General features: G+C 50.7%; 3 protein-coding genes and 1 long non-coding RNA gene across 25 annotated transcripts; 2 read left to right on the forward strand and 2 right to left on the reverse strand.

Moving 5' to 3' along the window:
• Positions 1-71,398: 71,398 nt before the first annotated feature.
• On the reverse strand, positions 71,399-95,442 carry CMPK2 (cytidine/uridine monophosphate kinase 2). Of its 17 annotated transcripts, none has more exons than XR_014315167.1 (13): positions 93,429-95,442; positions 91,952-92,078; positions 90,722-90,923; positions 84,195-84,428; positions 80,654-80,720; positions 79,216-79,315; positions 78,382-78,650; positions 74,902-74,948; positions 74,390-74,520; positions 73,879-74,268; positions 73,643-73,754; positions 72,358-73,563; positions 71,399-72,265 (listed from the first exon to the last, which is right to left on the reverse strand). XR_014315167.1 is itself a non-coding variant. In XM_082744148.1 (6 exons), the coding sequence occupies exons 1-6, from the start codon at positions 94,098-94,100 to the stop codon at positions 79,759-79,761; spliced, it is 1,311 nt and encodes a 436-aa protein (XP_082600274.1). In that variant the 5' UTR covers positions 94,101-95,442; the 3' UTR covers positions 79,648-79,758. The 17 variants fall into 17 exon arrangements, 3 of the variants coding, with proteins under 3 accessions (XP_082600274.1, XP_082600273.1, XP_082600272.1); XR_014315170.1 differs by having other exon boundaries at positions 79,116-79,315; XR_014315178.1 differs by lacking the exon at positions 93,429-95,442 and adding exons at positions 92,520-92,676; positions 92,788-93,017; positions 93,202-93,422 and having other exon boundaries at positions 71,399-73,563; positions 73,643-74,268; positions 74,390-74,948; positions 79,116-79,315.
• A 3,160-nt stretch (positions 95,443-98,602) lies between these two features.
• On the forward strand, positions 98,603-117,626 carry RSAD2 (radical S-adenosyl methionine domain containing 2). 2 transcript variants are annotated; one of them, XM_082744149.1, is made up of 6 exons: positions 98,603-99,100; positions 105,539-105,700; positions 108,092-108,351; positions 110,805-110,954; positions 111,733-111,765; positions 114,111-117,626. In XM_082744149.1, exons 1-6 carry the CDS (start codon positions 98,746-98,748, stop codon positions 114,273-114,275), a joined length of 1,125 nt encoding a protein of 374 aa, XP_082600275.1. In that variant the 5' UTR covers positions 98,603-98,745; the 3' UTR covers positions 114,276-117,626. The 2 variants fall into 2 exon arrangements, with proteins under 2 accessions (XP_082600275.1, XP_082600276.1); XM_082744150.1 differs by having other exon boundaries at positions 98,628-99,100; positions 108,122-108,351.
• A 5,442-nt stretch (positions 117,627-123,068) lies between these two features.
• On the reverse strand, positions 123,069-128,621 carry LOC309871279. 2 transcript variants are annotated; one of them, XR_014315180.1, is made up of 4 exons: positions 128,366-128,621; positions 127,617-127,778; positions 124,820-125,920; positions 123,069-123,266 (listed from the first exon to the last, which is right to left on the reverse strand). It is a non-coding gene; the product is annotated as an uncharacterized lncRNA (long non-coding RNA). The 2 variants fall into 2 exon arrangements; XR_014315181.1 differs by having other exon boundaries at positions 123,069-123,301.
• A 15-nt stretch (positions 128,622-128,636) lies between these two features.
• RNF144A (ring finger protein 144A) lies at positions 128,637-238,335 on the forward strand. 4 transcript variants are annotated; one of them, XM_082744153.1, is made up of 9 exons: positions 128,637-128,751; positions 152,917-153,114; positions 201,538-201,683; positions 211,619-211,723; positions 211,866-211,926; positions 217,090-217,297; positions 220,511-220,658; positions 226,013-226,102; positions 234,083-238,335. In XM_082744153.1, exons 3-9 carry the CDS (start codon positions 201,549-201,551, stop codon positions 234,212-234,214), a joined length of 879 nt encoding a protein of 292 aa, XP_082600279.1. In that variant the 5' UTR covers positions 128,637-128,751; positions 152,917-153,114; positions 201,538-201,548; the 3' UTR covers positions 234,215-238,335. The 4 variants fall into 4 exon arrangements, with proteins under 4 accessions (XP_082600279.1, XP_082600280.1, XP_082600277.1 ...); XM_082744154.1 differs by lacking the exon at positions 128,637-128,751 and adding an exon at positions 129,146-129,382; XM_082744151.1 differs by lacking the exons at positions 128,637-128,751; positions 152,917-153,114 and adding an exon at positions 184,497-184,599.
• The last annotated feature ends 45,701 nt before the right edge of the window (positions 238,336-284,036 follow it).

A 284,036-nucleotide genomic window follows, 5' to 3' on the forward strand; every position in this document is an offset into this window, starting at 1 on the left:
GCCATCTCTTGAAATGCTTCAGAATGCAAGGAAATTGCAGACAGGGTATTTGAGACATTTCCTTTAGCAAATGATTGTTTCCAGAGCGTGCAGCCCAGTGAAAGCTTACTCTAAGATAATGACTTTCATACGCACACAAATTGGTAGCAGCTTCCTTCCCTCCCACATTCACCACAATGTCATTCGAGACCCTCGGCTGGGCACTGTGGCGAAGCCAGCTGGCAGTGTGCAAAGATACCAGCAGGGTCTGGGCGCCCTCGGAGCACAAGTTCATTTCTCTCATAAATAAGGACTGAGGCAGGTTGATGTCTGGCTTTCATCCATCCACACACTGAACAGATCTCTATCTATCTAGGTGGATATGGCACCGAGGGGTAAAAACACTCCGTGTTCAGGTCCCAGTGTGGTTTAGTGCACTCAGGCTTGCCCAGGACCGTGAATCCCCACCCTCCAGAAGGTATTGAGACCTAGTTCTGAAGGACTCCACTAGCATTTTCCTTGAGTCAACTGCTTTGAATCCACCTGACAAAGGGCCTTCAGGTCTTTGAGTTCACCTTGTTTGTTGCAGAAGCCTGACAAGGTAAGCCAGGCACTTGCTTGTTGGGTTGCTCTTTTCTGGGAAGCCTCCTCACATTGGCCACATGCACAGCCCTCTTTGGAAAGGCTGTGCACACGCTGCATCATGTGACCCTCCAGCAGAACCTCAACCATGAGAAGAGTTTAGGTGCGTGACCCAGAGGCCATCAGTCCAGAGAACCAGCGACAGCCTATAGTCTAACAACACTGACAGTCCTCTAAGCATCCCGTAAATCTACTCTCATGGATTGAATGAGGGCGTTGCCGACAATCGGCAGTCCATGACCGTGGCAAATGAGGCCACTGAGAAAGCTTTGAGCAGGAGCCCTGAGAGGTGGGTCAGTACCGTAAGCACCAGACCAGGGAAAGGTTCGTCCCTGCTGTGGATGCAGACAACCTGAGCAGTTGGCCCTGAATCTCCATCAAGTTCATGTCCCAGGTGTAGAGCCAATTTTGTCTTCCCTGTTCCCTATATTTTTACAGCAAAATAAAGTTTCTTACATTGCCTAAGAGATTTTGAGTTGGTCTGTTTCTTGCCACATTTAGGTCACGACCTTGGCTCTCTGGATCTCGGTTCTCACTGCCCCTGATAGACACATTCACTGTCTCCTAGGTGAGAAAGAGCCGGCCCTCCTCTCCCACCAAGCTCTTCTCCTCTGGAGTGCTCTTCGCCTCTTGAATAGGACTTTGTACCTGATCCGCCACCAGGAACTGCTTACCCGAGGCTCTCCTGCATCACAAGCAGTACTGGGGTTTGAAGCTCTCTAAAGTTCTGATTATTTACCTCCAAATATCTGTAACATCTGGGGTCCCTGCCTGGTTTAGTATGAAGCCACCTACCCAATGGCACACAGGGGATTAGAAGACCCTCAGGATTATCATACACATTCATCTTCTGTGATGTCTAGGGTTTCCTTGGCAACCGATGGTCCCCAGCTCTGAGCTTGGTACAGCTAGACGAGTCAGGAGAAAATGGGTTCTAGAAACTGCATCCCCCGTCCCCCACCCCGCATAACAAACCTCAGAATCTTGCACCTACTTTGGGAACATAGTTTTCCTTCCTTAGACCACTTATAGGAGAGCAGTAACAGCCAGACTGGAGCTCACATCATTTGTTACATGTGGTGGTTATAACTGCAACATCGTCAAAACCTTCCCTAAAGCTCCTGATGGTTTTCTGGATGGAGCCTATGCTATTAAGGTGTTAACATGATTTTCACAGGTAGATATATATGTTACAAAAGTGTAAGAATATTATATTAAAACTACCTGTTTTTTAAACCTCACCGTCTGCATTTGAGGAGTGACAACATAATTTTCATCAGTGGGAGGACGGTTCCTTCATTTGGAAAAATACTTTAATGGTCTTTGGTTATATAAAGATCTTAAGTAACTGAGCCAATTGTAGAAGGAAATTAAAGAAAAAGGAGAGAGAGGGGGACCCCCTGAGCAATTATTCTACAGAGCACTCTCTCCTGAGGGGCAGAAGCAGGGAGACACATCACTGCATAGACTTTATTTTGGTCTTAAGCGATATTTCTTTCCTTCCCCGATAGATCTAAAAGAGGAGTACAAGGAACCTGGGATTAGGGAAAGAACCAGTTAGGGTGGGAGCTCTATTCTGAAGATTAAGGAATCCGAACAATAAGCTAGTTGGCCAACGAGGATGTCAGCCACTGGGGACCTCCAGCGAAAGAACACTATCAACAGGTTTTAAGGGTTTTCTAAAAATTCTATTACACCAGCTACTGAGTACAGCTTTGTTCACTATTGTAGCTTCTTAGCTTTGTTGTGCAGGATGAGAGGGTAGGTCAGCACCCATGCTTGAGATGGGGCAGTGAGAAGGGCCATCTTCCCTTCCTGCCGGGCGTCCCTGAGCCTTTGGAGATGCCAACAGCCCTGTTTCTGCTGTGCCGGGAAGTGATTTGGGTTAGGAAATTGGAGCAAAGGCTGGGACTTATATAACAAAATAGGAAAAGATGAAAAGATGGGTCTGAGGGAAGTGAGACCCAGAGACTCTCCAAACTTCAGTTCGTTTTTAGAAAATCAAGGAGAGGGAGCCCAGTAAAAGCAGGGAATGTCTTCAGCCATGCACAGCCAAAAGGTTTCACTGAATGTGAATACATCAGAGAGACCGGACATGTGGCCATCCTGGAGCTACTTTGCATATCCTCAGAGGCAGGAGTCCAATCCTGCAGACCAGGTAACGGCATGCAATGAAGAACAAAGTTGGCTTTGAGCCTGTGTGGTGTTGGGTAAGTTGCTTAAATTCTGGGACTCGGTATCACCAACTACACGTGTTTGGAAGGTTGGATGAAAGCAGAGAGAATTCTGCCCGGTGCTCAGATGTCATTAAGAAAATGGTAGCCATTGCTGGGCATACACACAGACAGGCATGCCCCATGCCAACTGAACCCACAGCAAAAATCGAGTTTCTTCTGAGACACCCTTATGCTTGAAGGGCTTTGGGCTTTGGGGGGGGGGGTAAAGACCGTCACACCTGGATATGCGGAGGGCCTTAGACACCATAAGCATTCAATATCGAACAGCAAAGCTCTTTCCACAGTACCTAGCAATTTATTTCTGGGTTAATATGAGGTGATGCTTTCAACCTATAAATCCCATTAAGTTTGAATCCCAGTTACTTCAAGATAATGCATAAGAAATGAGGTTGTCATGGCAATTTAGATCTGAGACTCACGCCCGATCACAGACCCTAGCTCTGAGGCTTAAGAGACAGTACATTTTCCATGCTTCATTTTTCTTTCTGGAATTCCTTCTGCTTCCAGCATCCAAAGACTCAATTGATGGAGTCTCTGTAGGGTAGAGATTGTCTTTTTAGATTGGTCAAATAGTGCTCTGAGGTGGTAATTAGAAAACTCATATATATATATTTTCTTATACTGGGAAATTTCACATAGAAAAACATCTATGTATCTAAAGCTTTTAGTAATGACTATTTTTTTTAATCTAATAAATAGTTTGAGGTCAATACAGGGATAATTTTCAAGTGTATTTCCCTTGATAAATGTGTGCTATCAGCTCGGCACTCTTCCAAATAAGAGCCTGTCATTATCTACCATAAGGCTGTATGATCAACATTCAGCAAATAAAACATACCTCTTACCCGTGAGGACTCTCTCACTGAATTTAGAGACATTTTTCAGATTTCTCTGTGTGACATGATTTCTTGAATTATTGTAAGGTAAGCCTGTGTCCCAAACTATGTGAATCCTGACCTCTATATAAGTAGGAATATCACTTTACCACGAGACCTTCCAGGGAGGCTAGAGGTTCTAAATTGTTTACCCTGTTGGCTCAGAATATGATAGCAAAAGAATTATGTGCTTTTATATGCAGTCCCGGCTATTTGCAGAATTTTTTGACCATTTTGCTGCTTCTCCTACATTTATTGTTTTCAAAGAGACAAGGTTTTAAATGCAGGAACAGAGCTCCCAGCAAACCCCGAATTCACCTACTGACATACGGCCAAGCCACCGAATTCCGGTTGGCCCTGACACTTTCTTGATCTTTCTGCTTTCAAGCACCATTTACCACTTTATCTAAGAAAATGCTTCTTCATGAAGAATATATTATTAATATTTCCAAGGGTACAAAATGACCTTCAGCCCTATTGTAATGTTCTCATGTATATTGTCTGGAAATCCACTTAAAGCAAAAATCATTAGGCTCTATCAGTCTTTTTATAAAGATCAAACCCAGCTGAGAAAGAAAACCATGAAAAATGTTATTACACAATTATAAGCAAAATTCAGGAAGTATTTTTAAGAAGAATTAACTTCATATTCAAAACAATAAAATGCGACGTTCTTTCTGTAATTTCTGAGCACACTGGGTTTCAAGAATGTTCTGAGCATTTCCAAATTCGCAGAGCCAATACATGGTATGCTTAGGATGGGATATTCTTCGGGTGTATTAACTTATTCATTAAACTTTACTGAGAAGCTAATATATGCCAGAAATGCCAGCCTCTTTGCCAAGGGACAAGATCCACTGCCATAGTCTAAGGTTGTAGTGTCCTAGGCAGACAAAGGCATCAGCCAATGAAGTGCCATGCTGTGTGATAAATGCTACAAAAGAAGAGATCAATTCTCTCCAGGAGGCCAGGGAAGATTCCAGGACAGTATACTCGCTGTCCGATCTGGGTCTGCAAGGACGGCATGGCCTCGGGACTAGCGGGAGAAGCACATTCAAAAATGGGAACAACCAGAGCCAGGGGAGCTGGACGCAGCCTCCATGCCTGGGAAGCGACCATGGAACATGACAGGGGTTGGGACCATGGAAACATGAGATGACGGGGTCTGAGAGGAAGGAGCTGAAGCTGGGAAAGGAGGGGCTGGAGAATATGTGAAGGCTTTTGGTGCTTCTGCCTTTTCTTCATCCATGGTTTCCTTCTTCAGAGGACTTCCTGAGGTTCTGCTCACAATTGGTAAACATAAGATGGTTTTGTCTCCTTTTTCTTCTTAAATCAACTGTTCTGAGACCCAACAGACTTTACACAACTACTCACTACAAGCTAAAAAGGGTCCTACTCTCTGGGACGCCTGGGTGGCTCAGCCAGTTCAGCTTCTGACTCTTGGTTTCAGCTCAGGTCATGATCTCTTGGGTCATGGCATAGAACCCCAGACCAGCACTCAGTGGGGAATCTGCTGGAGGATTCTCTCCCTCTGCTCCTCCTCCCTCCCCTATGCCTGCTTTCCAAAATAAGTAGTCTTTTTTTTTTTTCCCCCCCTTGGGGCGCCTGGGTGGCTCAGTGGGTTAAGCCTCTGCCTTCGGCTCAGGTCATGATCCCAGGGTCCTGGGATCGAGTCCCGCATCAGGCTCTCTGCTCAGCAGGGAGCCTGCTTCCTCCTCTCTCTCTGCCTGCCTCTCTGCCTACTTGTGATCTCTTTCTGTCAAATAAATAAATAAAATCTTTAAAAAAAAATAAAAAGTTTCATATTTTCATCAAATATATAAAACCTAACTTCTTCGAGGAGGTGTTTTTTTTTTTTTTTTTCAAGTCACTCCCCAAGACATTTGGAGAATAGCAGTTTGAGCACAACATATAAATTTGGGTCGCAGTAGCCAGAAATATCTTCCTCTGACTGACCTTCATCCCCTGGCGGGGTTGGGGGTGGGGTGGTGGTGTTCATTTCCGGTGTGGCCAAAGCCCAATTTTCCAAAGGGAAAATGAAGGAAAAAGCAGGCTGAGCTCAAGTTACGAGTTGTGTCCTGGGGCGCCTGGGTGGCTCAGTGAGTTAAAGCCTCTGCCTTCAGCACAGGTCATGATGTCAGGGTCCTGGGATCGAGCCCCGCATCGGGCTGTCTGCTCAGTGAGGAGCCTGCTCCCCACCCAGGCATGCCTCTCTGCCTATTTGTGATCTCTCTCTCTCAAATAAATAAATCTTAAAAAAAAAAAAAAAAGTTACGAGTTGTGTCCTGAAATGATGTGACCCTTGAAAGCATTGAGCCCAGCGTCCTACTGGGGTGTAGACATGGCACTTCTGCAATCCCCAAAAGAAGCAGCAGCGCTGTGGCAAGTCAGTGGGATGAGGGTTGGAAGAGTAATCCACTGCACCTGCTTTAAATAGTACTAACACTCACCACTCGGCCTCCACAGTCACACCACCAGCTCTTTGGCCTCCCTACTAAAGCCAGCATGTACAAATAGTTTTTATCAAAAATATAGGTGACACAACTCTCAAAGGAGGAGAAAGAAGAGACCGATAAGAGAGACCATTACCGGTAACGAGCTGCTTTTCTACCTGAACTCGCCTCATGGGAGCGTATATATCCTTTCTCTCATTTGCAGGAAGAGGAAGCCCAACTGGCTTATTTCCCCCCAAATTCTTTTCTCTCCCCTCCCACTCATGTCAGAGTGGTCCTCTAAAGTATGGGAAAGCACACCCTTCTGGAAAAGCCTGCAATTGCCCCATCTGCTCTCAAATAAACTACAGACTTTCTGCGCACCAGACCCTTTCACAGTCCCCCCTGCATCCCAAGTATCTGGGGATTAGTATCCCAGAACCCATGTTCCCTTTTCAATCCTTTCCATGACTCTCCTTCCGTCTGAATTACTAGCCCGTTCCTCACTGTTGCTACATTATAGAGTTGGTATCTCTGTGTAATAGGTTTTTCCAAACAGCCTTGTATTTCACTCAAATTGTTTTCATGTCTGGCTTTCCCTGTAACAGCAGAAGCGTCGCGTGTTCAAGGAGCATAGCCTGTCTTATCTTTGAGTTCTAGCTCGAACGGTGTGTACCAACAATGAAAGTTGATTGAATTAAATTAAACATGTAATGTTGAACTCTTTGAACTCAGATTCAGAGCTGTCTGTATCGGCACCAATACAATTGTTGTCATTGTTGAAGAAACAAATACGGTACTAAAAAGTTAATATACAAAGTGATAGAAGTGGGAAAATGCTAAGCATTCCATAATTGAAAGGAACCAAGTGGTGGTAATCGGATTTATGTCCTTCCATTTTCTGTGCATATTATTCTTTTGACAGTGATCAATTCCTAAGCATTTTTCCTCTTTCTTCACATACTAGCTCTCAGTAAAAGCATTCTGTCATATTGTTTTTATGTTAATATTTTTATTAATTAATTTCTATGCCACCATATTTCATTCTAAAAGCAGGAGAGATCACTGGACTGAACCAGAGAATTGGCGGTTTCTACAGACCTCATCTCTTCCCTCATTTTTCAAAAGAGAGAAATCAATTTTATATGCTTTTTAAAAATCATTTCTTCTTTAGTGTTTGCCTATTTACTTCTTTCTCATACACATTGACTACTTTCATCATTATCTTTTAAAGACTGTTTTTAGAGCAGTTTCAGGTTTACAACAATATTGAGAGGAAAGTGTTGATATTTCTTGCGCGCCCCTTACCCCTGCACATGCACAGCCTCCCCCGCCGCTAACATCACTCTCCCGAGCGATAGGTTGTCGACCGAGGATAGGTCTCCACTGTCCATTCATCATCACCCAACGTCAGTTGTTTCCCTGGGGGTTCACTCTCGGCGGTGGACACTTCACGGGTCTTGACAGACATAGAGTGGCATGTATCCACCGTTGTAATGTCAAAGAGTGTGTTCGCTTCCCTAAAAATCCTCTGTACCCACCTATTCCTCCCTCCAAACGCCCTTCAACAACCCCTGGCCCTTTTGTATCTCTATTTTGTTTTTGCCTCTCCCAGGGTGTGACAGAGTTGGAATGATACAGTGTATATGTATGACCCACTCGGATTGCTTCTTTCACTTAGTAACACGCAGTTAAGGATTCTCCATGTCTTTTCATGGCTTGAGAGCTCATTTCTTTTGCTGTTAAATAATATCCCATTGTCTGGATGGAATTGATTTCTCTGTTCACCTATGGAAGGACATCTTGGTTCCTTCCAAGTTTGGGCAATTATGAATAAAGCTGCTCTGCACATCCACATGCAGGTTTCTGTCTGGGTGTAAGTTTTCAGTTCCTTTGGTAAATACCAAGGAGCGTGAGTGCTGGGTCATAAGGCAAGAGTATGTCTGCTTTTGTAAGAAACCAGCCACGCTGTCTCCCAGAGTGGCTGCGCCATTCTGCATCCCCACCCGTGACGTACGAGGCTCCTGCTGATGGCGTTGCAGGCCTTGACCGTGCTGTTAGGAGCGTGGAGGTATCTCGCTCTTTAAATGACCTTTTGTCTTCAGGATGGAAATGTCATAAATGCTTCTCAGTTTCTCTCCCCGCTGTGGGAAGGGCATGATGGGAGCAGGGGCTGGAGCTGGGGGTTCCCCTACCAGGTCAGTCGGGCTCTGAAAACACCCCAGCAAGTTAGGCGGCAGCTCACTCATTTCCCCTGGAAGCTGGCCTCATCAGGGACACCCAAGTGCTCAGGCAGATTTCAGAAGAGCAGCTTCTCCCCTTTTCCTGCTGGGAGACAGAGACATTTTTCTCTAGTATTGAGTGTGGAAATCTGGTCAAGTTCCTAGGGGTGAGTCTCACATGTGGTGCCCCCCACGCTCATGTCACTGGGTCCCCCCAGAGTTTTTAACTCTCAGAGTTGTTCACGCTGTTTGTCAATCACAGCTCAGGTTTTCCTACTTTTCCCTGGTGGGCACCGTGGCGTCTCCATCCGTGTGTCTGCTCCAGTAAACCACAGTTTCCCACATGCATCTGCACGTCTCTCCAGGGCTGGAGGTAGCCCTTAGCCCCTGTGTGCTCCCGTTTCCTTACAGATCCAAGTGTTGTTGATTTTTCAATCTGTTCAACCTTTTACTTGGTTTTCGGACAAGGGAGCAACTTCCAATCTCCTTACATGTGGAACAGGAAACTGGAAGTTTCTAAACATCATTTTTAGTAAATGTTTTAAATGCATGGACGATAATGAACTGTTTTTCATATGGTGGTGTATGGGGGCATGTAGATATTTTTCATGTTTCCACATTATTATTATAAATTTTAAAAGGTTACACCACCTTATGATTAATTTCAGCTGATGATCACATACCAAAAGCTCTCAAATCCAATGACCAAAGTCTCAAGAAATAATATGATTGTTACGGAGAATTCCCTTTAAGAGTCTAGCACCAGATTTATATAGGACATTGCACCTTGTGACTTCCTAAATAATTTCTCTAGAGTGTTCTCTGTGTGTTTAGAATCCACACTTGCAGAGCTGCTGGAACTCCGTCTGCTGCCCCGCGGCTGTCTCCGTCCCCACACTGCTCTCCCCGGCTCTGCACCATCCTGCCTCCCTCACCATGCCCTTCCGAAGGAACGCACTCCTGAAACTATTTTCTCAAGATTGGCTGCTCCGCTAGAATGCTATGGAACCTTCCATTATAGTAAATAAATAATATTTCTACTAATGCTTTTGTTCCTAAAGCTTTATTTACATTTCATATTGATCCATAAAGTGAATTTCCAGAAGTAAAGCTTGTCTGGTCAAAAGTTAAGAATACATTTAAAACTTCAAATACCTGTTGTCATTAGCTTCATTGTGCCGCATTTGTTGATATGCATAAGTCCTAACCCCCAGTGTAAAATGAGGTCTTTAGGGTGGGTCCTAATCTAAGCTGACTGGTGTCCTTAGTAAGAAGAGTTTAGGACACACAGAGAGGCAAGACCACAGGAGGACACAGCAGGCAGGCAGCCATCTGCCAGCCAAGGGGAGAGACAGAGGAAACCGCTCCTGCCCACCCCAGACCTTGGACTTCTGGCCTCCAGAGCTGTGAGGAAACCCACTTTTATTGTTCAAGGCATCTAGTCTGTGGTAGTTTATTATGGCAGGCTTAGCAAAGTAATAGAGCTACTTCCATCGTTTCAAAAGCTTTAGACCAAACTATGCCTCCACCAGCAGAACTGGGGAGTGACACTAAGCTCTAAGGGAAAGAACCTGTGTTATAATCAACTCAAAGCGAGTGAGCAGAGGTGCCGTGACTGTACTGGGACAGCTGGGCTAGGTATGACACAGAGTGGCTGCACGAGCTCCGCGGGGCAGAAGCCATTGCGTGTGTGGGCTCAGCCTCTGTGGCCACAGGAACAACATCCTACCGGGAGGGCTGGACGCATGCTCCACAGAGGGCCTTCCCAGAAAGGGTCCAAGTCAGGCACCTTCGCACCCCACGCTATTTGTGGCCTAGTGTAGCTTTTCATACAGCTCCCTCAAACGTCAAATAAGTCACGGCTGCGCTTGCCTCCATCACCATGCTCTTGGCCAGGCCTCTGGAGACTCTTGAGAATGACCTCCACAAGGTCACCCGGCAAAGAGGAAGGAAGATGTACGCAGGCTCATGTGAGCTGCTGGAGGGTTCGCTTCTGAAGGTGCCACGTGGCCCCCGAAGGCCGCCCCGGTTTTATTTTTAGTGCTTACATACTTATCTCTCTGAAATGCTCCAGCAGGGCTGACTGGCTGCAGGTCAGGTCCTTCCCAGGAAATTCTGAGCACCCACTCCCTCTCCTCGGAAGGCTCCCTGCTGTGCCTCCCTCCCCCCGACAGTTTGATCCTCCGGACGCCCGCAGAGTGACCATTCCACACCGGGGCTTGTCATGGTCTCCTTGCTCCTGAACTCCATCTTTTAAAATAGTGTTTTTAAAATTTGCTGTCACCATAATAAAAAGCATCTACTTTTGAGCACATATACACAATACTTGCATATTTTTTAATAAATTAGATGTCTACTGCTTTATACATATAACACATACGATAAAAGCCATAGAGGAAAAGAAAAAAAGGAATTAAAGGAAAAGAAATGAAAAGGCTAAAATCCAAATCCTCTTCCTCTGAGTGAACGATGGCCACAAACAACTGCGCTTTCAGAGGACGGCACTCCTCTCTGTGTCCCCGGCAATGACTCCTTCACCCCAGCCTCCTGCCAGTGTTCACAGGGTCATGCTTCTATGTCACCTCTTCACCTCTGTAGACATTCTTCCCTCTGCCTTGATGGTCTACTGGTCCAAACTTCTCATCTTTGAATATCCAGGCTAATGATGACCAATGCAGACCGTGTCCCCAGGCAGCAGGAGGAAACACTGTGCCATTCCAGAGCTCAAGCAAGTAGCACTGGGTTACTCTTTAGAATTACTTAACGACATAAATACACAGATTAAGGACTTACAAATGGAAAAATAAAATGATGAGTACTTCTAGAAGCACTGAAATAGTTAAACATACACCTAAGAGTTTGGAATCTAGTCATAAAAATGATTGCAGTTGTCTAGAATTTATTCTTGTGAAAAATATGGAAACAGTGGTTAATAGCATTCACATGAGTTCAAAACACAAGACTGTATTCATGCAACTTACAAGTGGAAGGAGGCAGCTGAAGGGCACCCGGTTCCCTGTTTCATCATTAGGGAATCCAAGAGAAAACTTTACTAATAACAAGAATACAGCTTTAAAATATTTCTGAGAAAGTTAAAGATAACTATCAGTAGCATATCAAATGATAAAGATATCTTCTCAATTATAAAATAAGGTAAAGCAATCAACTTTTGTTGATTGTTTTATGAAGAAAAGATAAAATAGAAGAAATAATAGGAATGCATAAAAATCAGTATAAAATAAGATGACAGGTGTAAAAGCAGGTAATAGTATAAAGCTATTAATTGTTCTTTTTTAAATTTATTTTTTATTTTCAGCCTAACAGTATTCATTATTTTTGCACCACACCCAGTGCTCCATGCAATCCGTGCCCTCTCTAATACCCACCACCTGGTACCCTGACCTCCCACCCCCGCCCCTTCAAAACCCTCAGATTGTTTTTCAGAGTCCATAGTCTCTCATGGTTCACCTCCCCTTCCAATTTCTCCAAACTCCCTTCTCCTCTCCATCTCCCCTTGTCCTCCATGCTATTTGTTATGCTCCACAAATAAGTGAAATCATATGATAATTGACTCTCTCTGCTTGACTTATTTCACTCAGCATAATCTCTTCCATTCCCGTCCATGTTGCTACAAAAGTTGGGTATTCATCCTTTCTGATGGAGGAATGACACTCCATAGTGTACATGGACCACATCTTCCTTATCCATTCGTCCGTTGAAGGGCATCTTGGTTCTTTCCAGAGTTTGGCAACCATGGTCATTGCTGCTATAAACATTGGGGTATAGATGGCCCTTCTTTTCATGACATCTGTATCTTTGGGGTAAATACCCAGGAGTGCAATTGCAGGGTCACAGGGAAGTTCTATTTTTAATTTCTTGAGGAATCTCCACACTGTTCTCCAAAGAGGCTGCACCAACTTGCATTCCCACCAACAGTGGAAGAGGGTTCCCCTTTCTCCACATCCCCTCAACACATCTTTGTGTACGGTGTAAGAGAATGGTTGAGTTTCATTCTTCTACATATAGCTGCCCAGTTTTCCCAGCACCATTTATTGAATAGACTGTCTTTTTCCACTGTATATTTTTTCCAGTTTTGTCGAAGATTATTTGACCATAGAGTTGAGGGTCCACATCTGGGCTCTCTACTCTGTTCCACTGGTCTATGTGTCTGCTTTTATGCCAGTACCATGCTGTCTTGGTGATCACAGCTTTGTAGTAAAGCTTGAAATCAGGTAACGTGATGCCCTGAGCTTTATTTTTGTTTTTCAACATTTCCTTAGCGATTCGGGGTCTCTTCTGATTCCATACAAATTTCTGGATTATTTGCTCCAGCTCTTTGAAGAATACCGGTGGAATTTTGATTAGAATGGCATTAAAAGTATAGATTACTCTAGGCAGTATAGACATTTTAACAATGTTTATCAAAGTACCTTTTTGAAGTTTGCTTAGTTCTTTCCCTGAGGATCATGAAGCAGTTACTGGTAGGTGTGGATGGGGTGCTCTTGTGTAGGCCTCAGAGGGGAAGGGGTTCAGTGGGTCCAGAAAGGAGCTTTCCTTCAGCTTCTGCCTGGTGGCACCTTCCACATATTTCCTGCCTCACGCTTTTGAGAACATGGCTGTGGTCACAATGCAATGTTTAGAGGCCACAGTGGCACACATTGCCTCACATCTGCCCGCCATGTTACTTCCTTCACCTCAGTCCCTTGAGCTGGTGTCGGGGGTTCCCCGAGCTCCTTGAAGAAAACATACTCTCCGCACAGCTGCCTTGAGTAGTGCCTGTGGCCCACATCCCGCGAGAAAGGTGGCATCTCCTGGTGCTCCAGAATGGCTCGAAGCTCAAGATGGACACTAGGGAATGTCACTCCCATGTGGAAATGGGGGAAGGTCCTCTGGGAAGCGTCCACCTCTCACACATGGGCCACGCCCTTCCTCCACAATTCAGAAACCTCATTGTGTCCCAAAGAGATGTGCTCCTCCAATCACCTCTGAGCAGTTTATTCCAAGTGGAAGTCAGCCTGGCAAAGCCAAAAAGTTCTCCGAGATGAGACAAGCCATGGTTTCTCAAGATGGCTCCAACACTGACCTCCCTGTGGTTTGGGCAAATAATTTCACCGTTGCTAAGGCTTCATTTTCATAATCTGAAAAGACAGGGCCGTAGGCTATGTCCTGCATCTTAAGAAAGAACATGAATGCACTCTGCCTGGGACATGCAGGGACCTGCCGTGTAGACCACTCCCTCAGCCGCCCTTGACCGCTCTGTGTGAAACATTTGTAGAATAGTCCCCCTTCTCCCAGACATGGCCTCTTAGACATATTCTGTGTATCTTTGATCCCTGCCTAATGCATTAGGTAATTGGGACATGTGATTTGTACCCATAGGTTTTCTATATGGTCCCCTCACTAGTGATCCCTACCGTGAACAATTTCTCAAGTGAAGATAACAGATATCCCTCCCCTCAACTCTTCCATTCTGTTTCTTTATAGTTCCAGGCACAGCGTGGCCTTCAATTCAGTGTTTTCTCATTATGGGAAAGATTTCTTTTCCTGAGTTCTAGCCCAACTCAAATCCTAAATGACACGAGAACAGAGACACCAGCCAAACCCTGATTAACGGACACACACGTCACTCCCCATCCCAGCATCTGGAGGCTAGTGGCAATATGCATAATGACACGCCACATGCTTCAAGAATTATCAGGATGTCCTGGAAAGATTATGTATTGCCTACGGGAGGAATTCATCAGCGGGAAAGGCCGACATCCTGTCGGTGAGCCGGCTTCCCCATTCCCTGGGAAGCGATCCTGTGGGTACAGAGTCGAAAGATGCATTTTTCCCTTCTGGCTGGCTGCTTATCTGTTGTTACACATCTGTCATTTGGCTTATTACTCGCACAGTAGCCCAAACTCAATAAAGCTTCCTGGCTTCGACCATGGGCATGATCTTGTTAAGGACTTTCCCTAAACACACAGCAAAGAGGGAAACGCAGTCAGACGGAAGCAGAGGACAGAGGGGATGCTGCGAGCTACGGGGCTTGGGTGCCCACACCTTTGGGGACCTGGGGCAAGGCTATGTCTCAGTTTCCTCCTCTGCACAGAGAGAAACGATCTCATAGGGTTACCCTGAGTAATACTGATGGCAAGGACATGGCCGCAACTGAGGCACAGGTTGGAGCTCAAGCCCCCATGTTTGCTCCTGGATTCCTGGGAAATGGATCATTCCATGTCACAGGACGGTGGGAAGTCAAGCGCAGTATGTCCTTCAAATGTTACTTCAGTTTGCAAACTCCATCTTAAAACAAGATGTGTCCAGGCAGAAGAGTTGTTTTGTTTGTTTGTTTGTTTGTTTGTTTTTAAGTTACTTCAGCTTAGTAAAATACTTCGAGTGTCTCCCATTCAGGTACTATGGCAGGTCCTGGAAATTCCAAAGTATCTGGAATTCATCCTGGCCCGAGAAGACCTCATGGTACACCCCAGCGTGCAAATGTATCAATAAATAATTCACTCATAAGAGGGCAACTGTTACATTAATGAACAGAGGAGCTGCTATGGAAACTCAGTCAAGGGGTTGTCTGCCCAACCTGGCTTGGGGCTTCCTGGGGGAGAACACAGCTCATTTGAGTCTCAAAGGTGGAAACAGACTCTGAAGATGAACACAGTTGGCGGAAGTGGTGGGGAATCCAGATAAAGGGAACAACATGCAAGATACAGGACCATGACATTTGCATGTGTGTGCATGTGTGTGTGCATGTGTTCATGTGTGTGTGTGTGTGTGTGTGTGCTAGAAACCACAGTTTAAGATACACTCAAGTAGTAAGCTTGTTGTAGGCCACTGTAGGGAATGGGAACAAGCCAGAGATGATCCTGAGGGCAAGAGGGAGCCACTACATGCTTCTAAGCCAACGTGCATTGTAGAAAGATCCCCCTTCGTACAGTGCAGGCAATTCACGTAAGGGGCAAGAAGAAAGGCAAGAAAACCATTCACAGTCTTTCAGACGGTTCGAGCAGATCTGTGGTCTGATCCAAGAGAGAAGAGAATGCCGGATGATGGCCGATTGGCAGCTGGGCTGCAGACCCCGGAACCCTGTGGTGAAGGACAGAGAGCAGGGCAGGCTTGGGACGAGCTCAGGGCGGCTGGTATGGGGCTACCCTTGTCCTGAAGCATCTGCGGGACTTCCGGGCTCTGCAGTGAGGGGCAGAGCAGGCTTCAACATTGCCAGCCCCACGGACATGCTGGACAAGGCCAGAGAACAAACAGCTGCAGCACTTTTTCCAGAGCTCAAAGGGCCACATCAGCTCATTTGCAAAACGGGGAAGCTTATGATGAGATGTGCTGTGGAGGGAGAATCCCACCACCACAGCACGTGCTCGGGGTGGCTTCCTTGTCAGCTTTTGGGCTCCAAGTGACATCTTCCATGCAAAGTTCCAACAGCCACTCCAGGGAAATAAGGGTTAGTACAGGCTTAGGAAGTACAGACTCACCTCTAGTCCCTTTTAGACCTAGGGAAGAAGGGGGGGAACCTGGCATGGATCCAGCATAGGGGAAGAGGGGCGGAGGCTGGTGTTCAGGGCAGCGTTGTGCAAATAGTGAAGAGGCTTCTGGAGCAGGGCCTCACAGAAGGCATGGGGCATGGGGCTCAGACACGAAAGAAGGACGCATGCAGGAGAAAGTACTCTGCCTTCCGGGAGCTTACACTGAGCGCGGGCGGGAGCACATAATTGACGGAGTCTTCCCGCCCCCGCTTCTCTGTAAATCCAGTCTCCTCTCTTTCCTGGGGTCGAGGGATCTTCAAACTTCCAGGCAATCCCACATCAATGACCATTCTCTCCTGCTCACTAACGTCAGCATGTTCCTTTTTAAATACTGCACTTGTCAGTTCAGAAGGTGTGCAGTGAGGGGCGGCTGCATGGCTCAGATGGTTAGGCAGATGATCTCCAGGTCTAGAATTACGCGGGTCGGGCTCCCAGCTCAGCAGGGAGTCTGCTTCTCCCTCTCCCTCTGCCTCTCCCTTTCCCCTTGCATGTGTATGTTCCCTCTCTCTCTCTCTCTCAAATGAATTAAAAAAAAAATTGTGCTGTGGAAGGGAGTCTGACCATGGAAACTTTCCACCATCTTTACCCACTCTCCTCCTTAATTCAGTGGCCCCTAGGTTCTGATGCATTGCTTTGTCTATGACGTCCCCGAGACAATGGATTAACATGGAGGATATTAATGGTGGTGATTGCCCATGTGTGCAGGTAGTTTGACACGAAAGACCTGTATTGCCCTCCCAAAATTTCATTCCCTACTGACATCAGCATTAAGGTTTTCAGAAGGCGTCATATGAGCCATCCGGGCCACGCACAAGCATGAGAGAAGCAACACAGATCTCTGTAAAGAAGACTCACCTGCATGTTGAAACACCGATGCTTTTCTTTCTTCTCTTTTGTGCTTGTGTTTTATTTTAGTTCTACAACTTGTCCGGTGTAAAGACTTTGGAAGTGAGTTGAAGTGTGCAAAAGGGTTACCATTTTTTTTTTTTAATGTCAATGTGTCATCTTTGAGTGTGTTGTTAGCCATAGATTTATCTCATAATATGCAACCACACCAAAGATGTTCTTCCTCTGAGGGTAAGGAGGGGAGGGCCCCCCCGACCTGCTTTGTGTCAGTTCCTACAGGTCTTGCTCAGCCGTGCTCCCCAGACTGAGAATCATCTGTTCACCCACTGTTAGCCTTAGGTTTTCTACTGTTTCTTCTGATTCCAAGCTTTAGACGATTCTCTGGCTTTGCTCTCACTCTGCTCGGATTGGCACCTCACCCACATCAACCCTCCTCCTAAATGTTAGCACATGTCCAACCCTGCTTGTCTTTCTCTAGTCGAGTTTGGTGCATACATTTCAGGGAATCCTGGGTGAAGCTGAAAGCTGGAAAATGAAGAAAGGCAGGAAAGACAGGAGGACGGGAGGGAGGGACGGACGGACGGAGGGAGGAGGAAGGGGAGGAGGAGGGAGAAAAGGATCAGAGGGAGGAAGGAAGGGGGACGAAAACCTCTGTGTTTTCCAGCCAGACTTGCAGGAAGGAGTGTAAGGAGCGAAAGGGAAGCGGCAGGTTTGCCCTACCGGGAGCCAGGTGCTAAGCTGTGCTCTGTCTGTGCACAGCTACCTGCCCAGCTCTCCAGTCCCTTAATCCTCGGAGCCCTGCCTATTTTGCAGATAAGGAAAATGAGGTTTAAAGAGATTAAATAACTTGCCGAAGGTCACACAGCTAGAAAATGAGGAGCCAAGGTTTGAGCTCACAGATATTTCTGGCCTCAAGTCCAATGACATTTCTGGAAGATTTCGGAGTCCATTTAGCAGACATATTAAGCTTTCAGTGGTGTGCAGTGTTTAGAAATGTCTCCATCCAGCACACAGACCCAGACAGGAGGGCCTTCTGCAAGCCAGCAATTATGACTTCAGATCCACGCTGCTCCCACTACAGTAGCTAATTAGATCAAGACAGGAATCCTGACACAAACCATAGTTCAAACCAGCTAATTAGATTAAGATCAATATAAAATCTTCTTCAGACAAAGGAGCAATTGGACATTTCTGGCAGATATATATGCAGGTTGTGTCAATAAGATAAGGACAAAAAACACATGTTAAAGAGTGTTAGTATGCCAGAATCCTTTCTCCGTTCTCTCTAATGAAATGAGCTACACCAGCTCCTCGGGAGATGGGGGCCAGTTACGGAACAGGGAGAGCTGAGCCCTGCCGCAACAGTCAGGAGGTGGGGGCCCTGTTCCACAGCCTTGTGCCCCCAGTTTCCTTGTCTCTAAACGGGGTTTGAAAACCACCAAATGTTCCCTCAATCTTGCCTCAAGACATAGAAGCTCAGTGGTCAGTTTTCCCACACAGCATACGCTTTGATCCTCAGGACAATACTGTAGTGGGGTGTTGTCATTCTTATGTGAACCTGGGGCTTCCGGGAGTCTGCCCAATGCCCCCCTCCACTAAACCAGAGACGCAGTGGGAAGACAGATCTAGGAGAGCCCCCATCCTGGGGTTTACAGCACGTAGACACCTACTTTGACGCTAACTCATCATTGGACCTTAAGGCTTCTGAGTTCCAGAGCCCTTGTCTGCAAGGCACATTTCACATTAGAGGTTATTAAACCTTAAAGGTCATGGTTGGCTCTGAAATTCCAGTGAAAGCAATGATATTGATCCTTGGGGTGGGGGTGGGGGGTCACATTCCCACAACAGGTGACTTCAGAGTGTTCTCGGCTCCCCTGTGCTCTCTGTCTGAGCAGGTCCCCACCATGGAGCCGGCTCCTCGAACCTGGTTAACTCCTAGGCCACCCACAGACCATCCTAGGCAGCATTATTTCTTCCTAAGAGGAGATTTCTATCCTACTTGGCTCTTCACTTTTAAGAAAACTATTAGATAAAAAGAGGCAATGCAAAAATGGAGTACTTAAATCACGTGCAAAAAAAAAAAAAAAAGCATAATCAATGTTTCCAGGTGCATTATTAATTTAAAGTCACAATTTTGTTGAGGTTTTCCCCTCACTCTGTAATGCCCAACCTAGCCAAAGAAAATAATAGATAAGCTATTGTGAACAAATGTATAAACAGATGGAAACTGCATGCATTCGTGATACTATGAGTTCATTTTCCTTTCTATCTTCCTGAATGGCTTTCTTGACGGAAATTCCTCATTGAGGAATGAAAACCCCAAAGGTGAGCATAGCTGGTAAGCTTGTGTGAACTTGGCTTGTGAATCGCATTTCCTGAAAGCCAATGTTGATGGTGGGGATGAATGTTTGAATTAAGGGATGACGTAGTAGAAGACAGGTGACATCCATTCATGTTTCACCTGCTCCGTGTGTCCCTCCCACCATCTGCCACTCTTTGGGGGGTGAAGGAGGCCTGTGTTGGGAACTGGGAGACTAGGGGCCCCATTAATTAATCCAAGGATGAAGCTGGAACCAGGTGGTCAGGCTGAGTTTCAGACTCTGGAAAGATGAGGTGACAGGCCATGGTCAGAGCAGGAGTGGCAGGGGCCAGCATCCTGAAGCAAAAAGGGACAGCAGAGGGGGGAAAGCAGGACAGGTACAAGAGCGAGAGCCACAGGGCCCTCCGTGGACAGCCCCAGGAAGAGATCCAAAGCCTGCTTCCCAAGAGCGGGATGCCGGCCGGGACAAGTGTGGCTGCGTCAAACATACTGAGCCATCGAAGGAGTACGGTGGGGATGAGGCAATCAGGTTTGCTCCTTCGGGACCATCCCAACACAGTATGCTGGATGTCAGGGGATCTTCCTCGGTGGCCTGAGTTGGATGTCTTGCACACTTTTTGCAAGATCATATTTTTTAAAGATTTTATTTGACAGAGAGAGACCACAACTAGGCAGAGAGGCAGGCAGGGAGAGAGATGTGGGGAAAGCAGGCTCCTTGCTGAGCAGAGAGCCCAATGCGGGGCTCGATTCCAGGACTCTGGGATCATGACCTGAGCCAAAGGCAGAGGATTAACTCACTGAGCCACCCAGGTGCCCCACAAGATCATATTTTTAACCGAGTTAGGCACAAACCAGATGGCTTGTCCCCAAGCCCTCACTAAATGCAAGCCAATGAGCTCTCGCATTTCCAGTTAAACCACAGGATGCGTGAGACTCTGAGCGTAACGTTAATGCAAATTCTACCTCAGCTTCCAAGACTGGTTCTCATGCAGAAACCTTCTATGACCATCCGTCACATACAGTGGAATGAAATTATTAAAATAATAGGTTCGGTTGACCTTCTAACTTCGGATGCATCTACCTTCTGAAGCCGACCCTCAGACGCACGTCCCGTCCTCTGCTTCTTCGGTTCCTGTCTCTGCCGTCCAGACCGTAGTGGGTGCCCCGGCCGTTAAACTCCCCCTGGCCCTCACCCCAACCAAAGACAGAAAGAAGTCCTGGATTATGAAGAACATAAGGTTAAAATAAACTTTAGAGTTAAAGATGAAAAAGAAATAATCATAGGGAATATTTCCCAAGGTATTTTCCTCCTTCAAACACGGGTCCACGGCATGGAATCACCACCGAGCCGCTCAGATGCTTCTGCGTATAGGCAGGCCCTATGGTTGGCACAAGTCACTGAGGAGATGCTGTGCCACCTGAGGGAACTCCACGCCTTTGGTTTCAAACAAGGAGCTCCCAGCCTCGAGGGATGGATCCAGATTTCCACAGCAACAATGTTTCATCACAGACTCCAGCCCCTCTAATTCCCACCTGAGAGTCTAATTCTCTCTGAGCCCCACTCGGGCTTCCCCTTCGGCTGAGCTCAGGGATACCCCTCAGATGACGTGTCTGGGACCACGTCTGGGGCCACATCTGGGACTGCGTGAAGGCAAGATGCGGACAACACTCTGGTGGGTTTGGGCTTCCCTTAGGCCTGGCCATTTCCTTTGCTGTGCATTCACGTTTCCTTCCCAGTCTTCCGTAGCCCCAGGAGCCTTCTGTGGCCGCGTGGTCGTGGAAGAGACCCAGGAGGTTGGGCGCCATTGCCGAGCTGGCTTTGTGCCAACTGTCTCAGGAACTGTTCCCACCCAGCTCTCAGACAGCCATCCGCGGGTGTCGGCCCCCATTTTGTTAATTAGGAGACCAAGGCTTGAAAGAGCGAGCTAGCATTTTTGGGTAAAGGTAGAGCTGGGATTAGACAGTCAGACCGAACACCAAAGGCCCGGGGTCTTTCCTGTCCACGCACGGTGTCCCTCAGCTCCCGGCGCCCGCACACCCGCTGGCCTTCACTCTGCCAACTCAGCAGCCTGACCCGTTTGCTGCATGCGTGGTTTCATGTCTAAATTCACGTAATGGTTTGTGGTATTCTAATAAACACCAAATGCGTAAAATTGGGGGGAGGGTTTCCCAATGTATGACATTGAGAAATTTTCAACATTTACACCAGAGAGTGTTGCTGACTATGAAAGCTTATGCAGCTTAATCTGAATGGGAAAAAAAAATGCAGGCCATGTGGAGATTCCTTTCCTGAGATGGGACTGCACACACTCCAGGTTCCAGGCTGGTAAATCCAATCTCTTCATTGTCCAAAATTCTAGCTTGCCCATAATAGAGGCTCAGTATACTTCCATATGCTGGACAGATGACTGGCAAATTTATATATTTTAGAAATATATTTATTGTATTTAAGCCCCTCAAATTCTATCGCATATGCATCCCAATTCCACAGACAGAGAAGTCAAGGCTCAAGGACACTGAATAAGTGCACCAAGGTCACACAGCCAAGACGGGACAAAGCCAAAAGCCCCGTCTCTGCATCCAGCTTCTGCAACCGGGCTGATTCTATAAAGAGATTTTTTAAAAAGCAGTCTGAGGCAACCATTTTCCCTTCATCTTTTCTACCCCCCCTCCTCTATATCTTACTATTAATTTGCAGTATTCTACAGTCACAAATAAACTGTTTTATGCTGAAGTCACCAATTAACTTTGATTGTTTTATGGGTGCCAGGGAGAGAAAGGTTCTCATCTGCCCCATCTGTCATAAAACTCTTGCTTAAAAATGGCTTGGTGGAGACATCCTCCTCCAACACAGAGATAAAAGGGAGATTTAAAATGCATGATGTGAATCTGTCCTAGAGGCTAATCGCATGCAGTGAGGAGGGAGAGCAGCCCGGTTCTGTCGGTGTTATCAGCCGTGTATTATCTCTCTCATCTACTTATCGTCAGGGCTATCATTAGGAAGATTAAAAACCAGTGTCTAAAAATAGTCCTGAAATTTTTGTCTTTCATTAGTGACTTATTATTGTTATTATTATTCAAGACCTCCTTTTTTCCAGCAAAGACAATGATTTCTTAGTCGGCATCAGGATGCAATCCACAGAGAATTCATCAGGGCTGGGGAAATATTAAATGCTATTTCCACCGACTGCATCCTATTGTCAGGGACCATCTTTGATAATAATGGCCTTAATTTATAGAAATATAAATAATACAACAGGGACACCAAGAATCTATGATCGCATAAATCTGTCACAGATCAGTACAAATGAACATAGTTAAATGAAACGGAACTATAAATAAATCCATGCGTCAGCCGGTGATGGAAAAAAGTTTACCAGGAAAAAAAGAACGAGAACCACTATTGCAGCGAAAATGGAGGCATCGTTAGTCCACAGAGGACTTTCACCTTGAAATATAACCTGGCTTTGCATTTTATTCCTTTGAAATCTTAAGATCCATCGAATGTGTTCTTTGAGAAAGGGAACAGATGTCACGCAGTGTAGGGTCTCAGACAACCCTCACGTCTGCTCCTGCGTGCACCCTTTCATAACGTGAGCTGAAGAACACCTTGTATTGTGTTTCGTGATGCTCATTGGAATAACGAGATTTATGGTCTCATGAATAACCCCATGCTGTTGTGTTGTTGGCTTAGGTGGGTAGTGCTATTTTTTTTTCTTTTAAAAAAAAAATACATGTATATGCTGTTTGAAATTAATGAGATCCACTTCCAGGAATGTTCTCTTTATATAAGGAAAGTCATCTGCCTACAGCAGTTGAACAAAGACGTCTTTGTAATTCTTTCCTCTTTTTTAAAATTCCGTTTTATTGATCACCCCAGGAAAATGCTTAAATTGCTTTATGCAGTAGAAGGGAGAGCACATATATAGAAGATAAGTAGATGGATCCTTTCGAATATTCGTATCAAACACAGCTTATTAGAAATAGTTTCAATCTAAACAAGCAGGCTCAAGAGCACAATAAAATATGCAGAAAGATCACTGTTGCTGCAGGGGCATGCGATTTCCTTTTCATTATGGAACAGGCACTCCTACGTTCATGAGCTGGGAGAGGGGCAGCTGCATCCAGTGTGCTGCCTGGCAGATACGTGACGATGAAATTTCTTCCTTTCCATCCACAGCAAGAGTACAAGATTTTTAAAAATTAAAAATTGAGTTTCGATTTTACCGAAATGTAAGTTAAGTTCTAGGAGCTGAAGGTCAAGGGACGCAGACCCGCCGCAGCAGGGGCTGCCCCAGTGAATTACAACATGATGGAATATTATTTAGAGATTTTCACTTAAAACCCATCTTTAATTAGTAGTCGGGATATCATTGTATTAACATCGTGTACGGTTTGGAGGAGGTTTGGGGGAAGATTTAAATCTGTTTAAAGAAACGTTAGAATATGTTAGAATCCCACATCATCACGCGCATTTTCTAAGTGGCTATTTCTAAGTGGCACCCTTTGAGTTTCTATGTGCTCCGTGCCCCCACACAGGTGTCACTCAGGATCTAAGGCACGGCTGCGTCTAGGGCCTGTTGTAGGGAAAGGAGGTCCTTCTTCAGGGCCAACCCATCCGCCATCCTTTGTCCTTTGTCCTGAACACCAGGACTCAGAGCAACAAAGCACATTGGCCAATGCCTAGGGTAGCGGCTGCCCCCAAAGCTGTGAGACCAGTTTCCTTGCCCGACATCTCTTTTTGCCCTTGGGAGCAGCCACGGCATTGGGAGGATGAGCATCCCACTTGCCCTTGGCCTCTCTCTGTCACCACCTACTTTTCGAAGATGGCCTTTCCCCCGGAAGTGATCTTTCTCACCCATGAGCTGTTCTTCATCCCGCACCCTTGCTATTGGCTTTCCATCGGCATCTTCCTATTTGCCACAGGGAGTGGCCCTTCCCACCACCTCTCAGCCTCCTGCTCTACGTTATGGTCGTTGGCTCAGGAGACACATGTCATGGTTGATGGGATCTGTCAGAGTCAAGAAAGCTCTGGAATTCAACGCCAAGCTCACGGGTTACTGATCCTGGGCACAGACTCAAGTTTCCTGTCTCTCCCTTTTCTTGTCTCTAAGTTATGTGTGCCCATGTCCCCTGTCTGTTCCTCCGTGTCCCCTCATGGGCCCACTCTGCCGCACTGCCCGGGCCATCCCGCCCCTGGCTCCTGGTAGGATTTGGCAGGTCAGAGAAAGAGAGGAAGGTGATCTCTGTGTATCTGGTGTGTGTTTAGGTCAGTGTTTCCCTTCAAACTACTGGTGTGATGCCCATGTAGGTATCATCTAGATGCCTCCCTCCACAGACAGCCCCTGGAGGACTACTGGCACCCAGCGTCATGACTTTCTCGCCTCACGGTGTCTGACGGTCTGTCCCTAGTCACTCCCTAGTCTCATCCTTCCGGGTGGTGGCAGCTAAGCAGCTTCTAGACCTACAGACTTACATCCAACAGCAGAGGGGTGATTAGTACCTTCACAAGCAAACACTCCTAATTTAAGCCTTTGTTTCTCCTGGGATCCTGATACCAATGGCTCCATCATTTGTTTTTGTATTTTTTTGGGGGGTGGGGGGGTGTTTGTTTCTTCGTTTTTTTTTTTTTTTTTTAAGATTATATTTATTTATTTATTTATTTATTTATTTGAGAGCAACAGCATGAGCACAAGCAGGGGGAGCCGCACAGGGAGAGAGAGAAGCAGACTCCCTGCTGAGTGGGGAACTTGTTGTGGGACTCAATTCCAGGACCCCGAGATCATGATCTGAGCCCAAGGCAGATGCTCAACCAACTAAGCCACTCAGGTGCCCTGAAACATTAATATTTCTAAGTGGGAACCGCAGTAAGTAGAGAACATTGGATTTTAGCCATGATACATGTGCCTCACATCCTGTGTTTCCATGTCGGTATTTGGCTCAGAAGAAGAATTTTACCCCTTGAGATTTTACAGAATGACCACGAGGGGGTTGGCAATAGGAATGTTTTTGTTTGTTGCTGTTGTTGTTGTTTGTTTGTTTGTTTTTGTTTTTTGGGGATTTTTAAAATTATTTTTTCAGTGATCCAAGATTCATTGTTTATGCACCACACCCAGTGCTCCGTGCAGTATGTGCCCTCCTTAGTACCCACCACCAGGCTCACCTAACCCACCATCATTTGTTTTTTGTGTGTGTGTTTTGTTTGCTTTTGTTCTGGGGCTGTGTGTGTGTGTGTGTGTGTGTGTGTGTGTGTGTGTGTGTGAAAGAGAGATAATGTAATATGATAAATGCAAAATTCTGAGCACCCCAGCTAGCATAGAGTACAAATATGTACTCAATATGGGTTTCAAAGTGAATCCAGGGGCGTGTGGGTGGCTCAGCGGGTAAAGCCTCTGCCTTCAGCTCAGGCCATGATCTCAGGGTCATGGGATTGAGCCCCACATCAGGCTGCTTCCCCCTCTCTTTCGGCCCGCCTCTCTGCCTACTTGTGATCTCTGTCAAATAAATTAGTAAAATCTTAAAAAAATAAATAAATAAAAAGTGAATCCAGTCACTGGGGGAGTCCCAGTGCTCTGAACCACAGCTGTGACGCTCAGGAAGGATGTCCTTCTGCCGCCACGCCACCTCCAACACCTCCACAAACTCCCTTAGTCAATGTGGTCAACAGAATAACGCCCCCTGACCAGCAAAGACGCCACTTCCCAATCTCATAGAACTTGTGAACGTGTTGTGTGATTGTGTGATGTGGTGAAGCCGAGGGACGAGGTGATCCGTCGTAGAAGCAGGAGACCATCCCCACTTCATGCCCTGAAAAACCTGGTAATCTGAAACTGGGATCGCCTATGCGGAACTCACATAAACATAAAATGGGAAAACACTTTTCCAGAATGTTCTTCTCCTCTTTCAAAGATTTTCAGAGTGCTGACCTCATTAGGAAGTGCTGGAAGTAGCAAACCCTAATTCCCATCTTTTCTGTCAGTAGCTTTTTCTGTCCCTCAATAAAAGAACCACCATGATAGTCCTGGGTAGCCAGTTCCTCTGGTCTAACAGCCAAGGCTCCATTCAGCCTCCTCCTCCTATATCTCCGTCTCCTAATTACAAATATGTGCACAGAGCTAAATAATTCATCTCTGTCCCGCCTCTGTACATGTTCCAGATTTTATACAGTATTTCCTGCCCGCCTTGTGCAGAGCTCTATGTTTAATTCAGCTCATAAATCAATCTCTGTGGCCCCTTTATCCCATCTTCTTCTTTAAGCGTCCTCCAGTCTGCGCACAGACATCGTGGCACTGAGACATCCCTATCTGGACCCGTCATACCATCGGTGTGACAGGAAGAAACACACTAAAGGCACAGCTCCTCTCTGTAATGAAGAAATGGCAGCTCTGTGCATGCCCGTGTGTCACAAGCGCCGCATAGGCTTTCAGAGATCACCCAGCTCTACGATCCTACTTCATTCATTGGTCAGTGCATTCTTCATCCATCCTTTCAAGCCAGCTTTGTGCCCGGCAGGGTCCACAACAGTGACTGAGTCAGACACAGATTCTGTGTTGACAGGTTTTGCATTTTTATGGGAAAACAGATAATTAACTAATACAAACATAAATCAGGAAGATAATATCTTCTGTTGACATGAAATAAATGAAAGCATTACAAGTGGGGGTAGGAACCGGCTACACTAAGAAGGGTCAACAGAGCTTTCCATACATACTTGAGGTCTGAGAACCAAAAGGAAAAAGTAGATACAGAGCGTGGGGTCCAGGTGAGCCTTTCCTCTAAAGGCTTCGGAACTGACAAGCGTACCCTGCAGAGCATCCCAGAGGCTGTGCTGCAGGCCAGGAGGGAGGTAGAAGGTGGCCAAGGAGGCAGAAGGCAGGGTCCCCACACCACGAAGAAGTATTTAGCTTTTACTCTGATTGCAATGGGAAGCCAATAGAGGGTTGGAGAGAAGTGGTATCATACAATTCCCTGGATCTGAAAACAGATAATTTCATCTCATATGCTCCTGAAGGGAGGGTCCAGAGTATTGGAAGTGAGGAAGAGTGGGAGCAGTGAGAACAGGAGCACCAGTTACTGTGCTACCGCAGTCATCAGACAAGAGATGATAACAGCTTGACCAGGACGCCAGCGGTGGAGACAAGGATGTGTTTTTAAACATGGGACTCATTTTGATGGTGGAACAGCAGAACTTGACTTTGGACTACAGATAATGGTGAAAAAAGAGAGAGAAAGAGAGAGAGAGAGAAATTCTAAGGGTATCTGTCAAGTCTGGAGCTGGGAAATTGGCTGCATGGTGACCTTGGAGACTCAAGAGGGGTTGAAGGTAGGAGTCTGGAATTCACACGCACCACTGGAGACATAAATGTGGGACCCAGCGATGCGGGGTTCCCTTCATCCCAGTTAAGGTTGCAAACATGCATGAGGTCACCAGAAAGAAAAGATCGAGAGGAAGCTACAGGGACAAGCAGAGTGACTTTGTCTTATAGGAACGGTGGGGGCGGGGGAGAAGAGCCAGAGAAGGAAAAGGACAGTGAGGACAACCCAACCACCAGCAACATTAGAGCCCAGAGATTAAGAAAACCATCACAGGGAGATAGCTCCGTTTTGAGAGTTCCAGGGCTCTCGGTCTCAGCTTTGGACGTGTGTCCACTGTGCCACTGACAGCATCCTCACCTGGGGTCTTTCTTAGCTCCAGGTCTTTTCAGAACCTCCCTTCAAAAGGATTTTATTCTGAATCACCAACAGTGTCCGATTCTTTCTGTGTCTGCGGAGGTCTTTCAGTGTCTTCTTTATCACTAAGGAAGAAAAATAAGTTCCCATTCTACACCCTGGCCACCGGCTAGCATCACTGGATCCGGAGGGCAGGGCAGCTCTAGGAGGCCAGGGCCAGTCTGCCGGCAGAGACCCTTACCTGGTGTTGCTGAAGAGCAGCAGGGAAGCCGGCGTGTGAAGACCACCCGCTGCTCAAGGGTGGGTATATTAGTTCAGACGGGACATCGGTCTTGTGCAAGTCTTCCTCCCCCTGTGGGACACTTCCTACGATTCCCCCCATCTCAGAACCCTCCGCCCGTCTTTATCAGGATCAGGAGGGATGGAGCAACCTGATCCTTGTTTAGAAGAATCAGCTTCTCCGAAGTCCTCTCCATAATCTGCTTGTGAGCATTTGCGTTCCTGATTCTTCACACCCCCCATAAGCACAGAGGCTCTTCGCTTTCTCAGACATCAGAGGTATTGAGGGCATGGCCAGGATCCTTTCCTAGACTCCCAGCAGCGTTGCATGGATATGAGACTGACGCGCTACCTACTGCGCTAACGAGGCACCTGTGTTGCATGGATAGAACAGCTTCATAACACGTGGAGGAGGGGAAAATATGGCTCAAGACCGCAAAGACTGCAAATAACCACCAGGTCTCATGCAATCCTCTCTCTCGGTCTCTCTCTCCCTCTCTCTCTCCATCTCTGTGTGTGTATGTGTGTGTGCACGTGTCTCTGTCTCACAATGTAAGTTCTATACAATAAAGGCAAGACACATAGTGTAGTTTCATCAATTTAGCAAACATACAACCTCGTCAGCATTAGGAACACCTTTGTTAATGCAGCAAATGTAAATATATAGGAAATGCGTTATATTTAAGCAGACAGGCGGTTGAGGGGACACTTTCGAAGGCCTGTATTTTACAGTATTTATGGTAAAAACGCTCGATTCTAAAGATCACAGCAACAAATTCTGAACAGCAAATATTCCATTTTGGGGCTACAAAAATTTGTGTTTTTTAAACAAATGAAAGGAAGATAAAATGTTCCACAATGTCCAGCCCAGTTTTCTCTGTTCTGTACTGAAGTCTGGCTCCAGAGAGCTAGCTACGAATAAAGGCTTACGCTGCCCTCCTGAACCCCCTTGTGTAGAAAGTTCTCTCCAGGAACTTGCGGGTGGGCACGGTGCCCTCAGGGTTCTGGGGACAACTTGACGTAAGGACAATTAATAAATCAAAACCCTCACACTAACTTCGCTCGCATTTTACGTAGGCTCCAAGTCCAGTGCGGAGCCCAGTGCGGAGCCTGAACCCGTGACCCCGAGATCAAGTCCTGAACTGAAAATCAAGAGTCGGCTGCTTAACCGACTAAGCCACTCAGGGGCCCCTTTCAGAGTAACTTCTTACTGTGTGCATTTTACAGTTTCAGTTTGATGAGGTAACGAGCTGTGTTTTGTTTCATGATGCTGATGAAGTCTGCCTCTTTGCCGTCTTCAAATATCTGAAGTTCGAAAGAGCACGTGTATTTCTGAGAAGATGGATTTGACTTAGTGAGTCCAGGTGATATTTGCAGTGTTTAAAAGACACACACACACACACACACACACACACACATACACACACACTCTGACCAAGTAAATCTGAAGACCTAATTGGCTTTACTGAGCAATTCCTGAGTCAGGTACCACTCCATCCAGCAGGTGGGACCTGTCCCAAGGGCCATACACAGGGAAAGTATTTGCAGGAGGGACGGTGGGCAAGAATGCAGCAGCAGGAGAAAAGAAGGGCTGTGTCAGGCCAGGACGCCTTCTTTCCAGGGAAGAAGGAGCAGCAGGAGTGTATCCCGCAGATGGCCTCGCCAGAGCGGGTCAGGACCTTTCAGAAGGACGTCTGACGTCTGACTTGGGAGCCTGCACCTTCGTTTTGCACATGACGAAGGAGCAATTGAAAAGGGGGGTGGTGTTGAGAAGGGCAAGAAAGAGACCCTGTTCGGGACTGGGCTCTGTGTCACGCTGTTGAACAGAGAGTCAGCGCAAACACGAGACCTGCCAAATCTCCGTGGTCCATTCGGGCGAAGTCAGGCCAGGCCCCTGCATCTGCACAGGGATGCCAGAGCCTCACCGGGGGAGAGGGGACACGGGTGGAGTATTGGGCAACCCCAAGAAGAGCCTCCTTGGAATAAAAGTGAGCTTCGCTGGCAGTAAGAAGACCTGGGGAAAGGCAGACATGATGACTTCTCAAGAACGCGAGTAAGGAGTCACCGTTGGCCGCTGCCTTGTTTATTACAAAACAAAATGTCGGTGAGGATTTTTGATGTGTGCCATATTTAAACTGATCTCCTACACCAGAATTCAGACCTTGAGTGGCTGATAGAACATTTCTTTAAGACCCCTGATTTAGATAAGATTGCCTTGTGGCTAAATGCATGTAACCGGCGTTCTGAACTTGATAGGAATTCTGGTTTAGCAAGTGCTGTCTCTGTTTCCTCTTCAAAGATACAATTGGAATCAGTCCCTAATGTTCCATTTTTCCTGCAGATGGTTGATGCCATCCCTCAACCTGGAGGACCTTGGTTTATATTTACATTTACATAACTGGTCATACTAACATATTTAAATACTGAGGAACTGCCTTCACTGTCTCACAGAACCGCAAGACTCAGCTGTGTTTCAAGTTGACCCATTAATCTGTTAAAGGCAACGGTTGGGGAAAAGTTGGCAAAGTCCACTTTATCTCTTCGGTCTTAACTATGCCCTTTTTTTTTTTTTTAAAGATTTAATTAATTTATTTATTTATCTGAAGAAGAGAGAGAGGGAGAGCGCATAGGGAGAGAGAAAGCAGATTCCCCACTGGGCAGAAAGCCCTACATGGGGCTAGATCCCAGGACCCCAAGATTATGACCCGAGCTGAAGGCAGACGCTTAACCGACTGAGCCACCCAGGCGCCCCTCAACTGTGCCAATTCAGGTAAAATTTTCTGCACTTAAAACGTTGCCTCTTGCTTGAGGAAAGGCATATAGATAATAGTAAATAAAGAATATTTAACATTTCTCACATTTTATAGATGATCTTTAAGGTCAGATGCTATTTTTTTTAAGATTTTATTTATTTATTTGACAGACAGAGATCACAAGTAGGCAGAGAGGCAGGCAGAGAGCGAGAGGGAAAAGCAGGCTTCCTGCAGAGCAGAGAGTCCGATGTGGGGCCCAATCCCAGGACTGGGATCATGACCTGAGCCAAAGGCAGAGGCCTTAACCCACTGAGACACCCAGGCACCCAAGGTCAGATGCTCTTAAAATTCAGTGTGACAACATATAGTGGCCAACTTGGCTGGTGAATTCTTTACTAAGTCAGCCTAAGTTATAATTCAGGATTGTCCTCTAAACAGCTATTCAAAAACACGACCGCAGAATCACTGTATACGTATGATTGGTAATGCTGCTTCTGCTAGCTCCTTGGCAGCATTAAAGTAGAGGAAATGTATCATCAACGTGAATTTATAAGTTATGTGATAAGGCTTAAGATAATTAGAAACAAGGGCTGCCTGTGTGGCTCAGTCAGTTAAGCAGCTGCCTCTGGCTCAGGTCATGATCCTAGAGTCCTGGGACTGAACCCCGCATGGGGCTCCCTGCTCAGTGGGGACCCTGCTTCTCCCTCTCCCTCTGCTGATCTCCCTGCTTCTGCGTTCTCTCTCTCTCTCGCTCGAATTAATAAATAAAATATTTTTTAAAAAGATAATTAAAAACAAAATCGCAAATGAAAAGAATAAAATAAAAGGTCACGTTTCTGGGAGAGGCTGGAAGAGTAATCAGGCCTTGGTTTCCTTCCGTGGGGACAGATGACCCCATTGGGGACTTGTTTCTTTTTTCACAGAGGATAATATTTTAGTCGTCATCATGAGAAAAAGGAGCAGGAGAAGGAGATAAAGGGTATGAGCGAACATCGCTATTGATTCCTTTTAGAGGTTCCAGAAATTTCCATAATGTGCTTAGAATTAATGACTTGATATAATTACTTCCATCAATACTGTAAACACAAAGACATCTTCGACCATAGGGCAGAGCCTTATCCCACTCTCCTTCAGTAGCTAATGCCTGACACAGTTCAGACTCCCTTCAGCACAAAGGGGCATTCGCTCACTCTCATTAAGGGAGAGGCTTCAGATTGATGCCGACGTCCTAGAGCCTGGACACTCAAAATACTGTCCAAATTCTGTGTGTCTCTCAGCTTTGGTTCCTTCATGGGATGACATTTTTTCCCCTTAATGTCCACAACATTCCTCTGGGTGTCAGGGGACAGTGACATCTGACCTTAGAAAGATGCAGGTTTTGATCATCTCATGAGTCTGCAAGAGAAAAACCATCTTTCTCCTGAGTCTACAGATGAAAGTCACGGGATGGTGTCCCTGGGCTCTGCTGTGCTCTGTGTCCCGGTCAGGAGAACAGAGCACAAGGGGCAGACAGTGGCCAGTCCTGGACTTCCCCGGAGCAGAGGAGGGGCCGCTGCTCCAGGAAGAAGGTGCTGTTTCCAGGAAAAGACGGGAAGAGACGCTGGGCAGAGGAGGACGCCAGATGTCCACTAGCAGACAGCTAGTGAATATGTTATCCTGTCAACAAATGTGTGTCCAATTAAAGGACAATTCTGCTTTCTCACTTGCTACCAAATAAATCGTAATAGTGACAATTATCCCGGCAAAAAATAGATGCTCATCTCCGCAAGCATTCATATGAGAAGACAGTGTCCAGGGAAAGCTGTCGCTTGCGTTAATTTGGTTACGTTAGGTGGAGGCAGAGGGACAGAGATTTGATAAAGAATCAGCACTATTATATATATATATATATACACACACACACACACACACACACACCCCAGGCTCCTACTGTTGTAATAGTTTAGATATTTTCCTTCAAAACTGATAAATAAAATTTAAAACATTACACCAGCGACCTCATGGGCAGTTTTGTTAATTAGTTCACATCACTATCCAAACGGTGGACCATTATTAGGTTATTACCACATAAAATGCACTGTAAAATGAAGAGTTCCAGAATTCTCATATCATCATCTGTTTTAAAAAATACAGACAGACACACACAGGTAACAAGAGAGCAAAGGAAGCTCTAGATTCACAAATGTATCTATTTGTTTTTATTTGTTCTGGAAGCTGGCACAGGAGCAAAGTCACCCAATAGCCCCCTGCCTGGCGTTGGCGTGTAAATGAATCTGGGAGGGACCTGCCGGCTCCACGCTGACTCACAGGTCAACAGCTGCCATTTATGTATGGAGAGAAATCAGCCCAAAGACACAGTACTTGTCACCCCTGAACATACGTTCAAAATGTATTCCCTGAAACAGGAATGCGCCAACCCAGCTCCCCGATCGCGATAGCGGGCAACAGACTTCCTAAGTCTATTCACATGCAAACAGTATGGTGAAGATAGATATCTTGAAAAAGATATCTTCTTTTTTTTTTTTTTTAAGATTTTTTAAAAAATTTATTTCAGAGAGAGTGAGCTAAAGAGAGAGGAGAGTGAGCAGAGGGAGAAGCAGGCTCCCCGCTGAGCAGGGAGCCCAACGCAGGGCCCCATAGCAAGACCCTGAGATCATGACCTGAGCCAAAGGCAGACGCTGAACCTACTGAGCCCCCCAGGCGTCCCTATTTATCTTCTTTTAAAGGAAATCACCGCCTTAAAGACATTTTTGTAGTCTTAAAGACAATTTGTAGTCAAGAGCCTCTGATTTCTGCTCGAAGAGGTCCCTCCACGGATCAGGGGCAGAACTGTTCATGCCCACAGGCACGCATGGAGACGATGTCCCATGCCACCTTCTTCCCACCAAACGCTCAAGTATCCTGGGTTGTTTACTTCTCAGAGCAGACACTTGAAGATCTGCGTTTCAAGGTTCACATGTTAGACCAATGATGGCAAATTTAGCCCCTTGAAGGGCACAGGAAGTCTTCAGGAAGCTAGGCGGAGGAGGCCTGGACCAAACACTGCCCAGGGCTATGGGGCACCAACGCAGCCCTGAACTCTCCATCAGAGGTCATCAGGAAAATGACCTCAGCCCATGGACGGTGCCTTTCTTGCCCTGTGTTAGTACCACGATAATCCAAAGGCAGCGTCTTGCTGACTCGTGTGGCCTCAGAGTTCCTGTGATAAAGTTACAAATCCTACTTTTTCACTGGAGTTAGTTTTCGAAACATCCATTAATACTGGACAGGCTACCAGAGAACCAATCCTAAGGAAACCATTTTTAAAACCCTCTTCCAGACATTTACACAATAGTGAGATCAGGAGAATTTAAATACTGTTTAAATGTGCATATCTTACGTAATGCTGATTATTGCCGTCACACAGAGAACACTGACATGGCACCTAGGTACTGAGAGTGAAAAACGAAAATATATGTGGTCCTGAGGCCCCTGAAACACAGCCGGGGTCCTTGTCTTTCTCCTCTCGCTGGATCTCCTTGAACTTTTGACTGTCTTCTTGTAAAAGTTTAGCCAAGGGAAACAAAACAAAACGTGACGCGCTGTCAATTGAACTGTGAGAGGAATTATATTTAAAAGTGGGTCCGGGGTGTCTGAGGTGTCCATAATCTGCATGTCCCCCAGGTTGTCAGGCGGTGCTGCTGGGCCAGGGTCCCCACTGTAGGATCACTGTAGTGTGTGCCTCTCATTCTAACACAAGTTTTAAATTATTAGGAGTTGCTCCGATGGTCTTCTAATTTTTTCCCCTTTTTTGAAATAAAACCGAAAGCTAGCTAAGGTTTCTGGAGTTGGGCACTCATTTTGAGCAATCAGAATACTCTGTCATTAACAGATACTCTTTCTAATAGTGGGGCAGGCGTGTGGAACAGGTGCAGCCACGACAGTGTGACTCAGCCCATCCCCAAATCAGCTCAGGCCACGAAAGGGCAACAAGAGCCTTGGGAAACCTCTCTCGTGCACTTCCTCCCCAGGGCTGCTGCTTTGGGGAGCAACCACAGGCTAGAGGGTTTCCCCAAAGCCCTCGCCGGTGACAACAGCGCAGGGGAACACACTGATCTTCTTCCTTAGAAAAGGCCATGCATATGAGGTCATCGGAAAGCCCTCAAGTTTCCCACAGGAGCAGGAATCCTCTGTGTGCACAGCTTCCCTCGGCCAGGAGTGGGTGTCTGCCTGTCACACCCACGTGAGGACCGGGTCCCTGTTGCCGTCGCCAGGGACCCGTCACTCCTGGCTTCCTGCTAGCGTGCTCGTGTGTGTTCCGGGATCAGAAATAAGGACATGACGTACCGGCAGCTGCGTGTTTTTTGCATCAACACTGAGAAGCGTGCTGCTAGATGTCCCTTACAGATTCCTGCTCCTTTTCCGCAACTGAAGGTTCAAGTTCAGAGAAGCCGGAGGCGAGGCGAAGCAGCACGGGAAGGACGATGCTCTGAAGACAGCAGACGCCCCATGAAAGCCCTCACGTAGGCCCTCGGATCGCCTGCCTCCCTGCTGGTGAGGAGGGGCTCCGGGTCGGGATGTGATTCCGAGGTTCGGCAGAGGTGAGCTGGCCAGCCTGTCACCGTCAGGCGGGAGAACCACCAGACCCCACAGACTCACCCCTGCAGCGGCCACCGCACGGCGGCTCCTCCGTGGGCTGTCACGCTGCCTTTTGATACTGATTTATCTCCAGAGTCCAAACACTTCTTCAACAGATAAGAGGACTGAGGCCAAAAACCTCTTTGGCTTTCCAGATGTCGGGAAAGAAGCAGACAGGATCCCGGGCCACCGCACTGCAGGCTGCCCTGCGGAGAACGGGGATGCACACTCTTGTTGCCTTGTCTCCATCGGGGTGAGCAGGCGCGCTCCTTTCTTCTTACTATGAAGTTGTGTCATTGTGACCTGATTAAGAGGGTTCCTGAGTCCCAGCACCGTCAACATTTTGGGACAGAAAACTCTCTGATGCGCGCGTGTGCTGTGTGCGGTGTGTGTGTACGTGTGATGCGTGTGGTGAGTATGTATGTGTGGTTGCATGTCTGTCTGTCTGTCTGTAAGTGAGGAAATGAAACTGCAGGAAATTCTCTTGGGTTAGAACGAAAAGCACAAGCTCTCGGTTCCTGGGGGACTGCGAGGACTGGATTAGCCTCTCTGCCTGAAACCACCGAGACACCACGTCCTCAGGCGGGGCGCAGGCCCGGAGAGGGGAGCCCCGCTGCTGCCGGAGAGGGTCCAGGAAGGCGGATGCCGCACCTTGCACAGCGAGGAGACACGGGCTCCTGATCCAGCATCTCAGAACAGCCCTTCATACATCTTGTAGAAGCGTGAAGGACCGAAGATGGCCCCATCCGCCTTCCACACAGCCCAGCGTGCCCGGCGTGATGGCCACAGCCCGAGACGCCCCCCTGGGGACCAGCAGAAAGAAAGCCCTAACCCCTTGCTGCGAAGGGCCGTGCACAAACCTGGCAGTCACGGCGCCTCTGAAAGGCACAATGACTTCCTGTTTCCTGAGGAAAGACTTCCCTTCTAGAGGGGCTGTTCTCTTGTTATACACAATCCCCATGGACTTTGGGGAAAAAGTCCTTGTGTTCCTCTTAACAAACATACTTTTTTTATTACCGAAAAGAGTGGCTATTTCCATCTGGCTATAGTCACTCATATTTATAGTTTTTTCAGTCTTTGCCTTGAAAAAGCATCCCCCCCCCAAAAACCTCCCATCCCTACCCCCCGAGGGAAAGGAAAAGTTCCCAGCCCCACTGAGACAGAAGGGAATGGACTGTGCTAACGATTTGCCAAACCTCAATTTTCCTTTCTTTTAGAAAGAGATAATATGGTAATAATGATACTAATAATGAAAATATCTTGCCCCAAGTTTGCAGGGAGGGGTAAGTGAGTTTATGCATGTAGAATGCCACAGCCCAGGCGGCACTTTAGAAACACTGAGTAAATGTCAGCCAGGATCAGTGTTCTGGCTCAGAACGGGGACATGAAGAAGTGTGAAACCGGCGGAGAATCCCGGCTCCATCTACTAGCCATTGGATCATCTGGTCGATGACCACCTCTTGTCCTGTTTTCCTGCAAGCACGTGAAGATAATCACGAAATGCTTCTCAAAACTCAGCAAAGTCAAGATCCAAACCCAAACCTCAGTCGGCTCCCAAACCCTCACTGCTTCGTATCCCATAAAGCCCAATTATTGGCAAATCTAAACTTAAAAGCCACATTTTCGGGTGGAAGGCACACGGGGAACATGGCCACAAGTTCGTCTCTGAGTGTCAGATCACTGGGTCGTAGAGCCCTAGATGTTCACATAGAAAACAGTTTGGGATAAACGTGAATTTGTATCTGTTCTCATCTCTTTCCAGACAGCGGCTACCACTCCCAGAAAACTTCTTCTGAGCAGTTGCACGGCTCCCCGTCTGCAGATACGCCATATACCTAGACAACCTTCCTGTAGCAGGAAATGCAGGAACGGGCAGACATGACTCAGAGTTCCAATTAAAAAAAGGAAATTTGCATTAGGCCAGCTGACTGCCTGTTTCAGTCAGGAGCAGCAGCTCTCTCCTTTTCCGAAGGGAGAGGGGCATCAGGGATGTGGGTTTGGGTTTCTGCAGCAGCGGATGCTGTGACTGTCCCGATTCAAAGTGCTTGTGGGGGCGGGGGGCTCAGAGATATGGCAACGTACAAAGGTTTGAGACCTGCCCATGAAGAAGACGGATGCCTCCCTCCCACCGGCTCTCTCTGTCTCTTTAACTCTCCGTCTGTTTTCTCGGAGACCCTGGCAGCCCTCACAGCTGTGACCTCTCTAAACTGTCAGCCTCAGATTAACTGATACTTCATCAATTTCGCCTGAACTACATTTGCAACCCAGTCTCAGGAGGACAGCCAAGTGCATCAAACACCATGCATTAGCCTCCCAGAGCCAGATTTTCTTCAGAACGATGGGGGCATTTTCCAATATCCTTGCAGGGGCCCGTGCAACAAGCCGGGGCGGGGGGTGGCGGTGCCCACAGGGGGAAGAGCGGGAGCCTCTGATTATTCCTTGTCAATTTTTCATGAGGACATCTGCCCACGCTCCCTCCTCCGAGCGGCCCTCCTTCTCCGCGCTCAGGCCTCCTGACGAGGCATGAAAAACGAGCATGATTAGGCTCAGTCCCCATTAGCCAGGAAGTGGCTGCTGGAAGCTGTGGGATTTCAGGCTGGGAGCGGGGCTGGGTCTGCTGGGGAAGGGCTTGGAGACAAAAGCCCAGCCGGAGGTGGACGGCTCTTAGGTGCGTCCACAGATGGCGGCCACCCATGGGGAGGGGCCGAGCAGCACAGACGGCCGGGGCTGCGGAAGCCGGCCTGCCCCGGCCTGCCCCGGAGAGGGCTGCGGGTTCTGCAGGAGCCCCCCCCCCCCGCATTGGGACCTGGGGAACCCGGTGCCGCACACCCCAGCGGCCGACCTTCCCTCCCGTTGCCCGGGCGGCCTCGGGGAGCAGGGCACGCCGCCAAGTCAAAGCCAGGACGTCCCAGTGCGGAGATGGGGGAGGGAAGCCCTTCCTTTTTTTTTTTTTTGGAAATCATAAAATCGAAGCGTTCCTTCGGAAATCGCGGCCGCGTCCGAGCCTCCGCCCTGCCCCGCCCCGTGCGGTCCGGATCCAGAGCCGCAGCTCTTTCTCATCAGCGCACCCAGTCCCGCGACGTCCCTTTTGGGCTCCCTTTGAAGTGACATGTGCTTCAGTTCATTTGTCATCTTCTAAGCGATGTCGGTAGGGCGGCCGCCCCTGCGACCCAGGACGGTGCGTTCTGGGGGGTCGGGGGCCGGGGGGCCGCGCTCGGCCCGAGTCGGCCTCAGAGAGCGACCCCCGACGCGGGGGCGCGTCCCGAGCGAGCGGCCGGCGGCGAGGCGAATCCGTCCCGGAACCCCGGGCTCACCCGGGAACGCCACCTCCTGTGCGGGCGCGGCCGGCCGCGGGGCGCCCCAGGTCGCCCCGGGTCGCCTCCGTGGAGCCACAGCGCCACCCAGCGGCCGCGCGGGGGACGCCGGCTCCGCTCGCGCCCGGCCCGGGGAGACCCGGCAACCGCGGGCGGGCAGGAGCCGCGGCCGCGAACGTCGTGCACTGGAAAGGAGGCCTGGTCCTGACTCACAGCCGCCCTGATGGGGAAACCCGAGGATGTCCGTGAAACGCAGCGCGCGGAGCTGCCAAGGGTCTCCCTCGCCCCCCGCACCCCAGAGCTGCGCTGCTGGTGACACGGGCTGCGGGAAAAGAACGTTAAATACACCGACTTCGTGGCTTAATTAACTCGTGGGCGAGTGACACAGCCCAGCTCAAGATCGACGCAACTGCAACGGCTTCGTGTCGTGCAGGGGACAGGGACATCCGCCTCCCCCGCAGGGAGGAGTGGCCGAAATCCCTCCCGGGCTACCCACCGTCTGGGGTCTGGGCTGCGTCCCCGCATCTTCCTTGCCGAGCGGCCCCTACCGCCTTCGCCGCGCAGTGGATGCATCACCAGCCTTGCTGGGGCACAGGTTGGTCCTCACGTCCGGAAGGCCTTCGCCTTGAGGCGGAAACAATGACAGATCTTTGCCTCCACACGCGAACTTCCTCTATGGCCGTCCCTCTCCAAATCAGTGTGAGCAGTCACAACGTCCCTGAATGGGGTCTTTTTTTAATTTTTTTTTTCCATCTGTAAGAAAAGAGATCGTGCTGGCAAGAGAAATTTATAGTACCATTTTTCCCCCAAGAAGTTTTCAATGAATTACTTACCGGAACCTTTAAAAATCTCCTCTAAGTGAGTTATTTCAGGAAAGGTTATGTAGTGAGCCCTGGAAATTATTAAATTAAACCATCTGAAATTGCTATTTTATGGGCTAAAAATCATCAAATATGATTAATCTCATAAGATATAACCTAAAATATCTTTTCTTGGAGAATTCGATCACACTAATTGAGTGTCTACTATGGAGGGCCTTTTAGTCCTAAAGCAATTGAGGGAAGAGCGCCGCTACTATCCCCATGCTCTTGGAGTATCAGGATCCGTGAGGACTACAAGCCACGGTCCAGCAGTCGAGTGATGCTTCCATCATCCTACCGTCCTGTCGTAAAGAATGTTCCAGAGTCTGACAGAGAACACAGATGTGCCAGAGAACAGAGGAGTGTGAATCAGTGGTTCGCCATAACCATAACTTGTCCAGGAAGAGCTACATTTATTGAGCACAGATGATACGCCAGGCACAGAGAACATCAATTTAATTTTAAAATGAATTGAGAACAAAAAAGTAAAAATAATAAGGAAAGTCTTATAGATGCTGACAGTCAGAATCTGAGGTGGGTAAGTATTATCTTCCCCTCCAAACACACACAGTGGTTTCCTGGAGGCGCATCTAGCAGGCGGCTCTCACGTCACAATCATTCTACAGGGGTTCGCACGTTCTAAAACTGTGGTAAGATTGTCTGGTGCCCGGAGATATTTTCACCTCCTCCGTGGTCTTTCGGTCTCTCAGTGCACCTCTGCTCTGTCGGGCTGTGGCAGCAGTTCGCATGTCTGGTGCACGATGACCTTGTCTGATTTTGTGTTCTCTGATCATGTACCCATTTAGTAAAACAATCTGTGAAAATAAAAATAGCCATTCACATCCATGTATCCATTCATCATAGACTCACAACTACTGAAGATGTGCACATGAAAAACCAGAGACAAAAGTGAACACCTTGGAAGATGACATAGGAGAAAGGAATAATGTTTAAAATTAATTTGTATTTATAAAAAAAAAAAACTTCTGTCACAAGAAATATTTTAATTATTGTATTTTAAGGAAAGAACCCTAATGTTTGTTCTTTTTGTTTGGTTTGACAGTTGGCGACACAATAAAGTTACATGTTTCAGCTTATTTTTGATATTAAATTGTCAGAGTTGAGAAATCTACTTCACCCAAGTATATAGATCCAAACTGAAATGAACCATTAGATGCATTTTCTAAGTTTGGTGCTGGCCCCATTCAGTGATGGTCTGAAGAGTTTTAGTTTAGCAATCCTTTTAAGTACTTTGCAGTGTGATAAACAACAAACATGTCTGTTCTACAAAATATTTTCATATTTACTTGCCATGTCTTTAAAAAGTACCGCGACATCGCGCGGCACCTGGACCGTACAGTCAGTTGAGTGTCTGACTCTTGGTTTCGTCTCAGATCATGATCTCAGGGTTATGAGATCAAGTCCCGCATCGGGCTCAGTGCTCAGCGTGGAGTCTGCATGAAAGTCTCCCTCCCTCTCCCTCTGCCTGTCCTACTCATGCTCTCTTTCTGTCTCTCTCTCTCTCTCAGATAAAGAAATCTTGGGAAAAAAGATTTTGGGGGGAAAAAAAAAAGAAGAGTATTGCCACATTGAAAAGGCTGCCTTCCTGAGAAGATGTTGTGAATGAATGATATGTGCCAGAATCCTTTCTTTGTGGTGTTGTTAGTAATTAGGCAAAGCATCACTGGTTACCCTTACATATTCTTTTCATTAATTATTGCTTTGCTAACTGAATAATTTGCTCTCAGAATAGAGCTCTAGTACGCCTTTCATTAGTAGATCACAAAGAAGCTGTTCTTGGTGTGTCCCATTATTGAAACTGAGTTCAGCAAACACCAACATGCTAGATTGAACATGCTAGAAACATCTGTACTTGTCCCTGACTGTAGAGCCAACCTCCAAGACTGCGTAACTTATTCACAAACTGATTTCTTCCCATTTCCATAGGCATCTTCCAAAAAGGTGTGAAGACAAAGGGTGCCATTTTTTATGTTGCTTTTGGCCATTTTAGTGAAGTGGGATGAAAAATATTTTGTTAGTAGGTGTGGCTTTCTCTCTCTCTCTCTCTCTCTCTCAGTCTCTCTCTCTTTTACTGAGAAAGAAAACTCAAAAGAGGCTTCTACAGAACTATCATTGAGTTTATTGGCATTTTGCAAAGTATATGATTAAACAACACAAAACTTATAATTTTGCCAAAAGAGATATAAATGCTCGTGTTCCTATTGGGATTCTTAGTTTTCAATGCCTTGCTAATTATGATGGATTTGCACTTCCATTTGTTAATACCCCAAGGTATTTACTCTGTGCACACAGAAGGTGAGGTTCACGGTTAACAAGAGCAGATGTAAATCTGTATTTATAATAATTTCTCATAACTTGGAAATCAGTGTTTGTTATTGTCAGATTTTGTCCAGCTGCCACCATCTTCATCGTTATGATGGATGAACTCGCATCATGAACAGAACATGTGGCCTGTCTGTGACTTTCTCTTCGCTCACCTGTGCTTGCAATAGTAGTTTTAACCTCAGTCTGTGGTTTTTGCAGAAATACTTTTAAGGTATTTATCTACTTTGGAGCACTAGCAAAGTAAAACTAGGGTCCGATTGTCTGTCACTGCTCTTGACCAGAGACGAGTGTCACTCGCGGCACTGAGAACATGGGAGGGCAGGCGGCACCGCCATTGAGGCTCCCCTCGCCCCAGGGACCTGCCGCTCCTCCTGGGGGGATGGTGTGACGCCTGGAGGAGTGACCACACCAGGGCCCAGGGCACATTTTTGCAGTCAGCTCTGCCTGGACACTGTTTTGACACACGCATCTGTGCCAGCGCGGTTCCTGCATTAGGGAACAGTTTGAGAATCACATAAATGCTGTGTGTGCAGGTGCGGGGCTCTTCGCGGAAACACTGGGTGAGCCCAAGTGACTGCCCCCAGAGGATAGGAACCTGGGAACACGCACACGCCTTCACACACCCCCCAGGTGCCACAGAGGGCCACGCGTGTCACAGGCCACACCCCTCACGTCTGCCGTTAGAGCCTGCCCTCACCCTCCACAGCTGCCCCCTTCCTCCACACCCCGCAGCTCAGGGGCTGACCTCTAGGTGTCCAGTCCTCAAGCCAACCTCAGGCTATCTCAGGTTCAAAGAGATACTACCGTATTTACTGTAGTATCAATGCAGCCTTCATCATGTGTACAACCGTATGACTCTTTATGTGAGGTTCTTGGGCTTCTTTATCTCACTGAATACCATGCCCAGGGCTGGGTCCCTAGGTCCATGTACCCCATAGTTGGTTCATTGGCCAATTTTGCATAGTTTGGCGACTTTGGGGATACTCGCCTGCTATTGCAGCAGATCTGACCTCAACGTGTTCTTTTATGCCTCTTCCACCACCTGCAACCAAAAGCGTCCCTGACTTACTCATGCACCTGGACTGGACACGAGGACCTGGCAAGCCCGTTGCAGAGAGTGGCATCCATGCTTAGAGCGGAGGCTGGGAAGGAAGAGTTCCCAGGCCAAGGAAACAGAAACTCCACTGATGTCGTATCAGGAGTTTTCTATGCATAATTTCAGTTTTATCCTCAGGACAGCCCTGGGGGTAGACAGCATCGTCATGTCAGACACAGGAAATGGAGGCTCTGAGTTATCAGGACTTACTGAGGGTCATGTAGGTTTTGTAGCTACTGGACACCGCTGCCCAGCGCCCTTCCATCACGCTTGACTGGTATGGTTCCTGCCCGGGTGTCCTGGTCCCGATCCCAATCCACCATCTGGTGGATCCTAATAGAAATCCTGTGTCCTCGCTCCTCAGAAAGACGTACTTTGAAAGGCCACTGAGCTGTCACCTCCTCTAGAGACAGACACCCATCACCGAGCTGAACAAGAAGACATCCAAGCCCCTGAGTCTACACGGCCCGGTCACTTCTGTGCTGGGACCAACAGTGGCTCTAAGGAACACATCTTCCCCCAAAGTTCATACGCGGGGCAGCCAGGGGTGGAGTTCACATTCATGGCAGCAGCTTCTGGGACTAGTTTTTTCTGCTGCAAATGCCTGGTGGCCTCCGTCGAGGGCGGCTTCCATCAGAAGCAATGCCACGAGGGAACTCGCTCCCCAGGAGGCAACAACGCCTGGAAACAGCTGCTCCAGGACCTGGCCCTGACGGGGATTCTCCCCGCACCCCGCTCTTCCCCTCTGTGGAAACAGATGTCTGTCTTTGGCTGCTGGCCAGCCTGGCGCCATCTTCCCACATGACAGCAGGCGCCGGCTGTGTAGCTGGAGGAAGTCACTTCGACTTTCTTCGTTTCGGTTTCCTCTTACAAAACTGGAATAAATGCCTCCCGACGTTGCTACAAAAATTAATTGGGATAAGATACGGCCCAGGGGCACGGCCACAAAAGGCACTCAATCCCGATTAGCTCCCTTCTCGTGTGCTGTGTGTGTGCGGTGTGGGTGCATGGTGTGGTGTGTATGTGTGGTACGGTGTGCGTGAGGTGTATGATGTGTGTGACAATGTGTGGGTGTGTGGTATGTGTGGTGTCGCCTGTGTGTGGTGTGTGTGTGAGTGATGCAGTGTACATGTGTGAGTGGGAGTGGATTTACAGTGTCTGTGTGGTATGACATTGGTAGTATGTGAGGCATGTGTGTGATACAATGCATGTACAGTACAGTGTGTGTGGTGTGTGTGTGGTGTGTGATGTGTGCGATACAGTGTGGGGGGTGTGGCGTGATGTGTGTGATCTGGTGTGGGGTGTGTGGTGTGGCACACGTGCTGTGTGGTGACTGTGCTGTGGTGTGTGTGTGTGCACGCGCCTGTGTGCTGCATGCGGTGTGCCGTGGCGACTGGTGTGTGTGTGTGTGGTGCGTGTGGTGTGGCGATGGTGTGCCGCGGTGTGTGCTATGGCAGGTGCGGTACGGGGGAGTGTGCGTGGAGTGTGTGTGCGGTGGTGTGAGTGGTGTGTAAGAGCGTGCGGTGTGCCGAGTGTCCGAGCGCGGCGTCCTCCGCCCCGGAGCCCGGTGCACCGGGAGCTCCGGCCGCGCTACTTGGCTGTGACGCCGCCGGCGCAGGAAGAGCCGCTTTTCCCGGGAACCGTCCCGGCTGGTGGAGAAGCGCCGTCCGGGGCAAGCACGCCGCAGCCGGAGAGGACCGTGCACTTGCTCATCCGCCCACTACCCGCTGTCCTCGCTCGACGGCGGGCCGAGGACGGTGCACCTGAGTGCGGACCCCGCCTGCGCCGTTCGCCAGCCGGGCGGCACCGGACAGGAGCCGGCGGGGCCTCCGCGTCCGCGCCGCCGTGCGAGGAGCCCGGCTCCGGGCCCGGGAGCAGCCCCGTGGGCCGCAGCTCCGGCGGGGGCTGCCCCGGCCAGCGCACGGGGGGGGGGCGGGGGGGTGGCTTGAGGCCGGCCTCCCCCGGCCGGGGCGGGAAAGCGGGGCAGGTTCTGAGCAGCCCGAGCCCGGTCCCACCGAAGGGCGGTCACCAGGAAGTTCCTGCAGAGCCGGACTGTGCCTCGCCGACGTTCTGCGGCCTTGACCTGCTCAGGTCACTCAGGGAACCTCCGGGACCAGCGTCTCACACTCACCTGAAGAAGACCAGGCAGGCGAGGAGCTCAGTCCCTCCCCCGGCGTGTGCACGCGCGGACACACACACACACGCACACACACGCGCGCGCACTCACGCACACACACACGCGAGCGCACACACGCGCGCACACATACACACAGTGCCCATCCAGCACAGCGCCCTGGCCCCGCGCCCCTCTGCAGCGACAGTTTCTCTCCTGTACATTTTCCCTGCGGAGCTGCTGTCTCCCACGCGCGCGGGAACCGACCCGAGTCCTGTTGGCCAACAGCTGAGCAGGATCAGAGCTCCTAACCCCCAGCGTCAGGGTCAGTGCGCATCATCACCCTGTGACAGTAAATACCAAACACAAGGCTGTGCGCAGCGACACGGGCAGGAAGTGGGGTCCACTGCCCACAGGGCTGGGAGCCAACGGGAGCCCAAGTCTGAGAGCTCGGTCTCTCTCACGTACGGCTCGGTCACTCGAGCGCGAAGTGGAGCTCCGGGAATGCCGTGTCCTCCTCTAGCTCCCCGCCTCCCAGAGAGAAGGGTCAGCGTCGCGCTAGGGGCTGGCGGCAGGGAAGGCTTCCTGGGGACCTCCAGTCCCCCAGTGGGGTGGCTGTTACTGCGATCTCAAGAAGCTCTTGGCAGGGGGAAAGGCAGTTTGTTCTAGGTTCTTTGAGTCTTTTCTGATTCTTCAAATCCAAGGGTCAAATAAGTCGCCTGCTTCACCCACGCAGACACAGATGGCCCAGATTCTGCACCTGTGAGTTTCCGTCAAATTCCACAACGACCCCGCGACAGACTGGGCAGTGAAGCCCCCATCCGGGAGTCAGCGTTCGCCCAGAGAGGGGCCCTGATGTTCTTCGGCCCTGTGCCTCCCTTGCTCCTGGCTCTGGCACGGTTCTGCCCTCACCCAGCTCTCAGGTTCTGACCTGCTTTCCTCTCCTTATAGCTCCTGGTTCCTTTCTGTGTTCCTCAGGCAAGGCTGCTCTGATCCGTCAGCAGACGCGTACCAGCAAGGAGCTGAATATCCACACTCTCCTCGGGCGTGCGCTCTGTCTGTGCCCGGGCATTTGCACGTCCTGCTCAGAAACCACCTAGAGTCCGCCTCCTTGGTGATGACCCAGCCAGGTGATTCCCATTCCCTCTCCAAACTGTGGGCAGGGAGTTAGTCTTGACCTTGTTAGTCCATGATACTCTTTGGTAACATTTTGATAAAAGTGTAGCTTCCTATGCACTTAATTTGGCACATAGTGTGAGGGTGTAATTCATGTCTCTCCATTAAAAAAAAAAATGCTTTATGGTACTTTTTTGTCTCCATATGAGAAGGAATCCCCACGTGGTTAAGCATTTCACACACATCATTCAGGATCCAGCATGTTTTTAGAATAAAAATCCCATTGTAAGTCCTTTTAATGAAAGGAACACTCTTGAGGAGACACACAGACCTTTTAGGGGGCAATTAGTTTCTCTTGGTTTCCTGACCAATGTGATCTCCGTCACTAACGGTTGTCTTTAAACCTGCTAGAGACAGAGGAGCACTGGAGGAGGAGCCCGAATCCCCAGGCCAGCACCTGCTGTGGGATCTGCTCAGGCTCCTGGGTCTCAGCACCACGCTGGGAAGGCACCATCCTCAGACTGACTCCAAAGAGGTTGCCAGATAGAACTGGAAGCTGGAGGCAGACCTAATGCATCTGTCGAGAGGATTGTTCTGTTAACAAACAAAGGGAAGGCAGGTGTACAACAGTTGGAAGGTGTACAACAAAGGTGCAAAATCAGCATATCCAACATCAGAACTGATGTGCTGTTTCTGTACTTGGATGAAATGACGGGGGCATCGTCATTCTTCCTCAGATACACAGAAAGAGACGCTGCGGAGAGAAGGACAGTGAGGAGGAGGAGGAGAAGGTGCTGCTGAGCCCCAGGGAGAAGGAGGGAGTGAGAACAGCCCAGCAGTGCCTGGCCGCGTGTGGGTGAAGCCCGTGTGTACAGCAGCTCCTCCCATCCTGGCTTTGACCCAGCGCTGAGGAGTTGTTTCTAAGTTTACCCAGTAGGATGGAGAACTTGAATCACAGACCCAGAGTCGCACAGGCAGAGCAGCAAGGCACAGAGTCCCCTGCTGCAGATTGGGCCCCTTCTGCCTCTGGGAATGCCCCCCCGATGCTGTCTGCCCCTCCGCCTCCCCAAGTCTCTGCCCCAAAGAGTTCTCTCCCTCCCCGGAAAAATGGAGAGTAAGAGAAAGTGGAAAAAGGTCTTTCTCCCTGGGAGATCATGAAATCATGACCCGGTGAGAGATCAATAGAAGGGGCATCTCTCGTCTGCAGGAGGGTTCACAGGCTGAACTCTGAATGGTCATAAAGAACCAACTGAAATGGAGGCACAAACCACAAGAGGAACAATATGCCTTTTGAGAAGAGATTTAAGGCAGTTGGGTTCAAAGTTTCCTCTGGATATCACCCCTTTTAACGGAAAAGCTGACACAACCATTGGTTGAGACAATCGGGGAAGAGTGATGGTGACCATGAAGAGGACCCCAGATTGAGCACTTGAAGAACGTGGCAAAGGCAAAGACACGAGGCACCTGCTCATGCTTGTTCTTAGGGTTCAGTCGGGCTGAAAAGTTCATCCTCAGCAGAAAAGTGAACTTGGTGAGAAGGTTGAGGCCCCAGGCCACCAGAGAAGTGGGAGGGAGGGCCCATGGCATGGGGCCTCCATGGGGGTCTCCGTTAGTTGGCACTCGCCCAGCCCGTGCTTCCTTCCACAGCGACACACCGGCTGTCCATGAGAGCTCAGGGGGCCACAGACAGGGACTCTGCAACCGGGACCTTGTCCAGCCTGATCTTCCAGAAGAGAACTCAAGGACCAGCAGGGCACACCACACTTACTGGTGTCCCCTTTCCCCTCTGTCCCCATCCCAAAAAACCCTCACCTCCTTCTCCAGCAGAAGTTTAAAGACCTGGGGAGCCAGGGTGGCTCAGTCGGTTAAGCATCTGACTCTTCATCTCAGCTCAGGTCTTGATCTAATGGTCGTGAGTTCAAGCCCCATGTTGGGCTCTACACGGGGGGTGGAGACAAATTAAAAAAAAAAAAAAATCCTGAAGACCTAATGGAAAACTTCTGTTTTCAGGAGATAAGGAGGTGAGGCAAGAGAAACAGGACCTGCCCACACGATACCCACTTTGCACCTGAACCAGACCAAGTTACAGCTGTTTCTCTGCAACAATCTGTGACCCATCTGGGTTCTGCTCATGAGCGCCCCCCAGGGGTGTGGCCCTGACCCCATCACCCTATTCTCCTAGATCCAAGGATGCCTCAAGGCCCCACTCGAACATTGTCTCCACTTGGTACCAGCTTCTCTCCAAGAACCAGAAGAGCTCTGATGCTGTGGGGGAATTTCTGAACTCCGCCCCTGCTTTGTAAAGTGAGGGCAGCAATGGGACGCCACCTCTGGGCCCATGGCACCAAGGACTGAGTGCCACATGGTACAGAGAGATCTCAGTCTGTGTCAGACACGTGCACCCTCTGTGGAGGTCGCACTCACTCTTCCCGAGGCGAAGGGCCAGCAGCTCCTGCCCAGCCTGCATCCCCATGGCACACCAGCATGCCGGAACCGACAGCTCGTGCCTCCTTCGAGGGGCGGGGAGACTCAGCTAATCACACGTCATTCTCCTCCTCTAGATCAAGTCTGGTTTGTTCTGGGTGAGAGGTCTTTATACTACCTCAAAAATCTGGTGAAAGCTGGAGACTGTCTCTCCAGAAAAAATGGACCCTGTGATTACCAACTTCTACAGCATCCTATTAACTCACTTCCTTATGTGAACAACACCTTGAGGAACGTAATATTTGCATTGTAATTGTGAGGATGCGGGACCTGAGCCAGAGAAATGAAGTGACTTGACCTGATCTCGTGTGTACCAGCCTCACACTTGGGAGTTTCAAGGGATTTTTGGATCCCAGGCTAAGAAATGTCGGTGTGGGTCATGCGACCTAAGGGGCTCCCGGAATTTATGGTGTTTTGTGAAAATTACATGAAATCATGCATAGGAAAATATGTTGCAAGTTATAAGATTTAAACCATGACTGTCCTTGAGCGTGCTTTTTCCTCACTGCCTGGCCTTCGTGTGGCTCCTCATACCCACGTGCTCCCAGGTGGGCCGTCCTCAGCCCTGGTCCGGCTTCAGCTCCGACTGGACTTCACGGGGAGCTTGAGCTGATGTCCTGGCTCCTCTAGACAATGGTCCCGGTTCCGTCGTCTGCAACGCTGCCCCTGCCACCTCAGGCCACTCCCGGGGCCCCCCCTTGTGGTCCTTTTAACCTTACAGGGGACGCTCACAGGTCCACTGCTGCGAGTCCGGAGTCTCACACGAAGTAGTCACCTAGTACTCATCAGAGAGGAGTGTGGCATGGACTGTGGATGCCCAGCTCTCAATTCCTGATCACTATGAAAAATCTTGGCAAACGACCTGTATTGGAAATAATACTGTGTCATTGTGATTTGGGAATGTCCATCTCCGCTCAACGCCCTTGACACCAGGAAGCTCCCTGCATCACATTCACTCTAGGCAGGGCTGTGGGCGGGCATTCTAATGCATTAAGAAGAGCGGGTGGAACCTAGCGTCGCCTCCGCTCCTCTGCTCCCCGTGCTCCCTAGAGGGCCCCACCGACAGCAGCATCCTGCAAGAAAGCCTCCCAGGCAAACCCATCAAACCATCCCGCACGTTAGCCGGAGCCTGGAATCCCGCGTTGAATTTCTGATGACATTAGCAAAGCACTCGGGCTTCTCTCCATGGAACTACAACCCTATTATGTACAATTGAGTATACATCACTCCTTATTTTCATGTCATTAGCTTGGATAAGGCTATTTCTAAAGCACTGAAGTATGTTAAGAGTTACTTAGGGGCAGAAAAAGCTGAACCAGGAAAGCAAGATGCAAAATATGATTGGCTAGAGCTGTATTTCTAACTTCACATTTGTACGTCAACTTGGGTAATTACACAAATATGAAATGAGACAAATCGGTTTATGTATTTCTATTTTCACTATGGTCCATCCACTTTGGACCTGGATCTACCTGTACCCATCACACGTTACAAGGCTCCTACTCATGCTGTCAGTTTGCTTCTGTCTCCTATGATGCATCTCTGCACGCATGTTCCTGCCAGTGAGAACAAGCCCAATTGAGAAGCAGGTGGAGACTTTCCAGATACCTGGAATGGTTTGTTTTGTTTTGTTTTTAAATGGACACAGCTGCCAGTTACTAAGCAATTTTGGCACAATGTTTAACAACTGGACCATGGAGATACATGGGCAGCTAACCTATAATCATGAAGGTTTGGATCCTGGCTCTGCCACGCATCATCTAGTCATTTCTTCTCTCTTGACTGTACTTTCTTCAGCAAAACGGCCTAAAACTATGTCTGTTGCATGGGGTGTTTTAAGAATTAAATGAAATAGTGTACATGAAGAGCTGAGCCCAGTGAATGGTGGATGATAGGCACCTGATTAACACTTGTCATTGTTCGTTACCATTGAATTGCCAATTTAGGCAACTCATAACCTTATTGAGCCTCAACTTTCTTAGCCACAAAATGGGAACAATATCTATGTCAGGGTGCCTGGGTGCCTGGCTGGCTTAGTTGGTTAAGCATCCAACTCTTGATTTCGGCTCAGGTCTCGGTCTCAGGGTCATGAGATCAAGCCCCATGTCAGGCTCCCGACTGGGCATGGAGTCTGCTTGGAATTCTTGCCCCTTCTCTCTCTCTCTCTCTGCCCCTTCCTCTCTCTCTCTCTCTTTCTCTCTCGCTCTCACTCTCAAGTAAATAAATAAGTAAACCACTTGGAATAATAATAATGTCTATGTCACAGTATTAGAAGGAGCAAGAACTTGCAATGGTGGTTGTTGCTATTGGTAAGCACTGTGGGTTGAGGGGTAAAGAGAGCTTCTCTGAATGATGAAAGAATACAGCCTCATCTTGAAGAATGAGCAGGACGATGGGACTCATCAAAAAGGAGAGCCACGCATCCAGAGAACACGTCGGATGTATCTGCTGTGACACCGTCACTCCCGGGCAGAAGGGAGTGGAGGACCCCAAGTGACAACACGAATGAGACGTCAGTGGCATCATTGGAACAGCGTGGTAGGGTCAAGAAGATTCGAGCAGGTGGTGGGAGGCTTGATCAACTTGACCCGGGAGGCAGTCATGGCACACAAGGGCAGAGGAAAGGTCACGTGCTCAGGTTTGAGGAGACAGCAGAAGGCAGGCGCTTGGCAGAAGTGAAGTGAGTGGTGAGTTTTACTTGAAGTCTTGCAAAACAGAGCAGGATAAGATGAGGACCGCTGTCTTTGTGACAGAAGCCCCCAGTTCCAGGGCTTCTCATTTGGTGATATGGGTGGCCCTTCGTCGGTGATAAGTCTTGCCCATGGAACCATCGGTCCATGGGTTGTCCATGTCCTCTGTCCTCCAGCTAGCATGAACTGTGTCACGTGGCTGCTGAGGTGGCAGACCAAGGCCATCAGGTTGGAGCGCGCTGGCCAGCAGCCACAGGGAGGCCCACATGTGTGGTCCCGGAGCACTGCACGAGGCTGAGGTGGGGGAGCCAGGAGTGGTGTGGATGGAGGTGGGGTGCCATGGTCTCCAGGGTGGAACGAAGTTTTGTCCTTTTGTTTCCTAGCCGTCTGAAATCAACCAGCCCACCGGGAAGAGCCTCCCAGTTAGGCGCCGAAATAAAAGACAAGGAATGAAGTCACCGTTGGTTTCCATCCTGAGTCAGACCTTCTGAAAGTTTAGCTACCGCACTGGACGGTGGGTGGCCATGAGCATGGCTGGCGACATCTCTGGAAGCCCAGGGCACACTTCCCCTGTGGCTCGACTGTCACTCCCCACACAGGGCAACTGCAGATTTGGGCTGTGTGAGCCCCATCACCAACATGTTGAGAAATGCCACTCCCTACAAATGAGAAAATTGTGTCCTCAGAAAATACCTTTGCAACCCTCACTGTCCTGCTAGCAGATAGACAGCCTTAAAAGGTACTTAAAAAAAAAAAAAAAAGGAAGAAGAAGGAACTATGGAGAAGAGATCATATTATGTTGACACAAGTTTCCACTAAAAATTACCTGGTAATTTACCCTGACAGTTAAGGAACAGAGTCTGTTGACGACTGTCCTATCAAAATGTCCCCTGAGGTTTGTCAGCAAGATCTCAGAGATGAAAACAAGGCTCTCCGTTGGAGTTCCCCATCGGCTCTCAGTTGGATGCTGTGAAACACCCACTTTTACATCCTGTAATTAAATCAGTGAGCCTTTCAGACTCTCTCTGTTTCTAAATGACATGGAATGAGGATCTGTCCAATCTCTGCTCACACGCGCTTTGTGCTGTCACTGTCTGACTTGAGGGATGGTAAGGAAGAAGTACGGTCCACCTGGGGATTTCATTCAACCAGAGAATGCCAACAGACAGGGGAGGTGGGGAGCACAGCCAATGTTCTAAATGGGGTTCTCTGCTGTCACAAATCTTGCAAGAAGTCAAAGGTTTGGGATTGACTCTCTGGCGCTCATATTTTTAAAGAATGCACTCCTACCTCGCTTCCATGTGGCAAAAGCATTATCCTCAGTAACAGACTGAGAATTTTGCATGAATTATTAAGGATCCAGGCCAGAGACCTGGGAGGTAATTGCTTCAGTTTGTCAATAGCGATGCAACTTATGACCAGACCAAGAAGATTGGAGATAAAAATCAAAGAAAAGCAGTGAGGGCCATAGACGGAGCTCAGGAAGTATGTCCAAGAGGAGTTATCAAAATAGCACATGGCAGAACCCCCCAAGAGCTGGGATGCAGAACCAAGGGCTCTGTAAATCAGGACCCAGAGAGGGAACTGTGGGTCAGAATGTGAGGACAGGGTCAGGGGGCCAGCACTGGCTGGGCTCCGTGGGCTTCTATGCTTTTGCAGACAGGAAATGCCCTTTGAACAGTACCAGGCACCAGAAAGAAGAGTCACAAACACCCTACTTAGGAGGGGGCAGTTGTGAACTGTCAGCTGCCCACATAAGAAGAATGAGAAGCTTCGGGGTATCAGCTGTTGGTCACGGAACACCAACGCAAGGCCCACAGGGTGTGACCGCTTCACACTGACCTCCCTTACTGCTCACAACAGCCTTGTGCAGCTCGTGTGAAACAAGAGATCAGCCAAATACCCCAGAGAGCACACACACACTCCTGCACATGCGTGCGCACACACACACACACAGAAACATACAATCGTTCACCACAGTCCAGTTCTTTCACTCCCAGCTTTGTCTTGCACCTCTGACCTCACCTGGACTTTATACATTCACCTTTGCAGAACAGTTCTCACCGTTAAACTTTTTTTTTTTTTCTTTCCAAAACCCATTCCCCAGAGAGTGCTTGTCAAGCCTTGGTCAAGAGAACACGCGGGAGATATGCTGACTGTTTCTGCAAGATAAACACACTAGAATGTTCTGTGGATGCTGAAGCGAATCAGCACAGTCCCAGAACGAACAGGCTCCATCAGGACGGAGCCACGCCAGAGAGCCAGGGGCGAATGAAACCTTGTTGCCAGAAGGGCATGGTGGTGCGTTTTGCGTGCAACTAATCAGTAGAACCTATCTGAACAAGTGACACATAGGAAGCAAACTGAGGGTGTCCAAAATCATGGAAAATCATGCACATCAATTTTTTTAAGCGATTAATCAAAGAATGTTCTTGAAATTGGACATTAGCAGTGCAGAGGGACTGGAGACCGAGTGGGCTCAGACGCACGGAAGCGAGGGGTGCTCCCGGTGTCTCCCTCCCTCTTCGAAGGCGTGGGTTGGTGGTACTTGCACTTGTGTTGTTCAGTCTGAGGCAGGACAATGAGAGAGATGTTTCAGTATCGGTGCTGGGAGGAGGAGGACTACGGCTGTCCCGTTAGCTCATGTGTCGCTCCCACGAGTACTGATGATGAGCCGTAGTCCGCGGGCGCCGTGGTGGAGGCTGCCGTTTGACAGGCTCAGACTCTACCCGGATCCTCACAAGTAGGTCCTTCCAGGGGCGCCAGGTGGACCGAAGCAGAGGACGGCGTGTCAGCAGAGGAGACGTCCAATCTGGCCAGGGGCAGCGTTTGTTAAAGGACGCGAAACGTGCCTCCCATGAAAATAATAACCTCTTTGGGGAACAGAGAGAATTTTGACAAGGCTGTAGACAAAGGTGCCAGAGGAGAGAAGTGGTGATCGGAAATGAGCAGAATAAAGCAAGGGGTGTGGTGTGTGTGTGTGTGTGTGTGTGTGCGCGCACGTGCACGCGTGTGTGTGTGTGTGTGTGTGTGTGTAAGTTTCACATAAGTCACTAAGACCTTTGGGCTTCATTCTGGATACAATAGAGTTTAAGCAATAGGGGGCGATAGTCTCCTTTGAGGAACAGATAAAGCACTCCGATCTTTCCCGCAGGATTAAAAAACAGCAGACAGACATTCTTGTCAAAATTTATATATAATTTCCAGTGGTTTACAGTCCCTCTGAGGCCCAGGCCTGGATGCTCCAGTTTATGAAAATGTGCAATAGATGACATGAGGTCAAAAAAGAGGTCAGGAGAGGGACCTGTCTAGCGATGAATGTATTTACTCGTAGCTGTGTATAAAGTTCCATTGTTGACACACACTTGTTAATAAATATTATGATATTTATGTTGCTTCAACATCAAACGAGATTCAAGAATGATCCTCTTCCTAATCATCTGAAGGCAAGATCAAAAAGCTTGATTTTTACTCAGTTTTGTGTGTGCCACAATTACAACTACACAGATACCATATTCCCTAAAATTACAAATTTCCTGTGACTAAAAAGCAATGAAAACCCTGTACTGTTCTTAAATAACAGTCTATTAGCCACTTACAAACTGGTTTCAGACTACCTCTACCTACTCATCTAAGGTCCTCTGATCCAGCATACGCCAAGGTGAACACAAAAGGCCATACCGTGCCTCACTCTTGGCAGGCCATTAGTCGCCACCATATTGATTTTATTATACCAATTATCAGAACGGGCGTACAGAAGCAGGCCCTCCCTAGGCAAATATGCCAGTCTCATTTACAGCTGGGAATTTCAAGAGAACCTCCAAGCACATTTGACGAACAACTTTGTGCACTGATATAAATCAAGAGGGCTGGTGGTTCTTTCAATCCAAGAGCAACTTTATTGGCATCTTCTGAAATAGCTGCACTTCTCTGCTTCTACTAGGCAAATTACAAAAGCTGGAAGTCAGCACCTAAGAGGTCAGATTTGACGTGAGTCATTTATAACATCACAGGGTATGCTGGGGCAGTAAGCCCACAAGGGCAGGGCAAGGTCATCACACAGCCTCTGACTAGGATACCCAGGAGTCTGGCAACAGATAAAGATAGAAACCACAAGCCCAGATGTCTCAGGCTCTTTTCCATTTCCATGTCCATTTCCAAAGACCTTCCGATCGCCACCTGGGAATGCACTGATGTGCCCACCCTCCTCTCATCTCACTCCATGAGAGGTGCACGACCCCGGTGCCTCCCAGCTCTGGGTCTGTCCTCTGGTGCCTCTTGAAAGAATCCCACCTTGCCCCCACCTACCTCCTGAGACCACAGGATCCTCCACTGGAGATCGTGCAGGAGGGGCTGGAGGTCAGGATGTCCTGTGACAGGCAAGTCCCAGCACCCAGAGCTGGGTCAGGAGGAGCCCCGAGGCCTCAGGGTAAACCCAGAGCTTTCATGCAGGGGGACTGTAGAGCATCAGATCAGGAAAGGGAAAGGTGTCCTTGGGAAAAAGAGTTGGAGGAAGGGATAAAGCTCAAACCCAAAGCTGGGAATATCCGGAAATAAGATTCAAGATGAGATCCGATGTTAAGAGAAAAGGAAGAGGAATTAATAATTGTGTTCTGAGAAGAGCTGAAATATCCGAATCTCGTTCTTCCTGGAGACAGGCTGCGGGGTCCTTGGGAAAGATGACCTGGACCGGGAAAGGGATCGGGATGACCGGACGTGTTCCCAGCACGTGACAGTGTGACGCAAGCCACAGCTTCATAATCTGCCTGAACTGGGTTAAAGTTGTGTTGACAACTGACACCCTTTACAGTCTCTGTGTGTTTGGATGAATCGCCTCTTGGAGATGCACCGTTACCAGCTCCGTAAGAAGATAACCGTATCTACGCTGTGGTTTTACAGGGATCGCTGTGAACGCATACAGAGCCCCCTCCTGTAGTATCTGGTGACTTGTGGTGTCGTTGATGTTGTCTGAAAGCTTCCAGGGCCAGACTTAGCCTATTCTCCAAATGCCCCTTAACCCGGTTCCCTCCCAGGGGCGGAGTTCTCAGCTGTACATCAACCCAATACCCAGGACTTCTTGGTAGACTACCGATCACGAGTAGCCCCGTTGCTCCGTAAGTAAACTTGTCCTTCTGGGCTTTCTGATGGTTCAGAAAACAATTTTTTCCTATTCAAGGAACTCAGAGGACTCTCCATTTTTTGATTTTGTACACTAGAGTTCTCCGTAGGCACAGCCCTCCCCCACCCTCCACCCCCAGCATGCTGTCAGTGTAGACAATGCAACACCACTGGGTGCAAAGGGGAGTTTGTCTAGTAATGGTGAAAAGAGGGAGGAGTTTTGGTGGGTCTGGGGGCAGGATAAGAGAAGGTGATCTGGACGGTTGCTCAGTTCCCCGCTGCAGTCAGAGTCAGAGCCAGTGACCATCACTACTAGGAACTCTGTGAGTCTGGACACTGAAGTGCCTGGAGCAGAAGTGACACTGGGTTGGAGAAGTGGTCACGCTTTTGCCTTTGCCTGGATTCCAGCCGCTGGATGGCTTGTGGGGCGCAAACACTGGGCTTCTTCTGATGGGTACTGGATCCTGAGGCAGCAGACCCCTCCTTCAAACAGCTCTGTGGACAGATAGGGACCATGTGAGGCAGGCAGATGACCCTTCCTGGGTGGCTCTTTCTTCGCACCTTCCATCTCATTCCGTCCACCAGCTCCTCTGATGCTCTCTAGCAGCCAGAGCCGCTTGCTTTAGCAGTAGGTGGGACACACTGGGCAGCTGTGGTTGCGGGCGCAAACTGATGTTGCCGAAAAGTCCAGGAACACTAGTGAGGAGGAGGGAGAAGAGAACATGATGTTTCCTTGCCAGGAAAGAGTGCCCGAGTCCACCCGTCATTCATGGGTTCAGAAAAACATAGGCATGGCCGGTTCTCAGACTAAACCCGAACCAGTATTCACATTGTGTTATTGCTCAAAGGAGGCCTCGGACCATCCAGTATAGGACTGTCCATCCGCATCCCCAAAGAACTATGCACCTCTGAGGGAAACTGAGGCACGAGTTCAGAGATGGGTGCCTGATGACACGATTCAGCGGCAGTCCTTGTCCCACCATCTTCGGGAGGCCACGGGGGCCTCCAACAGTGCACATTCAATCAGCATCTGTCAGAAACTTTAACAGATTTCTTTGTCTACTTGCAGAGCACATTATGTCTAGACTGTGGAAAAGCATGAGGAATTTACTTTTAAATATGCAATATTCTTGGGTGCCTGGGGGGCTCAGTCATTAAGCATCTGCCTTCGGCTCAGGTCATGATCTCAGTGTCCAGGGATCGAGGCCCACATCAGGCTCCTTGCTCGAGGAAAGCCTGCTTCTCCCTCTGCCTCCCCCCCTGCTTGTGCTCCCTCTCTTGCTGTCTCTCTCTCTCTCTCTGCTAAATAAATAAATAAATAAATAATATTTTTTAAAATAAATAAATAAATATACAATATTCTTCAACAACAACAACAAAAACCCCGCTTCCTTGCAGCTAAAATGTCAGTCCACTTCCGCCTAAGTCCCCCGCACCGCACCGTGCAGTACCCGGTAAGGATCTAGAGGAAGCCCGACCGTCTCTGCCCTGGAAGGGACAGTGAGAAGCGGTTCTGCGGCAGAAGAGGCGGCCGGCGGGGAGAGGGACTCACCCACGGGGAGGAGACAGTCCACCACTAATCTAATTTTGACTTAAGCGTTGGGAAGAGGATGCAGGGGAAATTGATAAAATGATCAATCAGCTTGGGGCTTAAAATCAGATAAGGAAAGATGAGCCCGGACACATATTTCCTCTGTGCGATGGTTTCTCCTTCTCTCCGGGCTCAGGGAACTCGGGAGCCTGCCTTCCTTCCCGGCCAGCGAAGCCCACCGCCCTGCCCGGCAGCGGCTGAGCCGGGGACCCCACCCTGACCCTCCTGCCGGCTTCGCTCTGGCTCCTTCTTCATAGCTCCCCTCACGCTCTCTCCAAAGCAATGTCCTTCCCCCACATACTTATTGAAATGTCCCCGATCCAGTCATGAATGAAAAAAGAAGAAGAAGGAGAAAGCCCAGCGTCCTTTGATGTTGACTCAGTCGTGCTCTGCTTCCTTCCTTCTAATTCTAGAAAGACAGTCCGAGAAAGGGAAACGCACGAACACCAAGGGGCGTGAGGCCTGCGCGGAGAGCTGGCGGCCGGCGGGGCGGCCTGGGGCCGGTGTGCCCAGACGGCGGGCTGCCCTGCCTCGTGGGCCTTCGTCCTGGTGACGGCGGCGTGGGTGCCCGAGGCCCACCCGGCCGCTCGCTGGAGCTTGACCCTCCAGGGGCAGCGCAGCCTCGTGGGGGAGGCGGCCCGGCCGAGCGCGGGGATGCCCTCCCTGGGGCCTGAAGGGTATGGACGGCGGCCCGAGAGGGAGCTTGAGATGGGGCACAGGAAGCCCAGCTGGAGGCGGGGAAGGCCCCACCTTGCGCTCCCTCTCGCGTTCTTGATCGCACCCACCACGCTCTCTGCGTGCCCTGGCCGGGCCGGGCCGGGCCACTCTTCCGTGACCACCACATCTTCTCCAAGCCCGGGTCCAGCTGACTCCAACAGGAGAAGAAAAGTTTCCAGAGCACAGATGCGGTAACTGCTCACAGACGGCCCCGCGCACGTGTCAGGTGCCGGGGAGAGTGTGGGGCGGTGGCTGGGAGCCGAGGGGAGGCCGCCCCGTCGCAGGGACCTGGGACTCCCCCTGCAGGAGTTGAATGTGGGTGGGAATTAGGAGATCCCTGAAAACAAGAAATAAAACAAACAGACAAAAAGGAGGAAACCACATCCCCTCTGATGAGCAGAAGCCCCGTGTGCAGAAAGGATAGAAGATCCTGAAATGGACAAAAAGAAGAATCCGGAATCTTGAAGAATTAGCCAATCAACACGCCATGCCGTATCGAGGTAACCGTTAGACTGGTCGGGAGTCAAAGGGAAAAGAAAGAAACTGGTTGAAGAGCAGGACCTGAGAACCCCCCAGATGGGGCTAGCAGGCGAGGCGGCCGGCGAGATCAAATTAACGTTACCGAGACAGCCGCGCGGGCGCGCCACCAGGCCACCAGGCACCTGTCCTTTGTCCCCACACGCGGGAAACCTCCTTGTCACTCTCCGTTTACATAAGACGCCGCACGGAGGGACGTCATGCGCGGGGACTTCTCAGCAACGCAATGCCCTATGTTCTTCAGCGATACTGTCGCAGGCTGCAAACCTCATTAATTCAAAATCCATTTTGTCTGGTCCCTTGTGTTCTGAATTAATGAGATTTTCATGCAGTCTGTCTGGGTAACAGCTTCATGTTCCTTCATTTTCTCAGATGCTCAGAGCCCAAAGGGCCTCCCGTGAGTCGTCCTGTCACCAGTGCCGTGTATGGCTGATTTCCCCAAGTCTGGGAGTTGAGGGCAGAGGACCAGGGAGGCCGCTGGTCACACCATTTTCCATGGGTCCTCCTGCTCTCTGAGTCCCTCTGAGCCTCCTCCCTCACCTGGCATTTCCGGGCGGGGTTCTACCCGCTGGAGAGCAGGAAGAGGAGGCTTGCCAGGGGCCTGTGCCGGCCTGGTCCAGACACGATGGCTCACACGGGGTGTCCGCAACCCACCCACAGACCCCAAGCCTCCCTGTCTTCCCACCTGGATCAGGACACGGCCTTCCACTACTGCCAAAGGGCCGGTTCCCAGCCCCGGATGCAGAGCAAGTATGGGGGTGCCCCTGGAACCCGCAGCAAAAAGCAGGTGCGTGATTGCTTCTCCCTGTGGGAGTGAGTGCAGGAAAGAGGAAACACGTGGTGCGGAACTACTTGAACCCACTCACCCCCACCCACACGCTCTCATGACCACCCACACCGTATCCACTTCCTGGACTGTCTTTCTCCTCCTTCCCACCTCCTCGTACGAAAAACAAGGGGCGCTCTTTCTCTGTGAGCGTGTCCTCACTTCTCTGCGGGACGTTTCCCTGACTCCCTCGTCTTCCTTCCTCTCCTACTGCAGATCGCTCCTACTTCCAGGATCCCTGATGCGTCTGTGTCTGACGATGAGCACCCTGAGGCAAGGCCTGACTCTTTGTCATCATTTTATCCCCTCGTGGGGCTCAGCCTATACAGGGCAAATACAGGGCACGGAACGGACAGTCATGGGCCAGACACCCGTGTAGAAAGCTCAGGACCACAGAGGAGCAGCTGGTATCAGGACAGCCACCAGAGGTGGGGACCCAAGGTGGGCATCACCCAGGGGAAGAGTGGGCCAGATGTCCGGTGCTCCCCACTGAGGGTGTGGCCAGGCTATGCCTCTTTGTTACTCCAGGAGACCATTGAAATGTTTGTGTGCACATCCACTCCTTCAACAGACCTGAGCACTTCTGGGAAGCAGGCTTGGGCCAGCTGCTGGGGACAGGGGAGGTCAGGAGCTCAGGATCCTGGGAAGGCCACAGCTCCAAGAAGACTGCAGGGGCGCAGAGACCGAGCAGCAATGCCTGTCTTGGGGGCACAGAGGAGAGACCCCAAACTCTGCCTGAAGGAGACAGGAAAGCTCCCCAGAGGAGAAGATCCTAAGCACACAGAGAAATCCGCCATGTCAGCGCAGGGCAGGGCCAGGGGGGCACAGGCGGAGGAAGGCCCTCCCAGAGGAGCAAGGGCAAGGGTCTGACACCACAGCAAGCCCACACTGGTTGAAGGACCATCGTCAAGGAAGACCATACACACCAACACTAACCCACTACCTGTAGCGAGGGGGTGTGTGTCTGCACATACCACACGCAGTGTTGTGTGGGTAGCTGGTTAACAGCTGGCTGGGGGTGGGGGCACGCTCATTTGCTAGTCCCTCTGATGGACACGGTCCACCGTCAAGTCAAGAGCTGAGAAGAGCTGAGCGCCAGGAGACAGGTGCCTTTGGCCAGTGGGAGGCGTGCAGCAAGGTGGGTGGGTATGGGCCACTGTGGGTTCTTTCTTAAAGGTGTCTCCTTCCGTAGGACTTACCACTTCCTTCACATGCGAGCCAACTGTTTCTGCATGGAATTGTTTCCAGGTCCCGGTGTCTCTCTCTTCCTAGTGGATTAGAGTTCAGAAGCGCTCGTCGGGCGGTCATAGTGCAGCCCGCTTTTCCCCCGGCCGCTGTTCCTCTCCTCTACGGTCACCTCTCCTGCCCAAATCCAGCTTTGATCGGAGCTACTCCCTTGTGTTCCGTCCAAATTCTTCAACTTAGCTTTTTTCGAGAGAGCTCAGGATTTTTGTTTACACAAGCGGATTCAATATCTTTCCCTCCTAAAATCCCCTGAAAATGACAATAAAGAGATAAAAGTAAGAAGTAAAGACTCAAAGGCCAAGGAGGATGGGAGGGAAGAATGGCCAGGGCAGTGCAGCGCTGGGGACCACCCGCCGTGGCGGCCCTGACTCAGCAGACCAGAGACCCCGGAGCCCCAGAATGCTGGACCCACAGGGCACGACTAGGGCCAGGCAAGCCCGGGTGGGCAGGAAGCCCCAGTGGACACTGGAAGCAGAGAGGCGGGGTAGTACACTAGAAGCAGGCTGGGTGGTAGAAATGTACAGAAGCAGCAGTTAGGGAGCTGCCCTGCCCCAGCCTCACAAAAGACTAGGAAGTCAGCTCTGAACATGTAGGACCAAAAGACCCTGGACCCAGGACACCAGGTGTCCCCAGCTGGACCCCAAGACCTGAGCTCTACTGCTCACGTGCTTGCACCCACTGGCTTTTGTCCCATATTTTACCTAAGCTCTTCTTTCTGACTTAACTAAGGCAAAAAAGACCCAATGGGCATAACATCCATGATGGAAACGGAAATCACCCCTCGGCCAGTAAGGATTGTCTGGACACAGCGCTCAGGCCAGCCTAGACCACGCAGACCAGCTGGAGCTTAACCCCTGACTCATGCCTGTGCAAATGGACCACCGAGTGACCAAGTCTTGCCTTTACGTCATTATAAGACTAAAATCTCTGCCCAGCGAGGACTGCAAGGCTCATTTACATAATACACAATGTATGCGCAGGCGTGTTTCCTTAAGGTGCATGCGTGACCTTCCACTCACCTCTACATATGATGGCAAGCTTCCCCCTCTAAACGATCATCCTAAACCTAAGTAAAAGGAACCCATTCACCCTTGCTCAGGGGGTCATGGCTTTGGAAGTTCTTCCCAGGGATCTCCTTGTTTGCTGCAAAGAAACATTTTGTTTGTAGAACAACTTACCTGGTGTGGTTTCTATGTGTCACTCACCATGGAGAGAACTCATGTAGGTTCCATTACACAGCCACACTGAGGAAAGAGTGCTACTCGCAAAATCAGGGAATTAAGTGAAAGTGAGCCCCCAGAACAAGGAGGCCTCCTGCCACCCTGTTCCTTGCCTCTGGGAAACTCTTCTACGAATGAGATAGCGGGTTCCTGCCCCATCTGGGTGAGCGACACCTAGGAACCGCACTCCACACACACACGCATGCACAGAATTGCACACACAGCCCTCACACTCACAGGCACCCTGAGAGCTGCCCATCCGCTCCTTTCGTCTGACACTTAGACACGGTGCGACATACAAGGGGCAGCCCCACTAGACGAAAGCCTGCCTCCGCCGTGAAGGCGAGCAAAGAGGGAGGGTGGAGGGAGGGAGGGGCAGGGGAGAGTCGGTGGGAGGAAAGCAGGAAGGAAAACTTGTTTCCGAGGACTATTATAACCAAGCACTTGTCACTTAAAACCACAGAGATTCATTGTCTCATTGTTTTGGGGCCCAGAGCCCCAAGTCAAGACCACACGCACTCCAAAGCCTGGAGGGGAGGACCTGTTCCTTGACTCCAGCTCCAGGAGGCCGAGGAGCTTACTGGCTGCCGGCTGCCTCGCTCCGTCTCTGCCCCTCACCCGCGCTTCAGCCCATCTCTCCATGAAGTTCTAAGGACGTTATCACTGGATTTAGGGCCACACAGGTAATCCAGGATGACCTCGTCCTGAGATCCCTAACTTAACAACATCCGCATGAACCCTCTGTCCACATCAAGTCATAGGGTCCAAGTGTTGGATGTGGACATATTCATTTTAGGGCCACCATGGATCCCCCTGTAGAAGGAAAGATGGGAAGAGGGAAAGAAAAGAATGCTGACCAATATATATATATATATATATAAACCAAGAGAAAGCCAAAAACAAGTATAAAAACTATTAATTGCCTGTGCTAAGTAAGATATTGGAGACATCACCTCCATGAAATAGGAATGGAAGACGATAGCAGACGCGGGCGTGTGCGTCTCTGTTTACAGCTGGGCTGCTCACGACAGCCGAAAGCCAGGAGGAACCCAAGGGACCCTCAGGGGATGATTAGATCAACAAAATGCCGCCCACACACACAAAGGAATGCTACTCAGCTTTGAAAAGGAAGAAGGACATTCTGACGCGTGCAACAGCACCGAGGACCCTTGAGGACGTCGTCTCAGTGAAATGATCTAGTCGCAAAGGACACAGCGTGTGAGGTGTCTACAGCAAATACAGGAACAACGGAGAAAGCCATTTCTGGGGCACCTGCGTGGTTCAGTTAAGCGTCTGACCCTTGATTTCGGCTCAGGTCGTGATCGCAGGTTGAGGGATCAAGTCCTGTGTCAGGCTCCCTGCTTAGCAAGGAGGCTGCTTCAGGATCCTATCCCTCTCCCTCTGCCCCTTCCTTTTCTCTCACACACCTGTGCTTTCTCTAAATAAATAAATAAAATCTAGGAAGGAAGGAAGGCAGGGAGAGAAAGTTCCCAGGGGCGAGGCGAGAGACAACTGGTAGGGCAGGAACAGGGACAGACGTTCAGTTTTGCAAGATGAAAAGATCTTTGGAGACGGTGTTGGATACACAGCAACGTGAACAGACTTACCATGACTGAACTAAACATTGAGACACGATTACCATAGTAAATTTTACCACAATTAATTTCTTTTAATTTCCTAAAAGGGAAGACATTCAGATAGTACAGAGGTTAGATACTGAAAATATGAAATGTGAAATAGAAAACTCAGAAACACAGAAATCATTTGCTTCCGTAGTTAGCTCTAGAGCCCACACTGTCAGGCACCACATTTTCTCAGCGAGGCTGGGTCACGGGGCCCAGAGAAAGAGAACTGGAAAATTCAAAGTGTGGAATTTGCAACACAGAAGATACACACGGGTGTGGAAACCTGACAGTGAGCCTGAAAATGAGTTCTCAAGTCACAAGAAAGATCCTGAGAAGGAGCCAAGCATGCACCCTTTCGGCTTCAAATATCTCTTCCAATGTCTCTGTCTCCACTTGAGACTCATCAGACCAGGTGTCTGAATTTTAGTGCAACAACCATGATCTCAGCATGGTGAGGGACGGAGGGAGAAAAGTTTCCAGAGGTCGAATGGACTTCAGAAGCATTAAGCTCAGCAGGCTGACTTTCTGGAAGAGGAAATACCAGACCAGACCAGAAGTGGTGTGCCCCCAAAACAGGCAGGAAAGGAAGGACGTGGCTGAACTGACATCCTGGGGAGGCCAACACCTGCTTCTGACTCCTGCCCCATTTGGAAATGTTCCCTGAAAAGGCTGGAAATTTGGTGGGAAAAAAAAAAAAATCAGAAAACATAAGGATTTGAAAGTAGAAAACTGGCCAGTGGGACTTAAATAGTTCTTTTAACATTTTCTCCAAATGTGTACTGTTTGACGTTTCCACGAGCCCGGGGAAATGACATGCTGACACCACGCGTCCTGTGCGCGGTGGGCTCCCTTCGCCTAGGGAGGACAGGACACCGTGTGCCGCTGCAGTCGGCAGGTCCGCGAGGGCGTGCGAGCCAGCAGAGCCTGGGCTGGCCTGCACAATGTCACAGCTCCCACCCACGGAGCACACATCAGGTACGTCAGGGCAGGAGAGCGCTTTCTAATAATTCACAAAACAAATTTGAAAGGCAGATATTATCAGCTTTAGGAATCTAGAGCTACTCTGAAGGCCCTTCTAACTGATCTGACAACGGACATTCAGACAGGGGAGGCAATTTGTTAATTTCCCACCAGCTCAAAAAAGGCAGAAATGAGATTCCTTGCAGATCTTTCAGAATTCCTTTCTCTCACTCGCTTGCTCTCTCTCTCTCTCTCCCACTTGTGCTTCTCTTGCAAAGCCCAGCTCTTTCCTGTATGGGTTTCAGCCTGGCCCCAAGGCAGTAAGAATTCACAGGAACATCCACACTTCTTATGCAATTTTACTACGATTGGCACGGAAACCTTCAGACCCCTGGAGTGCTGGCAAATTACAGCTCAGTAGAATATAGATCAGAGAGACAGACAGAGACAGGGAGACGGAGAGAGAGACACAGAGAGAGAAATGAATTCACTGATACTTTGGGTTTTTGACAAAAAAAAAAAAAAGTAAACAGTACCTCTTTGTGCAAAAGTTCCATGTCCCCTCGATGCATCGAGATGTCATCTGTTCCTTCCCCTGCTGAGGCTCTTGGCCCGCCCTTCCTGGAATTGGCCGCCCCCTGAGCCGGGAACGCTGCCCCCGGCTGCCATTGGCACTGCCCAAAGTAGGCCAGCTGGGGCAGGCAGGCGCTCCACATGTCCTCGGCCCCTGCCAGCCCTGGAAGCTCTGCACGGGGCCCAGATGCCCTCTGCTGCACCCTCTGCTCCATCAGCTCCTGTCACAGAGGATGGGCCACCTGCCCCTCGAGTCTTTGTTCCTTTGCTCCTGGTGCGCGCCGAGACTAACCCGGGCCGCTTCCCGTTATGGTTGCCTTGCCCTGCACTTCCGTGTTGTCCCGGCCGGTTAGCAGGGCCTAGAAAACCACGGCCGGCCGTGTGCCCTGTGCTGGTCACATCGGCCTCTATCAGAGATGGGAAGAAGGGGTGAGATCTCAGAATGTCATCGCTGGAGGTGCCCCGGGGAGCCTCACTTCCTGTGCTTTGAACACTGGTCACCGTGGAAACCACAGATAGAAAACAGGTAAGGCAGGGAGCCTTGGGCTGGAGAGGGAGCAGAGGACTCAGACCCTTTCTGGCTCCTGTTCCTGAGGATGCTCCCCAGCCACCCCCACAAAGCAGAGAATGCAGCCACAGATCTAACCAAGCCTCTTGATTCCGCTCATGAGGAAACAGACACATGAGGAAGACAGGCTAGCCCAGGAGAGTCACACTGACTTTTGGCAGAGGAGAGCCTCTCCAGGGGAGTCCAGACCCTCCCTCATCCAGATGAGATTCAGCGCAAGGTGGCCACTCACTAGGTCACCGACTGCCCACCTGGACATGTCTTTCAGGTCACCTTCCGCTCCTTAACCTGGCTCTCCTCTCCACCAACCTACTTTTTAGTGTGTGCAAATTTACATTTAGATGGAGAACATGGTCCATTTGCTAAGGTACATTTCAGTAAGTGACAAATTCCAGGATGGCCGTGCATTAGTTACAACCAATTAGGAGGAAATTATCACTGTAAAGTGCTCCTACCCACCGTGCTGGGACAGAAGCCAACACGAAGCATTTACTAAGTCTTACCTCATCGGGTCTACAGACAGTGGAGAGGTTCAAATCTAATTCAATAAAAGAGTTGATGTAAAGACTGAGTCAGTAGGACTATAAATTCCAGTAAGTGAACCAGACAGAGGTGACTTCATAGAGCCACACTTGGTTCACCTCCTCTCTCCACCATTACCAACACAGCAGATGTTGGAAAATCTTGCTGTTTTGAAGATATAATAACATGTGTTCAAGTCCAGGCTGTTCCATTTGAAAGATGTGTGAGCTGGAGATCATTCATTCTCTTGCATGGAAAATAGAGACGATTATACACATGTACCTTGTTGGACTTCAAATGGGTAAAACGGGCAGAGACTCTATCCAGCACATAGTAACTCTTCAGTCAATGGCAGCACCATCCCCACGTTAGCATTTCCTATATAGCAGTGTTACCTCTTAATACTTGTTAAAGCAAATAGGCATCATGACCCTAATAAATGGAGTATTTAGTGCCATACATATGCCAAACACTTGAGTACCTCTTAAGTAGATTCAAAGAAAAATGTAGCTCTTCCTATCAAAATAATTTACAAGATATGTGATAAAAAAATAAAAACATATTCTAACACCAGAATAATTTCAAATGGATCAAAAAATAAAAGTAAGATAATCACAAACCAAAAGAAAATTAGGACACACACAAACTTTTTTTTCTAACTTACCTTGGAGTTGGGAGGAACTTTCAAAGCTAAACAAGAAAGGCAGAGACACAATGATGTTTGTAGCAGTTTTTTTCATAATTGCCAAAACTTGAAGGCAACCAAGTAAGTATATTAAAAAAACAAAACAAAACAAAAAACAAAAACAAAAACAAAAAACCTTGACCCATCCAGACAATGGAATATTATTCAGCACTAAAAAGCAATGAGTTTCAAGCCATGAAAAGACATGGAAGGGACTCAAATGTATATTACCAAGCCAAAGAGGCCAATCTGAAAAGGCTACAGACTGTACGATTCCAACTCTATGACATTCCGGAAAAGGTAACACTGTGAAGACAGTAAACAGATCAGAAATTGCCAGGACTTGGGATTGGGGGAGTGGAAGATGCATAGACAGAGCACTGCGGCATTTTACGACAGTGAAACTATTGTGCATGATGCTATAGTTATGGGTCTGTGTCATTAAACATGTGTCTAAACCCACAGAATGTACAATGCAGGGAGTGAACCCTAATGCAAGCTACAGACTTTGGGTTAATGATTATGTGTCACTAGAGGTTCACTGGGACAAATGTCCCACCCTGGCTGGCAATGTTGACAGTGGGCAAGGTGTGCACCAGTGGGGACGGGGCTACATAAAAGATTTCTGTACCTTCTTCCCAATTTTGCTGTGAACCAGAAACTGTTTTAGAATCAAGTTATAGTACAAAGCTATTATCATCAAGACAGTGTGGTACTGGCACAAAAACAGACACAGAGAGCCCAGAAATGGACTCTCAACTCTACAGTCAACTAATCTTTGACAAAGCAGGAAAAAATATCCAGTGGGGGTGGGGGAACAGTCTCTTCAATAAATGGTGTTGGGAAAATTGGACAGATATATACAGAAGAATGAAACTTGACCATTCTCTTACACCATACAAAGATAAACTAAAAATGGATGAAACCTCAATGTGAGACAGGAATTCATCAAAATCCTGGAGGAGAACATAGGCAGTAACCTCTGCAACATTGGCCATAGCAAATTATTTCAAGACACTTCTCCAAAGGCAAAGGAAACAAAAGAAAAAATGTACTTTTGGGACTTCATCAAGATAAAAAGCGTCTGCTCAGCAAAGGAAACAGTCAGCAAAACAAAGAGGCAACCCATGGAATGGGAGAAGATATTTGCAAATGACAGTACAGACAAAAGGCTAATATCCAGGATCTATAAAGAACTCCTCAAACTCAACACACACAAAACAGATGATCATGTCAAAAAATGGGCAGAAGACATGAACAGACACTTCTCCAAAGAAGATATACAAATGGCTATCAGACACATGAAAAAAATGTTCGTCATCACTAGCCATCAGGGAGATTCAAATCAAAACCACATTCAGATACCACCTTACACCAGTTAGAATGGCCAAAATTAGTAAAACAGGAAACAACATGTGTTGGAGAGGATGTGGAGAAAGGGGAACCCTCTTACACTGTTGGTGGGAATGCAAGTTGGTGCAGCCACTTTGAAAAACAGTGCAGAGATTCCTCAAATTTAAAATAGAGCTTCCCTATGATCTAACAATTGCACTACTTTCCTAAAGATACAGATTTATAGTGAAAAGAAGGGCCATATGTACCCCAATGTTCATAGCAGCAAAGGCCACAGTTGCCAAACTGTGGAAAGAACCAAGATGCCCTTCAACAGACGAATGAATAAAGAAGGTGTGTGATTATATATATGTATATGTATATGTATATATATATATATATATGATTCATATATATATATATATGACTCAGTGCCTACTTTGTTATGCATTTATTCTACAGATAAACTCACAGAAATATACAAATACATTTAAGTATACACATACACTCACACACATAGGTATACACACATATATATATAATGTAGTATTACTCAGCCATCAGAAAGGACGAATACCCAACATTTGCATCAAATGGACAGGACTGGAGGAGATGATGCTGAGTGAAATAAGTCAAGCAGAGAGAGTTAATTATCATATGGTTTCACTTCTTTGTGGAATATAAGGAATAGCACGGAGGACATTAGGAGAAGGAAGGGAAAAAGAAGGGGGAGGAATTGGAAGGGGAGATGAACCATGAGAGACTGTGGACTCTGGAAACAAACTGAGGGTTCTAGAGAGGAGGAGAAGATAGGGGTTGAGTAAACCTGGTGATGGGTATCAAGGAGGACACACACCGCGCGGGGCACTGGGTGTTACACACAAACAATGAATCGTGGAATGCCACATCAAAAACTAATGGTGTACTGTATGGTGACTAACATAACATAATAAAATAAAATAAAATAAAATAAAATAAAATAAAATAAAATAAAATAAAATAAAATATGTATTTACACACAAAAAAAGAAAGAAAAAGCCATTAAGGAAAAGATTTCAATACATTAAAAAAATGTAATACTTCTTCACAAAAAATAACATAAAACCAAACTTTACAACACATATGACATAGGATTAATGACTAAATATATAAGGAAATCACACAAGGGAATATTGTAAAGGGACAGAGCCCCAACAGAATGCTTTGGCAATGTAAATGAACCCACAGAGAATGCAAGACAAAAGACTTCAAACATAAAGGATTTTCAGCTTCATTATTATTTAAAAAATACAAATTAAGGGCATCTGGGTGGCTCAGTGGGTTAAGCTTCTGCCTTCAGCTCAGGTCATGATCTCAGGGTCCTGGGACCAAGCCCCACATCCGGCTCTCTGCTCAGCGGTGGGTCTGCTCCTCCCTCTCCCTCTATGTCAAACAAATAGATAAAGTATGTTTTTAAAAGATACATGTTAAAACAATGTAATAGGGTTGTTCGCCTCTACAACTTGCAAAAATCGAAATGGGGAATATTATATACTGTTTGTGTGACTAAACTGGCACCAATTTTGGATGCCCGATACACCAATTTTGAACAAACTAAATATGGATAAAAGGAATATATTATCTGACTCAGTGCCTACTTTGTTATGCATTTATTCTACAGATACACTCACAGAAATACACAAATACATTTAAGTATACACATACACTCACACACATAGGTATACACATACACACAACGGTGTGCATTTGCTGCATGGATTACTATAGCTAATAGCCCAAAGAACTGTCGGTCAGTCAAGAATCTGCTAAACACAAAGAATGAAAAGAGACAAACAAACAAACAAACAAACAAAAAAACCGGACTCTTAACCACAAAGAACACCCTGATGGTCGCCAGAGGGGAGATGGGGGGGGTGAACTTGACGATGGGGTGAAGGCGGCGGCGTAGGGATAAGCTCTGGGTAATGTACAGAATTAGTCACCCGCTGTATTGTACACCTGAAGCTAATACAACACTGGGTGCTAATTATAACAGAATTCAAAAAGGAAAACATTTTTTAAAAAGAATCTGTTAAGGGCGCCTGGATGGCTCAGTTGTTAAGCCTCTGCCTTCAGCTCAGGTCATGGTCTCAGGGTCCTGGGATCAAGCCCCGCATTGGGCTCCCTGCTCAGCAGGGAGCCCGCTTCCCCCTCTCCCACTCCCCCTGCTTGTGTTCCCTCTCTCGCTGTGTCTCTCTCTGTCAAATAAATAAATAAAATCTTAAAAAAAAAAAGGAATCTGTCCAATAAATTAGGATTGCCATATACAAGGAAAACACCATACAGATGTGAAAATGAATTCAATAGAAACCTGTGTTCTCCTGTGAAAAATTCCAAGTTGTATTTTAAGTGAGAAACAAAGTATAAAACATGTGCATGAGGCTACCGCGTGTTTTAACAAACCGAAAACAAAACACAGGTCCAGGCATAGCCGTTTAATGCATGTAAAAAGAAAAAAGAGGTCCGGTGAGAGCTCCTGAGTGGCGAGGCCACTTTCAGAAACGGAGGCGGATGGAGTGGTGGGCAGAGCAGGGTCACCGGCAGGAGGCTAGCGTCCGCTTAGATGCTGGGAAGGCAGCGGGGGACCTGGGAGTGACAGACACAGGTCATCTCGCATCAGGGACAGAGGGACAGCACCAGTAAGGCCCACAAAGGGGAAGGATCCCAGCTCGGGGAGCCCCAGGAAGGAGGACCCCTGGGCCCCAGGGACCTGAGGTGACAGGGGATCCCATTAGCACACTTCCCTCCAGGTGACGGAGGCCAGCGGCACCAGGGAAATGCACACCTGCGGCAACAGTTAAAGGAATGAGATGTGTTTTTGCCTGAAAGAAGAACCGCAGAACCCCAAGAACTACCTCCAGAGAGGAGGCCCCAGTGCCCTGTGTGCTTCTCAGGAGAACTGAAGGGGAAGAGGCGGGGAAAGAGCCAGAGTCTGAGCAACTCCTCACAGGGGCCCCTGCCTCTTGCTGGGAGAAGGTTCCAGCTTCCAGGGGAGGAGAGTGGGCGGACGGGTGAGCAGGTGGGGAGGGGCACTTACAGCTGCTTCTCTACCTGCGCCCCTGTGATCCTGAGACCCCTGGGGACTCGTGACTCCACGTGGGGTCCGTATTGGTGGCTGTAGCTGGTGGCCAGTAGGAGCCCTCGCTGGCCAGCCGCCTCGCCCCCAGGAGCCCCTGCGGACCCCCAGGAGTTTAGAGATAACAAATCCCAGTGCTGGCTGGGGGCCGGCCCCTGTGCCCGAGGCCTCCCCAGGCTGACCAGCTCGGTGGACGTTTCCGGCAGGAAATCTGCCCAAAGTGAAGGTGGAATGAGAGACAGGCGTGTGCAGCTTGACTTAAAGGGTTAGAACAGGAGTTTTCCATGCTGGCTGAAATCTCACCTCATAAAATCCTACTCATCAGACGGGCAGGAGAGGGGGGCTTACACTCCTGCACCCGGAGGCCCCGCGTAGAATTTAAAAGCCAAGCTGAGGAGGCAGAGCCCTGGGGATGGAATTCCTGCCGCCGGGCGGCCACTGGCCTGTGGCCTCCAGTGAGCTACTGAGCCTCCCCGGATCTTCCTCGATTCACCAGCAAAATGCAGATGCCCGGGCTACCTGCCTCCCAGGTTGTCCAGAAAATGAAAAGAGTTAATGTCTCTAAGGTGGTCAGAGCCACACACAGCAGGACGTGAGAGCTGCAGAAACGCCGTCGCCTAAAATCCAGCCCCTTGGTACGCTAGAGACAGCCGACGAGTTCCCCGAATTTAGTCCTCGAGTTAAGGACCCTCCTGGACCTGAACCCCGCTTGCCAGAGGCCCCACCCACCACCAGCGTGTCCCTGGGGGCAAAGAGGACCCCCCCTCCGAGAGCAGCTGCAGACTCAGCAACGCCCCTGCTGCCCCACCCCCACAGCCTGACCGGGTGCTGCTGCCCCTTTCTCAAGGGGTCTGGCCAGACCTCCCAGAAAAAGCTGCCTAGGCCTCTAGAATTCCAGCACTTCCCACCGTACTCAATACCACTTGAGTTTCCATTTCCTCCTGAAAGAAGAAAGAAAACAGTAAGAAAAAAGAGAGAGAGAGAGAGGGAAAGAGGGAGGGGGAGGGAAGGGGCGTCTGTCCTCGGCTACTTACAGTCTTAGCGGGACAGTAAAAGAACAAGATATTGCAAGTGTTGGGGCGTGCTGCAGAAATGTCGGGAAGAAAAAAGTGGCTTCTCTAGTGCTGACTCCCAGGGAGCACTTACGAATCCTATTAATTAAAACGGCGTGTGTGACTTTGTGACATTTCACTGCGCTGCGGATACCTCGTGTGCGGACCCGGAGAACCCGGGGTCTTCTGGGAAACACGGCAGCCGTGTGTGGCAGCCGCCGGGAAGAGCTGAATCGCTGGGGAAAGACTACGGGAAGCCAAGAGCAGGCTCAACTCGGGTCTTCAAGGGAAGGCGGGACACAGGTTCAGGCCCCGAACTCCCCCAGGCCGGCCGGGTCCGGACACTCCGAGGACAAAGGCCCGGAGCTGGCGTCCGTCCCCCGGCTTCACCGACCTCAGGAAACACAGCGCGCCTCAACGACACAGAATTGGCTCTTTAAAAGAAACTTTTCTGCAGCTGTAAAACAAAGTGGGCCTGAATCACCTTTGATCTCCCGCTACCGCAAGGACCGCGTCTCACCCGTTCCGTCCTGTACCTGCCAGCCGGCACCAAAGCCTCAGGTTTGCGGCACGAGCCAGGCCTTGTCCCCTCCGCGTGGAGCCATCGGCTCCCTGGCTGACACAGCCCCTCTCGCCGCCTTCGGAGCCCTGGACACATCAAGCATCGTTCATTATCTCAGGAGCTTGGCCCGGGCCACTGCCTCTTCCCGGCTCCTGTCCCCTGATAACTGGACAGCTGCCTCCCCACTCCCCTCAGGGGCTCAAATAGTACGGGAGCAGAGAAGACTTCGCACAAAACCCAATCTGAAATCTCAACGCTTCCCCCAGCTTGGGGCTCCCAGGCTCCCTCGCACGCTTCCCGGTTGGCGCTGGTATCCTCCGAAGGTTCCTTCTTCATTCTTGTCTCTCTCTCTCCCAGAGAGGGGGGCCGGGTCCCTGTCTGTCTGAGGCTGTGCTCGCAACTACTTCTAGAGTCACTGGCACTTAGCAGAGACTCTGTGCCTGAATAAACAAGTCTGTGCGACCAGAACTTTCCTCCCGGGAAGGCTAAGGAAAAGAGCGGAAAGAGCGAAGATCTATGGTCCTGGGTCCCGAAGTGAGCTGAGGACCTACTCCTCATCAACTGGGACGGCGGGGAGGTCTGTAACTTCTCCTGCTTCGGCTACAAAAGGATAGAAATCGGGACGCACTGAGAGGCCTTTTAAAGTACCCTCTGCAACCACGAAGGGCCGCACAAATGCAATGTTCTGCAGACCTAGGTACTTGCTTTCTAGTTCACGTACTTAGAGCGTCATCGAGACGGACTCTGCCATCACTTGTGGCATCGTAGCACGGGCGATGCGAGGCTACACTGGCTGTAGATGATTCCAGGCTTTCCTGTGAATGAGCCCTAGGACCTCGGGCTGGCTGGTGACTTCACAGGATAGAAAAGACAACAGAAGAAGTTGATCCATGGGTTTTAATGTGAACAATACATACAATGATGTGTGTGAAACTCTCAGCAGATGCTTGGTGCTAATCTTTTCATTGACTACAGCGATTCCAGTTTCTAAGAGAGAGAGATATTCTCCACTGGAAAAGTGTTTGGTTTTCAACTACAAATGGAAAGAGGACTTCTTGGAAGTCTTTTATTTATAAAATGTGATGGGCTGTGTCTTGTGTTGGGTGATAGGGAAAATGCTTAAGCTTTTGTGACCTAGAGGATAAAGGCGTATCCCTGAACTCCTAATTTTTGTTGATTACAAATTAAATAAGAAACCAGCAATCTTCTACACTTTGGGAAAAACATATTCACCATGCTTAAACTCTTGGATAAACTTGCTCTGCATTGTAGCAAGCCTCCTGTAGAAAACAAAGTGTAGGTCGATCATTTTCCAGAGCAGGTTTGCCGACTCCCAAAATAAGTCTGCCGTGACTGTGAAGAGCTGTGCTTCCCTTCCAGCCCAGAGATGTGTGAGCGTCAGAGGTGCTCAGCGAGATGGAAGGAGAAAGAAGGAAGCTGACCTCAACACGGTGCCTTTTCTGGGCAAGGATTTTTCATCATGGTGCCTGATTTCTCTCTCACATCAGATATCCGAGGAACACGATGATGTCCTCGGTGGAGAAATTGGAAAATAAAGTCACACTAGAGTTAAGTCACTTGTCCACAGAGCTAACAAAAGCCACAACCCAAATCCCAGCCTGAGTCTGACAGGCAGGAGATCCGTTCCTGCATTGGACAAATACTTATTGGACTCCTGTTCTATGCTGGCCCTGTTCAGGGCACTGGGGTGACAGCAAGGAGCCAAGCCAAGCCTCTATCTTCATGCCGTGTACATTCTAGGACACAGGTACAAATAAGCACATATAAATTACAGATAGAGTTATAGAAATGCAAACACGTATGGATACAGTTATGGGTGTGGTTACAAATGTTGTTGTAGATACAGTTCTTGGTGTGGATATGTAGGTACAGATGCAGTTACGGATGGGTATGACAGATGGAGATGTGGACAGAGACACAGGCATGGACAGTCATGGGTAGAGACAGGTAGCAATGAGTCCGCGCTAAGAGGAAGAGAAAGAGGGATGGCATCTTAGACTGAGCGATGGTAACGCCAAACGGACTTGAAAGAAGACTCAAATAAGGACCCCGAGGGTGGTATCCATTCAAGGCGGCTTGCAGGATCAGACCGGTGCCGAGCGACAAGTAGACAAGTGGGGGCAGTGGGGGGGCGGGGGGCGCCAGCCAAGAGGCCAGTGCAGCTGCATACAGAATGGGTGTTCCAGCGGCCGTGGTGATGGCCCCCTGAGAACTGGTCCCTCCTAAGTCACGATGTCGCACTAGACTCCACTAGGCAATTTCAAGGGATTTTTTAAATAAAAGACTCATTCACCTCAAAGTTCTGTGGGAGCAAGGGCATTTGGCATCACCTTACCTCCCCACCACGTGCTTCCCAAGTTCATGAAACAGTATGGAGGTGCTATAGAAAGAGCAGACCCCGGTGGGATCCTGTTAGGACTTGAGAGAGTTCCATCCACTCCGCAATGATGACGTCACGGCCTGGGGAAGGGCGAGCTCTGGGACCCCTTCCAGCCTGAACTCTGGTTTCGCAAGCAGAGGGACTTACGCAAGGTCACGTGGCCGCTCAGTGGAGGCCGATTCCGACACCTGCCGCAGCCCGTTCGCTCCCGCATCACGTCTTACTCACGCACGTCGTTTATTGAAAGAACGACCCCTGTTCCTGAAACCCATCTCCAAATTTTCTACCAAACCCTAACCTCGTCTTTTATGCAAGTTTTCTCCAGGTAGAAAGAGACCAGAGCCCCGAGTCAGAATATTTGGCAGCATGCGGAAAAGTCCTTAACTAAAGCTCTGACTATAGAAAATGCTGAAAGAAATATTCCATGCCTTCAAACAAGTCCACGTTTTGGGGTTCCTTTTCTTTTTTTAACAGCTGACTAGAATATTTGGGAGGGCTTTTTTTTTTTTCTTCCAATTAAAACTCAGAAAATAATCTTTCCTACCCCAAAGATGAACACAAAATGCATTACAGTTGGAAGAGCTTATAGACCAGGTTCAGCCAAAAGTGAAATTTGATAGTTCCTCCAAATGCCTTATTATTTCAGAGAAATGGGACACGCCCTCAATTATGGCAGAATAAGCACAACCATTAATATCACGTATGTTAATAAAAATCTTGGAGGCTTCACAGTGAAGTTTACGATGTGTTTTCTAAACCATGGTATTTTGGTAATTGGGCAGTAATTACAAGAGCTCAGACCTTGTGGAATCCATTAGCCATACCCTACGTGCACAGTGCCGGTTGCATTTTGAGTTATATAAGGAAGGGGCTCAGGAGGGGAGGTTTTAAAAGCAAATAAACAAGGACATAAAAGCCCCAGAATGTTCCTTAAAGCCAGATCTCTAATCATAAACCTCACAAGGAAGAAAATGTATGCTTGCATATGGATGTACACAAATATGTCTATGGAGGTGCCTATGACATTCAACACATCAGCGTTGCTGACACCTTCTACTGTGTTACAAAGAGCCCTGGAGAAAGATCCCGAAAACTTCCTTCCATTCTTGCCTCTGCTGCTAAGGAACCCTACGACCCGAGGCAGCACAAGTCTTCCTCCTAGACTCATTTTCCACAACTGTTAAAGAAAGAGATTGAGTTCGCTGATCACTAAGGTCTTTCTTTGAATATTTTTCTGACCCCGGGGCTGTATTTAGAATTCTTGAAGCAAGAAATTAGCCACTTTTAAAGACATGCTACTTTGACCTAGAAATGTTCCATGTTTTGTCCTTTGTTCTCCCATTAGAGCAGACATTTAAATAAAAATGAAAGAAACCACTGTTGTTTTTCCAAGCACGGTTTGTGTGTAATGAGGGAAGTGATTATCTCTGCACAAGACCAGCTCCCTTGGAAAAGTTCAAAATTGGTTCTTTTCCTCCCTCTAGTGGAATCCTGCTATATTTGCTTTGGATGGAATTGTAAGTCTGCATCAGGCAAACTAGAGGAAAAGGGCCGGCATGACGAAGTCACAAGCAGGCATCAAACCAAACATAATGCTCTGCAAGTTTAGTGCCCATCCATCTTATATATTTTACTTTGTTTAAAAAAATTCAAGATTGGGCGCTTGGGTGGCTCAGTGGGTTAAGCCGCTGCCTTCGGCTCAGGTCATGATATCAGGGTCCTGGGATCGAGGCCCGCATTGGGCTCTCTGCTCAGCAGGGAGCCTGCTTCCCTCTCTCTCTCTCTGCCTGCCTCTCTGCCTACTTGTGATCTCTCTCTGTCAAGTAAATAAATAAAATCTTTAAAAAAAAAAATTCAAGATTAGCAATAAAAAGTTGCAACATTGATTTACACCCATGCAGAGCCTTCAACTAGAATACTCAGGTCCAAATTAGATAGTTTGTATGTGATTTGTGCCCAGAAGAATCTTAAAGTTAGTTCAAGTATAAAAATTAGTGGGTCAAGGGCAGTCATTAAGTATCTGCCTTCAGCTCAGGTCATGATCCCAGAGTCCTGGGATCAAGTCCCGCACCAGGCTCCCTGCTCAGCAGGGAGTCTGCCTCTCCCCCACCCTCTGCCCCATCCCCTGCCCATGCTTGATCTCTCTCACTCTTGCTCTTGCTCTATGTCAAATAAATAAATAAAATCTTAAAAAAAAAAATTAGTGGGTCGAAGCATTTGACTGAAGAGGACACGTGACCCAGCCCTCAACAACAAGACACAGTGTTTGGCAAGACATGTTCATGTCAATCCAGTTTAACGTGTACTCACACCTGTTTCATGGGAAGGTCTGTTTCCATCTCTCTGAAACGATTCTCGACACCCCCGGGCACCATAAACCATACCCTGGTTTGCCTTAAACATCCACACCAGCCACAGAAGGTGTGGCGAGGATGTGATGACGTGTGTGTGTCTGCCTCCGCATCTGAGGCCATCTCCCTCTCCCGAGAAGCCTTGCTCCACTTCAGAGGAGGCAGAGAGGGGGAAGGACTCCGACGCCGTCCGACACACTGTGACTTCAAAGGCTCTCCCATCCGGTCGTCTAAAAACCACGGTGATGAAAAGTTAATGTGTAAGTAGAATCAAATATTTCTATGCTGGCTGGATTCATGGTGCTGAGGCCCATGCCCTCCAGTCTCCTGCCTCCAGGCTCTGCCCTAGACCCGAGAAGATCGGTTCAGTGAGGGGACATCGAAAGCACCTCTGTCTCCCTTTGGGACCTCAAACTTCTCTGAACCGACTTCAAGTCATGTCAGAATAAACCAGAATGTGCAGAACGGCTGAGCAGAGGAGGCCTTGACATCTACTTGCTTGACTGCTCCTTGACATTTGACTATGCCCTGAGGGTCCAGGAGCCCCCAGAGAGGAGGATTTGGAACTGAACTGGCCATGAGGCCGACTATGGCCGGGGCTGCAAGGAAGACAGACTCGGGAGATCCAAACGCCAGTGAGATCCCACAGAGGCCAAGTTCATCATGAAGGACTACAAGGAAAAAATCTCACGTGCCTGTGCCAGCAGGGCCAACCACATCCAGTTAGAGAGAGGCTAATGGGACCATTGACCCATTTCCCCTCACCCCCATGGTGGCCTAAATGGCCTCCCTCACCCAGGCACCCAGATGCCATCTTGGAGAGGGGCCAGGGTGAGGCTTGGAACATGGGAGAATCTGATCCACTGAACATTCTCTCTCCAAGCGCGGGCATTACCTAGAAGGACCATTAAAAGCTCGTGTTATATTAAGTTTGAATCTGATAGGAGTAAATATCTTCCCTCTACTACCCAGTTATGGTGCTCATGAGAAAGACCAAATTATCAATAGGCAACACAACGGGAAAACATTTCCTCCTAGCTGTAGATTACAGCTCTAAGTTGAATGAATTTCATGAGGCATCTGAAGGGAGGAAACAAGGAGTACCCTTGCGGGGGGCGGGAGGGGGCGGGAGGGGGCGGGAGGCCAGCGTCCCTTTCTCCTGTCCCTGCTCATACACGGAAAACACCGAAGTATAGGAACCAAACGACTTTTACCGAAGTCTGAAGGTTCAAGTGGACTTGCCGGTGGATATATTTGCCAACGTGAAGCGTGGCTGAGTGGCCGGCTCCTAGAGCAGCGTGCATATGAAGAAAGCCTAAGGCCAAAAACCCCCGTCTTTCAGCAAACCTGCAATCAGATTGCTCTAATGGGCACAGAGCCCCCGTTCTGGAGCCGCCAACCTAGCGAAGTGTTGTAAGATACTCTTAGCTATGTCTTCACTTTTGGCTGAAATTTAAATCACTGGCTCTCACTGAAAGGGAAGCATTTTTGCTGCTTTACACATTCTTAGGTGCTTTGTGTTCTGCTCAGGATTCCATTAAAAGGATTTACTCTAATGTATTTAACAAATACATATTATACATAAATGTACATTATGCAGATACATAAATATTCCCCAATTACTGGAAACACATTATACATATATAACATTTATATGTGTATCACTGATTATTTCCTCGGTACACATTCCAGAAAGGTCCCAGGGCCTAAACACTTTAAAGATGTGTCATAATTGAGGGCTCCATCTGTAAAGCATGAAGCTCTTGATCTCGGGTTTGTGGGTTCGAGCCCCACATTGGATATAGAGATTGCTTAAAAAAAAAAAACTCATTAATAAAAAAAGATGCCACCCAATTGCTCCAAGAAGAGAGAGACTTCAGAGAGAAGGCTCAGCAAAAAAGGAGTTTCCACTCTCGAGTAAGCCAGCGGGTGCCACTGAGGGGGGCAGGCTGAGGAGGAGGCGGATGGTGAAGCTGTGCACGTGTCCTGCGTCTGCCTCACAGCCCCTCCCCAGGGTACCACACGCATCCCCAGCCAGCCCACACTGTCTTCATAAGGAAAACAGCCTTCATTCAGACTGTCGCTTCTCTTAGTCCTCAGAAGGCTTGCTATCACCACCCACCAAATACCACGCCACGTGTAGAGTGAAAAGGAGGAAGGGGCATCCCATAAGCCCCTCTGCTCACAGATTTCCAGAAGAACCTGTAAGTGGCCACCAGTTGGCCGCTCTCACCATACGGAAGCTCTGGAAATGTACTCGTGATTCTTGGCAGCCATGGGTCAAGTCAAACATTCTATTACTGTGGAAGAAAGGGAGAATAAATATTTGGGACCACGAAAGGTCTGTCACAAGAACAGAAAGACTGAACCTGTCATGAAACAGAGCCAAGCAAATGATTCCTTGTCGTCTGTTGCTGGGCAGAGTTGCCGTCTTATTTCGTGCTTATAAATCATATACCTATTAGGGTCCCCAAAAACCCAAGAGCACAAAGAATTATTTCTTCTTTTTAATATTGGCCACGAAGAAAGGATTCTACTTTCCGGAAACAGTTTTTTTAAACAAACCGAAACTGCCCTCCCTTCCTCTGAAAGCACTTGGACCACCGCTTCCCCTTGGCCCACGAGCTCACACCTTCCCACTTCCTTGACCAAAAGTCCCCATCCAGACCAGCATCTCCGAACAACCAAAATACACTTGTGACAACATCATAAATTAGAAAATCACAGCAACTTTATTCCTTTGCAAGGTGCAAAAAGAAACCATAAAGTGTTTGTTTTCCCAGGCTGCCAACATAGACTTTTCAAACTGTTTAAGTAAGTAACACTGAGAACGTAGTTAGATATGCCATCTTTCATGATGCTATTCATTAGCTTTACGAAACATTTTCAACTGAAACCAATTACATATTTATATATGTAAATATATTATGTAAAAATTACCTCTAATTCTCTTGAAAAACAGTATGATACAGTTATTAATACTAAACTCGATTACAATCTAAAATTCTATATGATAAACCTGATAAGGCCTTAAATGTAATTATTTGGGGGGAATGTTCAGTTCACAAACTTCACCTGTCTTAGAACTGGAAGGAATTTTAGGTCATCACCTGGTTCAGCAAACTCCTTAGGACAAATAAAGAATTATTATCACTTTTTAGATCAAGTTACATGGACTATTGATGTCAAGTGACTCTCCCAGGCCACAGAGTTATTGAATTTCCTCTTTCCTCAGCTTTTCTTTTTCCCTAGGCAAACAGATCTCAAAGCTGATTTCATGCGTAAGCGTAAGACATTCAAGTGCAAGATAATTTACTAAGAAACCTCATTCCAGGATCCACTGTGCTTATTTAGTGAGATCAATTAAATCTGTGTAATGAAAATACACAACAAGCGTTGCATTTAGCTTCTTGGCTTCAATTTTAATTAGTAAGCAGAGCCCTTACGCTGAGGAGAAACATGATGTGAATATCAATACAAATATATTGCTCGATTGGCTAAGTTTAAGGCATCCAGCTCAGTCCAAAACACTCATTATATCCAAAACCATGTTTTCAGGGGGAAGGAAAGAAATATAAATAAAGAGAACATAATTCAAAGAAGCCTGGTGTGTTTGTACTTAGAGCATCTTGGGTTGGCCGTCTCTCTATCTATCTTACAGATGCTAACCAAGAGTACGATCTCAGGGCCAGTAGGGCACAAGTCCCAGGTCTTCTTTGTAAGTGTCCCCTACCCAAAGATGGCTCTGTGGGTGTGTCCTCAGACAGCCAGGACACATGGACCCTTTCTTCAGGGGCACTTGGCTCAAGGATCAGGCCAGAGTCCCCATTGAGGGAGTGTGGCCATATGGGGAAAAAGGCAAGTCTACTACATCAAGATCCCATCAGTGGCCCAGGTGTAGGCATGGGAGAGGCTGAAGGGGCTTCTGTTGATTTGGGAGATCATCCTGGTTGCCTCTGTGTCCCTCATGCTTTCTGGATAAGACAAAACTTGGAAGTATTTGGTAGGAATGTAATTAAAATATATTTTTTTAAAAAAAAGTTTATTATACTTGAAAAAGCAACCACTGATCTCTGGCTAGAACATGACAGTCTCAACCTTGATGGGTCCATTGGTCAGAAGGGAGGATAATGGTTTAAGTAACACCAAAATGTCTGGTCTCCATTTTTCTAGGACACGCTCTGTTTATGCAACAGAAATCTGGGAAAAACAAGCAACCAGTCATGGGCCTAGATGCATCAAACAACACCAAATCTAGCAAAATGGGTAATTACATTTTGGAGTCATTACAATTAATTACAATTATTTTGGATTATGCTTAAAACCGTCTGGAGGACTTTTTCTCTTGAGGGGCTGGCATCAACCACATGGCAGCCGGGGTTCTCCATCCGCTGATAGGACACTTCTACCCTGGGGACAGGCATAATGAAAAGGGTTGGTTTATCTTTTAACACGGCTCTCCATGCAAATGCTATTTTCCTATTGTGATATACAGAGTTTACAGCAAGGACCCCATCTGGTTTATCTCACTCTTCCCCTCGGCCACTGGCTTTGCCCACAGGAGACACTGGATACATTTTGTTCAATAAATCATAAATTTATAATAAGGCTCCATAGCTAGCCTTTATTGATACCTATCACCTACCACGCGTCAGCATTCTGCATGATTCTTCTGGTTTCATACCCGGGGTAAGCTCAGGAAGGGAACCAGGCCCTCCCCCGTTTTGCAAAGAAAGTAGCAGAGGCTCTAAGAGATTAACTGATCGGACAACCGGGAAATGTCCCCATGGTCTGCACTGAAGATCTCAGACAAGCCAGCGGTACTCAGCCACGGCACTGTTCCCACGGCCGAGCCTGCTAAAACTGCACCAGGTTTCCACTTCGCCCTCGGGTGTGAGCTAGCCTCCCTGCCTGCGGATGAGTGTGCGGACGGCCTGATGGAAGCGGGCCGGCCTGTGTCTACAACACGTGCGGTTTACACTTCCTCGCTGAGTGAACTCACCCGTTCCCTTCCCCTCTGCCTCTGTCTTCTCATCTGTAAATTGAGGACAGAAATCATGCCTTCCTGGCGAGTGCGTCACGAGGCCTAATTGCATCGGTGCAAGTAAATGGTCTGATGTGGCTTGTGTGCACACAGCACTGCTGTTGCCGGGCTGTGTCTAGCAGGACTGTGTTAGGATAGCATGGCTCTCATTGTCTATTTATCTAAACTCCTCCGCGTTGGCTTTTTGAACCTGCCCTCCCAGGCTGCCTCAGGCTCAGCCATCAGGCAAGACGACAGCCCAGACTCTCCCCCGGGTTCCTAGCGACAACAAAACCACTACCTGGAGAACCAGAAAGACTGTGATTTCAATCCTGTTTTACCACAGTGTAGCTGCGCCTCCGTTTTGTAAACAGTAAAGGGAGGTTCCTGTTCCTTTGCAAGGATCAGAGCACTAAGGACACTAAGGAAAAGTCACCGCGGGCTCCCAGCACTCCGTGCCCATTAGATTACGGCTGGGGAGCCGAGACCCAGGAACGTGCAGCGTCTCAGCCAGGTCCACACTGTTCCCGGCACAGCCAGGACCAGAAGGAAGGTCTGGGGCCCAGTCCCACAGCCACGATGCTGAAGCCCTGGGGGCGACACCATCAGGAGCAGAACCCAGCTTGGAGGATACGGTCTCGTGGGTTTGGAAAATGGGAACGAAGTCATTTTCTCCGCCTTCCTAAAGTCAGAGCTGATCCCAGCTCACCACCATGACCAGGACCCCTGCCATGCACCCCGGGACACCTACTTCTGACGGAATATGCTGTTGGCCTCCAGCTCAGCTTCCTCTCTGGTCCTCTCCATGCCCCGGCCCTCGATCCGATGCATCCTCTCCTCGGGACTCACTGTGAGCAGCAGGACCAGGTCGGGCTTGAGCAGGTCCCTGGGCCACTGGTAGATGGGATGATGGGCCGGGGGCAGGTGCTGGAGCCCCCCGGTCACCTCGGTGGCTATGGCGTAGGTGGCCGTGCTGTGCCAGTACCTGAGAAGGAGGGCAGGAGTGAGTTCTGCACCCACAGAGGTCAAGGTCAAGATGTACCTGAAGATCAGTTGGGGAAGAGGCTGAAACCAGCAAAGGCTCAAGTGTCCTCAGCGTTGCACACACCAAATTAACAAAACTAAAACTTGTTTTTTTTAATTTAAGATTTTTTTTATTATTATTTGAGAGAGAGCGTAGAGTGAGTGAGCGAGAACCCAAGTGGGGGAGGGGCAAAGGAAGAAGCAGGCTCCCCACTGGGCCGGGAGCCCCATCCGGCTCGGGACTCCATCTCAGGACCCTGGGAGCGTGACTGGAGCCAAAGGCAGACTTTTGGCTTCACTGATGAGCCACCCAGGTGCCCCTAAATCTTATTTTTAAAGTGTTTATAAAATGTGAAGAGTACACCGAAGCCTACAGCCACAGTGAGAATGCAGCGGGCTCTTCACAGAGCGACGGAGACTCGGCGGATCCCACGTGTGTCCCAAGGTGACACGGTTGCATCTCTCTGGCCGGACCATGTCGCCTTCTGTAAAAGGGAGGGCGACGTGTCCCCGAGTCCCCTTGCATCTAACCTCATGTCGTGGCCAGATAAAAATCCGCGGGTCCATTCAGTGTTAAGTTGTTTTAAAGTGGAGTTTGCGGGTGAAATCCACATTCTGGGGGCGCTGGCGAGGCGGCCGTTGTCCTGCCCAGGGTCCAGCCACGCACTGTGCATCGGCACCCGTCGGGGGGGAGTAAACCCAAATATGACCTCCACTACTCTGTGACATCCCCCCCACCCACCCCCCCCCCCGCCTTGACAGGCTCCTTTTAAATGCTGGCAAGAGGAGGAGAAGAAAATCACCACCACAAAAGAAAATCTATTTCAATGGGACGCCTGGGTGGCTCAGTTGGTTAAGCAGCTGCCTTCGGCTCAGGTCATGATCCCAGCGTCCTGGGATCGAGTCCCACATCGGGCTCCTTGCTCCGCAGGGAGCCTGCTTCTCCCTCTGACTCTGCCTTCCACTCTGTCTGCCTGTGCTCGCTCTCGCTTGCTCTCTCTCTGACTAATAAATAAATAAAATTAAAAAAAAATCTATTTCAAAATGCCCCATGGCGTTTCCCTGCCTACTGGAAACATCCTGCTCGAGACACAGAACCGCGCTCACGGGTACACCCATGTGCACTGCGTCACACAAGCATGTCTTCGTGCTCTTTCCTCCAGCTGGGCTGAGCTTCTCAGCGAGCAAACTCCTACTCTGCCTGCAGAGCCCCACTCGGATGGAACCCCCAAGTAGAGTTCCTGGTTCCCTCCTCTGGGCCCTCAATGTCCTTCACGGTGGACTCTACCAAAGAATCAAGAAAAGCAATTTGTCTGTAAGTATGACCTCTTTCAACTCCTCCCTTAGAGAATTCCTTTTCTAGTCACCTCTGCGTTCCCAAAACTGAAACCAGTGTTTGGCACGCAGTAAGCATTCTTTGGGTGTGCAAATGAACGAATCGGAATCTGTTTATGAGTTGGCAGAGCTTATTAGAATCTTGCCCTGTTCCTATCATACTCCAAGTCTGAGAGACTAAATGCAAAACTTTAAATACAGTAGCAAAGGAATATCGCCTGCAATGGATATTTATGAAATGATTATCAACATCCCAATGAAGAGAAGAACCTATGGTCCCACCCCTGTTCGTATTTTCAATTTGCTGCCTTCAGTGTTTTAAAATCCTAAATTCTGGGGATGCCTGGGTGGTGCAGCCCGTTAAACATCTGACTTTTGGTTTCGGCTTAGGTCATGATTTCAAGGTTGTGAGATCGAGCCCTGTGTGGGGCTCTGTGCAGATTCGGCTTGGGGTTCTGCCTCTCCCGTGCCTCTGCCCCCTCCCCTGTGTTCATGCATATGTTCTCTCCCTCTCAAAAATAAATAATTTTTAAAAGAAATAATACATAAAATCCTAAATTCTTGATCATTTTCTTTTTGAACTTCTTTGCAGAGTGAAAAGGACATACTAAACTCTATGAAATGAATTCATAGCATTACCCAAGCTGCGGATCAATTTATCCCCTGCCCCCTACTTGCTCTGTGGACACAGGTAACTCATTTAAGCCACTACAGCCTCAATTTCCCCACCTGGAAAATGAAAAGCACGCAAGCTTTGTTTTCCTTCCACAATTGCTGTTAAAAAAAAAAAAAAAGAAAAGAAAAAGAAAGACAAACCCTTTACAAACTGTATCACCCCATCATTAGAAGACAGTATCTATTCTTACTGGACACTGATTATCACTAAACCTGCATTTTTCAAATGTGGTAATGCAGACAATACTGAAAAAGACCCCCCAAAAACAATTAACTGGGGAGGCGATCAATCCCAATACCGTCCACTCTTCCAGGCCCTCATCCACCTCCAGAAGTGTGCACTGAAACCCCAGCCTCCTCTCCATCAGGCCCCTGACTGACCATCTACAATCATGCGCTTTCCATCCTCTGTGAGATGCGGCATATCCCCTGAGCTGCAAGTCCAGGCTTCTCTTTCTTGGCAACCAAACTACAATTTGCTCCGCATTTTGCACGTGTCCCGTGTTCAGTGAATTAAACACTCAGCTATGAATACAGAGGCTGATATCATCTTCATTTTAAAAGCCTTCTTTTTGTAGAAAAACCATCAGCAAGAATAGATTTTTAAAGGTAATGAGGGTGATTAAGTTGCCAACCTTAACCACAGTCACCATCAAAGACAACTCTGCTGCCTCGTTTCTTCTGCCAGACGCTGGTGTGGTCTGAAATGGGTTTCATTAAAATCTTTACACATGAACAAAACCCACCCAGACAACAAATAAGCGCTCTTTTCTTCTCATTTGACAAGGTGATACAGTATCTCTCTAAAGAACAAAATTGCCGACAATTCGCAGACACAAAGGAGATAAAGCAAGGGAAGAATGAGCCCGTTTTCTACAGCAGGAGTTCTCTCCCTGACAATGCTGCGGCTCGTTTTAAATAATCATACCCTCTGGCCATCAATTTCAGGCTCTCCACCGTTTAGAATTTTCCATTCCTGCCATCAGGCAAGCCACATCGGTTCAGATCAAAGGCAATTTGCTAACGCATTGTACATAGCTTATATAATAATGCTTTATATCTTAATGGCAATTTGCTATTGCAAAGCACTTCCCCCCTGCACCAACCCAATGGACATTCATCAAAGTTTCAGAGGTGGGCAGGGAAGGGATATGGAGTACCTCCACTGGGCAGATTAGGAAACCGGCAGCAGAGAGGCTAGGTATCTATCTACATGCAGAAGCCAGTGCAGCTCCAGGACTTTGGGATGTCTGAAGAAATCCTGTGCCTCAGGGAGTCTCCGTATTTTAGGAGAAGTTCAGTCTGTCTCCCTGAGAAAGGACATGGTCTAAAAAGAAGATCTCAAATACGGTAGATCCAGACCCATTAATAATAGGGTAAAAACATCCCACAGGCAAAGAAGTCCTACAAAGGAATACAATTTCTTACCCTTCTCCACGATCCCCTCTAACTCACAACCTTGCAATGATGATCTTGCCATCCCCAGTGTTAAAACTACCTGCTGGCATTGCAGCTTAGATGAGAACACTGGCCTTCTCGCTGATTTTTTGCTTTGTTCCTCTTACCTGGCAACCCACCACCTCCCACTTTGTTCCCTACCCACGCTGCAAATCGCCTTCTCATGGAATAGTTCAGAGACTCAGAAACGCGTACAAAGGAAAACATTTCAGGGAAGGGGGAGAGGTTTCCAGATGTGGCAAGCTAGCTTTTCAGTGATCAACGTAGCCACCGGGAACCAGCGGAGACCCTTGAATAAAGGAGGGCGATGCTAGATGCTGACAACAGCGCGAGCCGCAGGAAATCCTCAAGCACGACCGCGGGGAGAGGGCACGGTGAGCGGCTCCGACCACTTCAGAAAACTTTTTGCGATACCTGCTACAGCTGAACACACATGAACAATTCCACTCCTGGAAATCTACAGACCAGAGCAGCATATGTACCCGCACCAAAGTCATGTACAGAATAACATCACTGGGGGGCCTGGCTGGCCCGGTTGGCGGAGAGCCCAATTCTTGGTTTCAGCTCAGGTCATGATCTCAGGGTCATGAGATCGAGCCACGGAGTCTGCTCAAGATTCTCTCCCTCCCCCCCTTCTTCCCCTCCCTACCCTGCACACTCTCTCTATTAAAAAAATATATACATGTTCATAGCAGCAAGGCGAGTCTTACATGGGGCAAGACGGAAGTCAGATTCAAACACGAAAGCAGGTCAAGACTAGATCGGACAGTTCCTGGGTGATGGAGGTCAGGGCAGTGGTTACTACAGGGGGAGGGCGAAGGGGTGGGGAAAAATGGGCAGGAACTGGGAAGGAGAACCCTGTGGCTTTATGGGGTGTGGTGACGTTCCAAGTCTGGCTGTGGGACTTGGATGTGTTTACTGCTTGAAATTCCTCAAGATTTTCATTTATGATTAGTGCGATTTCCTGAATACTTGTCATACTTTGATACCCCTGCTTATCTTTCCAGAAATTAGTAAAATTGCAGAGAGCAGTGCACATCCCCCGAACGCTAAGCGATAGTTCACCTGCAGCAGGGGGCCTCTTGTACTGGGTATCAGCCTCCTTTCTCTCCCCTCACCGCTCTGTTAAATCCCCTCCGTACTCTACAGTTCGTTATTACTTGGCACGTGTTCTACTGAACAACTATCTGCTACTTGATTTTCGCAGTCGAAACCAGGGCTTTGCATTTTACGCACACGGATGTTGCACTGGCTGATGTTGCGGAACGGTGCTCCATTTCAGAAATACGCGAGTACTTCCGTGTGCTTCCTTCGACTGATGGGCTTTCGGTTCTTCTAACTTTTCACTATTATGAACACAGCTGAGAGAGGGTTGCTGGAGCGGAAGCAGGTGGGGGGTGGGGTGGCTGGGTGATGGACTTTGGGGAAGGCACGCTACGAGGAGCACTGGGTATTGTATAAGACCGATGAATCACTGAACTCTGCCTCGGAAACTAATAATACACTACATGTTAAATGAATTAAATAAAAAATAAAATTTTAAAAAAGAAATAAACAACAAAAAAGAAGCTCTTGCATTTCTTCAGGAGGCAGAAGCAGTGTTCACTTTGCTGCCCCGTTACAGTCCGCTCTCTGAGCCCAGTGTCCAGCCCCGCCAGCACCTTGCAGAGCTTCTACCCACCCATGATCTCCAGCTCTGAGTCTCAGTACATTTTCATTGGTTCTCACCAACCTGATGAGAGCAAAATGGGATCTCACCATGGTTGTAATTTCCATATCACCGGGCCCAGTGATCTTAAGCCAGGGATGACTGGCTTGCCATACACTTCAATCATTCCTGGGGTATTCTAAGCTATTTCTTAGGTACGGCATTTTTAAAATCTAAATCAGTTTCTGTCACTCCATTATCTGAACCTTCCCATGGCTCCCCTCTGCATTCAGAATAAAATCTGTACTGTCTTGGCCCCCGGGCCCTGCTGTCCTATCCCCCGCCACGTTCATTCCTCTGGAAAGCACCCCCTCGTCCACCATGTGCTCATCACAAAGCCTGCTTCTAGCCCTGGACTATGCTACCTTCTTTCTGTCTGCAGGCTATGCTCCTGCTGACTCTTCTGCCAATATGCTGTTACTCCACAGTTTCCATTCCCATCTCTTTGGGAGCCTTCAGAACTCAGATCAACATGACCTCCTTAGAGAGGCCGTCCTCGGCCAAACCCACCGTGATTTATCTCCGTCAGGGTGTTTATCATTCTCCGATCTGTTCACATGCCTGTGCGCCCTAGACCGCGCTGCCGCGACGGAATGTCCGCTCTGTGAAACAGAGCACCATCGTCCAGCTCACGTACCTAAGATCCCCTAAAGTGAGAACAGTCTTTGGCCCACAGCAGACACCCAATACATGTTTTATAAATTAGCTGGTGAACAAATGAATTACTGAAAGAATCGATTTCTAAAGCAGAGGCTTTGTCAATGTCCTCAGTACGCTGTTTCTAGCTCAGTCAGCGGCAAGTTCCTTAACCCTTGTAAGACCTGTGCTTCTCATCGGTGAACTAGGGATAACATTTAGCATGCACTTACCCATGTAATTGTTCCAGATACGGTATAACACATGTATGTGCTTAGTAAAATGCTTGCCTGTGACGTAGGTAATTAACAAGTCATAGACATTATTCCCATTATTATCATAACACAGTTTGACTTAAAACACAGGCGTACACTTGTGTGTAAGGGCACACACGCTTACACGTTTGGGAGAAAATGACAAACTCACAGCATCTTTCTACTTACCTGTCTACAATCACAGGAGATCTGGCAGATTCTTTAGCTATCTCAGAAGCCACAATGTAATTGCCCAAAGAGTAAAAAGCTCTTCTAATGATAGTCGGTTCATCATCAAAGATTTTCCTCCACTGGCTGATGCAAGCAGGTGGCGACTTTAAGAGCACAGCCTTGAGTGAGTCTGAAACTGACTGGGTCACAGTGGTTTTGCCTGCGAAAAAGACAAACAGAAGCTTCGTTACCACAGCCACCACAGCAGACCCAAATGCTCATATTAGCCCACAAAGAGCAAAGACACTCTATCTACCTGCAAATCAAAGCAGTTCATTACCTACGATGATTCTGGATAAAAAAAAAAAAAAAAAAAAAAGAGAGAGAGAGAGAGAGAGAAAGAAAAGGAAAGAAAAGAAAAAGAAAAAAGAAAACAAAAACAAAACAAACAAACAAAAAACCCAGACCTTTAAGAACCAGGGTTTCCTCTATGTGGTATCACAACACTTCTAAGAAACGCAAAACGTGCTCTGTTCACAAATTAATGATAAACTCTGGCGTAGACCTCGAGGCCTGGGAAAAGCTCCACCTGGTTCCTCAAAACACTCCCACCTGCCCCGGAGAGAGCCCCACCTCATGCTGAACCATGTGATCTCTTCCCGAGGCTCCACCTTGACCTAGTCCTTGGCTGTATCCTGCTGCCCCTGGCACCTCGCTTCTCCCACTTTTTGTGTTTTGGGCTAAGCATGAGCTGTCCATTGTGTTTCAGTATCTGTTTGGCAGCTCCAAAGCTGCCTAGCTCTTCCTAGTTTTGCTTCAAAAGGGTCCTCAGCGGGGCCTGAGCTTCAAAGATACCCCAGGCTGACTCAAATCCCTGCACTTTCGCCCACGTTGGTCCTTCTGTCGGCAAGGACCCCTCCTGCTTTCCTGACCTGTACTGCTCTCATATGTATGGAAAACACCGTCCAGGTGTCAGCTCTTCCAGAGCTGCCCGTGACCACAGCTCTGTTCCCCACACCACAGCTGCATTAAAGGCCTTCTACTGGTCACCAGAACGCCTGAGGTCCAGCCCCCTGCTCCGGCCCCCACCGAACGTCTTATTCATCTTTGCGTCCCAGGCCTGCCTAGCTCCGTGCCTGGCACACACTGGAGACGGACATGAAGCTTCTGAATTGAACTCTATCAAGTTTTACTTAAGACCCATCTATTCCCGCAAGGGAGCAATTAATTGCATTGCCTATAACTCACAGGTAATACTACCTGTGGCATCCAGGCCTTCGATGGCAATGACTGGGAACTTCCCTTTCTGGACTGGCTCCAGGCACTGGTCAACCAGGTCAAGCACGGCTCGGGCTTCAGGAATGAAGGGTATACACTGCAAAACAATGGTGAATCTGTGCATCAGCCGCGAAGCAGCGGGGCTCTTGCAAAATTTTGCAAGATTGCCCGGTGCCCCTAAGGCTTGTGTTGGACGCCATGCTAAATTCACAGCATTTTGAACATGGGAAGAAGAGCTGAATTCCTTCATTTGTTACTAGCAGTGCCAAAAAAAAAAAAAAAAAAAAAAAAAGCGATAGCGGCTGAGATCTCTCGGCCTGCAACCCTCACTGACCAGCTACCCCAGAGAAGGAAGGACAGGCAAAACCACAAGCGCAGAGCGACCGTGGAACAGCACAGGCCTGGCGCAGTGTGTCCCAAGTGGAAAGCAAGACTGTAGCTCCTGGAGTGGTCAGCACCGACCCTTCCTAGCCGCCAGGGGGCGGAGAAGAGAGCGGCGCGCGGCGGACCCCAGGTGAGTGCGGGGCGGAGTTCTCACCTGGGCTTGCCCGCAGGCCCTACTATGCCTCTGCAGCGAGGCCACACGTTTGTAAGGCGTGCGCTTCATCCTCTAAGCGCTTTCGGGGATTAACACGGCCAGCCTTCACGGTACCTCGGGTGCCAGCACTATCTTTCCCATCTTTGGACTAAGGAAACTGCGTTCATGGGGTTTAAGGAACACAAAGTGACACAGGTAATAAAGGCCAGCGTTGGGATTTAGACCCAAGTGACCGGTCCTGCCCTTTTAACCGCCACGTAATACTAACCCGAGAGCTTGCAAAATGCACTAAATTCCCCAGTGCAGCCTCAGAAAGCCAAGTCTGGACATCCCGGGTCCGGCCAGGCTGCGCTGGGAGAGAAACTTCGCCCTCCTTCCCTGAGCACCTGCTGTGTGCCAGGTCTCCGCTTGTCCCAAACATCGCGAGTGCGTCACAGACCAAAGGGAGAACAAACAGAGCGGTCGTGCGACCTGGGCCGGCAGCCAGTAAGCAGACAGCTGTGGTTTTAGAACGAGTTTCTCAAACCCCAAACTCACGCCCTTTTCTCCCCCAAATCACGCTCCGGCCTCCCAGATGGCATGATCCTCCCTGCGTCCCAGCAACCTCTTTCCTCCCCAGGTGCCTTCAGCACGCCTGCAGAGCAGGCCTGGCCGAGCGTGGCGTTGGGACATCAGTTCCCACCTGGAATAGGAAGTTCCTGGCGGCCAAGAGTGGAGAAAAAATCCCCAGTGTCTAAGCCAGAGTCTGGCACTCGAGCGGCCTGATAGGTCCTGTGTCTTGGGATGCAGTTCCCTGGGCGACGGAGGCCAGGCTGGGTACGCCAGCCCCGAGAGGGCGCGCCTAGTCCACTCCCCGTCTGAAGCCGAGAGGAGGGCACCCCGAGTGCAGGGAAGGGGCAGAACTCTTACCGCCTCCAAAACGGCGCGGGCGGCCTCCCGGTGCGGGAAGACCCCGGAGCTGGGCAGGTCGGGCACCACCGGGTGCAGGGCGGGCTCCGGGGCGGCCACGACGCGCTGGCGGGGGCCCACCTGCTCCCAGCCCGCGCCGTCCCGCAGCTCCCACAGGTGCTGCCACACCTGCTGCTGCGCGTCGCCCACGAACTCGCCCAGACGCGGGCCCTCCGGGGACTCGCCGAGCAGGGAGAAGAGCGCGCGCCGGGTGTCCGGGCTGTCGCCGGGGTCGTGGAGCAGGAAGCCGTGCTCCACGCCGCCCGCCCCGCCGCCGGGGCCGTAGCACAGCAGCCGGCGCAGCTGGCACCGCCGGAGGGGGTCGCGGCGCAGCTGGTGCAGCAGGCGCTGGTGCAGCCGCGCCGCCCTCACCCGGGCCGCGCAGTCCCCGGCCGGCGCCTGCGGCACGCACAGCGAGTAGCTGCGGCCCGGCGGGCCCAGCAGCGCGGCCACGCGGGGGTCGGGGAGCGCGTCGGGGGCGTCGCCGCCCACGGCCAAGTGAGCCAGCGCGCAGCCCGGCAGCTCCAGCGCCAAGCGGCGCGGCGGCGCCATGGCCCGAGCGCAGGCCCTGCGACGCGGCCCCGGGAGGCGCCCGAGCGAAAGTGGGGAGCGCGGGCGGAGGGCCGAGGCCATGGGCTTGTCCGGTCCCGCCCCCGCCACCGGGGAAACGAAAGCTAAGTGACCGGCGGGCGGGGCCCGGCGGGGCCGGGCCGGGGTGGGGCGCCCTCCGCGGCCTCCTCCGCCCGCTCCCGGGGCGCGCCCCGAACGGCGGCGCCGGCGGGCAGGGGGACGGGCGCAGGCGGGGCGCGCGGGCCCGGCGGCCACCCCGAGGGTGCGCTCGGCCGGGCGCCCTGTGCGGCCGCGGGGCGCGGGGGCGGGTAGCCCCAAGCCCCGCGCGGAGCCCGCGGCTGAGCTTTGCGTCCCGGGGTGCGCGCGCGGGTGTGCGAGTGTGTCTCGGCGACGGCGCGCGCCCGAGCTCGGCGAGTCAGCGGGGCGCTCCGGCCGCCCCCGCCCTGCCCCGCCGGCTCTTCAGGGCGGTGCGGGCGCCCGACGCCGCAGGACTTGCAGACCCGGCGCCGCATCCTGGGCCTCTGGCCCCCGCTGACCCGCTGTCTCGCCCGCGCTCTGACCGAAGTCCTAGGAGCTGCTGTGACGGGCTGAACCGGCAACGTTCCCCCTCCTCTTGCTGCCCCCCCACCCTTGCTGACTTGCAAACTAGGACGTATCTCCAGATGGGCACGGAGCCAAGTGAAGTCCTGCCTTCGGGCCCAGTTCGCTGGTGGGGGCAGGAGGTACCAGCCTGAAGCCCGCGTCGGCGGCGGTGCTGCCCGGGGGTTTGTTGTCGCTCATTAGCTGACACCTTGGAGGAGGACTGGAAAGCAGCAAAGCAGGAGGGGCTCGGGGTGCAGCTTCTGCCTTAAGCTCGGGTCATTAGGGTCCTGGGATCCAGTCCCTGGATTGAGGCTCCTTACTCAGCGGGAAGCCTGCTTCTCTCTCTGACTGCCATGCTGCCTGCTTGTGAGCTCTGTCTCTTTGACAAATGAATAAAATCTTCACTTAAAAAAAAAAAAAAAAGATTGCCAAGGGGACTGAAAACAAAAATCCTGTGGAGAAAACTCAAACATTTAGAATAAAGATGAAAAACATTAGATGAACTGAAGGCAAATAAATATCATCATTTAAGCAATTTGGAGTTAGCAAGGGTGTACCTTTAATTCTGGAAGGAATACAACTTTCAGACCAACAGGAACTATTATAGATGCATGTTGAAGTATGGGCTAATAGACAAGGAGCAATTCAGAGATTCAGTTGTTTTGAGCTCTTTGAGAACAGGCTCATTCTTACCCTAAGTGAGCAATCAGACTTGGGGCATTTAGCGTGCAGAAATGTTCCCACATGTGTAGTATTCTGGTGGGAGTGCAAATTGGTTCAAGTTCTCTGGAAACATTATATGAACCAGTGATTCCAATCCTGGTATGCACCCAAGATAAATGCATACGTATATGTCAACCAAAAGACACGTACAAGAAAATGCGTGGCACAATAGCAAGATATTCCAAATACCCATCCTAATGACACAATTAAATGTACTGCGGTGTATTCAAACAATGGAATCAACAAATGTGAGGTATGACAATGAACAGTCTGCTGCTAGACACAGCAGAGTGGGTGAGTCTGCAGGCACAACACAGGGAGAGAAGCCTAACAGAGCGAGGGCGTGCTGTGATAACCTAGAGTATGGTTTTCAGAAAACAGGGCAGGGTTATCTTTGGAGCAGAGGCACGGTTCAGGGCCTGGGGGAAGGTCTTGGAGACTTTTTTTTTTTTTTTAATTTCTTTTCAGCGTCTTGGAGACTTCTTGGTGACGTTCTATTTCTTGATCAAGGCACTCATTCCATACATGTGTTCATTCTGCCAAGAGCTGATTGTGCTGTGCATGTGCGGATTGTGCCCCTCGATGCGTGTGTGGTAGTTGAGGTAAGCACCGGTGTCCAATAGGCATCAGTCAGAGATTTGCACAGAGATGTTATGATGATTGCAAATAACTGAACGGATTCCACCATCTGCTAGTGGGTTCCTGGGACATCCCGTAGGAAAGGGTCCGCCTCAGGGAGCATGGGGCACATTAAGGATGCGCAGTCGTTTGGAGGAAAACGTCTCTGGCTAAAGAAAAATGATGATCACATTTGGCTGGTTTCCAGCTGCAATTTGGATGTCTTTAGAGCTGGCCGAATCCCGAGTAGAAGGCCTAAGGGGGGCCGCCTTGTACGTCCTCCAGCCTACACCCGTCTGAGCAGTTGGAAGAAGAAATCCCTCCCTGGCCTGGGCAAGCCGTGACTTTGAGTGAGACGGTCTCCCAGGCCCGAGCCTCACTCTTAAATGGAGCGGAAAGACAAGGTGAAGGAATAGAGCATCTGTTCCATGACTTCTGTGAGTTCTTCGCTGGAAAAGACGTTGCCTTATTTATTTTATTTCTATTTTATTAATATTAATATTTTATGAAAAATAAAATAATGTGCTAATAATGATCAGTCATTGAGCAATGAGGCAGGTGTTTAAATCCAAGTTGAAACATTTACTCCCTCTGTGACATGAGTTTCCCCAGTTATAGAAGAAGTTAGTGCACGCAGAGTCCAGAGCAGTGCCTGGTGCACAGTGCTGGGTGGCATGCGAGCCACTGCTCATTTATCATGCCGGCAGTACTCTCGGGGCCTGACATAGGGTTATGTCATTTAATCCTGAAAATGCCACGTGTGAGTGTGATATTAATATCCATGTTTCCCATATGTGTTAATCAGACCAGGCAGATAAAGAAATTTACCCCAAATTAAACATTTCTGGCTGAAGTAGGATTCATACCTTATAATGTTTGGCTTGAAAAGCCTGCATAGCTCACCTCTGTGCCATACCCGATACTCAGTTCAAGATGTGAACTGACTTGATTTTGTTTCTTCACATTCATGTGATCGAACAAGAAAGAAAAACAAAAGGCATTTCTTGAATCATATCACAGGGATATTTCACAATGCTTTTGGCTAAGATGATTTCCACTTGGATTCTACCCACGAGTGCATAATTGGAAATCATTACGCATTGGCTTGCTATTTTGCTGGATTTACTTTCAGTTTCCTTTCTAAGTAAAATGAAAGTCATCTTTGTTTCCATTCAGAACATAACACTCCTGGAAAAACAATAGCTATCCTGAACTGAACACTCACAGTCTGCTAGACTATGTCCCAATTTATGTGATTCTCCATCCATTAGAATTTTCAGCCTCCATACAATAAGTCCCATGAGACACCAGTACTTGCAGACGAGGCAATGGAGACCCAGGGAAATAACATAAGTTACCAAAGTCACATTAGCAAGTGGTGAGCTGGGCTCCTGGTGCCAGAAGCTTCCCCACTAGGACTGTTGCAACTTTCCACAGGTCTCAGGAAAACCTGAAAGTACCTGCTCAAACTCAGCTCTGATTAAAAAAAAAAAAAAAAAAAAAAAAACTCAAGGAAAAATAAGTTTCAGCACAAAATTTGACAGTCCTTTCTAAGAAACTGTAAAAATAAGGAAGAAGCCACTTGTACCTCTTGACAATAACCATCTTAGAAAAGCATCTGATTTTCCCATGGTCTTTTATTTTTTTTATTGAAGGTTTTCTATATTTATTTGAGAGAGGAGAGAGAGAGAGAGCATGAGCTGGGGGAGAGGCAGTTGGAGAAAGAGAGGCAGATCCCCCGCCGAGCAGGGAGCCCCATGCGGGACTCGATCCCAGGACCCTGGGATCATGACCTGAGCCAAAAGCAGACACTTAACTGACTGAGCCCTCTCAGGTGTCCCTTCCTAATATTTTTTAAAAATAAAATAGAAGTGGGGAACCTGGCTGACTCAGTCGGAGAAGGGAGTGACTTAATTTTGGGGTCATGAGTTTGAGCCTGATGCTGGGTGTAGAGATTACTTAAAAATAAACCATAAATAGGAGCACCTGGGTGGCTCAGTGGGTTAAAGCCTCTGCCTTCAGCTCAGGTCATGATCCCAGGGTCCTGGGATGGAGCCCCCCACGGGGCTCTCTGCTCAGCAGGGAGCCTGCTTCCCCCCACCACAGTCTCTCTGCCTGCCTGTCTGCCTACTTGTGATCTCTGTCTGTCAAATAAATAAATAAAATCTTAAAAAAAACCATAAATAAATATGCAGGAAAACATAAATGTCTACATTTCGGCACTATGAAAACAGACGATGAATAACTACAGGCAGATGAAGGATACACGTTATGTGCCTGTGCTTTTTCTGACTGTGATCCAAAAGGGGGCCCGAGGCGTGTGGGGTCTGTCCTCAGCCTGCACAGGTCAGTCATACTTCGCATTCTTTGACTTTCATAGCAAACCGTCAGTGCGGGGCGGGGGTTGCTCGGGCAGGACGCCGGGTCGGGGCCCCCACGTATGGTATCATGCATGAGCAATGCATCCGAAGTGGGGACGGTATCTCTCCAGGCTGCCGCTGTCTGCGGGACCGAGATACAGGTGGACAGAAGGCCTTGGTCTGTATCCAATTAGAAGCCACCGGTGCCCCAGAAGATAGGTGAAAGGTGAGGCCGAGAGAGGCAGCTGCCGGCCTTGCAGGTCTTGGCGCTGTTCCAGCTTTCAATTTCATGAGCAGGAAAATCGAAACTTGAGCTCAGCTGAGACTCAGTCAGAGGTGTGTCCCTCTCGCCGGTGTGATAGGCTGGCCCAGTGCATATAAACAGAATCCCCGGGTTCCGTGCAGCCCCGGGGCACACGGCCACCATGTGGATGCTGGCGCCCTTTGCTCTTGCTGGAAAGCTGCTGAGTGCCCTCCGGAAGCCACTAGGCTCTCTGTGGGGCAGCGTGGTCCCCTGGTTCTTCTGGCTCAGGTCAGCACTCTGGCTGGCAGGGGGCAAGAACACCCGCTTGCCACCTCCGAGGGGCCAGGGAGAACGGCAGGAGAGCAGAGGGGAGGAGGAGGAGGGCCCAGACCTGCCCACCACCCCGACCAGCGTCAACTACCACTTCACCCGCCAGTGCAACTATAAGTGTGGCTTCTGCTTCCACACGGCCAAGACGTCCTTCGTGCTGCCCCTGGCGGAGGCCAAGCGAGGGCTTCGGATGCTGCAGGAAGCCGGTGAGTCCCCAGTCTTGGGAGGGAATCAGGGCACAGCCGCTGGCTGGGGGCAGGCACAGGTGCGAGAGCTCACACAGAATTTGAGATGCTCCCCAGCCCATCTTACGAGGGAGTATTAGGGTGAACTGGGGTGGGAGCTTAGGCCTTCGGAACCAGAGTTGGCTGGCACAGACGGTAAGAGATGCCAACCCGTCCCTCCTGGAGCCACCACGTAAGCAGAAGTCTGTGCACCTGCCAGGCTTCCAGGACACCCAGCGTGGGCCAAGGGACAGGATGGGAAGTCGTGCCACTTTCTGAGTTGGTCCAAAGTGCTGATAGAGTGGAGCTTTCCAAAAAGAGTAAAAGAGGAAAGTTGAAAACAAAGACACAAACTTTGACTTAAGAACTGTAACGTTTGAAGGGCGCCTGGGTCGCTCAGTCAGTTAAGCACCTGACTCTTGGTTTCTGCTCAGGCCATGATCTCAGGGTTGTGAGACGGAGCCCCGCGTCAGGCTCCATGCTCGGGGGCGGGGAGAGGGGGGTGCTGTTCTGCTTGAGATGCTCTCACTCGCTCTCTGTTTAAAATACATAAATACATCTTAAGAAAAATAAAAGAATTACCATGTTTGAGTTTTTTATTTTGAATCATGTAAGTGCTCCTAACATGAAACTTTAAAGAAGCTATTTACAATACAAATATGGCAATGACTTTGCTCTAGGCTTGTTTGCTGAACTTCCCCGAAGCAGTACAGTGAAGGCATCTTCGGGAGAGCTCAGCCTGGCACCATCTTCCGCACCAGACCTGTCCCTTCTCACCTTCTCCTCCTGTCTTTCCTCGAGCTCCAGCCAAGCTAGCAACTTAGCAGCTTTGCCAACTTTTTCTCAATTTGCTTAACTTTTTTTACGGAAGTATACCATGCATGCACAAAATTGCACACATCCTGAGGGTTTAGCTAGGCGAGTTTCACAAGGTGACCACACCCACATAAACAGCCCAAGATGCTGAGAGAGAGAGAGAACATCACAGCATCTAGAAGCATCTCCCTTCCAGCCACTGCCCTGCCCAGGTAACCATGAGTTTGTCTTGTAACAGACAGTAGTTTTTGCCTGGTTTTTTACTTTATATAATGAAATTACACCATTACACTGCCTTGGATCTGACTTATTTGGTTCTCCATTACGTTTGCACAATCATCCACAGCTGTTCATCCACGTACAGACCCGCCTCACTGGTCCCAGTGGGTTTCAGCTCAGGGTCTCCCCATTTCTCACCTGGATTGCTGCAATTCATATAACTGTCTCTGAGGTACCCATTGGGACATCAATTCCTCCACCCCAGTGCCTCTAGGCACGGTGTATTACACCCCTTCTCTCCCAACAGCTGCATCAATCCAGGCTGTGATCATGCTGTCCTCGGTTTCTGGAATGCTCTCTCCTTCATTTGTGACCCCTTGGAGCCTATTACAAATATGTATTCTAACACTTTTTTACAAAGGTTTTATGTATATATTTGAGAGAGAGAAAGCATGAGCAGGGAGGGGCAGAGGAAGAAGTAGGTTCCCACAGAGCAGGGCCCCACGTGGAGCTCACTCCCGGGACCCCGGGTTCGTGACCTTGAGCCGAAGGCAGACGCTCAACCAACTGAGCCACCCAGGTGCCCCTATTGTAGTTTTTTTTAAAGTTATGCCATTATGTTTTGTTTTGCTGTTTTGTTTTTAAAATTTGGATCCCCCAAAGAGTTTGAGTTTCAAGGTAGAATTTGAGCATTCTATGTATCTTTGTGGCTACCAGGATATCTAGAGTGTAAAAGGGGGTTGATGAATGTTTTTGGAGAGATGGATTAATAGATGAATGAACGAAGGGAGGTCTAGTGTCATGGGAAGAACCTAGACTCCTGACTTACAAGGCCAGGGTTTGAGCTCTTGCCCTAACACTTAAAAGACTTGTGAAGACATTTACATTTTCTGAGTAGCAGTTTAACAATCTTTAAAATGTAGATAATCAAGATAACCTGAGTGGCTCAGTTGGTTAAGTGTCTGCCTTCAGCTCGGGTCCTGATGCCAGGGTCCTGGGATTGAGCTGGACGTCAGGCTCCCTGCTCAGTGGGGAGCCTGCTTCTTCTCCTCCTTCTGCCTGCTGCCCCCCTGCTCCTGCTCTCAATCTCTCTCTCTCTCTCTCAAACTTTCAATCTCAAATGAATAAAATCTTTAAAAAAAAAGGATAACGCCCATACCAACCTGAAAAAGTTGCCACATGGCACAAATAAGTGAATGTTCAGGGGTTTTTAAAGCGAGTATAAACTATTATGGTTATAATTAATATTTTTATATAATGATTTCTCAGTTTTAAGTAAAGAAAGTCAAAGTCAATTAAAATGATCAAGGTATAACATAGGTCATATGACTTCGAAGTGAGATTTCTGGTTAATAGAGGAAAATCTATTTTGGTGATGATTAAGAATGTAAAGCTAAATGTAAATTATATTTAAAATGAGCTACTCAGGTGGGAGGTGCTTTTACAACATATTTTTTACTTCTCTCACGTACACACGGAGAAGATCGAGCGGAATTTGGCCTCTGTGAGCACCCGTTATTGATCGGTGCTATGGTAGGATCGCTCCTCGTAGGCTGACTTCATTGTGAAGTAGTCGTTGCTCGGCTATGATCTGAACTACGCACCTGCATCCTGTTCCTTCAACTTTCTGTTCCTTTCATCCGGTCTACATCTTCCCCTCAAACTCTTCAAGGGCCGCTGGCCAATACACCGTCTCACCTTCTCTGGTTAATCTGATCCTACTTCACTGTCGGGAAAAATGATGTTTCTACCGAACGATAGTCACTGTCACACAGGCAGGTTCCCAGCGTGTTGGATTCCAATAGTGAGATGACAGAGTGGACCACTGTCCAGTCACAGACCCATCTGAGAGAGAAAGACGGTGTTGAAAGCCATAGCAGATGGCATTTGGTCTGCCACACAGCTGGGCTGTGCTGGGCGGGCTGGCGGAAGGGCAGTGCCCCTGATAGAGATGGAGGCTGTGGAGCTTCGATACCCATCCTCACTCCCATTTTTCCCCTAGTCTTATGATCCTGAATAAACCTTTGAACCTTCCTGAGCTTTGATGCCAGCAACTAAAAACTAGGATAATAATCTCTTCCTTGCTGAATGGGTTTCAGGATTAAATGCTTGCCTGAACCATGTTACCTTGGGTGAGGTTCGGGGAGGCCAGATACAGATCAAGAGAGAAAAACTGGAAAGAGTCGTGTAATTCGCTATTTACCGTTCCTGGGGCAGGACAGCCCTCGCCTCACAGGAAGTCCCAGGTCGGGGCAGGAGGGGACTGTAAATGTGACCTCATCAATGTGGTTTTCACAGGAACTGATAGGGAGGCAAAGCCAGCTTAGCACAGGCTAGTCTGAACAATCTCAGCGAGCCCTGGGTGCCGGGGCTGTCCCGGTTGTCCGAGACCTGGCTCTGGGACTCAGAGGGCAGAGAGGACCATGGCCCCGAGAGAGACCCTCCTAGATCAGGAGCTTGGGGTGTTGCTCCAGAAGAGGTGACCACCCTTCAGCCGGGACCTGGAGACTGAGTCAGGGCAGCATTCCGAAGGCTGCGCTACGGGGAATTTGCACGGCTGAGATTTCCACGCACAGTGTTTGTTACTTAGCTGGAACAAAGTTTATTGAACAAATCTCAACAAATAATATTCTCAGGGAATTTTACGGCATAATGTGCTGTTTGCCCCTTACTAAGTTCCCCAGCCCTCTCTGCCAGCCTGGCTGGTGTCTCTAATTATTTCATTCCTATGACCAGATCTGTCTGCACTTCTTACCAGTCTCATGCTTCCCCCTTTAACCTCACATGTGCTTCTGTTTCTGTGGCTCATCAGCCCGGGTCCTTCCTTGCCATGCTCTGAGGCGCCTGGTGTCTGTCTCTGATCTGAGCATGCTGTCCGGTGCCCGTGCCTTCGACACCCTCAACATCCACCGGAGTGGGCATCTCACACTTCTCTTAGCGGAGGCAGTTGCTTCCTGATTACGAGTTCATTCTGGAAATGGCCCACTCTGATGTGGCCACTAGCACCGGGCATCTAAGAAAGACTCACTCAGCCAACCGAATTGAACTGAACTGAATTCAAAATGAACTCCACCAGGTTAATGTCACTGGATAAAGTCTGTGTTTCATGAACTTCTGGACCTTCTAGTTCATGTCCACACTCCCTCCAATCTTTCCTTCGCTCCACGGAAATTCCAGTCGCATCACTGAAAACAGGGGAACAAACGCCAAAAGACATCAACACAGTTGTTGGAACTGGTGGCTGGCACTTGGGCAGCTTCAGCCTGTGTGCCCAGGGCGGTGGCTGCCCGGGTTCTCCAGCCTGCCCCGTGGAATGCAGCGCATCACACAGAAGGACAGCGCTGATCAAGGAGGAGTGAGGCAGGAGCGAGACAGCAGGTCCAAGGCAGATCCCCTGCTGCCCCCACCACAAGGAGAGCCCCTCCTCCTGCGCATGGCAGAGGGCATATTTTCAGAAGGATCTGGACACGAGGCTGGGCTCAACCACCCCAGGAGAAGCAGGGAGAAGAAAAGCACCATAGTGAAGATGGGGGAGCGAGAGTCTGCCTGCTGGGTGTGAGAGCCCACATTCCGGGGTGCGGACACCTGGGCGTATGGCATAGCAGGAGCAGAACAGAATGGCCCAGAGGCATGACCAAGGCTCCCAGCATGTGGGACGTAATCCAGGGAGGAAGTCCGTTTCTCTCTCTGTCGCTCCGCAACAGAACCCTCCCAGTGAGGCGTTTCTTCCTCAATCACAGGAATTCCCCTGCCGCTCTTTGAAGCATCACTCAAATGAGAAAGGACAAATAGAAACACTGAAGTAAAAGGCAGACACCAAAATAAGCAAAGAGAATATAGGAAAACTTCAAAACTCTTTAACCGATAATCCCAGAGAGATAAGAGAAAATTTCCATGTAAGAAATCGCGATGTGGTACTAAGGAAATAAGATGTGGGAAAGTCTGGGGAACGGAAACTGGGATTTCTAAAATTAAAATTTTAATAGAAAGACTAAAAGATAAGGTCTTGGGGAAATGGGATGCAGGAGGCACAGCGGGAAGGGCGGGTGGTTACCAGCCGGAGCGCCAGTAAACCCTGGATAGGACCTCCAGAGAGATCTGCACAGTGGTGGGGGTAGGAGCTCTCAAACACATGGTATGAGAAACTTGCCGTGCCAGAAGAAGCCGTCTTTTTCTAACAAGGACCTGCCAAGTGGCCAGAACAATGAATAGAGACAGATTTGGCTAAGGCACCTCACCTTGAAATTTGCGGACACTGGAAAGAAAACTTCTGGAAGGGAGAGTTATGCAGTTTAAAAGGTTATAAATCAAAGTGTTATCAGGCTTCAGAACAGTAATATTAAAACCTAAAAGAGAGCAAAGCATGCCCTTAACATTCCAAGCTCAAAATGACTTCACCCAGAATACTATACCTGTCCAAACCAGTGATCACAGATGAATTTTGAAACATATAAGTAAGATCTCACCTTGGTTCATATTGTGCATTTTTTTTTCCCCCAGGAAACTGCTAAGGGCTTTTCCAAAACCAGGGAGTGCATCAAGAGAGGAAAGGGCAGGAATTCCAGCCCAAGAGGCACCGAGCACGTGGGAGAGGGAGGGGGCCACAGGGCTGGGTGCATGGAGCCGTCTCAGGCTAGAGTCCCAAGCAAGACTGATCTGGGTGGGACGGAGGGGGTTTTCTGCACATCCCTGCTGTCTTCTCCATCTCTGTAACTGATTCCCTACTTTAAAGCACATCTATTTCATTATTTTTATTTTTCAAAGATTTCATTTACTTAATTATTTGAGCGAGCGTAGCATGAGCAGGGGGGAGGGGTAGAGAGAGAAGCAGAGAGCCTGATGCCCGACCCCAAGACCCTGAGTTCATGACCTGAGCCAAAGGCAGATGCTTAACAGCCTGAGCCACCCAGGTGCCCTAAAGTGTATCTATTTCAAAGCAGGGGGAAGGATTGGCCCCGCGTCATGTCTATGGTCTGTTCCCCCCCCCCCCGCCAAGCCCCGTGGGGGGCATGGGGAGCCAAGGTTGGGGGTGGGGGCTGGGGATAATAGGAGGCTTTCATTTCATTTTTTTGTTACTTTGAGAAAACATTCCTTCTGTCATTAAAATGATGACAAGGGGGGGCGCCTGGGTGGCTCAGTGGGTTAAAGCCTCTGCCTTCAGCTCAGGTCATGATCCCAGGGTCCTGGGATCGAGCCCCATGTCGGGCTCTCTGCTCCACAGGGAACCTGCTTCCCTTCCTCTCTCTCTCTGCCTGCCTCTCTGCCTACTTGTGATTTCTCTCTCTCTGTCAAATAAATAAAAAAAAAATTAAAAAAAAATAATGACAAGGGGTGTTTGTGCAATGGAGGTGGGGGACGGAAGGATTCACATTCTGCCTCTCACAGGGATGGAGAAGATAAACTTTTCGGGCGGAGAGCCGTTTATTCACGACCGTGGCGAGTACCTGGGCAAGCTGGTGAGGTTCTGCAAAGAGGAGCTGCGGCTGCCCAGCGTGAGCATCGTGAGCAACGGGAGCCTGATCCGCGAGCGCTGGTTCCAGAACTACGGTGAGCTTCCCGCCCTTTGCGCTGTGGTCACCACCGCAATGACTGGTGGTTCCAAACACCCTGGTCCTTAAGCCGGGCTTGCTGGGGGAGGAGACACCAAACTCGAATCCCTCTGCAAGCCCGCAAGCTTCTGCGGGACTCTACGCTTAGAGCCCTGTGCTCCTTGACGAACAGGTGCTGCAGGACAGGTAACAGAATGTTAGTCAGCACAACTATGTTACGCATCCCAGTTCAGCAGGTGCTGAGGCCAATGGCTTTAGCTTAGCCACTAGCAGGGAGCACTGACACGTTCTGCAACCTCTACCTCATTGTTTGCCACTGATATTTTATTTTTAAATATTGAAGGAACCCTCACGTCATTAGTCTCATGAATGAAGCAACTGGACCAAAACTGTGTTTCCTATCTTTGGCTCTATATTTGGCTGCTGAAGAAAGTTAAGTAAAATATCTGCGTGGGGACTGAAGCTCAGACTAATTATATCAGAACCTCGTGCTGTGTCACAGACCAACCTGGGGGGCTCCCAGGGACTCTACTCCGCGGCCAGGATGGCGAACCACAGATCCTAAGACCTTACGGCGGAGTTTCCGAAGGAGTAGAGCAGCACCCGGAACGATGAGGGAGCAGTGGAGAATGTCAGCTGTTATTTCTACTGTCATTTTCGTAGACAGCCATAGCCTCTCAGAGCACAGTTTTCTGTCCTCACTTTGTATGAGCTGTTGGAGCCTGGACATCGCTGCGAGAGGGGGTGCCTTTCCCCTCTGTTGAGGCCGCTCACGGGAAGTCTCTGGCCACACACGCCTGCTGAGACGGCGGAGAGAGGCGTGTGGGGAGGGAGGCGTGGGTGAGGGCAGGGCGGCCTGTCTCATGCGGGGGAGGCAGGAGGACAAACGCGGAAGTCTCTGGGGAAAGTAGATCAGGGGAGACCGGAAGACGAGCTGTGAGAACCAAAATGACTGTGAAGGGAGTCACTGAGTGAAATGGGGTCAGAAGTTTCCAAGTAAACTCTGGGAGCCGGATTCGGAGAGGGAGGGAGGGTTGAGGGAACGGTATGAGCAGGGAGAATCGGTCCGGCTTGCTGGCGCTGGCCCCGAGCCATGCTCTCCCTCCAGCACTGGCTCGCCATGCCCCGTGTGGCACGAGGGATCACAGCGTCCAGGGTCAGAAGCTCAGAGCGTCCAGGGTCAGAAGCTCAGATGCTGGTGTGGGAGACTCCGTGTGAGGGAGTGACTGTGGAGCTACAGAAGAAAAACCTGCTTCAGTCGGAGGGAGACCGTAAGCAGGTGGAAGGCCATGAGGCACGGGAAGCGCCATGCCCTGTCCTGGCGGACGGACGGGCGGCCCGTGAGCCCTGAGCGCCCGTGGACGTCTATCCTCTGTGGGAACGTAGGGTTGGTGTTGCCAAATTCAGAAACCTACATTCCATGTGAAATCTCCCAATGAAATATTTGCAAATAATTTGGAATATTGCCGGACGTCATGAGGGAGGAGGACAGCAAAGTTTATGTGCGACCGCGGGGTCTGCAAGAGAGCCGCTTTGGAGAGACCGCCACGTCTCTAAGATTGACAGTTTTCTGGGATCGCTCACAAGACTCAGCAGCCAGTAGACTCACGGCTGAGGTTCACAGGGCAAAGGCCGTGGTGCAGAAACAGCAGGGATGGGCATCACGGGGGGCCAGAGACACGGGCTTCTGAGTCCTTCCCTTCTAGGATGTAGAAGATGTGATTTCTCTCACGCGGTGAGCTATATATAGGGACATTTCTGGAACGTTGTTGCCGAGGAATGTTCACGTGAGTCTTAGGGTCTGAGGCCTTTAGGTAGGGCCTAGCTACAAAACCAGCTACATCACGAATCTTGTGCAACGATCCCAGCGACTCTTGACTCTTAACGTGCCCCATTGCTCAGACATAGACACATCATCAACAGGAGACAGAGAGCATTCTGGAGGCCATACATGCAGGGACTGGCCAAACCTCACCATCGTTCCATGCCCTTCTAGAGACTCACAAGGAGTCAGCAAACAGATCTGCTGCGCTAACTCTGTCTTCACAGGGGCTCCTACAAGGCAGTCTGAGAGCAGGAAGAGGGGACATAATCCAGATGTAGCAATTAACGAAGGACCTCATTTAAATATACCAATACACGCTCGCACACATGCAAGTGTGGCTCTAGGATGGTCAAAGGGCCGTCTCCTCCAGATCGTCTCCGTGACGTCATGATACGCATATTTTTTCCAAGATTATTTAAACAAATACCAAGTATCGTTGACATTTCTGTGAATGTTGTAGGTATGAATAAAAAAGTCTTTTTAAGCATTAGAACTTAGATACAAGCAAGATGTGTTTTATCCTAAAGAGAGATAAATGGTCTAAAAGTGTTTGTACTTGAACAGAAAAGCTTAAAGGTGCTCACTTCTCCTCAGGTGAGTATCTGGACATCCTCGCCATCTCCTGTGACAGCTTCGATGAACAAGTCAATGTCCTCATCGGCCGTGGTCAAGGAAAGAAGAACCATGTGGAAAATCTTCAGAAACTGAGGGCGTGGTGTCGCGATTACAGAGTGGCCTTCAAGATAAATTCTGTCATTAATCGATTCAACGTGGATGAGGATATGAGGGAGCCCATTAAAGCCTTGAATCCTGTCCGCTGGAAAGTAAGTACCGGGTCCCCTTTGCAGAGGGGAGTTCAGAAAATGTTCTGGAGAGACTTTGACACTGAAACCCAAAATGTCTAGGTGAGAGAAGACTGTGCTCCGACAGAGCCGGCCGGGAAGCCAGGTCCTTGGCCCTTCCTCCAGCTCTCTTAACCTGCCTCCAACCCCTCTGTTCCAATCTCCCCTCTGAGAACTGGACCCGATTCCCTTCTGCGATATGGGGAGGGTAGAGGTCAAAAGACCTAGTTGGGGGCACCTGGCTGGCTCAGTCAGTGCAGCACGAGATTCTTGACCTTGGGGTTGTGAGTTCAAGTCCCATGTTGGGTGTGGAGATGACTCAAAATAAAATCTTAAAAAAAAAAAAGAAAGAAAGAAAAGATACAGTCAGTGCTTGGACAGGTTCTGAAGAATATGCCCATAGAAAACCTAACCTGGACATATCTATTAAATATATTAAGACTGGATTTCTTTTTAAAACTCTCGGCTTAGTCATCAAGGGATACATGTTCTTCATAAATTCTGTTAATACATTTTTCTTTGAATTATTTGAAGTTACTGGAGCAACACTATTCCCAGGTTGTGGCAAAGCTTATTTGCCAAGATCAGTGCTTTAGGACTGACCCTTGGGTCCGCTATGACAGAGTCTAAAGTTCAAACTCAGGGCGAGTTTACAGCCCACGATGAGCAGGATTCAGAAATACAGTCAGTCATTCTTGCCCCTGGCTGTCCTTCAGAATCAACATGGGGAACTGTTTAAAAAGCACCTTCTTGGACCTGCACCCCCTGCCCAGAAGGCACTGGAGGTGGGCCGGTGGGAGGAACAGAGGCTGTGGTCCAGGAAGGGGGAGGACGAGGGCCTGAGGCAGACTCCGGGTTCTTAGATCCTCCTTCTAGAACCATCCGCCCATCCCCTCCTTTTCCCTGACAGCGCCCACCCCCGTCCCACTTCTCTTCCTCATACTCTCTTCAGCGTCCCTGCATCGGTGTACACATTCTTCCTCTTGACGTCGGTTTGCCAGGCCCTCCTCCTGGCCTCTCGACCTCAGCGCTCTCTTCTCCGATCTTAGACCTCCTTCCTGGCTCCCACGCACGGATCCACTCCAGAACTGCCCGTTCAAAACCCTGAGTTTTCTGGAGGGAGCAGATCAGCTGCTGCCTCTTTGGAGAGCAGGTTTCGGCTCAGATCACGGGTGTCTGCAGGCTGCACACCGATGACCATCGATGTCCGTGGGTCAGGTGTGTGGCCCCCCAGGCTGCCTCCTGCACGCGAGGGCCTGGGCTCGCAGCCCGTCAGCAGGACACCAGCACCGACCATGCACGGGCCGGAGTAGACCTCCTGGGACTCCTCCACAGAGGGCTTTGTGGTCACCTGGAGGCTGGCCGTAGTGACAAGAGAGTGGCCCCTCCTAACCTGGCTCAGCCTATCTCACCCTCCTCCCCCCATTCTGCTTCTTAAGCTCCATTCGAGCTGTGGATTCTAGAACCAAAGTCTTCCCCTGCCGGATGTTCAAATCAGCGTGGGCTTCCAACCCGTGCGGACACCTCCCCTGACCTCCCTGGCAGGCCGCTCTCCTCACCCTGTTGCCTGGACTGGGCTCCAGTGCTGTGGGGACAGCAGTGAGGGGTGTCCCCTCCCTAGAAGCCAGCCTACTGAGCAAGACAGCCATGAAAGCTGTGGGACGAGGGTCTGTGAGGACCGGGGAGCACAGAGGAAGGGGGTGGACAGAGAGTGAGGAAAGAAGGCAAAGTTAGGGAACTTTACAGTTAGATCTAAGCTGACTAAAGTGTTAATTAAATACTATGTATGATCCCCCTCCCATGAAAACCCCACAGACCCGGGCTCTGCGGGCGCCCGTGTGTGTCATCAGCAACCGTCGTTTCACCTTGAGCAGGTCCCTGGAGAAGAGTTGTTCCCTCTCAGATGATGGTATTCCGTACAAGGGAATGATACTTTCTCACACACACACACACACACACACACAATTATTGACTTAAAAGAATGTTGGAAGACTACTATTAATGCCTTTGGAAACTGTCCTTGTATATTAATAACTAAAAAATAAACCCCATAGTCGAGAGGCCTTAATAAGGATATAATGAAGTCAGCAAAAACAACGTTTTGAAAATATCATTTCCTGGTTTGGGGATCACAAGTGATTTGTTTATTTTCTTGATGCTTTTGTATCGTCCATATTCCCTGCAATGAACACCTGTTATCTGGTGGTCTGAATAGTCAGAGTGTCTGACTAAATCAAGCATACACTGAAAACTTATATTTTCAGACAGTTGGTACTTCCTGACGTTGAAGGCCCCAGAGCAATGTCTTTCTAGACTGTTCCTGAGTCCGTGGAGTCTTCTTTGCTTAGAAGAGATGGCGCTGGGTCTGGGGGATGGGGTTCGGGTGCAAACGGTGGGAGCCTGTTGGCGAAGCAGACACCATCCTTGTCCTCCAGGTGTTCCAGTGCCTCCTGATTGAGGGCGAGAATTCCGGAGAGGAAGCTCTGAGGGAAGCGCAACAATTCGTTATCAGCGACGAAGAATTTGAAGGATTCTTAGACCGCCACAACGAGGTGTCCTGTCTGGTGCCCGAGTCCAACCAGAAGGTTGTATGACGCAAACATGGCTTGGTTCATCACCACAACTCGAGACTGATTCCAAACAGGAGCTGTAGCCCGGAGGGATTCACACACTGATCCTGTAGAGGGTTCTAGAGCAGGCTGGGAAGGGTGCCGTCCCCTTCCCGCTGGGGGACCTCTGGAGGAGCTTCAGTGGCCCTTCCCCCACCCCATCCTTGACCATGTATCCCCCACTATTCCCACAATGGGAGCTGCTCCAAGGACACGGCCTTGAGCAGGGATAGCTTCCTATAGGAGGGTAGGTGCACCTTCCACATACCTAGAGAAGGTATAACTAGTTACAGGGAATGAAGTCACAGTAGAATCTTCAGGGAAGCTCCCAGGGAATAACATTAAAGCTTTACAGATCGAATAAAGGGGGACATTCAGTGTAGGGTCGGAATAGCCATTGGGAATACCAAGTGAAGAGCAGGGCTCTCCCACCGCTTGAGGAAATGGGGAAATTCTCTGGGGGATGGTTGTCAGAGGAGCTGTCAGTGGAGGCCATTTGGTGCTTCCAGCTTGGGGTGGAAATCCCAGAGAAGCCGGGCCTCTGCTAGCATCTGAACAGACACAGATGGATGTTCCTGGAGATGAATGTCAGGGGGGCGAGGGGCGCCTGCCGATGGATTGCCTTGGAAGGGACACACCCCAAGCCACCGAAGTAGTAGAGCACAAACAGACAGACCCTGAGGGACAGACCGTTGAGTGCGCGCACTGAGAAATGCAGTTGAAACTAAATTTGTGTTCCATTTCTCTTTCACAGATGAAGGATTCCTACCTTATTCTGGATGAGTATGTAAGTATTAGTAAGGGATTGTAAACTTTGAAAACTTTTAAATAAAAATAATTTTTATTTATTTATTTATTTATTAAAGATTTTATTTATTTATTTGACAGAGAGAGATCACAAGTAGGCAGAGAGGCAGGCAGAGAGAGAGAGGAGGAGGAAGCAGGCTCCCTGCCAAGCAGAGAGCCCAATGCGGGACTCGATCCCGGGACGCGAGATCATGACCTGACCCGAAGGCAGCGGCTTAACCCACTGAGCCACCCAGGTGCCCCTAAAAATAATTTTTAAAATGAAAAATTAATTAAGCCACCATGTCAGTGTTGTGCTATCATGAGCCTGACTGGTCCCGATTTGTCTTCCGAGCCAGCACGTCCTGCTTTGGTGGTCACTGACTGGTGTCCGTGCAGAGAGCCCTTCCTGCACTGGGTGGGCTCCGAGCTACGCACGTGGGCAGGGCTTTGCTTGAACGCGGGCCCCGTGTTTGCACCGACCCTAGGTGATGGGTCCCTGGATGTCACCTTGAATCGGACACTGTGAAAGCACAGTCCTGTGTCACACGGTCTTGGGCTGGGAGTTGCCTGGCAGTGGGAACCCAGGGAACTTTGGAGGAAGGTCTTATCACACTTCCCATTACCTTTCACACCTCGGATGCTCCTTGTCCCTGACAGAAAAGCCCTAGCCCAGGTAGGAATCCATCACAGCTCCTCTCCCAAAGCCCCGGATTATATTGCTACCCTCTGCCTCAGAAAAAAAGAAAATCTATCCCTTCTCAAATTTGAAAGACAAATCATTTTTTTCTTTCCTTTGTCTTTTTTTTGGGGGGAAAGGGACAGATTCATAAACTATTGCCAATTGTTCTAGGAGAGGATGAACCAGTCCATTCAAAGATGTTTCTAAGAAATGAGCTCAGAGCACCTGGGTGACTGAGGGGTTAAGGGCCTGCTTTTGGCTTAGGTCACGATCTGGGGGTCCTAAGATCCGACCCCACGTCCGGCTTCTTGCTCAGCGGGGAGCCTGCTTCTCCCTCACCCTGCCCCCCCGCCCACCTCCCAGCTCCTGCGTCCCTCTCTCTCTCAAAAAAATAAATAAATTTTAAAAAATAATAAAAATAATTTTTATTTTAGATTATTTATTTATTTATTTATTTTACAAAAGAAAGAAAGAAATGAGCTCTAACAGAAAAATGATTCAGTGTATACATGGAGTTTGGTGTTTTGAGAAATACTTGTTTTGACTTTTGGTATTTTAGTGTTTTCAAATTAATCAATGACGCTTCGTAACCATTCCGTTGTTTCTCAATATGAGCATTCTTCATGGGGCGAAAGGCGAAAGGTAGTGACGCGAACGTTCTGCGTGTGGGTTTGAGGTAGAGAGGAAAGGTCAAACAATTTATTTTTATTTCTGTCTTTTCAATTTCATTTTTAGAGAGCACACGTGCAAGGAGGGGACGGAGGGGAAGGGGCAGAGGAAGGGGGAGAGAGAGAATCTTGGGCGCCGCGGTGAGTGTAGGGCCCAAGGCGGAGCTTCATCTCACGACCCTGAGATGGTGACCCGACCTGAGGTCAGGAGCTGGACGCTTCGTTGACTGAGCCACCCCGGCACCCCAGTTTTTATTTTTGGAGCGGCATGACTGGCTGTTTTGACCAAACTCTCTCTTCAACAAACTCTCGGCTCTCCACACAGTTGCCACAAACAGTGAACCAAAAGTTGCTTTTGGTAATTTAGGAATATTCAAGGTATTCCTACAAGATGCGTAGTGACAGGGTGGGTCAGAAGACCTGTGAAGACCTCATTCTTGCCTGTAAGGTGTTTAACGTGGGAGGAAAAGTGCGACCCTTCAGTAGGTGTCTACGATGCTTCTTGGCCTCATACCTGCCTTTGAACTTCCTTTCTTATTCGTCTTTCTCCTTTTCTCAAAAGAGATTTTTATTCTTGTTATGCCATATATTTATAAACGATTTTCACTCCAGCGACATCATCTACCTGCAGTTTCCTGAAGACACCATCCTGTCTCCTGCATCTGTGTTTGTATAACACTGTTCTCTCCAGACTACGATTTCTGAACATCTCCCTCCCACCTGGAGGCACATGCACCAGCTGTGGCACACGTGAAATTCGGTTGATCGTGCACTTAATGGGTCAGATGTGTTTTTGTTAGTTAAAGTGAGCGACTTAGGCAGAGAAAGGGTCTTCAAGGAGGTTAGCATCCTCACATGGTATCTGGCCCACAGCCTTCAATAAATGTTTGTTGAAATGACAGCACTATCACAAATCATTCTGAATTAATTCCCAGAATCGAGTTTCAAGGAATCGATTATACAAAAATATCTCCTTTCTGTCTTTGAATTTTCTAGATGCGCTTCCTAAATTGTAGGAATGGACGGAAGGACCCTTCCAAGTCAATCCTGGATGTTGGTGTAGAAGAAGCTATCAAATTCAGTGGATTTGATGAAAAGATGTTTCTGAAGCGAGGAGGGAAGTATGTGTGGAGCAAGGCAGATCTGAAGCTGGACTGGTAGAGCTGGACGAGGAGCCAACATCCCTCCACCAGGGGGGACTCTCAGACTCCAGCTGTGGCAACTTCCAGGAGCGGCACTTCCTGTCGGCGTTTTGCTATGGCCCCAGAGCTGATTTCCTGTTGCGCAGGCTCTCCGATTATCTGTGGTACCTGAACACACCAATCACTTGGGCCATCAAAACTCACATATAATGCCAAGCCATTAACTTTGGTTAATTTGCTTATTGGAAATTTTGGGTTTTGAGCAGTGTTTTCTGGGACTCCTGGTTCCCCAGTTTTGATGTTCTGTTTCCAATCCTTTCATTTCATAGAGTCAGGTTGTTGGTTTTTGTTTTTCTGCTAAATACGAAGATGCCAATTTTCACACCTAGAGCCAGTACAAAATCTCTCCCCCGACTGCTCTGCTTGTTGTAATGCTCTTTCCTTTCTGCCTTTCTACCGCTGAAGTCTTGGACTCTTTACCCAGAGGTCTAGAAATGGTCAGCACATGTTTCAAAGAGTAGGCAATGATCACCTTCCCAGTTTCCAGTAAGTACCTCGAAGGAGATGGTTAGTCTTCCCGTACTCTGCACGACCCTGGCCCGCGCTGACTGTTCTGTGAATGTGAGCCATCTCTGCTGCTCTCCTTCCTTTCCAAGAGTCTCAGCTAAAGCAACAAACCCTGTGCACTTCGTGACAAAGCTGACACAGGGTCCGTGCTTGGGTTGCCTTACGAACCTGTTACTCCTGCCACCTGAGTCTGCCAAGTGAGTTCTGCCAAATGAGTTCATTGGAATAGACAGTTGTCCCCACATCTCTGAGAAATGATGCCTTATGGCTCAGATGGTTAAGCCTTCAGCTCATGCCACGACCTCCAGGTCCTGGGATCGAGCCCTGCATCGGGCTTCTGGCTAAGCGGGGAGCCTGCTTCTCCCTCTGCCTGCCGCTCCCCCTGCTTGTGCTCCCTCTGCTTCTCTGTCTTCCTCCCTTTCTCTCCCTCTCAAGTGATTTTTTTTTAAATCTAAAAAAAAAAAAAAGAAGGAAAAAGAAAGAGAGGAAAGATCGACCTGTTGTGTTAGGAAAAGCACTGGACTGGGTTGTAGGAAGGCACGTATGGAAGCGTCTGGAATGTACCTGGATTTTATGTCAATGAAGCCAGGGCACCATATCATAGGTCTGCACTAACTCTGAATCACTTGAAGTAAGGACATAATTTCAGTTAATAGGAGAAGGACCTTCCTTTTTCAGCTTCTTTGGGAAATGTCACCTAAACTGGGTCAGGGAACAAAGTTGTCTCCTTGTGGAAATATCAGTGCAGCTTGTTTATGTAATTTAGACAGGATCTCCTTGCCTGGAAAACAACAATTTCCTATCATTGTTTCAGAAAAGCAAAATCATGGAAAATTTTTTTGCCCAAGCACGCAAGTTTCAATCTAGCTGCCATACCAGTATGGGTCACTAGGTGGCAGTAAATGTCCCCTGAGTCCATAAAGCAGCGAACACAATCCCACTTCATCTACTTTCCAGACTCGGTGGTTTTGAAAGTTTGGTTTTTGAAAATTTTTTGTTTGTCAGAAAACATATTTATACTTCATATTTTAAGTCACTATAATTCAACTGAAATATTTTTGTGTCTCATCTCAAACAAGGTAACATAAATGGGTAAAATAAATATATAAATATATAAATGAAATCTTAAAATTAATTAATTAATTTTAAAAGTGATTAATTAATTAATTTTAAAACTATAATTCAACTGAGATATTTTTGTGTCTCATTTCAAACAAGGTAACATAAATGGGTAAAATAAATATATAAATATATAAATGAAATGAAATTTTATAATTAATTAACTAATTTTAAATTTCATTTACTTTTTAAAAATTAATGAATTTTAAAATTAATTAATTAATTTTAAATAGAATTAAATTAATTTTAAAGCCTTTTTAAAAACAGGATAGGTCGTCATGTATTTTTCCATTTTACTTTATGTTATGCTTTAAGAGAAAAATGAACTAGAAAGCTTTTTTCCTGTCTTGGTTTTGACAGCTACTAAGCTAGAATTACCTTAATATAATCTGTATAAATATAAAATGTTTTTTGTTTGTTTTTTTTCTTTAATGTAACATAAGCACACTTTGCTGATACTCACATTACTCAGCAAGAGCGAGTTCAGCAAAGACAGACCACAGATGTGGAAGCCCTGCAGACATTGACTGGAAGACAGCGGGGCCTCAGTCGTCATTATTTGAAACAAAATCTAGGTCAGAAGCCCACATCCTCTGAGTTGGAATGAATTTCTCTCAAATTCACTCAAATTCAAAATGCGGGGAATTGTATAACTCTTCCCCCAAAGGGAAGTCTAAAGCATAGAAAAATAAAACAACGGCACCTGAGAAATATTTTAAATATTTTTCCAACCAGTTGGACACCAGTGCTCCACAGTCTCGTGCCCAGTCAGGATTTGCAATGTTTAAAATACCTAAAAGTTTTCTTTTTCTTAGAGGGGAGAGATATGGACGTATAGCATTAGGGTAAAATTCAGATTTGGATTACCTAACTAACATTTTGCTTTATTTTTTCAGTTCTAAATAGGAGTCTGCAGTTTTGTGAAACACTTTTTTTTTTTTTTTTTTGAAAAAGCAAGCAGAGGGCACTCACCGTGGTGGGCGCTCAGGGGTGGATGGAAGTGTGGGGTCACTCTACTGTACAGCAGGAACTAACACAACACTTTGGTTACCTGGAATTTAAAAAAATCATCATAATTAATGAAAAAAGAAAGGGAAGTATCAAATGTAATTTATCTGAGGCACCTCAACATAAGTGTTGAGTGCAAAGGTTTTGTGGTGTTTTTAAGTAAGTTTACACCGTAATAATAAGACCAGAATTCTGCCTTAAGAAACCCATGAAAGTCAGACACGAGTAACGCTGTATTGGTTTAAAAAGCATGAAGCATCGCTGTCATTTAGTGATAAAGGGCATGAAAGTTGCCTATTTTCTCTGAAGTTTGAAGATGGCGAGGTCATCCAGCTGAATCATCTGGAACTCAGGCTCCTGTTCTATCTCCCCGCGTTTGGACTCGAGCCGTAGGATTGGTAGAGAGAACCGTGATGTTAAAACTAGCAGAAGTCTCGATGAGGCTCCCTCAGGCAATACTTCTCCTTCTTGGCTGCCCACTTGTTGCAAGACCGTTTAATCAGCTGGGGTTAGGGGGAAACTCGCCATGCTGTGAGATTTTAAGTCTTTGTCTTGAGTGTATACAGGTCCCAATTTGGGGGAAAAAATGTATTTTCTTCTTCCTATGTAATGTTCCTGAATACCGGTCTGATGTGTTGTAAGATGCTATAATATATTAAAATATTTTTGTACAACACCCTCTCTCTCGGTGGGTCAATGTAATGAAGCCCCTCCTTCGTGCATAATTAAAGGAATTGTGTGTTTTTACAAAATGCCATTGCTAAAGGCAAGTACAATTTAAAAATCAAGGTTATCAATAATTAAGTATATTTAAGCAACCCAATCAGCAACAAGATAGAGTATAGATGAATCCCTGGGGAAATGCCCTTTCTATTTTAAAATGAAAGCCAGCATCTTGGGGACCGGGTATCTAAAACTTGGTCATGCCTGGGATAGCACTGGCCTCCATACCGGGGGCCCTAGCTCCACGCTCTGAGTGTGAACTGGTCAGACGTCCAAGGGGCAGGCAGGTGCCTTGCACTGGAGTCCAAGGAGGTGCAGAGCTCACCCTGGCACCCTGGTTCCCAGCTGTGGGTTCAGTTCCCGAGCCCTTCCTTTACCTCCATCCACCTGTCCTGATGGGCCCCACGAGTGTGGGAACAGCGAGCCCTCCCCCTGCTGCAGTCGAACACTCCTCCCTCTCATCCGTCCCATAACTGATTGATTTGTTCATTCAGAGCATCTCAACTTGTTGCTGTCTGATTCTGCTCGCAGTTTCTGGCTCCTAGAGCCAAGAGCTCTGCATTCCTGGCCCCAGTGTTCACCTCATGCCCTCCAGACTTGGATAGGCCCCCTTGGGCGTGCAGCATTCTCTCAGACATGCCCCTTCACCTGGCCTCTGCTTAGGGCACTCACCTCTCCGGGAGAGACGCGACCTCAGCTACCCTCATCCTCCTGGATGCCTGCCGCGCTGGGCGCCGGCCCCAGAGAACGGGTCAGATCAGGGCCTTGAGGATAGGGAAAGAGTCTTAAGGAGGCAGCTTGAGTCCTTGATCACTGTGTCTGGGCCACATCTGGGTACACAACCCCTGCTGCCAAGTGCCCTATCCAGTCGGGGCTGGGGGGAGGGTGAATCACAAAGAGAGCCCGCGCAGCGAGTCCGGCTCAGATGCTACTGGGTTGGGCTGGAAAAGCCCGAAAGACTGTAACGTTTTTTTTTTTCATGATTCTAAAAATAATACATTTGGGGCATACATTTGGAAAACAGAGGAAAGCAAAATGAACAAAATAAAAATGATCCATAATCGTATCACCCAGAGGTAACTGTTAATTTACTTCACGTCTTTCTGGTCAGGCATATTTTTTAACAGAATTGAGTTCATTCTCAATTTTATTACCCACATGAAATCGTCTGGAGGTTTTTAAAGCCAATTAGCATTCTTATACTTTAATGAGAACAGCCAGTTCCTCACGATTCACACTAATAGATGAGAAGACATTCAATGTCCTTCTAAAAAACACAGTTGGTTTGAAAAAAAAAAAAAATCACTGGCATTGGTTTTTGAGTTGCTTACACATTTGTTGATGAATGTGACTATATCTCATGTTCTGAGAATCCACTTTATCCAAATAAATAAATAAATAAATAAATAAATAAATAATAATAATAAAGCTTCTCTGTGCAAACTCATTCCTGGAGAGTCTGAGAAATGGCCCAAAAGTGATTTATGTTTTCATTCAACGCCATCTTGACTTGGCCCTGACTGATTTTGCTCTTAATTCGATGCAAGCTTTCTTCCTACCACGGAGCAATTCTCCAGGACCTGTGGGTGCTCCATAATTCACCTCACTCTGATGGATGTGCCTGAGATAGCTGCGGGTGCCCGGGCTAAGGGTTCAGCCCACAGGACTGCCCCACACTCCCTTCCTCAGATGCCAGTCCCAAGTCCGGGGCATCGCCTGTGTTCCTGACCGACCAGCTATAGATTAGAGGTTCCCACAACTCCTCCTGGGGTTCAATTAATTCTCTAGAGAGGCTCATGAAAACTCAGACATTTTACTTTCTAGATGTTTATTATAAAAGGACAGAGCGAGGTTTATTATAAAAGGATAGAGCTCAGAAACAGCCAGAAGGAAGAGATGTGTAGGGCCAGGTATGGGGAAAAGGTTAGGAGCCCCATGCTGACTCCAGGGGCATGATTTCCCCAAATCCAGATTTCTTCCCAACCTGGGAATGCTCTGAACCCCAACCTTTTGGGCTTTTATGGAGGACTCATTACAGAGGGGTGATTGAGTAAATTATATGACATTAGTGATTGAAAATCTCCAGCCTCTCTCCCCTCCCAGAGGTCTGGGGGTAGGAATGCAAGTTCCAACCTTCTAATCACCAGGTTGTCTCCCTTGGCGATGAGCTTGCATCCTGAGGGCTTTTCCAAAGTCACCTTTTAGCATAACAACATCCACTTGCTCTTATCACTTAGGAAATTCCACGGGTCTTTGGAGTTCTCTGCCAGGAAGAGGAGCAAAGACAAAAGGTACATCTCATTATAAATCATAGTCGCACACCCTGAGACCCACCTTAGCTCCTCTGACCTCTAATCAGTGCTCTCTCTTGAGGTCTGAGCTGTAACCAACTTCCTGAGAATTCTCTCCCATAAGCAAGTAGTTACTGAGGAGTCAGAAAAACGGAGAATTTGTGAGGTTAGAGCCCTGTCTTTACAGGAGGGATAACTTGCTGCCCCTCACATCCTGAGTCAGAGCTGTCACCTTTCCCAGGAAACCTGAGCAGGTAAGCCTCCCAGTGTTGTCTGAACGGAGCTGGCCCGACTCAGCTCGGACGACAAACCACCACAGACTGGGTCCAGCACACACCCGAGTTTCTCCCGGCTCTGGAGGCTGGGAATCCAAGATCAAGGTGCCGGCTGATTTGGTTCCCGGTGTTAAAAAAAAAGAAAAAGAAAAAGAAAAAGAAAGAAAGAAAGAAACATCAAGCCCTCCACGGAGGCATTTTGTCCCCGGTACAGCTGACAAGACTGAGGATAGTTTCAGCCTCTCCCTGGGACGTGACCTTTTACACGTCCTTCTGGAAGGTCCTAATGGGCTCTGGGGAGGCCATCTGCAGGATGAACCCCTGCTGTGGTTTCGCCCTGGAAAGAAGACGTCCTGGCCTGAAACAAGCCTTTCTTCCTGCTGCTGCTGCTGCTGGCTTCTCGCCCACCGTCCCTCCCCAAACACCTTCCCCTGTTGCATGGCCTAGCGGCTCTCCACGTGCTGCCGGATTCATGAATCACGTAAGAAAGCCTATTTGATCTTCAAATTCACTCTGTGAACCTTGTTTTTTAACATGGGTAAAATCCCCACGGGTCTGTCCTCACGTGGCAGAGACCGCCGTTCTGCAGCCTCGGGGCTGCTTGGAGTTCAGACCATGTCAGGGCCAAGAGGAGCAGAGAGCTAGCTGTTCCTTCTTCCTTCCCAACTGCAGGACACCCAGACTCCACAGCTGCCTAAAGGATTTTTGTTTTTGCTTTTTTTAAATTTATTTATTTATTTTCAGAAAAACAGTATTCATTATTTTTTTCACCACACCCAGTGCTCCATGCAATCCGTGCCATCTCTAATATAGCCTAAAGGTTTTGTTTGTTTATGCTGAGCTGTGGAGCCACCTCTTGACTGTTAGATACTGTGAATGCATGTCTTCTTTTTGGGAAACGGGGTCTGTCCTTAGCTCGTGGTCCTGGTGATGAGGGAACAGGAGGCAAGCAGAGGCCACCCCACAACCTCCAGCCCCCAGTTCTGGAGTGGGATGCATGGGACATTCCCCAGGCACCCCTGGCGGACCTAAAACAAAGGGAAGGAAGAACGAAGGGTTAACTGACGGTGACAAGATCACAGTCCTGCTCCGCGGGAGCCTGCATCAGGTCACCAACATCCCAGTGATTTACACGGAAAACACATTCTTAACAATAGCCTAACTTCCAGAAAGCCATAGCTCAGTTTCCTGGAGCACTGACGTCACCCTTGCCTCCACAGTGATGTGGGAAACAGAGGCAAAAGGGAACATAAATAAAATCAAATTCCCTTACGACCTGCAGCCCATTGACAAGGACCTGTGATAGGGAATGTATAACAGTCCTTAATGCTAACCCTTTACTGGAAGGAAAAAACTCTCTAAGCTTGACCGTAGCCACACCCCCAGCATCCTGCAAGTCTTCTTGAGCATATGAAAGCCCTTTTGGACACCACCGTTTCTCCTCACCGCCCCCGGCCCCCAAGGGCATCATCAGCCGTTCTGAGGAACGGCTCAAGCAGCAGCAGCCCCATGCAGCGGCTCTTTCTGCCCACGGGTCCTGTCCCCGTGCGTTAATAAGACCACATTTTTTGCACCAAAGATGTCTCAAGAATTTTTCTTGGCCATGGGCTCCAGACCTCACCAACATCCCCAGACTACATCCTTGGGAGAAGAGTAGGTTCTCAGAAGAGAGAGGTAGAAGAGTAGGTTCCCGTGTGGCCCAGTCGGTCCAACATTCACACCAGCTATGAAACAGGAGGTGGGGAGGGAAGGTGGACGGATGGACCTTCAGATGCGCACCAGATGGAGAAGGAGCCGCATTCTTCAGCCTAAATTTGCTCTCAGCCCCGTCCAGTGCCAGACACACAGATAAAAAGAAAAAGTTACAGAAGTGCAGGGAGCAAAAGAGATTAAAGAATCCAAAGGCGGGGGGGGGGGGTGCCTGGGTGGCTCAGCCGGTTAAGCCTCTGCCTTCAGCTCAGGTCATGATCCCTAAGTCCTGGGATCCGGCCCCACATCACTCTCCCTGCTTGGCGGGGAGCCTGCTTCTCCCTCTCTCCTGCTTGTGCTCTCTCCTTTGCTCTCTCTCTCTCTCAAATAAATAAAGTCTTAAAAAAAAAAAAAAAAACATCCAAAGGAGTCATAGAAGTGTTAGCAAAGACATCATCAAGGACTGAGTCTGAAATACGAGCAGAGGCTTGCCAGGCTACCAGGTGAGGAGGGAATCCCTGTGTGTGCCTCGCCATGTTAGCGGTGGTGATGGTGTTGTGTGTGTGTGTGTGTGTGTGTGTTCATAGCGAGAAAGAAAGATTTCTATGAATTGTCTGTAATTAAGGAGATTGAATAATCCAGGACTAGTACATTGAAAATCATACCAGAATAGGTTAACTACAATCAGAACAGGTTTTAGAAAGAAGCAGAGACAGGGCGCCTGGGTGGCTCCGTCGGTTAAGGGTCTGCCTTCAGCTCAGGTTGTGATCTCAGGGTCCTGGGATCGAGGTCCGAGTCTGGCGCTGCGCTCTGTGGAGAGTTGGCTTCTCCCTCTCTCTTTGTGTTCTCTCTCTCTCTCAAATAAATAAAATCTTAAAAAAAAAAAAAAGAAACAGAAACAAAACAGTCTCTAAAGAGGTCTTTATATTTGTTTAGGTCCATAAACAGTCTGCATAGACCCAGTTCTCTTCTTACTCTCCATGGTCCCCCCAGACCTTTCCACTCCCAGGTGGAACCGAGGCCCAGGCCCAGCGGTCACCCTCATTTCTAAGAGACAAACCCTCTGTTCTGTCGAGCCAGACAATCTTTCCTGGGGAAGGTGTGACCTGATTTTTCCCATCGTGGTAGCTAGAACTCTTCTCTGGTCTTCAGGTACCGTGGTTGGGGCCCTGGGAAGCAGGCTCTGAGGTGGCTGTTGGCTGGCCAGGATGCCGTCAGACCCGAGTGGCGAGCAGGGGTCTGGGCTGTATTTGCCGTGGATCATCTGCGGAGGGGGAGCTGTGGGCTGGGGCCCTTCCGGTCTGGCTCCGGGTAAGGTGGCAGAGCTGGTCTTTAACCCTGGACGACAGACCAGCTATTGGAAGCAGCTGCCTCTAGAAAGGGGGTAGAAATTTGGTGCAGGAACTTCCTTTGGGAGAGGATAATGCCTGGGAGGTGAGCTGTCAGTATCCCAAACTCCAGCAGCTGGGGGAGGGAGAGCCTTGACTCTGGGGATGGGTCCGCATGACGCATTTCATTCATTCCACCTGTGACGCCTCACCCGATGCCTGATCTGTGGCTACGGTACCATACCCTGCCCCACCATCCTTTCCAGCTCTAACCCTCGATACCATGCGGCCACAGCACGATGAATGTGCTCTGGGCCCCCCACCTCCTGTCCTGACACACTCCTGGTTTGCACACTGTGTTTCCTGTCGACCTGGTACTGGATTCCTTCCAGGTCCCCTTATTTTCCAGGCCCTTTGCTACCTGCCTCAGGGGTGCTTTCATGTCTAACACTTGGAAACCAGTTCTTACTCGGCAATGCACACTGACTCTCTTCCCTGCTCTTTGAAACGGGTCTATAATGCATGCCTTCGATGGCTGAGACTCCATGAAGCTGCAGTAACAAGTACATCTAGCAATTTCGGGAGCTCGACACATTGGGTTTTCTATTCTTTGGGGAACTGTCCTACGGAGAGGCACCTTAGAGACCCAGGCTTATGTTGTGACCCAGACAGCTCAGGGAGCGGCTCGAGAATCACTACGATAGGGCTGGCCAAGTCAGGTTCTGAAATTCTTCTCTGCCTCAGCCCCGAAGTGATGTCCTGCCTCACCCACAGTCTGTTGAAGAAAATGAGTCTTATGTCACTGCCTAACTGCAAACGAGCTTGGAAATGTGGAGAAACACGTGGATATTTAGTGAGCATTAAATGTCTGCCCACAATTAAGTCCAACTAACATTGAATATAATTTAATCATCCCTTCAGAACTGAAAAGGGCTCTCTAAATTCTGTTGAGCCACAAGGGCCATATTCTATTGATTGCTATAGAAAAGCAGTGTAATAAAATGTCAGAAGAACTCTGAATCTGCCAAGAACCTTGAGTAATAGCAGCGCTTACGCCACTAGCTAGCGGTTATCTTAGAATTGTCAAAGGCCACTTTAAACCTCAGTGTTTCTATAGTGCAACAAAAAGATTAAACTCAGCCTTCTCTCTGTCATCTATTGAGGATCTACGGCATTTCCGTCTGAGCCAGAGAGAACTAGTTTGCAAGAATCATGGAAGACACGATGCATTTACTTCATTCAACAGATACTCTTTGAGTGCCCAGAACTTGTCCTGCCTGAGCAGAGTGTGGTGGTGAACAGGGCAGAAAATGTCTCTACCTTCTGGAAAAGATGCCAAGAAAAGTGATCTTTGTTCTTGGCATAGTGATGTTCCTCTTTATGACTATTAATCTTAAAAACAAGGCTGCTGGTTATTTTACCCGCAAAATGAGTTTATTAGGAATAGCAGAGAACTGCGATCTGGGACAAGGAAGCTAGGGCAAAAACCACAGACAAGTCCACCCAGCAAAGGAGAGGAACGCTCTTTTGTGAAGGAAACCGGGAGGGTGGGAAGGCTCTTACCCACAGAAGGTCCATTGGCGTAAACTGAGAGCTGGGATGTGGCGACTCCTCCTTGGCTGAGCTGTGACCGTTTCTCATGGGCTGGGCTCTTGGCCTCAAGGTGAGCCTTCCTTCCTCCCGCGCGTGTAGTAGAGCAGCCTCCACCTGCAAGGTCCCTCTCTTCCTGCTGGGTTTGTGACTGACCAGGAGTGAGAGGGTCTGAGAGCTCCCTCCTGACGCCCCTTCAGTGAGGTATCCCCTTATTAATTTTCACAGTACTGTTTATTTTACCGCCTTTGTATATTGCATTTTAATTTTGTCATGACACTTATTCCCTACATTGTAGTCACACATGGGCATATTTTCAGCTGCATGTGTCAGTCAGCTAGAGTAGTCAAAAGAAAATAACCAGGGCCAGAAGCCTTAGACCACAGAAATGGATCATCTAGCAGCTCTGGAGGCCGGAAGTCTGAGATTAAGGGCTTGGCTGGGTTGGCTCCTTCTGAGGCTGGGAGCGACCATCTTTCCCAGGCTTCCCCTAGCTTCCGGTGCTTTGCTGGCAAACTTCAGGGAGACCCAGTTGGTGCAAGCATCACCAAGCCTCTGGGTTCAAGCTTACAGAGCATCCTCTGTAGGTGTATGTCTGTCTACCCTTCTTATAAATCACATTAGATTAGGGCCCGCTGTGCTCCAGGATGGCCTCATCTGAATTAAGGACTTCGGGAACAACCCCGTTTCCATAAAAGGTTGTACCATGAGGTGGTTAGAACTTCACCCTAAGACTTTGGAGGCACTCAAATCAACCCATAGCAGTGCTCTTAAACGACAGCAGGGCTGCATTTTTTTCTCTTCACTTGTATTTTCTTCCTTGAAGTTTTGTTTTTCTTCCTCAAGCTATTACTCTGGTTGTTTTGACCACATATTTCATGTGATAGTAATGTAAGCTTCCTTTTTTTGAATCTTCTCTCTGGACTGCCTAGGAAAATTGCTGGAACCTTGCATTTTTTTCTAGCTCCAGGGGTGTTTGCAGAGCTGATGGCAGAGCTGCCTGGGGACAATCCTTCTTCATCCTGTCTTATGTGGACGTTCTGTGCATGGATGGGATTATTTGGGATGTGTAGGCTGGGAAAGAAAGAGGAAGCCTTTGAGATTATATATATACACATATATATATATATATATATGTATATATATATGATTTATTTATGCATGAAAAACAGAGAGAGAGAGAGATACAGATTAAGAGGGAGAAGCAGGCTTCCCGCTGAGTAAGGAATCCTATATGGGACTGGATTCCAGGACCCTGGGATCATGACCTGAACTGAAGGACGATACCCAACCTACTGAGCTACCCGGACACCCCAAGGAGGCCTTTGAGAGGCAGAAAGCAGGAGTGCGGATCTGGGGAGCTTTCCCATGAAGTTCGGAGAGTGGCAGAGACTTGGCTTTGCCCTGTCCCTCTCAGGCCCCCTGGGCCTCCTGGGGAACTGAGCCCTTTGACGAGAAACTGTGGCCAGCCTGCTCAAAAGGGCTAGCGTGTCTTAGAGGAGACTGCCGGAGGACATGGCCACATGCTGGGGGTGAATACAGGTCCCATCCCTCATGGCCAGAACCATGAAACCCTCCTGATTCCTGGGTATCCCAGCCAAGAGAGTCCGAACAATAACCGGCATTTAGTGGCTGGCGGCTCTCTAGAAACAAGGGATGGCATCTAAGTTGATTTTATTTGATTTCTGTAGAAATATTTTATTTATCCATTTTGAGAGAGAAAGAGAGAGAGATGGAAGGAGAGGAAGGAGGCGGGGGAGGAGCAGAGCGCCCGACCGCGGCTCCAGCCTGGGCAGACGCTGAGAGCGTGACCTGAGGCCAACGGTTAACGGACTGAGCCAACCAGGTGCTTTAAACGGACTTTAAAAGGAACGACCAATTTTCTGTACTTACAGAACGTGTGATTATATATTCATACAAACTGTCTAACATGTTTTTATTTTAGGCCGTGAGTGTGAAGCTGGAGCTTCCCCCCATTTTCTGTGGAGAGGAGAAACTTGAGAACCGAAGTCCATGTCTCCGGTCTGGGACCATGTATGGTGGCAGTCTGTTTAACCATCGAGCACAGAACCTTGCCTCTAGTAGGTAATCAAAGCGACACTTGTTCCGTGAGGGAATGATGAGTCACAAACAGGAACAATGGGTATCTTTTAAAATGGGCTCAACCTGAAAGTCCTCTGGGGAAGATGGCCCCAGCTCACGACCTGTGAAGGCAATGGACTGGGGAGTGGACGTGACCTGGAGAGACACAGGCAGCTCATCCCTGGAGAGAACCAGGATGGTCGCTCCGAGGCAAAGCTCACAGCAGATGATCTCACTATTTATTGAGTGCTTAGCCTGTCCAGGGCCCTATGGGAGACACATAGAAAAATGACTTCATCACTCTTCTACAGAATCTTGAGGTCTAACAACCAGACAGTAAATATCCAAAACAGGAAGTGTGACAGAGGGCGTGATCGACACAGAAACAAGCTTAATGTTTGACAAGTTCAGAGATCTGGAGATAGGGGACGAGGTCATCATAGAAAACAATTGTTTGAGATGTATTGTATGTAAATTTAATGATCACTCATGGTGTCCTCATTCCCTGACTGACGTCATTAGTGAAGACAGTGGGAATGAAGTCAGACATAGGTCAACTCGTGAGCACACCCCGGTCTCAGTTATGCACTTGAGGGAGAGCATGGTTTCTCTGAGCACTCTCCCTACCAATCCCCGTCCCCTCTCTCCCTTAGAAACCCTATGCCCCTGTTTGCGGTAGAAATGGTACCCAGTATGGACCCATCCGGCATGGAGTCCGTGGCTTGTTTCCATCCCTGGTGGATTTGCAGACATCTGTCCATCTGCCCACTCATCGCTGGGTCCCGTCTGGTGCCCTGCCCACATTCCAGGAGGGGCAATTACTGGCTCTGGGAGGATCCACTCCCATCTCCTGTTGAGAGGTCAGAACAACCGAGTATTAGGATTTTTCTCACTGTGCCTTTTTCTTTCATTTAAGAAAAATTAAAATTTATTTGAGAGAGACTGAGCAAGAAAGAGAGAGAGAGAGAGCGAGCGCTCCAGTTGGGGGTGGGAGGGGTTGCAGAGGCTGTGGGAGAAGCAGACTCCCTGCTGAGCGGGCAGCCTGACCCGGGCTGGACCCCAGGACTCCGGGATAAGTAACTGAATAACCCAGGTGCCCCTCATGGTGCCTTTTTCTTCAATAATAACACTTCTGTGAAGAATTTGAGAGACCTTCGAGGTCAGGCGCCTGTTCATGTCTTTGAAGAGGGGAGATATTGACCAGAACAACTTCTCATTTATGCTTTAAGGAAAGATGAGTATGTAGCAGAGGAAGAGAACTCCTTCACAGCCTGCAGGTAGTTGAGAACTTTGTATAACGGACGGAAATGGGAGGGATAATCGGTAAGGACCGGAGAGTCCCGAGAGTTGGTGTATCCGCCATGTCGATGTGGCTTTGTGCGCGTCTGACCTCCTTGGTCCCTCCCCAGAAGGTGATGACCCGCGCCCTCTTATCACCGGTGTCTCCCAGCCAGAAACAGGGCAGCACAGGGACATAACTCGCTTAAGCGGGTCTGGCAGGTGGAGGCACTCGAATTCAGAGCCCGCAGAGGAGGGGACGGTGCTGAGGAAGGCCGCTGGCCGCGTCCCCGTCACTCAGGAGCGGAGTGCAGGCGTTGGAGGCGGCATTGTTTCATACACGCCAACAAGTTTTGATCAGCGGTGCATGCCCCAGAGGCACACAATTCAACACTTGGCCAACTTCTAGCTCCTAGAGGAATTCTGCCCTCCACAGCCTCGGACGGCACCGAGCCGGGAAGCCTAGAACAGGAGGTGGGCTGCTGCGCCCGGATCCCGGGTCCCCGACCCTCCGGCTGGCCCCCTCCGTCCATCAGAGCCGCCAGGTGCTGGGATGGAAAGAGCCCTCCGGGACGCCTGGACAGCCCCGCAGCCAGGTCCTCGGACCGCCGGGCTCGGGCTGCGCTTCCGCGGGCTCGGGTCAGGCCGGGGCCGCGCGGGGACTCGAGCCCGGCCTCGCTGCCCGGCCCAGGGCACCCCATCGGCGGGCGGGGAGCGCCGGGGGCCGCCCGCTTCCTGCGCCGCCGGCTGGCGCCTCCCGCACGGCGAGGGCTGGCGTCCCGGCCCGAGTCCCCGCGGCCCCGCCGAGCGGCGACCCCGCAGTCCCCCGCGCGGGGCGGGCAGAGGCGCGGCCCAGGGCGGGCGGAGGGCGGAGGGCGCAGGGCGGCGGCCGGGCGCGCGGCGGGCGGCAGGGGGCGCTGCGCGGCGGGCGGGGGCGCGGGCCGAGCCTGGGCGCCCGCGTCTTTGTGCCGCTCGCCGCCGCCCACTGTCCCCCGCCGGCGGCGCGCCCCGCTGGAGGCCGGGCTGGGCAGAAAGGGCGGCTCCGGCGGGCGCGGCGCGGGCAGGGAGGGCGCCCCGCACGCGGCCCCGCACACCCGGCCTGGGCGCAGCGCTCGGAGCCCCGCCCGCGGCCGAGCGGGAGCGGCGGTCCCCGGAGCCCCGGCCGCGCGGGACCAGGTGGGTGACGCGCGTCGCTTTGTGTCGGCATCGCGGGAGCGGGGCGCGGCCGAGCGGGGACGGAGGGACGGGGCCGCGCCGGGGTCCCGGGCGCTGGGGGCGGGGCGGGGCCGCGCGGGCTCCCGGCCGAGGGCGCCACCCCGGCCCGGCCCGGCCCCTCGGCAGCCCCAGCGCCGCGGCCGCTCGGGAAGCTCGGGTCGCGCGTCGCCTCCCGGGCCGGGAGCCGCTCTGCGGCGCTGTGACCCCGGCGCCCCGGCCGGGCGGGCGGAGGTGTCTCTCGGGCGGGGGGCGAACGCAGGCCCGCGGGCCGCGGGGTCTGGAGAGCGCGAACCGCCCCGACGCGGAGGCGGCGGGAAGGTCAGCCCGGCCGGGTGCCGCGCGTCCCCCGCTTCGCCCATCCCCGCAGCCCGGTGGCCGCGGCCGCTGCCCTCCCTCGGAGCCCTCCGCTCCTGCGGGGTCTCTGCATCCGCCCTCTGGCGCTGGCCCAGGTCCTGGCACCGTCCTGGGCGCCCAGCGCTGGTCTCTTGGGCAAGGCTCGGGTTACAGGGAGGAAGGGGCTCCTAACTGTACCCTCATGATCTCCATGGTCAGTTCTAGGATGGTCACTTAAAAAGTTCCCTCCCTGCCTTTCTTTTCAGTGAATTAAAAAAAAAAAAAATGTCCAACAAATACCCTGTGCTTGTCTTGTGCCGGGAAGAAGTCTGGGTGACTGAAAAAGGGTTAGAGAAAGTCCCCAGGAGATATCCGGAGCGGGTGCCCCTGCCCCGGGGAAGGGGCGTGTGGCCCCTGCACTAGGAAGACCTGCGACTTGGACATGCCATGATGCACAGTTGTGCCCTGACGCACAGTTCTGCTGGGAAGCTTCTTCCCTGGGAGTGGGGCCTGGCGATAGGTAAGGAGATATTCTAGTGAAGGGGGGACGTGCGGGGGTGCCCGCCCACCCCCACCCCGCCGCCCCAGATCAGCCAGCGGAGGAGCTGTGCTCTGAGGTCAAGGGCAGGACACAAAGTAAGTCCGTGCAGACAGGGTCAGGGCTGCTCCGTGAGGGCGGGCTCCTGAGTCAAAGCTGGAAGGTGCGGCAGGGGAGGGGTCCTAGTAAGGGCACCTGCTGGGAGGGAACTGCGTGCTGGAGGAGGGGTTGGGAACAGGAGGTGTGTGGGGCCGGGACCTTTCCTGTGGGTCTGAGCTTCCCTTCCCCAATACTGAGATGAGGGACCTGGTCCCTTGTGGTTTTCTAGTGACTTGATAATGTTTGTTTTTATTATTTTGTCAAGAGTGCAAAGGAAATGTGAGTGGAGACTTCTGATGGGGACAACTTACTGTCTTTGAACTGCAGGCTGACGTGGGTCTTGATCCGGTGGCTGTGGGAGCCCTGGATGACTGTGGAAGAGTAGAGGAGAATGAGTGAGCTGAACCCTGCTTTGTGTCATGAAGGAGGTGTCCTGCCGTGCCTTGTGCCCGTGCTGCCTTTAGAGCCTGACCCCTTCCCCATCTCCCACCTGCTGGGACCTGCGCTTCCTGTACCCCTGACCAGAGGTCAGGCATGGTTTGCAGATCTCAGGAGAAAATGGGATGCAAATAACCTAATTTTAATGGGATGGGAATTTTCCAGATCCATCACAGTTGGAGTTTGGAGGTTTACACGTTTAAAGGGGCCCTGATTCTAAAGCCAGTAGCTGGGGAGAGCTAGGAACTCAGAGGCGGGGGGCGGAGCCACAGAGAGGAGCGCCTGGGCCGGCACCCACAGACTGTGCATGGAGGGGGAGGGTGGACAACCGGCAGAGCACATTGACACGCGTGTGCTTTAGGAGCACACGGAGTGCCCCTGGTCTGGTAGCGCGTCATTCCCGCGGGCAGATCTGCCCTCGAGGCCAGTGCTTCTCTTGTGGACTTGGTGCGGTTTGGGACTTGGATGGGACCCCACACACACTTCAGTCGAAGCTGCTGACGTTTAGCGGGGAAATCTGGGGCTTGGCCAGAAGCTGGGAGCCACGTTGCTTGTTTTTCCCATTGTGGTTCATAATTTGGCTCTGCTGCCTTCTTTTGTTCAAATTCCCCCTCCTCTTGAGAGCCTTTCTCTCTGGTGGTGAGACCGGAGGAGGCATGTCCTTGCAGACTGAGAATCACAGAGCTAGATGGTCACCGCGGATTCCTAGCCCAGCCGCTCACTGGGATTTGGAGGGAAGAGAGGTCAGAGACCCCAGAGACCCCAGCCTGGGCACCCCCACACAGGGCTGTGGCGGGCCTGGGCCTGGCCTCAGCGATCCTGACTGCAAGCTGTTCTTTCTCTTGCTCTGTGCTTGGGCTAGTGAGAATGGGATGTGTCAGCTGCTCCGGGGGTCTGGGGGTCTGGAGTCACTCATGGGGATACTGAGGCCTCAGACACTAGCAGGGCATCTGACCACGCAGGGACCGCCCCCTGTCGCTGGATCTCTGGGTGTGGCATGCCAGAGGGGGCCAGGAGGCTGTGAGCAGAATGGATTGCTTCCCAGGAGGACAGACCCTCTCCGTATTCACCTGGGTGGCTTCCTACCTTGGAGATCCAAGAACTAAGTTGAAGGTGCCTTCCCTTAACGGCTAGGAAAGTCATCTGAGGTGATCATTCTCAGGACCGGCTTCCTCTGTCCTCTGTTTCGGCATTGCTGACACACATGAATAGCTTTTCTTAATTAGAGGAAGAAATTGAATTGCAGCAACTGTTCACATACTTGCTGGGGATTAGTCCGGAAGGACAGAGCTTGTACAGCCTCTGACCCAGCCAGGGACCAATGGCAAGGTCTTAGCCTTCTCGCGTGGCCCCAGATATTGCACTGTAAAACTCAGGTGTTGGCTGAAGTGATTTCCAAGATCCAGAAATAATGATGTGCTGTATTAACGGTGGTTCCCAGGAGAATCAGCATTACAGGATAACTTACCAAATGCAATCAATTTTAGGGATTTTTCAAGAAGAGTGTTTTTGCCTACAAATGATGTGTGGCGAGATAGGCTTTGGAGGTGGTGGTTCTTGGGGGTGAGACTGTCCATCTGCCTTCCCTCCTGGAATCTAAAATCTGAATTGGAGCATATTTCCTCAATGGCCTGGACTCTGAGATCTGGGCTTCCCCTGGAGAAGCAAGTTGACAAGGTAGATGCAGTGTTACCAGGACAAATCAGTTCATCGGGGGTGGGAAGTAGTGTAGCAGCCAACGTTTCTGAGTTCACCTAGCGTTGGCCGCAGGAGAGAGGACACAGCAGTTAGCAGTCACTTGGCAGGTCCTGTTGCCTGATGGGGCCCTGGCTGTGGCCCCCGTTCTTCCAGGGCCCTCCACGACGGACACTGTGCCTGTCCCCACCTTGCAGAGGATGGAGGTGAAACAGAGAGTGGTTGGGTTGTCCAAGGCCAGGCACATGGTAACTAATGAAGCCCATGTGGGACTCAGGAAAGCACATATATATCCTGTGACCTTATGGAGGCCACAGTTTGGGGGTGGGGGAGGCCCGCATGTTCTCAGACTGTTCTTTGAGGGGGTTGGTGTGTAGAGAGCCGCGGGCCGCAGTGCGGGATTTGTCTGCTGGAGCTGAGGGTGCCAGAGTCCCTGTTAGCTGGACCACATGGGAGGGTCAAGGTCAGATTCTGGGCCTGGAAACCACAAGTCGCAGCCAGGGTGTGCCGGGAGCTGAGGGCCGGCCGTGCTGCCACGGGCCTGCTCTGCAGGAGGCTGGCTGTCTCTGATCGCCGTTCCAACCGGCATTCCCGAGTGTCAACAGGAGCTTTCATGGCTGGTGCCTTCTAAAAGGTCCTGCCAGTGTGGGGTTTTCCTTGTTTGGTTTTGGAGCCTCTGTCCTTTCATTTCCCTCCCCGTGACCCCGTGACACCCCCCCCCCCCACTGCCTCAGGTCTGCTGGAGGAGATTGGGTTCCGAGAAGGTGAGCAGAACCACGGCGGCAGCCATCATTTTTACCATCCGGAAACCTGTCCTCTTGCACTGCTGTACCCTGAGCAAGGCCGCTGTGATTCCCTAGGCCTGTCATGGCCTATGGCCTGCTGCAGAGGGCCTCAGAGCTGGGAGTCGGGCCCAGCAGTGCAGCTGCCGGCTCCCGTAGCTTCTGCCCCAACTGGCACAGCTCTGTGGGGTGGGCGTGGGGAGCCTGTGCTCAGGCCCAGTAGAACAGAGGGGAGCTTCCTCATTGACTCTGTCTCTAGCAGGGTTATTGGCTAAATGAGGTTTTGTGTCTGTCCTCAGAACACCTTCTACTTACGTGATTTTCCTGGGACCCTTTATGGCTGCCAAAGGGTCAGGCTCCAAGCAGTTCTTTGGAAAGGGCATGTGTGACTTTAGGGGAGGCAGCATTTTAAGGCTCTCTGGAGGGAGGAGGGCCCGTGCAGGCTGCCTCTAGCATGGAGAGAACGCCTCCCAGACTTCCACTGCCCTCCTGCTGGTCTCTGGGCCGTGCGGGAGCCCTTCCTCTATGGTCTTCCTCTGGGACATGTGTTAACCGGTACTGACCGGTGCGCTCTGATCCTCTCCGTTTGCGCCCCGTGGCTGGGTTGTCTGCGGGTTGCCCCGCCCCCCCATCACTTGCCTTCCCCGGTGCCCCCTCCCCCGTCAGACATGCCGGTCTCTCCAGCAGGAAGGGCAGCCGGCGGGGCAGAGAGGCCGGCCCTCTCCCCCAGCTTGTGGGTGATGGGAAAGGTCCCCTTCCCAGAAGCATGTAGAGCTCTGTATCAGGCACCCTCTTCTTCCTTGAGGTAAAACATTCTCTTTAACAGCTGTTCCGAAGCCAGGTCTACACAGGTACTTTCTGACTTTCGTGGGAAGCATTTTGTCAACCCCAGTGGAGTCCCTCCTCGTCTCTCCGTGGACCTCTTGTCACTTTGCTGCTGGGACCACCTCAGCTACCGCCATTGCTTGTTGGGTACCGAGTGTGCCTCCTGGTGGAGCCTTTGGGATGCTTCACTGCGCGGCCCCAGCCCATCTCTCCGACGGGGGTCCTGGGCGTCCTCCTGCCATCTCCGTGGGCCCCCTTCCCATGGGTCCTTCCAGTCTGGGAACACGCACCGCCTTTCTCTCAAAGCTATAGGATCATTAACGTGGGGCTAGAGGTGGGTCCACTCCCTGGGTGCATCCTGCGATGGGACACTGGTCGTATCCGGAGCACAGGCCGGAACCGCAGGCCTCGGGTCCTGGCCAGCCCCTTCCCTCCCAAGCCCTGGCTGTCCCTCTCCTGTCAGGTGCCGAAACGTTCTCTCCTCCAGGTGCCTCCATAGCAACTTCTCCTTCACAACCTGTGACTGCACTTAAAACTCTCTCCTCTAATTTTAGTGGTTTATCTAACTGTTTGATTTCCTCTGCTAAATCATAAGCCCTACAAGGGTAACAGCTTACTCGTTTTTGCCTGCCCCTAGTGCATATCTGCACTTGCTAAGTCCATGTGTGTTAAGTGGTTGCAAACAAGATGGAGAAACGTCGCTCACGAGGGAAACGAGAAATGGGACTCGAGTTCACGTTCTGATCTGAGCCGCTCCAGAGGGTTCTCTCAGAGCCGAGTCCACTAAACAGCGCCCCGCAGGACCGTAAGACGCTGAGCACAAAGGAGGTGGGAGTGTTGGTTTGGGCGGGAGGAGGAAGGCCGGAGCACGCGGCCCGGTGGGTCAGGGGTGCAGCACAGAAGGCCTCGCCAGTCCTGAGCTGTGGTTGTGTTGACAGCAGACCAGGTCCATTCCAGCTTCAGACAAGGGCTCGCTGGGCTGCCTAGAGGCACTCTGTCACACTGGGGACCATGAGGCAGACGTGGGCCTTGCTCTGTGGGTGTGCACGAGGACCACAGTGTGTGGCTCCTAGCGTGTGTCACGCGAACGCTGGAGACGGGCATGAGTGAGCGCAGACTTGGAGGGCCGACAGCGCTGACAAGGCAGCCCCCGTGCGGCACGCCGAGGGGCGCAGGGTCGGGCCCAGCGAGATTTGTTCTAGAGGATCCTGAGCTCCCGGGGGTGGTCAGACCCTCTGAGGTGGGCTCCTTCCGCCTTACCGTTTGGGTTTTTCCAGTGGGAGACTGAGGTGCTCTGGGTGGAGAGGTGGTCGGGGTTCCTAGAAAGAGGGTCGGGGAGACACACTGTGGGCCGTTGAGTCACGGGGTTCTCCCCACAGAGGAACCAGAACGATCAGCTGCAAAGATCCCAGAGCCTGTGTGCGGGGTAACGCGTACCCAGTGGATTCTGTTTCATGAGCGCCTTGTGCTCTCCTTCGGTCTCTGGTTCCAGTTCCCGTTCCCGCGCTTCGCACAGGCCGCGTGCTCCCGGAGCTTCGCGAAGTACGAAGGCTTATGGGGAGCTCCGGGGCCCCTGAAACCAACAGTCCCAGAAAGTGATTTTTCCCAATGCCCCGTTTGCCACGCAGTGGTCCTTGGGAGCACACGCAGCGGCGCTCGGTATCCGTGGAAGAGAAAGAGCTTCCAGAAAGAGGACGTTTGGAGCTGGTGCCTTGGGGTGCGGATTTATTGGCTAAAACTGTGTCTCCTTCCTCCTGGCTTGGCAGGCGCGGCAGCCCCGGTGCCTGGTGTGGATGAGACAGGCCGGGCGCTCTGCGGAGATCACAGTCGCCTCTTTCTTCTCCGCGTCTCAATGAAGCGTCAGCCGGAGACCCTGGGAATCGGGACATTGTGGCTGTGGGAGGCCCACGGCGCGGTCGGGAGGGCCGGATGTAGCGGAAGAAAGAAGGAAGGTGTCTGTATTCCCTCCGCTGGCGGGACCCTAAGAAACCACCTCCGTGTCAGGGTGGAGCGTCCGCCTCCCAGGCGTGGGCACTGACGCCTTCCTGACTCGCCCCCGTCCCCCATGGGGGCTGTCTCTGCAGCCAGCGGACGCCCCCAAACCTCATCCCCAGTGGGACGGGTGAGGAGGTGAGGCCTTTGGGAGGTGCTTCGGTCAGGAGTGGGAGCGCTCGTGAATGGGGTGGGTGTCCTGCGAAACGGACCCCAGAGGGCCCCTTGAGCGCCCCTGCGGTGAGGGCACAGTGAGTGGACGGTCGGCCGACCGCGCAGGACACGGGGCTCTCAGCAGACACCGAGTCTTCCAGCCCCTGGGTCTGGGCTTCCAGGCTTCTCCACTGTGAGAAACGGAGTCTGTTGGTTAGAAGCTACCCGCTCGCTGGGACGGTGACCGTGGCAGTTCCGGTGAACGCAGGTGGGCGGCAGCGGCCGGTCACCCGTTGTCCCAGTGTCGCCCCTCCCCCATTGTCAAAGACCCTAGTGAGGTCACAGCCATAGATTTGGGGGCTTAGGAGCCCAGCATGCCTTTTGGGGACACGATTTTACCTGTAACATGTTAATTTTATGTCTTTGTGTGCTCTTGTGTGTTGGGCTCAGGCAGAAGGCTCAGGAGCAAGGACTTGAGCAACGGGCTCGTGTTTCCTCTGTGGTGGCGGGCGGGGACGTTGCTGGCCCTGGCTCGGCGGCTCGGGGCTGCTCACGAGGGCCACATTCTGCTCCGTGGCTCCTCTGTCCTTGGCGCGGCACCCTCTGCCCTCCTGGTGGACGCCCCGGGGTCCCGATGGCACCGCGCGCTGCAGGCTCCCTTCCCTGTTCAGGTGGCAAGAGGGTGGCGGGAGTGCGGTGACACTTGTCCTTCTGTCCAAGAAGAACGGGCTTTTCAGAGCACACCGTGGCTGCAGGTGAACCGGGGCGCTGGGGGAGGGAGAGGCCACGGGGGCCGGGACGACGGTCCTGGAGCGGTCGGGACAGCGCAGAACACGAAGCCCGCTGCCCGTGTGGGTTTGCCCTCGCTTGCTTGGCTCACCCGCTCTGCTTTGAAAGGCGGGAATCCTTCCGGCGAGGTCGGGGCCTGTGTGCACGTGGCTCACATGGTCTCGGGGTCTTGCCCGTGTCGCGTGCACACATCTGAACCTTCCCAGAGTTATTTGTTGTTCCGGGCGCGGCAAGGAGCAGGGAATCACTGCCCTGTCCTGCTCATCTCTGTGCCCCTTGGCAGCCGGCCCGGTGCCTGGCACCGAGTAGGTGCTCCGTGAGTATTGGTCGAACTGCGTACGCCTCTTTCCCCTCCGAAGACGCTGGAGTCCCGGAGCAAGCTCACGCGCCCCTCCTTCCCTCCTCTTGTCTGCCCTTTCCTCCGGCAAACCTCCTCGGTTCCAAGGCGGGGGAAGGGTACGCAGTGAGGACGAGGAGAGCGGGAGGGAAGGGGCTGGGGAGAGGGGAGGGGGCTGGGGAGGCCTTTCCAGAGCGAGACAGGGGACGGGGTTCTGTAATCAGCCGGCAGGTGTGATCCTCTTAGACTTTTGGAATTTTGTAAATTCCGGTTTTGCTCCAGGAAAAACAGCGGTTGGGACACCTAGGAGTCCCTTATCCTGTGGCAATGACACTCATCCTCTGCTTTTTCCCATTTGTGCAATAGCTCAGAATTTAAGGTGTGTGTGTTTTTTCTTTTGTTTTTAATGCTGACTCGTCACGGAGTCCTCACCCAGGGACTGGGCTCTGGAATAGGCAAACGTGAGCATGTTTCAGAAGGAAATGTTTTCAGTTCCTTCTTCTTCAATGAGCAGTCCCCTTGCCGCAGAGTGACCGAGGGGACAGTTCTTATCTGTTAATACTTTAATCACTCCCATGACTCCTTCTCCTTTGGCCCAGTGCCCTGCTTCCGTGGCGGTGACCTTGTTTTCTCTCAGTTCCTGGCCACGTGCAGGCTTGTGGGCGCAGGCTTGCTCCTGGGGACCAGCTCAGGACCGGCTTGGGCTGTGTCCCGCCAACCCGGCAGGGAAGGCTGCTGTCTACAAGACCAGGTTTATCTGGGGAAGGCAGGCCCTCTTGCTGGTGCGGCAGAAGCAAGCCCGGGCAGAAGTGGGAGAGCACCGGGGCAGTGGGGGGCGCGGGACTGTCCAGCCCATAACCTCTGGCTACCTGGGCTCCTGAGCCTGTGACCAGTCCTGAGGGAGCTTTCTGTGCATGTAGAAAGCACACCAGGTCTCTGGGATCTCGTGTGAAACACGGAGTAGAAACACAGAATACCTCAGTAATAACTTTAATATTGATTGCATGTTGATGTGATGTTATTTATTTAAATAAAATGTTACTAACGTTAATTTCTCTTGCTTATTTTTACTTTTTAAAAAAATGGAGCAGGGGGCACCTGGGTGGCGCTGTCCTTGAAGCTTCTGACTCTTCATTTTGGCTCAGGTCATGATCTCAGGGTGCTGAGATCGAGCCCTGTGTCTGGTCCCCTGCATACTGGGGAGTCGGCTTGGGTTTCTCTCTCTCCCTCTGCTCCTCCCCCTGCTTTCTCTCTCTCTCTCAAATAAATAAATCTTAAAAAAAAAAGTGCCAGAAAATGTAAAATCACAGATACATTGTATCTCCTCGCTGTATCTATTTCCTTGCGTAGCACTGGTCTGGAGGGACTGGTCCCCACATGTTTCTTTGGGGGTTCACTGGGCTTTCGAGCCTCGGCACCCCCCGGTAGAGGCCTCGGCGGGGGTCACCCACTGGCGGCCGCTCAGTAGCGCGTCTGGTGCTGCTCCAGCCGTGTTCTCGGTGTCACGCCCCCCGGGTGTCCAGAGCTGAGGCCTGATGCTTGAGGTTCCCGCCCATCCCTACACCCCCCTCCGCGTCCTGTGTTACTCGGCGTCGACTCTTCAAGGGACTGAGCTCAATTCGGTATCAATTCAGTTAGAAATCTCCTTGGACTGTGCTTTCTTCAGTGTATGAAGTAAGGAGGTCGGGTTGGACAAACAACATCTTGATCTTTGAGATTTGCCTTGACTCTGACCTTGGCACCGTGTGAATCGCTATAGGTCCGCCGCATCCCCCCTCCCCCAGCTGCCCCTGTGTGTCTCCCAGCCGCCCCCTCCCCCACCGCTGATTTTCCCCGTGGGAAATGGGATCACGTAAAGTGCGCCACCGCATGCCCCGCACCTTCAGGCCCAGGGAAGGCTGTTGGCCGGGGGCCTTCATCGGTGAACCCCAGCTTTCATAGCTGCTTCGTGTTTCTCCAGCATCTTGGAAGCCTGTGTCGTTTGCTGGCCGGCTCCATTCTCTGGCCGGTTGTCCCTGGCCGGCTGCATTTCCGGCTGTCACCTGACATGCCCCCATGGTCCAGGGCATCCCAGGGTACCCGTGCCCCCACATCACCTGTTTTCTCCCACATCCTGCTTCCTTCTCTGCCAGCCACCCTGCCAGTCTCCCTCTGCCACTTCCTGGGAGCTCCGCGTGGCCCCTCAGGCCTCATGGAGTCCCTGAGCTGCTCTGGCATTTTGTGGATGACGTGGTGTGGAGAGAGCATCCTTTTACTCACCAGACACAGCAGGCCCTGAGCCTCTGGCCTATGAGCTTTGCAAAACGAAATATTTTTAAATCTTGGAAGCCAGTATTAGCTCCAGAGTGTTAAAAAAAAAAAAAATACCCCCCAAAACCCAGAGAACTGATGTTGACACATGTGTCCTCTTATGTCAACAAAATATAACTGCCATTTAGTCAAGAGAAACTCAAGGCACAATTTTATAGAAATAACATTTAACCTGAAAAGACGGCATTGTTTACCGGGAAGTAAAACCTCTCTGACAGAAGTACTGTCCTCCATGCTTCTGTGCCGCTCTCCTGGGCCGTAGAGCAGAGGCTGAGATGTCCACGTCTGTTTGTCACGCTTTTTTAGGGTGCATTGTGGCAGTCTGGGGTCCTGGAGGAAGGACACCTCTTCCTCCTGTCCCTAACACAGGACCTGGTACCCGCTGCTTCAGGGTGTTAAACATTTAACTCAACGCAATCCTTTTAAAAAAATAAATAAATACAGGACTTTCAGATCTGCCTGAAGTGTTGTTATGTGCTCTTCTTTCTGAAGCATCCCCACAGGGTGGTTTTTAAACCCGATGACATCTATAAGCTGATCCCAAATGGTAAACGCCTTAAATGAGCTGCTGACAAGAATAAGCATCTGGAAGCTGCAAACGTGGCTTGTATGATGTTAGTTTAAATTGTGTATGGCTCTCTCCTCGTACGGGCCCTCTGTACGTTATCAATACCATTCTGTTTATCTCCAGTCAGTCTGGTTACAATGTAACTACCATGACACCATCATAAGTACCTTAGTAAGAAAGATTTTTCTCGGTAAACACGACATTGTTATTTGAAAGGATTTCTAAGAGGAATTAGGTAAACGGAACATTGGCTAATAGGACGCTAATCTGATGAAGGCTCCAGCAGAACAGGAAGTGGTCGAGGGTAAATCACGTTGGCTCCGCAGAAGGAAAACGTTTGTAGGCCTGACCGGGGCCGGCTGAGGGGGAGGATGGCTTAAGGACAGATGGATCAATGCTGGATTTTTATTTGCAGCCACAAATCCTGCTGACAGTTGAGCTTTGGGGAATCTAGCTCAAGGATATGATATTCAATGTGGGGAAAAATAAGGAAATAGCATTTAAATAAGCATTGAACGAATGCCTCTCGTGTGTGTGTGTGAGTGTGTGTGTGAGTGTGTGTGTGTGTGTGTGTGTGTGTGTGTGTGAGTGTGTGGAAAATGGAAAAACATCTACACAGTCCCAAATGGAAAACATCTAAGTATGGTTAAGTAAATATCCTGCTCTAATTAGATAAGATTTTTGGAGATTGTGGACATGGGAAAATGTTTATAATATATCATCAAGCGAAAACAACTGTGAGACCCAGTTGTCATATGCCAAGTGGTTCAAACCTAGAAAATATGCTGAGGAAAAGGGATCCTAAGTCCCAAGGATTGTGGCAATTAATGTTATTGATTTTTTTTTTTTAATAGAGAGGGACACAGAGAGAGGAGGGACAGAGGGAGTGAGGGACTCCTAAGCAGGCTGCAGGCCCAGCATGGAGCCCGACATGGGGTTCAGTCCCTAGACCCCGAGGCTGTAACCTGAGCTGAGATCCAAAGTCAGACGTTTAACTGACTGAGCCACCCTGGTGCCCCTACTTTTTTTAAAAATTGCGGTTATATTTTACAGTGAACTAAATGATTTTCATTCTAAAATTCATGTAATTGTAAATTTTGCCCGCTGACACACACACATTTTATTATTTATATAATCAGGTCCTGATCCTGTGTATATGCATGCACGACGAAGCTATCTTCCAGCAGATAAATGAACCATGTCTGCAGTGGCTGATGGCTGCTGGAGGCTGGACGAGGAATGGGTAACGAACACGGAGAAGGCTCCTGTTACTGATAAATAACACAAGCCATCCAAACTGCCACATTTTTCCTGCAGGGCCCTCTTTCAGGGCACTTTTATGTCCCAGCTCTGCTCATCTGACCACGGGCAGTTAACGTCAGGAGCATGACGGACCGCGGGGCCCGCCGAGCACCTTACCGACGAGCAGGTGTGGTCCCAGCTTGAGGGCAGGGTTGCAAGACTGCAGGGCTGGGGGCTCCAAATCCTGCTCCAGGCTTCAGATCCCACTAGGTCTTCTGCAAACCTCGAGACTGTCTGTAAATTTCTCCTTTTGTTCATCTAAAGAGAGGGAACAGTACTCAGATTCCTTCCTTTTCTGGATTGAATAGATCGTGAATAAGAAAACTTAGAGAAACAGTGGAAGGCCTAACCAAAAGGCAGATTCACAAGTAACCCTTCGACATTTCACGGGAGTGAGACGTGAGTGAGTGGGGAATGCTGCCTGCCGTACCCCAGTTCCCTCTGGAAAATACATCCTGGTCGAAAAAAATATTGCCCTCTGATCTTCGAAAACCAAAACCATCAGACCTATCAAGATGTCTACTCTTGAACTTTTCAGCTAAAATGAGGACAACCTAAGTGAAATAGTGCCATATTTCCTCTTTTCGCTATCTTTCCTCTTTTAATTGTTGTTTTGCTGTATGTTTTCGGTGATGATGCCCAAAAACGTGACATTGCCGGTAGGCACAGGACATCTGGACCCATCTTACTCTTACGATTTTAGCCTGACTGGATGTTTATCAGTTTTATGGATCTTCTGAAGAACCAGCCCAGGGGTTTTGTTGTTTTTCTCTATTGTTTTCCTGTTTATGATTTCATTGATTTCTGCACCAGTATTTTACTGTGTCTTTTTTTTTTTTTTTCCTGCTTGCTTTGGGCTTAAATTGGCTTTTCTAACTCTCATTTCCTAAAGAGGCAGCTTGGAGGGCTTACTTTAGATCTTTCTGCTTTTCTAATCTATGCATTTAATGTTCTAAATTTCCATATAAGTGCTGCTTTTGGTATATTGTACTCATTTGGTAACTTTTATTTTTATTTTCATTCATTTAAAATGTTTGTTTTTTTATTTAATTTATTTATTTATTTACTTATTTTTTTGGAGACTTCTTCCTTGCACCAAATGTTATCTAAAAGATATTTGGGGATGTTCCAATTTTCTGTCAGTGACTTGTAATTTAGGACCATTGAGATGTGAAAGCATAGCTTAATGATTTTGATTTTATTTATTTATTTTTGTTTGTTTGTTAAGGTGGGCTTAATGGCCTAGAGGAAAGCATATTAGCTAGAGGAAAGCATATTCTGTTATTCTTAGTTGGAATAATCTATGTGTCAGATAAATCAAGTTGTTTGTTGGTGCTGCTTAGCTCAGCTGTGTCTTGACTGATTGCTTGCCTGCTGGATCTGTCAGTTCCTGAACGGGATGGTGTGTCCCCTAGGACTGTGGATTCGTGTATTTCTTCCTTGCAGGTCTGCCAGTTTGTGCTTCTGTATTTTGATACTCTGTTGTTAGTTGCATATACATTTAGTGTTACTATGTGTTAGAGAACCGACCCCTGTATCCTTATGTAATGTCCCTCTTGATCTGCAGTGATTTGCCTTGTTCAGAAGTTAGTGTTGTCTGAAATTAACATAGCTACTCTATGGTTCGTTGGATTAGCATGGGCATGCGGTATCCTTCTCCGGCTCTCACTCTTAAATGGAGCCTTTTTATTTACTGTGGACTTCTTTAAACCACATAGTTGAGTCTGAAAATCCCCTCTTTTAACTTTAATCCAACATTTTCGAACTGTTTACATTTAAAGTGATTCTGATATAGTTGAATTAATATCCATAGTGCTCATAATTGTTTAAGTTTTTATTTATCTATTTATTTATTTATTTATTTATAATATTTTATTTATTTTGACACAGAGAGAGAGAGTACAAGTAGGCAGAGTGGCAGGCAGAGGGAGAGGAGAGGGAGAAATGCGATGCAGGGCTCGATCCCAGGACCCCGGGATCATGACCTGAGCTGAATGCAGTTGCTTAACAGACTTAGCCACCCAGGCAGGCGTCCCTACGATTTTATTTTTATGTGTTTATTTATCTTAAGATTTTATTTTATTTTTCCTTAGACCTTTTTTTATCTATTTGAGAGAGAGAGAGAGAGAGAATGAGTAGGGAAGTGAGGCAGAGAGAAAGGGAGAAGCAGACTTACCGCTGAGCAGGAACCCTGACTCTGGGTTTGATCCCAGGACTCTACACCCAAAGTGGAACTCGAACTTACAACTCTGAGATCAAGAGTCACATGTTCTACCGCTGACTGAGTCAGGTACCGTAAAGATTTTATCTTTAAGTAAAGAGTCACAAATTCCATCCCCTGAGCCAGCCAGGTGTCCCATAATTGGTTTTGGTCGTTACATCTGGTCTTTTTTCTCCTTCTTTCACTGACTTCTTTGCTTCTTAATATTGTATATAAATCCTTTTCATCTCCTCTGTTAACATAGCAGTTACACATTTTTGGTAGTTTCTAACATTTTTCTAACTTTCTAACATTTTTGGTGGTTGCCCCAGAGTTTGCAATATATGTTTGTTAAGTAAACTGAGCACACTTTCAAATAATACTATATCACTTGATATGTAATGATGTTATCTTTAGACAGTATTGTGGGGTCTTCTCTCTGTTCCCTTATGATTTTGCTCATTTCTCTTATCCATATGCTATAATTACCCAATACATTGCTGTTGTTAGTGTTTAAACAATTTTCTTTTAGATCAATTAAAAATAAGAAAAATAAAGTATTTATTTCATTTTTCGAAGTTTATTTATTTATTCATTCATTTATTTATAATGATCTCTACAATCAACACGGGGCTTGAACCCCATGACCTTGAGATCAAAAGTCCCATTCTCTTCCTACTTGGGGGCAGCCAAGTGCCCCCAAAATATTTTATTTTAACTTCATTTGTTCCTTCTTTCTTTTCCTGTGTTTACGTTGATCTGCATTTTTGACAAATCGCTTTTCTTCTCTCTGAAGAACTTTTAATATTTCTTGCAGTGCAGAACAGCTGGTAACACATTGCCTCAGTTTTTGCTTATCTGAGAGTGTTTTTCTATCTCAGTTTTGAAGGATAGTTTTGCTGGAAATAGAATTTTAGGTTGGTATTTTTCTTTCAGTTTTTAACTATTTCACTTTGCTCTCTTCTTGCTTGTATGGTTTCTGAAGGGAAATAAGACCTGATTCTTTTTCTTGCTCCTGTCTTGGTACAGTGTTCAACCCTCCACCTCTCCCTGCTCTGGCTTTTTTAAAGAATTGAACTCTGTCTTCAATTTTTCCAACTCACCGCTGTATGAGTAGGTGTACTTTTTCTTTTTCTTTTGTTATTTATTCTGATTTATGTTCTCTGAGCTTCCTGAATCCACAGTTTGATGTCTGTCATTGATTTTGGAACATTCTCAACCATGATTCTCACTTCAAAAAAAAAAAAAAATCCCCCTGTTCTCTCTTATTCTAGCATTCCCATTATGCATATGTTATGTATTTTGAAATTATCCTACAGTTCTTGGATGTTCTGTTCTGTTGGTCTTTTAGTTTGGGAGCTTTCTGTTGAACTCTTTTCAGGCTCACTGCTTTTTCCATCAGGTGTGCTCAGTATTCTGGTGAGCCTGACAAAAGCATTCTTCATTCCTTTTTTTTTTTTTTTTTTAAGATTATTTATTTATTTATTTGACAGACAGAGATCACAAGTAGGCAGAGAGAGAGAGAAAGGGAATCAGGCTCCCTGCCAAGCAGAGAGCCCGATGTGGAGCTTGATCCCAGGACTCTGGGACCATGACCTGAGCCACCCAGGCTCCCTGGCATTCTTCATTCTTCAGTAGGGTTTTTATTCTACCATTTTCCTTGGTTCGTTCTTTAAAATTCCATCTCTCTGCTGATAGAACCCATGTGTTCTTGCGTTTTTTCTACTTTTTCATTAGCACCTTTAAATGTTCATCATGATTATTGTAAATTGTCTGATAATTCCAGTGTATGTGTCCTCTCTCAGTTGTGTTGTGATGCTTGTTGTCCTTTCAGATTCTGATTTTTCTTTTGGCATGCTGTGTGGATTTTTTGTTGTTGTTGGTATTTGGTCTAGGAACTAAGGTAAAGAGCCATTAGGGTGCAGTTTTAGGATCATCTGGCTAGGAGCGGAATTACGTTCATTTTGTGCTGAATATGGAGGTGCCCAAGGCTTCAGTTCCTCTAGGGCCCTGTGGTCTTTAGCATTTTCTTCTTGTTGAGTTGTGCCCATCTCTTGCAGATCTCTGTCAATCACTGTGATTGTATGGGAGCCCCTTCATGGGCGGTAAGTTGAGGGGGGGTATATCTGTATTCTCTTCATCAGAAGGATGAAACTTCTGTCTCCCAGCAGGCCTCTGTACCCAGCCCTCTCCAGAGTTTCTGAACTATTTTGTTTCTCCTTGCGTGAGCCGAGGAGGATGCAGGGCTAGAGTCAGGCCACTGCCCTTCCTCAGGTTAGGAGAGGCCTGCAGGATGAGTCTGTGCCCTGTGAACCGTTCTAGGCATCTTTCATTTGGTTACTCTTCCCCCGGCCCAACTGGGAATGGGGTTTTCTTGGCTCTTTGCTATGAGACCCTCATGTGGGATTCCCTGGGAACGGGGGGTGTCAAACCCATGAACATGTAGGGGTGCCCTCAAGGCTGTGGCTCCAGCAACTCCTGCAAACTACCACACAAGTGTTCCTCCCACGTGTGGCCCTGGTAGATTCTCCTCCTCATGAATGGGTCTTGGCTATCATTCTCTGTCTCACCTCTCTCCAGATTTGGGGGGTTGGATTGCCCTGTGACCCATTTTCTGATGGTGACTTGAAGGGCTGGGTTGTCGGTTTGTCCAGCATTTTCTGATGAGGATATGACCAATTAGCTTCCCCGTGCTACCTGTTGGTGCTGAAACCTGTAGCTTCCACCCTATTTTTTTTTTTTAAGATTTTTATTTATTAAAAAAAAAAAAAGATTTTTATTTATTTATTTCACAGACAGAGATCACAAGTAGGCAGAGAGATAGGCACAGAGAGGGAGGGAGGCAGGCTCCCCGATGAGCAGAAAGCCTGATGTGGGGCTCGATCCCAGGACCCTGAGATCATGACCTGAGCTGAAGGCAGAGGCTTTAACCCACTGAGCCACCCAGGGGCCCCTCCCACCCTGCATTTTATACCCATGTGTGCTCTTCTTCCTTGCTCTTGTCCACTTATGAGCCCTGTGGAGGCCTCACCATAGTAGTGGACATAGGCTCTCTCTATAGCATGAAGCAGGCCAATTCTGTGCATGTAGGCTTTGACTTTCTAACCTGTAAGTAAAATGTAATGAGCCCTCCAGTCCCTTCCAGCTTTGGCTCCAATATTTTCTTCTTGATGACTTACAATAGCTTGCAGGATATTCACTAGCCATTGTGTGTTCAGAATTTTCAGTCTACTGATAACCTTTGCCCTAGTAAGCAGAAAATGATTATCTGGATAATCTTTGCATGGATTGTTTCATTTCTCTATCATCTATGGGCCATGATATAATTGGTTTACAGATATTAGGCCTTCAAATATTTTTGAAAAAAAATTACAATGAGTGACTTGGATAGAATATTTCCAGGAAATATTCGATGTAACTGATAGTCTTTAAAAGTGAAGTACAAAAGAAGCCACACACAAAAGGTGACTTAGTGTGTTATCCCGTTTCTATGAAATATCCAGAATAGGTAAAACCATAGAGACGGAATGCAGATTGCTGTTTTTCAGGAACTGGGTGGTGGGGGGTGGGGTGGGCAATCCCTGTTTAATGAGTGATGTGTTTTGTTTCGGGGAAATGGAAGTGTTTTGGAACTAGAGGTGCTGATTGCTCATTGTGAATGTAATCCATGCCACTGAATCGTTTACTTTAAAATGGTTAATTTTATGTCATGTGAATTTCATGTCAATAAAAAATATATATTACATTAAAAATTAAAAAATCTAGCAGTACAAAAACTTTCACAGTGCGATGCAATTCTTTCTGCTGCCGCAGGCCTTTAGCCTCTAATCAGTTTCTTCCATATACTTGCCCACCTGCCCCCTTACCTCCCTTTGTAAGTGGGAAATACTGCATATTGCTTTTTTCTACTTGATCTGGAGATTTTTTCCCCCTTATCAGCACATAAAATCTACCTTCAAACTATATAGTCAAAGGGATTACTTTCCAAGTTCTTTAAAGTTGGTGTATGCTTTATCTCACCATTTCAATCTTTCCCCGCTCCCCTTCGGTAATACTTCTGCTTTAACAAGCTTCTTGTTTTGTGCCTAATTCAGTATCCAGTTGGGTAAATCAGTCAGCTCTTTGTGTGAGCAGGTTTAAAGCTAAGAATCAGCTTTATTTTTTTATGAGTCATTTCTCAGAATCAGGAGTGATGGTGGAATTAGCCAAATGCCTTTTATCACAGCAAGAGAATTAAAAAAACAACTCATTTAATTAATTGATAGTCAATGAGCCAATGAATTTGTTCCATAGCTAATTTCACAAATGTCTTCATTACTGGAGAAAGTATTTCATTTTCCCCCAGAGAAGACAAATGTGGAACAACTAACTGCAGGACAGCTCTAAAGGGAAGCCCGTGGTGCCCTCTGTCCCCCAGCGTGCACGACCATTAGTGTACAACGCCTGTAGACAGAGATTGCTTTCTTGACTCCGGACAAGACCTCTATTCATATTAAAGTCAAACGAATCGCATATGTGAAAACCTCCACTTATCGTGGCTGCTCAGGCTGAAATGCATAGAACTGTGTTGACTTGGGGAATAGAAACTTGCACATTGGGCAGCAGCTAAAAGAAGTCCTCAATGTGGAAACTGAAAGATTGGGGGAGAAGTGGGGAGCTTTATCTTCATGAGCAAAGTTCTGTGCTGGTGCCTGGTCATCATTAGACACCAAATCTAAAAGTGTGTTCATCATGGAGAGGAGAGAGAGACAAGGAGGAGGAGGAGGAGTCTTCACTAACCAGTCCTAGTTTAGATGTGAGAACAGGCCCCACACTGAGGATTTACTTCAGAGACATGAGAATGCAAAGCAAGGGGGCATTTTTGCGGGATTTTAATTCAGAATTGCAATATTTTGCACTTAATGTGATCTTTTGTGAGACCAAACAAAAAAAATTTTTTTTCCTCAGTGTGTATTATTTCATGGGCAATATACTATATCAAAAATCTTTAGCTCAAAAAAAAAAAAAATCTTTATCTCTAAAGCCTTAGAGTTATAAATGCAGAAATTAAAAAAAAAGTTCAGTTGGGAATAAAATGAAAAGTAAAATTCCCTTTAGTCTAAAATGATTATCAGTGGGTTTTCCCTTTTCCTACATTCTTCTAGAAAAATTATGTGTGAATGTATTACTTAAATTTATATTCACATATTGGATTATTGTATAAACTGTCTTGTACTATGTCTTTTTATTTGCCGTTATGTCCTAGACATCTTTTCATTCCAACCCATGCAGGGCTGGCTCATTCTGGACTCGCGTGGATGACACCATGTTATTTATTCACTTTGTCCCTCTTGCTGTACATTTAAGTAGCTTTTCAGTGTTTTCTCTTTCAAAGAATGCTACCAAGACTATGTTTTTACATACATAGGAGATATTTTTGACAGTCTATCTGTAGAATAAATAGGGTGGCACGTGTGGGCCAAAGGTGTGCATTTTTAAAATATATATATTTAAAGATTTATGTATTTATTTGAGAGAGAGAGAGAGAGTGAGCAGGGGGAGGGGCAGCGGGAGAGAATCTCAAGCAGACTTCATGCCCAGGGAAGAGCCCGATGTGGGGCTCAATTCCACCACCCTGAGGTCATGAGTCAGAGCTGAAATGAAGTCAGAGCCTTAACCAACTGAGCCATCAAGTGCCCCGGTATGTTTTATATTTGGATCTATTTCCAAGTCATTTTAAAAATGGCACCCATTATTATACTCCTAAAACAATACATGAAATTTCCTATTACACCACACTCAACAGTATTGACTTTTATCCAGCCGTGTTGAATTTTCAATCATTGCTGGTCTGATGGCATCTTTTTTCTTCTTTAGTTTTGAGGTTTACTTTGAAAGGCCTTTTTTTTTTTTTTTTGTAATCTCCACTCCCAACACAGGGCTCGAACTCACGACCCTGACATCAAGCCCATCGAGAGTCGCATGCTTCTCTGACTGAGCCAGCCAGGCGCCCCACATTCCATCCATTTTCGTGTCACTCCTCCCCGGGATCTCAGTGGCTGGAGGAGGGCAGAGAAGGTTGATAGCCGAGCGCGGACCACTGGGCTTGGGCTCCACCGCCATCTGTGCATTCCTGGCGCTCTGCAGAGCTGCACTCTAACAATAGCGGGGCTTGTGGGGAAATGTCAGGACAGGGACTGACCGCTCACATGCCCTGCGGCTTCAGAGGCCGGCCAGTGCTAAGAGCAGCGCCTGGTACCCAGGCCGGCGGGCCGTGGCTGCAGGCTGCCGCCGCCGCTCTTACTCCACATGGATGGAAAAGGCCCGGCGGGAAGCGCTGCCACACATTAGCTCCAGCCCAGTTGTTGGGCTGGGGCAGCGCAGGAGTGGGCAGCTCCCTGGCCCTGGGGCTCTGGAAAGGAGGGGTCAAGGGTCTTTGCAACCTGCCAACAGCCTGAAAGCCACACGGGCTCCCGGCACACCCCTCTGTGTCCAGAGCTCTGCAGGTGGCTTCCCTTTATACATCTTTTTAAAAGGCAGCTAGAAAAGTCTCCTGTGGCCCATGCGCCAGCTGAGCAGAGAGCTTCTCTTTCCTGCTCAAGATGCTAATTCTGTCGCCCAGCTCTTCTTCCCTGGGGGAAGTGGCGCAAATAGCCAGTCAGAGACTGTATTGTATTGTGTTTTGTTGGAAGGGTCTGAATTTATTGCCAAGTAAAGGCAGAGAATAAATTTGCAAAAAATGCGGTCAGGTTTTCTGGAGTCAGTATCTTGATGTGTCAGGATCAAAGAGGGGCCCCTTTCCACAGGTGAAGAGGCTGGGCCTGTGCCAGGCGATGCCGGGGGCAGGTGGAACCCCCTCCCCCACCTTCCCGGGGAGGCTTCCCAGCCAGGAGCCGGGTCCTGAGCAATGCAGGGCTCAGGCTGCGCGTGAGAACGCTTGTCCTTTTAGCCACAGAGCAGCGAGGAAGGAGTAGCTGTGGGTCTAGGCACCGGGGCGTGTCTCATGTCTCGTCACATTTAAACATTTGCTGCTCTCCGATGCCCCTCTTTGAAGTGACCAGAAAGACGGAATTGATTTTGTTCTTTACTCCCTGAGCAGACACGCCTAAAAATAAGCCAAGTTCAGACGTTGGTGTTACGTTCCTGAGCAGGCACCGCACTTGAGAGGAGCGTGCGAGACCAGGGGCGACCTTGCCTTACTCCAGCTTCTTCCCGTTGATGTTTGCTTGTTTGTTTCTAAGTGTATTTATTTCAGCAATCTTTACACCTGATGTGGGAACCGAACTCATGGCCCCAAGATGAACAGCCAAATGTTCTACCAACTGAGTCCCCCAGGCGCCCCTGCTGTTTGTTTTTTATTAATAGTTTCACGAGGTACAACTGACCATTTTTAAAGTACAGCTGACCCTCAGGCAACACGGGTTTGAAACGCGTGGTCCACTTATACACAGATTTCGTTTAATAAATCCAGTACAGTTCTGTCAACGTACTTTCTCTTCCTTAATGATTTTCTTAACGTGTCCTTTCCTTTACGTTACTTTATTATAAGAGCACAGTATACAGTACCTCTAACGTACAAACTATGTGTGAATCAAATGGTGAAAGTTTTATGTGCTTATTGGACATTTCAGTATCTTCCTTAGGGAAATGTCTCTTCAGACGTTTTGCCCATTTTTTATTTGGGTTATTTGTCTCTTCATTACTCTTGCGTTGAGTTGGTCCTTTATGTAATCTGGATAGATACTAGGTCCCTGTCAGTTGGAGGTTTTGTATGTATTTTCTTCTCTTCTGCGAGTTGTTTTTTTTTAACTTTATCAATGATGTTTTTTTGACACCTGAAATTTTAAAATTTCTTTTCTTCTCTCTTTTTTTTTTTTTTTAATTGTGTGTGCTTTTGACAACATACCTAAGACACTGGTGCCTAATGTAAGGCCACAAGGATTTAACTCCTATGTTTTCTTTGAAGAGTTTTATGATTTTCACTCTTACATTGAGGTCAGGCCTGTTGTGGGTTAATTTTTTGTGAGAGGTATAAAGTTTGTCTTGTGATTCATTCCAGGTGCCGAAAAGACCGTCACTTACCCTTTAAAATGCCATGACATTCTTGTCAACAACCAGTTCCCTGTTGATGTATGGGTTTATTTCTAGACTGTCATGTGTCATGTGTCTGTCCCTATGCCAAGGCCACACCATCTTGATTACTTTGGCTTTTTTTTTTTTTTTTTTTTAACGTCAGGAAGTATGACTCCAACTTTCCTTCTCTTTCAAGGATCTTTTGGCTATTCAAAGTCTCTTGCATTCCCATATGAATTTTAGAATCAGCTTGTCAATTTTAAACTAACAACAAAAAAAGAGAACCTGGGGTTTGAGTGGACAGGACACTGAATCCAAAGATCAGATCAGGGAGTGTTGCTGTCTTAAGAACATTGTCGTCTGACCCTCATGCACAGGATGTCTTTCCATTTATTTAGGTCTTTGAATTCCTTTTTTTTTTAATTGTAAAGATTTTATTTATTTATTTGACTGACAGAGATCACAAGCAGGCAGAGAGACAGGCAGAGAGAGGAGGAGGAAGCAGGCCACCTGCTGAGCAGAGAGCCCGATGTGGGACTCAATCCCAGGACCCTGAGATCATGACCTGAGCTGAAAGCAGAGGCTTTAACCCACTGAGCTACCCAGGCGTCCCTCCATTATTCATTTTTTAAAATATGTTTTTGGATTACTTTCTGAGCGGTTGCCTTAGGGATTACAATGAACATCATCTTGTCTTATTCTTCGCTTTTCCTCGGACCTGAGTCTGTCCCTGTAGGAATCCAATCGGGAGAACTCTGGTGGCTGTGACTGGAAAGGGAGTGGCCAGAAGGCTCAAGCCGAGGGATAGTTTATTATCTGAGAATGATCTGTGTGGGTGGACTTATCTGTTCACTTCTGGGTGGAATTGGGCTGCTTACCCCACAGACCTGTCCGTGAACCGCGATCCTTCTCCTGTGTTTGATTCCGGACAGAGTTTGGTGGGTCCGTCCGTCTCGCCGTCCCTCCTGGCTTGGAGATGCGAGAGGCCGGGGCTGGCGTGGCTGGGAGTCAGCCTGGTGGGTCTTGCTTCCTCCTCCTGCAACCTGTTCTCTGAGCTCCTGTGCTCTCCTCTTGTTCCCCAGGTGCCCAGCCCTCGTCTGAGTCTGGTACGCTCCTGGTCCCCAGGTCTGGAGGGACCCCGGTGCCCGAGACCACCTCCCACGGCTCCGCATGGACATTCGGCCATGAAGGGAGGAACCAGCTGAAAGCGCGGAAGCCCGTCGGGGCCCCGGGATTTTGGCCGAAGACAGCTCCTCCCCTCCCCTCAGGACTTCTCGGAGGTAATTTTGAAATTGGAAAATGAAGGCTTAAAAACCTTCGTTTATGTCTTAGTAGAATCTCGGCCACCGGGGAGACTGTCACCCTGCCTGGGTAGATTTTTCTGTACCTCTTAAGCTACATCATGTAAGCAATTTCCTACTACACTGCTCCTGAATTAATTTTAAGGATGTTTCTCAACATATTATGTTCAGCTGTTATAGTAATGAATATTTTATGAAGATTTCCACATGGGTCTCATTTACTGCTTTTAACAAGCTGTGAGGTTGAGCTTGCTGGTCTTGTCTGGTAGGTCGGGAAACAGGTCTGGAAAATGTGGCCGAGGTCTCACTGATTTATTCATTCACGGAGAACCAGAGGGCTGTGCTCCTGGGCCCTGTTCTAACTCGGGACCCACAGTGAACACAACAGATGCAAACCGCTGCTCTCCTGGGGATCCTAGTTGAGTGGGGGTGTGAGTGGAGGACGGAGTGGGCCGGGGACCGGGAGAGACCACAGACAGCTGACAGCATGAAGAAGGAAATTACATGTTTCGTTACAAGGCCTGCGTGTCGTAGAGAAAACAAAGAGCAGACCAAATTTAGGAGGGCGGGGTAGCTTGCAGTTTTAAAGGGCGTGGTTAGAAAGGTGTCATTAAAAAGTGGACATTTGAACATGGATTTAAGGAGTTGTGCTAACTAACTGCTTGGCGTCTGGGACAAGAGCACTGCAGTTAGAGTTGCAGAGGTTCCCTTGCGTCTTGGAGGAACACCAAGGAGGCAGGGTGGCTGGAGGGGAACCAGCCGAGGGAAGCGAGTTGGGGTGGGGGCTGGTCAGGAGGTGTCTGTCTAGCACTGCAGACATCGGGGAATTCTAGGTTTGATGATGGGAAATCAGTGCAGGGTATTAAACAGAGGAGAGACAAGCTCTGCATTCCATTTTATCTTCATTTTTATTTTAAGATTTTATTTATTTGTCTGACAGAGCAGAAGCAGGGTGAGTGGCAGAGGAGGTGGGACGAGGGGCGTGACCCCAGGACCCTGGGATCATGACCTGAGCCAAATGCAGACACTTAACTGACTGAGCCACCCCAGGGGCCCCTGCATCCATTTTGATAGACTCATTTGGCCTCTGTATTGATACAGGATGTAGGGGTGGAGGCGGAGGGTAGATGAAGAGACCATGTAAAGGTCAGTAGAGACATCCGTTACAGTAATCCAGACAAGAGATAAGGGTGGCTTGCCCTGCTGGTAGCAGTGGAAGTAGTGAAAAGTGGTCATATTCTGGCTAGTTTGAAGATAGAGTCCCTAAAATGTCCCAGGAGAACGGGTGTGGGGTGCGAGAGGAAGGGTCACAGCTAAGTACGTCAGGGATTTCAGCTGCTGCAACTCGACTGAGTTGTCCCCCACTGAGACAGGAAGTCTGCGGAGAGAGAAAGCTGGGCTACAGGAGGGTCGGAAGCTCGGGCTGAGACGCGGGGAGGCTGTAGGACAGACGGTGAGTGGACAGTTCTGTACATTCCCCTGGTGAGGTCTGTGATGGGAGCTGGGGCGCAGTGGCAGTCTTGGGCCTGTGGATGGTCTTTCAAGGAGCACGATCAGATGAGATCCCAGGGAAAGGCGAGGTGTGAGGACTCTGGGCCCTGGGACATTTCTAGCTCTATGAAGAGCGAGAGAGAAGGAAGAGGCAGCAAAGGAGACCAAGCAGGAGCTGCCAGAGATGTTGGAAGCCACGTGAGATCATCTCAGAAGCAGGGAGTCAGAAGCTACGGTCTGGCGACATGAGGGCTGAGAGTTCTCTTGGGTTAGCGCCGGGCAGGTCATTGGTGGCTTTGGGAAGAACAGAAAAATGGCAGGTGGGTCTGGTGACTTTGGGAACCAGAAGTGCCATTGGAGTGAAGTCCGAGGGAAGGATGGAGGGGAGGAGTTGGAGACATACTGTTGCCAACCGTCTTGAGAAGCTTTGCCACAAAGGGAGCAGAATATGGGGTGCTGTCTGGGGTAAATAAGGCTGAGAGCATTGATTTTGGGTGGGAAGCAGTAACTTTATACTTACAGGCTGGCGGCAAGTTGGTAGAGAGTGGAAGATGGATAATGTGGGACGGGGGGCTGTGGCAGTCATTTCTTGAGCGGGCGAGAGGTGCCTCTGTGTACAAGCAGTTCTTGCTTCAAGAAACGTGCAGGTAAGTGGGGGAGGGTAGGCTAGTGACAGATGTGTGGGGACCCAGGTGTGGTGCTCACTCGGCAGTTTTCTTCTGATTGCTTCTATTTTCCTTGCGAAATAGGAAGCAAGGTGGCCAGCGGAGGCAGCCATGGTGGAGGAGGGGTTGTGAGTTTGGGGAGACCGGGGAAGGAATGACAAGTCCTCTAGAAAGAGCGGTCACGTGGTAGCATTGGGAGTGCCCCTGAAGCAAAACCTCTATTAGGGAGATTGTGTGTTTTCTTAGCTCAGCTGGGGAGCAGAGGCACCCAGTAGGTCAAGAATCAAATTCTTGTTTGGCCGAGCAGAGGGTGCAGAGTGAGTGGGTCACCTGAGTCGACCGTGTCTGCAGGAGGGAGTCGGGCCTGCGGAGCTGCAGATGGTGAGGCAGGGGGGTGGGAGGAAGAGCCTGGGCTGGACTGGACGGACGAGGGGTGGAGGGGGCACAGAGGAGGGTCACTGGGGGGACTGGGTGAGGGTCACCATAGCTGGGCTGCAGCTGTGCAGGGAGCCAGGGATCTGGGGCCCTGGCAGGTGCCTAAACTCCAGTATTCCTCCCTGCGAGGCCCGGCTTCCGCTGCCTGACTTCCCAGGGCCTACCCCTGCCATCCCGCAAACCCTGATGGGCAAGCCCATGTAGCTGACTGGCCCCTGGAGTGGGGCTGGGAGCACACGGCCAGCAGCACGGTGCTTCGTGCAGCAGAGGAAGGTGTGGGCAGGTGGGCAGGACCTCAGCACCCTGGAAAGAAAGAGGAAATGCGGACGTTGACATTGGCTGCTGCTTCTTCCCATTCCTCACGTGCCTTGGAGGCTGTGTGCTTGCCAACCTTTTGCTTTTTAACCTAAACTTAAACTTTCTCCAGTGGTGGCATCTTTCTGAGCAGTGCGTGTACCGCGCGGAGATGGAGAGCGGGTCTGCAGGTGCGAGGGAGGCAGGGAAGCTCCCTAGAGAAAATGCGCTGGGGCCGGGTGGCCTGGCCCGTGTTCCTGCCCACACCCACCTCCCAGGACGTTCTGTTTGCCAGTCTGTCTCCAACAAATTCCAGGAGCGGTGAAATGGCTTCAGAATCACAAAAGAGCCACGTTGAAGAGGCCAAAATACCAGAACATGACATTCCAGCCCAAGCAGAGAGCTATTTTTAAATGTTTAGGATTTAGAAAGAGAAACAGTCTTCATGGAATACGAACCACCCCCCCAGTTCACACTTTGGGGATTGAAGTAGCTAAATCTGAAAGATAATTCTGGTTTGCTTTTCTCGTCAAGGGGAGAATGTCATTGGTGAAAAAAGATGTCTTGGGCTGAGCAGCTGCGGCCCGGCCTTGGCCGTGACCCAGCACCAGGAAGGGCCCACCCTGAGGCCCCCCGTTACCTCTGCTTTGGGCTAGTGAAGCTTTAGGGCAAAGGTCCTTTGAAACACTAACTAGCAGCAAAAACATCAGTAGTGCTCTCGGTTTCAGAGTGGCTGCGGGGGTTAAACGGGCGGTATTTTTAGAAATGAGAACAGTTAGAGATGCCGTTGTGAGTTTCCATGGCTGAAGGCTCTGTTCAGATAAATCCTAACAAGCACATTTTCCGTGTGTAACTCCATTGCAGTTTCTTTTTATTTATTTTTGTGTCTTTTCTGTTGGTGGGAGAGCTTTGGGCAGCTTTGGTCTCTGGGCTGCTCTGCCGGCCGGCCGGTGTGAGGCTGGCCTTGGCCTCCACAAGCACCGGGTTTCTATCTGCCGGGTTGGAGGGTACAAGCGGCAGAGAGAGAGAGAGAGAGAGAGAGAACACAGCCCTGGGACTGCGGGCCTCTCTGGACGGGTCAGCTGCTCACCTCCGTGGGCATAGGTCACGTGCAAGGCCGTGCGTGGGGCTGGGAGGGACCAGGGAGGCAGGTGTTTCGCTTTAATGTTTCTCTTTGACTGATGCTGACAAGCTGGCCGAGTAGAGCTCCGGTTTCCAAAACGGAGGTGATGAGGGGTGGGTGCTGAGGGCGGGAAGATGCCTGGAACTGAGACCCCGTGCGCGGCTCTGGGGCGGGGGCGGGGACAGAGAGAGAGGACAGAGGTCTCAGCAGCCACCTGTGTTGGACCCTGCATATTGGGAGTCAGAATCAATCCGTGGCTGATGGAGAGCCACTAAAATTTGAGAAAGGTAATGATAGGATTAAAAAGAAAAAAAGTGGGGACGCCTGGGTGGCTCAGTTGGTTAAGCAGCTGCCTTCGGGTCAGGTCATGATCCCAGCGTCCTGGGATCGAGTCCCGCATCGGGCTCCTTGCTCCGCAGGGAGCCTGCTTCTCCCTCTGACTCTGCCTTCCACTCTGTCTGCCTGTGCTCACTTTAAAAAAAAAAAAAAAAAAAAAAAAGAAAAAGAAAAAGAAAAAAAGTGTTCTGGGCAGATTCGTTGGGGGCCATTGTGCTTCCGATATGAAGAGAAGATTGGAAGCAGCGAGAAGAGTCAGACAGGAAAGTTGGATCACGTGACCTAACAAAATCAAGGGACGTCCCCCCGATTTTAAAAGTGTAGTAGTTTCAGGGCGCCTGGGTGGCTCAGTGGGTTAAGCCTCTGCCTTCGGCAAGCCGCGCATCAGAGCCTGCTTCCCCCTCTCTCTGCCTGCCTCTCTGCCTACTTGTGATCTCCCTGTCAAATAAATAAATAAAATCTTTAAATAAATAAATAAATAAATATATATATATATATGTGTGTATATATACACACATATATATATAATAGTTTCTTTGGTTATTCCTAAAAGCCTAACAACAGAGCTTCATAGACTCCTGCATATACAAAGTTACCAAAGAAATCTCATACCGTCTCCTGTACTTGGAGTTGCATAAATAACTTAGGACCTTAGCTACATTTAACATTGCTTGATTAAATATCAATGAGGAAACCATTAGTATCGGGTCATTATAATTTATTGTCAAATGGATGACATAATTCAATTACCTCAACTCATTTTCATTCTGACTTTACTGATTTTAATAATTGATTTTACAAGTGTGTTCCATAATTTATTTCTCGTATTTTAAAAAGTGTCTATCTATCTATCAACACATTTATTTGAATTTAATACGAAGGTGATCGAAAGGGCATCTCACTGGCTGACTGGTTTGGCAGTGAAAAGGATCTTTGTCTCTTAAGATATTAGAACAAACTAAACATGCAAGTAATAAGCACAAACATATAATTGAAGCATTGTTATAATAGAGTCATGCACTGAGATATTTTACATGGAAAGGCACATTAAAATTCATATTTTTTTCAAATTCTTTCTGGGTATGTTGGTTGAAACAAGGTGCCCCAGGAGAAAAAGTAATGAGCACGATTAAAGCGTTTCTGCGGCCTTAGTCCACTGTATTGATGTACTTCCCAGAAATTGGGCCTTGCATGACTGATGTCGGGGTAATTCGTTTTCTCACAGATCAGGTGGCTTCCCGAGGTTTTCTTTTGTAGGAAGATCCAGTGATTAAGTTATTGGTGGATCAAAAAAGCTAGCTTTTATTTGATTATTATGTGATTTTTGGCATATATATGGAAGTTTCATTTTTTTAGACACATGATCCATTCCCATCTATGTACTTAGGAATAACATGACCTTGAACGGGTGCTTTATGGGAGTCCTGTGAGGAAGCACGCCCAGCGAGGGGGGCGGCCACAGGTACCGCAATCCCAGGCATTATTTGCAGTTTGGGACCATGGATGGGCAGGGTTGGTGTGTAGGCAAGGAGGGGTGCCAGTGGGGCTTTGGAGATTTATCCCTGGAAGTGTAGGCCATGCAAGATGACCACCCAGTACCGTGCAGTTTTGTTCTGGGTCCTCTTTGTGCAGCACCGTGGTGTGAGCTGGAGAGAGCACCAGAGAATATAACCTTCTCAAACCCCCAGCAAGGAGCTCAAAGACAATGTGGGGTTTTGAAAAATCGGAATGGGGAACATTTTGTGATTTTTCCACTGTATGGGTAAGTGAATGTGAGGTTCAGCCAGAAACAGGGTGTTTTGTGTATAAATTGTTTCAAGATGGGGAAAAATAATATTTCATAATCTTTGAAGAGGGTGCTAACCTAGAGAAAACATTTCACAACATTCTTTCTTTTGTAAAGGACTCAAGATGTTTTCTATAGAACAGAGAATAAATCAAAAGTGCACGTTCTGAGCAAGATTCTTGTTCCGTTAGCGGACAGGACATGCAGGATGTCCTCTATACTAAGGATCATGACATCACAGATGTTAAGAGCTGATGCCAGTGTTGAATCTGGACCTCTGTAGCCCAGAGCTGCATCTCTAGTGATGGAGATGGAGGTGGGGGAGGGCGTGGGTATCTTCCAAGACTTCCATTCAGAGATCTGGCCACCGGCTCAGCTAGACTATCCTGTTCTCTTGAAGTTCAGAGCTGGCGAGTCAACAGTGGGCTTTCTGAATCCATCCAGGATCTGTCTTTGCTCTTAACCTCAAACTTTGCACTTTGAAAGTTTGCCAGCTAAGCTGGTTCCTTAATTTTTAAATAAGTACACACACATAGTAAAATCATGAAAATAAAACTACAGAGAAGATAATAAATACCAATTTAAATGGTCTCTTTGATTTCCCCAGAGAAAACCAGTATAATTTTTGTTTTTTGTTTACTCATCTAGAAAAATGTAGTACTAATGAAAAGATACTCTTTTGATCTTTATTTTATCTTTTAACGATTGATTTATTAACTTTAAAGAGAGCGCATAAGCAAGCATGTGGCAGGGGTGGGGTGAGGAGGGGCAGAGGGAAATGGAACGACAGAATCGCAAGCAGACTCCTTGCTGAGTGCAGAGCCTAAAGACACCGGGCTGTACCCCGGACCCTGAGATCATGACCTGAGCTGAGATGGAGAGTCAGCTGCTTAACCAACTGAGCCACCCAGGCGCCCCAAAAGATACCTTTTTAAATGTAAACCGGGTAAGCCGTTGGAACCCTTCCAAAGAGGGCTTTTAAGGAAGTGTCGAGTAGGATGTGATACACAGATGTCCTCGCGTGTGCGAGTTACGGAGCACGTGTAGGGAATGTCCTGGGTCCTATGCAAAGATGTCAATACCGTGGCATCCTATGAATGCTCCTCCCCGCTCTGTCCACCCTTGCCCCCCACACCCCCGCCCCCCACCTTCTAACACTCCCTTGCGAGCCTGGGCGGTGTGTATCTTGCTAAACCCTGTAGAATTTGACTCTGAGAAACGGGCTCCGGCTGTGAGGAGACCTGTGTGTGCTCAGTGCTGTTTCTGCGGGCGTGGTTCTCTGTGGATGAGTTTATCCAACCTCCCATTCTGGGTACTCGACAGTGTCGACACTCGGCAATCCATGCGTCTTTCTGCCAGGGGGCGTTGGGTGATTTCACTGTCTGGCCTAGAACATTTGGCTGTTGATATTCGGGCCCAGGTCTTTGCATTGTTTTCTTGATTATTTAGTTAAGAGGAGCTTCTGGGCCTGAAGAAAGGCTAATTCATGACCAACTTCAGGAGAAAACGCAGTGATTTGCGAAGTGACTTTACTGGTTTGTGTGATCGTCAGCACTGAATAGGTTTCTTGGAAGATCCCTGCCTGTCATATCCCATCACTCGCGTTCATGGGCTCCTTAAATTCTGCCCAGCTCACAGTCGAGCGAGCGGAAGGTGCCCGGAGCACAGAGCTTTCTGCACACTTAATCACCACCTGTTTCCTCGTTGTAAAAAGACCGTTTTTCTCTTTGGCCTCATTTTCTGCTGGATTGGGTATGCTCTTCTCATTGAGAACATCCTGAATATATTCTGAAGAGTAATGTACGTCTCATGCGTTAAACTACTACCTCCCCGTTTGCGCCATCTATTTTTACAAGGTGTGTCTTTTGATAAATAGACGTTCTGGATTTTAGCAGATTTGATAAAGTGCCAACCTTGCCCGTTTATCACTGGGACCTTTCATTTAAGACGCTTTTCTGTATCTTGAGGTCGGAAGTTACTTCTATATTTTCCTTTGCCAGTTTTAACATTACGTGGAGTTAATTTTGGTGTGTGATGTAGGAATCCAATATGATCTTTATCCATAGGAGAAATAATTTACTGAGAACCATTCATTGCGTAATAATGATCTGAAATGCGCATTCCGTCGTGCATTCTGGTTTCCGTATGTGCGTGGGTTTCTTCCCGGGTCTTCTGTATTTACGTGTTCCTGCATTTCCCCACCTCTGTAACAGTGCAGCATGATCTTTTTTTTTTTTTTTAAGATTTTATTTATATTTACTTATTTGTCAGAAAGAGAGAGAGAGAAAGCACACAAGCGGGCAGAGAGACAGGCCGAGGCAGAGAGAGAGGCAGGCAGGTTCCCTGCCGAACAAGGAGCCCGATGCAGGACTCGATCCCAGGACCCTGGGATCATGACCTGAGCCGAAGGCAGCGGCTTAACCCACTGAGCCACCCAGGCGTCCTGCAGCATGCTCTTTTTAAAAATTATTTTATTTTACTTATTTACTTGAGACACAGAGGGACAGAGTGTGTGTATGAATGGGGGGAGGGGCAGAGGAAGAAGCAGACACCCCCCCACCCCCGCGCTGAGCTGGGAGCCTGAGGCGGGGCTTGATCCCATGACTTTGAAATCATGACCTGAGCCGAAGGCACATGCTTAACTGACCGAGTCACCCAGGGGCCCCATCATTCTCTTAATTACTGTAGCCTCTACTGAGACTCGAGATTTGGCACCTTCACCTTTTTTCCTCTTACTGAGTGATGTTTGGCTGTACTCAGACCTTTGCCGTTCTGTAGAAATTTTAAAGTTAATTTATGAAACAAGAGGACAGCCATTGTTGACGTAAAACCTTTTGGGTGTTGCTTGAATTGCATTAGTTCTGTATGTCAGTTTATAAAGAATTTAGGTTTTTTTTTTTTCATACTGAGTCTTATTCATGAACATTGTATCTATCACTGTCTTTCCATTTGTCTTCACAAATGTATTTTTGGTAGTTTTATGCTTCTCTGTAGCTAGGTCTTCCGTCTTCTGTGTTCTGCTAGGTACATACATTTTGTCCTAGGCTCCTTAGTCTAGGCTGCTTTTCCATCTTTGCTGGAGGATAGTAATGTGGTTGACATTTGCATTTAGCCGTTTTACTAAGCCTTCATTATTTCTAATATTTTGTCCATAGATCTTCATATATAGAAAGTCATGTGTGACTAAATATTGTTTATTCCTTTTCATTTCCTCTTTTCTTGTTTTCCTGTCGAGTTTGGCCCGTTAATACAATGTTGCATTGATATAATAGAAGATGTCTTTTCCTTGTTCCTGATTTTTTATTTAAAGTAATGTTCTAAGTTAATTAAGAATGATGTTATCGTTTTTTTTTTTTAATGTTTCTTGTTAGGTTAAGGAAGTTCCCGTATGCTTCTGTTTCGCAGAGCTGTGTTTTACGTTCTTAATCATAAATGCATATTGAGTTTTATCAAAGTCTGTTCTGCATCTGTTAGGATGACCATGTAGTTTCCACTGTTTCCCACTTGCTGTGCTGCATTACAGGTGTTATTCCAACGGCAAAGTCTCTCATACTCCTAAGGTAAATCCAGCTCATTCAACTTTATGACTTTTCTCCCCTACATACAATTCTGATACACATCTGGATTCTCTTTGGTCTTACTTTAAGTTTTTTTTTTCTTTACTCATGAGTGAGTCTGCCTATATTTTTACTTACTCTAACTGGTTTTGTCTGATTGTGAAAGAGTTTTATTATTTTTTTTCCTTTTGTTCCTATTCCTTGCAAGATGTTGTGTATGATTTAAATTATCTTGAAATTTCAGTTGCACTCAACTGAAAACAAGACCTAGCGCTTTCCTTGTTGGGAGATTTCTATCTGCTCAGTTTTTTTTCAAGGCTTATAACATTATTTGAAGTCCTTTCATTTTTCTTAAAGATTTTACTTATTTACTTTTGTGAGAGAGAGTGAAAGGGAGAGAGAGCGCAAGCACCAAGCAGAGGGTTGTGGGGAGGGGGGGAGAAACAGATTCCCCACTGAGCAGGGCGCCTGATGCAGGACCAAATCCCAGGACCCCAGGATCATGACCTGAGCGGAAGGCAGAGGCTTATCCGAATGAGCCATCCAGGCTCTCTGAACTCCTTTCTTTTTGAGACAGTTTTCTTAAATTGTATTTTTCTAGGAGTCTATTTAATATTCCCTTTTTAAGTTAAAATCAGTGCAAAGTTACTCATTTAAGTCTCTGCTAGTTAGGTTTCACTACATGTATAGTTTCTTTTCTTTTTTTTCTTGACCAACTTGCCAAAGAGTGTACGTTTTATTATTATTTTCAAAGAAAAACACTTTTGGCTTTGTTGAGTCTCTTTAGATTTATTTGTGTTTTATTTTCATTTTTCTCTGTCATGGGTCTTTCCTTCTACTCTGTGTTTATTCTGCAGTTGCTTTTCTAACTTCTTAAGTCTCCGACAACCCCTTTTAGGCTTCTTTTCTAATAGAGGCATTAAGATAATCAGTTTGTCTCTTAGTATTGCTTTAAGGGCGTCTCAACTTTGGCTAAATACTATTCTTGTCATTGTTCTGCACTTTCTTCTGAACCCATGAGTCGTGCAGTCTTTTCCGGCTCTCACAGCTGGGGGCTCTCTACACCATTGAGGTCTGTCTTGACGGCACTGAGTGCGGAATGCCTGGCCCATGTGATATTATGATGTGAAATTTGCTGGGTCATTTTTTTGTATGCCCCTGTGGGGTCTCAGGTTTTGTAAGTTCTGTATAGTTTCGAGAAGTTTATGAATTCTCACTTTGTTGATTATGAGGTTTACGTATTTATTAAATTTACAGTGATCATGCTTCTTATATCTCCCATAGTGTTACAAATGCTCTATGTTTGTTGAGTCATGTACTGTCTAGTGAATTTCCCTCTGATGGTGTAGCTGCCATTTTTTCAGCGACTCTATCAATTTCGCTTTTTATGTTTTGAAGCTATTCAATGTATACAAATCCATGAAGCTATACAAATTCTACATTTGTAGAATAATTAATAATAATGAAGTGGACCTTTTGTTGTTACGTAGTTGATTTCTTTTTTCTAGTTATGTTTTTTGGTTTAAATGCTGATTTTTGTGATAGCTTTCTTTTGGTTAGCATTTCCCTGGATCACTTTTCTCTGCCCTTTGAGTTCCAATCTTTCCAATTTCTTAAGGTTTTATGCATCTCCCTCTCTCTTTACAGGTCAGTTTTATCATTTTTTTTTCTTTTGGCTATCAAGTTCATAACCTATCTATTTCTTATGATCTTTAATATATTTGGATTTCATCTCCCAAGTTATTTTATACTATTTTCTTTCTTCCTTTAATTTATTTATCTATTTATATATTTTTAAAGATTTTATTTATTTATTTGACAAAGAGAGAGAGAGAGAGAGAGAGAGAGAGAGAAAGATCACAAGTAGGCAGAGGCAGGCAGAGAGAGAGGAGTAAGCAGGCTCCCTGCTGAGCAAAGAGCCCGATGCGGGACTCAATCCCAGGACCCCGGGATCATGACCTGAGCTAAAGGCAGAGGCTTAACCCACTGAGCCACCCTGGCACCCATCTTCCTTTTTTTAAAAAATACATGTTCATTTCTTTGTAATCTTACTGTAATTTTTTCCTTTTATAATTGGACAGTTATACATTCTATTCCTTTTCTCCTGGTGGATACTGCTGAAATTCTACCATATATTATACATAAAGTATAAGACAAATATTGTAACTCCTTGGTTTTTAAAATACGCAAAGCTGTAGAGCACTGCGATTAACTTAAATTTATAAGCTATGTGTGTTTTTTCTTGGTTCAATATTTTAACTGGACTTTTGTTATTTTCTAGTGTGAGGGACCTTTATAGGAAATAATTCATCCTCCTGAGAGGAATAGCTGTCTCCCCTTTTTGTTTTAAGGTCATTACATCTCTTTTGGTACTAAAGGTGTGGTCTCCTGAGTCCTAGACCCATTTCTGTATTGGGAATATCCCAGAGGGTGCTAACCCTTCAGTCCGGAAGGTGCTGGTGCCTCCGTGCAGACTGTCAGTGGAGAATGTGCAAGTGTTACTGTGAAGACCCGTTCGTCAGTCAGTTTGGACTGAGTGAATGATCCAGGTCCAACCTGTATGCAAGTAGAAAAGTTCCTTCCTCCATTAATGTCCAACTATAAACATAAAGAAAGGACAGGACGTTGTCAAAACTAGTTATTTTCAGCAAGGTATTGTAGACTTTTTAGTTCTATAATTTCATTCTACTTTTATTTTCTATAGTGTATTAACATGTATATAAGGGGGCTCACACCATGACCGGGCACAAAAGAAAAGGCCAATGGTATATAGAGATTTTTAAAAGAAACCCCTCTGTCCCATATTTTCCTCAGGGAATTGAACTTCTGGGACCCACCAGGGTTTCATTCTCTAAAGTGTTTATTAGGTCTGTGGCACTGTGCCAGACCCTGTTAGGGCTGATCAGATGGGCCTTTCCTCCTGAATGTTTCCCTGTACGGCAGCACCCATGTGTCTCGATGTAACCTCGTAGAACCTTCAGCTCAAAGGAAGTCATGGAGCGACGTGCTGTAGCAGTTTCCAAAATTATTTCAGGGAGGTGGTGGTGTGGTGGCCCTTTCTTCAAATAAGTCTCATGGTAGGCCAATGTCTTAAAAATAAATGGAAATAAAAGTGAGAGCCAACTCAGACTGGAACACATTTGGGGCACCTGACCCTGCACTAGCTAAGGCTTCCTCGCCCTGTCCTCCGGTAGAGCTGGGGAGCGGCAGAGCCCACCAACACTCCTCTGCCTTTAACCCCTCCCTCTCAGCAGAAGAGAAACCAGGGGCTCCAAGGGGGTCACGGCTCGGCTGGTGGCTGGAGCAGGTCTACACGGCTCCTTCTGGGCTCTGCCGTCACCAGCTTGTTCCTCCAACCAGCTAGCGTAGCCGCTCCCTGTGGAGTCAACCAAGACTTGAGGTCACATTTCCACCGTGAATGACTTCTTCCATGCCAGCTCCTGTCTGTCCTGCCCTTTTCCTCGGGGAACCCCAGGTTTCCAGCCAGACTTGCCGCATCTCCTCAACCGCAGCCCTGGGCCTGCCGTGGGCTTCCTGGGGAGGCCGGAGCAGGCTGAGGAGTGTCCCGTCGCGGGGACTCGTCTCGTCCCTGTCTTGTGTCTGCTTCAGGCTCTCACTTGGCTTCTCCCTGCTGGCCACAGAGGGACCGGTTCTTTCAAGCAGACAGGCCACATGCTATTTCTGTGCCGTGACTTTCCAGGGCTCCTTCCCGGCCACCTCTCCAACCGCACGCGGGAACAGGCTGTGTTTGCAGCTATAAAGGGTGCACTAAAGACCAGTTAAATTCCGAGGACACGATCCCTGCAGCTCCTTGTTCCAAAAGAAGCTGTAAAAATACCACAGGGTGGTGGGGGCTCCGGGGCCGTGGACAGTGAGGTGGTCCCTGCAAGCCTCGTTACGGCTCATGGCTGTTCCCGGAGAGCCCGGAGGACATGCGAAGGGGCTCTGATACCCAGAGAACGTGTCTGGTACCACCGAGTCTCGGCTGCCGGCTGGCCGATTGCGAGTTTCTGTTTTCCTGAGGTAAGACGCGCAGGCGGAGCTGTTTATTTTCCTGTAAATCCCCGAGGACAACAGCTTCCGTAACTGTCCCCGTGTCCCCCGTGTGCCCGTGTGTGGCGCGCGCGTACCTGGCACAGCGGTGGGCGGCCGGGCCGCCGTCGGAGGTGTTCAGAGCCTCCCTGTCCCCGCTGTCATCCGAGGCCTCTGGTGTTTTCTCCGCCCCCGGGCGCGCGCTGTCTCCCCGTCTCCATGACCACCTGGACGGGTGGCGGCACGACGCTTGCGGGCGGGAGGGGACGGAGTGTCCGAGAGCTCCGGAGCCCGGCGCGCCGTCGACTCTGGAGTCCCGGTCCGCTGGGTCGTACACAGACGCGCGCTCCGTCTCTCCGCGGTCTCCAGGCAGGTCCCGGAGCGGCTGGTTTCGGGTCTCCGGCATCCGGGGCCGGTGTGCGGCCTCACTCCGCGTGTCACTTCTGGAAGGCTCGGTCGCGTGTCTTCCACTCCCTTGCTGTACTAACATCGGATAGCGTCCACGTGCTACAGAGGACTCGGAGGCCGTTCCACCTTCTTGCTGGTTTCTCCGCCCTCGGGCTCCGGAGTGATGGGTCTAAAGTGACAAGCATGAAGACACCGTGCAGAACTCCATCCGCGGCTCCCGGGCCTCGGCGGCCCCCTTCAGACGCTGCGCCTGGCCTGCTGCTACCTCGTGCTCTCAGGGCCCGTGACCGCCGGCCGGGAGGGCTTTCCACGGCTCCCCCGTCCGCTCAGTCAGGCGCCTGCAGGACGCTGCGGCTGCGCCGGGTCTGGTGCAGAAGCGCCTTCGCCGTCCCGGAGCTTCTGCGGCAGCCCCGTCCGCCCTGCGCCGGGCCTGGGGGCGGCGGTCACGGACCTGCTGGACGGCGTCTGCGCTGTGAGCTCCGCGAGGAGGGCCTTGCGTCTGCTGGGCTTTGAGAGAGCCCTGGAGGTCAGCTGTGCGTGGGAGTGTTGCTGAGCCAAGGAGCAGCCCAGACGCAAGCCCCATTTGTGTCCCCTTGTAACTGCGACGGCTGGTCTGCCGGTGGGGGGGCTGGTCTGCCGGCCGGGGCACGTGTGGTCCTGGCCCCGCCTGCCTGCTGCACAGGGTGCCCTGGAGGCCACAGGGGGTGGTGCTCCTGTGCTGTCCACCACATGCTTTTCCAGGTAGCTTTGCGAGTAACCCTGTCATGTCTCTAAATACCGAGACTGTTTGGGGCTTCTGCTCTGGGCATCTTCTGAGACCCTAGAGCACCCCTAAGGGTATAATCGGAGAACCAGCCCTGCAAAGTCCGTGAGGAGAAGACACGTCCTGTGTGCTGTACCCCTTCCTCAGTCTCTGAACCCGACAAACCCTGTCGGTGCTGCAGGCGTCTCGACCCCTCACCCCACCCCGTTCGGCCCGGTCCCAGTGTGTCTGGGTTTTAGCAGCCTGGTACTGGGCTCTCAGGGTGCGGAGGCTGCCGCCGAGGCCCCCTGGTCCAGGAAGTGCCCCGTGAGGCCATAACGGATTCCAGTGGGTGGTCAGGATGGAGGGAACGTATGGACCGCCGCAGGGCTCCCGTCACGTTGTTCTGGGAGGTGGCAGATGGAAGGCGGTCAAGTGCGCCTCCCGTGGGGTGCTGGAACGTGTCCCGCGGAGCCTCGCCCTCGCCTTCCCTTTGTGTCCTCACTGCTCTAACCTGTTGGCCCCTCGCAAGGCTGGCCAGACATCCAGAGCGTCAAAGGGCTGTTTCACGACAAAGCCCGCTGGCTTGCTAACTGCTGCGACAGAGACGGCCCAGACAAACGGACATCAGAGAGGACAAGCCCTCCTTGCTTATTCCCCACCCCTCTAGCTATCACCTGGTTTGGAAGGAAAGAAAAGTTTTATTTTATTTTTTTTTTTTTAAAGATTTTATTTATTTATTTGACAGAGAGAGATCACAAGCAGGCAGAGAGGCAGGCAGAGAGAGAGGGGGAAGCAGGCTCCCTGCTGAGCAGAGAGCCCGATGCGGGGCTCGATCCCAGGACCCTGGGACCATGACCTGAGCCGAAGGCAGCGGCTTAACCCACTGAGCCACCCAGGCGCCCCAGGAAAGAAAAGTTTTAGTGGAGCAGCCTATTAAAGAGAAAGTTCCAGGCTCAAACATCCAGTTGTGTGTACTGGAGAGAGTGTACATCTGGAGAGAGTAACCCGTGTGACACCCCCTCAGAAGCCCGTGGCTAGTGGAGCAGCAGGTGCTCTGGGAAGTGGCAGAAGGCAGCTGTGACCCACGCCTTCAGCCGCCACGCAGCTGACCCTTTCCTGAATCATAGGGGCACGTTTGTGGCGCTTTGATGTGGATCTTCTGTGCCAGGCCACAGCCTTATTCTCCACTATTCTGGGAGCGACCCCGTGACCATAATTGACTTCCCAAAGGATCCTTCCCAGTAGGGCAGTGGTTCCTGGGAACGTGGGCAGGGGGACGTGCAGGGCGGGGCCTGGCGCAGGGTCACTGATAGCGCTTCTCTGCTTCTGCTGCATGTGCCTGAGGACACCGAAGTCGGAGACACATGCATGCTGCGCGCTCCTTGCCGGCCTCGTGTGCAGGGCTGGGGAGACGGCCTCACCCGAGGACAAGGCTGTGCTCGGCGGTGGGGTTGCTGTCCGGGTGTCTCAGACCTGCGGGGGCCTGAGCACTCACGCAAGCCACATGCTCACAGAACGCTTTTGTTTTGGCAGCAGAACATTCTCTTTCCCTTGTTTCCAGACCCCTAGGGCGTGCAGTGTGAGCCGGGGTAGAGGACCCAGAACCCTGTTCTCTGCTCACTGAGGCTGCGGGCGCAGTGGGCCTTCCTACCCGAGGCTGGCACCTGCTGGCGCTGCAGGGCCTGGGTCTGTGCTGCCCCCGCCTCCAGCCGTAAGCCAGGGTCACGGGCAGCATTTGTGTGAGCGCTGCTTAATCTCCATGTACACGAGCTCACACATGCCGGAGCCCTGAGGACTTGAGGCTGTGAGGGAGCGGAGCCCGACCTGCGTCCCCTCGGGGCTGTGGCCTTTGCCCGTGTGCTCAGAAGGGCGACTTCTGTCTGCACGCACAGTGGTGGGGGACAGGCAGTCCCCCCCCGACTGCTCGGCAGAAACACTCGCAGCTAGGACGTGACACTTTATATTAAATGTTAGGGAGCGCTGGTGTCTGTCCTTTGGGAATAAGTTTCCAAGCTCTGTCCCCTTCAGCTCTGCGATGCGCTCGCGACTGCCGGGGCAGGGGGCAAAGGTAGAACGAAGCAGAGGGACTGGGAGGTGGGGCGGGGGCAGAGAACATCTGTGAAGGAGTTTGATGGTTAAGTACACGGAGACCCCAGGGTCCATTTGGTCGCTCGCACCCCGGGGAAGTGTAGGTGGCTGGAGCAGCCGGTGGGGTGCCCGACCCCTGGGACCACGCGTGGCTTGTCTGGCATGACATAGGTCTCCGACCTCGGTGCCTGCTCTCACGTGGGGCCTAGCCGGTCCGCTCTGTCATTTCCTTGCTCTGACCCTTTGTTTGCTGGGCACCCCACCGCAGACCTCGCACTCCAGGATTCTGAGAATCCGTTATTCTTTACAAACGCACGTGTTGCCTGTAGTGTCTGGCCGAGGGAAAATGACAAGGAAACACGGGAGGAGGAATGTAAACTGTGCGGTGTTTGGGGTTTTTTTGGTCATTGAAACCCTTTGATTTTATTTCCTTCTGTTTCTCCCCTGGGGTGGGCTGGGAGGTGCCGCGTGGACGTCTGTACCTTTGGAAGGACACCTTTAAAGCCCATCCACGCCTCTCAGAAGTTTCCAGAGCAGCGCTTCGAGTCTGGCTTACGTTCTTACTTTTGCAAACGCGACCTAGTGAAGGTTTGCTTCTGAGGCATGGAAGACAGGCCAGGAAGGGAAGCTCTGCTTTTGTTTTGTTAGAACAGTGGCGTGGGGGGGAGGGCGGCCAGGATCCCAGATGCTACTTCCTCAGGGCGATGAGAGCAGCCGGCTTGTGTTCTAGAAGGTGAGGACCGACACACACAGCTAAAGGAACTTGACCCAGTCTGTGAAGTGACGAGAAAGCAGTCGTGACTCCTGCTGGGTGTGCGTGAGACAATGCTGGCGTGCGGACAGGCCGATGGGAGTGAGAAGAGCCATTCGCTTGCTCTTGGCATTTATTTCTTCTCCGTGCCTCCAAAGTGTCCTCGTCCACAGAGATATGGTCATGCCTGTGACGTCTGTGCCCACGTGGGTCCCGGTGTGTGCCCGGCGAGTGTCACAGGTCCTGGCCCCGTTCCCAGAAGCGCGTCCATGAGTGGTTTGTGCACTTCCTTCTGCTGAAGAAAGAACTGGCCTGCGTGTTGTTTTGAACTTGGCAGCAAAGGGATGGTGTGAGGTCACTGGTCAGCGTAATGCCAGCTGAAGGGGTGTGTGTGTGTGTGTGTGTGTGTGTGTGTGTGTGTGGTGCTTTGGAGTTTGAAGTAAGCCTGGTCCCCTGCTGTCTTTCTTGATCTGTGGGCTTATCATTTTTCTACTGTATGCCTTTTGTTGTATTTTCTCCTTTAAAACATCTTTTGAGAATGTGCACGTACTAAAAGTCTGGAACCACACAGTGAAGATGAGCGTGGCGCCCGTGCAAGGATGGCACGCGGAGACCCGGGAGCTTCTGCGGGTGGAGGAGAAGGAATAAATGCCTTTATTTTCCTACGTCGAATGTTAAGTCGGTTCATGGGTTTCTTGCTGCCCCTTATCCCATCATGGAAAGGTTGGTTGCTCTGTAGGTATTTGATCTGTATTCAGATTACACTCTCTTCCTTTAGCTGTACTCAGGTGTTAAAATGATGTATGCAGTCCAGATCTGACCGGGAAAGGACGAATTCTTGGAGATTGGACTCCTATAAAAGTGCATTGTCTGTCTCAGGATGCTCACTGTTCATTGAGTTCTGTGTTAAGCACTGACATTGTTCAGAGCTCTGTGAGTACAGCTTTTGGGGATCCAAAGAGAGACGTAGATCCGGCCTTGAAGGAGATCTTCATGGGTTGGGAGAGATGAGCTGTGCTCAGCAAGGAGGCCAGTAGCGTTTATTTCAGTAAACGGGAACCCTGGCGAGGCCCATCGTGCTGTGGGGGGCTCGGTCAGGCCCCGCCTTCACTTCCACAGCGTGGCTGGGCCGTGTCTCGTCTGTGGTCCTGCCTGGCATTACTTTGCTCTCACGTAGCGACATCCCCCCGATCCCAGAGGGCCTTCTTGCGTGAAGCATCCCTGGCGAGGCCGCCTGGACATGCCGCCTCCTCCTGGAGCTGCTGTCCCTGGATGGCAGGGTGGACGTGGGACTGGTCGTGTCTGTTGGCCTTTGGGAACTCCCCGTCACTTACTGTAAACACGTGTCACATTTTGTGTGAGCTCGATCCTTCTGGCTCAGTGTCCTCATCTGTAAATTCAGGGTACCCCGTATATATCCCGTTGGGCTGTGGCGACAGCTACTTCAATGGGATAGGTCATACCGGGCAATCAGTCAATCATGTGGTTAATTATGCGTGGGAGTCATTTCATCGCTGTGTGCAAGCTTCCTGAGGTGGGGTGTCCTTAGCCGGCGCCCAGCCCAGGCCCCCACACAGAGGGTATCTTCAGTTCCTGACTGGACAACCCCATGCTCTTCCTCTGGCTTGTGCCATCATGAGGCTGGTGCCGAACCTTTGGGGGTCTTTGAACTGTGGTAGGTTTGGCCATGGAAGAGAGACCACATGAGTGTTATGATTTTATTTTATTTTATTTTATTATTTTCTTTAGGGAGGGAGAGAGAGAGTGGGGATGGACCGGGGTGGGGGAGGCGGAGAGAGAGAATCCTAAGCAGACTCCACGCTCAACACCAAGCCTGACATGGGGCTCGATCTCACAACCCTGACATTGCAACCTGAGCTGAGATCAAGAGTTGGAAGCTTGACCGACCATCCAGGAGCCCGAGCATACTGGTGATTTTAAAAGATGGATGAGTACGAGGACTGTCCTGCACACGGGAGCTGAGGACTGGGGGGACGAGGACTGTCCTGCGCACGGGAGCTGAGGACTGGGGGGACGAGGACTGTCCTGCGCACGGGAGCTGAGGATTGGGGGGACGAGCTGTACATAGACTGGACTCGGGCTCTCAAGTCCGGGGGAAGGGGTTCAACTCCTGGGTTTGGACATGTGAGGACGCTGCTTTCTGAACTGCTCCTTCCACAAAGACACACTGGGGTCTGGAGAGAAGGGGGCAGGGTGTCATCCAGAGTTCCCAGGGGAAGGAACGTTCCCTCCTTCAGAACGCAAGCCTGACCTGGTGGGGCAGATGTTCACTCTTACAGGCCAGGCAAGGAGCCTTCAGGTGGACACGTGTCCTTGCAATTTTAGGGGTGAGAGAGCTTCTGCCCAGTTTGTTGTTGGGGCCCTGGAGTTAACACGCAGCCCGCCGGTCGGATGGGTTCCATGTGCTCCCTCGTCCCCACGGAGGCCTCAGTGCCATCAGCCGGGAGACCTGGGCCCCCCCAGCGCCCGACATGCCTTGCCAAGGGCTGAGCTGCCGCTTGGCTCTTGTTCTCTGCAAAGCCCCTTTGTCTCGCTTCATTCCCTGCTCGGACAAATCTGTGTAACCGAATCTGTGTAGATGCCGTTCCCCTGGGGGCCTCCACCCAGAAGGACAGGAGAGATCACAGCCAGAGGAGGGGCTCGGACGGACCCGGGAGGGCACCTCCCTTACCTCACTTCTGTCCTTCCTTTCCGTCGAGGAGGGGCCCTTCTTGCTGGTTCCGGACACATCTGGAGGTAAAACCCAGGGTTTCTGGGTTAGATGTCCTTTACGTGCCATCGCGGGATGACGGATCGGGGTTTTTAAGATGAATTTTATATAGTTTCTGCCCCCAGACAGCCGCACACAAGAGGAAGACGCGGGGCACATGGCGTGCACGCGGTAGGGGTTTGCACGGGAGAACCGTCCCTCTGGGAGTCGCGCTGGGGACTGGTTGTCGAGTCTCGTGGCCTCCTCGCTCACCGACTGGCCCCCAGCTCAGAGGCAGCAATGTAGCAGGACTAACAGAGGGGCCCCCACAAGAGGAAACTGTTGCAAGTGGAGCAGAGACTTTAGTAAAGGAACAGACAACAAAACCGACAGCCAGAGAGCCAGTCGCCCTCTGGTCGAATTCTCCTTCCGTGGAGTCCCCGTCCTGTGGCTTGAGATGGAGGAGGGTGCGGGGGGTGTGGGTGCAGAAGCCGGATCACCAGGGCGGGAGAAGTCCTCCGAGGACTTCTGCGGGACGCGTCCTTGGAGGGGTGTGTAGACAAGAGCTTCCCTCAGCTCCGCGGGCCGAGCGCCGCCGGGAGGGGGCATCACAGGATGCATAAAACACTCTGCCCGGAGTGGTTTGTGACGTGGCCGGGAGGGGAGATGGGACACATCCTTGGTGGCTGCAAGGGGGTGTGTTGGTGGCCGTGGCGGGAGGCTGAGCTGCTCAGTGGTGTGTGTGCAGAGCCGTGCTCATGGGATCTGGGGGGAGGGCTGGGCCAGCGGGTTGGCAGCCCTGGGCCCCCTCTTACAGGGAACGCGTTTTCTTGCAATTACCCAGTTACAGAAAGGTCTGTATGTTTAGGGTTTGATGAGTTTTGGGGATCATTACGAGGGGTTGGGCACCCTCTTACACCCTTGGACATGGGCGTGAACATCTCGCACCCACAATAGGTGCATGTGGGTGTGACTTCACAGGAGGTACAGGGCGGGTGGCCCGTGCCCCGGGTTCTGAGGAACATTACAGGGCTGCGTCTTCAGGGCTCCATAGATGAAGCCATTTCCCTGTCCTTTCCGGGTAAACAGTGAAAGAAGCATGATATTTATTTTTTTAAATTTTTGCTAATTAATTTTATAATAGTAAGAGGAAATGCCTGTTTTCACAGCCAGTACAGGTTCTCTGGGGTTTTCCTGTATTGTTTCCCATCTTGAAACAGGATGTCCGTTCTAGTCTTGAGAGAGTTAAACATTTAGTGTAATTTAATAAAGAAAAAAATAAAAAGAAAGAAAGAAACAAGAAAGAGAGGAAAACACACTCCAAACACCACAATCACACATTCAGTCCGAGGAGAAGGCATTCACTCAGCAAACAATTGTCGTGAGGCCCTGTGTTTGCCTGGTTTCTGAAGTCCTGTATTTAGTAAGAAAAGAGGTGCTTTGGTCGGCCCTGTGAGAGTCACCATGACACGTTGGCCTTGGCCGGGGGGTTTCTGGAAGATTTCAGCGTTGGGTTTACCCCCCACGTGGGGGATGTTGTCCTTCCAGGGAGCAGAATGCAAAACAACAGAGATGCAGACGGGCCCTCTCTGGTCGGCAGGAGCGGCTTCCCAGAACCTGCAAGCCTGTGCTTTGAGGTTTGTTTTGGGAGAAGGACAAATTGCCACTGTTGAAATCCCCAATCCCCAAAATATTCCTAGCAGCCTGTTATAAAAAGAACATTTTAAGGTAGAGGTCCGTCGTCACTCAGTGCCCTCTCCGGGAGGGCCTCCTCCCCCGCATCCCGCAGCACAGTAGATAGTTTTGGGGAGCTGGTCCCTTGGTCTGAGGAAGCTCCTTCCTTCAGTGGAATAAGAACCGTGGGGGGCGTTGTGTGCGCAGGATGCAGAGGGAGCCCATGGGTGGGCGAGCGCTGGGGTTCTGCAGGGGCCCTGATCCGCAGCAGGCACAGGGCCCACTTCCCCGCCGCGCCCTGGACACTGCCCCTGGGAGCCCTCTGTCTTGCATGGGCATGTGTCTACACTGCTCAGACGCCTTTCCCCAAATCGACCTTTGGGTTCCTGCCTGGTTTCTGCTAATGGGGTCCTGAGTTTATAGCCATCTGCAGGGCACTTTGGGAGCCCCTCCATCCCCATGCCCTCGTGCATGCCCCAGTCCCCAACCCTCCTGGGACTCCCCAATGATCCGTTGTTCGCTTCAGGACCAGAGGCTCTTAGCAGTTCACACGCGGAGCGGAACACTTTCTAACCCATCTCTGCGCCATCGAGTTGTTCCTCCTCCAGTCAGAGTCTACTGTGCCTGACAGATGACCGCGAACCAGTGCCTGACAGATGACCACAAACCAGGCTCTGTACGTGGCTCTGTACGTGGACCATGGAATTCCTCCTCCGCAGAAGGGCCGGGCTCCTGGTCACTGTCCACAGGAGAGCTTCCCAGAAGCACAGGGCTCAGGCACGCCCAGCCGGGGGAAGGACGGGAGACCTAGGGCCTGCAAGGACCCTGCCCCTGCCCCCCAGTGCCACTTGGCCTGGCTGTGGGCACCTGCATCTCCTTGCCTGAGGTCTTAGTGCCAGGACCCCCCTTGACCTGCCCCTGTGGGGGCTGCAGGTGTGGAGACGAGCACACCAGCCCCGCCTGGAGCAGCCCCTGCCCACGGAGAGCTGCTTCCCTTGCCTCTAGGATGGGGTGATGATGAGCAGGGAGTGACAGAGGCCCCCCACCTTCTCCAGAGGGAAGAGCTTCCATTCCCCGCCCTGGCCATTGCTGGCAAGCAGATCCTCACCACTCGCCTTTCCCAGCCTACCTCCGCTCCCCGCAGCGACGGCCGTGCTCCTGGCATCTCTTTCTAAATAAGCTACTTGACTCAGTCAGTGTCTCGGGGTCTGCTTCTGGGGGAAGCAAGGTGCGTTTCTCCCATAGATTTCCATTTTCCTATGTGTGGGAATGGGGAAAAACCCAGGGGCTTGCTGGGAGAATCAGATCAGTTGAAGGACATGAACATACTTTTAAACTCAAAGCACAAATGTTTGCTTTTGGAACCTGTATTTTGGGGGTGCCTCTTATTAGCATTTCAAGGAACACGGATGGTTTCCAGAAACGAGTCACTGCATGCAATGAGACGCAGACATCTGTAGGGAAACGGTTTCCTCTTGAAAGGAACCTGCATTCTCTGAGACTTGTTCGCTGCTTTTAAATGGGGGCCCCTCCTGCTCTACCACGCTGGTCCCCGGGGGCCCTGCAGCTGTGACGTGGAACAGAGGGGACTTGTGGGGAGGGCACTGTGCCATCGGCTGGGATGGTGTGAGGCTAAGACCGCAGGGCCCAGGCTGACGGGGACAGCGGTGGGACCAGCCTGCCCAGCCTTGCCTGGGTCCCTTCGTCAAGTGCCTTCTCCGGCAGCCGCTCTGCAGATGCATTCTAGAACCTTCTGGCTTTCCTTATTTGCATTAGAAAATACAGAATGAGAATATCCTCTGGGATGACTCACGAGTTAAAATATTTTGGCAGAAGGCATTTGTACTTTATTTTGGTTGAAGGAGGAGGACAGTGAACGTTTAGGGCACAGAAGGCAGGCAGGTCAGAATTAATGCCAGAACAAACTTCTAGTTGGCAATATCCAACTTAGCCAATTGCTAGTCATATCCTCGGCCAGGGCAAACCAAGGGTTTATTCTGGGAACATGGCACACTGTCCAGTAATTACAGTGTGGCCTGTGGCCCCAGCAGGAATGAGGCCCTGGGCTTCCCAGCAGGGCTTCGGGGCCAGAGGACCCCCTCCGCTCCTCAGGGCCAGCCTGGTCTCCTCACAGCAGACAAACCCACCTTGGTAACTTGGTCCTTTTCTCCAGCCATACAATGTAGCAGCCAGAGTTACCTATAAATTTGTTGGTTACAAATCAGTTGAGCCAGTTTCTCTGGGGAGAAACAAAGTAACTCTGCATCAGGACAAAGGATGCACTTTTGGACCCGTGGGGCATCTGCCAACACCTCAGAGAAGCACTCTCCTCAAATATAGGACTGTCATGCCACATCCTCCGAGAGCCGTCCTATTCCCTGGCAGTGACAGCAGGAGGTTGGCAGCGCGTGTCGGTCAGATGAGGTCTCAGGTTCAGGGACATGGTGGCCATGGCCTCAGGCATCTCGGCTCTCCTGCCTCCTGGTCCATGGCTGTGGCCTTGGTGACAGCCCGTCATCTGTGATGGAGCACGCGTCATCACGACCACAGCAACTGCCCTTCCTGGCAGAGCACTGATGTAGTTCAGGCCACATAGCAGTGTGTCATGTCTAGTCATGTGTCTGGTCCTCACGACGGCCCTGAGTACTGCTGTGGGCTGTGTGCCCCCAGATTCCTATGCTGAGTCCTGTCCCCAGGACCTTGTAATGTGCTATTGTGGGGAGACAAGGTCTTTCTAGAGAGAATCTGGTAGAAACGAGGACACTGGGGTGGGCTGTGCAGCAGCACCACGGGTATCGTCCTAAAAAGGGGAAATGTGGAGACGGACACATCGGAAGGGACGATGGTGGGAGGAGACAGAGGAGGAAGACAGCCACCTGTGAGCCAGAGGAGAGAGGCCTGGACAGATTGTCCTTAGAGCCTCTGAAGGAACCAGCCCTGGACACCTGATCTCAGACTTCAGCCCCCACAACTGCCCACAGTAAGTCATGTGTGCCACCCGGTCTGCCGTCCTTGGTTCTGGCAGAACTCGCAAACTACAGGCGTCACCCTCCTTTTGTAGATGTGGAAACTGAGGCCTCGCTTGATTCAGTGACTTGCCGAGGTTCCCCGGGAGAGCTGCAGGCCTCTGTGACCAGGTGATGTGATGCCCCTGGGGTCAGCACTCGGTGTCCAGGCCTGGAATGTGGGTGACATGAGCCTTCTTTACGTACAACTTTCCTGCAGTGACCTCTCAGTGGCCCGGTGCTTCCTCCCAGACCCTCATCCTCACTGGAAGTTTTGAGCTACATTTATGCCCCCAAAGCCATGGCCTGCCTAAAACTGAGGGCACAGACATGTTTCTTAAAGAAAGTAAACCTCAAGGATCTGGATTTTTGTGCACTGAAATCACTCCTGGCTCCACATGATTTTCCTAAACATGTCTTTTTCCATTGCCGCATTTTCTTACCTGTTTGATTATGAGGGAGGGTGAGCACACACCTTGTTGAGTATCCGGCGGCCGTAGAAAGCCAGAAGCACGGATCACCGTTTCATTTTGCTTTACTGCTGTTGTCTGCTGGCCTCCTGCTGCCCCGCCGTGCTGTCCTTGTTCCAGAAACTCCAGCTGGCTTGAGGCTGGCCCCAGCCCGGAAGTTACTTGGGACCTCTGGGAGGGCTGTGCAGACGGGTGTTCTCTCTGCTCCCTCGATGTCTAAGAGGCTGTGAGGAGTGGCCTTCAGTTGTCTGGTTTCTCAAGCCGGCCTGATTCCTTGGGCACCATGAGACTTGCACAGAGTGCGGAGGGCCCCGCTGAGCGGCCCGTTTGCCCTACCGGATAATCCTGATCTCGTTTGGCACAGGTACCAGAAAGATCCAGAATGCTGCAAGATAAACAACACAGCAGCTTTTGGGATGGGATGGTTATGACTGAAAACCAAACGGGGTTCTTAGGTGGGGTCTGGCTGAGGACAAGGTAGTTTTAGGGTGATGGTGTGTTTTCCCTGACCCTTCGCTCTGGCAGACTTCCTGCCTTCAGCCCAGTATTTCAGCCCCGTGGAACAGCTCACAGGGAATGGGCCGCCCTGGAGTCTCAGTGGGGCGGCCCGGCAACACCGATGATCTGGGCATCAGGAGTCCTGTCTCCTGGTTTGATTCTGCCGCTTGGGTCCTCGGCAGAGGAAGTCACTTATCTCTGAGTGACGTAGAGAGCGAGAGTGTGGACAATAGGATTCCCAAGGCTCTCCCTTGCTCTTTTACTGTATTTTTGGCATGGATTCAACTCCCGATTGTCTGACCCGCACCTGGACCTCTACCTTTGAAGTGAGGCCTTGAATGCTTTCCTCCTGCAAATGAAGAGAGTACAGAAGAGCTATTTCTAGCTTCCTGCTTTGCTGCTTTTGAGCTGAAAGTGGTTTTCCTTCTGAGCCCTTCTCACTGGTTTGCAGAAGGGTCGGGGGATGGCAGCCCGGTTCATGAGTGGGGTCCTGGCAGGGACGGCGCCTCCCCCCCGCCCATGCCCACCACCTTGTACAAGTACAAGCCAACCGGGTGGCCAGGTTGGAGCCAGTGGCTCCCACCCTCTTCGCTGGAAGTCCGAGCAATGGCACCCCCCTGAGCAGACTCTAATTTTAACTGGTCTCCCCCTCCTCCGCCGCCTCCCTACCTCCTTGTCCTAGGAGCACAAGCTCACTCATTTGCGTGGCGGTTCTGTGGGCGATGGAGTGACAGTCTGAAATGCTGCCGTGCCCCTTTGCTCGTTTGTCAACCTTGGGGAGAGAACTTCCCCCCGATCTACAGCCGGGATATTATATAACTTCTGGCGTTCACCCCCACTCGTCTTCTTAAACTGCACATCTTCATATGCCTGCAACTTATTTTTACCTTTAGAAGAATTTTTCGAGTGGGTTGGGCTGAGCAGAGGCAGCCTCAGGTGGTGTCTTCTATGGGCTAATAGTGATTTTTTGGAGTGGAAAAGTAGGGTCAGACTCCTGTTGGCACCCCTTTCCCTTTCTAGGTCCCCTGGTTCCTGGCCCCTCTAGCTTATAAACACCCCTGCCTGAGAGACTGGCTACAGATGTTTCTTATGACCGTGGCTGACAAGGCACCAGCTGTGTCTCTGGGATGTGTCCAACCTGTACATGTTCCTGTACAGGCCAAGGTCAGGGGTCCTATCCGTGGACTGTGTCCTGGCTGGATCTTCCAGAGGAAACATTTTATAGACACTTGCCGCTGTAAGGCAGGTGATCAGGCAGGACAGAGGTAGTGAGATCAGTTCTCCAGCTCACCTTAGCTAGGCCGTGCCCATCTTCCACCAACGGGGGCAGAAGATCCCAAAGGCACATGTTGAATGATGAGAGGCAGGAAGACCCTGCCGCCAGCGGAGCCCACAACGCCCTGAGTTACGGCTGGAGCTGTGAGAGCTGCATTACCTTGGTGACGCTGGGCTCCGATATTTAACAGGGGAGACTTTGTGGGACTCGAACATCTCAGTCTTCTTATCTGTAAAGTGGGGATGCGAGTGTGCACTTCACAGCCAGCGAGAAGGTTAAGTGAAGCGGTATGAGTGTCGTGTTCTATCTGGCACCCCAGGAACCATGGGCCTTGCAGGACTTGTCATAGCAGCGTGGCTGACGTGGTAACGTGGCAGCTGAGTGGGATCCAAACCCAGTGGCCTCTGACCCCAGAGACCACATACACCTTCCATGAAGGACGTTGTTTGTGTGAGGCTCACATGGTGTCTCGTACTCCATGCATAAAAGAGACTGAGGCTCTTTCCTCAGAACTACATCCCCTGTTTAACCGCAGGCTGGCTGTGTTCGTCCTGTGGCACGTCCTGGGCCTCTGTGAGGATGTGGGCGTAGGAAGGCGCCATGTTGTCATCAAACCCGCAGAACAAAAGCTACAGAAAGTCATAAGCGTGAGGCCAGGTGGCCCCGCTTCGACCCCGAGACACTTGTCCACTTGCTGTGGAGGTTAACTTGGGGGGAGCTGCCTCGGACACGGGCCCCTGAGATTCACACGGGGTCCTCTTGCTTGTCTGTGGGGGTCTTAGGCGATGCCACCAGCAGGCTTGTGAGGGAGGGACGCAGATTCACTCGTGGAGAAGGAGAGAGGAGGGTGTTTGTGCGGCTGAAACGGGACCCGTGAGGCCGTGTGTGGGAAGGCCCAGAACTTCTTCAGGCAAAAAGCGCTAGGGCGCGAGGCCGAGATGGAATGTTCTTTCTCGATGCTGATGGGGTCCGAGTCCTGGGAGGCCACGAGGGCGGTGTGGGGGCCGAGAAGGGGTTGGGACGTGTCATCCCAGCAGGCGCGGGCATTTTGGAGTGGAAATGAAATTTTAGGGCAATGCACCTTTGTCACGCGAGTGAACCGTGTGGAGAAGGGGAGGGGCTGGGCTGGCCGGCGGGATCTCGGCCCTGGCGGGCGCCCTGTCGGGTCCCACATGCACGTCGGCGCCCGGCCCCTCAGGAGCGGCACCTGTGCCCGGCTACCGTGGGGCTCCAACAGCAGAGTCCGGTCGTCGCTACGGAGGCCGTGTGACCCTCAAAACCCAACATACTTACCGTCTGACCCGAGTGGATAAAATTTGCTGACCGATGCGCCGCACGTCTCCTGGGCTTTGGGGTAGCAGGCTGTTCCGCGGCGGGAGGAAGGATGTAGGACTCAGGACTGGTCCCACGGTTTCCTGGGCTGTGGCTGGTGCTCCTCCTGCCCCGCGGATGACGGCCGGCTCTGTCACCGGCTCCCTCGGTCACCGGCTCCCTCTCAGATCCTACCCTGCCGAAGGGGAGGCGGAAGCTCACTCACACCTGTTCTCCACCCATGTTGTTTGACCGGGTTTGAAGCACAGTTCCCCACGTGGCCAGTGGTGTCACCGCCTTGTGACACCTGTGGCTTCACCCGGTCTAGTTTCATTTCAGACGAGGGAGCCCTGTGGGTCGGAGAGTGGGCCTGGACTGGTGGCCGGCCTCCCTGGGCCTGGGCCCCTCCACCAGATGCATGACAAAGGCAGGAGGCCCAGGAGGTCTTAATAAACAGTAGCTACTATTATTATTATTTTTTAAAATTCTTATTTGAATTAATGTCACTTTTTTCTTTTCTTTCTTTTTTTTTTCCCCTTGTGGGGAAGCCTGGCCCTGTGAACGCCTTTCTCCTCGAGCTGACAGGGGCTCGTCCAAAGTCCCGGCTCTGACAGGCAGCCCGTTGAAGGATGTTGAACCCGTCGACGATAAATTAAATGTCAGATCTTGAATTCGAAAGAGACACGTAGGAGAGCAGAGATGCACTGACATTTTTGGAACTCTAAGTCAGCCCGGAGGAGAAAAATGCTATTAAATATCATTGGGAACTTTTCTCTCAAATTATGTAATAGTGATGTATGTTTCGTAACTCTAGGTAGGCAGCAGGTGTGCCGCGTGGAAAGGCGCTAACCCTTCACTGCCTGAAGACCAGGAGGGAGACCCTTTCTTTATCCTGAACTATCATGAGTATAACATTCAAATTCAGTTTATTAGAACATCACAATCTTAATATATGTGCTGCTGAAGGAAGCCCAAAACATTATTATTTTATTTTATTTTAAGATTTTATTTATTTGGCAAAGAGAGGGAGTGAAAGAGGGAACACCAAAAGGGGAGTGGCAGAGGGAGAAGCCGGCTTCCCACTGAGTGCGGAGCCGGAGTGGGATCCTGACCCTCACTGAAGGCAGACGCTTAATGACTGAGACTCCCGGAGCCCCCAAAACCCTGTGATTTTAAAATAGGGATGTCCAGGGCGCCTGGGTGGCTCAGTGGGTTAAGCCACTGTCTTCGGCTTAGGTCATGATCTCAGGGTCCTGGGATCGAGTCCCGCATCGGGCTCTCTGCTCAGCAGAGAGCCTGCTTCCCTCTCTCTCTCTCTGCCTGCCTCTCCATCTACTTGTGATTTCTCTCTGTCAAATAAATAAATTAAAAATCTTTAAAAAAATAGGGATGTCCATATTGTTTGCAAACAGATTTATTTAAACATAAATATTGAGAAGTTCTCTTTGCCTCTGTGCCTGGCCATTCCCTCCACCATCAAGCCTTGTTCACTGCATTAGGACGCTGTTTTAATTAAGATCCAGGGTACTCATACCTTTACCTGTCTCTTTATGCAGGTAAACCTAAGTGCAAGCGTAACGTGTCTTGCAGACCTTCCCATTCTCATGCCTAGCAAGCCGTCCATGCGGTTGGCAGCGGCCTGCTGTCCACGGCGTGGATGCCCCACGGCTTATTCCACCAGTGTCCGACGTGGATCGGTTTCCATCTTTTGGTGTTTCAAACAGGGCGCCTGTGACTGACTTTACATAGTGTTCCCGTGCCCAGAAGTGGGGTTTCTGGGTCAGTGGGTCAGCATAGGTACAGTTTGCAGATTTTGACCAAAACCTCTTTCCACCTGCTGTGTCATTTTGAACTTCAACCCGTGCGCCTGCACTTCTCCATTCTTCTTTCCATGCTTCTGCTGGTTTTGAGCCTTTTAAAAAATCGTATCCTTGCACTTCACATTTAACCACGTTACGGGAAATACCGTAATGAGCATTTTCGTGCCCCTAATGTTTTCAGTTCTGTGCATTCCTAGACACGGGATTTAAACACTGTTAAGCAAATCAGTGAATATTGCCTCTTGCTAGTCCAAAAGGCCTCTTGTTGCACTTGCAATGATGCAAATTGATTGGTGTCTCTATAACTCTAACCAAGTTATTGTAATTTAGGAAATGTGCAGTTGAATTTTTTACAGGTGGAAAATGAACCCTATCATTTTCTACGCACGTGCATTAGGGCTCCAAGCCCTTGAGATCTGCCAAGGTCACGGAGCTGGCTGAGGGCAGAGCTGGGGCCGGGAGCCAGCGCCCTGGTTCCCAGGAAGAGAAACTTGGCAGATTTTCTCCATGTTCACACCATGGTCCTTTGGGCAATTTCCACATAAATTTATTGGGCCAAAATGAGTGGTTTTTATTTTATTTTATTTTTTTTTTATTTCACTGTAGAGAAAATCACCCTTAATTGCTAGTAGTTACTGAGCCATCCACTCAGCAAATATTGACTTTCCGTGTAGAGCACATCGAACCAGGTGTGATGTCGAACGTTGTGTCAGGCAGTCAATGCTCCACGGGCATCGGATTCTCCCCGTCACTCGGGGAGCTCCTCAGGTAATAGAAGGGGCAGTCCTTTTAGCGCCCTGTCCCCGCGTGCCCCCCCCCCCCGGCCAGGCGATGTCTGGCGTGTGAGTGTGCCGACCTCCTTTTGTGCGCGTCTGCTGTGGGAGTGCTGCCGTGGGGTCTCTGGACCGAGGGTTGAGCGGACCACATGGAGACTGCTGCGTCCGCGACAGCACATTCTGGAGCGGGGACAGAGTCCACACGTAAGTACCGTAAGCGAGACGGTGAGGAGTGCTGGGGCGGAGCGGGGAGCCCGGAGAGACGTGAGGACGTGTGGGAGGGGAGGCCCTTGAGAAGACCCTCAGTTTCTAGGGGGAGAAACTGGCTGTGGTCATGGTGGTGCCAGGTGCCCAGCTGGCAGGGACCCCGAGAAAGCACCCAGCCCAGCCCTTTGTTCCTGCAGGGGGCACCGGGGGCGGTGGGCGGGGGGAGCCGGCCAGGAGAGGAGGGGAGACTCAGCCTTACGCAACCCTGCAGAGCTTGGACCTGCTTCCTTCTGGAACGCCAGGAAATCCGTGCACGGCCGTGGATGTGTCTGAGCCCGGTGCTCACTTGTGAGTGAGGAAAACAGTGGTGGACAGAGTGGGTTCTGTTATTTTTGGTGCTGCCAGACTACACTAATGATTCTCAAGTGACCAGAGTTTTACGTCCGTAAGAGAAGCTGGTCCCATTAGACCCATTATCGCTGCGGCAGGGCTGTCCTTCCCCGGCGCCGACGTCTGCCCTCCGCGGCCAAGCGCTCCATGCCCGGGGCCTGGGAGGAAAGCCCCAGGCTGTCAGGTCGCGCTGGAAGCGAATACGGTTCAGAGACTTGTGTTATTCTGGGCATTCCCAGCAGGAACGCTTCCCCTTGGAAGCGCGCTCCCGGCTTGTGGCTGGTGTTTTCCTGGGAATAATCAGAAGTTCGCGTCTTCGTCTCCCATCAGGAAAGGTTGCATCAGTTTATTTGATTATGCTCGGTCCCCCGGGGGTGGGCTGTGAACGAAGCTTGGGCTCAGGAAGCAGCGGGCTGCGGGTGGAGCACCGGCCCTGGGCGTCCGGGGCTTTTCTTCTCTTGGAGTGAGAGGTCTGCCGGTGTCCCGCGGACCCACGCCACCATGTCAGAGCTAATTTTGAGTAAGTTCTGCCGTTTGTTTTTAACATCTGGTGCAGCTCCCAGCGTGGTCTGGCCGGAGCCCGCAGCGTGGGGGCGGGCGAGGCATCGGGAACAGGGGGCGTTTCCAGCACAGCTCCTGTCACCTCTCTCTGTCGCGACTTGGTGGCTCCGTGTCCGTCCTGTGAGCTCATCAGCACTTCGGGTTTCCCCACCCAGGGTCGGGTCTGGGGGAGATGGGGAGGCCCTGCCGGAATGTGAGCTCTAGAGAGGTGGCCGGGGCCTGGATGTGCGAGGACCGTTAGGACCCGTCTCTGACGTGGGGGGACGGGCTGCGGCGGGCGGGCGCTTCCGGACCTCCGGGTGATCCTGTGTGAGGGCCAACGAGGGCCAGCCTTCTTCGTGGAGAGCTTGGGAGGCTCAGTGAGAGGAGAGATTTTCCCCTCCGGATATTAGCAGGACAGTCTTTGGCGTTAACTTTGGGCAAGACAGAAGAGCCTTCGTGTGGGGATGAACCGTCTTCTCATTAGGGAAGTGGAGTGCTGGGTCCGCCCCTGCACTGGAGCCCACTAAATAGTCATATTGTTTGCATCATTAAGCAAGATGCAAATGGGACAACCGGAAGGTTCTCTGTGATGAAAATTATTCTTCTCAGGTGGGAAAACTTAAAGCACCAGGAGTACATGCCCTCAGAGGGCAGCCTCTTCCATTTTCTAGAAGCTAGGTCAGCCGGGTGAGCAGTTGGCCCTGTGTGTTGTGGAGGGGGTGACCTGGTGGGGGAAGGAGCCCTCCCAGGCTCCAGCAGGAGGGGCCGTGGGGTGACCGTTGGGACCTGGTGCAGCCCGGGCGTGTGGTATGTGAAGGGAATGTGGGTTTCCCACGGCAGGAGAAGAATCTGGGAGTGTCCACTTGTTACTGTGGGACTTCGGGCAAATCACTGATCTTCCCCAGCCCTGCTTCTTAATGTGTTAAGTGAAGATAATTGAGCCGGCTTCCTGCCCCTGCAGTGTGGGTTGATGGAGTGCAGAACAGAGGTGGGGCAGAGAAGCCAGAAATCAAGGCCCCTTCTCCTGAGAGCACAAGAGATGCTGTTCCCATCAGAAGGTACTTCTGGGGGATCCGCCTCTCTTCTGTCTGTGCAGGGGGAGTGAGACCCACCGGCTTGTCTCCTTGGCTCTTGGGGAAGGGAACTGTCCTCTCCGCCCCAGGGAAACCCACGTTGCCCCGTGGAGACACGGCTTTTCCCACCGAGTTAACGAGGCAGTGAGGGAGAGAACAAAATCGCATTAGCAGTTTTTTCTTTTGGGTGGGTTTTTTTCAGTTGTCCAATGGTTATACTGACCTCCTCGTGGAGCTTGCATTCTTGAGGGGGAAGAGAGCAAAGAAATCAAGATGCGCTCATTGCACACGTCGGAACACGGCCGTGGGGGCCAGAGAGGGGAAGGTGACAGGGAGTGACGAGTGTGGGTGTGGGCGGTTTCATGTGGGGGATCAGAGGGTTGAGGAAGAGGGGGCCGTACTGAGTCGCGGGCCATTGTGTTTGGGAAAACATAAAGGTTAGTAGCGTGGTTGTCCCAACCATCATACCGCTGGGGTGACATACCATTCCTAAGGCTTGTCCTGCTTGTTTTCTAACAAGAGAGCCCTTGGACGGTGGTTCCGACTGTTATGACACTGGAAACATGGTCGAGGTCCATGGACCAGAACGCCGTGGATTCTGCCCAGCCCCGTGCACAGTGGCTCACAATTTATTAGCCGTTAACAGTGAGCTCTGATGATGGCCACAGTTAGAGAGCCGCGTGGAGATGTCATAGGAAGGATCTGGCACAGGTACGGTGAGCTCCAGGTCAGGGAGAACCAGTCCTGTTCTTCAGGTGGGACTCGCCTGTTGGTCCCCCGCTGGGATCAGTAGACGGCACACGGTACGGCTTCCAGATCTAGAGACGTGGAGCCTGAATGTGTCTGGACTCCCACGTGGGCTGCAGGGCTTGCATGGGGGCCCAGTGAGAGCTCCTGGCCACGCTCCCAAGAGCAGTGGGGCCTCCTGTGGGCTTTCTCACGCAAGTGTCCCCTGGCTCAAGGGTGTGGGTTGGGCCCTTTGGCCTGTGCTGAACTCTTTCCAGAACACATCCTGGGAGCCTGAGGGTCTCAATGGTCTGGGGCACCAGTGCAGGGAAGCAGAGACGTGTCCTTCAGAAGCTGCACTCGCCTGTCGCGCGTCCCCCTCAGGTCCCGTACCGGGGAGCCAGACGTCTCAGTGTACAGGCCAGCGCTCGTGCGCACGCACCTGGCGTTTTCCGGACTCCGGCTACTCCAGTCCTCGCTGTGGTGGTGACCTGGAACCAGCTCTCAGGGTCTTTGTGAGCTTTGTTCAGGAAGCCTGGGTTGGCCCCATGTGTGGAGCGGAGGTGCCCACCGATCGGGCGGGGGTCAGCAGACTTTTCTGGGGAGAGCCAGAGAGTGAGTATTTTAGGTTTTGTTGGCCTACATTTCTTTGTTGGCTTGTGATTTGGTGGTTTTATGATCTTCAAAAGTGTAAAAAAAGTATTCTGAGTTTGAAGGCCGTCCCAGGAGAGGGCCTGGCTCTTGGTCCACAAACCCGGCTCATAAAGGCTCTGGGGAGCTCGGCCTGGCCCAGCACCGCCTCGTCTGCCACTCCCAGAATACTGTCTGCCTCATGGGGGAGGAGGGGGCGGCTCAGGGGGTCTCACGGATGTGCCCGCAGCCAGCGGGCAGGTGCTGGAGAAACTCGGACCACCCAGACCAGCTCCTCCCCTGGCTTCTGTCCTGTCTGCTCGGTCAGAGCCCGGGCCCCCGACTGCCCTTGCTCACACCCACGCCCGACCTTCAGTCGTCCCAGCAGCTTCTCCTTCAGTGTCCAGAATGTGGGCACTTGTCATCGGCCCTATTTGTCACCATGTCCTGCCCAGCGGGTCCCCGACCTCTGACTTGGGTTGCTGCGGCCACTCCCCATGGAGCGTAAGCTCCCCGAGGGCGGGACCATCTGTCCATCTGCTCAGGGCTGACCTTCCTGGTGACTGGAGCCATGTGGGCGCCCAGCACTCTGGGGTCCCCTTCGGTTAGTAACGGGGTGGGTGGGGGTCCCCACCGTCTGTGGCAGCCTGTGTGAGCTGAGTAACGTTTTCTCCACCCCAGCAGCATCAACCTGCATTTCAGAAATTCCAGTGGGTGTGTACACGAGTTAAAAAATGAAATCCAACCAAGTAGATTTGAAGACCTCGCTGGCTTCCCTGAGCAGCTCCTGAGCCGGGCAGCACCCCATCCAGCAAGGGGGAGCAGTTCTGGCGGGTGTCACAGGAGAGGCTGTTTGTGGGAGGGACGGTGGGCAAGAAGCCAGCAGCAGCAGGAGGGAAGAAGGGCTTGCTTCAGGCCAGGACGTCTTCTTTCCAGGGAAGGAAGAAGAGCAGGGCTGTTCTGTTTTGTTTTTTTAAGATTTTATTTATTTACTTGACAGAGAGAGAGCACAAGCGGCAGGGGGCGGGGAGGCAGGCAGAGGGAGAGGGAGAAGCAGATTCCCTGCTGCGCCAGAAGGCGGACATGGGACTCGATCCTCGGACCTGGGATCATGACCTGAGCCGAAGGCAGATGCTTAGCCACCAGAGCCACCCAGCTGCCCTGGCAGTCGGGATTTTATCCTGCAGATGGCCTCCCCAGAGCTCATCAGGACCTTTTAGAAGGGCTTTCAAGAGGTCCTGTTCCTGAGGGAGGCTGCCGGGGACCCGTGACTCCATGTGGGGCTTCTTTCTTTTTGTGAACAGCATGCACCGTGCCCAGGTGTGGAGACCCCGTCTGTTGCTGACCTCTGGAGTGCTCTTGGTCCTGGCCTGCCTGTGCACCACCGGGACATCAGGCTGGGCTGTTGAGGCCGCTTGCTTATTCGAGACACACGAGTGGGTCCCGGTCCTGCCAGTTCGGTGCCTGCCTCCCTGCCCCAAGCTCCTTGCCTCCTCTGGCTGCAAGCAGTGCCGGGGCCTGCCTTGTGCTGTGTTTCCGGTGCCCCCGGCCCCCATCGCCCTCCCCATCTGCTCCTGGACAGAAGGCAAAGGCATGCTCCGACATAACCGAACTTGGAATATCCGTACAGTAAAATGTCTCTGGAAGGTGCAGATTTTACTCAGTTTTCTGGCTGGAGTAGATCAAATAAGTTCAAACCTCAGCATAATGAAAGGGGATTCCTCTCACCTTCCCTGAAGGTTCTTTGAACAGATTCCTTGTCATTTTCTGCCTTTCATTGGATCCCTTTTCCTTCAGGCTGAGATCTCCCGGGGAAGGTGCTTCAGCCAGGGAAGGAAGGTTCTGGTTACCCGACGGTGCCCAGCGTGGCACGTCTGGCTCTCTCCATCCCGTGTCTAGAACGGTGCTTCGGACTCGTGGCAACCTACCAACAATGGCTAACTCACTGATGCCAGTGAAAGGGTCGGGGTGTGCAGGTGCAGGAATGGGACGGGGAGGGCCTCCTGAGGGGCACTTGTTGGCAGGACGGGAGGGTGCTGAGTGTTTACAGGGTCTGATGGACAGAACAGGACTCAGGGGCGCAGGCACAGCGTGGGCTCGGAGGCAGACCCGTGGTAGCAGGGCTGCATCCGGGAGCTGCTGTCTCCCTTGAGACCCGTTGCCCACCTCTGGGAAGACCTTTGCTGCTGGGGCGGCAGCACAGGGGGGAGGCCTCTCACGGGAGCCGAGCTACCCTGCTCCGCTGTGTCGGCGCAGCAGGGGCTCGTGGACTCAGGAACCCCGGGGGCCAGCTCTCGCGGCCAAAGTGAGGGCAAGGCCATGGATCCATGGAGGGCTAGTGACGGGCCGTGAGGGTCGTGTGGTCAGTGAGCAACAGAGCTGGTTTCTTGACTCTTCCCAGAGGCCTGCTCCCACTCCACTGCCTGCTCCTTATTCCATTAGGTCTTAACGCATGAACTCAAGGGGTTGGCAAAGCCCCAAGTACAGGAATTTCCCAGGCTTGTCGTCCTAGCAACAAGGCTTCTGCCGGTGCCTCACAGAAAGCAACGCTGTGTCGGACCTGCCACCCCCATGAGCCGGCCAGACACGTGCTGCCACCCAGCAGCGACTTATAGGGGCAGGGAGACCCCGGCGTGGACCAGCCTCCTACTGCCCACACACTGTCCCTTGTCTGCCCGAGGGCGGTTAGGATCGCTTAGGGTCAGAGTGTGGTTAGGATCAGTTCAGGCTTCATCCTGGACGTCTGTATATTCTGCAGCTCATCTCTGTATCCGTATCCGGAAAAATCAGATGGGACGTAATGACGGTATCACTGGCGGGTTTGGCAAGAATGCTTTAGGGAGTTCATCCTCAGGTGGAAGGAAGTGGGGTGGGGTGGTGGGGGTTTGTGTGACTTCTTAGCAAATCCCTGAATGGCTCAGAGTAAGGAAATCCTCTCTGAGAGGACAGACAGTCAGGGATGCCCAGGTGGCTCAGTTGGTAAGGCGTCTGCCTTCGGCTCAGTCATGATCCCAGGGTCCTGGGATGGAGCCCCACATCAGGATCTCTGCTCAGCGGGGAGCCTGCTTCTCCCTCTAGCACTCCCCTTGCTTGTGCTTTCTCACTCTCTTTCTGTTAAATAAGTAAAAAAAAAAAAAAAAAAAAAAATAGAAATTTTACAAAAGAGGACAAATAATCCAGAGACTTCCTCCAGCCTAAGTAATGGTGTTCTGTGTTTGACTTTTAAAGCGTCCCTTGCTGGTAGCCACAGTGTAACATTTGCAAATTGGAGCTGAAACAGTAAGTCCTTCGTGTCTCCTCTGCATTTCGTTCCTGGACGGAGGTCAGGGCACAGGCTTGTCTGGGCCGTCCGTGGGAAGCTGGCTGGGCCATGGAAGCTACCAGCTCATTTGCAGCTTGTCTGCAAAGTATTTTATCCCCCTGAGCAGTGAGAGTGAGTGCCCTGCCTTGAATGCCGACCGTGTCCCAAGCCAAGCTGCCCACCAGAGTCGCACCTTCTGGAAGCAGGTCTGCAGGTCTGCAGATCTGCCCAGCCAGGGAGCAAGAATCTCAAAGTCCCAGCCCCCGACATGACTGGAAGTGTCTCTGGGGGGGTTTTCTGTAGGAATCTGTCCTGTCTGCGTGGGCTTCCCAGGGGCCTTGCTACAGAAGGCATCAGACTAGCAGCCTCTGCTCAAACCCTGTGTTTTGTTCCGCGTGCTGTGACGGGACAGATGCGGGGTGGCATTTTGGGGCAGGAGATGTCTCCCGTGACATGGGCCCTCAGTGTCTTGCTATGGCCGCTCCAAACGGCGGAGCCCTCTCCGTCCTCACCAAGCCCACCCAAGCAGCACGCAAGTCCGTGGCAGTCTCTCGCGTGGATCTGTTAAGAATGGGGGCTGTGCACAGCGGCAACCCGGACGGGCGGTGGCCCTCTCCGCTCTGTGGCTCCTCCTCTGTCGATGGTGTCTGCCCTTCCCCGCTCCCCTGCAGATTCCGAGGGCGGAGTGCTTCAGATAAAGAACTAAGAGCAGCTCCCTGTCCCCCGCCCCCTGCACACTGATGATCTGTGGTGGCCTCTGAGTGAGCGAGTGCGGTCCGGTCCACTCGGACTCGAACCTTTCTTGCAGCGTCACTGGGCTGCCCAGAAAGGTGGAAACCACACAGTCTAATGGTTAAAAATAAGCAACAAACCCTCTAACTAGACTTCACGCAATATTTCTCAGGTGACATTTATGAAAATAAATGTATTTCTCAGGTTTTCAGTGTCACCCTTGATAAGGCCATTTGGGAAAACAATGGCTTAAAAATGTTACCCTTTCCAGTAGAATCTGCATTTCAGTAGGCTTATTTGGGTTTAAGTGGAAAAGTTAAGGCGGTGTATTTTTTTTTTTTTTTTTTTTTGCTAATAAGCGTTTTATTTTCGTGCATTTCAGATTTAGATGTACAGACTTAGATTAGATGCAGTTAGCAGATCTGGATTTCAGTTTAGGAAAATGACGCAGACGGGAAGGACTGGGAGCTCGCCTGCACCCGCTCCCCGGACTAGTGACGTCCGCAGCGGCCGCTGCACTTGTCACAGCTTGTGACCTGGTGCTGGAACGTGAGGGATGGAAGTCCACTCCTCATTCCCACACCCATGCTCTGCCCCCAGTGTCCGTCCTCTGTCCCGAAGCCCGTCCCCTCCAGGACACCCAGGGCACGCCTTTCTCCCGCCTCCTCCGGCTTCCCGCGCCTCCAGCAGTTTCTCCAACTTTCCTTGCTTCGGAAGACCCTGAGGCTTGTGGGGGTTTGTCTGAGGCTGGCTTGTGGGTTTGGGGAAGAAGACCACGGAGACACAGGTGCCGTGTCTGTCTCATACACTCAAGGGTTCACGCGGTCGCCGTGACCCACCACGGCGCAGGCTGCCTGGGTCGCCTGGCTCGGGTGCGCGGCCGCTTTCTCCACCGCACGGTGACTCCCCACTCCACGTCCACGCTGTCCTCCCCGCAGGAAGCCACCCTGCACAGCCACACGTGGAGTTGGACTTAGGCTCCTGCTTCTGGTGGGGAAGCCACCAAGAGTTCTTGGGTTATTTTCTGCATGAGAGAAGTATCTTTTCTCTCTCATTCATTCATTCATTCATTCAGCCACGTATTTATGTCAGTGTGAGCTTATGGACATTTATTTTCTATTTTGTGTAGTAATCTGTACACTTCATGTCAGGCCCTGAGGGCCAGTGCGTCTGGCTCCCGTGTTGCGGTGACATACCCCAGCTCTGTGGCCGGCTGCCCCGCTCAAGGACTTCTTGCTTTGTGGCATTACAGGACGTTCCAGAATCAGCGGGAACATTCCCGCGCAGGTCCTTCAATCTGCCTCCTTCGTATCCTCATTGCCCTTAGGAGCCCAGGTCTAGGCACGTGGTGCGCCTGCTGCAGGCGGGGGTGTCCTTGCCTGTACGCATGACCTGCGTCTGGGCCCCATCAGCCGGCCGAGCGCGGGGACCGCTGTGTGCCTGGGAGCCCGCGCGCGCACGTGTCCGTAAGAGGTCCTGGAGGCAGCCGTCTGCACCTGCGTGAGGCGTGTGTGTTGCGAGTTCCCGCTGTTGACTCCCGCGCGGGTGGGGACCACGTGGGTCATGTGGGCCGCCTCCCTGGCTCGTCTGGACCTTCCACTCCCAACAGTGAGAAACCGGGCTCCTGCCCGCTGCCGTCGCCTGCTTGTGTGTCGATTCCAGTGAACACGGATGGTCGTCTCGGCACCGCTGAGCCACCCTGCCGGGGAGACGGCTCTATCGGCGGGGGCTCGGGGCCTGTAGACGGTTCCCTGTGCCTGCGGTCTTCCAGACTCGACTCTTTCCCAGGCTTACTCGGCTCAGCACCGGCCCCTCCCCTGCAGTGAGGTCATTTTGTGTGTTTGTGGTAGAGTTAGACTCTCTCTCCCCGTCTCAGGATGCCCTGGCTTCCTAAAGTTTTTTTGTGTTTTTTGTTTTTAAATGTGCATGCATCTAGGCTCATTCTCTGTGCTGTGAAGTTTTGGTAAATGCACAGTGACATGACTATATCACTGCAGCTTTATGCGGCATATCCCCCTGCCCTAAAACACCCCCTGCTCCCACCTAGTCAGCCGGCCTCCTCCTCCTTCCTGTCCCCTGGGATTGCTGATCTGTTGGCTGATCTGCAGTTTGCCAGTTCCAGTATGTCGTATAATTAGAAACCATACAGGATGTAGCCTTTAAAAAAAAAGAATAATAAGAAGAGCTCTTTCCTCCAGGTTTCAAGCTCATAGCAAGATTGATGGCAAAGCACAGAGTTCGCACACGTGCACAGTTCGCACACGTGCACAGAGTTCGCACACGTGCACAGTTCGCACACGTGCACAGAGTTCACGCACATGCACAGAGTTCACACACGTGCGCAGAGTTCGCACACGTGCACAGTTCACACACGTGCGCAGAGTTCGCACACGTGCACAGAGTTCGCACACGTGCGCACAGTTCGCACACGTGCGCACAGTTCGCACACGTGCACAGTTCGCACACGTGCACAGAGTTCGCAACGTGCACAGTTCGCACACGTGCGCAGAGTTCGCACACGTGCACAGTTCGCACACTTGCAGAGTTCGCACAGAGTTCGCACACGTGCACAGTTCACACACGTGCACAGAGTTCACACACGTGCACAGAGTTCACACACATGCACAACGTCCTTCACCTTCACTGCTGACATCCCGCCCCAGGAAGGGCATCTGTTCCCAGGATGAACATATATGGACACATGAGAATCACCTGAAGAGCATCATGTACCCTGTCAGCTCAGGTTTCCATCAAAAAACACCGCAGACTGAGGGAGGGGGGGGGCGGAGGTCTTAAACAGCAGGACTGTCTTTCCCACAGTTTGGAGCTGGAAGTCTGAGATGAGGTGCCCACGTGGGCAGGTTCTGGAGAGAGCCCCTGTCTGGCTCACAGATGGCCGCCTTTTCCCTGTGTCCTCACAGGCAGATGAGAGACAGTGCGGGAGGGAGAGAGCCAGATGGTCCTCCCCTGTAAGCCCCGCCCTGTGTGACCTCATGCAACCTGAAGGACCTCGTAAAGACGGAGAGTCACATGGAGAGTTAGGGCTACAACTTTGGAATTTGGGGAGGAGGACACAGTTCTGTCCCTAACACGGACAGTAGGGCTCACACCTGCTGTTGCGTGTCATGTGGGTTTCCATAAAGGTACAAAGACAGTATTCACCATTGCAGTATCGTTCTGAGTAGTTTCACTGTCCTAAAACATCCTCCGTAGTTCGGCTCTCTGTCTTCCCCCCACACACTATCACGGGTCTCCTAATTCTGTGCGTTCCCGAATGTCCTGTGGTCTGAATCACACCGTATGCAGACTCTTCAGATCAGTTTCTTTCCCTCAGGAATATGCATTTACGTATCCCCCGTGTCTTTTCATGGCTTCCTGACTCATTTCTGTTTAGCTCTGAATAACAGTTTATTGTCTGGGCATCCCACCAGCTGAAGAAACTGGTGTATTTCATTCACTCACTGAAGGACGTCTCCTTGGGTGCTTCCAAGTGTCGGCATTTGTGCATGAAACTTCTCTATACGTGCATGTGCAGGTTTTCCCGGGACTGCGGTTTTCAGGTCACTCGTGTAAATTCCTGGCAGCCCAGTTGGCTAGAAATCGTGACTGTCTGCCCTTGAGCTGTGGCCCTCTCCTCTGGAGGGGGTAACGTCCGCGTGTCTTCCTGAGGGATCAGGAAACCGTGCGCTTGGATAAGTCGGCGTCTCTGCAGTTAACTTTCTACTCAGCTACCATTCTCGTGTTTCTGCTACCATGACGGCCCCAAATTACGAGGCCGCAGCTTTCCACCACCACCGCCAAAATGAATAAGGCCCGGGAAGCTCAGAGGCAGAACTGAAATTCCTTTCTCTTATATCTTTGCAGACCGAGGAGGCCCTGTTCTCCTGTCTCCCAGAAGGAGATCAAAATGAGCTTGAGCAATGCCTGGGCCTTCCTGTCTTGCACACACGGCTAGTGTGCTGGTCGATGGCTGTGTGTGACCCCACCCTGTGTAACCCGGCTTACCTGATCTCTGTGCCTTGACTTCCTCATTTGTAAAATTGGAATGATGGCAACTTTTAAAGTCTCAAAGTCATCATGCAGATCAATGAAATGATGCATGGAAGGGATTCGCAAAATGCGAGATGCCATGAAGCAATCAAGATGTGTGTGTATTTATATACACATACATGTAGACACACACATGTACATGTAATAGGAAGATCTGCCTGTGACCAGCACTGGTGAGAGGAGAGAGAACAGCATGCAGCCCTGGATAATAAATTTGCAAGTTGGTGAGATAAGCTGAAACATGCAGCAGACCTGGAGAGCCACACTCACCCAGGGAGAGACATAAAAAAGAATAGATGAAAGTCAGTATGCAGAGTCTAGCCCGGTGCCTGGCACACACCGGTGCTGTGCTGTGGTGTTTGCGGGACAATAACTTCCTGGAGCTTCAGCTCAGGTGGACCTGGGTGGGGAGTGCGGGAGGCGGAGTGTCACAGACCAGCGGCTCTCAGACCTCCCTGTGGGTGAGAATCCCTGGAAGGCTCATGGGGACATAGATTGCTGGGTCTCTCCCTGCTCCCCCCACCCCACCCCACCCCTACCCCCATGAGTTTGTGATTTTGTAGGTCTGGGTCAGGGCCCAAGGAGTCGCACACTAGCAAGTTCTCCGGCAGTGCCGGGGCTGATGTTTTGGGGAGCAGGTGTCCAGAATCAATTGACCGCAGGCAGCAGAGACTCCAGGAAGGGGGGACAGCCGAAAGGATGAGAGAACTGAGGGAGCCCTCATTACACCAGGGGCTGAGGGTGTGCCTGGAGGGCTCGGAGGAGTCAGACGTGTGATGGGGCAGGGAAGGCGTGAGGATGGGAGGAAATGGGTGAGACTCAGCCAGCTTAGGTGAGCTTGTTGGAGTCCTTGGGAGAGGGACAGGTGGGCAGTGAGTGGCCAACAGATACCCTGCCTTCCTTGGCCATCTTTGCAAGGGTGAAGGTGGGGAGCACAGGGACCCACAGATGAGCACAGACCCGAGCGCAGGGGTGGGAGGGCTCTGGCCCATCCCCGGGGTTGGCTTGGGCTAACACGCAGCCTGCCTTCCCTTCCGGCCTTCGTCCTCAGACCACGCATCTTACACCACGTGCCACTCTGCGTGACCCAGCAGTGAGTAACACGTCGCTTCCCTCAGAAACAGTTTGAATTCCTTACATTGAGTAATACTCATAATTGACCAGATGTTCTTAAAATAGTTGGCTTCATGTGACTTGACCTTCCCATTAGGAAAACAAAGACTGTTTTTTTCTTTTATTGTGCATTGTGATTTTCTTAGCAAATTCCTATTTCAGCTTTGCAGCTGTTCAGTGTTTGTAAAATCATATTCGGTGCATCCTGTGTGCAGGGGTGGCCCATGACAGGCTTAAACAGTATTTTTTTCTTTCTTTCTTTTTTTTGAAAATATGTTCCATTGTTACCTACATTTAAATCCTGATTTGGGGCAGTCAGAGAGTCTCTAATCTCGAGGGGAAAGAATACTGGCACAGTGCCAGGAAGTCGGAATTTGACCTGCTTCGAGTAGTTCTCAGGGAGGGAAGTGAGAGACCATGGTTGACATGTACACAGGGCAGCAGGCAGCCGCACTGTCTTGAGGTCAAGTGGAAATCGTGGTTCAGGAAGAAAGGAAGTGAGGGGTCAAGGCTGCAGTTGTGCAAAGGGTCATGTCTTCAGAGATGCTGTAAACAGGAAACAGAGCCAAACCCAGAGGCTGGGGAGAGCAAGGAGTGTCTGAGAGCGAACAGCCAGGAGAGGACAAGTGGTCTAGTGTGGAGGCAGAGGCGGTTTCTGGGGCAGGCGAGTGCTCCCGTGATGCACAGTCTGCCCAGGATGTGCGGTTGGGGCTGTGAGGACTGTAGGAAGGTTTGTCCCTAGATGTCTGCTTTTCTGCCGCATCTTGGAGTGTGGTCCAAATTTGGACCGCACTGACAGTGGACCATAAAGCAGGAGGCTTCAGGGGTGCCTGGGGGGCTCAGTTGGTTAGGCAACTGACTCTTGGTTTCAGCTCAGGCACTGATCTCAGGTCGTGAGATTGAACCCTGCCTCAGGCTCTGTGCTCGGCATGGAGTCTGCTTGAGATCTCTCTCCTTCTCTCTCTGCCCCTCAGGTGTGTGTGCTCGCTCTCTCTCTCTTTCTCTCTTTCTAAAATAAATAAATCTTTAAGGGAAAAAAAAAGGCAGGACGCTTTCATTTTGGTTTGCTTCTTCCAAAGATTTCCACCAGCACGGGGGGCTTCCTGAAAGACTGAATTTATCCTACAGTTTCTCTGCTCAGCAGCTTGTCTCTTCCATTAGCCCACATGGGTTCATGTCCAGGGTCCTGAACCTGACATATGATAGTGACTTCCACCTACCAAACAGGTAAAAAGACCCAGAAATTGTAAATATATTTCTTCTCACTCTTTACAACAAGCAAGGGAGGTTGTGGTGTTTAGTTTTAAGAAGTCAAAACACTAAAGTTCCTAGAAGTTATGATGTTTCTCCAAAGTTAGTGACCAAGTGGCAGAACAAGCGTTTGAACCCAGGTCTGCTCCCTTCCAAAGTGGGGAGTTCTTTCTCCTGAGACTGCTGCTACAGTGCCCTCTGGAATCCAAGCCTGGGCCATAGCTCGCAGCCACCTGCCCTGTGCTCCCTGGGAGGGACAAGCCTTTGGCCCAGGCCTGCCATGCCTCTTATATAGGTTTTGATCCCTTATAGGGCCAGCTAACATTCATAGTCAAAACCTAATCCTCACTCTAGAGAGTGAGTTTAAGCAATGTTACTTGAAAAAAAAAAAAATCTTTAGGGAGTCAAACAAAAAAAGATACAGAAGAATATGAAGGAAAAACAAAACAAAACAAAACAAAACAAAAACCTTGACTCATGAGCCCAGGATCTTGAAAATGCTTGTGGACATCTAAAGTAATAATAACAATGTTATAATAATAATTAATAATAATAATACTAGTATGGATAGATTCAAGGTGTGGAGGAATGTTCCAAATTAAAATGAACTTAGGGGAGGGCACATCTGGTTCCCTCTGCACCCCCAGATAGCTGAGTGACCCCAGATCGTGAGTGCTGGCCCTCTAGGTGGCTGGTCAAAGGACAACTTGCTTAAATTACGTTGAAAGCTCCAACCAATCCAAAAGTTATTTGAATTTGTGTCAAAGAGTTCTTTTCTAACGAAAGGAAGTACACCTTAGATTAAGGTGTTCCTGGTTGTTAGAAGTCTTGGGAGGAGTCCGGATCCCCGCGGGCACTGTCCCTGTCCTGCCCTGAATGCCGATCTCTGCCCTTACTCCCCACAGGGATTCCTGCCGGCCTTTCGTAGCTGCCCTCATCTGCTTGGCTCTTGAAGGTCAGGCTCTCCCCTGCTTATCTGTTAGTTCACACCACTGATGTTCCTGTGTTCTTTGTCACTGTGTCTTATCTCCTCAGACTGTGTTCAAGATTGTGCCTTAGCTTCTCCCCCATCCAGACGCCCAGCATAGAGTCCACAGAGCTGAGTCCTGCCCAAACACTGGCTTAGTGGTACCTAGTGAGCTACGACTGACGGAACCTGAGAAAGGGATCTAAATACATTTTCAGAAGTTCTCATGACAGTTCCTTGTCCCTAGAGATACCTGGTACAGATGGAAATGTCTGATTCCTCCGAGTCTTCCTCGCAGATCCATAAAAGGATGGCTGAATGAGACCTCTTGGGAGGGGGAGTAGGGATCTTCCCTGGTCTTTCCTGAGCATTTGCTGTATATGCCGGGTCCTCACAGCATCCCCAGGGGACGGGCTCATCAGCCCCATCACAACACGAGTGCCCCAAGGCCAGTAATGGGCGCAGAGCTGCCCGTACTGGTTCTGGGTGTCCTCTTTGTCTCAGAGCAGAGAGCTCCTTTTCTTCCTACCGTGGGGCTGCCAGTCTCTGTCTAGGGAAAGATGTTCGCGTATCTTCTCTTCCGTTTTGATAGCCGCTCTCTTTGACCCGTGTGAAATGGCACCTCCCTTCGAAACTCAAACTTCATCCTCCTCATGAAGCTGTTTTAACGATTCTACCCAGACTTCCTTGCATCTTTACCACGTACCTAGAGCGCTGATTTCTCACATCGACCACATCCTGCCTTATATTATCAGTTAGCTTTTTATGTGGCGAATTGAATCTGAAGACCCGAAGGCGGGAAATTGTGTCTCCTACGTCTCTGAGTCTTTCTAAGATACTAGAATCATTTTGTGTCCCTTCCGGTCATTGGTTGGTGTTTTGATTTGTTTTTTCTTCCTGTGTTATATCTTTGTTGTAACGTACACCTGCCTTTGCTGTAAGTAGAAAACTGGACAAGACAAATCCCGATGCCATGGCCTTGCCAACTGGCAGGGAAAGCACGTGTCTCTTGCTACCTTTTGCTTTCTGTCCCCCAGTTCAGAAGCGGGGTTGGACAGAGAAGGGCACCCATTGTCTAAGTCCATTTGAACCCTGAGAGCTGGGTAGCTGGAGGTCCCTCTCAGCATTCAGATGGCCCTGGACGGTGTCTGAGATTTTAGCAAACCCGACTCCGTTCTGAGTTTGGGGAGCAAGGAACATGCTTACTGGTTGCAGGAGCACACTGGCCCTCACTAGCTTCAGTCAGGCTCCAGGAGTTCAGGGTGAGAATGTGCCTGCCTAGAGGCAAGCATGTGTCCGTTCACTTAACCAGCAGGTGCGGAGAGGCCACTGTGGATCAGGTGCTGAGCTACCACCTGGAGGCCCACACCTGCCCTGCCTTCCCCAAGCAGCAAGCGGTGGGAATCGGTGTGATAAATATGAACATGCTGTCAGGAGGCAGGCTGTGGGCAGGTTGGGAGGTTTGGGAAGGATAGGGAAGTGAAGGGGGCTTTTATTCGTGTGTAGGGAGAGTCTGCTAGACACCAGGCCCTGTAAGGCGCACCTGGCCCATGCACGTGAGCAAGTCTGCTCTAAGGCCCTTGCCGGCCTCCAGCTCACATGTTAGGAAACCTGCGCGTGTGTAAGGAGGTGGAGGTGTCATGCTGACTCTCGAGGGTGAGGTGACACCTGGCAGCATGGCTGGAAGCCCGTGAGGAAAGGTGCCTTCTGCTTGGAGGGCCGTGAGCGTGAGGAGGGGGCTTCACCCACTGTTCCCCCGGGGTTGGTTCAACACGGAGACCGGAGAGCAGCTTCATCGTACCAGACTGTTTCAGCAGAAGCTCCCTCTCCGTGCTTGCGAAGGGTTTGGTCTCCTGGGCCAGGTGCTTGGTCGGCGGGAGAGGACTTACTCAGTGCCCAGAGGAAGGAGGGGCGGATGGCGGATGGAGGGCTGGGTGGGTCATCTGCCGTTCCGAGGGTCGACACGATCATGCCGGCTGTGTGGGAAAGGGGTCCCCCACAGATCCAAGTCAGGAATCCCTGGTTACAACCCAGGGGGCCCAAATGCATTGTCTAGAACCGCGGGCCCCTTCCCAGGGGTCTCGCTGCAGCCGGAAGGGATCCCCGCCTCGGTTCTGCCGGTGACTTCGCACAAGGGGGTCTGACGGCCCGCGCTTCTCTCATTTCAGACTGCTCTGCCATGACCACGGCGCGGTACCGGCCCACGTGGGACCTGGCCCTCGACCCGCTGGTGTCGTGCAAGCTGTGTCTCGGGGAGTATCCAGTGGAGCAGATGACGACCATCGCCCAGTGCCAGTGCATCTTCTGCACTCTGGTTGGTCCCTTGGGGAGAAAACAGTGGTTAAAACACTTCCAGGAGGAGCCTTTGCGTTTGTTTTTCGTGACCTTGGGCCCCACCTTTGCCAGGGACAGAGTCTCTCATGCAGTTCCTGGAAGAATGCGCCTTGGAACCCGTCCGGCACCCCAGTAGATTTCCAGCCCAGGAGCTCGCGATGCAAAAGTTAGAGGTTAAACGGAGTTGTAGAAGCTGGAAATGCAGCTAAGGAAAGCTGATCATGACGTGTGCTTTCCTTTCCAGAAAGAAAAAGCTTTACCACACCTCATTTTAAATTTAATGATTGCATCCTTAAGATTATAACTCAAGGTGCTAAGCTAGTGAGTGCACACGGAGGACACTGTGTAGGATACTGACTATTCCCCTCAGCTTGCTCTGCGCCTTGCTCCCGAGGATGCTGAAATCGCATTTAAATTTCCCTGTGCCTTAGCCAGCATTATTTGGGGCCTAATGATCTGCTCTTAGTGACCACAGGGACCCAGGGACCTCTCTCCCTCAGGCCTCACTCATACCCAGCCTGTCACCCCTCAGAAAGGGAAAGTGAGGATATGGGGTTTATTTTCAGTTCATCTTCTTGAATTCTACTTGATTTCTCTTCCCATTCAAGGAATAAAAAAGAAAGTCCAGAAAAAAAATGTTTTCTTCCAACTATAAAAAACCCCAAAAAGTTGCTTCTGAATTTAACGGTGTTATAAATGGACCATCTGGGTGGCCTGCCGGTGTGTTTTTCAAATGTCTAGGTGAAAATCTGTCACCAGACAGCCTTCCCCACCCTTTTGCAGGAGCCGCAGCCTCCCTCCCCGCCCCTGTTGCATAGACCTGACTTCATGTCTCCTGATGTCCCTGGGACGTGGGCACGAGGGACGGCGTGTCTCTTTCGCAGATAGCGAGATGGAGCTTTGCTGACCTTCACGTGTCCATCTTCTGACACTGCCTTCCTGGGGGGCGGGATTCCGTACCCCTTAAACACCTTGTCCACCAGGACTGACCGCTGCTCGTCACTAAAAGTTCCCTAGACCACACCACGGGGGGTCTGCCTCGGAGCTGATCTGAGAGAAATGCAGCTCCTTAAAGCCTCAGGAAAGTCACTTCAGCCTGGAGGGCACGAAATTGCTTTTGACGTTTTCCTGAGACGGGAAAGGGTGGGAGGGAGAGTGGAGCGGGGGAGGCAGAGCTGGCGACCCCCAGCCCCTGCGCACCGGCAGTGGGACGCGGCTCATTTCCAGAGGAAGAGCTGGCGAGGGGGAGCAGTCAGGACCGAGTCCAGGTTTCCTTTCTGTAGGTTGCCTCCCTCTTGTCTTCTGTGGGCTCCAGGGGTGGAGTCAGTCCTACCTGTCCGGTGCCCGTGGGCGACCTTGCTGGTTCTCCGTCACCGGCTCTTCCCCTCCCCCACCTGTCCTCCCTTCTCTGTTGTTGTTTGGGTTTTCTATTCCTAGAGAATTGTAGTGAAAACCTTAAGCAACTCCAATTCACATCAAGTGCTTAATGTAAGGGGGGCCGACTTGGAAGGAGGGGAGAGAGCGCGGTCCCCACGAAGAGGGGCGTCTGCCGTTCTAAGAGAGAGCAGGACAGTGGAGATTTTATTTCTTTTTTCTCACATCCAGGTATTAAACATGAAAATGTTGAAAAAACAGTTGCACTTGTTTCTGCAGCAAGAACAGAGGAAGCACCTGTGTGTTGACAGACTGAGAGTGGGAGAGGTGCCCGCGCCCCATGTCTTCCCTGTGTGGGGGCCTCAAGTCACCCCAGCCCGCCACCATGGGCCGCGGCCAGAGGCGTCGTAACTGCCCCTTTCCTGGGGGACAGACAGGAGAAGGGGGGAAAGAGAAAAGAGAGAAAATTGTCGGGAAGGCAGGAAGCCCTCTTCTAGTGACTGGACGATGATTGTTAGGTTCGGAGGGACGCTGACCTCAAGCAGGGAGGGGCCCAAGGGGAATGCAGGACGGGGAGGTCAGGCATCTCTGCCTTGAAATGCAGGCGCTGCTTCTGACCTCGACGGCCACTGAGGCCTCCTCTGTATGTGGGGTCCCCCAGTAGTTAACGGTGGGGGAAGCTGAGACTTGCGGTTTGTAGTCAAGTGCTCTTTCCACGATGGCCACGCCGTGGCTCCTGAGGTGGGCGGTGCCGTACATTTTCACTGGAAAATGTACCCACGGTCCAGCCCCTAAGCTTACTGCCCCTGGGTGGCTCTGGCCTGGTAGGGCAGCTGACGACCCGAGGCTGGCTCAGAGGGGCCACTTTAGAACCCGGTGGAAACTTTTCCTAGCAAAACCCTCCCAATTCAGCCCCTGCACCACGACAGTCCCACTTCTGCTTGGTGTCCACGTGGCTCTATCCGCTCACACTTTCTCCGATAGCTAGCTCAGATGACCCTCTGTAGTTTGGGCCCTTTGGGGTGGAAACGCCACCAATGTAATTGGGTCCCTGCCTTTATCCAGACTCCGAGCTCCTGTTCCTATTCCCTCCCCCATCCTCAGTTCCTGCCGCAACTGCTCCGAACTACTGGGCGCTTCCAGCTCCTCTTACTGTATCTGGTTCCTTCTGCCCCACTGTGTTGTAACATCCCCTTACCGATATCCCCCACTAGAGGAGCAGGAATTTTGTTTCATTGTTCCCTAAGCCTTGGCACACAGTGACGCTCAAAAAAGTGTCTGTCACTGGGATGGTCAGTGCTTGAGTTCTCAACAGCTTGTGTTGCGTGAGGAAGATGCTACTCTTAGTTTTCTTACTTTCACGATCGCAACTGCTCTCCCTCTGCCTCTCCCTCTAATCTGAGCCGGGTCTAGGAAATCCTAGTGTCTTAGGTTAAGAGGAAGCCAGCTGGGGCTCACCACATGGTAAGAGGGAGTGCCGGGGGCTGGTGTTCAAAGTGTCCTTCAGCTCAGGTTCATTCAGATGAAGTCTCCAGGGGAGACTAACTATATCAAGTGGTTAAAGCAGGCCTCTCTGTCAGTGTAGATGACCCACGGGTGGGTCATCTGTCCTGCACGTTGGCTCCTGGGGGCTCTGAGTTCCCTAGGCCTCTGTGGGGCACAGCTCCCCAGCTTCTGCTCTCTGGGCTGGGGCCCGGTGCTGTAGAGGGCCTCGTCCTAGTCTTGGGTCTCATGATGGGGAAAGGCATACCTTGTGGTCCGGGGCTGAGAATGGACCAGCGGCCTGGGACTTCCCGCCGCCAAGATGGCAGCCGTATGGACACGTAGCTCAGCAAGGCCTTTCTGTGTCCCTGTGCAGACCTGCTCCCTGATGTGCATGGTCTCGAGCTATCACCCAGGCCCTCGGATTCTCTGCCCCACTGCTCACAGGCATGCCACAGTCATTTTTGTCTTTATCCCTGGCTTCTAGGTTCCCTCAAACTCTGCCTTGTGGCTAGAACAGGAGGGGGAATACCGTTTGTTAATTGCTGGTGACATACCACATTCATCTCACTTGTCATCAAATCCTGTGAAGTGGGCAGAATTCCCCCATCTCATGAAGAGACACAGCAGCTCAGAGAGATGAAATCCCCCGCTCCAGAATGCTCTCTGGTTGCCTCCCTCACTTGGCACTTGTGTCCTGATCTGAAGCGTGTCTACTAGCGGCCCCTAAGAAAACTCTGACCCCTGGCATCTGTTCTGCTGAGAAGCTACACACAGGCCTGGGGGCTGCCCTGGCGTCATTTGTGGGCCACTCCAGGTCAGGGGCAGGAGCCGTCCTCCATACACCCCTGGGTCTTGGCACCTTCCAACCAGGAAGGACACGCAGGGTCTTTCTCTCTCCCCGTTATGTGCACCTGACCCTCCATCCCCAAGCCCCCCTCCCTGTTCTCACCCAGGAGACCCATCCAAGTCTCTTGCAGTTAGGGCCCTGGACCCCTGCCCCGTCGTGGGCAAGGTCCCCGGATGGAGATCCTTAGCAGTGCCCCTGCCCCTTCTTGTCCACAAGCAAGCACATCGTCGGTTTCTCCGTTTGCTGGAATAGTCCTCAGCTCTGTGCACAGCCGAGACAGCCTAGGGCACCGAGGGGAAGTGAGTGGAGCTTCCCTCTACAGAAGGAACCCTCGGGTGTCCCGACTCTGAGCAGCCGTGCGCGGACTCATGTTGTCCGCCACTTGGGCCTCAGAGTCACGTATCTGTGTCCCCTTCTGTCCGCACACACAGAGACCCCACAGAGCCGCACACAGAAATGCACTGACTCTCCCATCAGCACGAGTTCCCCCCGAGACTTCTCTGCCTTCCATAGTGTTGGCTCCTAGACTTTGGGTGCAGAGCAAATCGGTATTTGTTGAGTGTGTGACATGACGGCTTCTCCGTGTTTCTGCCTCTAACGTCTGTGTTAGCACCCTCCCTCCACAATGCCTCTGCTTGCCTTCCGCTGGGAGGTCTTTGCAGTGACGGTGAGGTTTGCTTCAAGACTCATCTTCGCTGCTCTGTGACTTCGGTTTTTCACATCAGCTGATTGCAAGCCTTATCCACATTTGCTGCTTACAGGTGTGGTGGGGTGGGGGGCTGTGCTTGCCTCCTCCCCCCGCCGCCCTGCGGAGGATGCTGCCTCCCACAACCCACAGAGGAGGCTATGTCCCCCCACAGAGGAGGCTGTGTTTCCCACACCCCAGGGAGGACCATCGGCCCCCAAAGAGGAGGCTGCGTCCCCCTCCCCAGGGAGGGTCTTGTGCCCCCTGCAGAGGAGGGGTTCACACTCTCCCCAGGGAGGGGCTTGTGCCCCCTGCAGAGGAGGGGTTCACACTCTCTCCGGGGTCTCCTCTCACCCCTGCCCCAGCCAGCGAGTGCAGCCACTGCCCCAGGGGAAGGGGGTCCAGGATTCCCTGGTCTCTGTGCAGGAGCAGACCAGCTTCAACTCCAGGCTCTCCGCTCCGTGTAGAGCAGTGGTGCCAAGGCCTCTGAGTCCCCAGAAAAGCCCCCAAGTTGTCAGAGAGGGACTGAGTCCTCTTCAGACCATCCTAACTGTCGCCTCCAGATCTCCCTCAGCCTCACCCTATGCCCGCTCTGGTCCCGCCTCATCAGAGCCTGCCGGTTACTGGCCGCAGCCGGGTTCTCAGAACAGTCCTCCTGCGCTCCGTCAGCGGGGCCGGGGACCCCCTGCAGGACTCCGTGGGGGACGCCTCATTTTGATGGTCGATTTTTCCAGTTCCTGCTGGCTCCAGGCCAGGCAGTGGGATGTGTCCAGCTCCCCCGATGAGCTGCCGTCACTGTTACTTCCTGAAGCCAGGGCGGCACACTGCCCTGACCGGGACAGTTGGCCTGAGCCGCTTACCTGGTCTCCTCGCCCCACTCACGTTTACCTCACCCCTCTGAGGCTGAGTCTTGAATGCAGTCTCTACTGGGGTAAATCCACTCCAGCCACACTGGGAGGAGTCCCCACCACCTCCCACGCGAAGCCCCCCACTGCTGCATGTGGCCCGGGCCCCCTCCTGCCTCTCCGGTACCAGCTGCGGTGTGGGGCACACCTCAGGTCAAGCCAGCCCTCCTGGGGTCGCTGTGCTTCGTGTGGGCCTGACGTGGGAGTAAGCACCCTGTGCTCTGCCTTCCTTGAACGAGCCCCCGTCCAGCCCTGTCCTCACGTAACCCATAGCTGACTCATCTCTCTTTTTGCTTTGACTGTGCTGAAGGAAGCCCCCCCAAGAGTTGCCGCCTCTGGTACGGTTCTGGCACACCCTCTCTCAAAAGCAGGTCCTGCCTGCTGAACCGATCTAGAAAACCCAAACAGGTGACAAACTCACACCTGTGGACTTCCGACTTGGTGCTCTTCAAAGAGAGTGTTTCACGCCAGGTCTGGGGCTCCCCATCCTTACTGGGCATCTGTAAGCACAAGTCTGCAGAGGGGTGTGTGTTCCTTGGGTCCTGACCTGTGTGCACGGCCCACGGTGCACTAATATTCGGAGAAGCCGTAGCCATAGGGGCTGCCATGCTGACACCCACAGAAGACGCACAGTGCCTGCCTGGGCATGTGACCGTGGCCACCTTGGGTTGGCCTCGTGGTTGGAACAGGCTTGGTGGTGGTGGGCGGCTTCGCTCCTCCCACAGCACGTGGCATGGGGCCCCGGGAGGTATGGTCCCTCGTGCACAGCTGGGAGCTGGGTAGGCTGGGAGTCAGACCCAGGGCTGTGCTTCCCAGGCCCCTGTTCTTCAGATGGTGTCTGCTGGGGACCCACCGCTGGGGTCTCACTGCAATCTGTTGTCCTGCCTGTTCATAAGGAGTGGATCCCCCAGGATTGTAAACTACTCCGGCTCTTTGAAGCACAGTTTCTGAGCGGTTTTCTCCTGCTCTCTGGGTCTGCAGCAGCCCGCAGACCCTCCAGTGAGAAAACAGCGCAGAGGCTTGCTGTAGCTCAGGCAAGGCTGCTGGGTCTCTGTGGCCCACTTCTCCTTGGCAGGAAACTGAAACAAATCTGCAGTGCCGTCTCCTCTTGGAACTGGGTTCCAAGAGTTGGAAGACAAAATGGAAAATGAAATGCCCGGAACATTCTGTGGCTCTTGACGCTCCCCCTCCTTCCTTCTGCCCTTTGTGCAGCAGATGCCCCCTTTCCTGGGATGTCCTTGTCCCTCTGGCCAGTGTGTCCCCTCTGGGAAGCCTTCCTGACCACCCCCTGGGGGGCCCTACTCCCCATTAGGGTATTGGGAACACGCCACCATCCGACCTGCAGGAGCGTCTTTCCCCGCAGTGGCGGTGGGGGGGCTTGGTGTCACAGCCTCCGAGCATCAGGGACGTGTACAGATGCATTGCAGGGTGACTGGGACTTCTCCAGCTTAAAGTACATACAACAGGGGTGCCTGAGTGGCTCAGTCAGTTAATGGTCTGACTCGATTTTAGCTCAGGTCTTGATCTCAGGGCGTGAGATCAAGCCCTGCATTGGGCTCCATGCTGGGTGTGGAACCTACTAAAAAAAAAAAAAGTACCTACAATTCTATGTCCTACTTAAAAAAAAAAAAAAAGTAAGAGGGAGCTGGAAGTTCGTACTAAATTACTAAATGATTGCCCATGAAAGAGTTCTTCGTTGAGAAAGAAGGCAGAAATTAAGAACAAAAACAAAAAACACCCTCCCCCCTTTGGAGTCAGGCACAAGTGAGCCCCGGCTCCAGCACTTATGGAGTGTGTCTTTGGGTCCATTCGTCACTTCCCTGAGTCTTTGTTTTCTCATCTGTAAGCTGGGAGCCCTGAGGCCTTGCCAGATTCTTGCCGCAGGGAGGCCGCTGGATCGCCGAGAGCAGGAAACCCATCCATTGGCCTTTGCACTGTGTCTCTATTCTTTTTTTATTATTTTTTTAAGTTTTTATTTATTTATTTGACACAGAGAGAGAGATCACAAGTAGGCAGAGAGGCAGGCAGAGAGGAGGAAGCAGGCTCCCTGCTGAGCAGAGAGCCCGATGCGGGGCTCGATCCCAGGACCCTGAGATCATGACCTATGCTGAAGGCAGAGGCTTAACCCATTGAGCCACCCAGGCACCCCTGTGTCTCTATTCTGAGAGAAGTTCCTCGGCCCGTTCTTTCGTCCTCCTTTTGAGACCTCTTCTTGCGCTTAGATGGAGAAACAAGGCTTGCAGTCATGATCTCTTCACATCTGGAAGGAGACTAGGCTGGTGTTCCGGGGAGGGCCAGCCAGACGCTTGGATCCGCATGTCTTCTTACAGAGTAAACACACGGGAGCTCCCAGAACGCAGTCGCTGTGCGCGCCGTGCGGAGGCTCCCAGGGATCCAGCCAGACGTGACGTGCTCACTGTTGGGCTGCAGGCCCATTCTGAGCAGTGATGTTCGGGGGCGTTGAGAGGCCCTCTTGCAGTTTCCCACGGGTGTTAGGTGGTGTGCTTCTCGGGGAGCCCAGAGGGTGCTGTGGTGCACGGCCCTGCAAAGTGCTGGGAGAGTTGAGGGCATTGGACCGTTCCCCAGAAAGAGCTGAGGGCATTGGACCGTTCTGCAGAGATCCCAGATAGGCAAACTGATGAGAAAAAATAAAATCATCATCTTGTGGCTAAGGTTCCTGTAGATTTTTATGCGTCTGACTCTAGGAATCCTACCATGCAGACAGACACACTAGAGGCGCCAACAGTCGCTAAGGTCATGGAAGTTGTGCTGGGTGCTTCTACCTTCTTCCTTAGAATCGCGGAAGCCCAGCAAGTTGGCCATCCCTGTTTTATGATCGAGGGAGCTGTGGCCTGAACCCATTAGGGAGCCCTTCTGTGGCCTCTGCCTACAGCAGTTCCATGAGTCTGTCTAGCTCCAAAGCCTGTGGTCTTCCTCCCTCCTCACAGTCGCCCGGCCATCCCTGGTACATTGCAGGTCGCTCCCGACTGGAAACACAGCATAGTCACAAGGATCGCAGGCCACCACCCCATAGCGTGGCTGTCTCCCCGAGGCAGCCGCCGTGGCGCTCACAGCCAGAGTGGGGGTGGGGGCCAGGCCTGCCTGCGGCTCTGTGGGAAAGCCCCCTCCTCTGCTGCCCGGCCTCCTCCTGGTGTGGGTTTTGATGGCGTACGTTTGAGACCACACACCCAGGCCTCTGGGAGCTCTCCATAACCATCGCCCTGGTGAGATGTCAGAGGTCTGGGCATTATGGAAGTTCATGGAGCCTCTGCACTCACGGGCAGCCCGGGCAGGGCTGAGGAGAGCAAGCTGACCTTGGGTTGGCCTTGGGCACCCGTCTTGCTGCTGACGCACGAAGCCTTGCATTCTGTGGGAAATGGCTCTTTATGAGGATTGCCAAAACGGCTGCCTCGTGTCTCCGGTGGAATAAATATTCTGATGTGCCAGAAGGGTGAAACTTACCCATTTACATTGAATTATTATACATACATACACTGTTCTTTTAAATACAGTTTATTTATTTATTTGAGAGAGAGCATGAGAGAGCACAAGCAGGGGGAGCAGCACAGGGAGAGGGAGAAGCAGGCTCCCTGCCCAGGACCCTGAGATCATGGCCCGAGCCAAAGGCAGACACTTAACTGAGCCACCCAGGTGCTCTGAATCATGATAACGTTTAACTGTGTTACTGTGACAGTGGTGTCGGCATCATGAACCCCAAATACTGGACTGGGCTGTGATTGAAGTTGACGTGGGGAGGCTGTTGAGATGGTTGCCGCTGGTTCCTCTTCCCGTAGTAGCCCCAGTGTTGGTGCTCTTCTGGTTCTCCTGTGAACCTTCCAGCCTCTCTTGCTGCTTTCGGTGGCGAGCCTCTCCGGGGAGGCCGCATCCTTGTTCTCACGGTGCTCTTCCGGGGAGCGAGGGCTTCCCAGGCTCATAGACGGGACGGGAGCACATGGGCACCGTGTATGGCTTCCTCCTCTTCTATAGAACTCTGCGGTGTCTCCCCCATATCTGTGACTTTCAGCAGTCCTTCAGTGGGTGCAGTGGGAGTCAGTGACTGCGGGGGAAGTGGGATTCGGGGGTGAGGGTCGGCATCTACGTACAGGTTATGGTGGGGCGGTGCCGGGGCATTTCCGAGTCGAGCCAGGCCGGGCTTGATGCAGGGCTTTCTGCCCTTGCTGTCGGGGTCCGCTAACAGGCCCCTTCTGTGGGGACTCAGTGTTCACACCCGAAAGGTGAAACCGTCCTCCCCTTCTTGTAAGAATGATCTAAGGAGTGCAGGAAACAGTGGAGTAGGAAGAGCTGGGTACAGAGCCTGAGGTCTGATTCCGACCTTCCTCTCTGCTTCTCTTCCTGCCGTGAGATCCGCCAGCGTGGTGCTGGCCAAGGTTGTGTGTGCGGATCCACCTGCCGCCTTTGTTCTGTGGCCTGGGATGGGGGGGGGCACCCTGTAAATATCTGTCCAGTGATCAGAACCTCCAATTTGGCGGTTGCTGTGAGCCGCACGGTGAAGACAGGGAGCCGAGGCCGGGCGGCGCGCCGGGTTAAGCGTCAACGGGTCTTCGCCCCGAAGGAGGTCAAGGTGATGAAAGACGCTTCTCTGTTCTTTTTCTTTTCAGTGCCTGAAACAGTACGTCGAGCTCTTGATCAAGGAAGGACTAGAAACCGCAATCAGCTGCCCCGACGCCGCCTGCCCTAAACAGGGCCGTCTGCGGGAGGACGAGGCACGAGCGCCTGAGCAGACGGGGTTTCGCACGTGGGCCGGGTGCCCTGCTGCACGGGGGGCCGTGGGCTCTGCGCAGGCGGCCGGGCTCTGCTCCAGCGCACAGCCACTAAAGGTCTTATTTGTGTTCTTTCTCCTCTTAGATTGAGTGCATGGTTGCCGCCGAAATTATGCAAAGATACAAAAAGCTGCAGTTTGAAAGAGGTAGGTGCCCGGCGTGGTCGGGGTCATGGTTCCCGGGGCGGAGAGCCGGGGCGGCGGGGGCGGCGTGTTCGGTGGATAGCCTTGCGCCTGGTTTGGCCGTATTGGAAGGAAAGCCTCGATGTGAGTTAGATTCCTGAAATGTCTGCGTCATTTGGATTCTCTGCAGAGCTCCCAGGTGGAAAGTCTTTGTTGGGGTTCTGCGCGGTAATGAGAAGGAATCCTACAACACACCTTGTTAGGGAGATTTGGGTGCAGGGGGTGGTTTAAACAGATCTGACCCTCATGGGGCATGATTATTCCTCAGCCAGGTTAGGACTACGAGTACCGGGACTAACTTCTTAGACGCTGCAAAATTTAAAAGTTCCAAAGGCGCAGAAGGAAGTTGGGAGGCCACCATAGGTGGCATCTTGACAGAGAGTGTAGTCTGTCCCTTTGCCCTGGGGCCGGCCCCGAGTCCCTTGTCTTTGTAAGTATTCTGATGGCCCTGCCAGCTTGCCCCCTTCTGTAAACATGGCCCCTGCAGAGGCTGACTGACCTGCCCAGACTTCCAGCTCTCATGCATCGTAGGGTGCAGTGTGGACCAGATGTGTGTCCTGCACACCAACTTGGCAGGAGCCAGGCCTTGCCACAGACCTCAGGGTTTCCCAGGAGCACCGTGTGGCACGTGCAGAGTGGAGATGACATCATTTCCACGGTGGCCTTGCCAAGCATTGAAATGTGTTGGATGTCCAGGACTGGCCTTTGGCTTGGCTCACTGCAGTGTGCCAACGTCATAAAATGATGTTCTAAAGAGTCTGTGCCTTCCGTTTGGCTTCATTCTCATGTGTCCTGGACCTTGGGCGCACCAGAAAAGAAGCAGAGTAACAGACACGTCTAGATGATGCTTCTCATGCACGATTTTACCGTGCATCCAACTCGGACCTTTTCAGCTCCGACTGTAATCGTTGCAGGGTGCTCTGCCCTCTTCCTGCTCTGTACAGGGAGAGCCTCCTCTGCATCAGACGCGCATTACTGGGAGGCGGTCCTGGGCTGCGCGTTTACAGGAAAACACTTGAGACGGGAAGAAAGCAGAGTAGAGCAGAGGAGAGGACCCAGTGCTTACTAGCTTCGACGAGTGCAGAGAGCTCTTTCTTTCTTTAAGAAATGTTAAAGGTAGTTGCATTGCCTCTTGGGGCTTACTTCTGGGGGGAAAAAAAAAAAGGCAGTGGGAGGCCAAGTTAAATATATTTTTTTTTAATCAAACAGGATTCTGATGGCATTGAAATTGTTTTCAAGAGCTTGTTGATTTAAATGGTATATATCATTTCGTTTGGGTTTATAGTTTAAATGTAACACCATGCGATATAGAAGTCAGCGTGTGGAGCTATACAATTGATTAATTTGGATTTCTGAAATGTTCAGTCTTGTCTGAAAATATTTTCCAGAGAGAATCTTGACAGAAACTGGTAGTTCTTTGGGTTTTAAGAAAATTAACTTTCTCTGACCTTGAATTTCATGTAAAAATGCAGCTGGGTAAACTTTCCTACCTAATAATTTCAACTTTGTACTTTCAAATACTTTGTAATTTCAAGTGCTTTGGATAAGCCAAGGATTTTTTTTTTTTTTAACCTTGCATAAAAAGGAAGCCAAGTTGACTTATGTTAACAAAATCTCTCAAGGCTATTATTACTTGAGAACATTTTGGTAGGGTTACGTGAAAACACACAATGAACTCAGACTTACTGTGACCCAAGACCTGTCTGAGTGAAATGTTAAAATGTTGGAGCTCATGTGAAGCAATTGCTTCTAGCTAGTACGGCGGTGAACACGTTTCGAGATACGATCAGAAGGGGAGCTTCCGGCCTCCTTTGTCGTTTTGAAACGCATTCAGGGAGGACGCCCAGGAGGAGGACCCAGCTCCCTGGTCCTCTGACAGCACCTCGTTCCTAATCAGTCTAAGTTGTAAGCATTGTCTCTGTTGTGTCTTAGAACGTCTCCTCTCACATTCCAGCCGTGATCTTTCATTAAAGTGGAAGTAGCTAACACAATGTCACGTTAGCTTCAGGCATCGCAAGCTTGATTTTCATCTCCTCTGCCACTCCTCCAGTTGGGGTCTTTGCCAAGGAGACTGTGGGCTTGTTTTTCTTTCTGACTGCCCACTTTTCCATGTCGGAGACTCCAGAGGCCCAAGGGGGCCGCCACTGCAGGGGGCTGCCCCCTTGCATGCCCCACTGGGCTACACCCGAGCTTCTGGCTAAGCCACTGAGTCAGAAGGCAGGTGTTTCTCTCCCCCGTTCCTCGCTCCTGAAGTCCTTGCCATCCAGGGGCAGTATCTGTGACCTCCTAGGTTCTTTATCCTTGGGACAACAGGTCGGATGAATGCTGAGGTCAGGTCTTGTCCTGTGTGGCGTTGGTGCTTTCTGCCAGAGTAAAGCCCAGAGAGATGAACCCACTTGCTGAGCGGATCCCTCAGTAGGCAGACCTGACCCGGGCCCAGGACTCTCCACCGGACGGATGTGCTGCTGCAGGGGTGCGGCTGGAGCGCGAGCCTGGACAGGCGCCCGGTAGAAGCCGGAACCCTGACTCTCTTGCATGCTTCTCCAGGAGCACCATGTTTAAAAAGAAAAGTGCCTTTTAAAAAAAGTCTTGGGCTTTTTCATAAGCAGAGCTACTGGGGACCTGCTTCCTTTATCTAGGGTTAATGTGTCTCTGGGAGATGGGAGCTGAGAGTATTTTCTTCTGCTGTGCAAGAAAGTAGGCCACTGGCCTTGCTTGAAAGCCTGTGCTGTACACAGACATGTGTGTGTAAAACATTAGATACGGTGTATCAGAGAGATCGTATATACGTGAGGTACGCCTCGTGTATATTACTATATATGTGATCCATAGCCTTAGATGTCAGTGCTGACATGCTTGCCCCAAAGAAGAGCTCTCTTTCCCCAGTGTGGATGTTCTTCCTGATCGGTTCCTGTCTTGCACACCGGCTGGCGGAACTCGGCCCGGTGATGGGAGTGTCGGTGCCAGCCCACGAGAAGCGCCCCGCGGCTGTATTCGGGGGTGTGAGGGGTCCTGGCGGCACGCGAAGGGTGTTTGCCTTCGGCAGGCGGGGACCGACTCTCAGCCCTTTCCTTCTCTGAGAGGGAATCTCTCCCCCAGGAACAGGCAGTTCCTGTCACAGCTCCGTGAGGACAAAAGTCCCGCAACTGAAGCCATTACCATGGAAACCTTCACTAGGTCTCCTTGGCCTCTGCTCCGCTGTGTAATTGGGTCTCTGACGATGAGGCCGCCGCGCAGCTGCGTTTGCTGTGTGAGGAGAGTAACTGGGAGGTTGGGCACGGCCGCGAGGTGTGTGAGGGCCCGCAGCCGGCCCAGACGCCTCGGACCCCTCACAGCAGAGGCGGGGAGAGAACCCGCAGGGTGTGGGAGGGCAGCAGGCTCACTGACGCTCCCAGCCGGACCAGCGCGAACCACAGGGTCCCGGTGGGAAGAGCAGAGCAGGCGCAGGCGCTCTCCCCACGTGCCCTGGGGTGGTTCGTGTGCTACGTGACCTGCTTGGCCCTTCTGCAGGTGCTCTGCTCATAGGGGACCCCAGAATCTAGCTAAAAAGTAGCACATTTTCCTGGATTCCAGAGTCCCTTCATATTAGCAGGTTCTACTATATCCTCCCTAGACTTACCAACTGGATAGTTTCCTGCCATTGATTAATTCTCCCTTCCAAATAACAGGTCAGGGGAGGAGTTAGGTTAGAGCGGGAGTGGGCCAGCCATGACCAGAGGCCCAGAGTGGCCCGGCCCACAGCCTGGCGTTGTAAATAAAGTTTTATTGGAACAGCCATTTGCGGATCAGCATGGCTGCTTTTGGCTACAGTAGCAGAGTGGAGTCATTGGAGACAGACCACACGACTCTCGAAGACTAAAATATACTCACTGTCTGCTCCTTTGCAGAGGATGTTTGCTCATTCCTGGAATAGAAGACCGTTTTCAGGGTTGTACCTGACACAGCTTATTCCTAGAGGCCTGAATCCGGCTTCTCGTTTAATTGGGGAACATGGCACACCTACGCGTGTCCTGTGGCAGCCCGTGTAGGTGAAGTCTGGGCGCACTTCCAGCCCCGTCCAGCCCCCAGGCGGCTGTAGGTCCCAGTGTGCGCACGTCCTGTCCGCGATGCAGGTGAACTTAACCCACCCCTGGCTGTCGGTCAGTCACATGGCCAGGAAGCTCCCAAGTCCTTTCATTGCCTTCCAAGTTTCTCTGGCAGAACCCAGTGGTCTCCGGTTACTTCCCCAGAGCTGTGGCTGGAAAGCTTAGAAACCAGTGGCCTACTTGAAGGCCTTTGAAAATAGCCCTCCGGCCTGTGGTAGGTTTTTGGCAGAGCCTCAGCGTTCTGTGTGGTTTCCTGTCAGGTCCTCCCTGCCGCTGCCCCTCTCCGAGGACTCGGCGTTACCCCGACAGGCTGTGAATGAAGCAATCACCCAGGTTCGCGAGGAAGGGTAGCTCGGGCCCGAGCGGGAGTGGAAACAGGAGGGTCTTCTGCTTTTCAGAATAAAATCTGTCACTGTAATGGGGCTTCTTAACATCTTGGTCTCCAGTTGGAGAGGCAACCTGGCCATTCACACAGTAGTTCATGGCTTAGATTTAAATTTGGGAGAAGGGACAGCCTTAGGCAAATGAGCCCTTTGATGAGAAGAATTTGGCCATGTTCCTTCGCTCCTGTCTTTCTGTGCTCCTTACCAAATGTTGCCCAAGGACCCCTGCACACCTTGCCCTGGGCCAGGTTGTGAGGCCACAAAACCAAAGACACAGGTCTGACTTCAGGAAGCTGTACCCTGGGGAGGTGGACCAGGAAGTGGACCGTGGCCTGTGGGCACTCAGAGAGAACCCAGACCAACCATTGGTGTGTGTGTGGTGGTGGGGGGGTGTGCTACCCAGCAGCCACAGGCAGCAGCATTACTAAAGGCCTCTGGGTGTGTTTTGGGAGGGATTGGAAGTGGGAAGCATCTGGAGGGGTGGACCAAGAGCCAGACGGGCACCGGGTCATGAGGGACATGGAAAGACTGCAGGCTCTGGACATTCCCTCCCTATTAAAAATGTGAAGCCACACGCTACTGTGTTCCCTCAGTCCGAACACCCCCGAGAGCCTCCGTGTGCAGATGTTGACTTGCCCATTTTTGTCTCCCTGTGCCAGAAGTGCTCCTGGACCCCTGTCGGACTTGGTGCCCAGCGTCCACCTGCCAAGCTGTGTGCCAACTCCAGGACATGGGCCTGCAGAGCCCACAGCTGGTGCAGTGCAAAGCCTGTGCCATGGAATTCTGCTCTGCCTGCAAAGCCAGCTGGCACCCTGGCCAAGGCTGCCCGGAGACCATGCCGATCACCTTCCTTCCCGGAGAGACCAGGTACCCTCTGCCCAGTTACAGTGGGAGGCCTGGGCGGAGGGCTGGGGGGAAGGAAGGGAAGGAAGCCATGTGTCCTTGAATGGGGCTTCAGAAGATGTGACTGCTTCTGGATCAGTCTCTTCCTCTTGAGCCTCGTTTAATAAACCTGGGTGGGTGGGCGAGTGGGTTGATTATTTCTGAGAACTGACTATGTGTCAGGTACCATGCAAAGCAAAGCAGTGGCACAGTGAGCCAGCACTGTCTGCCCAGGAAGCAGACACACACAGCCTGTCTGGAAGGACAAACGTAGAGACAGTTTCTTACCATGAGGAGTTTGAAGTCCTATGGTACCTAAAGTTGTCCAAGACCCCCCCGTGTGTACGGTGATCTGAGACGGGGCACAGTGACAAGGGTAGGTGGTCAGCGGTTGCGGATACCAAAGGGATTGCCAAAAGTAGGTTTCCAGGTGTCTGGGAGCGAGGGGCTGCACTTCCCTAGCAGAGCGGGCCGACGGGAAGATGAGCGACGGCGGGGAAACAGACTGCATCTCCCCGTCTTGTCCCTTGGTCAGACCCTGAGGCCGAAGCCCAGAGAGAGGGCGGCATCAGTGTGTGTACCCTGAAATTAAGTCGGATGAGTCATAAGCAGTTGGTAATATTCAGCAATTGATGTCCTGTGAAGTCTGTAGCACAGATGGTTCCCCAAGATGGTGTTGGCCCTGTGCCTGGTGAGGCTGTGTTCTTGATCGAGGGGCTCCCACTGGCCACCCAAAGGTGTGGTCACCAGCTGCTCCCTGTTTTCCTCTCCCCGCTGCTGCCGCTGCCCCACTGCCCACAGCTGCACCTGCACGGAGAACCTCTCGGCCCATCCCTCCTCTCCCGGGTCAGCACGTTTGTACCTGTGCCTGCGTGCCCCCCAGCCCCCTCCTTCCCTGGAGACCCCTCACCGCGGGCGAAGATGGGCTCACATCCCTCCTTCCTCAAGCTACCCCATTCCCAGGGCAGGGCTGCTGACCGCACCTGTGTGCCCCCACCAGATACTGTATTGATCGGAACGCCAGGCACCTTCTGCTGGAGCTCACCGGCGTGTGTAGCTGATTCCCCCACTAAGCTGAGCTCCCCACCTCACGGCCTGGGCGTGCGGGGACTTTGTCACCCCAGATCTGGGCATCCAGCCGGCACTCGGATACTAGAATGAACGGCTTCCTCCTTTTCCATGCAGTAGGGTTGCGCTACGTTCTTTCTTCCCTCAGCGCATGTTCCCGTCCGGCACCGGGCCAGCTCCGATGACTGCGGTGTGTCTGCCCTGGGCCGATGGCGAGGAAGCGGTCGAAGATGCCCTAATCTACTTTCATAAATTTGAGCTTATAATAGTAACGGTTGTTAATAATAATTTGAAATGTAATTCAGGTGCCTGGAGGTGTTTGGAAACCACCGTCCCTGCCACGTGAATTTCTAGGCGCCCACGCCACACCAGAACTTCCGTATTTCAACTGTTCCCATTTAGAAGTTTCCCTGAGACATGGTCTTCATTCTCCGCTGATAACGTTGTCCCCATTCCTGCAATTTCCCTCCAAATGAGCTTATGACTCACATGAGGAAATTAGTTCCATTACGTTAGGGTCACAACTGGCTTTCAGACCGAAGCAGTGTTATCTAACCCGATAGGCAGCCTCGGTCTCTGGGTTTGGTGCCCGTGACTGTTGGGCACGTTGCAGCAATCCGGAGTGCACAGCTCGTGTTTGCACAGAGCTGACTGTGTTCCCTGGGCCCGCTAGAGGCCCTTGAGTGTGACCGCCCTGGCTCAGTTCGAGCCCGTCCTGTGCAGCCTGGTTGCTGTGTGTTTTGTCTTCATATTGGACTAGAATAAGAGCTGTCGCTTACTGAGTGCCCACTGCCTGCCCGCCGGGCTCCGGGTGTGTGTACCACGTGCACAGAAACCCTTTCCGGCCCCACTGCACCCCGAGGTGGAGGCCGATAGCCTCGCCTAGAGCAGGGGACACACTCACGCGGCTGATACCCGAGCCACATGGTCAGGAACTGTCTCTAGACCCCGTGCTCCTCACTGTGAGGACATGCTGCCGCCTTTGGGGATGTCCCCACTGGTCACCAGCTGCTAGTGACCAGCACACAACCACATTCAGCGGGATCCCACGCCTCACTGAGGAGGAACCCCTCCTAATTATCCGATAGCTTATACTATAGGCAAACGATTTGAATCGTTATGTTTACTCTGATGCTTGTGGAAGGTCCTTCCTCTGGAATGTACTCCAAATGCCAGAATCTGCTCCCTGTCCGTGAGCATATGCTCCAGAAGGCATTATGTTCTAGAAGGCTGCTCATTCCAGTGGGAGATCATTTTTCTCCTGCAGATGTTGGACTGATGCAGTGAGTTCAAATAATACAACAAATGCTTTCCCACAGTCGGTGATAACTGCTTGTAGCAGCTGACCACTTTTTCTTCCAGATGTTTCCATGCACTTTTTTTAGCTTTCTCTTTAAATTTAATGGCATGGGATGAACATTCTTCTGGGGTCACACCAAAATGTCTCTGTCCTCTCTTTACTAGCAACATAGAATGATTGATGCCGTTTATGGTCAAGTTCACCCGTGCTCGATGCGACAGTGTGTTCCTGTCCCATGTGTTGTTCCAGCGTGCCCACACTGAGAGGCCCGAGGCCCGGTGCGGCTGTTAGAGCCAGTCTGTGTCACGCCAGCCGTGAGACCCCGGGCTTAGAGCCCGTCACGCCAACCACTGCAGACCTCACCAGACTTCTCAGGAAAGTGACTCTGTAAAGACAGGCCCAGTAGATCTAACTCATCGATGAGCACGGATTTTTAACATTTATTAATTTTTTCCTGATAATAGCAAAGTACGTAAAAATTCTCATCGATCCTTTGGAAATTAGACAAATACATGAGTAAAGACATAAAATTTGACCATCATCCCATGACGCAGACACCTTCTTTATAAACCTCTGCCATAATTTCTTTTGTCTGCACACATCTAAACCTAAGTACATACTGATAATTGCTTTTAAATCCAACTGGCTGATTCACATGTTTTTTCGGTAAATGTTTTACGGAGTCTTAGTTTCACTTTATAACATTTAATTAGAAGTCACCTGGGCCCCCTCTAGTCACACTAATGGTTGCAGCCTCGCTGATCCTGACAGCACCCCCCCACCCCACCCAGCCCTGCTGAGCCTCCCACTGATGGACTCTCCCCCCGCAGCTCTGCTTTCAAACTGGAGGAGGACGACGCACCCATCAAACGCTGCCCCAAGTGCAAGGTCTACATCGAGCGGGACGAGGGGTGCGCCCAGATGATGTGTAAGAACTGCAAACACGCCTTCTGCTGGTACTGCCTTGAGTCTCTGGACGTGAGTACAGCTTCGAGCTCGGCTTTGAGCTTTGGCCCGGGAGGGGGGAACACACCAGCCATTTCCTAAAGAGCTTTGGGAGTGCATCTCGGAACAGAAGTAAGGCCATCGGGTGTTTCTCTGTGCTTATGGAAATATGGATTCATCAGTGCCGTGGTGGGAGGAGTTCCGTGAAACAGAAGATCAGCTTGGGTTTGGCATTCAGCCCAGGTGGATGGGGTCTTCGGGCCGCAGGTTTGGTCTGTGGGGACGGTCTTGGCTCCGCCTGCTGTCACAGAACGCCAGAGACTGGGAGCTGAAACAGGACATTTATTGCTCATGCTCCAAGGCTGGGTAGCCCAAGATTAGGATCCGAGCAGATTCGGTTCTTGGCATCTGACCCAGTGCCGAGAGAGACAAGAGAAGCTTTCTCTTGGTTTACAGATGGCCACTTTCATGTGGCAGAGAGAGAGATGGGTGTCTCGCCCTCATTGTACAAGGGCACTAATCCCGTCATGGGGCGTCTGCCCACCTCATTACCTCATTTGAGCCTAATCACCTCCCAAAGATCCCACTTTAGATAGCATCCCAGGGTACGGGATGGCAGGGGGCGGGGCTTGGCTTCAACCTAGGAGTCTGGGGGGGTGCAAATGTGTAGCGCACCGCAGGGAGCACAGCAGGGGCTGTCAGTGCGCGGGGAAGTGTAACAGAGGCACGGGACAGGGAACTGGGGTGGTGGGGACACAGCTACTCTGCTGAGCTTCTGTCACCTTCACGACAGAAAAACTCACACCCTGAGCCATCTGGCAGAGGGGAAGTTCCCGGCCTCATATGGCCACCTCCCGGCAAGTGTGCCCTGTGCTGAGTGCTTCTGTACCCCAGGGTCTCTGCACTTCTGCTGGGAGTGCCTGGCTCTCCCCTCTTGAAGCACCTGGTTGGTTTTTGTTTGTTTGTTTGGTTGGTTGGTTTTTTGTTTGTTTGTTTGTTTTTCTGGAGTTTCAAGGCCAGATGCAGAGAACACGTCTTTTCAGTTGCATAGTCTCCTTCCTCAGCCCGCTGAGGGAAATGGGCATTTTGCCAAAGTGATGACATTCTGACTTTAGTTTTACAAGAGTTTATTTGTACCTAGATTTTTTTTTTGTTGTTTTTGCTTTAAGATTTTCTTATTTAGTGTAAAAAGAGAGAGTGCATGCTGTGAGGAGGGGCAGAGGGAGAGGGAGAAAGAATCTTAAGCGGGCTCCATGCTCCCTGTGAACCCGGCACCAGGCTCCATCTCAGGACCCTGAGATCATGACCTGAGGCAAAACCTAGAGTCAGACGCTTAACCGACTGCACCACCCAAGTGCCCCTGTACCTAGGTTTTTAAAACCACAGTTAAGTAGCAGAGATAGTCATCTGTTAAATGACTGTGCTTAGTGACTGTCAAAGCACATCAAGTCATGTGTCCTATATATTTATATACGTCTGTCCTGTACAGCAGGACAACTCCGTCCAGTTCTTCCAAAAATAGTATTAAGCCAGTAAGACCTAACTGAAATAAAGGAGGGTTGCCGCAGATCCCTGCTGTACCTTTTTAGGAATCGTCCACAGCCTGCCCCTGCTTGCCTCCCTCTGTGCCATCAGAGCACTTTTCAGGGGAAGTGTCCCTCCTAGGGCCCACATCAGAGCAGTCCGCTTAGCTCCTGAGGGCCAAGAAGGGGCCAGCGTCTCAGGGCTGCCAAGGTGAAGGAAGAAGGGTTCCTAACAGTGGGTCAAGTGCAGTGACTTTGAAACGTGGCCTGTTGTCTTCAAGGATGGGTCTACAGATTATCAGGAAGAAAGTCAATGCCTGTTTGAGATGGAGTCTCCAAGCAGGTCTGTAACCTGAAGGCCACCTTTAAAGGTGTCAGCTAGATTGCTTCTTTGGGGTTGGTTTGTTTTGAGAAGTCTGTTTTTCCTTTATTAACTATAAATTACTAAAGCGACAGTAGAACCATGTATAGTTCAACAAATCTTGGGAAGATAACACCCTTTTGCTATCCTGGAGGCTTCATTATCTTATCCAAGGTCAAGTTTAAGAAATCAGTTTGGCAAGATTAATCTTCTTTATCTTAGATCCAAGCAAGCGTGTTCTGTGACCTTGTGTGGTGGGAAGAGACATCTAGGAGCCTGTCTCAAGCACTCTGAAGTCCTTAGGGCCTTGAAGTTTTCAGATCTGTGTACTACATATGTATACAGTATATATATGAGATAATATATGTGTGTATATATGGTCTTTCTCTACATTATATATATATAGTTTTGTATCATACCATGTTCCAATTTTATGGGGAAAACTGATATTTAAATTAGGATGTATCATCTAGTGTCTGGTCGTGATCACTGCCCTGCGCTGATGAAGCTACAGGAACGGGAGTGGTCTTCACGGAACACAAGGCTGTCGACCCTGCTCTGGTCCCTGGAGAAGCACCCTGTCTGTCTGTCTGTCTGTCTGAGTTCTGAAGCCCTGCCATCCCTACTCTGCCTGAACTAAGGACTCGGGCACCGTCTTGCCCTTTTCCACCGTGAAAGTCATCCATCCTCAAGGCCAAGCGCTTCCTGTTTGTAAACAAAGAGCTGCTGAGAAATGACCCTGTGGCCTTAGAACGCAGATTCTCAGAGAAAGGGAGTCTGCTGTGGAGCGGTTCACCCAGGGCCATCACCGTGATTTCAGACAAGTGCGAACACCTGGCTGGAGGCAGGCAGGGCTTCTAACACAGGAACGCCTGTCATGTGTCTTTTGCTTGTGCCTGTCCACTCGGTGGGGTGGTCTAGATCCTGTGCGGCTGCTTCCTCCCAGCATGTGCCTCATTCCCAGGTCTGTGCCTGTCCCAGTCCTCAGCGGCCCGCCCGTAGCGCTCCCCCGCATCCCCTCTGAGATGCCCTCCCAGCAAGGGACACTCGCACTTTCTCTCTTTCTTCTGTGTTTTCGGGGAGTACCTAGATCATCTTTGTGGGGGTAATTGTTCAGTGCCCACCCTGTGCGATTGGCTCTGCGCACCCATCGTATTTGATGCGTGCGTTCTTTCTGTGAGAGTGGGAGGTATTTCCTTCCCCATGGGGAACCCAGGAAGATTTAACAGCGTTTCCCAAAGGCACCGGAGGAGTGAGGAATGAACCCGCATCCACTCTTTCATCTTTCAGTCTCCAAAAAATACCACAGTTTGGGGTTAGACTAGCGCCGGCCAGAGTTCGACTCAAAAGGCCCGAGGGGATTTATTTTTATCTTTGAAGATCTCTGTGATGGCAGCTTTCTGCTGCATTGCATTGTTTCTGTTTCCAGCCAGGGGCTTCATGAGACCTCCCTGAACAGTAGTCAGGACAAACTGTCTCCGTACAGAAATACACCTGGATTCCTGGCAGGTCCCGGGGGCTGTTCTGCCCAAGGCCTTTGCCAATATACTTCAAGTCACGAGGAAATCATTTATATTTTGTAAAAAGCATCGTAGAGTGGAAGGTACCGTGTGAACGCGCTTCCATTCAGCCCCGGGACTCGGAGCAGCAGCGCCCCCGATCAGGAGGAGCTGGGGTCGCCTGGACACATTTCCAGTTTGTTTCAGAAAACGAATTCAGAAGCTCTCTGTTCGCCTACGGTGCAAAACTTTGTGATAGGCAGTCTGGGAGTGCAAGACCCAGGCACGGAGAATGAGCTAATCCCAGCGTACGATGATGTCAGCAGAAGGGAAAGCGGAACTGAGAATTCAAAGAGGGGCGCCTGGGTGGCTCAGCTGGGCTCAGTTAAGGGACTGACTCTTGGCTTCCACTCAAGGCCGTGATCTCAGGATAGAGCTCAACTGTTGGGCTCTGCGCTTAGCGGGGCGTCTCTTGGAGAGCCTTCCTCTCTGTCTGCCACTTCCCCCTGACTTACATGCTCTCTAGATAGACAGATAAATAAATAAATAAATAAATAAATAAAATCTTAATTAGAAATTTAAGGAAGCAAGGTCCACAGTGGACAGATGTCAAAAATTGTTTCAGAGACAATGAAGCTCGGGCTGGAAGAGGCTTCCTCTTCATTTATGCCCGGGCTTCCTCCCACCGTGCAAGGGACTCAGGGAAGGGCGGGGAGGCAGGTGGTGGCAAGCTGGGCCTTCCAGCCTCCCACAAGGCTTCCCACTGCGACCCCAGAGAGACCAGTGCTCTGTGATGCACACGGTGCAGCCTGGCACCAGGAGGAGGAGGCCCTGGCCGGTCCACAGAGTGCAGGCCGGCGCCGTTCTCCGGAGGGGAGCCAGGTTCGCTGAACGCGGTCCCCCAGTCTGGTTCAAGCCAGGCTGATTTTAAGGGCCAGACTCTAGGCTGTATGCGCGGCAGCCCAGGACTCTTGGAAGAGTGACTTCCCCGCCCTCAGTAACACGGGTCCTGGTCGCTTATTTATTCCTTTCTCAGGATGAGGCTGTCTGTTTACACCGTTGGCTGAGTGAGTACACAGCCGTCAGCCCCTCCTGGGTACTGTTTATGGAGCTGTGTCTTTGTCTGTTTAACGGGAGAGAAAATGGTACTTCCTGTTCAGAGGGCGGGGAGCGGAGGGTTTGGGTAGAGAACCCCGTTCCCGCAGGCTCAGCGGGGGCGTGCTCAGGGCTGGGGTGCCACGCACAGAGGCAGGCACGTAGTTCACGCTTGTCCTCAGCTGGGGGGCCCAACTCGTAGAGCCTGGGGGCGACCGGAGGTTGGATGGGAGGAGAGAGCTTGGGGGCGTGGGGAGCAGCAGGAACAGGATGTGTCGGTGAGTCAGAACTCACTTCAGACCATCGGAGGGCCCGTAGGTGGCAGGTGGTTGCCGACCCAGTTGTGCTGAGTAATGAGTCCGCTTTCGTGGTCTGAGCTGAAAGGAAGAGGCACTTCACCGGTGACAAGCCCCTCGGTAATGGAGGAGGACGAGCCAGAGATCAAGGGAATCCTCTAATCCAGGGGTAATCCTGCGGGCAGGCGGCAGGAAGATGTGAAGCCGACTTGCTCCCGTGGAATCAAACGCAGCCAGGGCCCCCGAGCCGCTCCTGAGGTAGCGGAGCCTGTGACCTACTTGTTCATAAGCCCCGCTTCCCAGAGATTATCTGTCTGCAAAAGCAGGAGGCGGAAATCTGGGGCAGGGCTCCCTCTAGTGCCCACAGCCGCCTCCCTCCGGGGATGCTCCGGGGATGCTCAGCTCCCGGGACCGGGACCGTGAGGACTGAGATCCCACTGGCCGCCCAGCCCCGCGGGTGTCCTTCCTCAGCCACCCACTCCCTCGCAGACCCCGACTCGCTTTGGAACTAAAGAAAGAAACTCGGCCCTGGCAGGACTCGCTCACTGTTCGGAGAAGAACCTGCCATCAGCCCTGCTCTCTCTCTCTCTCTCTCTCTCTCTCGTCTTCACAGGATGATTTCCTCCTGATCCATTACGATAAAGGACCCTGCCGGAATAAGCTGGGCCATTCCAGGGCGTCTGTCATCTGGCATCGGACACAGGTAGGAGGTGACTCACCTGGAACTTTGATCTCCGGGAGAGAGACCCGGTGCGCCAGGGGCTTGGAGACACGCTGTATGGAAAAGCAGAGCTGGTCGGCCTGGGTCGCACCTCACTTTCTTGGTCTAAGATCATGCTTACCATAGCCCTAAGGGTACCCCCAGGGTAGCCCTGGCCCGAAGTGGCAGTAAGTATGCATTGTGTTTAGCACGTGAGAGCTCTTTAAGGACAGACTGGCTTCCCCGCACCTGACCCACGGCTTTGATGGTGAGCCTCTGGTGGCTTAATCCTTGCGTGGCCCTTAATGCGGATCTTTCTCTAGTGGCCTTGGGGTAAGCAAGGTAGTCCCAGGAAAGGGGGACAGAGAGAATGGAAAAAGCCCTTCCCCGGGAGAGTGTAGGCAGCCGGCGGGGTTTCCGCGGGGCCTGTGCATTCGTGTTCCTTCCCACTTGGAACTCCCATTCTTTCCTCCCGCACGCCAACCCGTCTTCTGGGGCTGGCAATACTCCAGGGGATAAGACCGGTGTGTCCCTGTCTTGCGGGACCCACGTTCCGTACAGGGACAAGGATAACAGGTGCCAGGAGTCAGCGGGAGAGGAGATGGGTTAGGAGGACCTGGCCGGGAAGGGCCAGGTGGTGCCCACGGCGGAGTGCTGAGTGACGCTAGCCCTAAGAGTAAAATTCCCAGCGGCTCTCCTGGCAAAAACGGCTGTACTGGGCAATAGCATAGGAATGCCACTTGGGACGAGCGAGCTACAGCCAAACCCTAGGCAGGTCTGGAGAGCAAAGGAGAGCGAGTCCCTTTGATAGAAGAAAGCGGCCGCAGGGAAGGCTGCCACGAACATCAGAAGTCCTTTGGAATAAGCTGCGAGCCCCAGATGTCACGGCTTCTCCCTGGCGGAGCTGTGAGCATCTCTCCGTGGTTGGGCTGCTCCTGGGGGAAGTGGGGAGGAGGAAACCGTCCTTCCTCCTGCTGAGGAAGCAAAGGAGTCGCTAAAGTACTCTCCCCACGTGGGTCCCTGTTGGGTCTGACCCTGAGGACAGCTGAGGTCTACCTGCTGACCCCCTGATGCCATTGTAAATGAGGTTTCCTTTGGGTAGTTTTCACAGTGACGAGGAGGAGCTGGCTGTGGGAGTGGGGGATGGGGCAGAGGGGGAGTCAGACAGAGAAGGGACAGTCAGGCAGAGGGGGGACAGTCAGGCAGAGGGGGGACAGTCAGTCAGGCGGGGGGGGGAGACAGGCAGGGGGGCAGATGGGGGGAGACAGGCAGGGGGAACAGGGAGGGTTGGGGGTAGAGCCATGGGGTGATGGTCTGAGGGGACAGAGCAGGGGTGAAGCAGAGCAGTCAGAGATGGGATGAGAGGCCAGCCCGCATCTGCCCTCAGGCTCACCACCCCTGTGTGGCTGCTTGAGGCGGGTGGGGCTGCCCAGGGAGGGGTTGGAAGAGCAGGTCTCGGGGCAGAGGCCCCAGAAGTGCCTGAATCACCGTCTCTACGGCGCACGTGGTGGAGTTGCTGAGGCGCCCGGCAGGGCTGTTGGGTCCTCCTCCGGCAACTGCCCCACAGTGACTCCCCATTTCTAGGGGTGGTGATCGATCCCTCTGTGACATTCGTTGACGTTACAAAGTCCCTGTGCCTTTGCTTTCCCAATTTTAGATGCAAAGTTAGATAACATTGTTTTAGGAGATTTTTTTGGAGAATTTTAGCGTGAGTTCTCCTGATCCTTGTAGGCTGCTCCCCGTATTTTCGTGGGACTAAAAGTATCACGTGCCAAGTACATTCTACCTAGAGCCCCGCCGTGAGTTTTCTCACAAGGTGTCCTGCCGTGAGCAGAAGGGTCTGTCACGTAAAAGTTTCGCACAATTCCATTCTGCCCGAGTGACGTCACTTCGTTTATCCGGTGTCACGGGGTCTCTGTGGACACGTGGTCTTGCGATCAGGAGGCAGCCGTCGCAGGGAGGTCTGGGAGGCTCTGGCGGCAGGTGCGAGGGCTGTCCAGCTTGCCGTCCCCTGACCCCGCACAGAGTGCTCGAGGGGGCAGGAGATGCTCACTTGTCTACGCGTCCTCTGCCCCTCTCCCGTCCCTTAGACACCGTCTCTTAGACACGGTCGCTGTCTCTGGTGCTGGCCCGGGGTCCGGCGTCGGCGTCCAGCGTCGGCGTCCAGCGTCAGGGGTGGAAGTCCATGACCTCCGCCCTAGATCCGCCTCCTCCCAGAGGACTCCGTTACCCCGTGGGCGAGGGTCTGCTCCACACTGGCTCTTCCTTCGCTCCTGAGCAGGGAACCCTCGGGCCTCTTCCCACGCAATGAAGGAGGAGCTCCCTTTTAGCCAAAGGATGGCATTTAAGGGCTCCAGCGGATAACCAGGCTCTGGACGCACACCCGTGCCCGGACCTGTGTCCACGAGCACCCGCGGGGCCAGGCTGAAGGGCGGGAGCGTGCCCCAGGCAGCCCATCGTGGACGGCCCGTGCGGGGAGCCCGCCCGAGAGTATGTCTCACAGAGCTCCGTGGGACGGGCACAGGCACTGTCTCTTGTCCTAACCCAGGGTGCCCCGTGCCTTCAGTCTGCAGCAGATCTCGAGACAGCTGCGTTGCTTTCGGGCCGCAGACTTTGTGCCGGTGAGACGAGGACACGGAGTGGACTGTGACGGAGGGGTCACCGATGGCTTCTTATTCTGTTTATGGGGAGGTGGGACCAGCCCTTGTGACCCCAGTGATGGGGGAGCTCTCCTGGTGCACTCCCGGTCCCTCCTGTGGCCGCATAGCCCCCTCGGCTCCCAGCTGCCGCTAGCTCTCCCCGTGAGGGCGACAGAACGTGTGTGAGTGGGACTGGATTTTCCCTTGAGGTCCCCTCCTCCTCCACGTGCCGCCCATTTGGGGACCTGCCTCTCCACCCTCCGTGTCACTCAGACAAGAAGCCTGCGTGACCCAGACCCCCCAGTTCCTCCCGGGCTCACGCCCCTGCAGCCAGTGTGGCTCCTTTGTGTGCCCTAAACCCCACTCCCGGCCTTGCTCCCTTTCCCGCTTCCCCTCAGGCAGCACCACTGTCCCACCCTCTTGGAAATGCAGTGGTTTGCACGGCCGAGGCCGGCCGTCTGCCCCGTGGCCCTCATGGCCCATCCTGCAGGTACCTCACTGTCTGGGTCCCCAGAGCACTCGTGGTGCAGAGTTGGAATGTGGGTGCCCCAGAGCCCTCGGGAGCCTGGAGAGGAGTAGAGGGAGTTGAGGAGAGGTCGGTCTAGAGGGTGCGGGCAGCCCGTTGGGGGCCCCCAAGAACCAGCGCAGGGGATCCAAGTCTCCCGGAGAGGGGTGCCGTCAGTCCCTGCGTCCGTCCCTGTGATACCTGTGTCAGCCCCCAATCCCACTCCACCCCACCTGGGGGCTTCCCGGATGCTCAGATTTCCTGACGCTCCTGTAATCCTGAGCTCACTTTGGCAGCACATATACATAGACATACACACGTACACAGATACTCCTCCCGGGGACCTCCTTTGTTAGGGGCTGAATTAGCCCCCTCACCCCCAGAATTCACGTCTTATAGCCCAAAGCCCCAGTGCCTCTGAGCGTAACTGTATCTGGAAGTGGGTCCCTCGGAAAGGGGATGATGTGACTGGGGAGCTGCTGGGTGGGCCTGATCCAGCGTGACCGGTGCCCTTCTGAGAAGATGAGGGCACAGACCAGTGCAGAGGGTGCGGCTCGGCCTCAGACCTCGCACCCCCAAGGATGATGAAAAGACAGATGTCTGTGGTGCTTGGTTCTGGTGGCCTGAGTTGATGAGAGCTTTCTAGATGGCCTTCTCCTCTGCACACAGATGGTGGGATGGCTTAACTCCGTTGTTTTCTGCAATCTGTGCTCCCTCCCTGGGAGGCAGTCCCTCGTATGAGCATCTGTGTGCTGATGGTCCTGAAATCTGCTGCCTCCTCCCCGAGCTCGAGACCCATGGGCACACCGACTGCTCATAGATATCTCCACGCGGGGACCCGTCCGTTGTTCTCGCTCAGAACATCTGAGTGGAACTCACCGTTCTTCTCTCGTTACCGAGGTCGCATATCTGTCCTCTCTGGCCAAAACTGAGCACAGCATTCTTGGATCCCTTCGCGTCTTGCTGACTTTGCTTTCTGAACTGTCTTCTGGTCCGAGTCTCTCCTCCGCGTCATCCTCCTCCCTTCCACCTGCCTGGCCTGCTGGGAGTTCCAGAAGGGTCTCCCGGCTCCGTCTTCCTTCCTGTGGGGCATCCGCCATAAAGCCCCTGGAACTCACCTGCTCCCTAGTCTCTCAACATGACAAACAGTCAGCTTCCAAGCGGTGACCCTGCGCTCCCTGGTTTGGCTCTGCCGGACTCCACCCCGGTGTCCTGCCTGCACTCGTCCGGTTATCTGTGTTCGCTCTGCTCAGCCAGACTGTCTGAGACTCTCTCTTCCGGCCGCCTCAGCACATCTGCACCTGGCTTACGCCGCCTGGAGCTGCGGCCTCCCCAGGGAAGCCCCCGAGCTTCCCAGCACCTGTTTTCTGCATCTCAAATCTGTGTCTGGGCAGTGTTCACCCCTTTGTCACAACTGGTGTCTTCCAGCCCTCGCAGCAGAACCCGTTCGTGCAGAGAACAGAGAGGAGCCTAAGGAGTTTAGAGCAAAAAATATTCACCAGCAGAGGAAAGAGGCGCTATTACCGAAGGCAGGCAGGAGAGAGGTGGGCGCTGTCCCCTGGTGGACATCGGCGTAGGCTCGGCTCACTGCCAGCTCTTGTACCTCCCGGAATCCCTCACCTCAAGCGCACACCCCAGCAGTGCCATGGTGGGTATTTAACTGCTGGCTCCCAGGCAGGGGACACCCCACTCTGCAGCGCTGCGTGGTGCAAATACTCCCGCCGTGGCTCTTTCAGGCTGTCTCCATGCTGTCCCTGCAGGGGGAACTGGGAAGAGCCATGTGAGCGGCCACAGCCCTGGGTCCCTCACCCCTGTCACCCAGCCTCTGCCGCATCTAGCCTGTGCTGGGCAGGCAGTGATGCTGGGGGCACGTGCCCGGCACCAGTGAATTAAAGACATTCCGCACATTCACCTCACATGTCTTTGATTTTGGCGTCTTGTCCCCCAGCACCGGAGTGTGGTTTGTAGAACTCTCCGGGGGAGGTGACTCAGAGCCTACCGGTTTCCCCGCAGCCGGCTCATCTCTTGAACATCCATGACGCGTTTACGGTGGGAGATGCAGGGGGCCGCGCGCGGTCAGAGAAGCCCCGCCAGGCCGTGGACTCCCCGAGATCGCCAGCACGAGCGGTGCTGCGCTGCGGTGACGCCCGCGGAGCCTGGACCCCCCGGGCCCCCGTGTCTCCTGCAGCGACGGACCCAGCGCCTGACGCACGTTTGTAACACACTGACTGGCTGGTCTTGCTTTGCGACATTTGCTCCCTGTGTCATCCCTTACCTCTGGATGCTTTGCTCCTTCCTGCCACCAGTCGGCAAGAGATCGGTGTCCTTGCTTACGAAACGGCAGGCAGAGTAAGAGGCAAGAGAGGGTGAAAACGAAGGCGTGTTATTGCCCAAGAATGGGAGCGTTTGGTCAAGGATTTTGGTGTGTTTGTGGCCACGAGGAGTCCCTGGCTTCTTTGGGACTGACCGTGCGCTCCAAGTGGTAGGGATGGCGCGAGCGCCCTCGAAATAACCCCTTGCTGGCGTTTTCATCTCTTCTGAAGTATTGGTGTGCACGTGATTTTAACAAAGCCTGACCTGATTTCACATCCCGTAACCCACCGTCGACATTACCTCCACGGACGGACGGAGTCCGCAGGCGGGAGAGCCAGGCTCCTTGAGTGAGCCGCGCGGTTGCAGAAGCATGTGGTGCCTGCAGGACAGTTTCCAGGCGGAGGTCTAAGCAGATCTGAGTGCCCTGGCCTGGTATCCAGCTTCAGAGCCGATAATGGCCCTTAGAGATCTTGTACCTCGATGGTTTATTTTGTCTTTGAGAATGATGAGGCACTAACAGGGGAGTCTGGCTTAGAACGGCGTGCCTGGGTGGTCGTATATATATCATTGTGAACACTAGGTGGCGGTCTGACTCTGCCCTCAGATGGCCCTTGGGGCTGCCCTCCGCCTGGGGGGTGTGCCGCCCTGGCCAAAGGCTTTCAAAGAGGAAACACCCGGCTCTTTTGACCAGCTACACTGCCCGACTTCCTTGACAACATGTCTACATGTTTCTGTATTTGTAATATCCAGCACAGTGTCTGGCTCAGGGGAGGCTTGTTGGCTAATTAGATCTATAAATAGGTAGTGGTCTGGGTGTTTAGATAGAAGGAGGGGGGAGGAGAGGGAAAGGAAGAAAAAGAAAGGGCAGGAGGAGTGAGGGGCAGGCAGTAAGGGGAGGCAGTATTGGTGGATGGGCGGGTAGGTGAATGGTGACTGATGGATACACGATAGGTAGGTGGTAGGTGGGGGGTATGGTTGTATGAGGAGGACGGGGTGGATGACGTGGGGATGACATGTGGGTAGAAGGCAGGATGGACGGGGGATACGGCTGGGTGGGGGTGTCGAAGAATGGATGGGAGCTTGACGGGACAGATGATACGGATGGGTAGAGGAATGGAGGGGGGTGGGTAGATGGGTGGATAGGAGGATGATGGGGGATGGGCAATGGATGCATGTGTGGATGGATGGGTGGATGGATGGATGGGTGGGATACGGTTGGATGGATGGATGGATGGGTGGATGGGTGGGTGAGATATGGTTGGATGGATGGATGGATGGGTGGATGGGTGGATGGATGGATGGATGGGTGGGTGGATGGATGGGTGAGATATGGTTGGATGGATGGGTGGGTGGATGGATGGGTGAGATATGGTTGGATGGATGGATGGATGGATGGGTGAGATACGGTTGGATGGATGGGTGGATGGATGGATGGGTGGGTGGATGGATGGGTGAGATACGGTTGGATGGATGGATGGATGGATGGATGGGTGGGTGGATGGATGGATGGGTGGGTGGATGGATGGGTGGGTGGATGGATGGATGAGATATGGTTGGATGGATGGATGGATGGGTGGATGGGTGGATGGATGGGTGAGATACGGTTGGATGGATGGATAGATGGGTGGATGGATGGATGGATGGGTGGGTGGATGGATGGATGAGATATGGTTGGATGGATGGGTGAGATACGGTTGGATGGATGGATGGATGGATGGATGGGTGGGTGGATGGGTGGATGGATGGGTGAGATACGGTTGGATGGATGGATAGATGGGTGGATGGATGGATGGATGGGTGGGTGGATGGATGGGTGAGATACGGTTGGATAGATGGATGGATGGATGGGTGGGTGGGTGGATGGATGGATGGATGGGTGGGTGGATGGATGGGTGAGATACGGTTGGATGGATGGATGGATGGATGGGTGGGTGGGTGGATGGATGGATGGATGGGTGGGTGGATGGATGGGTGGGTGGATGGATGGGTGAGATATGGTTGGATGGATGGATGGATGGGTGGATGGGTGGATGGATGGGTGAGATACGGTTGGATGGATGGATAGATGGGTGGATGGATGGATGGATGGGTGGGTGGATGGATGGGTGAGATACGGTTGGATGGATGGATGGATGGATGGGTGAGATACGGTTGGATGGATGGATGGATGGATGGGTGGGATGGGTGGGTAGATGATGGATGGAAGGATGATGCGCGATGGGTGATGCATGGGTTGTTGAGTGGATGGGTGGGTGGTTGAGTGGATAGCTAGCTGTGTGGTTGGGTGAACGGATGTGTGGGCAGATGAATAGCGGGTGAGGGATGGCTGGATGATGGGTTCATGGACGGATGGATGATGGATGATGGAGGAACGGATAGATGGGTAGACGGGTGGCCAGAGAGGCACATAAAGGGATGGTGGATGGGTAGAGGATGGGTGGGTGGGCGGTTGTGTGGCTTATGCTTCAGTCGTGGAACTTGCAGACGAACCACCTTACCCTCTGTTCCTGTGTTTCCTTCTTGCAGGTCGTGGGCATTTTTGCTGGATTTGGGCTCCTGCTCTTGGTGGCCTCGCCTTTCCTGCTCTTGGCCACTCCATTTGTACTCTGCTGCAAGTGCAAGTGCAGTAAAGGTGACGACGACCCATTACCCACCTAGAGGAAGGCGCGATGCTGGATCAAGACCCTGCCTCTGGGAAGCGTGGCTCTCCCCCACCCCGCCCCACCGTCCCCTCTCACTAAACATCTTTCTTGCCTTATGTGCCCCATTGAGCTTCACAGTGTCACGCTGGATGCCGTGATTTCAGGGACTAATGTCAGAACTTCTGCTGAGGCCCTGGGGGCAGTCACCCGGGTGTGGGGAAGGCAGGCTGGCGTGGGGAGGGCACGTCACCACAATCCGTCTCTGCCGACTTGACAAGGGAGGTGCTGCACGGAGCACACCGGGCGGTTTTCTCCCAGTGGGGATAGACTAGGAGTGTCTGATGGTTGCTTAAGAGACCCTCTCATGCAATTGGCGTCCGTCTCCTCCTTGGCGTCAAGATGGTGCCATGTTGCTGGGAGAAGAATTCTTTTGAGGATTGCAACTCACTTCAGACGGAATCCGATAATTCTGACTTGAGAAAAGCACTCTGTTTATGACAACTGTTTTTATTACTAATGGCATTTAGTAAAATCCTTTTTTAGAAGGCGTTCTTTTTTTTAATTTGTTTGTTTTTTGTTTTTCCTTCTTCCAACTGAGTAGTGGAAAATCAACAAGGTGCATCTACACCATCCTATGCCTTTCTGGAAATGTGCATTTTAGGAAGATATCGTTAAACGACTTTTCTGGCTCGGCCACTTTTCAGGAGATTTAGAAAGCCTTACGCGCTCTTTGTGTTTTTCTTGAAACTTGTAACGACGTTTCGAACACGACAAGTGGTGTACTGTTGTAAACGTGGGTTCCTCTGTTGTTGTGTTTCTTAGAAAATACCAGCGTGTTTAAGAGGAATATCTTCATCATTACATTTTCCTTTTTTGTTTTTGTTTTCTCTCCCTCTCTCCCTCTCTCTCTCTCTCGGGGCTTCTCTCTTCTCATCCAGGTATGAGCAAATACTTTTTAATGTCTTTGGAAACCAAGTGCTTTACTCGGGACTTGCTCTGCTGGGGGTCACAGTGGTTTGGCTGCTCGCCTCCGCCTCCTCGTGTAGACAGCGAGAGGAGGGCAGTGCTATTGGTCCTCACCAGTAGGGCTTCCTGGCAAGACTGGAGGACTCCTGGGAGCCGGGGGAGAAGCTTCCTAATTTTCAGTTTTTTAAAATGACTAAGTTACTTTGGAGAAATCTGTGTCTGACCCAGCTCCAAGCCCTGTTGCTAACCATTTGCCCCACTGGATAAAACCTTCCATTTCACTTATTTTGATTAGGAGATCTTCCCGTTCAGCCCCTCCCGGGCTGGGGGTGACTGTTCCCCCAGCAGCAGAATGGGTGGGTCAGTAAGACGCACGCTGTAGGCGTTGATGTTTAAAAGGTGGAGAAACCATCTTCTTTAGAGAGAGCGGGCTTGAATAGGACGTTCAAAGCCACCTGCACTTTTAAGGAACAAACTGACTGCATTGAACTTGGGACTTCAGAACTAATAGAAAGGCAAATGCAGATTTATTATAGTGGCGCTTTTTAAAACTTCCTAGACATTCCACAAAGGAGAGAAATGGAAACAGAATCAGACCAGTTTGCTCGTTGCTCATAAAATGCAGTGGTTTTCCGGGCGTGTTTGACTTCTATGTTTGTGTGTTGGCCTCGGGTCCCGGTTTGCTTCCCTGTATAGAAGCATCTTCCTTATTTCTTAACGTTTGATAGATGAGAAGACACAGTATCCCTTCACTCTCCACTTGTGGTGTTTATTATCTTTATGACCTGAAGCCGGTAGGAAACTAGTCCGTGTCAAAATCACATTCAGAACATTCTCCTTACGACCACGGTTGAATTTTTAATTCAGTGACGAAACAAGAACGCACAGAAGATCATCTTTTCAGTGGAGCCTGGGCAGTGATTCTCTGCAGCTCCAAGTGTTGCAACAGGGTCTGGTGGTAGATGGCTTTCTGGAGACAGTGGTGCTCCCGGAGTCCTAGGATCGAGTTGGCGGCCGAGACTGGGACCCACAGATGCACTTGTGTAGCCAGACCCTTCCAAACGCCTATCAAAGACAGCAGCAGGCTTGTGGCTCTGTTTCCAGTGTCCACGGGCCAGCCTCGCCCCATCCAGGTCCACCGTTCTTTCCTGTGCCTGCTGCCTCCCACTGCGCGTTCCCCGAGTCCGCCCGTAGCAGCACCCCTCTCCTTGGGGGGTAGAACCCGACCCTTTGGAAAGGAGGCGTTCCCTGGGCTGGAGCTCAGATGTCCTAGTGGGTGGGGCCTTCCATGTAGCCTGGAGAAACCCACAAGCAAATCACACTCCTCCATAGCCTCAGCCGGCCTCGGGCCTTCCCCTCCGACACGTTTCCCAAACGCATGTTTCAAGCCAGGAGGGGACCACAGAGATGGGGCCGGCCGCAGCCAGTCACGCCTGCCTGCTCTGAGTCTTTGCACCAACCGTGCTTCCGTCCGCTTGCTTTGCTTTCATAGTCACACAACTAGACTCGTCCGCTCTTAGGAAGATACCATCAGGACTGCATTGAGGTCTTATGTGAACCTGGATTTCCCCTGCTGACTACTTCGATTTCGGTAGGGAACTCTGTCCCATCGTTCATGGGGATGCAGGCCTGCGCCTTACATTTTAACCTTACCATCGCTCCCAGGGGAAACTTGGGCGGGGCGGGGGGTGTCTATGCTTCGTAGGGGGACTGTCCCATGGCAGAGCTTGTCTTAGTTGAAAATTGCATTCGCTTCCACGGACGGTTTCGTGCTGGCCTTCTGGAAGCACAATGCATGTTTATTCCTTTGGAGGCCTTCGAATCCTGGAGGCGAGGGAAGACGTTAGACCATGGCTGACTCGACTGGTGTCTGGTTGGGGTCGCTGGAGGGGCGGCTGACCTTGGGTCCTCTGTGTCCCTCTGAGCCGTCATGCCGTCTCAGTGGACGTGCCTGGTCTCTCGGTCCGGCTGTCCGTGCACTGTGAAGCCCGGCCCTTGAGCTTTGCATTGGTCGCCGGAGGCCAGTGCCCTCAGAGGAGGAGGCCCCACGGATGGTCATGCAGCAGAGACTGGCTCCGGGTCTGACCATAATCAAATCCTTCAATTGTGCGAGCCACTGTCCAGATTCGTTCTTCCTCCCTCTCCAGGAGTTGCCAGAAACTGGGGAAATCACTTGTTACACCCTTTTAAAAGGGGGACAAAGTCTCTTTACGACATACTATTTCATAAAACCAGTTTAGGAACCAGGCCGATTCCTGATTAGAACACAGGGCCCACAGAGAAAGGGAGTCTCGGCTACGCAAAACTTACTCCAAGATGAGTCTATCTTTTTCGTCTATATTGCAGAGTTAATAGTTATTTAACCAATTCGAAGAGGACATTTTTTCCCTTGGTGGTCTTTAAAACTTAGTGGGTTGGAAAGAACCAGGGAGGGCTTTTGTATATTTCTCAGATTTTCATTTATTAATAAATACCCCTGTATATAAATATAAATATATATATGTAAATCACAGTAAAATCATCAAGGGAAAACATTTTGCATGTATAAAGCTTCATGAAGGTCTCTTTAAAAAAATACCAAAGTTTGTTTGTTCCTTCTAATTACTCTAAGCCCTTTTGAAAATACATGACATGAAGAGATTCTGGCTGGTGTTGCCAAAGTAGCCAAATGGAAGGAAGGGCCTGCACTCAGATATAGTTGCTAAAGCATCAGTCCCAGGAGAGCTCCGTCCTTCCTCTGGTCTGTGTACTCCTGTCTTCCACACTTCCGGGAGCCCTCGGCGAGGGCAAGGCGCCTGCCACACGCCCAGCCTTTCCTTCAGTCTTTGCTCACTTTACCATGGGTGTATTTTAACCTTGTATAAGCCTATGCATGAACGGGTCACGCACATGTATACAGTACGTATTTGACGAGCGGTGGTAAAACACAAAAGTTCGGTTTGTGTTTTTTGAAACGTCAGTCCACTCTGTGCCACTAACACTGTGATGTATAAAAGAACTGTTTGAATGCCTTTTAATGTTGTGTTTTGTACTGTGGAATCCCACGGAGAAGTCTGATTTGTAATTTCAATACATATTTTAAATGTATTGTGTCTTATGTAGTTTGTGCCCCTTTAGAAGGGATTTCTTTTTAAAAGAGATTTTGGCTGGAATACAGGTTACTTTCGTAAATCCTGTCTGGCTCCCTCTTTTGCATGTTCTTGGTTGACGCCTGGCCTGGGGCACTGATGATACGATGATTGGAGGAGACGGGAGCGGAAGGGGCCGCGGGAGAGGGGTCTCCCATCACCGGCACAAACACGTGTCTGTTCGGAGGTTTCCTCTGCCGGGAGTGTTCTCAACTCTTGGTTCCAGATGGATCTGAGTGGCTGGGGAAGGGGCATGTGTCCTCCTCTCCTTGTGGTGCCAGCCTGGTATCACGGCATCGGAAAGCATCTCTACCCCGGCTGCCTCCCAGTCCAAGACATCAGAGTTGATGGGCGCGTCATGACGACCAGTGGGCATCCTTTTACTACTGGGGGAAGGAAGAGCAGACACTGATGCTGTTTGCTTTCCTCGTGATTCTGATAACTCACCTTCCTTTTCATTCCTTCGTTTAGACTTCATGGGAGAATATATACCTTATTCGTTAGCAGGAAGCTGCAGGCTAGGAACAGGCACCTGGTCCTGGTCCTATGGTTGCATGTTCAAAACCATCCTTAGAATCATAAGGTGCAGATCAGAGGAGGTGTATTTTGTTAGCCCGTGACTCATGGCTGACCACAAAGACACTATTCCTAGTCACTGGGAGCTCCTGGTCTGGAGGGGACGCAGATCTGCCAAACAGTGAGGGGAATAAGGTGTGGCAGGTGCTCTGGAGGGCACTTGCACAGCACTCAGCCAAGGGGGCCGGTCAGAGGAGGCTGCTGGGAGGTCCCCGTGTGTGACCTGGGTCTTGCCGATGAGTAGGTATCAGCTAAGCAAACACAGGGCAAGAGTGTTTGAAGGAGCGGTCAATCCATCAAGCAGGAGTTTGGTCCAAGGCTGTCAAGACTGGGGTCCTCCAGCAACAGAAATTTATTCTCCCATGGTTTCGAGGCTGAAGTCCAAGACCAAAGTGCCAGCAGTGTTGTGGGTGAGGACCACGAGGAACAATCTGTTCCCCGCCTCTCCTCGGCTTCTCCTGGTTGGCTGGCAATCCTTCACGTCCCTTGCCTTGTAGATGCATCATCCCAATCTCTCTCATCCTCACCTCGTGCCATCTCTGTGTGCATGTCTGTGTACAAGTTCCCTCTTTATGACGACACCAGTCATTGTACCTGGGCCCACCCTAGTCCATGATGACCTCATCTTAACGTGATCATCTTCAAAGGCCTCATTTCACATTCACAGGTCTTGGGGGCCGGGACTCCAACATCTTTTCTGGGGACACAACTTAGTCCATAACAGGGAGCATGGCCCACGTGTAGACCGTCCTGCCCTGACGAGGCCAATCAGGGAAGACAGACAAGAACAAAATGAGAAGGATTGCCCTGGGGTCCAGAAGCTTCTGGTGCTGAAGCCCCCTCTCCCCGAAACAGTCCTTCCCCACTCCAGGGTGCGGCCTCTAGTGGTCAGAAACAAGTCCCAGACGTGCTATGATCTGGGCACATGACCACTTGGGGCATCCGTTTCCTCACTTGAAAACGCAGGTAACAATACCTCACAGTATCTTTCTAAGGATAAATGGGGAGGGTCAAGTCAATTGCACAGGAGAGTGGTAAGATCTGAAGCCATGGATGAGTCCTCGCAGTGATGGGGATGACCGTCCTGTCAGGAATGCCCGCCTCCTCTAACTCCCAAACAGCAAAGCATCATCCACCCAAATGTTCTCTTTCCTGAATTCACGACTCAGATGGGGTCTGACCACTTTCCTGCCTGCATCTGGTTCACACTACCTGGGACACTGATGCGTGGCTATGCAGGGCTCTGGTTAACATGAAGGAAAATGGGGCACAATTCTCCATATGGGAAACTCAAAAGTCATTCACTTGGTCCCCCAGGCAATTATTTGGGTCTTTTTAAATACATAGTTTTGTTTGTTCTATTAACTTATTTTTGTCCCTGACTTAGAAAATCCATACAGAATGTAAATAACTGTGTTCCCCACCACACTCGAAGGACCCTGCGGGGCATAGTCTGTTTCCACTCCTTGGGACCTCCACTTATCGCAACTTTTACGAAAGGCTCAAAATGTAAGGGAGAATAAATTTTGAGAGGCTCTGACAATTGGACTCCATTTTATCTAGGAATTTGGGAAATGAACATTATTAATAGGAGGTGTTTATGTTTGTATCACCAACTCCTACTACGGTGGGACATACAGTAGGGATCTATTAAATGCTTGTTCCATGAAGGGAGTTTCAGCTGTTGCCGTGTGTGTGTGTGTGTGTGTGTGTGTGTGTGTGTTTGAGGAAGGAGGGTCAATCACGTGGGGTCACTTGGTTAAAGAAATCAACCATCAAATTTGAGCTAGAGGTATATAGACAGTCTAGAAGTAGATGTTTCATTAAAGGTGTAAAAAATCACTGTTAGGAATTGAGACCCTCTTATGAGCCAGGAACTTGGCTTATGCCCTAATGGGTTAATTTGAATGCTCACAGACCTGCCAAGACAATTGTCTCCATATTACAGTGAAGAAACGGGGTCTTGGGGAGTCATGACCACAAGTGACACCAATAGGAAGTAGCCACACAGGGAGGGACCTGGGCAGCCTGCTGGGCCAGCATGCCCCCACTACACTGCTTTCCAGTCCTCCCTTTTTTTTTTAATATATTTTTAAAATTTATTTGACAGAGACACAGTGAGAGAGGGAACACAAGAAGTGGGGGTGGGAGAGAGACAAGCAGACTTCCTGCTGAGCAGGGAGCCCGATGCGGGGCTTGATCCCAGGACCCTGGGATCATGACATGAGCTGAAGGCAGACGCTTAACAACTGAGCCACCCAGGGGCCCCTCCAGTCCTCCCTTTTCTGACCCGCCCTTGTCAATGTGCAGAGACATCCCTCCAAGGTGTGTGGTGGCTTTCTATTTATTTATTTATTTATTTTGTCTTGTCCCTGGGAGAGGTGGAGCTCTGGGTCTGAAGATAGTATTGCATTTGAAGGCAGAAGATCCTGATCCTACAGATATTTATCCTGCTCAGTGAGAAGAATAGGGGCCCCAGGGAATCTCAAGGGGGAAATCGTTCCTCTAGAGGCACATAGGCTATCTCAGATGCTTTCAGATACTCTGAACAAAACATGTCTCACCAACACCCCCCATTTATTACACCATGACCTTTCAGGGTCTCTGGAGCTGATCCTGTTCCTTCCAGATCAACATTGTGGACAGCTGAAACTCATTCTCATAACAACCCTGGAAAAGAAAATATTAGGTGAGGGAAACTGAGGCTTTTGTTAAGAATGGGCCCAATAACAGTGATTAGTAGACTGTGGAGCAGAGACCCACCTCCTGTTTTATAGAAGGAAAATCAGGACCTGAGCAAGACCCCAAAAGCCACGTCAAGGGCAAGGGCCCATGGTGAGCAGGGGAACCTCTCCTCAGAAAATGTTTCAGAGATGGGGGAATAGGGCCACCTTTCTGGGATCGAAAGGATTCCCAACAGCATGAGGACTTTCCAAAGTGGGCTTCTAGGATGGTAAAGTACTTCCTAGGACAAGATCACCTTGGAAATAGACATTCCCCATGGTATGAAATGGAATCAAAAGAAGAGCAAGGATGAAATTGAAAACCACAGATGTAAATGTTGACAAAGGCCACTCAGGACCTTCTGGAAGAGAATCACTGTAGCCGAAGGCCAGGTATGAACTTGCAGGTCATGGATGAAACACAACAGACACAGTGCTATTGCTCCTGCCCTGGACACCTGCTTTATGGAAGTCACTGATAACAGGAACACCAGGAGTTGCAGAGCTTCCTAGGCCCTGTCCTCATGGGACTCAAGGTCTAATGGGATCAATGGGTAAACCAGCCACCGTCCTACCTGAAAGTACAGGGACACTGGCAGGATCTGAATTATTTTTCTTTATTAACATATAATGTAATAATTGCCCCAGGGATACAGGTCTGTGAATCATCAGGCTTACACATTTCACAGCACTCACCATAGCACATACTGTCCCCAATGTCCATAACCCAGCCATCCTATCCCTACCTCCAATCCCCCAGAAACCTTCAGTTTCTTTCATGAGATTAACAATCTGTTATGGTTTGTCTCCCTCCTGATCCCATATTGCTTCATTTTTCCTTCCCTTTGCCCCCAACCACCCCTGCCCTGCCTCTCAAATTCCTCATATAAGGGAGATCATATGATCATTGTCTTTCTGTGATTGACTTATTTTGCTTAGTGTGATACCCACTAGTTCCATCCACGTCATTGCAAATGGCAAGATTTCATTTTTTATTGCCTCATAGCATTCCATTGTGTATATACACCACATCTTCTTTATGCATTCATCTGTTGATGGACATCTAGGTTCTTTCCATAGTTTGGCTATTGTGGACATTGCTGCTATAAACATTCAGGTTCACGTACCCCTTCAGATCACTACATTCGTGTCTTTAGGGTAAATACCCAGTAGTGCAATTGCTGGGTCATAGGGTAGCTCTATTGGTTCCTTTTGAGGAACCTCCATGCTGTTTTCCAGAGTGGCTGCACCAGCTTGCATTCCCACCAACAGTGTAGGAGGGTTCCCCTTTCTCCGCATCCTCGCCAGCATCTGTCATTTCCTGACTTGTTAATTTTAGCCATTCTGACTGGTGTGAGGTGATAGCTCACTGTGGTTTTGATTTGTATTTCCCTGATGCTGATGGTGTTGAACACTTTCTCATGTGTCTGTTGGCCATCTGGATGTCTTCTTTGCAGAAATGTCTGCTCATGTCTTCTGCCCATTTCTTGATTGGATAATTTGTTCTTTGAATGTTGAGTTTGATAAATTCATTATAGATTCTGGATACTAGCCCTTTATCTGTTATATCATTTGCAAATATTTTCTCTCATTCTGTCAGTTGTCTTTTGGTTTTGTTGACATTTCCTTTGCTGTGCAAAAGCTTTTGATCTTGGTGAAACCCCAATAGTTCATTTTTGCCCTTGCTTCCCTTGCTTTTGGCACCATTTCTAAGAAGAAGTTGTGAGGCTTAAGTTGAAGAGGTTGCTGCCTCTGTTCTCAGGGATTTTGATGGGTTCCTGCCTCACAGTGAGGTCCTTCATCCATTTTGAGTGTATTTTTGTGTGTGGTGTAAGGAAATGGTCCAGTTTCACCCTTCTGCATGTGGCTGTCCAATTTTCCCAACACCATTTGTTGAAGAGACTGTCTTTTTTCCCCTGAACATTCTTTCCTGCTTTGTTGAAGATTAGTTGACCATAGAGTTGAGGGTCCATTTCTGAGCTCTCTATTATTCTGTTCCATTGATCTATGTGTCTGTTTTTGTGCCAGTACCACACTATCTTAATGATGACAGCTTTGTAATAGAGCTTGAAGTCTGGAATTATGACACCACCAGCTTTGGTTTTCTTTTTCTACATTCCCCTGTCTATTTGGGGTCTTTTCTAGTCCCATATAAGTTGTAGGATTATTTGTCCCATTTCTTTGAAAAAAAAAAAAAGGATGGTATTTTGATAAAGTTTGCATTAAAATGTGTAGATCACTATAGGTAGCACAGAAATTTTCACAATATTTGTTCTTCCAATTCATGAGCATTAAATGTTTTTCTATCTCTTTGTGTCTTCCTCAATTTCTTTAACAAGTACTTCACAGTTTTCTGAGTACAGGTTCCTTTGGTTAGGTTTATTCCTAGGTGTCTTATGGTCTTGGGTGCAATTATAAATGGGATCAACTCCTTAATTTCTCTTTCTTCCATCTTGCTGTTGGTGCATAGAAATGCAACTGATTTCTGTGCATTGATTTTATATCCTGACACTTTACGGAATTCCTGTATGAGTTCTAGCAGTTTGGAAGTGGTTTTTCTTTTGGGTTTTTTATATAAAATATCATATCATCTGCAAAGAGTGAGAATTTGGCTTCTTCTTTGCTGTTTCAGATGCCTTTTATTTCTTTTTGTTGTCTGATTGCTGAGGCTAGGACTTCTAGTACTATGTTGAATAGCAGTGCTGATAATTGACATCCCTTCTGTGTTCCTGACCTTAGGAAAAAAAGCTCTCAGTTTTTCCCCATTGAGAATGATATTCACTGTACATTTTTGATAGATGGCTTTGATGATATTGAGGTAAGTACCCTCTATCCCTACACTGTTAAGAGTTTTGATCAAGTAAGGATGCTATACTTGTCAAATGCTCTTTCAGCATTTATTGAGAATATCCTATGGTTCTTGTTCTTTCTTTTACTAGTGTATTGTATCACAATGATTGATTTGTGGATGTTGAACCAACCTTGCAGCCCAGGAATAAATCCCACTTGGTTGTGGTGAATAATCCTTTTAATATACTGTTGGAATCTATTGACTAGTATTTTGGTGTGAATTTTTTATCTTATCCATGTTCATCAAGGATATTGGTCTATAATTCTTCTTTTTGATGGGATCTTTGTCTGGTTTGGGGCTCAAGGTAATGCTGGCCTCATAAAATGAGTTTGGAAGTTTTCCTTCCATTTCTATTTTTTGGAACAGTTTCAGGAGAATAGACATTAATTTTTTATTAAATGTTTGGTAGAATTCCCCTGGGAAGCTGTCTGGCCATGGACTCTTTTTTGGGAGATTTTTGATGACTACATCAATTTCATTACTGGTTATGGGTCTGTTCAGGTTTTCTGTTTCTTTCTGGTTCAGTTTTGGTAGTTCATATGTTTCTAGGAATGCATTCACCATTTCTTCCAGGTCATCAAATTTGCTGGCATATAATTGCTCATAATGTTTTCTTATAATTGTTTGTATTTCTTTGGTGTTGGTTGTGATCTCTCCTCTTTCATTCATGATTTTATTAATTTAGGTCCTTTCTCTTTTCTTTTTGATAAGTCTGACCAGGAGTTTATCAATCTTATTAATTCTTTCAAAGAACCAGCTCCTAGTTTCATTGATTTGTTCTGCTGTTCTTTTGGTTTCTAGTTCATTGATCTCTGCTCTGGTCTTTACTATTTCTCTTCTCCTGCTGGGTTAGGCTTTCTTTGCTGTTCTTTTTCCAGTTCCTTAGGTGTAGGGTTAGATTGTGTATTTGAGACCTTTTTTTTGTTTCTCGAGAAAGTCTTGTATTGCTGTATATATTCCTCTCAGGACCGCCTTTGCTGTGTTCCAAAAGGTTGGAACAGTTGTGTTTTCATTTTCATTTGCTCCCATTATTTTTTCAAATTCTTCTTTAATTTACCTGTTGACATATTCATTCTTTAGTAGGCTTATCTTTAGCCTCCAGGTATTTGATTTCTTTTCAACTTTACTCTTGTATCTGAGTTCTAGTTTCAAAGCATTGTGGTCTGAAAACATGCAGGAATGTTCCCAATCTTTTGTATAAGTTGAGACCTGATTTGTGACCCAGGATGTGAACTATTCTGGAGAGTGTTCCTTGTGTACTAGAGAAAAATGTGTTCTGTTTGGAATGGAATGTTCTTAATATATCTGTGATGTCCACCTGCCCCAATGTGTCATTTAAAACCTTTATTTCCTTGTTGATCTTTTGTTTAGATGATCTGTCCATTTCAGTTAGGGGGTGTTAAAGTCCCCTACTATTATTGTATTATTGTCAATGTGTTTCTTTGATTTTGTTATTAATTGGTTTATATAATTGGCTGTTCCCATGTTTGGAGCATAGATATTTAAAATTGTTAGATCTTCTTGTTGGACAGACCCTTTAAAAGTATGATATATTGTCCTTTCTCATCTATTATTATAGTCTTTGGCTTAATTTTAATTTATCTGATATAAGGATTGCCACCCTAGCTTTCTTTGGATGTCCATTAACATGGTAAATTGTTTCCCACCCCTTCACTTTAAATCTGGAGGTGTCTTTAGGTCTAAAATGAGTTTCTTGCAGACAACATATTGATGGGTCTTATTTTTTATCCATTCTAATACCCTGTGTCTTTTGATTGGGGCATTGAGCCCATTTACGTTCAGGGTAACTATTGAAATATATGAATTTAGTGCCATTGTATTGCCTATAAGGTGACCGTTACTATATATTGTTTTTGTTCCTTTCTGGTCTGTTACTTTTAGGCTCGCTCTTTGCTTAGAGGACCCCTTTCAATATTTCCTATAGGGCTGGATTGGTTTGTGAATTCTTTTAGTTTTTGTTTGTCCTGGAAGCTTTTTATCTCTCCTATTTTCAATGACAGCCTAGCTGGATATAGTATTCTTGGCTGCATGTTTTTCTCCTTTAGTGTTCTGAATATATCATGCCAGTCCTTTCTGGCCTGCCATATCTCTGTAGATAGGTATGCTGCCAATGTTATAGACCTCTTGTCTCGAGCTGCTTTCAGGATTTTCTCTTTGTCACTGATACTTGTAAATTTTTCTGTTAGATAATGGGGTGTAGACTTATTTTTATTGATTCTCTGTGCTTCCTGGATTTTGATGCTTGTTCCCTTCTCCAAATTAGGGAAATTCTCTGCTATAATTTGCTCCAAAATGTGCTCTGCCACCCCCTTCTTCTTCTGGGATCCCAATTATTCTAATATTGTTTCATCTTATAGTATCACTTATCTTTTGAATTCTCGTCTTGTTCAGTAGTAGTTTGTCTTTCTTTTGCTCAGCTTTTTTATTCTCCATCATTTGGTCCTCTATATCACTATTTATGTCTTCTGCCTCATTTAGACTAGTAGTAAGAGTCTCCATTTTTTATTACATCTCATTAATAGCTTTTTTTATGTCAACTTATTTAGATTTTACTTCTATTATTTCTCAAAAATGGGATTTTATTTCTCCAGAAAGGGATTCTCTAATATTTTTCATGCTTTTTTTGAGCCCAGATAGCCCCTTGATGATCATCATTCTGAACTCTAGTTCTGACATATTATTAATGTCTCTATTGATTAGGTCCTTAGCCATTGGTACTGCCTCTTGTTCTTTGTGTGTGTGTGTGTGTGTGTGTGTGAGAGAGAGTTTTTCCACCTTCTCATTTTATCTAGATAAGAATAGATGAATGAGAGAACAAAATACTAAAAGAGTAGCAACAACCCTAGAAAAATATCCATTAACCAAATCAGAAGAGACCTGAAACTGGAGGAAGAAGGTAAAAGATATATATGTATATATTAGACTGGTGTATAGTACAGAGGCACACACTTGATTTTTGGTGTATTTTGGTCTGTAGGAAGAAACTACCTCCCAAAATTTTAAAGAAAGAAAAACTTACATATATACAAAAGTAAGGGTAAACACAATGAAGGAATGGAATATGACTTAACAATGAAAATTTAAAAAGATTCTAAAAAAGGAATTGAGAAGATAAGAAGTTGGTTGAAAAAAGAAAAGAAGCAAACAAAAAAATAAATAAATAAAGGAAAGAATGTGAGCTGGCTGGAGACTAGAACAAAGCCATGCACTAGATTTAGGGTATATTTTGATCTATTAGAAGAAATCGTATCCTACTTTTTTAAAAAAGATTTTATTTATTTGACAGAGACACAGTGAGAGAGGAAACACAAGCAGTGGGAGTGGGAGAGGGAGAAGCAGTCCTCCCACTGAGCACAGAGCCCAGTGTGGGTCACAATCCCAGGATGCTGGGGTTATGACCTGAGCTGAAGGCAAATGCCTAACAAGTGAGCCACCCAGACACCCCATGTATCCCAAAATTTTAAAGATAAAAAAAGACATATGTATACAAAAAATAAGATTAAATACAATGAGGGGATAAAATATGACTATAACAATGAAAATTTAAAAAGATTTTTAAAATACTTAAAAACATTAAATAGGAAAGAGGAAAAATTTTAAAAATAGAATAAGAAAAAATGAAATAAAAAAAAAATTAACTTTGAAAGACTAAAGGATCATGGGGAAAAAAGCCATGAATTCTATGTGTTGCTTTTCCCTAGCTCTGGAGCTCCACTGTTCTCATTGATTGGTGAACTTGGGCTTGGCTGGATGTTCTTGTTGAACTTTTGGGGGAGGGGCCTGTGGCAGTGATTTCAAATGCCTTTGCCCGAGGCAGAATCGCACCACCCTAGCCAGGGGCCGGGCTAAGCAATCTGCTCTGGTTTGCTCTCAAAGCTTTTGTTCCCTGAATTCCTTCTGTGCTTTGGAGGACAGGAATGAAGATGGTGGCCTCCCAATCTCTGGCCTGGAGGAGCTGAAAACTCAAGGCCCCACTCCTCAGCGCACTGTCAGAGAAAAGTAGTCAATCCCTCCCATCCGTCTGGTCTCCAGCCACACATGTGCTCACCCAGCCTGTGACCAATGGTTTCTGTCTCTGGCGCTCGGCCCCATTTGGAGTCTCCAAACCCAGCAGGTTCCTGCATGGTGCTTCTGCACCGCTTCTCCTGAGGAAGGAAATGAGTCTCCCTGGATCTGCTGCTTGCGGGGTCCCTGCTTGAAGAACAGTGGTCCAACTGTGCCTCAGGTCACAGTTTAAGGTAAGCCTGACTTGAGAGCCCCCACCTTGGCCTTGTCTCTGTAGCTGGCATCCCCACTCTGATACCTGGGAACTCTGCCACACTCAGACACCCCCAGTCCTTCTGTACCCCTGTGGGTCCTGAGACCACACTGTGCCCATGAGGACTCCTCCCCTGCTTAGTCTCTGGAGCAACGTCCCTCAGTGGAGCAGGTTTCTGAAAGTTCTGATTTTGTGCTCTACTGTTCTACTGCTTGCTGGGAGGTGTCTCCCACCCCCCAACCCACGGTCTATCTTCCTGTTGCTTTGTTCACTTTTCCACACATCCTACCTCCTAGAAAGTGGTCACTTTTTTGTTGCTAGAATTGCTGCTCTTCTCTTCTGTCTCCTATTGAGTCTATAGGTGTTTGGAATGGTTGGATAACTCTCTAGCTGAACTCCTGGGACCTGATGATATTTAGGTTCTCTACTCCTCTACCATCTTGCCCCTCTCCTCAGGATCTGAATTCTTAATGGCAAAAGCAATAGATGAGAAGTGACTAAGGATGTTACATAATGCCTCTCTAGGAAGGGAGAATCTCTGGAGATTTTGTGTTCTGCTCGCTCATAACAGTGAAGATCCTGAAAAACAATCCTTGTGATACAGAAAGGGAAAAGGACAAAAATGCAACCACACTCAGCTACTGGAGAAATTTTCTGGGGTTGGAGGATAAGGGTGCATTTAAAGTGTAACCTGTTTCTCTATTCTGCACCATGAATTCAAAGGCCATGCACAGTGATTGTTAAATAATAATTTAATTTTTTAACATTAGTGACAAAGAGTAATCGTCATGTTGATGAAACGCACAGATGACACTAGATGGGAAGTTATTACAAACACCAGTTAGGAGAAGCAGACAATGCAGAGGGACAGAAAAGAAGGAAAGTTACAGCCAAGCAAACTTCTGGTTTGCAAAGCGTAATTGAAAGCACCTTCAAAGAATAAAATAAAATAAAATAAAATAAAATAAAATAAAATAAAATAAAATAAAATAAAAATAACAGCCACTGTGGGGAGGTGCAGAGGGTAAGGCAGATGCAGGTCTGGAAGGGAGAGGTGCTCTTAGGGTGCAGTTTCTCCTCCTGCCTGTTGCCTGACTCAGCTCACTCCGCTGCTCCCTCTCAGGGTCATTTGCCTCGGAAATCTCGTCTAGGTCATTGTCACTGTGGATTCTGCAGCTCCCTGTTCCACTTTCTGCTTTCAGGACTCTCTGAACAGCATTCCCAGTGGCACCCCACAAGCTGTCCCTCCTGTTAGGGAGTTCACTTTGCATATTTTGTGGACGGTTCTTGAAGCCAGTACTCAATTCTCATCCCATGGTCCCCCCCCACGCCCCAGTGGTGGTCCCCTCCTTGCCTCCATGTCTACTTTGGAGGAGTCAGAGTGATGGTATCTGTGTGCACTGTACCTGGGACCACTGACCCTGAGCAGCAGAAGCTGCCCCACAGTCCGTGTGCCTGGCGTAGCATGTGGGCGAGCTCCCGTTGGAGCTCTTAATTCTGTGGATCCTCAATCTGCCAGGATCCCTAACATTCCCTGCCTGGGGCAGCACGACCTGGCCCCTGAGGGCTTCTCCCGGTCTGGTGTTCAACAAAGAAATAGGCGAGCTACAGGTGAGCAGGGAGGCTTTGGGAAGAACGTTATAGCCAGAGTCGTGGCAAAGCCAGAGGGTTAAAGCTACCAAGCTTTGTCTTTGTGTCACGTGGAGCTCTCTATGTCCCTAATGGAGATGAGGACACTGAGCATTGTATTATATCCAAACTCTCTGATGGCCGACTCATTCTCACTCAACCTGTGCTTGAAATGTCAAGCACAGCCCCTGATGCCCACTAAAGGCTTGCATTTGCAGAGTGAGCGCTCTGTGGTGCATTCCAGAAGCAAGATTGAGGGACAGCTTAGTGAGGAAGGACTTCCTGGTCTGGAGGAGCAGAACTTGGATGGAACGTCGAGCAACAGTGTTCCAGAGGGTACCAGGTTGTCGAGGTCAGGAGACCTGGGATCTCATCCTAACTTCACCATTAGCTGACTGACCTCAGATGAGCATTTTCTCTGAGTCTCAGGTTTACTTACCAAATCGTAACAATAGTCCCCATCGGAGAGCATAAGCATAATGGATGGGAAGTTACTGTTTGCTTTGTAGTGTGGTTTCATTCTTCCTATGGGAACTGGAGTTAAGATCGTACAATTCCTAACAGTCTTAGAACGATCAGATCCCAGTTGCCCTCCGCCCGTCTGAATGTATTTTAGGCAGTGCTGCTAGGGCTGTGATTGTCCCTGGAGGCAGGGGGGTAGGAACTGGAGAGAACCAGAGTGCCTTTTCTCATGGGAATCTTCCCCAAAGAGCAAACGTTAAGCATGTATTTGTTAACTGACAGAGGTGTTCAGAGAGCAGAGGGAACCATGGGTCATTAGGGGTTGGAGGAGCTTCCCGGAGGAAGAGCAAGTGGGACTGAAGGGTTGGGGGGTGTAGGTTCAAACGGTGGAGGAGGAAACAGAGGCGTTGCCAGGCATCGAGGTGCTAACGTGCTAGGTGGTTTACACAGGTGACTTAATCCTCCCAACACCACAGAGGCAAAAACAACGACCTTTTTAGTGTAAGTACTGAGGGTGTACCAGACTCCGTGCTGGGTGTTTAAGGTACGGAGCTGAATCAACCTGGCACCTGGGGTGCGACCACGGGACAATCTAAGAGCCAAGACTAGTAGGGATTAGGTCAGGAATGGAGGCAGGAGAAGGAACGCAAGAACCAAGAAAAGGGTGCTCCGGGCAAAGAGGACAACGCGGGAGCACAAGCTCGGGGGCCGTTGTGAAACGAGAGGGTGTGTATAGGGACAGTGCAAAGACAAAGCTGTCACCAGACTGGTTTTTAGCTTTGTATTAGAGGAAAATTTCAAGCGTCTACAAAATGCTGTAGCATAGTATAGGGAGCCCATATGGATTCAACGTCCGTCTTCGCCCACCACCAGATCACGGCCACCGACTCTCGTTTTCTCCATATCTCACTCATTTTCTCCGGCATTATACTTTGAAGCCAATATCAGATATTTTATGACCAATCTGTAAATATTTCCCTGGGTGTTTCTAAAGGGTAAGGACTCTATCAACTGTAACTCTAATACTGTTATCCTACCCCCCAAATCAAGAACTGTTACGTGATATCACAAATCTTTAGTCGGCATTTACATTTTCTCTACTATTCTGCAGATTTTGAATCAGTTGGGTTTTTTTTAAAAAGGTTTTATTTGTTCATGAGAGAGAGAGAGAGAGCATATGAGCAGGGGGAGGCGTAGAGGGAGAAGCAGGCTCCCCACTGAGTGCGGAGCCCGATGTGGGACTCGATGTCTGGTCTCTGGCATCATGACCTGAGCCGAAGGCAGACGCTTAACCAATAGAGCCACTCAGGGGCCCATATTTGTTGGTTCTAACCAGAATCTAAGAAAGGTGCAAACATTGCAGTTGGGCTTATCTACGCCTCTGACTCTGTGGCTTTCTCTTCCCGCAGATGTTTTTCCTTGCAGTACTTTTAAAGGAAGACAGGGAGCTATGCTTCCTACAGTGTCCCACATTCTGTATTTTGGGGACTGCGTCCCTGTGGTGCCCTACACATGCTCCCTGGTGTGGCAGTCACATCTAGAGGCGCATTCATAAAGCATATAAAGTAGGTAGGCGAGATCTGAGGGGGTCCATCCAGGGTTGGTGTGGACAAAGCAGGACAATATCGTGTTAATCACTTAAGGTTTTAGTTTGCAGTGTTTCCGCCTCTCCTGTGCCCCATCTTTCCCCCACCACCCCTAGCCCGACAGTGTCAGAGTCAGACGGCAGTGGGGGCATCTACACTCGGGGGTCTGGGTAGAGTTATGGTGCCAAACATGTAACCTGCCGAGAAAAGCAGGACCTTTGATGGAGATACAGAGTGGCCTGTCCAGCCAGAGGCCTGGGGCCCAATGGAGGCAGATGCCCCCGTCAGCACCAATGCCGGCGTGTCTAGGTGCCAGTAACCAGAGGTCAGGCATCTAAGGGCAGTCTCCATCCATTCTCGTGGGAAGACATGCTGAGAGCTGAGAACACCAAACTTTCCCACCTGGTGTTCTGTGGCTGTGAATCTCAGTCTGAAGCCAAGTCAGCAGGGGTGAGGGGCGACCCTCAGCCAGGTGCCAGGGGTCGGGGGAGGAAGCATCCTGAATGGATTACTTGAGAAAAATTGTTTAAAAAGTGTGTTTCCTGCAGCGAAAGGGGCAGAAGAAGGTCGTGATGCTTTGGGGAATCAGAATCTGGACAGGCTGGTGCCGCTGGTGCAGCTGGGCTGGCTGCTGGGGCTGGGCCGGCAGCTGTGCTGGGGCCGCCGCCCACGGAAACGCTTATTTTGGGCACATCTGTGAGGTGAAGTGTTACCCATCTTCTTACGGGGCAGCCCATCGGGCTAATGTTTAAGACAGGGGCTTTCTAGCCGGAATCCGCTGTTAGACAGAGGCCCCCGCCCACGGTTCCCGCTCTCCAGACACTGGTTTGAGCTTCGCGCCCGTTTTCCTCTTCTGTCTTCTGCCCTTCTCAGTGCCCTCTTCCAAACGTGCACAAGTCTGCGCTCGGGGCCTCATGTTTTTCTAACTCTGAGGTTTCTGGTTGGATTGTGCCGACATTCTGCTTTCCCAGAAAGAGGTCGGTAGCCAAGGGGAGGTTGACAAAGACAGTGGGACAGCGGTGCCCGCCCCCGAGTGCCCACCAGGCTCCACAAACTATAGGGCTGGATGCTTCTTTGGCTTCTGTAAAATTCCAAAGGCCTCATCCCTCCGTTGTCTTCCCCTCCTGCCCAAACTGCCCCAGAATAAACCAGCAATGAAATGGAGAGAAAGGCCACTCTGCTTTTCTGGGGCTCCAGGTGACTGTTCCATATTTAGCTCTGATTTCTCCTGCTCCCGTACCACAAACACCCTGCCCATTGCTGCCCCAGACCGCAACAGAGATGCCCCCCAGAATTTCCCACCTCTCTTCTCACCTGGAAGTTCTCTTAAGCCCCCAAGAGACCCACTCAAGTGCCCTGGAGGTAAAACCTTCTCTGCGAGTCCAGCCAGCACCTGCCCCCCGACCAGATCCCCATTCTGCTGCCTCTCCTTCCTCCTACACCCCAGTACCATTTTGTCCAGCCACCAGGTTGGCATTTGAGATGAACTGTGATGACCAATTTAAGAGTCTGCAGCCTTTGTGGAATGCACTTTCTTTGAAACATAGGGCCTGTGTCTACAATTTATTTCTCCTAGTGTCTAGGAGATGAGCACCAGATGATTTCCAAAAGGGTGGATGGAAACTCTAGAATTTAAAGCAAATAAAACAATATTGTGATGACCTGGGGCCCTGCTAACATGGTGACCTGAGGAGTCCTTCTCTGACCGTCCCCAACACTGCACTGGGGAGCTGATCACAGAAGCAAAATGGGCTGTTAGCATTCAGACCAGAGGTTCGTTATCAGGTCCAAATTAATTCCCAAGGTCTAAGCAAAAGCAAAGCATGGCATTCTGACAACTCATACCAAGCTTGCATAGGTAAATATTTTTCTGCACAGTTTTATGGGTCTGAACTGGGGTCTGACTTCCAATGTCAGCACAGAGCCCTGATGGGAGTGTAACATTCCCACCAGGCTTCGGGTGAATATTTATGACTGCTCTGCAGTCGCTGCTTCTGTTGTTCCTGGAAGACTTGTATGATTTAGAAAGTAATTAGTCATATTCTGAGGGAAAGTGCTGGAGCCAAGCCCCATGGTGAGGCTTCTAAAGGCTTTTTCTCCCCAGATGAGCCGAATAATAACACCAACCAAAACTTTCCCCAAGAATCGCTTATCTCCTGTGTCAACCGGCACACATTTCCACGGGCCAGCTTGGGAGCCCATCACCAGGCAGCCCGTTCGGGAAGAGCCCGGGTCAAGAATCCTGCTGTTAGACTTTGCTGATGGTTAGCACCCCCGTTCTCTGGAATTCACAATTTAGGCCACATGCCTGGGCCTAGAATTCCAGCTCACACTTACTTCTATCTGGTAAGGATGTCACCGCTCTTCAAATGACCCAGCCCAAGAATGAGAAATCGTCCTAGAGTCTCCGAAGTTAACCTGTGGGAAAGAAAGCCTGCTCTGTGCTCTGGACATACAGTTTGAGAGGCACTACCTGTCGAGTGCTAGATGTGGTGTAAGTCGTCTGTATTTTACGGCGGGCGTCGTCCCCCATTTTATTCCCTTACAGACAGAAGAGGTAGGGGTGCATCTGTTCGCTATTGATATTTCACTGATCATCCCCAAACTCAGTGGTTTTAAAGCAATGAGAATTTACCACTGCCCATGGGTCTAGTGTCACGTGGGACTCTCCCAGCCTCTGCAGAGCTCACTCTGGCCCCTGTCCTTAGCTCTGTGTCAGCGGGGCCGTGGTTCTGCAGATCAAGCCTGGGGCCTGTTCTGTGTTTCATGCCTCAACGGGGAGAGTTGGGGCTACTTGGCTGTGTTTCACATGGCCTCTCATTTCTGGCCATTTGGGCAGCGTTGTCCTCAGCCTGGCTGAGAGAAGGCAGGGTCTCGGAGGTATAGACTTGAAATGATTTCATTTTAACTCTGTTATGTTTTCTGCTGTTTTGGTGTTGTTTCATTTTTGTTTTTTAGCCAAAGCAAATCTCAAGAGCATTTTAGGGTTAAGAAGAAATAGGGAAGTACCTTCTGCCTTTTGATGGGAGAGGCTATAAAATCACACTGCCGAGGGGGCAGATAGAGGAAGGACCTCCAGGTGTCCATCAGAGCTGTGTTCTTAGGAACGATGCAGAGGACTCGAAGAAGGCTTTCCATCCCAACAAAGGAAGATGGCGGCTTTGTACCCGTGGTAGGAAGGACATCCTTGCCCCGAGTTAGAGTGAAGTGATTGTAGACATCTCTGGAGGAGAGAGAGATAAAGGAGGTTCGCTCCCCACTGACTCCAGGGCACAGGGTGCTGAGCAAGATGGCCCGGACGAGCACGCTGGTGATCCTGGAGAAGAGACCGTGCAAGAGAACAGAGTCAGGGACAGCAATCTGGAGTCAATACAAGCCTCTATTGCGTTTCCCATGCTTGGTTCATGTCTGTGACTTTGCTTGGCTGCAGCAACAGACACGTGAAGGTTCACATTTCCTGAGTGTTTAACAGGCCCCCAGGTGGGACCTGGTGTTCTAGAAGGCACCTCTCCCTCTTTAAAACCCTCGCAAACACCATGACTTTGGTTCTCTCATTGCTATCTTGTCACTGAGCACAGGGCACTGAGAAACGGGAGGCACATGGCCCAGGGTCATGTACCTGTTGTGGGGGACATGACTGGCTTCCAGAGGCAGCCCATGGACTCGGTGTGCAGTGCTTCCTGTCTGTGGCTACCATGTCTGTATCACTTCAGGGTTGTTGGGCTACAGGTACCACATCGAGCTGTATTAAGCACACAGAGAAGGAAGGTGGGCTCAGGACCAGGATACACGCAGGTGTGGAGGGGGTCTCCTATTGGGATGGAAGAGGGCCGTGGCCTTTATCACGAGCTCAGAATATTCTCCGTCCTCTTGCAAGGATGTCTCTCCCTTCCTGAGGATTGACTTTGTTGGGTTCCCACACATCAGGGTCTTGGTGATCACTACTACGTTTACTCTTCCCAAGGATTTAAGTCAGTGTGGGAAACCCTTAGTTCCTAATGCCTATTCCTGGAGAAGAACTCCGACTGGAAGAAATGGATCAGTGGCCTTCACTGGGCCGAATCTACTGAAGCCAGGGGCCTGGTCCGATCATAAGAACGACTCTCTCATTTGAGTGCTCTCATTCGACCCCTGAGAACTGGGGCAGCTAGAGGGGCTGCCCTCGAGGACGCTACGCTAGTTGAAGTAAGCCAGTCACAGAAAGATGAACGCTGCATGATTCTACTTAATAGGAGGTATGTAGAGTAGTCAAATTCCCAGTGTTAAAGAGTGGAATAGTCATTGCTGGGGTCAAGGTGAAGGAGGGGCTGACCTTGAGGACGCTACGCTAGTTGGAGTAAGCCAGTCACAGAAAAATGAACACTGCATGATTCTACTTAATAGGAGGTTTGTAGAATAGTCAAATTCCCGGTGTTAAAGAGTGGAATAGTCATTGCTGGGGTCAAGGTGAAGGAGGCATGGGGGTTACTAATGATCAGGCATAAAATTTCAGTCAGTCAGGAGACACAAGCTCCAGAGACCTACTGGCAGACCTTGTACTAACAGTCAAGAAACATGTTAACACACGTGTAGAAATTTGTTGAGCGCATACATCTGTGGTTAAGTGTTCTTACCGTAATTTTTAAAGAAAGACAAGGAAACTAAAGCAGGAAAGTTAAGTAATTCAGGTGATTCCGAAGAGAAGTTTAGCAGTGAAAATGATGGTGGGGTTTGATGACTGGCTTTCAGACATCATGGAGGAAAGGAGAATCGAGAAAGGCTTGAGGTTTGGATCCTCGCGCCCTGGAGGATGGTGTTCGCATCAGAAACGACAAACAGGAGGATAGGAAAGAAGGGAGATACTGATCATCTCTGTTAGATCCGTTATTAAATGGAACGAGAGGGGGACAAAGTAAAAGTTATTTAAAGCTTTATTTTATACCAAGTATTGGAAGTCAGACTGATTGGCCAGGGGAAAGAGACTGAAACAAGTTAAAGTCATGCAAAGCTCTATTCTGTGCCAAGCATTACAAGTCAGACTGACAGGCCAAGGCCGTCTCTGCAACCCATATCTTGGTATCTCAACCCACCAGGTTTGTGTGTCTCTTGCTGATTGGCTAGTTTCATCTGGTCTGGTGATATGTTATTCAAGATTACTCCATACTAGGACAGTTACAAACAGTCCTTTCTGGGAAGGCTTAGTCAGTTAACATATTCAGTGTGAATAATAAGGTCGTCGTCCAAGATGGAGCCATTTTGGTTTGGGCAAGATCTTCTCACTGTTACAAACTGTACTTTGTACTGATTAGATGTCTCCATCTGTCCTGACTCGTCCTTGTGTTCTGGGCTCTGTTATCAGGAACTCGCCGACTACATTCTACTGGTTTCCCGGACTTGTTTCTAAGTAAGTTTCTCTGGGGGGGAGAGTCAGTTTACGTTTACTGCACAAACAACAAAATGGCTATTTACCCAGGATGGAGTCGCTCTGGCTAAATAGGTCTTTACAATCTCAAGTGTTGATATGTTCATCGTCAAGGCTGAGGCCCTCCAGGGGAGGGTGAGGGCATTCCAAAATGGCAGCCTGGACTGGAGGAAGTGACAGTGAGAGGGGGTTTTGCTGCCAGCGCTGGGGTCCGCCATCTTGGAGTGGTGGCCTCATGGCAGACTCCATGATGCCACTTTGGACTTGTACAATGGGCTTGCAGAGACCTGAGTATCACCCGTGAGGACACCGAGATGGAGGTTAACCGGCGTTTCCCAGGCTCCGGCCACCCGCCGGGTGCTCTGCACAGGGTAACACCTCATCTTGGTAGCGACACTGAGAAGTTGTTGTCTCTCCATGTCACTGCTGAGGAAGCTGGGTGTTGGGGAGTGAGCTTGTCTGCCCCAGTCAACCGCAGGCACAAGGAGAGCAGGCCCGCAGCCCAGGATCCGTGCGGGGCTGGCCCAGGTGGGGCCGGTATGACCAGGCCCACCGGGATGGGATGGCCGGAAGCCCTGCCTTCGGCTGGTGTCCGCACGGCACAGGCCCACTGGGATGTCGGCCTCTGCCCATGGGGGTCCGGGGGGGTACTGGCCGGCCAGAGTGAATCGCTGGGTCCTGTCACACTTATATCAGTAAGTTAGTCCTACTTTGGAAACGTGCATGTGCACCTGAGTGCTATGTGGTAGGAATATTTTCTACGAGGCTTCTCACCCCTCTCCCCCCCACTCCCTGCCTGGGCCACACAGTTCTGGTGTTTCCTATATACCCTCCTGAGTACCTTCTTTCCTTTCCTTTCTGGCAAACACTGTCTCCCCTTCCATCGTTTCTGAGTGTTCCTGACTTTCCTTCTCTCTATCACTTGCTGCCTTCTTCTCCTCCTGTATGCCAGTGTCTCGGCCTTGGTGCCCCTCTGTCTCTGTCTGTCTGTCTCTTTGGCTTTTATTCTGGTGGCTTGTCGCTGTCGGAATCTCCAGCCGTTGTGAATGACCCCAGCCGAGTCACCGGGTCGCCTCTCCTCTTCCCAAATCCTGGGGGATGAGCACAGGGGATTTCTGTCCGGGTGGCTGAGGGCTCTCGCGTCAGCTTGGACTCAGGCAGCTTCTGGTGAAAGCTCTCAGCCCACACCGCCGTGAAGACGGGTCTTACCGGTCTGACGGAAGGCTGACTCCGTGAGAGATTTCAGAGTCTGTGCCTAAAACAGCTCAGCTCTCAGTATGTCATCAATGGTTCTTGGGCCCGTTCTCAAGATTGTCAACTGTCCTTTTCCCGTGCGTGGACGTGCTGGGATAACATTATGCGCAGCATCTGGCCTGGTGAGAACGTCCTCAGCGATTTCCCAGCGACGGGGCTGTTTCAGTATTAATGGGACTGGATCTGGGGATGCTAGGAAACTTCTAGAAAATAGAGTTCTAAGCACCACTGCACAGACGCTAACAGGCAGTGTTTTTTTTTTTTTTTCTCTTGATTGAGGTATAAATGACATATAACATTATATTAGCTTCAGGTGTGCAGTATGATGATTCAGAATTTGTTAATATTGCAAGAAGGTCTCCTCAGTAAGTCTTCAAAGTGAGCTTTTTGAGTGAGAATTGGGGAGAATATGCCTGCTCTCTGGAGTGTCTGAGCCTGTGTGGATTGAATTATGTCCCCAAAAATGCTATGTGGAAGTCCTCACCCATCCTCCCTGGAAGTGTGACCTTTAGAAGCAAGGTCGTTGTAGATGTAATCAGATTAGGACTGGGGTCATTCTGGATGACTAGTGTCTTTATAAAATGAGGAAAATTCAGACACACACACACGCACACACACCTACACACTCACACGCACACACGCACGCAGAATGCTACATGAAGGCGGAGGCAGAGTCTGGAGCTCCGTTGTCACAAGCCAGGGGACACTGTTGGTTGCCAACAACCCCAGAGGCTGCCAGAGGCCCGAAGGGTGCTATGCAGAGTCTCAGAGGCAGGTGTCCTACTGCACACCTTGACCTGCAATGGCTGCACGGGACCCGTGGAGGTCCCCAAGGAACCCTGGGCTCCCACCACACAGCCCCTCACCTGGCTGTTCCTTTTGCCAGTGATGACGGCCCCGTCTTCCTCCCCCGGGAGGTCTGCTCAGCCTTCAAGCCTGGCTCCCAGCAGCTCCTCTGGGAAGCCTTTCTCAGCCTCCCACTCTGCCAAGTCTGCCGAGCACTCTCACTGCGGAGAAATCACGCCATGTTCACACCAGATTGCAAATGCGTCTGCCACTGCTTGGAGACGCTAAGCATTGGCAGGGCGGGAACAGCATCGTGCTCCGGTTTGGGTAAAGACCGACAGGAGGTCAGAACACCGCCCCAAATGCCGGATTCGGAGTCACATTTATCACGCATTGGTCTGTATGTGACAAGGCTCTGGAAGAGGCCGGAAGCATGTCCTATGTAGCAGGTGACTTTGTAAATGAGCGTGAAGCCGCCATCAGGGAGGACGGGTGCCTGCGTGAGGTCTGGCATGTCTCCCCTGTGCCAAGCAGAGTCGCCCACTGCCTGGCACGGAGAACACGTTGCATGACTGTTGTTGCGTCTGTGGATGGAGAGGGTAGGCTAAGCTGTATTTTCGAAGCATGGAGGCCATGCCAGGCCCTGCTCTAAATACATCTGAGGCAGGAACTCATTTAACCCTTGCCACACCTCATGAGGAGGACACTCGTTCCCCAGGTGAGCACTCGGAGGCTGGAGGGGGCCCTCACAGGGTCCCGCCACGGTGGATCTGGAAGATTCCTCCAGCTCTTCAGACCCAGGCTGTGCTGGGTGTGAGGCCGTGAGGGAAGACCCCTTCCAGAGTCAGCTCTTCTGAGCCCACTCTCTGCCCTCAGCCTCTGATGCCTTAGGGAGACCCTCTGTGCAGCCCTCTTGCGGCAGAGCTGACTGGCCTGTGCACTCGGGACGGGCGTGCTGGTTCCCGGGAGCGGCTCCTCACACCCTCCCCAGAGCCCATGCCGACCCCTTGCACGGAGCCTCTCCCCTCCCTGCGGCTGGTTTCCCGGAGCCTGCACCCACCGACATGCACTGAAGCTGACGGACTCCGGGTCCTGCACAGGAGCTCCGTTCCCCTCCGCAGCCCTGCACAAACGGTGGTCGTGCAGAGCCCACCTGCACCTGTCGTGACCCCGCCCTGCCCCACCGCAGAGGGACGCGAGGCGACCACGACCTGCATCAGATGTCACCATAATGTGCGGTCACAGGAGCAGAGTTCCCGTTGATTAGCGGACATGGTTACTTTTGGAGACATTGAGAGAAATATGAAACTTCACTGCTTTAACCCAATGTTTTATTTTTATTTTTTAAAGATTTTATTTATCTGTCAGAAAGAGAGAGAGAGAAAGCACAAGCAGGGGGAGCGGCAGGCAGAGGGAGAAGAAACAGGCTTCCTGCTGAGCAGGGAGCCTGATGTGGGACTTGACCCCAGGACCCTGGGATCATAACCGGAGCCAAAGGCGAACGCTTCACCGACTGAGCCACCCAGCTGCCCCTGAACAAAGGTTTGTACCCAATGACACGTTGGTGGTGGTCGCAGTAAATATTCTCCTAGGCTCTTAAAAAGGTCTGTGCTTTTGAGTTTAAGAACTAACCTTGTCAGGCCGCTGGGTGACTCGGTCGGTTAGGTGTCTGTCCTGATCTCAGGGTCCCGGGATCGAGCCCTGTGTCGGGCTCTACGCTCAGCGGGGAGTCTGCTTCTCCCTCTGCCCCTCCCCCATGCTCGCTCACTCTCTCTCTCTCAAATCAAGTCTTTTTAAAAAAGAAATTAAACGTGTTGAAACTCATTCAGCGTCTCTGCTGTTCCCTGGGTCCTTCGTTCTGTGGGACAGAAACAGTTGCACGTGTCTGACTCCTGACCCCGAGCACAGAGCCGGTGCCGGGAAGAAAAGGCCAGTTCTGTCCGGAGGGAAGGCAGGCGTTCCGTGTCTTTAGAATTTCTTGGAATGACCTGTGACCGAGTGACCAGAGAATGACAGGGAGGAAGAGGTTCATTCTTGTTAGCTTTTTCTTATAATGCAGCTTGATTTTTTGAATTGAAGGTTGAGTATCATTTGGTAAAATTTGCATTTCTGTCACCGATACATGGACGTGTGCTGCCGGTCCAGTCACAAGGACCCGCTGTGCTGTGCTCAGGGATGCTGGGGCGGTGATTTGGGCAGGACCCATGGGACCCCTCGTCTCTGCTCCATGACTCAGTGGCCCCCGGCTGGTTGAGTCAAAGCTGGGCGTCTTGGCCCTGGCGGCCACCGTCTCGAGGAGGCATCACCCATTCCGTCTTATGACACATGCTGGCCGGGGCCCCGGCGAGCTGCCGGCTGGAGCCCCACGGGGGTCTCTCGCCTTGGGCCACCTCAGGCTTCTCCCAGCTCGGCTGCGGAGCTCCAAGCAAACAAGGCTGAAATGACGCCATTTGGGCCACAGGCCTCAGAAGTCACACGGCAGCGCTTCCGCTGTGGCTACTGGTTGAGCCCATCACGACAGTCGCTCAACCCCATGCCCGTCTGTTCCAATGGACGTGTAAGTCGTTTCCAAGGTTTCTGGCTTCTGTAATGTCGCTGCGGGGAGCGCCGTGCCAGCGTCCCCGTGTGCCCCCGGGGGGAGCTTCGCTGCCCTGTGGGCTCGGAAATCGCAGCCTTGCCCTGGGCTTGCAGGGGTAGATGGCCCCCGCAGCGGAGGGTTAGTCGAGAGCCTGAAGGACGTGTCACTGCATCAGGAACGCTCTGTTCATGCAAGTGCTTATCGCCTTGTGTTCCCAGTGACACTGAGACTGGCTTCTCACCTGCTAGAAACTCCTGGTGAACATAATAGCTACCCCACATGGTTGCATCAGAGATAATCAGCCATTGCGGGCTACTTATTTCCTCGAGAGCCTCCTGGAAGGAGAATGAATGGTCCTGGGGTCACTAAAAGTGTTCTAAAGGCCCCGGTGGTATTGCCGACCTATAGGGTGCTGGTCTGATGAGCCAGGGGGTAGGGGGATGACTGTAAAGTCCTGGAAGCCCCATCAACAGGGCTGTGTTAGGTACCACTGCATATAATTAGGGAAGGTGGGAAGTAGCCTAGCATAAGCAGTCGTTCGTAGGATAATGACCCTTTAGCCAAACCCGGCCTCAGACCCAGATGCCCTGCGGCGTGCAGCCAAGCCCCTCCACGAGCCGCCAGGGTGCTGCTCCCCAGGAACCCGGAGCCCCACCTGTCCCAAGGCTCACCTGGAGGGAGGCCTTGGAGATGAGCAGGACTCCCTTGACCACAGGCTCCGAGGAGGCCCACTCTGCGGGGGTCCTTGGAGACAGAGGTGGTCTGCAGAGGGGACCGGTGGTCACACAGAACCGCACGCTTAGAGAAAGCACCTTCCCCCCAGCAGCAGCTGGAATTCTGGCAGAAATGAGGGCCTTCGGCTTATGAGACATTTGCTGAGCCTTTAGTGTGTGCCAAGGATAGATAGGTTGATTTTGGGGGGTGTTTTCTCAGTGAGGAAGCTGGCCTACAAGAAAGAGAAGGGTTTGGGGGAAACCTTTGTCATCGGTGGGTAGCGACGGTGGTCGGGGGCCCGTGCAGACGAATGCAGCAGGTTTCCCTGTCCCGGGGTGGGGGGAGGGGTGGTCCCAGAGGAGCTAGTGTTTAAATCGGGTCTTTTTTTTATTAATATATAATGTAGTATTTGTTTCAGGGGTACTTGAATTGGGTCTTGAAAAATGTTTATCAGACAAAACACAGAGGGGGACCACTGAAGGAGGGTCGGTTAGTTTTCAGAGGTTCCATGAACGTTGGGACGTGAACGGGGAAATGATGTGGTTCTCCCGGGGGCCCCACCCAGCTCCTTAGGGAAAGGGAGCAGCGAGCGTGTTGGATGAGGGGCCCGGGGCCGGACTGTGGACAGTTCCTGTTCTCAGGAGCAGGAGCCTGTTTCTCACAGAGCATGGACTTCCTTTTTCTGAATTTCTGCCCCAGAGAGAGCTTTTGTTAGTGACCTCTTGCTAGGGCCAGCCCAGAGGCTGCGGGCATGCGAGGAGGGGGAAACAGGCATGCAGGACGTGCCCAGGGGGACCCCACCACTACCACGGGCTGCTGTCCCCCTGCTGGGACATGGCTGGTGCCCCGCAGTGCTAACGAGCCTGTCGGCAGCCCCCAGAAACACAGATCCTTGTGTCCCCCTAAAGGGAGGCAAAGAAAACAGCATTCTTTGACCTGGTGGCGCTGGGACATTCCCTTTGGCTTTGTCTTTGTGTGTAGTTGAAGGCAAGATTTAGGTGTTTTTTTTTTTAAGATTTTATTTATTTATCGGGGGGGGGGGAGCGAGCACAGGCAGACAGAGAGGCAGCAGAGGCAGAGGGAGAAGCAGGCTCCCTGCTGAGCAAGGAGCCCGATGTGGGACTCGATCCCAGGACGCTGGGATCATGACCCGAGCCGAAGGCAGCTGCTTAACCCACTGAGCCACCCAGGCGTCCCAAGATTTAGGTGTTTTGTCCAGAACTCATTTCATCATTATCAAAGTCCCTCTAACGGAGCATCCCTCTGGAACTGTCTTTCAAAATTATTGAGATTTAATTTTTCAGAGTCAATTTAGGTTCCTAGCGAAGTGGAGAGGAAGGTACAGATTCCCCGCATCCTCCCTGCCCCCACGCCACACAGCCTCTCCCGCGGGCCTCGTCCCCCCCCGGAGTGGGACATTGGTCACGACTGAGGAGTCTGCATTAACATGCCGCCATCCCCCGAACGTCCGTAAGTCACGCTCGGGTTCAGTGTTGGTGTGGGTTTCGGAATGTGAATACTGACACGTATCCACCGTTAGAAAAATCACACAGCGCATTTTCATAGCCCGAAAAATCCTCTGGGTCCTGCCTGTCCGTCCCTCTTTCCACCAAGCCCCGGCGACAACTTACCTTGCACCGTCTCCATAGACTTGCCTTTTCCAGAACGTCCCGTACTTGGAATCCTACATACGAAGGCTTTTCAGGTTGGCTCCTCTCCCGCAGTCATGCGCACTCGGCTTTCCCTCCTGTCTTCTCGGGACCCGACGGCAGGCTTCTTTCGAACACTGAGCAGCAGTCCCCGGTCTGGATGTGCCCCAGGGCATCCATTCACCTGCCGAAGGACATCTCGTTGGCTTCTAGGTTTTGGCAGTTGTGAGTGAAGCTCCACACGCATCCGTTTCCGCCTCCTGCGCTTAAACACCGAGGAGCACAAGCGCTGCATCGTGTCACAAGAGTAGATTTGGTTTTGTCAACATCGCCAGACTCTCCCAAAGTGCCCGCCCCGCGCGACGCTGGTCGCCAGTATGAGGAGAAATCCTGCTTCCCCACGTCCGCACCCGCTTCAGCTCTCAGCCTGCTGGGTTCTGGCCGCTCTGGGTCCCGCCGTCGGTTCCGGCCGCTCTGGGTCCCGCCGTCGGATCCGGCCGCTCTGGGTCCTGCCGTCGGTTCCGGCCGCTCTGGGTCCTGCCGTCGGTTCCGGCCGCTCTGGGTCCTGCCGTCGGTCCTGCCGTCGGATCCAGCTGCTCTGGGTCCCGCCGTCGGTTCCGGCCGCTCCGGGTCCCGCCGTCGGTTCCGGCCGCTCCGGGTCCCGCCGTCGGTTCCGGCCGCTCCGGGTCCCGCCGTCGGATCCGGCCGCTCCGGGTCCCGCCGTCGGTTCCGGCCGCTCCGGGTCCCGCCGTCGGTTCCGGCCGCTCCGGGTCCCGCCGTCGGTTCCGGCCGCTCCGGGTCCCGCCGTCGGATCCGGCCGCTCCGGGTCCCGCCGTCGGTTCCGGCCGCTCCGGGTCCCGCCGTCGGTTCCGGCCGCTCCGGGTCCCGCCGTCGGTTCCGGCCGCTCCGGGTCCCGCCGTCGGTTCCGGCCGCTCCGGGTCCCGCCGTCGGTTCCGGCCGCTCCGGGTCCCGCCGTCGGTTCCGGCCGCTCCGGGTCCCGCCGTCGGATCCGGCCGCTCCGGGTCCCGCCGTCGGTTCCGGCCGCTCCGGGTCCCGCCGTCGGATCCGGCCGCTCCGGGTCCCGCCGTCGGATCCGGCCGCTCTGGGTCCCGCCGTCGGATCCGGCCGCTCTGGGTCCTGCCGTTGGTCCTGCCGTCGGTTCCGGCCGCTCTGGGTCCTGCCGTCGGATCTCCTCGTGGTTTTAATCTGCATTTCCTCACGACACAGGGTGTGGCACGTTTTTCACCCCCGTCCCGTGTAGTGCTGTGTGTAATCCGGAAAGGCCATGGGAACGGGTCTCTGAAGACAGAATGACCTGAATCATTGAGATCACCCTCAACACATGTCAGCTTTCTCCCTCCTGCCTCCCTCGGGGCCTCCCGCCCTCCTCAGACAGAACATCAGCGGGACCCACGGCCCGTGGCTCGCTGGAGGGACCGGGAAGGCTGGGGCTCCCGGAGCAGCTGTGGGCAGCGCTACGGCGGGGCCAGGCCCAGCAGCCTGTGAGCTCAGAACAGAACCACCGTCGCCAGCGCAGCTTCTGGCTGCCGTGGCTGGGCCCCCAAGAGGACACTGGTGAGGAATCACCACACCATGTCCTTTTAAAGTATGAATGGATGAAGCTTGGGGTCCTGATAATTTAGTCACGGGACACAGTGGGACTCAACCTGGAACGCATGTTGGAGTTACCGGGACCTTTTCCAAACGCGAAGCCCCACCTGAGGGTTCCTGATCTCTTAGAGCCGCACCTGGGAGAGAGAGCCTGGTGCCGCGCCTCCTGGTGGTCTCGAGGCGCAAATGCGTTTGGAAAACTAAAAAGCACCCCCTTTCCGTATATATATTTTTAATCTTCCAAAATTTCCCAAGCATGTAAGTATCCGGCATTTCAAAATATCCAGGAAATAAATTTCACGGCTCATGTTTGGCGATAAAAGCAACTTCTTAGAGAAAGGTGGGCTTCTCAGTAATTTCTTCTGCTCCTTACCTCTCTCCTATTCCGGCGTCGCTGGCCTTTTAGATGTGAACGCATCGCAGCCCGAACGGGGGTTAGCTGCTTGGGGCATGATGTTCGCTCGTCTTTCAGCGCTGCTGGTCCGTGGGAGGGTGCTGCCCTGCACACAGTCACCTTTGTGTTGTCCCCTGCCCTCCGTGGGCATGTGCGTCCCCCACGCTCCCTGCCCTAGAGACACAGCCGTGGTGATGAGGGCTTTGGCCCATGCCTCTCCCCAAAGAGTCAGGCTGCCCCGATGCTGCAGGAACACAGATTTTTTTTTCCTTTTTAATTAATTACGCCCTCAGTAATTTTCTACGGAAACCATGAGCCCATGTCCTGAGCCCAGGAGAACAAACATCGGAGAGATCCGATGGGACCTCCCTTACTGACTCTGAGGGACACCAGGAGGGCCACAGGCTCTGGAACTGGGGAGAATGGGGTGTGTGGCCATGTGTGCTCTCCTGGAAGTGCTCCTGGGCATGCCCGAGCCCAGCTTCCTACTGGGCCGGCTGTCGCTGCTATGCAGGAAAATGTACATAAGCTTCAGGTCCGTGGAAAGGTACAGGTCAATGTCAAGGACAAAGCTGATGAAGAAGATCCCTGTGACGCAGTAGGGAGAGTTGGGGGGTGAGAACGGCTGCAGTCTGTGCTCCCCGCTTCCCGCGCCAAGTTTTCACTTGTAAATTTTAAACAACTCAGTTGGCCAAACCTTGGAATTACAGACGGTCAGAATTCAGAAGACTTTGAAGGTCATGGACTTAGCCTCCTTGCTTTGCCAGTGAGCTTCACAAGTCTTAGCAGGAGAAAGGGATTCACCCGAAGTCACAGCTCCCTCTGGTTCCTTCTCGATTCAGTCCCTTTCAATTTAACGTAGCCTGAGAGCGCAAGCCTCGAAGACCTGTGGCGTGTCTCTATAAGCATGGTTAGGGGCTGGAGGTGGACGCGAAGCAGTCGCTGGAAGACTGCACTTCTGTTTTGAGGAAATGAAAAGGAGAACAGTGGTTCGGGTCATTGAATTCGATGGGCCTGTTTACCTGCCAGGCTGTCCGGATCTGAGATGCTTGGGGCATGAATCAGGGATGACAATAACCACAAAGTTTGCTTGGAAGGAGTCACAGCGTGGCGAAGCTCCAGCATCCCAATGAACGCACGCAGCAGACCGTGTGGGAGTCAGTGCCGTGACTGGAGGTGTAGGGGAGCGTCCCCTGGAGGGCGCTTTGGACGGAGCCTGGAGGGAGGGGCACACGGCATCTGGGCACAGGGCATTCAAGGAGGGCAGCCTGGTTAGAAAGAACAACAGTGGGAGACCCGGATGCTAGAACACATGCAAGGAAACAGGCTGTTCGGTTTGATTGAAGCATCTAATGTTTGCAGGGGAAGGTGGGGACGTTGGATGGAGAAATAGGTCGGGGAGGAAGATGGGGAAGAAGGCTGGAGACGCTGCTCAGTCACGGCACCTGCAGTTCGGCCTTCGCCTGCGGACCAGCATCTCCCAAGCCGGCTTCTCGGGTCCGTGCTACTGACTCGGTGTTCTGCAAATGCCGCCTTGCGCTCTGTGCAATCAAGGGCGGCCGAAGGATGGGGCAAGTTTGCTGCTCTTCAAAGTTTGGGGTAAAAAGAAAGCTGCCTCTAGCAATGTTTCATGGTGTCAACTTTCCAGTGACCTAGGTGGACATCAGTGTCTCATCGGAGACTCCCAGGGTCATGGTCCCCACCTAGGCTTGGAAATATCCAAAGGCCCAGCCTCCTTGCTCCTTGTTCCTGGCACCAGACTCTGAAGGGGCCTTCTCAGGGCTGTGGAGACTCTGAGGCCCAGGTGGCTTCTGGTCAACTGCCCGTCGCTGGAGCTGGGAAGCCCAAACCCAGCCTCCAACCAGCTGCCGCCGTGCGGCCGTGGGAGCGGAGCGGAGGGACAGGCCCTGTGGCCTGGAGCAGGGATGATGGCTTGTGCTCTCGGGGGGCAGTTGGCTGGGAGGCCCCGGAGACAAGCGGCTTCCTGTCTGTGCTTGGGGCCCCAGCGTGGGGCTTACACTGACCTGCAAGAGCCACAGGGGGGATTTCTGGCTGAAGCCTCCCTGGCCTTAAGCTGTGGGACTGAAGGGTGCGTGCATATGCGTGTGCACATGTGTGTGCACGTATAGATGTGAGTGTGCGGGAGACCGGCTACAGGCAGGTTTTCAGTGTGGAGCCTAACAGTGGGAGGAGGGGTCAGTTTGTGCACGAGCTTACCGCGGGGACCGCCATGGTGCCCTGGACCAACCGCAGGCCCGCGGCCCGGCCGACTGACCCCGGCTGGACGGAGGGGCCCGACCGCTCCTGGCTCTGCTCAGCCTGTGCCCCGACATGGACGGAGCATCTGCCCTCACCCCTCACTCCAGGCCTCAGCTCTGTTTAGCGAAAACTCCACGACCTGCTCCCTGAGTTGATCCCGGCTGCTCTCTGCCCTGAGCTGCCCAGGCCTCGGGCCTCAGCCCTCTCCCTCCCTCACCGGCCTCTCAGCACTGAAGAAGGGGTTGGCGTCTCTCCTCCAGATGCAGGGTTTCCCTTGGGTTCCGACTTCAGCTCCTGCCACACAGGGGCCCCAGGGTGCAGCCCTGCGGGTCGGGCAGCACCCCGACCATCCTGCCATGGACAAGGGTCTGACGAGGGCCACAGGAGGAGTGAGGCTGTCTTGGAATTGGGGGGACTGACCTTCGTCTGGGGGGAAGCTTCGAGGCTGCCTGCCTTCCTTCCTGCTCCTGCTCCCGGGGAGAAGGAGTTTCCGAATCTGATTCTAAACCCACACTCTTGACCTTGATCAGACCTTTTTATTGTTCTCACAGAACTTTCTAGTCCGGAGGGAGCGTGAGCCCTGTAACTCTGGGTCAATGCTGGGAAGTCAGATGACTTGGCCGCTCCCACTTTTTAAAGACCTGAATGCAGATCAATCCGGATTCTGGCTGAATCGTCGGCCGCACGAGCGAGGGAGGGGTGTGATGTGTGAGGGAGATTCCAGGAAAATTTCCTCAATGAGTTCATGTAAGGTAGGAGCTGAGACCGGCCGTGCCGCCCCCAGTCCTGGAGACTTGGGGAAGGATCGCAGGTTCTTGCCAGAAGCACGGGAGCAGGAGCAGGTGGGGGGAGGGTCTTCCTGACGTGCCCATTTCTTGGCTGTTAATTAACTTCCCCAGGTGCTTGAGCTGAGTGAAGTGTGTGTGTGTGTGTGTGTGTGTGTGTGCATGTGTGTGTGTATACATGCATGTCTGTGCTCTGGTATAACCCAGTGCAGGGTCCGGGTTGGCGTGGAGAGAAACCCCAGGTTGGTCTGAAGAGGAGGCACCACGGAGGCTGAGAGAGGTTTGCAGGGGGAGAATGTGGGGAGCGCTCGGAGCGGTCACCGTGTCTGGCATTGACGTTGAGCTGAGCGGCTCTGGACTCAGAGGCTCAAACTGGCTTCTGGTCAGTGCATCTGTCATCCTCAGAGGAGGGCTGAGAAGGGCTCAGCGCTGATGCAGGGCCTGAAATGAGGGGTGTGGTCCGTGGCCGACGTGCGGTCTTTACGGGTGTATCTAAACGTCGGATCAACAGGACGTAGTGAGTAAGCGAGGGCAGCTGTTGGTGGCGACTCCCGAGTCTCTGGGCGCCTGGGGAGTGGTGGTGCCTCTCTGCCTGGCCCAGGGAACTCAGGAGACAAAGAGGGTTGAGGGGAGCAGGAAGCTGGTGAGCTTAGATGCATGGGGTCCTCGATGCCGCCGAGCGTCAGGTGGACAGGTGACCTGTCGGTGGTTAGGCTCTCGCCCTCAGAAGGGGCTCTGGGGTCGGCAGAAGAGACTTAGCACCAGATTTATGCTTGGAGCAGATCTGAAGTTTTTCCCGTGCAAAAGCACTGGTTTGTTTCAAGGCTAGACTAGTTGCCCAGAGACGAGAGTATTGGTGGGCACATAGGAGGGACGACTGATTGGCGAGGGAACTCTGGCAGCGGGGAGGTCAGGGCTCTGCTCCAGGAAAGGAAGGGAGAAGGGAGGCCACAATTCAGGGACATTCTTAGGCTTTGGGGGATGGGTGGCAGAGCCTCGTGCTGCCCCAGTGGTTCTCCTGGGACAGCTGTGCTCACCACAGTTCAGAAGAGCTCTCCTACGCCCAAGGGCAGAACCTTAAGGCAGGGGCAGCGCACAGGAACCTCATCACCACGCTACTGTAAGAGAGCCAGTGCTTGACACCCGCTCCGCTCTTAGCCAAGGGGGAGCAGAACTGGACCCTGGTACGAGGACCAGTATTTTCTTTGCAAAACAAAGTGGACTGATACGAACTCAGCAGACACTGGTTAGAAGCCTCTGGTGGTTCCTGTACGGCGCTCCTTCACCTAAGGGAGAAATCACACAGTCCTACTTGTACCTTGTAAATTAGAGGGACGGGGGCTGGAAGAGGCACTTACCCGTCAAGGAACTGGAGAAAGTCGCGCCAAGCTGAGAGGGGCAGGGAGCACGGGAGCTTTGAACCGAACCTGGAGGGAGGCGGATGGCTCCACAGAAGGACCTGGCTGGGGGGCCACGCTGGCAGCAGAGCAGAGCTGAGGGTCTGTTTTTGATGCCCTCCTGGTGGGAGTTGCTCCCATATAAAATGGGAACCATTGGAGGGTTTTAAATTGGGAAGTGACAGTTAAGTCATAGGCTTTATTTTTATGATCTTTATTTTTTAACATATAAATTTTATTTTATTTTTTTCAAGTCCTAGGCTTTAGAAAGACTCTGTGGCAACTGGACGGGAGGGGAGGAGCCTGAGATCTGCGAGGTTTGCTGGGGAGTTGAGGTTCCGAAGGGCTGTGGGTACGTACCCCCAGGAGCTGCCTGCCAGCATGCAGTGCTGAGAGACGGCCAGCAGGTGGCGCGCGAGGACTTCATTTCTCCAGTTTCTGGGGCTGCGTGAGCCTTTCGGTCTCTCTCTCTCTATTGATTGATTGATTGGTTGATTGACTTATTGATTGATTGATTGGTGTTTTTGTTTTGCGTGTTAGTAGTGGATTTTCGTGTCTGCCCTCTGCCCTCCCACGCTGTCCCCACCCAGCTTCTTTCCAGCTTCTTTCAAGATCCCGGCCCCCACCCGGGAGATAAACCAAAATAAGAAAGGACAACAAATCCAGAGGAAGCTTGTGGTCAGTTTCGAGAAGGACAGGCTAGTATTTGGGGCAGCCAGGCAGGCCCTGCTTTCCCCTCCACCACGCTTGAGACCAGACCTTTGGGGTCTTCAGTGCCAGCAGCTGAGGCCTGTGTGGGTGTGGGGGAGCCCAGACTCAGGACACGGGAGGCAGACAGGTGTCTCCTCACCTTGCGCCTGCACCACGCCCCTGCCCCTCCCCTGCATCCTGGTGGATCCACCCTTTCAAAGTGAAGGAGGAATCAGCCTTTGTCCTAGAAGTCCTTCTGGGATGTTCCCCGTGTGTTCTTCAGGACAGGAGACGGGCTCCTTCTCCGTGTCCTCACGGTAGGAAGAGAAGGAGCCCCAGAGGCACAGTGGAGTGGCGGCTCTGGACCCCGCTCGGCGGGTCCCCCTGAGTGCAGCCCTGGCGTGTCACGCGCCTCCCTCACCCTCCGTGTGGCCTCAGCTGGGAGGCGGTTTGCTTCGTGCGCCCATCCCCCGGGCGGAGAAAATGAGGCAGGTGCTGCCCTAACTCTAACAAAGGGTCCACTTCTCCATCTGGCATTTTTGCTTTTCCAGAATAAGCACCCCCCTTCTCTCTCTGATGGGAGACACTTAATACTCTTTTTCTCAAGGATTTGTTAGAATTTCCCTGTTAAAAAAAAATGGGCCTCGTGCTCCTTTCTGGGAAGAGGGTTCATTCCCTGACTCCAGTCTGTTGTGTGTTCCTGGGTCTCCGCAGAAGGTCAGAGCAGCGCGAGCCGTCGGCGGGAGCGCACGGGCTCCTCCCGCGGCGGCCTGACGCCCAGCCCGCCCAGCCCGCGCGCTCCTGCCTCCTCTCCCCTCGTTCTGCCGTCCCTCCGGCTAATTATCATCTTTACTGTTATTGTTGATCTTTAATGTGTAAAATCCAACTCTGGTTTTTATCAATTCGTTCTACTGCGTTCTGTCCCTAAGTAAATACGTTTTCCTCTCGTCTTTTAAACTCTCTTATTCCGCTTTCCTGAGTTTTTATTCTAATTTTCTTTTGTAAGGCCCTGAGTATTGTAATCACGTAATGCGTCTCCACACCCTTGCTCGTTGGCACACATACTTGTGGCAGAGCCGTTCCCTCCGAATGCTCTGGATTCTGGCCCTTCCTGCTTTCCTTGTCTGCGAGACAAGATGGCTTGCCTCTCCGTAGTGAGGTTTTGATGAACTCTTCGACTGAAATGTTGTTAAATGTGGGTTTCTTAAATTTCCTGGTGGATGTTTTTTTTCATGGGTTTGACGTTCTCATTTTGTGTTTTCATTTTCTCTCCTCGTACGGAGCATTTCTGTTCCTTTGGTGTTTAGTGATGTTTTCTTGTGGCTGAAGAAAATACCAGTTTTTAAGGATGTTACCCGGATACTTGAGAAAGTTTGCGTATCTTCTCTTCCCGTGGCATATAGTCAGACATATGTCGAGACCATCCACCTTATTAATTGCGTGACTGAGGCCTGGTGTACTGGGACGTGCTATGTCTATTTTATCTCTTCGGAAAAAGACACACGTATGAAAAATGCCGCCGCCGGAGGGATCCCCGTGCCTGCGTGCAAACTTCTGTTCTAGCCTCATCAATGTTGACTCCAAGGTCTTTGGAGCACAAACCTTCGTCTCGCTCCGGCTTCATCGCAAACCCCGGCTGTCTCACCGAGGAAGAGTTTGGCCTTGGCGGAGTCGCTTTATTTAGCTGAACTGCCCTCGTCTGGAAGACGGGGTGATGGTTCAGGCATTATAGAACCAGGCCGAATTTCAGGGAAAAGCCTGGAAAGCCCCAGCCCTGGAGAGATGCCAGACTGTGGTTTTCGCTGATGCGTCCTTCTGGGTGCGACGCTCCGCCGGCCAGCCCCGTGGCTAGCGTTCTCGGTGCCCGGGCTCGGGAGCCCCGTTTTCTAGTGGCTTCTCGATTTCCTGGAGATTGTTTTGGCTGGTGGTTCCACGACAAACATGACTCGTGTCCCCCAGCCCAGCGTGGTCATGTTGCCCCTCTGGCTGTGGCCGCCCGGGGAGCCACGTTCCTGTCCTGACTTCCGCCGTGGCCGTTGCGGACGCTTCAGTACAGTCCTCGTGGCCACTCGGACTGAGCCTTCCAGGACCACCGCGTCTCCCTGCGTCACTACCGTGTGCCTGTGCTGCCCGCAAACCCCACTAGTGAATTAGGATGATTTATGCACATTTTCCTATGAAAGGAGGTCGGACCGGACACCAGTGGGTCCAGGCCTGCTTCCAGCTTTGCCACATCCCCAGAGGCTCCCGGCCTCTCCTGACAGCGGAGGGTGCCCCCCTGCCGGCTGCGCCCACAGAGCTGCTGCCCTGAAACGCCGATGAACTGATTCTGGGCACAGTCACAGGACTCTGCAGCCCCGGAACGGCCGCGGAGGTGATGGAACCCCCACCTTCCCTTCTTGGTCTCAGAAGAGCCTGGCAGAGAATGAGGAAGCAAGTGTCAGCGGAGGAGCCCAGGTCCCGCGTCTGGTTCCACATGAAATGTCCCTCGTGTGGGAGGAGGACCACGCTGGGCTGGACATTTGGGAGGCGCCCGGACTCTGGGCCGTTCCTGGAGCAAGAAAGGAGGTATGTGGAGGCCACGATGTGTTACTGTGCTTCCGGTTTCCGGACGTCCATCCCGGCTAAAACGATGCACCCATGGATAGAATCATCGGGTTTCAAGATTAGTTATCTCCGAAGTGAGCTGGGACGTGACTTTTGTGCAGGTTTCCAGGGAGTGGGCTGTAACCCGAGTGAGACTTTTCTGACAAGAAGAGGCCACGCGTGGTTCTCATTGGGCTTCAAGCTCTGACCTCACTTGCGAGCCTATTTCCCAGGGAGACAGCACAAAGTCTCCCGAGCTTTCCAAAGCGCTTCTGTCCCCACTGGGGCCACCGTTGGCGTCAGAAGCGCCCATGGGCCTCCTGTCCCAGCTGGGTCCTTGCCTTTGGGGCCACTTTGGCCCTGCTGTGCCCTCTCCGAGCTTCCACGCCCCGCTACCTGAGATCCTGCAGGCGAAAGGGAGTGAAACAGCAAATGCCCGTTGCAGACTCGCGTACTGAAGACCGTCCTCCTCTCCGGCCGAGAACGCGGCTGTAATAGGGACTGGCCTCTCGCCGGCAGGTTTTCGGGGTGTGGGGCATTAACGCTACTGTTTTCTCTCGGGTCTTGCATCGTGAAAGACAAGGATTGAGCCCGAGAACAGGGGATGTTTGGGGTGCTAATGAGAACCAACCAGAGCCTTAGAATTCTGCGGGAGGAATGAGGAGAGAGGGCGGGCCGCGCCGGTGGAGGTGCACACACGCGTCTGCACGCGCCTGGACTGTTCACGCACGGCACGGATGTGAGGCGGAATGAGGCCAGGCAGCAACGAGCAGGCCAGAAGTGGGCTCCGATGTGAGGCAGGCCGGACGGGCTGAGCCCTCCCCCGGACTCGAGAGTGGACCTGGAGCCTGGGTCGGGGCACAGGGGCCTCGGCGGGAGCAGGAGTCCGGTGGGTGACGCGTGCTCGCCTGCTGTGCTGAGTCCGGTCAAGGGAAGTGACGGGCGGCAGCGTGCCTTCTGCCGGTGGATTTTCCCAGGTTGCCGGCACTGGAGGGAGGCCACGGGGTGAGCGGCAAGTTGAGCTGAGAGCCGGGAGCTGCTGAAAGGCAGCAGGCGGGAGAACCAGCCTGGAGAATCTGGGGGCTTGCAGGTGTATTGCTAAAACCCGGTTTCTACCAGGAGCCCAAGCATTCCGCCGAGCTGGGGCAGTGTGGACTCGCGATCAGTCTGGACAGAGACGAGGAGGCCACACACACCTTGGTGGGGGAAGGGGCCCTCCCGCTGTGTGTCTGGGGGACAGACTGCTGGGGAGCCGTCTTGGGTGGGGGGAACCGGGCTGTCCAGTCGCCCCCGCAGAGGGAGAGGTCTCCGCTGTGGCTTGGAAGGTGTGTGCGCCTTCACCCAGCCAGGGGCCCGGCAGGTCGGCAAGGGCGGCTCTGGGTAACGGACCAAGAAGGCAAGTGCCGGCGTGAGAGGGTCCCCTGCGGACCGAGATCCCCACAGAGGGGTCCGGGGTCCGATGAGGGGTGCCGACGGACTTGTGATCGTTGGTCATTTCCAAACCTTTACAGGGCTCATCTGCTTTAAAAACAGTATTTTTATACACAACCATCTACAAATGGGTTTTTTTCAGATATCATCATGTTCCATCATTGAATCCCACAGATGAGGGAACGGACCTTTGAGATCAAGAGTCTTCCCAGATTTATGCAGCTCGTGAGGCCTGGAACCCGCGGAAGGTCCTAAATTCATCCAGGCGCCCAGAGGCCAGCAACGGGCTGGTTCCTTTCCGAAGGTCCTCTCCGGCCGCGCGCTCACTCACCTGTCGCCTGTGTGAGGCCTCCGGTGCGGTGTGGGTGTGCGTGCACACGGGCCGAAGCAGGTGTGCGTCTGCGATGTTCACCGGAGCGTGGGTCGGATTTGATTGAAGCCAGCACAGGGCCCGTTCCCGCCGAGCTTAACCAAGCACCCAGCGAGGACGTTTGGCTGCTTTATACCGCACATGTGATGGGGGCAGGGCTCGGCTCTGGGGTGTGATGGTGCATAATTCCCTTTCATTAAGCCCTGGAAACATCTGTTTCTCTCCAACCTGTTTAAAGGGTTCGCTTTATTAGATATTGGTTAATGATCACAAAGTCATTTGCCATTAAAAACAGGTGCTTAATGCTGGTGTCTGGAGAATGACAGTCCCTACAAGAGGTGTGGGTGTTGCCGGAAGTCAAGCCCCCAGCCCCAAGGCAGCAAAGCGTCCTATTCAGACCCCCAGGCTGGCACTCTCTTACTACTCCTGGTTCTGCTGACTCAGGACCCTATTACTTTGTCCTCAGGTGGGGGCTCTCCCCAGCCCTGTGATGACCCATTTAGTTACAGAAAAGCTTGTGCATGCTGGAGTCAGTCTGGGGCACCCGCACTGTTGCTGTGACCTTCCTTGTAAAAATCCAGTTGGCCACCTGCCCTCGGATGCCGGGAAATAGAGTGAACTTTCCTTGTGCACGCCTGACCCTCGAGGAGTGGTGAGCTCTTCTTTCCTGTGCGAGGTGACAGGAGACGTGTGGCTCAATCGCAGCCACCGCCAGCACCACTGTCCAGCTCTTGGGCTCTAGAATACGATTTTGTTCTAACGGAGGTCGGAATGCCTATCGCCTCGCCCTAGCAATCCTTCACTGTTGGCTCTGTTGGCTGCTTATTGACCTCTTCATGTTGGAGTCAAGGTCGGAGATAAGCGGTGGAGGGAAGTGTAAGGGGTCGTGATTCTTTATGTGTCGTTTCAATTCCACACATGTTTAATAGGCTCCTGCTGGGTGTAGAGTGTCCTAAGGAGTACAGTGCTGGCTGAGATATACTCCCTCCTTTAGACAAGTTTAAAACAATATTTTAGTCACCTAATGAAAAACTCAGTCTGCATCTGCATGACCGTAAGTACCGGGTTCTTCCTTCCCACTAGTCACGGGCAGAGAGCTCGGTCAGGTTCTGCCCATGTGTCCAGATGCAAACGGACGGAATATGGTGCAGCTTCCTTTCAGCGGCTCTGGGCCCTGACTGCCCATTCGAAGCTGGGAGCTTGCAGACACACCAACACCAAGGTCGTATCCCAGAGAACTAAGCCGGACTCCCTGGGCCTGAGACGTCATTTGCTTTCAGCTCCTGATCGTGTGAATGTCCAGCCACTACCGAGAACCACCAGTGCAGCGGGGCTTAGAGAAAACAACAGGTGTGTTGTAGTAGAGAAACCAATTTTACTCCATTCTGAAACAGCCAAGTTATTTATTTTTCAATAGCTCAGTTTGGCTCCAGAGTGTTATTTTTGGATCTTCAGTGCTCAGCAGTTAAAAAAAAAATTCCTTGAACTTGAGGCACACAGAGCACTCAACAATGTTCGACTTCAAAAATCCATTCGCCACTTACTCCGCAACAATCGGCTGGATTGCCCACGGCGCAGGACGCAGACGACACAGCTGACCTCTGTGTAAGAAGTCATCACCCCGTGCTCAAGAGAAACGGGGAAGCCGGTGACTCCCACCCAGTGTCTGCGAAGGGAAACCCATTTTGTAGCAACGACCCACGTGAGGAAAGTGTCCGTCCCAACCTGGCCATGGGCTGCGTAGGTGCCCAGGCTCCAAGGATGGTATCTGCTGCAGGCAAGACCACTCGTCTCCCAGCTCTGCTCCTTCTCCCTCCGCGTTAGAGAGCCACTTCCCTACATGGGCTTTGAGACACATTCCACAGCCCCTCCTGTTTGAAAATTCATGCTCCTGGACCAAAGCCACGGTCTTCAGCATTTGTATGAAAGTCCATAGCTCTGGGTGCCGGGTTCCTGTAAATGTATTTCACTGATCAGATTTTTTTTTTTTTTTTTAGTTATTTTTCCCTTCCTGGCTACCAGCCTTTTTCCTGGTGCTGCTTGGGGTGAAGAGAGTCCTCCATTGCAGATGCAGAGAACCCAGCAAACACGCTACCCTCCAGCCTCCTGCTCTTTAAAGGGACAGGGTTGCTGCAAGGTGTGAACGCAAGGCCAGGTCCAAGGGCGTTGGTGGAATGAGCCAGGCCGGGAGAACTGGGCTCGGGGACCAGCGAGCGGTCACCCTGCAGGTGTGTGGGCGGGGTGCTTCCTGCATCCGCGGACTCCAGCTCTGGCTGGCGGGTGCGTAGCAACCTTGGAAGATTTTCTCCACCCGAATATACCACTGAGCCTCGCTTCCTCCTCGCGCTCCGTTTCCGCCTCCCCCTTCCAGATATTTGTGGGGTGATTTTCCAGCCTCGGGCTCTGCGGAACTCCTTTGTGCGGCAGACATTTAAATGTGTTTACGTACCCAGCGAGTTCATCTCTTTCTTGGATGTTCTCTCGGTGAGCAGGTGACTCGGGAGGGTCTTTCCTCATGACTCCTGCCCACAGGTCCATATCAGGGACTGTCGCTTAGGCTGCATGTCGAGCATGTCATTATTTGGGGGGAGTTACATTCAAATTAAGGATTTGTATAGAGAGTGAGGGTATTTTTTGAGAGATTGAGTTCTACTTTCTGCTCTCCCTCAGCGTTACGGGGTGAACTTGGGCGGGCTTTTTGGAATCCCAGGGCCTTGATTTGCTTCCATGTAAATGAGAGCTTGAGGTTCTGTCCCAGTCCTAATTTGAGTTTTTCGTGTGAGACCATAAGAAAATACCATCTCGGTCTCAATTAAAGACAGTGGAAACACTGACAATTAGACGGCTTATCCAAAAGGCTTGGAAGGACATTCTAGATCATTCTAGAGCTTCCCCCGCACACCCCCCCCCAAAAAAACAGGCCTCCACCACCCACGAGGAGCATCTTTTGACCATGTCAATCCGTGCACGACACTCTAAGCTTCATAACCTTTTATCTCCCTCATACCCCATCCGCGGTGACTCAGGGTGGAAATCCCCGTCACAAGTGCTGTTCAGAGTGGGCACACAGTCAGTGTGACTGCTGGGCTCCTTCCTTCCACTGCCCCCAGGGTGGGAGCTCCAAGTGCTGGCTATTCCCAATGGCCTCTGCACAAAGCACTGTCTTCTGTGCTCAGCCTGTCCACTCCTGACAGCTGGAAGTGACAGATACTGGCACTGGTTTAGTAGCTAGGAACGTCGCTAGGTGTGTGTTGACTTTAAGGAAGAAAAAAAAAAGAAAGAAACAGAGCAGTTGGGCTTTTTCTCTTTTGCTTTTTTGGCTGGCTGCTTCCTGCTTCATAAATCTGGGGTGGGAGGCAGGGGAGGCAGCGAGCTGCTCCCCACGTCCCCAGCCTGTGGGAGGGGTCAGCGGCAGCACCTCTCTGGCCAGCTGCTGGGGCCGTCTGCAGCTGGGGCTGGTTCCGTGATCTACGGCCACAGAGCCACTCCGGGGGCCTTTATGGTTGCTTCATGGCAGCTGGTGTGAATGGGAGTGGAAAAATAAACCCTTTTCTGCCCCAAACATCAGGAGAAAATGCTCCCAGACACACGCGCGCGTGCACACACACACACATGCACGCACACACACCCTCAGCTTTTTGGTAATTCTCAGGCCTGTGGTTGTGGTTTTTACATTTGAAGGTCTGTATTTTTGCTTGGAAGCAGACTGAATCCCCCGTGATAGATCAAGGTTGTTGGCATCCACGTTTCCAGCCTCCGAGGGAGTTAGGAGGAAAAACCCAGGAAAAAAGATCGGTCTTGAATTAAGAGAAAAAATACGTTCATTTCCATTCCCGTTGAATTTTAATTTCAAAACACACGTTTAAAATGACAGATTGCAAACAGCTACTTTACCAGCCAGTGGAAACTCCGTGTTTTATTGGACTGGCTTGGTAACACAGGGGACTGAATACGGACCATGAGTCCAAATGCCTTCTCTTCAGCCCCTGTGCCCAGACCCCACACACTGCAGCACTCCTTTGATCTTATCCAAATTAACCCTTTGTTAAAATTGGGCCTTTACTGCTTTCTGCGAGTATGATGCTTCTGTCAGATAACACAGGATTCTGAAAGGAGCTGAGTGAAAGAACAGGCGTGCATTTTTTTTTTTTCTTTTACTTGGCGAGTATTTCTAATAGGTATTGATAAACCCAAGCACTCTTAGTCTTCGGTGAAGACAAACCCAAAGCCCTGAAGGGGCTCAGAGTCTGGAGAGGGACAGAGCTAAATGCAAAGACACACTGAGTGTCAGGACAAGTGTTTTTGGAAGGTCCTGCGGGATTCAAGGAAAGAAGCTGCCAGACCTACCACTGGGGGAGGTGTCAGCAAAGGAGTGGGAGCAAGGGGGGTGTCGTGTGTGCTTGGAATTGCTCATTCATTACAGCCCAGAGTAATGCTACTACCTCCACGAAGCCCTTTCTGTCTTTTAGATTTTTCCTTCCTCTGGGCTCCAATATTTTTGTTTCTAAAATATTTAGTTTCTAAAACTTGTTTTTACTAGTTCTGAGTGGCTATCTACTTTCTATCCCTAGACATCTTGGGGGCAAGGATGCGATGTGATACAGCCTGTATCCCTACTCTTATGCTTGGCAGGGTAGATGAAGAGCTCGCGTTTCTTCTCTGTCTGAATGAAGAACTGAGCAGAGATAAGCCCCGCTCAAATTCATGCTAAGATCTCTGCGCCTTTGTCCTCCATTCCGTGCCAGAGGCTGGCCAGCTCGGGACCCGTGTGGACAGACTGGACACGAAGGCTGAGTTCGCTGCCCACCAAGCATCCCCAGGAATGCCGGCCATCCCGATAAAGCTAGTATTTGCAACGGTCCTTCATCCTCATGCTGTGACGTGGGGAAGGTGAGCACGAATGGGAACGGAATGTGCTAACAGAAATCAAGAGAACGACATCTGTCGGGGCTAAAGCTTTGGTTTCTTCATCTTTATTTTTTATTTTTTATTTTACTTTTTTATTGAGAAAGAGAAATAGAGAGAGAGCAGGTGGGGAGAGGCAGGAGGAGACAGAGAATCTCGAGTGGAGTGCCCGCTGAGCATGGAGTCCCACACAGGACTCGATCTCGTGACCCTGAGATCATGACCTACCCTGAAATCGAGAGTCAGGTGCTTGCCTGAGTGAGCCATGGTGCGCCCTTGGTTTCTTTATCTTTGATTGGATTTGTGAACTACATTTTAATAGTGAGGAATTAATGACATATATATATATATATATATATATATATATATATATATATGAGAATACTTCACACAATTACTGCCATATAGAAAACTGGACTAGGACTCAAAGGGACGTTTATAGAAAAGGAGCCCTTGCATTACTTTTTAAAATCACAGTAGCGATTGTGTATGTTTTAGAAAAATCAGAGTAATAACAGCTTAAGGAGAGCCTGTAGACTCCATGAAGTTTTCCGTAGGACCCCAGAGTCAGCTACTTCAAACTCTTTGCTATTTCTTCTGATGTAGAACTTCAGATTTCTAATAATATATATTTATTCTGTTTTGAAAATTAAAAACATTCTCTATTGACTTATACTACGGAAGAGGGAGGTTCACAGAGCACACCATGTGTTCACCACACATGTATTTTATCTAAAAAATTGATTTTTTTCTATGTACCATGTAATAATTCTCCCTGAAAGGACAGTCACAGTCCCAGTAAACACCACCCAGTACTTAGGATATCTCTTGATTCCACTGTGCAACTGCTAATTTGGCTCGCCTTCTTTCTAAACTTCATGACTTTCCCTTTTGTTGGAAATCTCCTCCTTCATTTGTTGGAGCATATCCTGCAGTAGCTTTCTGAGAAGAATGTGCATAAAAGGTTCATCTAGTGGGCCACATGTTAAAAACACAGTTATTGGGGCTAACATTTTGTTTTGGTTGGATAAAGAATACCAGATCAGCGATGACGTTGCTCTCAGAACATTAGATTCTGCAGATAATGTTTGCATCAGGGTGTAGTAATTTTCGTTGTGATTCCCATCTGAGTCCTGCTCTCTAAAGATGTGTTCCTTCCCTCTGAAGCTTTTAGCCTCCTCTTTTTATGCTTGGTATTCTGTAACTTTGCAGTGATGTTTCTTGTTTATATAGTGGATCAGTTTGATAGCTTCCTGTGGCTGCAGCAGTCACCGCTAACTAGGTGGCTGGAAACAAAACAAATGTACCCTCTCAAGATCTGGAGGCTTATAGTTTGAAATCAGTTTCCATGGCTGGAATCAAGGTGTTGGCAGGGCTGTCCCTCCAGAGGTTCTAGGGGAGAGCCTGCTCCCTGCCCTGTCCAGCTGCTTGTGGCTGCCAGTGCTTCCCTGGCTGTGGCTGTACCAGACTCCATCTCTGCCTCTGGGGCCATGGTGCCTTCTCTCCTGAGTGTGTCAAATCTCCTTGGCCTCTCTCCTATACATCAACAAATGATTGTATCTAGAGCACACTGGATAATTATCCAGGATACTCTCCCCATGTCAAGGGCCTTACCTTAATCACATTTTCAAAGAGATTCACAAGATTCTCTTGTGAGGACAAACCCACTGTCTGGGGGCTGTGGTCAAGGCAACCATGGCCACTCGATAGGAACTGGAGTCCTTTGGCTCTTTTTCTTTCTTTCTTTTTTAATTGAAGTATACTTGTCTCATGTTACATTGGCTTTAGGTGTACAGTAGAGTGATTTAATAAATCTATGGGTTATGCTGTGCTCACCACAACATAGCTACCATCCGCACCATACAATTCTACTATAGTAGCATTGACTATATTCCCTATGCTGTGCCTTTCATCTCTGTGATTATTCATCCCAAATGCCCTCTCACCTTCACCCGTTTTACCATTTTACCCATCCCCCAACCCCCTCCCCTCTGACAACCTCCAGTTTTTTCTTTGTATTTGTGGGTCTGCTTCTCTTTGTTTGTTCATTTGTTTTGTTTTGTCTTTTAATTTAACATATAAGTGAACTCATATGATAGTTGTTCTTCTCTGACTTATTTCACTTAGCATAATACCCTCTAGGTCCATTCATGTTGTCACAAATGGTTAGATCTCATTCCTTTTTATGGCTGAGTAATATTCCATTGTCCACACACAGGATGGATCTTCTTTATCCATTCATCTGTTGGTGGACACTTAGGTTGCTCCATATCTTGGCTATTGTGACTAATACTGCAATGAACATAGGGGTGGGTATATCTTTTTGAATTACTGTTTTCATTTTATTCAAGTAAATACCCCATAGTGGAATTACTGGATTGCACAGTATTTCTACTCCTAATACTATGAGGAAACTTTGTACTGTTTTCCATTGTGGGTGCGGCAGTTTGCATTCCCACCAACAGTCCACAATGATTCCTTTTTTCCCCCACATGCTCATCAACACATGCTATTTCTTGTCTTTTTGGTACTAGCCATTCTGACCGGTGTAAGGTGATTATATCATGGTGGTTTTTATTTGCATCTCCCTGATGTTGAGGTATGTTGAGCATGTTTCTGTGTGTCTGTTGGCCATTGAAGCCCTTTGGTCCCAAGACATTTCTTTTTATTATTCCTTTAATAATTCTTCCCTTCCATTTACTTTATGCTTTTTGGAGCTTCTGTGATTAATACATTTGATTTCCCCAATGAATCCTCTTAATTTCTTATAGTCTCCTGTTTTCCATTTCCTATCATTTTTTCTCAGTTTCTGCATGATTTTTCTCAAG

This window comes from Mustela nivalis (genome assembly GCF_964662115.1).
Source record: "Mustela nivalis genome assembly, chromosome: 8".
Classification (NCBI taxonomy): Eukaryota; Metazoa; Chordata; class Mammalia; order Carnivora; family Mustelidae; genus Mustela; species Mustela nivalis.

Excerpts from the sequence above, each read along its gene's own strand:
- CMPK2 (XM_082744146.1), bottom strand. The coding sequence starts at position 94,100 with ATGGCCTCGGCCCTCCGCCCGCGCTCCCCACTTTCGCTCGGGCGCCTC. Across the intron at positions 90,924-91,951 it reads TGCCACAGGTAGTATTACCT|GCAAAACCACTGTGACCCAG; the intron begins GTGAGTTATAGG and ends TCTTTTTCGCAG. Across the intron at positions 84,429-90,721 it reads TCTCCTGTGATTGTAGACAG|GTACTGGCACAGCACGGCCA; the intron begins GTAAGTAGAAAG and ends CCTCCTTCTCAG.
- RSAD2 (XM_082744149.1), top strand. The coding sequence starts at position 98,746 with ATGTGGATGCTGGCGCCCTTTGCTCTTGCTGGAAAGCTGCTGAGTGCC. Across the intron at positions 99,101-105,538 it reads TCGGATGCTGCAGGAAGCCG|GGATGGAGAAGATAAACTTT; the intron begins GTGAGTCCCCAG and ends TGCCTCTCACAG. Across the intron at positions 111,766-114,110 it reads ACCTTATTCTGGATGAGTAT|ATGCGCTTCCTAAATTGTAG; the intron begins GTAAGTATTAGT and ends TGAATTTTCTAG.
- RNF144A (XM_082744151.1), top strand. The coding sequence starts at position 184,536 with ATGGAGACTGCTGCGTCCGCGACAGCACATTCTGGAGCGGGGACAGAG. Across the intron at positions 211,724-211,865 it reads GCCGTCTGCGGGAGGACGAG|ATTGAGTGCATGGTTGCCGC; the intron begins GCACGAGCGCCT and ends TTCTCCTCTTAG. Across the intron at positions 211,927-217,089 it reads AAAGCTGCAGTTTGAAAGAG|AAGTGCTCCTGGACCCCTGT; the intron begins GTAGGTGCCCGG and ends TCCCTGTGCCAG.